This window comes from Rhipicephalus microplus, chromosome 7, assembly GCF_043290135.1.
Source record: "Rhipicephalus microplus isolate Deutch F79 chromosome 7, USDA_Rmic, whole genome shotgun sequence".
Taxonomy (NCBI): Eukaryota; Metazoa; Arthropoda; class Arachnida; order Ixodida; family Ixodidae; genus Rhipicephalus; species Rhipicephalus microplus.
This window is the reverse complement of record NC_134706.1, coordinates 125,241,422-125,529,779: the sequence shown is the minus strand read 5'-3', so window position 1 is coordinate 125,529,779 and position 288,358 is coordinate 125,241,422. Positions and strand designations below refer to the sequence as shown.

Genomic DNA, 288,358 nt, shown 5'->3' with positions numbered 1-288,358 from the left:
TCTTCAAGACCTACGAAAGGCTTCGACATCGTTACTACTGGCGTGGTATGTATACCTTCGTCCTCAACTTCGTCCGCTCTTGTGCCAAATGTCAGCGCCGAAAACCTCCACCACACGCCTCCGCCGGTGAACTGCAGCCTTTACCATGCCCTTCCCGACCCTTCAAACGGGTCAGAATAGTTATTTATGGGCCACTTTCATTGACTCCGACTGGCAACAGGTGGATAATAGTTGCTATCGACCACCTAACGCTCTATGCTGAGACCGCTGCTCTTCAAACGGCTACAGCACAGGAGGTTGCCACTTTCCTACTGCGTCATTTTGTGTTGCGTCATGGAGGCCCTCAAGAACTCTTCAGTGACCGTGGCCGCCCCTTCTTGTCCAAGGTCATTGAAAAATTGCTCGCTGAGTGTGCTATTGTACATCTCACATGTACCATTTGCCACCCTCAAACCAATGGGGCTACCGAGCGCTTTAATCGTACTCTAGGTGACATGCTATCTATGTATGTGACATGCTATCTATGCATGCTATCTATGTATGCGACGCTGACAAGGCTCACAAGCGGCGACATAGCGTCGAACAGAGCAGGCAAGTCCAGGCCAAAAAAACCGACGTCGTACTCGATCGTACGTGCGAGAAACGCCCAAATGGCCCGTTATGGGAGCGTCATGGAGTTGATGCAGGACACAGGAACGCAGGAGCGCTGGGATGACAGGAAGTAAGTCTGATCCGAAGGAATCAAGGTTTCGGCGATATAAGATCCCGTCTTTCACCAAAAACATTCGTAGGGACGGGTCGCGTGGCGTTGACTCCAATTTGTCAATGATGGCTCGTAAAGAAGCATCCCGACGTTGCTCTTCACTAATGTTTAACAGCTGCGACACGGAAAAAACGTCCGTGATAGCGTCGGTATCGGTTGCTTCGTCAACAGGGTAGCGGGATAAACAATCGGCATCCTGATGTAATCACCCTGTTTTGTACATTACAGAGAACGTGTACTCTTGAAGGCGTAGAGCCCAACGAGCGAGACGTCCCGTGGGGTCCTTCAGGGAGGCTAGCCAGCAGAGCGCGTGATGATCCATGACAACACGGAATGAGCGCCCGTACAGCTATGGGCGAAACTTGGCGACTGCTCATACAAGGGCGAGGCACTCGCGCTCCGTGATGGAATAGTTGCGCTCGGCTGGAGATAGTAGTCGACTTGCGTAGGCTATAACACGGTCGTGTCCGCGTTGTTGCTGCAATAGCACAGCTCCTATGCCGTGTCCACTGGCGTCCGTGTGAACCTCGGTTGGGGCTAATGGATCAAAATGACTCAAGATTGGTGGCGTTGTAAGCAGTGTCGTAAGTTGCGAAAACGATGACGCTTGATCATGGCCCCAGGTAAACGAGGCGTCTTTCTTCAAGAGGTCTGTGAGTGGGCGTGCAATGGTCGCAAAGTCCTTAACAAAGCGCCTGAAATACGAGCACAACCCCACAAAACTGCGGACATCTTTTGTGGTCCTCGGAACGGGAAAGTTCGTGACTGCACGAATTTTCTCTGGGTCTGGACGCACGCCTTGGGCATCGACAAGGTGACCAAGCACGGAAATTCGGCGACGAGCGAAGTGGCACTTGGAGGCGTTAAGCTGGAGTCCGGCTCGACGAAAAACGTCCAAAATAGCTGACAAACGATCAAGATGCGAGTCGAATGTGGGCGAAAAGACAATAACATCGTCAAGATAACACAAGCAGGTGGACCATTTCAACCCTTGAAGCAATGAGTCTATCATTCTTTCAAATGTGGCTGGTGCATTGCAGAGTCCAAAGGGCATCACTTTAACTGATAAAGACCATCAGGAGTGATGAATGCGGTCTTCTCGCGGTCCATCACGTCGACGGCTATCTGCCAGTACCCTGACCGAAGGTCAATAGTTGAAAAATAGGTGGCACCGTACAGGCAGTCGAGGGCGTCGTCGATGCGAGGTAAAGGATAAACGTCTTTTTGGGTAATTTTGTTAAGGTGACGGTAATCGACACAAAAGCGCCATGTTCCATCTTTCTTTTTAACAAGGACGACTGGAGACGCCAGGGGCTGCATGAAGGCTCGATAATGTTTTTCGCAAGCATTTTGCCGACTTCATGTTGCAATATTGCACGCTCCGACGCCGACACACGGTAGGGGCGTCGGTGAATGGGGGTCGCATGGCCAGTATTTATGCGATGGGTGACAATGGTCGTTTTGCCTAAAGAGTGGCTGGCAAAGTCGAAAATGCTACGATAGCCCCCAAGAACGTGGCTAAGCGCTGAAGCTTGCTCAGACGTGAGGTCCGATGACACCATTCGCTCAATGTCGGCACCCGAAGAACGTGATGGAGTGGAACCACTGACTGAGCTGCAGCAATCGTCAACTCTGAAGGGCTCGACATGGTTATCTTGGAGAGCAGTAATTTTGGCCAGGGAGATACCCTGTGGCCGAACTTGGGTGGTGAGTGAAAAGTTGAGCAGTGGAAGGAAGGTGAGGTTTCTCTTAATCGTCAGATTCATATGCGGCACAGCAACCCCATGCGTAAGCATCACTGCAGGAATCGGGGCCACCATGTAATACATGCACTTACTACATGCACTTACCGAAGTTGCGAAGAAACCATCGCGCACCTTCTGTGTGAGTAAACCTATTTCAACGCGCAAAGACATGAACTCACTGCAGCTCTGGATAGACTAGACGATCGGTCTTTGTCGAAACAAAGGATTCTGGGTCATTGGCCAAGCCCATCCTCAGCCCAGAAGGCTTTGAAAGCTTTGCTGCACTTTTTGCGGACAACTGGCCTCAGAGACAGACTTTAGTGTCTTATACTCTTTGATGTTTCCTTTCCTTTGTCGCATTTTTTTTGTAATTTCTCTCTCTCTTCGCAACATTTCTTTTTAACATCTTTCATTCCCCTAACCCCTTTCTCCAGCACAGGGTAGCCAGCCAGTCTAAGAACTGGCTAACCTCCCTGTCTTTCCGCTTAAACTTTCTTCCTCGCTTAAACCACGAGCCTGGCTGTATGGAATACTGTTTTTACAGTGGTGCGGGTGATCGCTTTCGTAATGGAGATATTGTAGTCGATCCGTTAGTTTGCGATATAGGGTTGTACAGAGCTTGTCCTCATCTATCGTTATGGTGACATCAAGAAAATTTACGGTTACTTGCGAGTATGTGTGTGTGAAATGTATGTTCGGATGTACAGCATTGTAAGTATTGATGAAGCTGAGAAGTGCGTCCTCGCTGTGGGTCCAAATAAGAAAAATGTTGTGTATGTATCTTCTGTATAACAGTAGTTTCAAGGAACTTTGCTCAAGGAATTCTGATTCTACCTTTCCCATAAATATATTGGCATAGTTGGGTGCTATTTTGGTGCCTATAGCGGTCCCGATAATTTGTCGAAAATACTCTTGGCCACGCTAGGCAACTCAACCACCATGCCTGCCTATATATATATATATATATATATATATATATATATATATATATATATATATATATATATATATATATATATATATATATATATATATATATATATAACACAAGGGTGTATGCTTGTCCAAAACTGTTTTGTTGGGCAATGTTTAGATCAAAGATCCTTGCGTCCTGTTAAATGGATGAGTTATACTCATCCCCTGATGAAGGGAGGACCCCTCCCGAAACTGTTGGGAAATAAATATATTTATCCTTGTTGACAACGCTCCCATTGTGCCATATATATATTTGGCTGCAGACCTGCAGGTCGCGGGATCGAATCCCGGCTGTGGCGGCTGCATTTCTGATGGAGGCGGAAACGTTGTAGGCCCGTGTGCTCAGCTTTGGGTGCATGTCAAGAACCCCAGGTGGTCAAAATTTCCGGAGACCTCCCCTACGGCGTCTCTCATATACATATGGTGGTTTTGGTACGTTGAACCATACATATCTGTCAAGTGTATTTTCATGAGAACGATAACAACCAGAGCGTTTATTTCGACAGTTTCAGCCAGAGTCTGGCCTGCGTCACAAATGAGGGTACTTTTCTTCGTTCTCTAATTGATATCATGTCAAGCAAAAAAATTGAGAAAAAAGGGACAAAAAGACAACAAAGAACAGAAAGTTATCAGGTAAGAAAAAAAGGTTGAAAAAATTGTGGGGTTCTCTGCGTTATGCGAGCGCCGTCCATTGTATATATATATATATATATATATATATATATATATATATATATATATATATATATATATATATATAAGGAAAGACGTTTATACCTAAGGGCTCGTTCTTACGTGTTTTGACACAATATTACCGAGTTCAAACCGACAATAATGCAAAGGCATGTATAGGGGAAGCTTTTAGAACCAATGTAATGTAAATAAGAAGAAAGAAAAGAGGGTAAAAAGGTAACTTTCCGTGAACTGGAATCCAACCTACGACCTCCGAATAACGGGTTCGATGCTCTACCACTGAGCGGTTACGGCGGTAACCCCCCCCCCCCCCCAGTCACCTTATTAGCTTTATACGTGAATTTAAACGTGAGAGTGTCAGTCAGCGCCACCTGCAGTCATGGCAGCGAGTGTGGCACACCCTTTTTATGAGCCTGTATGGCATCACGTAGCAAGTGAACTTATTACGAGCTGGCAATTGACCAATATTCCCTCGTATACAACCTAACGGCACCTGTAGCAAAACAAAAATGGGCATAGCAAAACAAAAACGAAAGCAGGACGCAGATTGCCCCAGTAGATAAGGCTTTAGTAATAGATCAAGAACATGGTAAAAAACGCATAAATGGTATCATACATTAAGAAGCACCATTCATTCGATCAAGCTTCTGCAGATAATTACCTCATGAAGCAGATACCTTTGTACGATCAAGAAAGAATTCCAGTTTCTGGGACCTAGCATGACGCTGTGGTAGGTTACCTCATGGCCACGCAGAATGCTAGGATTCGGTTTGTGCTGGGGCACTGACATTGATTCTTTGCATGCTTAACCTTTTTCTAAATGTGCAAGCGTTGAAATTGCGCTTGTTCTCGCTGTTTGTGGGCAGATATAAAATGTCTATCACCTGTGTCACATACCTGCATACCAGTGACACATACCCGCCATCGGGCATGCAGCACTGTTTTTTGGAAAGTGTTTGACGACATACCTGACGAGAAATTGACATTATTCATTACACACTGATGCATAATGAATAAATTCATATTCATGTGACATTATTCATGGCTTAATTGTCAAACCATCTTACTCTACTGTTCTAATTTTAATGTACTTTAAGATCCGGAGGTGATCATGAGAGCACCCCCAAAGGTTGATATATCAATAGATAGATAGATAGATAGATAGATAGATAGATAGATAGATAGATAGATAGATACATAGATATGTGCCTAAAGGGCTTGCAGTAGGCAAAAAAGTGTTCAAGATTCTAAAAAGTAATTGTTGAATGTAAGCACCCTAAGGAAGCAACTAGAACACACAATCAAGCATTTCAATGAGACCATGTTTATTGTTTTGGTATCATTTGTTGCCCAAGTGTTCATTTAGTGAATGTAGCAAAGTTTTATAAACCAATGAAGCTTGTTCTTGGGCTAGTTGGAGAGTGTGGGAGTATCTAGCGTAAGAGATACATATGAAGCAACTTTATGACTAGCCGGTGTAACGCAGTCTTTAGGTCTACACCACGCTCCTATGGTCACAGCTGTTGGGTCGGTGTCAAGTTGGTCACGCCTTCTTTCGTAGTGCGCGCACGTTTACGTCACTTTTTTTCTAGCCTGTTATCGCTCAACGCGTGTCATCTCTCTCGCTTCACCCTTTCCACCGCTCGCAACTTTCGAGCACATATCGAGTTAACTGACTTTCTCTTCTAAGAATCGTCTACTCTACGGACCGGCGCGCACGACAGGTGCATGGTGCGACGGCTTCATACTCTGCTAGGGGTGCCATTGTAGTTCCGCGGTATAAAATCACGGAGCACGCGCACCTTCCCTCTCCTGCATAATGCCGCGAAGGGCACCAGCATCGACGCCACCGCCAGTATCAGTGTTAGCGCCACCACAAGCTCCTAATAAAATACGCCATTTCCCGCTCAAGCGAAAAATCTCTCCGCTGCTTCGCATGTGCACATGGTTTCCTTAAGTGCGAGATGTGCAATTTTTTATTAGAAACTGCCTTTCTTAGTTCAACTTACAATGAGGATTTACCCCAATTCGATTTGAACTGTTCAATAAATTGAAGACAATTAAGTTTGCTTTACGTTGCCGTAAAGTTTAGCCTAGTTTCAGTTTGTGAATTTGGCTCTTTTGGAAATTGGAAAAAAAAACGCATCTTTCTGCAGACCTCCACAATGTTGTGTGTGCATGATCATCATATTTGGGCTCTGTCAGAAAAAACATCAAAGCTATGTAGTCTTAATTGCTGTCAGTCAATGTTCCACAGTGAACAAGGCTGATTTTACTCTTTATATATTCAACATAGACTTACCAAGCAGGTGAGCAGGAATGGGACCGAACTTCGAAACTCGTTGCCAGCCGTACACGTCACGTAACTTCGAGCGCACGTAAGCGTGGAGGTGCACGTAGAGAGGCTTGATCTGTTCCCATATTTGCGCCAGTTTGTGTTCAAAGTGGTCGTCTTCGTACGAACCAATCCACGTGACACTGGCATCGTGTAAACCTGAAACAGAAGTACGGCAGCGCTCAAGATTTCCTAAATGAGATATTACTATACAGAAAATAAATATAAAAGTGTTACACCCTTATGCATCGATGAAGAAGTGCTGAACCAAGCATCAGTTACTCATTGTGGCAGGTATTGCAGTGTTCGTGAACAATCATGAGTGCTAGATCCGACCTCATGAAGATTGTTTTATCAATTGATGAGCGTAAAACTACAAAGACTTGAAACAACGGAGCCGCCATTTCAAGCGGCGCCTAGTTAATTTAGTGTAACTTGACATTAAGCTTATTACTGGCTTAGAAAGCAATAAACTGACTGGCTAACTGACTGAATAACCAAAATTGTAAATAGAAAAATTAACGAAATGTTAAAAATATAGGTCATGTAGGTACGAAGCATAGTCCTTGTGCCTGGCAAAATATAGCTAAAATAAAAGGCCTGTCTGCACGTGCTTCCGTTCTTCGTTGCATTAGAGCTCAAAAACCAGCATGCGGTATGGCTCTGATCTTTGCGTATTTCTTGCCAGAATATCGGTTCAATCCGCCGACTAGCCCCTCTAGACATGTTTAATGCGAAGTGTACGAGGATGCAAGCGGTGGAACTGCATACGCAAGGTAACTTTGTAGATGTATGTTCGTTTTCGCGTCTATCATTGACTTCGCGTGGGTATATCCGTTAAGTCGGCTCAGTGAAATTCAATGAAAGGCAGTGAGACTACCAACAAATGTATTCAAGGCTGGGTGTGAGAGGAATAGCTAGTGCATGCCTCGCAATTGTGACACATTAAAGGCAGGTGTTAGAAAAAGTTCAATGAACATGTGGCTCACCACTCAGTATGGCAGCTTCATTCTGCAGTTGAACATAACGAAGGAATTTGTGCTGCATGGGCTTTCCAGCAATTCGACGCCATTCGTTCCAATAATGAAGCAGTTCGCAGTAATCCCTCGACGTTCTCATCGTGTTTATGATTTCTAAAATGCGATTCACACAAGAGCAAAATGAGCACGCTATTATCACATAGGAGCACAACACCATGATGTGCGCCATGAAGGAATGACGACTTTTTATAGAGAAACGAAAAAGCGTGGTAAGCTTACCTGGATCCAGAGATAAATGGCATTGCTGATAAGGATAGCTGAACCGAGGACAAATTTTTGCTGAAGCATGGTGTTCCTGCATCTCGGCGATAAGCTTTGTCATCTGAAGTAAAAGAATGCGATGAAATGCTTGAGAAAGGTCATCCAGTAGGTACGTCAATATCACATTAGAAATACCATGCTGTATACGTATTTATTTGTAATTATGTTGTCCTAATAAGCTACTAACAACAAGAAAAAGCCATCCTTAGGAGTTATATTGAATTGATTATATCTGGAATTCTTCCTGGAACAAGTGTTCTGATACTTGACTTGATTTCGCAACTGGGTCATTGCATTCAGTGCCCGCATTTTCGCAAGTCTGACCATAGCCTGTCACCATGCCACCTAGCCTCGCATACCAAACAGATCGAAACCCACATTCCCTATTTCTGCTATTTTCTTTCTATTCAGCCCTTATTGTGCTATGCCAACGCCAAACTTGCCAAGCGCACCTCTTAATCTCATTAGCCCTCATTTACGTATGCATCCTTTGTGTTTAAGCTGTATCTTCGCGATGCAAGGTGTCAGTACGAGCTGGTTGGTACTATATTTAAACAGTGATTAGGACAACACATCACCTTACCGCGGTGATCACATGCTGTAGGCCTTTATCGCACACTGTCGTGTTTCAAAAATTGGCTATTCGTCACGATAAATTTTAGTTGCAAGTCAGCGTTCGCTTTAGTTGATCTCTGTCCTTTGACTTACCATCAGCTGTGATCACCCTTGAATTGCTTTTCTCACCTCTGATATTCGGAAAGAATGACCAAGGTGTACATAAACAGGCGGATATGAAACTTTGTTGATGCCTTGGCGAAGGTTGGTGCCCTTGTCCTTCTTTGTGCTCCCGTTTGTGGTTTTCTGTGTGCCTCACTGTGACCCTAAATGGCTCCCAAACAACCTTTAAAGCTACCAAAACCCGTGCGTTATTGTTAATCGGGGTTTCCCGCCCGTACGGCTCAATTCATGACGTCAGCTCCTGTGACGTCAGAATGAATTTAGCTATTAATTGGCTGTTATACGACATATATCGGTTGTGAATTGTCACATACTTTTTCCCCATGCAATCTCACGCTCATCATGCCTTGCATGGCTTGGCTATTGTGCACGATAAACTGATTTCGTTTCGTTTTCTGCGTTTGCGACAGTGCTAGAGCAGATAGCGTGTGGTCTAAAAGGGGAAAATCCTCACTGGCTCAGCGCTTGGTGCTGATATGCCACGCGTTTTATGGAATAATAGACAGCGAGGAGAAGAGAGGGCTTGTAGGAAGAATAGTGAAAGGCTAGGAATAAACTATCGTGTCTCCTTCAAAGTCGGTGTGCTTTAGGGGCCCTTTAAGAAGAAACATTTAAGGGCTTCCTTTTGTGATTAAGAGTTTATACAGCCATAAAAGATAATGAAACCAACCAAGGCATACTAAACGTTAAATGTACGGCTTTAATTGTATTGTAGTGGTCACCTTGACGTGGTTTTGAGGCTTGTCTGAAAAACACAGCTCTCATGGCGAAACGTCGGCTTTGGCGAATTTGCCTGTTCTATAATGTTTCATCGCTTCAAGCTCGCATGTTTCTCTGCACATCTGCTTTGTAAGAATTTTAGACAATTCTTGTTCCCTTCACATGAAACATTTTTTCGAATGAGAGAAAATTCAAATCAAGAAAAAAATGACATTGCTAACAAATGGTGACCTTTCAACAATGAGAAATGCAAAAAAATCATTTAAAAAAAAACACTTGCTGCAGTGAAACTATTTTTAGACATATAAACATGGAGTTCCTTGGCGTGACATACTGATTTGTAGTCAGAAAGATGCATAGTGCATTCCAGTAATCACTGTTCTCTACTTTGGGAGAACAGTGATTTGTGGTTGCGTACGTGTACTTACCTCATCTTCCTTTTCGTGGGACAGTGCTGAAGCACCAATGCCAGCCAATTTCTCGAAAATTCTTTTTGTCAGTGGGTTTTTAAATTCCGTCCACCGGAAGTGCTCTACGTTCTTTGAAATTTGCTTCTGTAGCTTTGTCAAAGCAAGCGATGCGGCCACCTAGATAAAATAGAATATATGTTTAATACAAATGAGCAAAATGGCCCCGAACACCACTTGAGCATGTTTGAAAAAACAATTGGCCCCGTATCTGCATGTTAATCTGCAAATGTCATCAAAAGACGATTGTCCTATGTGAGGAGAGAGTGAACAAAATATTTATTTGATGTTCTGCGCAAGAACATTGGTGAATGGTATTCTGGAGTCACTGCGTTAGAGTGCCTCGAGAGTGCAGCAGAAGCGAATGAGCGCATCAGTCACGTCACACGTGATATACTAGCGCCATCTGGCAGGTGTTTTTGGAAAACGAGGCACGCGGCCCTGACACCTCAGAGGAGATAAGGTGTAGAACGCGTGCCACCACCGTGTCGTCTTAGCAAAGCGTTAGAAACACTCGCCTTTTCGTGCAAGCGTTGCATAGTACGCTCAGCGAAATAAACGCTACGGTCCCTAAAATTACTTATGTATGCCTTTTATAGTAAAATACGCACATGCAGAACATATACGTGTTGTTATGGTGCCTCAGAAATGCGCAATAATTGCTTTTTAATTGACAATTGCACAAGTAGGAACGCTCAATCTTGAACAACATTGGTGGGCGCTGCAGATAGGGTCGGCCGTTTATGGTATCAGCTGGTGCTGTTTAGAGTACCCTGTATACGTCAAGGGTGGACAGACAGACAGACAGACAGACAGACAGACAGGCAGGCAGGCAGGCAGGCAGGCAGGCAGGCAGGCAGGCAGGCAGGCAGGCAGGCAGACGGACCAAAATTTTTGCGTCGAAGGTCCCCAAGAAAGACTATCATCTTTAAAAAACGAAACTATTAGGAGCACTCAAATGCACATGCGTACGCTTTAGGAACGAAGCTGTTTAGAAAATTGCTCCTTCTGGGTCAATCACAGAAAACTGTCACCTTCACAGATGGGTATGTGCCACATAAATTGTATAAAAACCACTACGGAACACTGGTTCCATCAAAGTGAACAAGGCAGCAGTGAACGAAACAAATGGCTGCAAAATGCCCGCGGCAAGCCGAAGACTCCGAGTATGTACAACGACCGAATACAAAAGAACGGCGAGGGCAGTGGGGGGCTGCGAGAGCTCCCCCCCCCTTTAGTGATGAAAGGGGTATGCATCAACGACGACCTGTGCATAGATCTATACGGGGCCCGAACACTTGATCTCAGCGCAAGTTTCTGCCCCCGGAGTTTGGACAACCAAAATGTATCTGTGACTAGCCGAGGCTTGACTCAGACCTCTGTGTAATGAGAATCACCGCAAAAACACCGGTGCATCACCTAGCTGAGGCCTCGCAATCGCCTAGAATCAACTTAGAACCTGCATGACCTAGCCAAGGCCTATAAAGAAGCTAAAAGCAACAAGATTACTCTTCACAATCACCCAATTTGGCTGTTTAAAGCCTTGTGCGGCTTAGTGCATGCTTCACCGCCTTTTTGTTTCGATGACTTAGAGAAAATAATGCACTCTAAAACAGGGATGTGTGCATTGAAAGGGTGGGTAGTGATTGAAAGTACTAGGTATTCTACTACGGGAGAGCATAAGGCTGACTCGTGGGAATAGCGATCACAAATGTTACCCTACAAGCATGTGTTTAAAGAAATTTATTCTCACTGACAGTGAACATCAATTACAATCCAACAGGACATTGCGACAGAACACAACATCCACAGACACACCAAAAGTTGTTGCAAAAAGATATGTGTACATATGTAAACGGAACACAACATACACATCTTACCCAGCTACACAGGAATTGTTACAAGAACAATGTGTACATATGCACAATACATGGTAAAGGAAGAACACACAAATGAAATGTAGAGATCAATATGTCAGATATTTACATAGTATTTACAAGGTATTTGTATGAGTACTAAACAAAGATTAACCTACTAATACCAGGCAGGCCTGAAAACAAGCCTTACACGTCTTTCACGGATGAACACAAAACGGCAGGACCAGTGTCGAAGGAATTCCTCCTCACCTAGAAAGAAAAGTTCCTCCGACAACACAGATAGTATTTCTTTGTACAGTCGCTCCAAAATCGGAAAGAGAGCACGGCGGCGACGACCTGCTGCAACAGCTTCACAACGGTAACGCCAAAAACAGTAGGCACCAGCAACAATAAGAAGGCAAGCAAAGCGGCCTCGAAAACAACGTCCAGAAGAAACAAAGCGGTTTACTCCGAGGCCACGAAATCCTGCATGCACAGCCCTCCAGAAAACACGAGCAACGACACATTGCCTTAACACATGCTGATTTGTTTCCCGTAGGGAGCAGTTCGGACGTGTTGTTGAGTGGACCATTCTCCACCTTTCTAGGCGGTCAAGGGTAGGAAGAACGCCCCACCCAAGCCACCACATGAAGTCCCGGAAATGGCCAGGTAGAAATGATGCCGTCAGCGTGCTCCAAGACACACGACTAGAGCGGGTGCGGCGTGCAGGAGGAACTAAGGGGAGCAACAACGCGACTGTTGTGTCAACGATAGAATTGTCTAACACATCTAAATAAGGGCAAGTCGACTGGATATGTCAAAAAAACGCGACAGCTGTTTCATAAAACGAAGGAAGTACTAATGATTGTGGGCCCTGAATAATGCGCACATTAGGCAATAAATACCGAAGGTGAGTGCCTAGAAAATAATATGCCAGAGTTCGCGCGTGGGATTCCTCTCCTTGTACGAGGCGCAACAAGAAGCGCAGGGCCAATAGCCGGCAGCGTATTGATACCGAAGGGAAAACAAAACCTCCCTGAGAACGCTGCTGTCCTGACGCCGCACGAGAAACCACCTCAGTGCCGCGAGACCAAAAGAAGGAACACAAGGCAAACTGCAATGACCTCACGATGCGTAAAGACGGCTGTTCCCCGTGAGAGAGGTACCAAATGCGACCGCAGAACACAGTCTGCGCAAGGTACCTCCGCTCAAGAAGCGGGAAGTCAAATTCCCTGGCGTTCTCAACTTCTTGTTTTACTTCATCGAGGGCGTTTGACGAAACGGAGTTACAAATGCCGTAGTGATTGTATAGAATCCCTAAAATTCGAAGAGACGCAGCCGGCTGAAGAAGAGATGTGGACCTAAGTGTGGAGTTTGGATAGCCGATGAACAAAGACCGGGATTTAGAGAGGTTTAGCGCGGCACCTGAAATGTCCCCATACTGGCAGAATAAACGCAGGCTATGAGAAAGACTATCTTCATCTGAAAGGTACAGTGTTATGTCGTCGGCAAAAGCTGTGACTTTTACGGTACTGCTACCAGGAAGCGCAAGACCCCGGACATGCGAATCTGCTTCTAGAGCACACAAAAATGGCTCAAGGCTGATTACAAATAGAACAGGAGACAAGGGGCATCCTTGACAGACACGACGTGTATTAGAAAAGGCAGCACTCTCCCAACCATCTAGAACTAGTGTGCTTTTTATACCAGAGTAGGTATGTCTAATTAATTCAACAAAAGTACCAGGAAAACCAAGGACTGAGAGCACTTTAAAGATATACCTGTGCTTTAGTCGGTCAAATGCTTTCTCTTGGTCTAAAGACACAAAGAGACCGCGCGCAGATCGCGACAAAGTATAGGCTATGATATCCCGGGTGGTAAAGGACAAACTGTGTATTTCCCGTCCGGGCATAGATGAAGCCTGGTGATGACCCACCAGGGTGTTCAACAGAGCCTTCAAACGTTCAACGATTACCGTCGCGAGTATCTTATAGTCAACGTTAAGAAGCGTGATAGGCCTCCATTGTTCAGGATTAACAGAAGAAGCATCACCTTTTGGAATAAGCACAATGCGTCCATCTCGAAAACTTGATGAAAAAACACCATCCTCGAAACATCGCCGGATAACCGCGGTTAATGCAGTACCAAGCTCATTACAAAATGATAAGTTAAATTCAACTGGAAAACCGTCTGGCCCAGGGGCTGTCCCCCGTTTCATAGATTGTAGGGCTGCCTTTACCTCTTCAACTGATAGAGGGACGTGCAGAGAATCAGCAGCTTGTCAAGGAACGCGAGGCAAACCTCTAAGCATAGGCGGTATTATATCACAGTTTGTCCACATGGCTGAACATGACATCTCTTCAAAATGCGCCAAACATAGGGATCGATCATGCTTCGGAAGCGGCTGTGTACGTGATGTCTGCATGGTCGTAAAAACAAGTGATTGTGACTGCCCAAAACACGACTGCCTCGCATAGCGTAGCACCTCGGGGTGGGCACAAAGGTTGTGCCTACAACGCCATGTAGCCGCCGCCAGAGACGAGGTGGCAAACAAACGCTGGAAGCGTTCATGTAATTCATGTTGCCAAGTTCGCATCAAGGGAGACGGCGTTTCAGCGCGCAATGCGATGCGTAACTTCGCTGCAGTATCGGCCAGCTCCTCAGAAACACGACGACGAAGGGCATGTCCTTCAACTGAGCAGTGCAGGCGCCACTGCATTTTAAGCGCATCCGAATCAAATAAATCAGACGCAGCGATGACACGCGTATTGCACGGAACATATTTGAGCGAGAGCGCGCGTCCTGGAGAACGCGAACATCAAGACGCCATGGTTTCTCCGAAAAAGAAAATGGAATTTTCAGTTCTAATAGAATCGGACGATGGTCAGAGATGTACACAGGCGAAGGTAAGATGGGCGGAACACGTAAATCGGAGACAAACGTCCCTAAAGCATGTGGAATATAAGCCCGGTCGAGTCTGCTGGAGGAGTGTCCGCTGCGCCATGTCCAAACAAAAGTATTCCCGTGTATGACATTATGCGCATCCAGCAATGAAAAATGCTGTGCAAGGCGTCGCAGCTCACGTGAATTCCAAGCAGACCGACCCCAGCCAGGTACTTGTACATCGCTTCACGTATTTAGCACACAGTCAGTCTCCAATTAGAATTACATGACGACCGTCTAGGAAAAAACATCCAGATTTCGAAAAAAAATCATTAGACTGTCCGGTTTGCGCAGGCGCATACACACATAGTACCCTCATTCGAAAAGAAAAGTAGGTACAATCTAGAGCAATAATTCTACCGACGCCGTCATACACAACGTGGTGACCTCTCAATAAAGCCCGATTAAATATAATGATGCCTACTCCCGTAAAACGAGTTGTAGCGAAAGAAAAATAGCAATCTAAGTTAAGCTTTTGTTTAAAAGCCCTAACGTCGGATAGTAAACAGAAATTAGTTTCCTGCAGGCATAAAACATCACAATTTGATGCACGGGCTACACTAATCACCTCGGCCTGCTTTTACGGACTGCGAAAACCTTTTACGTTGAAGGAAACAATATTCAATGTGGTAGCCATCGTAAACAATAAAGACAAATTTGGATACTAGACTCACAGTTCTGACAGACGCGGGAGCGTGTACCCCGCAAGCAGCTCAATCACTTCTTACGACCAGGCGACCCACCGGAAGCGCGGGGCTTTCGGGGCCGCATCGAAGTCCGCAGGGGACTTCTGTCTCTGCTGGGGGCCTCTGAGTCACTGCTGGATATTCGGTGGCGCTTGGTGCCGAGGCTCTTGAGTGAAGACGGCACAGATTCGTAAAAACTGTCCCGACTGATCTCGCTTAGAGTGCTGTCGGTGTCTATCAGCAGGGCCGTGTCGCTCCTAGTACTGCTCGTATCCTCGTTGATGGAAACCTCGTCACCTTGGGACAAAGTCTCTTCAATGATAGGAGGACTAACAGACGACTGGGCAGCCATGGGGTGAGCAACAGATATCACGTCAGCATCTGCGACGCGTTCGCCGAGTGGCGCTTCCTCTGGTGAGGGCTCAACCTGTGGTTCTTTCGGAACCACCACTGGTCGCGGGCCGCTAGATGGATCATCCGCACCTTGATGGGCTGCCTGGTCGGGGCTGGCTGGAGACGCTGTGGGCGTTTAGTGTGGCGTCTGGTGTGGCATTGTGATGCACCCAACTTCGTCCTGGCAAATATCCGGGCCTAGCGTCAATGATACGACGTCCTTATTCTTGCCTGACTGAAGTGGCAGGTAATTCTTGGAGGCCGCCTGGGAATACGACGGCCTGATGGTGCAGGTGACGGTGGCATGCGGGTCACCACAACGGCGACACGGCAGCGAGCAGCCCTTCCCGTCTTGGCCATAAATGCCGCACCTTCCACAAAACGGAGCTGTGTCATCATGCGGAAGTGCCCGCTGTCTCCACATCGACGGCACACTCGCTGGATCCCTTTATAGTCACAGGTCACTCGATGGCCAGCGACCTTGAGGTAGTTGGGCACCAGCGACGATGTCTTCATTTCCATCCGGACGAATCGCGTCCCAGTGGTCACGGTTGGGCGCGATCCCATGAGTCCTCTGCTGATGTGCAGCACCTTCCCATGGGGAGACAATAGTTGCGCGAGGGCCTCACTGGGGACGCGGCACGGCAGGAACATAGCGGTGACTTAAGTGACTTGGGGTCCCAAGGGTACGACAGCAACGCGCTCTCCTCTGATGATGAGGTGGGATGCGTCGACGATTTGAGCCAGAGCGGCCTCACTGTTAACGGTGACTTGGTAATTCCGGCCTCCAAAGTGCTATACACAGTAGACCTCTTCGATTCCTACTATTGAAGACGTCGCGTCAACGACGTCTTCGGGACTAGTCCCCTCGGGGACCGCTACGTCGAAGGCTAGCGCCTTCCTCGGGGGCTGGCTTGCCATTACAGGCGTCCGCCAGCCCAGGGACGCCCTGAGACGCTAACGACGACAACGAGGGAACATGAGCACAGGGCGAAGCTCCTTATAACGGCACCATAATTGCATGTAAGCGGCATGTAAACGTCACCATAATTGTAGGAAGCGCTTGCAAGGGATTGGATTCGAGGGAGACGTGAGTCGGTGGTAACATTGCGAACCCATATTATTGCCCCACAATACGACAGACGTTCTAACACTTCAAGTCCACACCAAAAAGAAACTTGGACACAAAACGGAACTAATATCAAACTGAATCAACATCAGTCATTAACCTTAATCTCTTCCTAGCCAAAATAACGTTTCGGTGTCTACTGTCATGTGATCCCGCAATATTGGAACATTCTCACTGTTCTGATGCCACTTCCTGAGCTAGGACAAAGTGGTGCTGTCTCACCATCATCGTCGTCGGCAAGCATCCGCTTTACGATCTACACGTCCTCATTGCTGGGGTCCCGGTCTGATTCGTCATCTAGGACCCGCTTTTTCACACCCAACTCGCCCATGGTCTCATTGATGACGCACTGCAATGACTGGTGTGGGCCACATCTGTTCTGGATTGAAGTGGAAGAGATTTAGTCCCCCAGGAACAGTTGTGACAGGCTCCGGCAAGTTCGGGCAGCCTCGCTCGGAGCCTCCGAAGTAGGCGGCCCCTTTCCGGGCTTCTCACCCCGACATCCTTCAGAACCCGGAGGCCCTACTGCTTTGGTCGCTGTAGCAACGCTGGCCTTTCTAGACCTTCGCAGTTCTAAGCTCTAAAGCAGTGACAGCTCGTCCTTCGAGCTGTTGCATCGCGGCTTTTGTCGCGTGCCACCAGCTTTTCTCCGAGCGTACGTGAACGTGGCGCGTCAGGCACCATCGGGGGTCATCGCGCATGGTCCCAGCATTCCAGCGCCTCAAACATGCTTCGCGCCCTTTTACTCATGACAGAAGGTTGCATAATACGAGCTTGTTCTATTTTCATCCTTTTGCAGTATCAGCTGTTTCTCTAATATCAACAGTTGTCATCATTGCAGATGAAGACAGAGGTAATGGTTTTATATTAAAGTGAAAATCTTCGAGCAGTAGTACTCATCATCTCAAGACTACGCGTTGTACGAACCCACAAGCCTCAAGCATCGATACGGAATCCTTGTGATTCGTAATGCTTGTATTAAAACAGTGGCACTACCTTGGAAACCAAAATACCGAATCTTAATTCACCCAAACGCAAAGAGGGCAGAGGACATAATGAGCTTAGGTGGAGGAGTGCCAAGGGCTCGTTCTCTAGTTTAATGGAAAGAAAATAACCGTCAGACCAATTAGTAGACAAGTTTCACGTTTATTTTTCCTAGATTCTAGGAAACACGAGCACCGTCAGAAAGACAAAAATACCTCACGAACATTACAACACTTCAACAAAAATTACAACTTAAACAGTGCATAGTAATGCTATCTTGAAGTTTCCTATAGGTATACAAACATGCTTCCAAAATAAAACATTTCGCTGCAACTTACGAGAAATATATAGATCCATGTGTGTGCTGCATGTGAGTCAGTAACATTGTGTGGTGCACAATTGCGAAGCTGGGTGGACCTTCTTTTTTCTCCTATTCTCTCACTTTTCGTCTTTCTTTTTTGTCCCTTTTTTATTTCCGACGAGGCTCAGTTGATTTCCATTTTTGTTTTTTCCTTCTATTGTGTTTTCCTTCTTCCCGTGACGTCTCCCTTTCCTTTTATTGCGATAGCAATTATGTGGACACTCCCGGCTGAATTTCGCCGCCAGCGTCGGCATCGACGCCCGCGTTGCCGTCATTCACCGTATAAGACTATGTATTCTCATATATGAAAACGCAAGAACAAAAAATAATCCAGAAAAAAACTACGGTGCGTGGAATCACATGTCTGATCTCTGAATTTTGAGTGCGAGGCGTTGACCACTCAGCCACGAAGGAGCAGCCTCTTGAATGTTCTAATGGTAAGCTTTTTTTTATCTACCACTTACCACTCACAATGGGCATCTTGAGGAAACTATTACATTTTCAGCATTACAAGCGAGATGGCGCAATGAGCGGGCGTTGCCATATAGTCACGACGCGGTGGCATGCGCTCTCATTTCATACGCCTATTTCGCTCCGCGGAGAGGCGACGCTCCCGTGTGCCACCGCTTATCTCGCGCTGGGGTGAATCGTACGCCTTGGACTTTAAGTGGATTAATTGTGTTGAATTTACTGGGCGTACAAAAGGAACTGCACTCGTTGCTGTCTCCATTTGTGAAAAAAGTGCGCTTTTCAGACACAGCAAAGGAACAAATTTTATGCATATTCGCGTGCATCCATACCTGTGAGTACGTTTTTTGCGTCATTTGTGTGTGAGGAACGCGGGGCATGTTTCGATCTGCTTGCCATCTTTCGCATGACCTTCAATTGTTGTTCTGCGGTAATTTTTTCGCCTTTGTGGCAAAGCTGTGACTTTTTCATCTCTTTTATTTCGTGTCGCTATTTTTTTCTCTTTTTTTTCGGCTGTTTCCTTATATGCCTTCCTCTTCATCCGATAAAAATAGTGCTAAAGTAAATCCGAAGAACAAAGATTATTTCACTTGTGAAATTTCCAGCACTCTCATAGTAGTGCGTAGAGGTTTGATGTGTGTCAGTGTATCCCCATTCAACCTTCAGGAAAAGTATATAGCTTCCTACAGTAATCGTAACAACGCACCCTGCTGCTCATTTGACTGCCAGTGCAGGACTGTATATATCTCTTCGTTGTTGCTTTTTATTTTTCATATAGGAACAACTTAGTGCTAACGGGTAGCTGTCACCAAGTAATGATGAAAACTCTCATTTATTTTGTTATTTTATTCAAAATCAAAGTGCTATTGCACCCTGTTTCTTTCTAAACCCCCCTCCTATTCATAAAGTCTATGTTTATGCACGCACATTTAAACTTTGTTGGCATTCAGTGTCTGTCATTGTCGCTTCAATTAGCGCTGTTTTTTATTGCGATAGCAATTATATGGACACTCTCAGCTGGATTTTGCTGCCGGTGTCGGCGTCGATGTCATACACCGTATATGTGTACGCATCTATATATATGAAAACGCAAGAAAGAAAGAAATCCAGAAAAAAACACTCCGGCACGCGTAAACGAACGTGTGACCTCTGCGTCGAGAAAGCGATGCGTTCTCTACTGCGCCACCCCGGAGCACATCCGTAGCCGTTCAAAACGGCGAGCCATTTATATCTACCACTTACCGCTGCTCACAAGCAACTGGGGGGGGGGGGGGGGGGGGAATTGTTGTTTCGGCATTACCAGCAAGATGGCACAATGAGCGCACATGACAACATCACGCGGCGGCGCCCGCTCTAAAGGCTCGTTCACAACGAATGCGGGGCGGTCAAAGCGGCGAGGCGGCAACGTGAAATCGGGTAAAACCTCCTCTCCAGGTGGCAAAAGCGGAAGAAAAACCAGGCGGCAAGGGCGATTGCTCTCAGGGCAATTTTTTGCCGCCTGCCGAGGATTACTGCTTTTCCGCAGCCAATAAGAACGCCACGCAACGGAGCCGTGGTGGCGGCGCGGGTGTACGTTCAGCAGGAGCGCTGACACGTCACAGAGACACGTGCGCAAAAACGCGAGATGTGCTCCTATTCTACCGCACGACGATCCATAGAAGGTGGGCAGTCTGAACAGGTTCTAGCACTCGCCGCTTTGAAAAACCCGCTTGGCTACTTTGACGCACCGTTTTCAGTGTGAATGAGCTTTAATCTCCTACGCGTACTTTGCCCAGTTTAGAGAAGGGGAGCGATGCTCCCTCACGTGCCCTTAGCTCGCGGCAGCGAGGAGGGAAAGGTCGTACGCCTTGGCTGGCCTCGGGCTTTACCTGGAACAATTCTGCTGTAGTTACCGGGTGCAGAAACGTCACTGCAACCATTGCAGTCTCCGTTTGCGAAAGCGCGCGCTTTTGAGACACAGTAAAGGAACAAATGAGATGCCTTTTCACATGCATCCGTACCTGGGAGTACGTTTTGTGCATCATTTGTGCGTGAGGAACGCGGGGCATGTTTTGATCTGCTTTCCATTCTGCGCGTGACCTTTCAATTTGGTGCTATCGCGTTCATTGCTTCGCCTTTCCGGCAAAGCTGTGACTTTTTATTAGATGAATCCGTATGAATGGGCTCATACCCCATCACTTCCATGTATTTCTGTCTGTGCCTACTTGTTTCTCTGTTTTACTCTCTTTTCTATGATTGTTTGTCCTTTCTTTATTTTTCGCAATTTCTCTTTCATTCTCTGCGTATTGATTGTCTCGCCCATCAGAAATATTGCATACACCGTACGACAAATCCACGCACGTGTTCCGGGAGCAAAGCAGCAGATGAGTAAGCGCTCAAAAAGAGTAGGTATCGCCTCATGAGGATGTTATTCGGTGTATTCTGAACAGCACGACATTATAATAGACGCCTCCACTGCAAAAGCAATGTTTTTAAGTCGCACCTAATTAAATAACTAGGAAAGATAAGTTATGAGAGACCTTTATTATACACAAAATATTCAGTTTGTGTTATTTTTAAAGGGCAGTGCAAAATAACAGGAAAAGTTTTAAAGCATTGTGCATGGCGAGTAATGAATTTTAATTAGTTTGAAGAAGGCAAAAGAAAATGTACTAAAACTCTCTCACTGCGCTCATAAGCTACCAAATTTCAGCCATATGTTGCAGCGTTTCCAATCGCTCTTCCAGTACAACGACCACCTCGCTCACCGAGAGGCTATCTCTTTTTCCTGATAACGGTGTTTCTTTTTCGGGAGTGGCCGTGAAAAAAGATGACGCCCTGGGAAGTTGCTGCCAATAGAACAACACCCGCTCATTTCGCGCAGTTGCTCATGCCCGCTGTATCGCTCTGAACACTGTCAAGCGTGCCGCAATAACGTCGTGCATGAGCGCAACCACGTGGTTCTATTTCATATTTGCTCTCCTGGCCTTCTGTAAATGCCCGAACAAATCAAACGGGCGTTTTAGAATAGTGCACCGCGAGCCCTTGCGGTGCGGTCGATGCCACTGCGCATGCGTCGTAACGCGAGTCGGCGTTCGCGTTCGTGGACCGCACGCCGAAAATCCGTAATTGCGTGCGGTAATGGCGGCCCGCATGTGGCCCGAAAACACTGGTTTTGAGGCTACGGTGTCGCTGCGATCATGTGTTCTGGTTCGCAACAGGGCGAACGCTATTCTAAACTCTTATGGAGCCCGGTTTTTAACTCTCCCTTTTTCTTTCAACCCAATATTCCCCAACCCAAGTGTAGGCTAGCATACCGGATACTAGCATATGGTTAACCTCCCTGCCTTTCTTTTTTCTCGTCTCTCTCTCTCTTATGGAGCCCGCTTCGCCCGCAACGCCCACAGCGTTTGCAAACGGTATTCTAAAGTTCCCTAATGCGTACCTTGCACGTTTGCGCCAAAAAATGGAATTGGTTTTTTAGAGTGCCCTCTATAGCGTAAGAAAATAATTTACCCTGCAGTTAACACTTCACAATAGACCCTACTGATGTAACTAATTAAGCCCGATGTAAAAACACCCTCATTAGCGCCACATGGCGGCCACTATGAAAAACGGTTATTTGGAGATAACTTTGGAAGATGATCCTAGATTAGTGTATTTGTTGGTGGAGAAAAATATTTGGCTCTTTGGTAGATGAATATCGCATGCTCTTCGCTTGGGCTGTCGTGTGCAAATACAAGGTGCGTTCTATTTTTATTGTTCTGTTATACAGTGGGTATATGTGTCCGGAAACATTACTGTCGACCCGTCAGAAATAATCATCCACCTCACTGCTGTGCTAAAAATAAAGAGTGCTTTAATCTATCTAGGTGACAGAGTTAATTCGTACTTTGGAGATCGCCTGGGCATTGAACGCTGTGAAAAAAAGCTGTGCATCGGCGCCACGTGTTTACCTTTAGAGGTGTTTTTCATATTTAGCAGAGAACCAGTTTTTTTATCATTAAAATACGAATGCACATCATGAAAACAAAGGAAATATCTGACCTTGACATGCCTGTTGTACTCCGTGAGGTTGGTCACGTAGTTCCACTCGGCTTCCGTCACTTTGCTCATCGCTGATGTGAGTATCGAGTTCACGTAATTTGCATACGTCCATCCCTTGTGCTCGTCAAAGATGATGTTCGCAGACCCAATGGGGTGGTGTTGAGGTGCAGCCGCCAAATATAGAGCCAAGTGAACGCCGAGGAGAAACCACAAAGAGGGACCCATGTGGGGCTCAAGGAATTCTGCGGTTTCTTGAAGATGCGAATAGAAAATGTTATTGCTTCTTCTGAAAAAAGGCTTTTTTATTGCTTGCATCAAAGTCATGATTTGTGTTTGCGTCATCACACTATTTCGGCGTATTTTCTTGTGTTTAAAAGCGCACGCATTGTGCACTGCACTGAGGCTGTTTTCTCTGTGCGACAAATCGATCTATCATATGAAGCCTGCACACTACGAGACCAGGCGTCTGTTAGTTCATACTTCACAGATATTTAGTCTTTCCAAGTGTATTTCTTTACTTCAGTACTGGTTGGTGATAGAATACCTAATCAATAGAACACAGAGATCTGTTTTACAATGTTTTATTTAACACTAGGTCAATTTCGTTCCCGCAAGTTACCGATTGATTCCGTCTACTTCTAAAAGAAAACCTGCGTTTTGGTCATGGATTCCAACATTAGGTTCATTTTAGATGTTAACATCTAAAATGAACAGCTCACTAGCATGCAAAAGCTCACAAAAGCTGATGTCTAATGCACAATTTGGAAAATTATTTACTTCTTCATTGATACCGTAAAAAAAATGTCATATAACTGGTTCTTGCCTTGTGAAGTATAATAAACGTTGTATTTTAAGGGCTGGAACACTACTAAGGCATGCTTCTTAGTAGAAGTGGTCTACCCTTTAGAAATTTTTTTTGAAGAGAAGATAGGGCTGTTTCTTTCATTGGTAACGCTTGTTTTCATTACCAAGTCAAACAAAAACAACAGAGTTTATATCCTACACTCCAACTTCGCAGCAAGCGTTGCTTTGTGGTACTTGTCGTGGTTTTTTAACTTGACATTGTGCGACGACGCATTTTTAATGATAGAAAAAAGAAACTCTGTTTCGTGGGTAATGTTGGCGTGTAGAATTTTTACAATATTCTCCTACATTCGTCTCTCATAGAGGCGACAATGCATCACCCCGCCGCGGTGGTCTAGTGGCTAAGGTACTCGGCTGCTGACCCGCAGTTCGCGGGTACAATTACCGGCTTCGGTGGCTGCATTTTCGATGGAGGCGGAAATGTCATAGGCCCGTGTTCTCAGATTTCGGTGCACGTCAAAGAACCCCAGGTGGTCAAAATTTCCGGAGCCCTTCACTACGGCGTCTCTCATAGCCATATGGTGGTTTTGGGACGTTAAAACCCCAAAAATTAAAGCGAATATGCTTGCATTACTGCAATTCTTGAGTTAACTTCGCAAGAACCATCTTTGCTGGAATATTCTTCAATGCAAATCTATGACGTTAAAGGTTTTAGTGAACCCTTCGCGCTTCGCAAACATGTTAACCTACTTAGAATCTGAAGCGGCACCATGCCTCATGCAAAATTTTTTGTGCTCAGTAGATGTAGATGCGTGAGCTATGCCCTTTTGATCCAACATTATTATTATACCTAAGGTAGATTTCTGACCAATTAAGTAAAAAAGAACATTAAAATGTGTAGTCAGTTTTTAAAACTACTGCCCATTTATCTGTGCTTCGCATGTGTGTACACAGAAACAATATGATGTTGCGTTGACTCTATAAAAATGATCTCGCTATCGACTTCCCACCGCAGTTTGCTAAGCTGCGTCAAAGATGTTATAAGATGTTTTTGTAGAGTTCGATGAAATTGGTTTCCATGCTGAATCAGGCGTGTCCGATAGAATTACTTTCGCAATCACTGCGATTCCATTTGAAATCTAGCACGGAAAATTAAATTACATCATCATCATCATCACCACCATCATCATCATCCTGACTACGCTCCCTGCAGGGCGCATGCCTCTCCCATAATCCGCCAGTCAACCCAGATAGATAGATAGATAGATAGATAGATAGATAGATAGATAGATAGCTAGATAGATAGATAGATAGATAGATAGATAGATAGATAGATAGATAGATAGATAGATAGATAGATAGATAGATAGATAGATGTGCGGTTAAATGGAATGAGGGCTGCTAAGAATAACTTATAATTTAGTAAAACGCTGAAGTACAGTCATCGAGAAGTACAAGCCACTAACGAGAAGATCTTAAAAGTTGAGAGGAAGATGAAGGCATGTAACATATTTTTAACAGGCATTGCTGCAGGAGCTAACACTCCGGGAAAGAAATTATCGTTTTCAGCACAGCAGCAGAGTTCCTTAGCAGCATGTTTCTGTTCGCTTTGCGAACCTTACTTTAATGACAGAAGCTGTGGAGGAGAACCGAGCTAAACCTAAGGAGGGACGGAGGAGGAAAGAAGGACCGTGGTGGACGTAGCCGTGATTATTGGACGGTGAGAAGAGAAAGAAGGGTAACGTTCCCAAGCACAGCATTTGGGCAACAGTGGCATAGCCGGGGAGTGGCAGATCTGATCCATGCCATCCCCCTCCCCCCTTCCCCCAAATGAGCAAGCAATTTTTTCAAAGCAAAAAATGTCCATTTTGAGGATGTTCTCGTCCCCGCCCCCCAAGCCAAAGCAACGGCAAAGAGGTGCCCCTTCCCCGGCAAGAAAGTTTGGCTATGCTCCAGCTGGGCAGGGCCCATTACACTCTCATGTGCGATAGCTGCTCTTCTAGATGTTATGCACTATTTCGCTAGTTAGAGTGATCCGGTTTTCTTGAGCGCCAGTGGATTTGTGAGTCAAGGCAAGGCATACGGCCTGTACCTTGTCGACGCTAACAGAAACTATCTATAGAACCCTGCTTTTTTTAATGCACCTTGCCTGAATTTATATTTCACTTTTGACATTACACATACCAACCGAATGCGACTTTTATTCTTTATTTGCAAGCCCTATTTTTAAGGATATTATTGCTATTCTCCGCCATTATATTTTAGGTTGGAAGTGAGTGTTCAAAACACGCGCAAACACGCTGCTAAAGAGGGCCGTTGCTGCTTTGATAAAGGCAAGTTTTCTATTGGAATTGTGCGCTGCGGTGATATAACCGGTGCTAGAATTATTTACAACAATAAGAACGGGAATTTATACGTAATAGAAACAGTTGTGTCTTTGCGAATGAGGTGATGGTCACTGCCATACAATGGAGGCAGTAGGGGTTGGACAAAAGGCACGGAGCGTGAAATGTGTCGCCACAAGTATGGCGACACGTGTGTCGTTAGGCCTCCGGTCACATTGCACTAACTAGGGATAGGTTATATAACTGCCAACCTCTAATCTTTTACGTCATGTTTTTTTTTTCAATTTATACGTGTGTTTTCTTCAATAAGCCTTCAGTTGCTAGTCAGTGCTTGTGTGTGAGCCTTCTCTGTTTCTTGTCGTTTTTTCGCGCAGTTTTGTACTTATGAATTACCAACTTCCCAGCGCTCAGTACTGTTATGAACTGTTCGCTACAATTTTGTTCGCTATTTGCTTTGTCGTAGCATTTGAGGCCTTTATTGCAGCATAACAGGCTGTCGAGCCTTCCCTTCAATAGGCGTTACATTCGGACCGCAAGGGTGCCAATACCCATATTGAGATTTGATAAAAGTGGCTAGTATTTCTCTATCTCTCAATATTCCCGTGCGTATTTCTGTTTCAAATGCGCATGAATGCCCAAAGGTATATACATTCTTTTATTCACACCAGTTCATTATTTTTCAAGGTTAAATTTAGGTTGCAGTTATTTCAATTTTCTACAGAGTAATTTGTTATGTTATATTTGTGTTTACAGCTGAAGAATTAACATAGAGAAACAATGGAGAACATGCACTTGATTCAAAGCAACAAAATACTGCCTCTAAATAGGGCTCATTTCATTTCTTTGAGTCCCAACTTTTAACACCGGTGAACGCGGGGTGCCGTTTGGCGTAGTCCATGGAAGTCGCGATATATATTTCGGATTATGACCAAGCGTGTTCACTTACCTCGTAGAAACTATGCCTTTTAGTGGGGTGTTTAAAAGCCTGCAAAAGCGCCCAAGTGCATTCCTATTTTCTTTGGACTGTGCGGCGACACTTGAAATGTTCCTTTGCAAATGGTAGCTATGCTATGACAGAGTAGCCATTGTCCGAAAACAAGCTTGAACCGCCTACAACTCACCAACTGCTGCGAGCAAACAATGAAAAGTTGGTTAACTTTTGCTTCGCACAGCAAACTGTCAGTTTAAATTGGGACGTTGGATTGTAAAACCGCAACAGAAATATAGGTGACCATAGGAATGCGAGAAGATATCTCGACCATATCCTCAATAAACTGTGTTTACAAACAATAGTTCCAACTGCTGACTAATCCCGTCACGTTATGTATTCCACGAACAAAACGCGTATAATGCATTTATCCACACCCAAGGCGTACAATGGGCTTATGCGCACGCACATGTTGAAAGGACGATTTAAAATTTGCTGATATAACAATGAGCTAAGGCTGCAGTGATACGTATCAGAAAGCCATTCTTTTTTGCTTCCATACTTTGTCGTGTGATGTCAGGACATTGCCAACGTCACCTCTGACTGTCACGCAAGAACTTGCAACAGTCTTTTCTCGAACTGCTGAGTGAACGCCTTGGCTTTTTAAACAGTAACTCATTTATTTCATACTCACGTAACTTCGACACTACAGGTGTAGTTAACGCTTGTGTTTGAGCCTCTGCTGAGTTCCCTCACCTTTGTTGGTGTCTGCGCGTCGTGCAAATTAACATTAGAGGCATGTCATCATAAAGGGAAGAAAGTTAGCAGAGCTATCTCGTATAGGTGCCGACCGAGCACCTATTAAATCATGTAGGTCAAAAGATGTTAAGGGTACATGTAACTACAACTACCCTTCTGCAAGGCAATCGCTTGTCGTGCTCTTAAAAACCAGGACGCGGCTTTGGCACTTCTTTGAGGAGGTTGTGATTTTCAGAATTCTCGTGCTGTTTAATTTGTGCGTGTCACCGTATAGAGTGTGTTACAGGCAGCTGATAGAGCACAGCCAACAAGTTTTCTATGAATAATGAAACAGAATTGAGAATTAGAAATGGAATGGAATGAAAAAGCTTTATTTTTGAGAATTAGAAATAAACTTTTAAATTCTACGACACGATTGCATATAAGTGGTATCTACATCTAATTTTGAGATCAGGCATAATTGTGGTTTTCTTGTGCCGCGTTACACACACACAAAGTTATCATCATCAACAACAAAAAAAGCTTTTCCGTCATGGCATCCAAACAGTAAACTTACAATAAAAACATGCAGTTTTGGAACAGTTATAACTAACGTGATATCAATGCGTTTTAGCACATCGTTGGGTTATCTTCTCAGGAAATAGGTGCTTACGTTCTAACTTTACTAAAAACTTTTGTTAGGATTATGAGCCTATATTAAGAGTTTATGAGTTCAAGTGTTCTAAAATAGATGTTTCCATGACTGTGCTATTGTTATTGCGTAACGTTGCATAAAAGTAGGAAAATTTTTAAAGGCTCATATATTTGAAGTCGAATCAAAGATATGGCCTTGAACGATGACACGAACTCGTATTATCCCTGAAGAAATACATTCATCACCACAGTAGGTTGACACGTGTGAAATGGCTTGCTCTGCACATACACTGCCGCTAGTAACGATGGCTATTACACGCTTGTCAAGTCGCTTTTATTTTGTTATTGCTTTGTCATTAGGTGAGGTTCTTGCTTTGATACCAGAACTTACCGTTCCACAAGGTTCTATTCAATGTCACACTGGGCACTCCTTTCTTAAGTTTCCCACAGAAACTCTCAGAAATGAGTTCTGCGGAGACCTCCAAGATGAACGAAGGTTTACGAAAGAGAAAGAAGACAACCACCCATTTGCAGAACGAAGTCGCAAGAAAATCCCTGCGCATTTCTCAGAAAGAAACACCTGTTAGTTGCTAAAAAATTAGCCCTGGTCCTGTCTTCGAACCTGGTATCAATGCTTTTCCTGAGTGGTACCTTCTTTCCCTTTCATAACTTATTTTTACTTTACTTTTACATACCTTTTACTCATGCACACAAAAGCAAATACCAAAAATGAAATTGTACTTTGAATATCTATCCCAAGGATATCGTTAATACTAATTCTAGTAGTCATGAAAAGAAGATGTGCGAAAGGAAACGATAACTGCGAACGAAAATTCGCCGATGATTACAAAATTCCTGACATATCCAGCTTTCATGGATGGATGGATGGATGGATGATGGACGTATTCGACTACGTGTGCCCTTCAGATCGGGCGGTGGTTCACGTCACCTAGGCTAAAGTTAAGTACTATCACTTTGTGTTTAAGGATTGAATTTCACTCTCGCCTCGATTGTAGCCACCAATCACTTAGCCTCCTCCTGGTTATTTCTAACCGTTTAAAGCCTATTTTCCCTTCACTGTCCCAAAACCCCAATGCTTTTAAAGGTTCCGTGCCATTATCTTCGACTATGGGGTAGGGCCTTTACAGAACATTATAATGTTCTGCCGACTATGGGGTGGGGCCCTTACAGAACATTATAATGTTCTTCCTCTCCACACGCACTACATACCGTACATGTGCCTTCGTGTTTTGCTCAGTACGTTTTGGTACACAATACTCCCGTTCTAGCCTCGAAGAGCGAGGAACTACCACGAGCATTATCGTATATCTTTTCACTTGCAATTTCTTGCTTAAAGGAGCACTGACATCACATTTCAAGATCCAGATGTGCCCATTATTCCATGACTTCGTATGCATAGGTCTTCTTGGCCAAATTTGAATGGCTTCCGTTGCGTCGAAGTTATTTTATTTTGACGTCAAACAGCGTAGAAAAGCTAAGGAGAAAAAACGAAACGTAGACTCTCTGCGCCACGGACACTAGTGCTACGTGTTCGGTGTGATACATTCCACAAATACCATTCCGAGGGACGATACGCTAGTAATGATGACGCTGATGATGTCTGAATGTGTTTTGAGCCGACTACCAGCCATGCTCTCACTAGTGGCTCTCCTTGCTGTGTTGAAGCGTGCGTGCGATTTATTGTGTCGCATCAACTGATTTGTGTTGTGCTCCATAGCGTGTGACTATGATCATTCATAGTGACAATGCGTGCCATAATGTCGGGGAACCCTTGCGTAGTGAAAACCTGCACGCCGAGGCGCGGGAAAAGTGGAAATCGCGTGGTTCTTCATGCCTTTCCAAGCCACGAGCCTCAACGCAGCTAGTGGTTTGACTTACACGCCGCGCCGATGGACAGGACTGGACGCCTGTAGAGGACATCCGCATTTACTCCCTTCCTTTTGCCGCGAGCTGCTACAGGGTAAATTCTTCGTTGGCGAACCAGTTGGCTTTAACTGACAGTACGAGGCCTCTTTTCGAGGTCGGGGCTACTCCTACCGGTAGGTCTCCTGTGATGATTTCGTAAGCATTCCCATCTTCCACATGTCCCTCTCTGTTTCCTTCACCTTCTTCTTAATCGATGATTCCTTTTGGCTTGGTATTTTGCTGTTGTCTAAATACTTGCTTGACAACTTTCGAATTCGTTTCCTCAATTTAGTATCGACATTCTTCATGTACAAGTAACTGAAAACTTTCCTAGCTCAACGCTCCTCTCCCATTTTTCTCAATCGCTGCTCAAATTCGATTTTGCTGCTAGCTTCCATGCACTCAAACGATGTTCATCCTATGCCACCATGTACCCCCTGATTCGATCAGGTCAGTGTCTTTGATGAGTTCTGCTTGATTCATGGAAAAAGAAATGGCCACACGTTACTATGGGGAATGGCGTGAGTATTTAGAAAATTTAATTTTTTTGCGTTATGACAGGGGACAGGTTGTGCCATCTTGCGGGGTGCAGTTGAAACAAAGCGTCTGCAATCTCGAAGCCAATTGTGGGAAATTGAAAAATGGCCGTTGTTGCTGCTGTGGCTTTCGCTGCTTTCGGTCTGCAGCTACTAGCGCAGTAAAGCCGGGCAACGTTGTGTACGGCATCAGTGACATAAGTCGGTCCGGTCAGTCCGCTTCTTGAGGTGGGCAATTTCAAGTGTGCAAACCCAAAGCATAGCACTCAAACGTGATTTTATTTCAAAATGAGCCCTTTCTTGGCACAAAAGTAACACTACGAGGTTTCTGTACAGCCATTTCGACGAGCAACGTCGACCAATTAGTTGAATTCAGTGTCCCTTTAAGGAGACTATTTCCACTACATGGCATTTACGTAGTGCTTTTTCTCGAAACACCAGCAAGTAACATCGTAGCTTTCTCCTTGCAATACGAACGGCCCAGGTTCCATCCTAGTGGTACTAAAAATGTTCAGCTTTATTTTATTTGACTTTTTCTCGATTTTTCCTCCATGGAGGATTTTTCGCTCACAACCAATAGTTCAACGGTGCCGATACTGACGGCGGAATTTCCGCGACACAAACTCTCGTGCTATTGTGTTAAAATGTATATGTTAATGAGAAAATTTCTTGGCGGCCTGAATACCCCCGCTGCTAAGGCTGCTGTCCAGCTACTGAATCTGTTGGAGTCCCTTGTAATGGTTATTCAATAGATGAATTAGCGAATATGGCACCGACGTTCGAAGAACAATGCGTTCTTTGAAGAATGGTCGAAGAACGAAGACCCAGTAAATTGTTATGCAATAGAGTGCTGGAAGTCGGCATGGCCGCCCATCAGACTTCCGACAATGAGCTTTTAAATAACAATTTCCATTGCAGATATTGTTAGTTGTCTGTGAACCTAACATGGACTCGATTTCTCGCATTTCTTGATATATCGAAATATGTGCTCTCAGCGATCAACCTAAGAGCAAGGTAGTCGTTGGCACACACCGCGATCTGACTTACATACAACACGGCATCGTTCCACACACAAGTAACCAATACGTGAGCTTGATTATTACACACATTGATTGATTGATATGTTGGGTTTAACGTCCCAAAACCACCATATGATTATGAGAGACGCCGTAGTGGAGGGCTCCGGAAATTTCGACCACCTGGGGTTCTTTAACGTGCTTCAAATCTGAGCACACGGGCCTACAACATTTCCGCCTCCATCGGAAATGCAGCCGCCGCAGCCAAGATTCGAGCCCGTGACCTGCGGGTCAGCAGCTGAGTACCTTAGCCACTAGACCACCTCGGCGGGGCTCATTATTACACACAAAAGGCGGATGTTTTCAGTAAGCGGAGTTTACCTACACGCAAGTGCGAAAATCAACTGCTTCCACCTGAAGACAGTGCCGCAAGCCGTAATAAAGTCTACACATTGCGATTGTCAATTTTAGGGCGCATCATCCTCTTTGAAGCAGCTCGATAATAAAACTCAATGTCATAGATTTGGCGAACTTTGTGTTCACTAACGGTTGAGTATACAGAAGGACGGGTCACCAACATTTATTCGGGAAACTTCTTACAGCAGCTACCTTTACCTAACTTTTGTATCCAGGCGCCTTCTGTCTAGTGAACGTTGGTACACAGTTTGGAAACTCGTGGCAGCGATCACCTACCAACTTAGGTTCAGTTGAAGTGGTTCCGCCGCTAAGCTCCTCTTACATCTATCATATTAGTCATTGTTCAAAGCAGCTGTCCGGAGTGATAGTCAACACACGACCGTATGGTCTGAAAAAGATAACATCGCCGCTTCTCCACCACGCGAATGACTAGACGAATTAACCGACAAATCTAGAGATCAGCGATTGACTCCCAATATGAGATCCTTTGTTCAATTTGACAGCTCTCAGAATGACGACACTTAAAACGAAATCACCGTCAGACCTTTCGAACTGTCACCGAGCTCAACGACATGTTCTTGGGTGTCGCGACAAGCTTGACAGGCAGCGGTGGAGGATGTTCTGCTGATCTCTGAGCCCAAGGCAACCTCCGTTTAAAGTTAGCAGGTAGCACGAGGTCTGCAGGCAATTTTGCAGTAATGCATACCAACCATTCCAGACCTTGGCTCTACTTCAAGGTCGACAGAAACTGATGTAGCCGACAACTACTGCAACCTCATCGCAACCAACGCGAGTGTTATGAATAATCGAGCCTCTTAGCATCATTGTGATTCCCCCGTCGTCTGACGAGCATCTAGATATGCTTTCCACAGTGCACGAGCTTGTCACTACAATTCGTGCTTCCCGACGCTCATTGGCAGAAAGTCCTGAGGAAACCACATACGCTGCACTACGCCCCCCTAATGCAAAAGCACGGCACATCTTGCGGTCTCGTTAAAACATCTCGTGGGAGTCGTGAAATGTATCAGATAACTGGAAATGCCGTCGCATTAGTGCGGCGCCTAAACCAAGGCAGTGTCCTTGAGCGCACCTTTCCTACCGGCTGATAACCTTAAGTAGATGCGTCTCAAAAGTAATGGAAAAATGGTACTGTCAAGATAAAAATGAAATATTGAAAGCAAGAATTGGTTTGCCGAATTCGCGAACGGCTTTAGAAGAGGATGGTTTGCAGTTGATGGTGTGGTTGACATGATCTCCTATGTTGAGTAGGAAACAAGACAACGCATATTAGTGGCGACCGTCTCTCTAGACATTAAAGGTGCCTACGGTAATATACTCCGCAATGTGATCCTTGGCACACTAGAAGATTTAAACATCAGTGGATGATTATAGACCTGGATTGTTAAGTATATTAGTGGCCATACCGTTTACATTACGACAAGTGACAGAGATGCTAATTGATACAATATTCACCATGGTGTTGCCCAAGGGGGAGTTCTCAACATTCTGTTAAACGTTACAATGTTTAGACTAGCAGCAGAAAATCCCAGCACGCTAATGGTCAGCGCATATGCGGATGACATATGCATATGGACATTCAGAGCTGCACGACCACTAATACATGCCCGACTTGAACGTGCAATCGCGATCACCTACGGTATAAGCGTCTCACTTTTTCAGTCAATGTCTTCACAGTGCTTGCATTCATGCGCCAACATATGGAACAACAATACCAGCTGTAATGCGCCATAATTCCATTGGGGTAATCATAGACAGAAATATTTTGTGGTCCAGGCACGTCGCAGCACTGAAATCAAAGTTAAAAAGCTTTGTTTTTGTTCTTCGGGCTTTGGCAGGAGCAAGTTGGAGCCTATTACAATCGTCACTTCTGTTATAGAACACTCTGTAGCATATATACGGTTCAGCATGCTGGTGCTCTCAAGCACCAAACCAGGCTGTGTGCACACACTTGACAGCATTCAAGCTCAAGCATTATGGGCACGCTTCGGCTGCACGTCAACGAACTGAACCGTCGCGGAAGCTCAGGCTTGTCCAATCTGCCTGTACATGTGTTGCGAGCCATTTCGTGTGCATTTTCGCTTGTTGACCCGACACAGGGCAGCCCTCTTTCAGCATTTCCCGCCACCCACCGAGGCAGCAGTTTTTCAAGAGCAATATCACGGCGTAACAATAATCTATCATCAAGTTTTCCTTCCTTCAGTGTTTGTGGAACACCTCCATGGGTGCCACCTCAAACGACCATTAACCTTAGGATTTCTCGATTTATGAAGAAGTCCCTCGTTTATTTTCATCAACTCGCTTTAAACAACTAACCCCATATCACAATTATGCTGTGTATTTTGTGCCCATGTACACTCAAGGATCCACCACGTTTCATAACTGCGCTGAGGTCTTTGTCATTAAACAAATGATTATTGCTCAACGCTTCCCAATTGATCACAAGATCACATCAACGGCCGCCAACCTTGTTGCTATTCGGGAAGAAATGAGATTCATTTCTGGAGAGCCACTTCGAACATGGACATTATTCGGCGATGCAAAACCTGCTTTGCAAACCATTACCTGCATCATGGGACAAAGTCCATATTATACTCTGCCCAAGAAATTGCAAAAGTTCTCACTCTCTCAGCAAATTGCCACATCGTCATCTTCCTGTGGATTTCTGCGCACTGCTTTACAATGGGAAATGAAGATGCAGATGTAGCTGAAACAATCTTAACCATGGCCCCGAAGTGCGCCTTCCGTTCAGTTGTGAACGAAATGCACACTAACTAGTGGCCCTGGAGTGCGCATTCCGACCGCTCGTGAACACTGTGACATGCCAGAAGCTCTAGATCACATGTTTTCTACCTGCCCAGTTAGGCACGTGAACGAGAGCACTATGTATCATCTACTGAGGATTTGCGTGATAAGCTACTAAATGATAAGGATGTGTTGGGTCCTTCGCATGATTCCAACAGTGCAATGGTAGCCACAAGAGCGGCCATAGCTTTTTAAGAGCCACTGGACTGGATGCACATCTATAGCATTGCAGTAAACTTACGGGACTTTACATACTCATCCCCATACCTCCCCATCCTCATCCATTACTCTCTATCTTCCCCGTTCCCGTCGTCAGTGTAGAGTAGAAAGCTGAAGCATGATATTTCTCAGGCTCTGGCTTTCTATGAATGAACCTCTCTCTCTCTCACTTTGGCAGCGTTGACCCGACGACTGCAAATAATAAATGTCAGTGACTCAGCAGGAATAGAACCCAGCATTCTGCGTGGCAGTCAAGTATCCTACCACAGAGCCACGTCAGGTATCGGAACTACTTTTCAATTAGACAGTAATGCCCGTGAGCTCAATTGTGGTTGCAATGTTGGGTATACAATTTGATAAACATAACACACGCAGCCCTCTCATACACCAATTATATCAGAATAACGTCACTTGTAGTTAGGCGCCATCAGCTGAAGTTGATTTATATGTAGCAATGTTGAGGACTACCATTCTCGCACTTACCAGCGCTTCATATGACCTAACCCCTTCTGGTGTTGCCAATACAAATGTTGCTGTTGGCACCATTACGAAAGTGTGAACTGGTTATTATAAAACATGCGAGGCTGTTAAGCGTATGTCTGTGCGTTCATCTGTACTTATCGTTGGCGCTACTTCATGACTTTACCCTCCATCAAAACTTAAAACATAGTCATTTTTAAACAGCATGCTTCACAGAGCATGAATCCCCGGTATAGGTGGGATCTGCAAAATTTTGAATGTTTTCTTGAAAACAAAAATTACATTGGTATTGATGATGGCAGCTACGTCTCTTAACATGCAGAGCTTAAATATTATAAAAATGTTAATTCGAGCAGTAATTTTGGACCTGACCATGGTAGAAATACCGATCTTGATACATATTCTGACGAGCGCATAAACACATAATTGGCCTAGCGGTTCACATTAAACCACTTGTAGGTTCGCCTATATTTCTAAAGCGGAGATATAAAACTTACTGCTATAATAATGCAAAGTACAAGCAAAAAGTATGAAACAAATTTCATAAAAGTCTGGTCAGTAGTTTACTGAAAAAAGTGTGACTTACATGTCCCACTGGCTCATGTGAGTTAATTCTATTAAAAAGTGAGAAAACTTTGTCGCACAGTTTCATGAAGGCCAAGTACTCTTATAGTTATAGCACGAGAACAGGACGCCGACAAAAAGTAAAAATTACACGAGTGCTCTTTGTATTTGTCAAGAAGGACACGTCTCTTGGTCGTCATTCTGTTCTCACGCTATAACTATCGCCATTTCATACCAACTAGCCCAAACTGCCGCACTTCCAAATATCGCGATTGCATGAATGCGTAGTTGGAATGAAATGGTCAAAGCAAAAAACGCAGGAAATCGCATCTCAAGATGTGAAGAGCAAAGCTGTGGAACTACCATTTAGGCAGGAGAACACAACCTGAATTTTTGCCTTTTAGGGTCTTCATAGCACTGTGTGTGTTAATTTTCAGCTTACTTCATCGAAAGAACCCACCACATATTTAGTTTCTAGTCTATTTGGCCGTCCTTGCTTTTGCTGTTGAGATTGTTCAGTACAGACGATGTCTGTGCATATGTGCGTACTTTAGAAGGGGTATGTAATATCAAGAAAAATGTTTGCGCAACAGCGCTGAGGGATGATCGAGACAATTTTTGGAGGGGGTATAAATGATCCTGTGCAGTCATCGATTAATTTATGAACTTACAAAAACACATGATGATCGTAAAAGAAATCACCTGTCGTAATAGACAGAGAAAGCGAAATTATCCGACTTTTGAGTGGTAGGTACTATCTAGCACAAGCCGGGAAAAATTCAGATGCTATCATTAAAAAATGGCAGCATATCCAGGGAGTGAATGATGGAGAGTGGGGCGAAGTATCCGTCCGTCTATTCGTTCTTGCTTCCGTCCGTCCATGCGTCCATCTGTGTGACCGTCCGTGCGTTCATAGGCCCGTCCGTGCGTGTGTCTGTTCGTGCGTCCATACGTCCATCTGCGCGTCCGTCCCAGCGTTCGTCAATGCATCTGCACCTGCGTCTATCCATTCGTCCATCCGTCGGTGCAGCGATCCGTGAGTCCGTCCATGCATCTGTCTGTGTGTCCGTTCGTCCATCTATTCAACACTCCAAGTACCACCATCTCTCATCTTTTCATCATATATTTTGCATATAGAAGCACCGCCATCCAGCGGAAATTCCAAGGACTGAACGAGAGGTGGCACACGCACACTTTCTTACGACTTGCGCTTCATGTCTACTTCCCACCTTTAACCACCTCGACTTCATGGTATATACTAGTTCACTGTATTTGTGGCACTGCGGCCCAATGCTCCCTAAACCTTTCTAAAACCAAGGAGGTTACGCCCAGCGAGTATAACGTAGCAACTCTTTCTTGTCAGATAGCGCTCAATGTACATGCCAATGACTGCTAAGGGGGAATGAGAGACAGGAGAACTCGGCTTTTGGTTAACGCGCACGCTCCGAATTTTTTATTGTTCAACAACGCACAGAAGAAATCTCTCACCGGCACCACCTCGGAGGTCAAAATGTAAGACTGGTTACACACTACGACTACTACTACGGCTACGAGGGACGAACGGGTGCCGCTATAAAGAGCTTCCGCCCTAAAAGAAATCACCACCCAGGCACCTCGTACAAATGGTTAATCATCTGAGACTTAAATATGCGGCCCCGTCGTTCAGCCGTGAGGTATACCCGACGTGGCACTGAAGCCCTTCACAATTATTGGTTACATTTGAGTGCTTCTGAATAAGTGACACACCTTTAGCTTGGGTTTAAGACAATGTTTATTTCGCATGGCGCACATCGTGTTTCTCATGATAGCAATCATGAGGAGTGAAATCAGCTGTTAAATGCGTTTCGCAATGCGTTAATCATAGTGGTTATTTTCCGACCACAGGTGGTCAGAGACGTCGCAGGCGAAGCCAAAGTGCCGCGGTAGAAACTCCCGCCGATAGCGGGCGTTTGTCCCGGCGAACGCGCTCCCGCAATCGTTACGTTCCAGCCGCAACGACGTTGCAAGCGTTTGAAATTGCTAGCTACTCGGCAGTGTTGTTTCCAGGTTCCACCCGCCCCTGGCGCTTGTGTTCCCGTTCATGATTTAGCGCTGCTTGGAAAGCTGCTGGATCACCGGTACGCAGTTGCTGCCAGCACTCAGCCTCTCGGGCCTGTTTTTGTGCCCGTACTGCACGCATCATTAATTGAGCGAATGTGAGCTCTCTCACGTTTTCACTTTCAGCACTCTTCTAGACTGACCCGTAGTATACCTACATGGAAGCTTTGAGGAGAACCCAATGCGTGCGTGTGGTTGATGCCATGGTTGCGACGGGGTGGATGACGTCACTCACAGTGCAGCCAATGGCTTGCGTGCTTGTGTATGATGCTGTGAATGACGTAACTGATAACGCATCCTATGCAGACCACACATGACACCATGGTGGACGCATTTTCGTTTCTGATCAAAAGTCAACGCCATTTTAAAAATACAGCTGGTCTTGAAGTTCCAACATTCATTTGTGAAAAAAGAAAGCAAAACAAAAGGGAGGGGCGAATGTCGAGGGTGGTTTCCCTCTATTAGGATGCCGGTGATCACCGCTCCTCGTACGGCTTAATCAAGGAGAGAGCTTCTTTGGCTCAAACAAAACGGAAAAAGAAAAAGAAAAATAGTGGCTGAAAGAAACAAATTGGCGCCAATCTATTCGTTTTTTGTATTGTTTGCGCCAAAGAAGTTTTTTTTCTTATTTTGCTATGTAGCAACTACATCCAGCACAAGTTTTATTGATTATCCAGCAGAACCCTTTGGGTCTTCTGGTTAGGTCGGGTGCGGATGGCCTCCCAAGCTTCCCCCAGCAGAGTGAGTATGAGAGGCGACTGTACCTTTACGGGCTTGTTCGAGCATTCCCGTGTTGCAGTGTCACTCTCGACTTGCATCACGGATATTGGTTTACATATGCATAGGGGCTTATATGAGGCAACCTTTCCAAATGTGGATGAATGGACGAACTTTTCTTGGTTCTTTGGAAAATGCTTTAGCACCTTGCGGGCCTCTCCCATGTCGGAACAGAAAGACCAAGTCTCTCTGCTGCGTCGCGGGCCCAATGGACTGCCCATGCATACCTGTTGTTCGAGTCCGGAGCTTGTGATAGCACTCTCCCATTCGGACGGCGTCCTGACTTCCCCACATCGTAACGCCGGGCACCACCGAGCATATGTTACAAGTTAGCTATATCGTCGCAGAAGGAACGTGTAATAGTTGGCTGTATTTTTCGATAATTTTTTTCAATAACACGGGTTTACGGTATGTCCCGACCTGAAGAAGCCTGAGTGTCAGAGCCAGAGGTCTGCCTAGTTTTCTGTGAGTAGGAGGGTATTGTTGCCGTACTAGGTAAAAGTATTTTGGTACTTCGTGATACGAGATGGGAGGGTCACGGTTCTCAAAAAATTTGAGTAGCCTTAAGCTTCGGCTTTAGGAGTTGAACGCGATATCGAAATCCAGCCCCTTGTGCACCATTCAACCGTTAAGTGCATACTTATTCATATGTTTTGTTACACACACACACACACACACACACACACACACACACACACACACACACACGCACACACACACGCACACACACACACAAAATATTGTACCAGCGCACACGCGAATGGTACATACAGGTTCTTGATCTAAAGCAAGATTCGCATGGCCTCCAAGATACACGTCATGCACTTGCCATTTCGCAAGCCATAAAGAGTCTCGCAATGCCTCACAGGTGGCAGCACATTATCCAGCGTTTGCTGTTTATTGTCACCTTATTGCGCACTTCTTAAAAGACGAACACATGGGATGAATGAATAGATGGACACAAGCGAAAGCTTACAACTGAGTTTATTAGACAGACACATGATGATTTTATGCAATCCTCTTTCATGGTTACGAAAAGTGTTTAAAAAAGAAACCACAAAATAATTCTACGTTATAATTGAAACGACCAGTCATGCCGAGGTAATACGCACCTATCATGCATCTTGCATTACAAGTTAAGATATATCAAATGTAACCATGCGCCTGCAAATCGCCGAATGGGCTCGTTTTTGTCGTGACACCTGTCGAACAAAATGCGTTAAGGAGACCCCTTCCACAACGTGTCATTTGTGCAGTGTTTTTTTCCGAAGCGGCTGCAAGTAACATTGTGGCTGTGTGGTAGGACGCCTGCTTGCCGGGCGAGTGGCCCGGGTTTAATCCTCAATGGGACCAAAAATTTTATTCTTCATTTTATTTGCTTCTTTCTCAATTTTTCGCTCATGGAAGATTTTTCGCTCATTACCAACGGTGCCAATGCCCCGCCGCGGTGCTCTAGTGGCTAAGGTACTCGGTTACTGACCCGCAGGTCGCGGGTTCGAATCCCGGCTGCGGCGGCTGCATTTCTGATGGAGGCGGAAATGTTGTAGGCCCGTGTGCTCAGATTTGGGTGCACGTTAAAGAACCCCAGGTGGTCTAAATTTCCGGAGCCCTCCATTACGGCGTCTCTCATAATCATATGGTGGTTTTTTAACGTTAAACCTTACATATCAATCAATCAATCAACCAACGGTGTTAATGCCGATAGCGTAATTTCTGCGACACGAGCTCTTTAACGCTATCACGTTAAAACATCAGCGCCACGCCCCCCGATAGTTGCGCAGTTTAGTAGTCCTCGCGCACCTATGTGGGCTGTCCCATTGAGATTTGGCGGGGACCCCTCAATGCGTCCCATGTGAGCTGAGAATTAAACGGGTGTGTGTGGCTTGATGTCTTTGTTTTAGAAGAATTCACAAAGCTGGTTCCAATACTGTTACCTTGGCAAAGGCTCGGACCACCCATCTCAAGTCGGTGAAAAGTTTGACCTTCTGATATACAGCAAAGCCTACGCAATCGCCACTAGCTCTGCTGTTTCAGCCACCATCGTCCAGTTCATTGTCGAGCTGGTGATACTACCCTCGTGGTTGATGACCACTGCCGCACACACCTTCCCCCTCGGGATACCAGTCCACATCGACAAAGAAGCAGTCCCGGGCATGTTCCTGAGCCTTTTGTAGTAGCGCCGGTGCCCTGACCCGTATTTTACCCTCGTTATGCCTGGGGTCGACATTTTTTTGTGATGGGGACAACGATGAATTCTTCTCGTTGTTCACAAAGAATGCCATAGAAGCGAGACTTCATTTACATCAGTTAAATCCCCAGCTCCTATAGTATGTTTCTACCGGAACGCGTGGTGGACAGCCTGGCGAATTGCGCCCTCGAATTGCGCCCTCGAGACGGATCAGTCTGTCTGAGCGTGTGTACATGGGATGCCTGGGAGCTCTCTGGATGGCCTTTTTGATTAACGGGTTGAGCTTATCACGCTCCGGCCTTTGCCAGTTGTGCATAGCTGCAACGTATGTGAAACAGACATCACAAAGGCATGCACCAATTTGACGAGGTTATCTTCTCTAAGTCTCTGTTGCCTATCGGTAAGCCTTCCTATTATGGTATTGTCAGTTTTTCAGGCGAGACTCTTAACTGCCCGTTATTGGAGCCGTTCAGCTGCATGGTCATACCTAGAACCAACAGAGAGATCATTTCGGGAATTAAGCTGCCCTCCCTTGTCCCCAGAGTGATGTCGATATCCTCTAATGGCTTCTATCAGCTTGGTTTGGGGCCCTGAGCTTGGGCCTGTACAAAAGAAGTTCCGATTTCCACGGTAAGCCCCGAATACCCGTTTCTTTTAGGTAGTTTTCCCTTACCTAAATAGCTTCCTGTAGCACAGCGTCTATTCGTCCATCGCTGTCACCTGTACACTATATGTTAATGCCGTCAGAACAGATGGTATGATTATGCCGTCGAATTCAGAGAGTCTTTGAGACAGGCCGATCATGACGAGGTTAAAGAGGGCCGAAGATAATACTGAACCTTGTGGCATCCCTTTGAAGCTAAGCTTTTGCGGACAAGAAACAACATCGTCTATCACGAGTGTAGCCTTTCTGTCGGTCAGGAATGGTTTTGTGTAGTCGTCTGACTCAGCACAAAATGTTGGAGAACGTTGTCAAATGACCTTGCCAAGTCCAGGCCCAGTATGGCTCTTATTTCCCTTGTGTTCACATTAATGCCTTCATCTTTGATGAACTTCATGGCATCTGGTGTCGAGAGGCCCGCGCTGAAGCCTATTATGTTGTAGGTATAAATGTCCGGTTCCTCCAGGTACCGCGTAACCCTGTTCAAAATAGCATGTTAGGTCACCTTACCTATGTATGATGTGAGGGAGATGGGCCGGAGGTTGTCGAGGCTTGGAGGTTTGCCCGATTTGGGGATGATGATGGCGGTCTTACACATTTCCAGGACACTACCATTTTTCACACTCCTTTGAGGATATCCGTCAGGTACTCCACCGACCTGTCATTCAGGTTTCTCAAAGCCTTGCTGGTGATCTTATCAGCACCCGGGACTGACCTGGCATTTAATTCATGCAATGCCTGCCTGATCTTTTCGCTTTCAATTACACCTTCCAGATTTGTGTTAGCACCCCTCCGTGGATGGGAGCTGGAGGTGGCGGGTGGGAAGCGATTGGCAGGTACTTCCCATCCAGTTATACGAGTACCTGATTGTCTGAGGAATCTTGCTTAGCTGCATAAAGTATGCGAGTCAGCATGCACCTCTGGTTCGATTTGGTATTCGAGTCATTTAACAGGTGCTCTAGGAGGTTCCAAGGGCCTGCGCAGCGCTTCTTTCCGAATGTGGATGTTAACATGAATTTGTTTAAAGGTGTAAGCTTCGTCAAGTTTAAGTGATCTGTGCGGTGGTGCATATCACTATCTGTCTTACGATGACGCTCCCGTATATCGCATGCAGTGTAAGGTGCGCGCTCATTATCAGTGTCATACTTCGCTCGGTTGCTCAAATCACGAGCGAAAGGGTGTGCCAGCACCTCACCCCCGATACCTTCATTGCCTGGACACAAGATTATAGCATGGTCCTTTATTAGTCTGCCAACAAGTTTTTTTTCAAAGCGACATTCGGTAGTCCACCACGGAGAAACATTCTGCAGGCTTTGTGCACATCAGACAAGATTAAACCGGAGGCATTCTCTGCCTTTTTAGTTTGAATCGCTAGGGCAATCGCCGCCATTTCCGACGTCACTGCACAGGTTGTTTTATTTGACGCTACGCCCTGCCGTCGCGGTCTAGTGGCTGGGGTAATCGGTTACTGACCCGCAGGTCGCGAAATTGAATCCAGGCTACAGGGGCTGCATTTTCGATTAAGGTGAAAATGCTGTTGGCCCGTGTGCTCAGATTTGGGTACACGTTAAAGAACCCCAGGTGGTCGAACCTTCTGGAGCCCTCCAACACTGCGTCTCTCATAAGGGTATGGTAGATTTCGGACGTTAAATCCCAATTATTATTATTTTATTTGACGCTGTGACACATTTAATGGTATGCAGCATTGGTTGAACCGCTACTTAACACAGCTTTCGCTTGATTTAGCGGCATCGGTGTAGACTACCTCGTGACTTTCGTCAAACTGTTTTTGAAGATCGTGAGCTTTGAAAGCGTGGCATAAAAATTTTGCTCAAGATTATGAAAATTTTGGTAAGAATTGAGTGACTGTCGTGGTGATTTCAACGCAATATGTGGGAAGAAAAATTTAGCAGAACCCACGTACCTGGGAATCGACCTTGTGCGAAGCATGCGGTGGGAAGGAGACTGTTGTATTTTTCATTAAGTGACACAGCATGAATTGACGCTAAATATATGTACAAATGTTGCACGTACAGATATAAGTTTAAGAGCGGCAGATGTTTATATAACCAGTTCTTTGCACTTGAGCAACGGTGCTAACTGGAACATGCGTATTAGCAACACCAGAACCTGATACGAAGCGCTGATGCTCGCGATGACGCTGGCCCTCAACGCTGCTACATCAACCAACTTCAGCGCATGGCAACTAAACACAATTGAAGTTTAATCGACGTGACGGCTGTATCAAAGCAGTATATAAGTAATTATCACAAAATCTGGTAGGCAGCTTTGCAACCACTTTTGACGTTTCACGAGGATTACGGTATGTCCGAAAAATAGTCCCGAGACCTGGCGTAGCACTGCGGTAGAATGCTTGACGGCCACGCACAATGCCAGGGTTCGATTCCTGGTGGGACCCTGAAATTCATTATTTGCATTATTCGGGGAGGGGGGGTCAACGCTGTCTGTGTCTGGTTTTTCTTAAAACTGACATTTATTCTATGCCTTTGTTGGGCCTACACTACCGATGTCAGGTATTGCTGAACGCACACGTGTTAAAATTGTCCATGAGTGTTCTCGTCGTTCCTGGGTAACTATTAGGTGTCAATAACCTGTGTCACATACCCACTTACCAGCGGCACATACCTGCCCGTGAGTATGTGCCACTGTCTGACGAGAAGTGTTTGACGACGTACGCGACGAGATTGTACCATTATTCATGTCTTGACCAGCGCGTGGTATTCAGCAAACCATCTTACCCTCCCATGCTAATTTTGGTCCACGCCAATTTAAGGGGGGGGGGGGGCACGAAAGCACCCAAACGTAAGTGGCTAGATAGATAGATAGATAGATAGATAGATAGATAGATAGATACGCTCAAAGTCACTGAAGTTCGATAAGAAATGCTTCACATTTAAAAAGTGGCGCGTATGCGTGGTGTTGTCACACAATGGGTCGACAGGCAGATGCACAAATTTATTTTGCCTTAGGTTCCAGTCTATGTCGCAATAAAATACTAAAAAACACTGACCGCGGCAACTGAAAAGTTGTATTTGCTGGGTGGCCTTGTGTTCGAGATGGTTTTGAAATTTTTTACAGATGGCGCATAAGGACGGTGCATGATGAAACGCAACATGCCTTTACTTTTATACCTCAATCACCTGAAATGCTCAAAGCAGGGTGTTATTTCAGGTGTTCGAGTTTGAACATCCATGTGAAACATCGATGCAATTTATTTAGTGGGTATTTTTATACTTTTACTTCAGCTATGCTATCGAATACTCAAATGAGGTTTTCGGCAAGAATGGGTATTAAACAGCGGATACAGAACTAATAGTGCAATAAGAAGAGTTGCGCTCGGAAGTCCTTAGAAGAAAACTTAATTCATCCTCGTGTGACAATTTTGAAAGAAGCGCTTCGTAAATATGAGCAGATGTGTATTTCCGGAATATAGCATGCACAGTGTGGATTCATTATCTTGAATATATCATCCGGCAAGCGTCAGCCTGCAAATATTAGCCATTGTTCCCTAAGCTGTTTTTGGAAGCCACGTGCCACAGGCGCGCGCTCGCATGTTTTTTCAGCTAGCACTTGTAGCTTAACAATCACGTTTCCTTCTGACGTCTTTCTAACGTTTGTGTAGGATAAAGGATACGTAGGTGCCAGCCCCTCACCTACTGCCTCTTGTGGTGAACCAGTACATTGTTTGGCGTAGACTCATAAGGGGACACAAGTGGACGCTGATAATAACTCGGACTTTCTCAATTGTTTCTAGGAAAGACTAGGTCAGCGGTAGTATTAGCGGTCATTTTACTATTTGAGCACGAGAGCACTGGGGCGCAAGGGAGGCAATTATTTCAACTGGAGTTTGATGGCGCATGCCGCAAACTCAGAGCAGAACCTTTAGGCGCTACTCTATCACTGCCTTAAATGTGATGAAAGAGCCATCATCATTGAGTATAGTTGCGGTGAGGACAGAACATGGCACCGTCTGCCGGAATCTCTCTGTGACGTGTAAACTACTTCACGTGCAACGGACTGCGCGAAGTGATTGATGCTCGTAAACCGCGGTTTTTCTCTGTTCGAAAGCGTCGACTGCACCTGCTCATCGAGAGAATGTGAATCTAACAAAAAACCGTATTCTATTCGTGTTTGTGAAAAGTAAAAAATTACACTATCTTCCCAAAGAGGACTATGGGAAACGCGGGGCATCTCAGTTGATCATCGCGAGCTGCTGATTTTTAAATGCGTATGCATTTCTTCGTCGGGATATGTCTGGCGTCAATCGGGGTCCGTCCACTGCCCTCTCCTATAGCAACAGATGCGGGCGCGTGCATCCCTGGCACCGGGAGCCCCCACCATGCTACGTTTCGGCGTCGGCAGCTGCCAGAGACCGCTGCAGGCGCGCGCGTTTATCTTCGCCCCTAGCAACCGGAGCGTGTGATGCGAGAGAATGTAGGAGAGGGCAAGTGCAGTGCTTCGCCGCTCTTTCTCTAGCCGTTCGCTCTCTCTGCTCCCTAAGCCCCACTTTCCCCCCGCCCATGCCGAGCTGAGAACACCGTTTTTTTTCTCACTTTATAGCATTTTTTAAACGTGCACGCTAGCTGCTAGAGCCGGGAACGCATATCGCGTTTCTCGCGACAGAAAAACGCCACGTGTGGCTAACGGCGCTATCGCCTGCACGGTGTAAAAAAATGGCCCCGTATCTGCACGTTACACTACAAATGTCGTCGAAAGCCTATAGTCTTACGTCTGGAGAGAGTGAAGAAACGGGTATTTGATGTTCTGAGCTAAAAAAATGGCAGCATATCCACGGAGTAAATGATGGGGAGTGGGGCGAAGAATTCGCCCGTTCATTCGTTCTTGCTTCCATCCGTTCCTGCGTACGTCTGTGTAACCGTCCATGCGTCCATCCACCCGTCCGTGCGTGCGTCTGTTCGTGCGTTCGTCCCTGCGTTCGTCGATGCATCCGCGCCTGCGTCCGTTCATGCGTCCATCCATGCATCTGTCTGTGTGTCCGTTCGTCCATCTATTCAGCACTCCAAGTACCACCATCTCGCATCTTTTCATCATATATTCTGCACATAGAAGCACCGCTATCCAGCCGACATTCCAAGGTCTAAACGAGAGGTGGCACACGCACGCTTTCTTACGGCTTGCGCTTCATGTCTACTTCCCACCTTTAACCACCTCGAGTTCATGATATATACTAGTTCACTGTATTCATGGCTATGCGGCCCAACGCTCGCTAAACCTTTCTAAAACCAAAAAGGTTACACCCAGTGAGTATAACGTAGCGACCCTTTCTAGTAAGATCGTGCTCAATGTACATGCCAATAGCTGCTAATGGGGATCGCAGCGTGCGCGTTACCTAAAGGGCGAATGTTCCTGTCTCTCATTCCCCCTTAGCAGCCATTAACATGTGCATTGAGCACTATCTTTTATTGTTCAACAACGCACAGAAGAAATCTCTCACCGGAACCACCTTGGAAGTCAAAATCGTAAGGACCGCTATTTGAAGTATGTGCCACTGATGGTTACGTACTACGAGGGACGCACAAGCCACTTCACAAGGAGCTTCACCCCTAAAAATTGGTGAATGGTATTTTGCAGGTGCTGCGTGAGAGTCTTCGAGCGTAGAGCGGAGCCGAACGAGCGCATCAAGTCACGTCACACGTGAGACATGGGTGCTATCTGGCAGTTATCTTGGAAAACGAAGTGCACGGCATGCATGCCTATGTCGGAGGTGATAAGGTTAAAAATGCAAGGCGACGAGTAGGTGACATGACCGTGCTGTCTGAGCAAAGCGTTGGAAACACTTGCCTTTTCGTGAAAGCGTTGCAATGTCAGCGTAGCGTGATAAATTGTAAGGTTATTAGAATTACTTATGTATGCTTTTTCTAGTAAAAGGACACAATACAGAATATTGACGTGTTGTTATGGTCCTCAGATATGCGCCATGTTTGCTTTTTAATTGACACTCGCACAAGTATGGATGCTGAATCTTTAGCAATCTTGGTGGGCGCTGCAGATGGGGCCAGCCGTTTGGAGTATCATTTGGTGCCGTCTAAAGTACCGTTAAGGGCGGACAAACAGACAAATGTACTGACAGACAGACATAAATTTTTGCATCAAAGGTCGCCAAGAATAACTATCGTCTTTAAAAAATATTTTCTTGTAACACTGGGTTCTCACGTACGAAAAGCCGTTATAGACGCTACGCAATGCCTGCGCATTTCCTCGCGATTCCCTTCGAGGATGTGGGGACATCTTAAGGGACGAAGCTCTTTACCACGTGCGTCAGTCATCCCCAATGTAGGTAGTACGTAGCCACTTAGTTCTAGGATTCACCACTAGGTGATACTTGTTGGTGGAATAAACCAATGAAGATGGTATAAAACAGATAGCGTTCGTGTAGTTTTCTGATGAACAAGCAAAAGAAAATTTTATACTTACGTTAGGAGGTACTTTTAAAAGTGACCCTTCTTCAGCCGTGCGTTGTGCGTCTGCGATGTATGTAGTTCCAGTAGTGGAAGTAGTAGTAGCAGTAGTAGTAGTCGTTCCAAGGACTAAACGAGAGGTTACATCCACTTGTGCAATGTCTGCAGGATGTCGGTACATCTACTCGGAGTGTTCCCTAGATGGACGGACGCACGAACGGACGAAAGCGCAGACGGACTGACGGACGCTTCACCCCACTCTTCATGATGATCAGCTGATATGCTGTGATTTTGTAGGAGGCTTTTGACAATGGTCATGCATCCGTGATATATTTAGTAGTAGTGGTAGTAGTAGTAGTAGTAGTAGCAGTAGTAGTTGTAGTAGTAGGTAGCCAACTCTTGTGTAGTTCTTGGATTACCGCTGAATGGCGGTACTTCTATATGACGAATCATGGCCGCCGAAATGGTGGGCGCGTGGCGGGTTTCTCTCCAGCCGACCAGTCGCACGGAGATGCGATGCCTCTGCAGGAAATACGCATGTGTTAGAAACCTATTGTTCTTCGAAGTTTGCAGCCTGTACAGTATGCAGGGCACGGGCGAAGAAAAAAAATGACAGCCCGATTAACAAGCGCGGTCAGAAGAGTGCCACGTACTATGCTAACGGATTACACTCGAGTAAAATGGTTGATTTTCTAATTTCATGGAACCACCCCTGCTTTTGATCCTCCCATCGAGCCGCAGAAGCAGGATGCAGGAAGGAGGATGACGGTGACCGCCATCAGTATTGAGTATGTTTACACTAAACAATAAAGCATTCTCCTCGAATGCAAGAGGTCCGTGGTTCGAATCCCAGTGCCGCGTAGCTCCCAACAGGATAAAAAAATCCGCGTGGCGATGGAACTACATTAAGAGGCCTGGGGTGCAGCCTCACCGGTGACAACCGCCAGTAACGCACTCTCTCACTAGAGAAGCCACCCTGGTGTAGTATCTGGCCTCTACCTCCCACATGCATACGTCATATAACTCACGGCCCTTAGTCCCCAGCAGCTGCGAAGCAACTGACTACGGCGGTGGCCAAATCTGCAACGCAGCAGAGGGTGCTAAGAATCTCTGGATCCGGAGAGGCCACCATTGGAACGTAAACTTGGCAACGTTTAAGGCTAGAACCTTATCTAGTGAGGTAAGTCTAGCTGTAATATTTGTAGAGCTAGAGGGTGTTAAATAGGATACAACAGGACTCAGTAAGGTTAGGAGGACAGATGAGGTTTATACGGCGCTACAGAATGGGCACGTTCTTTGCTATCGGGGCTTGGCTGACCGAACATATGTGGGAGTGGGGTTCCTTATTCACAGAAACATAGCTGGCAACATAGAGAAATACTATAGCGTTATTGAAAGGGTGGTAAATATTGCAATCAAAGTCAGTAAGAGATACAAGATGAAGACAGTACAGGCATACGTGCCTACATCAAGCCATGATGACGCTTCAGTTGAAATCTTCTATGAAGACATAGAATCGGCAATGAGTAAGGCAAAAACACATGTTATAATGATGGGAGACTTTAATGCAATGGTAGGGAAGAAGCAGGCTGGAGACCAGGCAGTGAGAGATTATGGCATCGGTACACGAAATGCCTGAGGAGAGCTACTAGTAGAATTCACAGAACGCAATAATTTACGAATTTCGAATACTTTCTACCTAAAACGAGGAAACCGTATGTGGACATGGAGGAGCCCTAATGACGAAAATAAGAATAAAATAGACTTTTTAATGAGTGCACACCCAGGCATCGTGCAGGATGTAGAAGTGGCTGGCAAGGTACGATGCAGAAACCATAGAATGGTACGGTCTCGTATTCGCCTAGAGTTGAAGAAGGAATGACAGAAACTGATACGCAAGCAGCTAATCAATGAGCTAGCACTGAGATGGAAAGTAAAGGAATTCAGAGTCTAACTTGAGAACCGGTACTCTGGTCTTGAGGAGGAAACCAGCCTTAGCGTTGACGCATTGAATGATAATCTGACGAGTATCATTACTGAGTGTGCATAAGAAGTTGGAGGTACGGTACATAGGACACTGGCAAGCTGTCCCAGGAGACGAATAACCTCACTAAAAAGCGTCAAAACATGAAAGTCTCAAGTACAAGAGACAAGATAGAGCTAGCAGAGCTTTCAAAGTTGATTAATAAGCGTAAGGTATCCGATGTAAGAAGGTATAACAAGCAGAGAATTGAACACGTTCTGAAAAACGAAGGAAGCGTCAAAGCAGTGAAGAGGAAACTTGGGATAGGCAAAAGTCGGATGTATGTAGTAACGGACAAAGAAGGCAAAATAACTAGCAATATGGATAGAATAGTTAAAATAGCGGACGAGTTTTAATGACCTGTACAGTAGCCAGGACAAACCCAACCTTAATACTATAAGAACTAGCAGTGACCCAGGTGACACTCCACCAGTAATGATAGAAGAAGTCAGAAAAGCCTTCGAGAGCATGCAAAGAGGTAAAGCTGCTGGTTGTGTAGGAACGAATACGTTGTGCAAGAACAAATATCGAAATGTTTTGCTTTTTTAAGAAGTACGCAACACGCGTTCAGTGTTTCATGTACCTGCTATGAAACACTGCGGTTTTACAAACAAGGTAACACCAGATCTGCTGAAAGTTGGAGGACACATTGTGTTAGAAAAGCTTGCCACGCTGTTTACGATGTGCCTCCTGACGGGAATAGTACCAGAGTCTTGGAAGAATGCTGACATCATCTTAGTACATAAGAAAGGAGATGACAAGGACTTGAAGAATTACAGGCCGATCAGCTTGCTCTCTGTAGTATACAAGCTAATTACAAAGGTAATTGCGTACAGAGTTAAGAAACATTAGAAATCAATCAGCCAAAGGAACAAGCAGGATTTCGAACAGGCTACTCAACAATCGACCACATTCATACTATCAGTCAGGTAATACAGAAATAGTCACAATATAGCCAACCACTCTACGTAGCCTTCATAGATTACGAGAAGGCGTTTGATTGAGTAGAAGTAGTAGAAGTCATGCCAACACTGCGGAATCAAGGCATCGATGAAGTATGTATACACACCCTGGAAGAAATGTACAACGCATCAACTGTTACCATAGAGCTTCATAAAGAAAGCTACAGAATACTAATCAAGAAAGGTGTAAGGCAGGAGGATACAAAATCCCTAATGCTATTTACCGCGTGCTTACAGGAGGTTTTCAGAGGCCTAGAACGGAAACAGTTAGGTATAAGAGTTAATGGAGAGTACGTTAGTAACCTGCGCTTCGCCGATGATATTGCATTGCTGAGTAACTCATGGGACGAATTGCAACTCATGATTACGGAGTTAGACAAGGAGAGCGGAAAGGTGGGTCCTAATATTGATCTGCAGAAAACGAAAGTAATGTACAACAACCTCAGAAAGGAGCAGCGCTTCGGGATAAGTAACAGTGCACTTCAAGTTGTAAAAGACTAAGTTTACTTAGGGCAGGTAATAACCGCGAAGCCGAACCACGAGATATAAGTAACCAGAGCAATAAGTATGAGGTGGAACACATTTGGCAAGCACTCTGAAATTATTACAGGTAGACTGCCACTATGCCTCAAGAGAAAGATATTTAAGACATATACCAGCTGCATCTTGCTGGTACTTAGCTATTGAGCAGAAACCGGGAGACATACAAAGAAGGTTCAGCTTCGATTGAGGATGACGCAGCGATCAATGGAAAGAAAAATGGTAGGTGTAACTTTAAGACACAAGAAAAGAGCAGAGCGGATGATGGAACAAACGGGGGTTAAGGATATCATAGATGAAATCAAGAAGAGTAAATGAACATGCGCCGGGAATGTAGCGCGTAGACAGGATAACCACTGGTCATTAAGGGTAACTGACTGGATTCTCGCAGAAGGCAAGCGGGTTAAGGGGAGACAGAAGTTCAAATGGAGAGATGAGATTAAGAAGTTTGCGGGTATGCATTGGGAGCAGCAAGCACAGGACCGAGTTGACTGGCGGAACATGGGTGAGGCCTTTGTCCTGCAGTGGACGTGGCCAGGCTGATGACGATGATGATGATGATGATGACACTAAACATCGCCTTTTTTGCGACAACGACCATGACTTGGTTACAGGCACGATTCAGTCACTTATGGTTGTCCATTTGCACATTGAATTTTACTGTGTTCAGTGGATACGTTGTGCAAGAACGAATATCAAAATATTTTGCTTGTTTAAAAAGTACGCAACACGCGTTCAGAGTTTCATGTACCTGCTGTGAAACACTGCGGTATTACAGAGCAGTGACAACTTACAGCTTTAAATGCGACGCATTTCTTAGCGAAATTGTGCGACTTGGAGCGTATCTATGAATCTATCTATCTATCTATCTATCTATCTATCTATCTATCTATCTATCTATCTATCTATCTATCTATCTATCTATCTATCTATCTATCTATCTATCTATCTATCTATCTATCTATCTATCTATCTATATAGCCAACTAGGACATTTAGCTCTCCTGGCCGTTTTAAAAATGGTATCGATACCAAACTTGGTATAGCATAACATGACTGTATGAGGAGCATATTTGACTAGTCATAACACGAAAATCAAGACAAGTATGTCATGAATGTAAGGGTTTACATTTCATAGTCCTGCTGCTCTCTAGTGGTTTCTTTCACATGACACGTTGCAAAACTGGTATGGTATGACATGATTGCATGGCAAACATCAGCGACAGACACTAACATGAAAGTCATGACATGCGTGTCATGTAACAACATGACTACATGCCTCACTCGTGATGCACTCGCTGCCGTTTCGTTAGCTTCGCATATGCCAAATTTGGTATTAAGAAAAGATAGTGGATGGCGAGGGTATGTGACTGATGCAAACAATAATCATCAGTTGAGGGTCATGTAAAAACATCACTACATGCATGTCACGCTCATAATACGCTCGTGGCTGTTTTGCTAGCTTCCCATATACCAAGCTTGGTATTACGGTATGTGAATGGAAAACAAAGGTATGTGACTAGTGCAAACATGATAATCGTGAGATGTGTGTTATGTAACATCACTACATGCTACGCTCATGATGCACTCGCGGACGTTTCGCTAGCTTCATTCTTAATACGTGACGACAACGGGCGATATAAGTAAACGACATGTCCAAACATGATAATCATGACATGCGTGCAATGTAACAACATGACTACATGTCAAACTCATGATGCGCTCGTGGCCGTTTTGCTAGCCTCACATTTGCGATATTTCTTATTACGTCACGTGAATGGATGATGAACGTATTTGACTGGTGCAAACGTGATAATCATGAGATGCGTGTCATGCAAGAACAAGAATACATACCACAATCACGGTGCCAAATACACTTGGACGTGACCCGGCGTGCGTGTGCGTCGGCTTTCGTTTTTTCGCGTCAAGGCGGCAATGCTACGCCAGCGCCGATCTGCCTGTCAAATACCCGCATGTGCACGGCGCACTGCGTTGCTTTGACGCATGGGCGTTCGTGAGAGCTCGGCGTCCTTCCATCACTAGAGAGGCAGACGGAGTGCTGTCCCGGTGACTTTCACGGGCCGAAATGCAGCATGTCGCTCGCATTTCGCACCTGTTACCGTCGGGCCGTGCCGACGGACTCTGATCGCGCCTGGCGTCAGACTAAGGAGTGTTTGTGTTTTGCTAGCGTAGCGTCACATCGCCCAGCGTGCGAGCGTGTCAACGTTATGTCGAAGTATATTGGGCCCTTCATAAAGGACTCGTGGCTGTTTCGCTCGCTTCACATGTACGAAATTCGGTGTTACGTGTGGTCACTGGATTACGAAGGTATATTACTGGTATAAACATGATAATCATGACACGCGTGTCATGTGAGAACACGACAACTTGCCACGTTCATGACACGCTCGCGGCCGATTACTTCACTACACATTTACCAAATTTGGCACTACCTGACGTAATTAGACAACCAAGGTAAATGACAGGTCCAGACATGATAATCATCATATGCGTGTCATGTAAAACAGTTCTACAATTTACGCTCATAGGGTGCTCGCGACTGTATTGCTAGCTCAACATATACAAAAATTGCTATTAGGTGACGTGGCCCCGCCGCGGTGGTCTAGTGGCAAAGGAACTCCGCCGCAGCCGGGATTTGATCCCGCAGGTCGCGGGATCAAATCCCGGCTGCGGCGGCTGCGTTTCCAATGGAGGCGGAAACGTTGTAGGCCCATGTGCTCAGATTTGGGCGCATGTTAAAGAACCCCAGGTGGTCAAAATTTCCGGAGCCTTCCACTATGGCGTCTCTCATAATCGTATGGTGGTTTTGGGACGTTAAACCCTACATATCAAGCTATTAGGTGACATCAATGAACGACGAAAGTAAATGACAGGTCCAAACTTCGCCCAGCCATGGCGGTCTAGTGGATAAATAACTCGGCTGCTGACGCGCATGTCGTGGGATGAATCCCGGCAGTGGCAGCTGCGTTTTCGATGGAGGCGAAAATGCTGTAGGCCCGTGTACTCAGATTCGAGTGCACGTTAAAGAACCCCAGGTAGTCGAAATTTTCGGAGCCCTCCACTACGGTGAGTGGACGTGCGTCGTGTCAGCTCCGGTTTCAAGGAATGTTTTGCAGTGGAAGTCACCTAGAAGCCTACAAGATTTTGGTACCCGCGTATTCAGCTTGTCATCAGGAATCGCCCGGCACCAAGTTCCAGGTGGGGACTTGAATTTTGACACCTTTACCGACGCATTTTTGTCAACCACGCTGGCGAGAGAGATAGGCCTAACGCCTGCCAAGCCACCGGTAGCGCAGCTACCAGAGACGCTGCTGCCTAGGCCGGCCTAGCTCTGCGGGCACCAAGAAACGCCGGTCGGCGCGTTTGACGCGTCCGACTTTTTGAGAAGAAATGGAGGTCACTGTGGAAGGAGAACCCATTTCTCGTGAAGAATTCGAAGAAAGTACAGGATGGAGCACCGTAGGATCAAAGAAGTCGACCCACGGGCAATCACTAGAACCTGGTGCGGGTTCTCAACGAGGGAATAACAGCAGGAAACGGCGTGAGCAATGCCTGAGTCAAATAACAAGATTAAGCCGGATGCCTCCACTGCCCCGAGGTGACTACAAGATCATCATCCGACCAAAAGGCGGCTTTCGACTCACCGATCATGAAGCCGCCCGACTGGCGACTAGCATTTACCATGCCACTGAAATTCCGAGAGACGCCCAAGATGAGGACACAATATGCCCAAATTTCCAGCAAAATATCATCGTTGTGAGCACACCCATCGAGGCGCATGCTGATAGATACCAGAAAATCGCTCGCATTGTGGTCGGCAACAAGACGTACGATACCAGCGCATATGAAGCAGCACCAGATGGTACGTCAGAAAGCGCGATACGTGATATCCCGTTGGAAGGAACTGCCCGAAATATTACAGCTAATGTGATTACAACAAAGAACCCTACAGCCATCCCTGCAAAACGCCTCAGCAACACAACGACGGTGATCGTACTGTTCGCTGGTCTTTGCGTGCCAACATACGTTCGATACGGTGGGGCAATGTTGAAGTGCTCCCTTTACCGCAAACAGATAGAGACGTGTTACCAATGCGGTCACCTGGGGCACCGCGCAGATGTATGCCCAAACCCGAAAGACCACCTGTGCCGTGGCTGTGGTACGACCAACCCCCCGCAAGATCACCAATGCCAGCCCACTTGTCAACTATGCGGCGGCGACCACCAGACGGCCGAGAAGGCGTGCAGGGCACGTTACAAGACGCCGTACCTGGTGAAACGCAGGCGATGGGAGCGAGAACAACAACAATATGAAGACTACCCGACGAAGCCAACGCCTGTCGACAACAGTCTCAAGCAACGGGACACTACCTCTACCCGGAAGCCCGGAAAGAAAGCCTGGTCGAGATCTCGGTCGCGGTCTCGCCCCCGGCCCCGCTCCCGGCCCCGCTGCCGGCCCCGCTGCCGGCCCCGCTCCCGGCCCCGCTCCAGGCCTCGCTCCCGGCCCCGCTCCCGGTCCCGCTCCCGGCCCCACTCCCGGCGCCGCTCCCGGTCGCAGTCAACATCTCGGAGCCGTACACCTGGACCTGGCGCAACCTTCAAGGTGGGCTGGGTAGACGTAGTCAAGGGGGCACGCTCGGGGTCTGAGGAGGCCGCTTCTCAAGGCAAACTTGATAAATTAGAGGCTGAAATAGCACAGCTAAAGCAGATGTTAGCACAATGTAACCGGAAAATGACAGCTTTAGGAGAGGAAAACAGGACCCTCAAGGAGGAGTTACACCACTATAAAAAAACAAAACATGCTCCACCAGTAGTACCACCGCTCTCGGCTGTTACACCCAGTGAAAAAATGGAGGAAGGTACAACACCACCACCTCCCAAGCGCAGAGCCGAAACCCAGGCCAATGAATACAAACCCGCACGCGTGACACACGAGAATAAAGTCCTGAAGGAAGTTCAGCAATCAGTCAAAGAATTAAATGAGCGGATGAGCAACGCATCCCGACTGATCTCAGCCCTTACTGACCGCGTAGAGACTATAGCTAAAATTACCCAGCAACAAAACGAACACCTACAACAGCGACTCATCGCTGTGGAGGCTAGATTCACCCCTCTGCCACCTAGTGGACTGGACCCCACAGCGAATGTAAAGCAACCTTTTTCGCCGGCATTCAGTGTGATACAGCCGGCGACATTCCTACCCCCTGCAACTCATCACAGCTAGAAATCACGCCTACACAATTTGGCAATGAAATTGTAGAAGCTACGCGAATAAGCAAGCTAATCTTCACCAATACCTTTAGGGGAAAGTTAAGCCCGATATCATTTTATTGCAGGAGACACATTGTCTCGCTAAATTGGCAGGCTACCGCTCGATCAGATATGCCAACGGGTAGACGACTGTCCTTACCACCATAGTTAGACGAAACCTTACGTTCACGCAACATGACACGGAAATTACCAATATAGACATTATATTTATTGAACTCGTTCCGCAACGCAAGACACAGGAAAGTCTTTTTATACTAAACGTATAGAGCAACCCTAAACAAAAGAAGCACAGATTTCTCACACTCTTTAAACGCGCCCTCAACATCGCTGGCCAAAATCCCATCCTAATAGCGGGGGACTTCAATGCACCACACACTGCCTGGGGATAATCTTATGTGTTTTCTAAAGGTAGGGCCCTCGGGTTTGACTCGCAGCAAGAGGGATTAACTCTCATCACCAAACCTAGCACACCAACACGTGCGGGCACTAGATCCAGTAAAGACACAACGCCTGATCTGACGTTCACGAGAAACACATCAGCAGCCACCTGGAAAAATACCCTAGAGGACCTGGGTAGCGACCACTACATCATCGAGGTACATGTTCAAGGTGGCCCACGTAAACCCACGGGAAAAGAGCTAAAGTTGGTAGACTGGACCCAGTTCCGCAAATCACGTGAGAACCAGGTCCAACCCATCAGCGACATAGAGGACTGGATACACACGCTTAAACAGGATATTAATAATGCCACCCGAATAGTACCTCCCGAGGCACACCTCGAAGAGATCGATAGCCGGCTCCTCCACATGCGGGAGGCAAAGCAATCGCTCCAAAAGAGGCGGAAGACACAGAAACACAACAGAAACCTCAGGAAACGCATAGCACTCCTCAACACAGAGATAGAGATGTATGCAACACAGCTAAGCCGGCAACACTGGGATGAAACCTGCGATGCGATGGACAGGCAGCTAAGTCTTAGTAAAACTTGGCATATTCTATAGTTCCTGCTCGACCCAGAAGACAGCAAAACCGCCCAACGACCAACCATCAACAAACTAATGCATGCTTACAAGGGCACCGACGAGGAGTTTCTTAGGGAGGTAGAGCTCAAATATATCTCTCAGGATCCTACTCAGCGGCATCCAAATTATACGGGCCAGATCAACAATACTCTAGACGAAGAATTCACCGAAGCGGATATCCGTGCCGCCTTACAAAAACTTAACACCAAATCTGCACCAGGTCCGGATAACATTACGAATGAGATGATACGCAATTTGGAAGATGAGTCAATCACGCATATCAAAGACTATATTATTAACTGCTGGAACACCGGAATCTTGCCCCCGCATTGGAAAACTGCCAAGGTGATTCTGATTCCGAAACTAGGCAAACCACTGAATACTGACAATCTTAGGCCCATCTCCTTAACATCTTGCATAGGCAAATTGATAGAACACGCCTTCCTGGCTAGACTGACAAATTACCCCGAAGACAATGATTTCTTTCCCACACACAATGATTGGCTTCCGCAGGCATCTTTCAACGCAGGATGCCATGTTGCAGCTTAAGCATCACATCATAGACAGTACGGGACGCTCCACTAAGGGCATACTTGGTCTTGATCTGACGAAGGCTTTTGACTCTGTCACGCATAGCACCATTCTAAATCAGGTCAGTACCCTAAACTTGGGGCTTCGCACGTGCAACTATATTAGGGCATTTCTTACGGGCAGACCGGCCACGATCACTGTGGGAGCACTCAGATCGTCTGAAATAACCATAGGATGTGCGGGCACCCCGCAAGATTCCGTGATATCTCCCATGTTCTTTAACCTCACCCTCATTGGTCTTCCTTCAAAAGTTCAAACCATCCAAGGACTTCATCACACCATTTACGCCAACGACATCACCCTCTGGGTGTGCGACGGCAGTGACGGTTCCATTGAACAGAGATTACAGGAGGCGATTGACACAGTCGAACGGTATTTACAAGGAACTGGACTATCCTGCTCGGCGGAGAAATCTGAGCTACTGCTATATCGCCCTACACTTAGAGGTCGGCCACCCAAACAACATCTCCAAGCGCAGGCACACGCTGATATAAAACTCACAAGCGATGGTCACGCCATACCAACCATGGACAAAATCAGAGTGCTAGGTTTGATCATAGAAAGTAAGGGTACCAACGGAGAGACAGTTCGCAACATTGAAGCCAGAGTGTCTTACACGATGCGCCTCATTAGGCGCATTACCAATAAACACAACGGCATGAAAGAGGTCAGCATCATTCGTTTTATACAAGCGTTTGTTCTAACTCACATCACCTATACGGTGGCGTGCCACCGACGGTTCACCGCGGAAAAGCCAAACTCAACAGCCTAATTAGGAAAGTTTACAAACAAGCACTAGATTTGCCTCAAAACACCAGCACCGAACTACTCCTTCAACTTGGTTTACACAATACCCTTGAGGAACTTATTGAGGCGCAACAAATCTCCCAATTCGAGCGTTTAGCCAAGACTAAGCCAGGCCGCCAGATTCTATGTAATCTCGGTATTACTTACCACACTCAACACGGAGACAAACACGACATACCACGCACTATTCGTGCTAAGCTAACAGTACCACCCATACCAAGAAACATGCACCGTGAACACAACAAGGGCAGACGTTTCAGTAGAGCCAGGACCATGTCAAAGATGTTTGGGCGCAACCATGAGGCAGTCTTTGTCGACGCAGCACGCTACCAGGAACGTCACCACTTCGTGGCTGCTGTCGTAGACCACACACAACAATGCAAAAGCAGCACGTCAATCATCACACGGAACGTAGAAACGGCAGAGGAAGTGGCTATTGCGATACCCATAGCCCACACTAACGCCTCATGCGTAATCAGCGACTCGCAGACAGCCGTTCGAAACTACGCCAGCGGCAGAATCTCCCCCGAGGCATTGCGGATTCTTAATACAGGCAAAATTCACGAGGTGGACAAATACGTACACATCTTGTGGTTCCCTGCCCACACACCACTAGGTAACGCGGAGGCCAGTTCGAATGAAGTGGCGCACAACGTGGCTCGAGGTCTTACGTTCCGAGTCACGTCAGACGAAGCGGCCACCCAAACGGACCTTTCTGCGCCGGTGTGGGAATGGAACGATCGGCTCACTAAATTTAATGACATAATTCAACACTATCGACTGCAAAGGCGGGAGTACCCTCCGCCTCACTCTGAACTAAATCGGGCCCAGTCCGTTCAGTGGCGACAGCTACAAACACGCACATACACGAACCTTGTCATCATGCACCACATATATCCTGACGTCTATAGTTCTAATCTATGCCAGTACTGTACCACCAGAGCCACTCTCGACCATATCCTATGGGAATGTCCAGCATTAGTCATAAATTCTGGGGTCGCGGCCTCCAATGAAGACCTTCGGGCGTGTTGGCGGGCTGCACTGCTCAGTTCGGGCCTGGACAAACAACTTTGGGCGATCCAGCAGGCCAAGGAAGCTGCCGAGAGACACGGTCTCTTCGTTGGCCCCTAGGTGGGAGCCCATCCCAGCAATCTGCCGGATATTAATAAAGTCTATCTCTCTCTCTCTAGAAAGGTTTAGTGAGCGTTGGGCCACAGTGCCATGAATACAGTGAAGTAGTATATACCATGGACTCGAAGTGGTTGAAGGTGGGTAGTAGACCCGAGGCGCAAGCCATAAGAAAGTGTGCGTGCGCCACCTCTCGTTTAGTCCTTGGAACGTCCGCTTGATGGCAGTGCTTTTATATGGGGAATATATGATGAAAAGATGCGAGATGGTGGTGCTTGGAGTGTTGAATAGATGGACGAACGGAGACACAGACACACGCATCGATGGACGCATGAACGGACGCAGGGACGGACGCACGAACAGACGCACGCACGGACGGGTGGATGGACGCATGGACGGTCACACAGATGGATGCATGGACGGACGGAAGCAAGAACGAATTGGTGGACGAATGCTTCGCCCCACTCTTCATCATTCACTCCGTGGATATGCTGCCAATGCCTTTTTTTTCTCTTTTTTCAGTTGCTTGAAACCTGATTTTGTTGTTTTTTTCTCATAGTTTTTGCAGCAGCGCACAGTGTACCACTAAAAGCTGTATGAAATTGCATCTAGTTTTCGCATGAACTGAACTAACGCAATTTCCAAGTCTTTGTTGTAGAAGTGTTTCTAGTGTTTACGTATACTAATTGAATAAACCTTCCTTTATCGATGGTGATTTCCTATAATAGGGTGCAAGTTATTCTGAGAGATGAATGAATGAAAATTTTTATTTGGGTTGATAAAAAACTTTATTCTTATCCTGAGAGAGAGAATATGAATTAAGAGAAAGGCATGGGGCTCAAGCAGAATTGCATTGTACCATCCGGTTTTCTACAATGCCCTATGGGGAGGGGATTGGGGAAAAGAGATGAAAAGGACAGTGGAGGGAAAAGTAGATACACGAAAAATAAAGTAGACAAGAGAAGGGGTGCTATGGCTGTTTCAGAAGGACCAGAGAGACCGCAGAACCGATACGTCTTCGGTTTATTGTTGACAGAACAGAAAAAAAATGCAGAGCGTGACCCTGGCTACTTCTTCTTCCTCGCCTCCGAGCTCCATCTTCAATCTGTTTTCTACATCTTCCCGCTGGCCATATTCAACCGAAGCAACCTTCGAGCGAATACAACAGTTGAATCGGCCTCTTGACTAATTTTCCTTCAGGTGTACGAAGCAAGCATGTTCTCACTACTCCATCCTTACCTGGGAAAATCTTTTCGACCTTGCAGAGTTTCCACTGAGTTCTTTTTCGCGCTTCTCCAAGCAGAAGTACATCTCCTTCTTGTACATTTGTGTGACGCTCTGTTTTTCTGCTGGCACACTTAAGCTCCCTCAGGTACTCTTTTTTCCATCTGGTCCACCATGTTATCATTGCCCATTTTCTCGCACTCCAGTAATCCAGCAAACTGTATTCTCTGAGTCTGTTTTCTTCCCGCTTGTTCATTGCTTGCCTGCCTCCTATAACGTCCGCCGGTGTGATGGGTTGTGGCTCGTTAGGATCGTCATACACATATGTAAGAGGCCGGTTGTTAAGTACTCCTTCTGCTTCAACAACCACCGTCCGTAGTTCTTCTTCATCCAAAAGTCGAGCACCTATAGTTTTTGCAGTGGATATCTTAAGCTTCTGATCAGTCTTTCATAAAATCCTCCCCACCATGGAGCTAACTCTACAATAAACTTCCATTTTATTTTCAGGTTACTGGTATACTGTTGAACCCTTTCATCTTCCATCTTCAATATCTTGTTCATCTCTTTCTCAGATTTCTTGAACGCTCTTGCATTATCACTGTAAATAGTTGTACACAATCCTCTTCTAGCTACGAATCTTTGGAATGCTTGTATAAACGCTTCTGATGACATTCTCTTGACCAACTCCAGTTGTATGGCTCTTGTTACTGCACACGTAAATATCACAATGTAAAACTTTGTAACTTTGTCGCCTTTCTCCTCTCGAGCATTTAGCGGTCCAGCAAAGTCTATACCAACAGTGTCGAATGGCCTCGTCTGTGTTATCCTGTCAGCTGGTAGTGGTGAAATTTTTTGTGCCATTGGTCTAGAGTTGAGTCTCCTATATGTGATGCATTTTTCATCCCATATTTCACCATCTGTTGGGCACGCAGAATCCAAAACTTCGTTCTTAGATGTGTCAATGTTGCCGCAACGCCACCGTGCATTGATACCGTATGCGCGTTCAGAACTAGGAGTTCTGAAAAGTGACTTTCTCTTGGTAAAATAATAGGTAGCTTCTCATTAAAGCTCAAATCACTCCACTGAAGCCTCCCTTTTACTCTCAGGACACCTTCATCATCTTCGAAGATGTTCGTGCCGTACAGATTCATGTTGTCATATATTCGTGTCACTGCATTTTGTAGCGTTTTCTGCTCCTGCTTTATTAGCACGAACTCTGCCTTGTCCAATTCTTCTCCTGTCAGCGAACCTGTTTTCCTTTCTTTTCGTCGGTTTCCTATATAACGCATCACCCACACGGTAACTCGTAATGCTTTCTTGTATGATCCAAATCTGCTCACATCAATTATCATTTCTTCACCCGTGGTGGTAGCTAAGCTTGCCATGGTCTTTTCTTCGTCTTTGTTGTTATGACTGTCCGATTCTTGCGTGATGTCATAATCAGGCCTTTGTTTTTCATTCTTGATCCACGTGGGGCCTTTCCATCATAATTCACTGTCCAGCAAACGTTTCTTCTTCATCCCCCTTGTAATCAAATCCGCAGGATTTTCATCGCTTTTAACATAACCCCATTGACTCTCATTGGACTTGCTCTTAATTTCTGCTGCGCGGTTGCGAACAAACAGATCTTTCGTCTTATTTGACTTTATCCAGTATAACACAATTTGAGAGTCAGTCCAGAATTTCACACTCCTCAGTTTCCTGATGAAATTCTCAGTTATATGACTGGCCAACCTGACTGATATTGTTGCCGCCAACAACTCCAATCTTGCTAGTGTGATCTTTTTGATTGAAGCGACTCTACCCTTTGCAATGATTAAATTGGCTTCATTGCTTCCATCGTAGTATTCTATTACAATGTATGCTGCTGCTCCATACGCCATTGGACTCGCATCGGAGAACACGTGTAGAGTCGATGCTTTCACTTCAGCTTGCCTGTTGTCCTAACATCTGTTAACGGTGAAGTCATCTAAGTGCTGAAGCTCCTCCGACCAGTCCTTCCAAGCTGATCTATGCTGGCTTGGTAACGGGTCATCCCATTTCAGTTTATCCATCCAAATATTCTGCAGCAATATTTTTGCTCTGACTGAAAATGGTGTCAAAAAACCCAAAGGGTCATATAGCTTTGCCGTGTCCTGCAAAACCTGTCTTTTTGTGAGTTTTCTTATATCCTTGTCATTTCGCCATGTAGTGTCGGGAAAGCTCAACATGTCGTCTTCGAAATTCCATTTCAGTCCCAAAATCCTGATTTGTCCCTCTTTTCTTATCCCTCAATCCAGATCCTCTCCTTCTTCATCAAAGAGTTTTCTTAGCTCGGCGTCATTTGAAATCCATTTTCTTAAATTCATTCCCGCATAGCAAAAAATATCTCGTGCTTCTTTGTATATCTTTGTTGATGTCGAGTATTTGTCGGCTCCTAGTAAAACATCATCGACGTAGATTCCTTTCCGGAGTTGCACCACAACTGCAGGATATTTTTCTTCGAATTTATCCAAATGTCGATGAATCGTGGCCGCTAGAAGGAAGCTACTTGGTGTAGTTTCGAAAGTAACCCTCGTCATCCTCCATGTTTTTATCTTCCGGGTTGGCATATCTTCGCTGGGTATTCTTTCCCACCACATGAATCGCAGTGCGTCTCGGTCATTTTCATGTAGGTTTATCTGCAAGAATGCTTTTTCCACGTCGGCTGACATAGCGATCTTGTGATGTCAAAAGTTCATCAGCAAGCTTGTGACGTCGGGGTTTAGGTTTGATCCCTTTTCCAAGTTATCATTTAAGGATTCACCTGGATTCTGGCTTGACGATGCGTCAAAGACGATCCGTATTTTTGTCGTTGTTCGGTCCTTCTTAATTACTGCTTGATGCGGCATGTAGTATACAAATTTGTTCTGTATATCGGATCCAGCATCTTCTTCGACGTTTTTTGCTATTCCTTGCTCAAAGTACTCTCGAATAGCTTTGTCGTAGGCTAGGAGTTTATTTTTATCCTTGCATAATTTTTTGGTCACCTGGATAAGCCTCTTTTCTGCAATGGTGGTGTTGTCGTCCAATGTCACGTTTTCCTTCCATGGTAGCCGCACTTGGTATCTTCCTGCCTTGAACTCCATTGTTTGTCGGACGTAGTCGAGCACATGTTCATCGTTCATCTTTGTTGCTGGTTTCTCCTAGATGCCCATGTTTTCCAAGTCCCAGAATCTCTGTAGTTCGTCCGCAGTCGTGTCCGACTTGGCACTGACCTTGAGTACCGTAACCGTCGATGATTTCATCGGCACACAATGAAGTCCTACAGGACCTTGGACTGTCCATCCCAATGTTGTTTCTATTGCCATTACTTTTGGATGAATCTCGCAAATGCGACCAGTGGCGACAGTCCAGTAATAATCTGCTCCAATTAATATAGAAGTTTCCATATTTTTTTCTTGCTTTGTCCGTCTTCTGGTTGTCATCAGCCAAACGAATTCCCATCTATCTTGCTCTTTCGTGTATTGTCAACGGTGGCGATGGTAGCACGTCACAGGATATAACTTCTATCTCCAGTGCTTCAATCGTGACTGGCTCCGAGATGGGATCCTTCCTCATGCTGACCTCGATGACTTTCATGTCTAGTTCCATCTCTCCTCCTCCAAATGATCCTACGGTAATCCTTTCGGATCTTTTTACCTTGCACGCTAGTTTTCTTGCCAATCTTTTGAGGATGAATGTCCTCTGGCTCCCGTTGTCCAGCAGAATCCATGCGTAGCACCCGCTGTCTTCTCCCTCCATCCACGAAAAGGCTGTCTGCAGTAGTATGCACTTGTGTTCATCAGACTGCTGTGCGTGCATGTTGCAGGACTTTCTGGTGTCTAACCGGTCAGGTTGCGCGCTTTTACGCACTTGCTCAACATCATTACCGCTTTGCTGCTGTGCTGCCTTTCCTGCAGGCGTACGTGGTCGACACATGGATGTCGCGTGCCTTCCCTTGCATGTTTTGCAGCGTACGTTAGCGCGGCATATCATCGCCGTGTGGTGAGGTCTGGTGCATCTGAAGCACCTTCGTTCCCGTTGCAAGGCTTCTTTCTTCTGTTGCATACTAATGCTTCTTCTGCAATCTTCCGTGTAGTGTCCAGTCATCTCACAGAAGATGCATTTTTTCATCGAGGTGCTTCTAAGCGCAGATGTTCTAGTCCTTCTCACACTGTGCGGTGACTGGGTAACGTCGTATTTTTCCTCTCGAGTTTCTTCTCTGCTGCGTATATATATGTATAAAAACTCCATAATTTATTTCAAACTGCTCGTGCTGTCTCTTGACGTTGAGTCCAATTCCGTAGTTGCTGGTCTGTTGTCACCTTTCTTTCACTCCTTCATCTTCATATCAATCCTCATATCCACCGGTAGCGCAGGTTTTACAATAGGAGCTATCACAGTGGCATAACTATCCATTTCCACTCCTAACGACTGCAGTGCTCGTGTGTTCACTTGAACTTTTGGAAGAGTTTCCTCAACCCATCTACATCTTTAGGACTCTTCACTGCTTCCAAATTTGCAAACTCTGTTATGTAGTTTTCTTTTAAATTATCTTCTCGTCCGAAGGTTTCCTTCAAAAGAGCGATATCATGCTCGTATTTCTGATCAGAAAACTGCAAACCTTCTATGAGGGACGCAGCCTCCCCGCTCAGAGACGCCAGAAGGTAATTAAATTTTTGATTCTTCGGCATGTTCGCTCTGTTATGCACCGATGTCTCGAACTGATGCCAAAACCTTGGCCATGCTGCTTTTTTCCCATCAAGCTTGATCATTTCAAGGCGTGGCAACTTAACAAGCTCTTGCGTCTCCGAGATTTTGTTAGTACCTTGCACCGACATCGCCTGTTCTGTGACTACTCTCGTAGTCAGTTGCGTCGCTTGTTCTAACTCGCGTAATTGCTCCTCTATTTTTGTCGTTGCAGCGACGATCTTCATCTCATAATACAAAACTCTTTCAAATTCTGCCTCCGCGCTGTCTTCTTCAATTAACGGTTCTATCTGTTCGTTAACTTGTCTTAGCGTCTGTGACACGTTCTTCGTCTGGTTTAGAAGCGTCATAAGTTGCGCTCGATCGGCGCCTTCTTCTATCTTCTTATCGATTTCGCTCGTAAGCGTCGTCACATTTGTTCGAAGCGTCTTCCGCTTCTTCGATAGGACCTCTTTATTCATGCCTAAAACTTGTTGAAAGAGCTCTTGCCTTTTTATATGCGTCTCCAACAGTCGTCGGTCGTGGTCCTTCTCTCGACAGTTCATCCTTGAGCCAGACGCCGCTGCTTCGTTCTTCAACCCGTTGTTGCGAATGGGGTTGAAGTCTGTGCGTCTGTCTTCAGATCCTCCTGGTCACAGCACCATGTTTCAGAAGGACCAGAGAGACCGCAGAACCGATACGTCTTCGGTTTATTGTTGACAGAACAGAAAAAAAGTGCAGAGCGTGACCCTGGCTACTTCTTCTTCCTCGCCTCCGAGCTCCATCTTCAATCTGTTTTCTACAATGGCTATTCAGTCGGCCAATACCGTGCAAAAATTTCAATGAGGCCTCGACTCATTATCTGTGCAAAACCGGATCACGTCGGCATTTGAACACTGACTGACAAGATTCCGTTGTCAGGGTGGGCTAAAGCAGCAGCTAGCGGCTGTCAGTGCTCGTTGTAACAAGGGCAGTGACAGAGAACGCTCAGGCAGCTCGGAGCGTAGGGCCGATATTGGTTTTACGGCGGTCAAGCGAGGCCCAGTCGAAGCCCAGTGTTACTGGCGGTGAGTCATTATAGGATGAGCGGATGACTTTGGCTGGCAACGCTGGGTCTGTTGTGCCGTCCTCCAGCCACTTTTAGATTCTGACCGGCGATATCGGACCTAATTTGCCGCCTTCCCGCCAATATTGCCTGAGACAATGATTTTCATCGGCAAATAATGGGCCGCTTTTGCTCTTCTTCAGCCTATGTCGGCAGAGCGGATGACTGGCCGGCAACACTGGGCTGGTTTTGCCATCCTTCATCCAATATTGGATTCTCGCCGGCAGTACTGGGTCCACGGAGGAAGGAAAGGTAGGAGAGGCCCTGACGTCACTCGTTTTGAAGACGTGATGGAGCCGGAAGTCGGCCATATTGACTGGGCAAATTCTCCTCTTTTGTTTACATTCGAATGTAAAGCACAAGGGACGACTTTCTCTTCGGCTCGGAAAGCACGTGAGCTGCGCACCGCGCGTGTCCTGACGATCCGAAACTAGTGGAACGGGGCTCAACACTCTGGGCCAGCGCGACACCTTCGGGGAAATCATTTCGTACCATTATTAACAGAAAGTAACAGCTCACCGACAACGAAGCAAGTACAAAAAAACGCGCGCTAGATGCACTGACAACGGTGAGTGTTTTCACGTCTATAATTCAGCAACTGTACACACAACACGATCGGTCGTTCGCCTTCTACAGTTGCATTCCGCCACGCGGCCGACGCAGCGTCCAGTCACTGTGTCCGTGTTCCGCGTGAAACTCACCGGTGTCAGCATTCTCCGACCGTGGTGACTTTGAGCATGGTGCAAGTGACACTTGAACGCGGTTCATGTTACGTTGAGATTACATGCGATGCTTGGGGAGAGTATACGAAGCGGAAAAGAAAAAGTGTTTTAATACCCTCATGCAAGTTGTTACTGCACACACACAACATGAAACTACGTATGTGCGCATGGTCTTCATTGCGTCTTGCTGGGCTCAACAGCGTCGTTCGTTGTCACAAGCAGGCGCACTGCACAACCGTCACTGACCTGCAAGGCGTTCGTCATCGTTCCGCTTCGTCATGGTGCCCAAAGCAATTCCGCTGAACACTAATTGTTCATACGCGTCATCCGCCGCACGAAATATGGATACGCACTCGTTCTACGTACTGTTGAAGCCCCGTGATGGACAAAAAATTTGTAAACGTTGCTAAGAATACAGTAACTATCAGGAGAACATTGCGTAATCAATAACGTGGTGCAGAGCACGGATATTGTCCGCCACAGCTCAGCACGAGAACTCGGGAGACACACATGCTACCGCCAGGTGCGGCCGCTCACTGCTAGACTGTATCGTACACGTGGCGCAAGATATGTGCATGAATTGTGTAGAGATGTACCTGATACGCACGCATTCAGCGCATATAACCAGCTGACGTTCAATAAACCGGGTTTTTTTCCCCACCGGCAACCAGGCGTATAGTGTCATCGATACATGGTGTCAGAAGTGCCACGCACCCATCGACGCACACGTAGGCGCCCACGGCGCGCTCAGCAGTCGGGATGGAATTTGTTCGACCGCCGGATGCAGCACGCTTCACATGAGACATAGGCAAGAACTGGCCACTGTTCAATCAGAAATTTGAGCTCTTCTTGACGGCTACAGAACCTTCCGGACAACCACGACCAGAGCAGACGAAGACTGCGTTGCTGCTGACAACTGCAGGCGAAGAAGCCATAGAGGTATTTAATACCTTCCTTTTTTCGAAAGGCGAAAGCAACACCGATTACGCTACGGTAGTCAAAAAGTTTGACGAGTACTGTGAGAGCCAGAGCAATGAGACATATGAACACTACTTGTTCAGAAAATGAATGTAAGAGCCAGGGGAACCTTTTAAGCACTTCTTGCGAGACTTGAAGACACAAGCTCGTCTGTGTACCTTTGAAAACTTGCGTGACTCCATGATCCGCGATCAGATTGTTTTTGAAATACAAAACAAAAACTACGAGAGAATCTGCCAAGGAGCACAAATCTCACGCTACAGAAAGCGTAACAGACTTGCAAGGCAGCAGAAGCAACAGCAGCCCAGCAAAACACGTGGCTAGGGGACCATGAAGTGGATCCAATTCGGAACTTCCCAACGCCAGGAAGACAGCATCAAGAAGTGAGACAAGGAAACAGCAACGCCAGGAAGCCACCACACTACGTATGTCCCAGATGCGCGTGATCACACGCGCCAAGAAAGTGTCCTGCGTTCGGGCGTGCTTGTTACAACTGCCAGCGGAAGAACCACTTCGCAATTTCTAGCAAAGTAGGGAGTCAAGTCAACGAGCTCACTGGCGATGAAGAATGCTTTGATGTGCTGAATGTATCCTTGAGAAGCAAGGTCAGCTGCCGCGACTGGCTTGTTCGCACGAACGTTGCTCACGTATCAGTGAGCTTTAAAGCCGATACTGGCTCGCAAGCAAATATCATTCCCTTCAGTTTCGTCACCAAGATGGAGCCAAAACCACTTTTATAGTCCAACTGCTCAGTTGTACTCTCGTACAGCGGCAATTAAATCACACACTGCGGCAGAAATAACAACCGATGTGACACTGAACGGACATACCGCAGTCCTTCAATTTTTCGTCGTACGTAAAGGTCAAGCAATCTTGGGACTGCAAGCATGTGAATGTCTTCATCTGGTTTCACGCCGAGTGCACAGCGTGGAAAATAGCACAGCGGAAGGCGTAGCGGAGGATTTCTGGCGGCTTTTCTGTGGCACGGGATGCGTCAAGCACCATTAGCACATGGTACTTCGCGACGATACAGTTCCGGTGGTCCAACCAGCACGGCGGATTCCACTAGCCTTGCGAGAACCACTGCGTGAAGAACTGGAGCGTATGTAACGAGGCGGCATCATTGCAAGGGTGACAGAGCCTACGGATTGGGTGAGTCCTTTCGTGATATTACGTAAAAAGTATGGAAAGCTTCGAGTGTGCATAGATCCGAGGAAATTCAAGCAATGCATGAAAAGGGGGCACTATCAAATGCCGACGCGAGAGGACATAGAAGCGGAACTAGCCTGCGCAAAAGTGTTCAACCGGCTCGATGCTAATGCTGGTTTCCACCCGACAGGTACTATTGGATGAAGAAACTTCAAAAATTTGCACGTTTGCAACGGCTTTTGGTAGATACCGCTTCTTGAGCCTACCGTTCGGCATTTCAGCTCCAGAGGTGTTCCAAAAAGCTTTGAATGAAGTGTTTGAGAATCTGCCAGGGGTAAAGGCATACGTTGACGACGTGATGATCTGGGGCTCTTCAATGAAGGAGCATGATCAACGACACAAGTCTGCCTTGCAAGCAGCAGAACGAGCTGGACTAACTTTTGATGCGAATAAGTGTGCGGTGCGTGTAAAAGAAATAAAGTTCCTAGGTGACGTAATTAGTCATGAGGGCATCAGACCCAATCCTAATCAGGTGAAGGGCATGACTCAAATGCCAGAACCAAAAGACAAGCATGTGGTTCAAAGGATGCTGGGTGTCGCAAACTACTTCAGCAAGTTTTTGCCATCCTTGGCTCAGAAAACGGTACTGCTTCGGAGCTTATTAAAGCACGACGCACATTTTGAATGGACTAATGACCACGCTGAAGAATGGCAGATTCTATGTGATAGCATGTGTCGCCAGCCCTTGCTATTACTTTTCGATCGAAAAAAGGAAACCAAAGTTTCATGTGATGTTTCGCAAAACGGAGTAGGTGCTGCCTTGTTAGAGTGTGAAAATGGCACGTGGAAGCCTGTGGCATACGCGTCTATATCGCTCACCGAATCTCAACAAAGGTATTCGCAAATCGAAAAGAAAGCCATGGCAATAGTGTATGGGTGCGAAAGATTCAACCATTTCACATATGGTCGTAAGATTATCGTGGAAACAGACCACCACCCACTGATAGCGATTTCACAGAAACCAATCGGAGACATGCCACGAAGGCTGCAACGCTTGTTTTTTTACGCCTGCTTCGATACCACGTGGAAGTTACGTTTATTCCACGGAAACACCTCGTGCTCACCGATATGCTTTTCCGGGCGACTGTCAACTGCAACAATTTCACCGACGACCTTGCGGAGGTACACGCCGTGAGTGTGCTTTTATTCCGTAGCAAAAACACACCTATTGATGGTCAGCTAAAAGTGTTTAACGGAGAGCTCTCACACGTGCAAGGTGTGTTGTTGAAAGGGTACAAAATAGCGATTCCTGCTAGCATGAAGCATTAAGTAATAAAAAAAATCCTCCAAGGGCATTCAGGCATCACGAAGTTCAAGTCCAGAACGCGTGATAGCGTTTTCTTGCCTGGAATGAGTCGAGACATTGAAGACTTTGTACGAAAGTGTTCAGTTTGCAGAAATTTGCCTGCAGCCAGCCCCGTGAACCATTGCAGATGCGACCGATACCTGAGCAAGCATGGAGCCGAGTAGGTATATTTTCCACTACGGCGGCAATACGTACCTATGCGTCTACGATGGATTTTCGAACTTTTCCGAAGTAGAAATGCTCAAAGATGCATCGGCTGTCACGGTTATCCAAGCAAGAAGTGCCATTTTTGCCAGATTGGTATACCAATGGAAGTGTGTTCCGACAATGGGCCACCTTTTTCGAGCAAGTCGTTTGCCGCGTTCGCGCGAAAGTATGATTTTCAGCATGTCACTTCTAGCCCTGGCTACCCACAATCGAACGGTCTAGCAGAATAGGGGTTAGAAGTAGAGAAACGGATTTTAAAGAAAACTGATGAAGCAAAACAAGACTTTCGGCTCGGTTTGCTTCCCTACAGGACAGCACCCCTGGAAGGCAGCGCGGCACCGGCGGAGCTTCTCCAGGGCAGGAAACTGAAAATAAGCATACCGGACTTCGGAGGTGATCCATGTCTCCGCATCAAGCATCGTCAGACAGACAGCCAGATGCATCCCCTGCCAGCTCTGAAGCGCAGTGATGTGGTGCGTCTAAAGAAGCATTCGTGGGACACAAAAGCGCGGGTGGTGGAGCACTGCACACAACCTAGATCTTACATTGTGGTCACAAAAGAGGGGAGGATCCTATGACTTAACAGGAGAGATTTGTTGCGAACCAGAGATTATTTTGTGCGTGATTTTTCAGATGACAACGAAGACGACATTGAAGACGAGCCACTCGACAGCAGTGGAGGTGCGTCAGCACAAGAACAGTTGATTTCAACTGGGGCATCAGTGACGAACGCTTCAACACTCCGAAGATCACAGAGGCAACGTAGACCACCAAATCGTTTAGGCTATGACAGAGACTTTGAACAAGTTCCAGAAGCGTGCTTTTTGGTGCATGCCACTAGCAGTGTACTAACACTTCACTGACAATGTACTAACCTTGCGGAAGCGGTGCGATGTTTTCTTGTTCTGTTATTGTTTTCTGAAAGAAGAAAGATGTATCGTACACGTGGCGCAAGATATGCGCATGAACTGTGTCGAGATGTACCTGATACGCACGCATTCAGCGCATATAACCAGCTGACGTTTAATAAATCGGGTTTTTTTCCCCACCGGCTACCAGGCGTATCATGTCATCGATACACTAGACCAGCTCCAATGCACAACACGTAACCATAGCAACGCCGCCATTGCGCCCAGTGAATATGGCTGCCATGATGTCATTTCCTCCACACTTTTCACACCGCACGCCGGCTGGGCATGCCCTCTCCTACCTTTCCTTCCTCCGTGACTGGGTCTAATTTGCCGTCATCCCGCCCATATTAGCTGAGCTAATGACTTCCATCCGCCGAAATTGGGCTGCTTTTGCCGTTCTTCAGCCTCAGTCGGCTGAAACAATAGCTACTAGGTCAGTCTTGCCACTCTTAAGCCGACCCAAACTGGGCTATTGGCTTGAGGTTTCTAGCTTTGAGCCCCTTCTGCCGTCCGTGAGACAGTGTAGAGCTTATTGACATGCCCGTATTAAAAAAAAAAGCGTATTCTGAACTTATGACTCGAGTAACTGATGGGCACCTAACGCGCTTCACAAACAGATCCTCACTTAAAGTCATCATAAATCGGCACTTATACACCAGAAAGCTAAGTGCAAGTACTAAATACCTTAAGTACCTGAAGCACTAGTTTCGCCATTTTTAGCCAAACAATATGGCTGACACCTACGGCAGTGTCACCGATTTCACCGACTTCGGACTTTGGTGCCCATGTGGAAGAAATCACACGGAGTTGTGCAGGATTAAGCGTATCGTTACGTGGCGCCCTGATACCCAGCTCTCAGCACTTGGTAGAATCCCATCGAGGCACACAACGACGCGGCATTGCTGTCGTGTTGCCGCTTTTCCAAACTAATATTTATGCGCCTGAATATTCGGCATTTTGGAACCTGTCTGTGGTCGAGCTGATGGTTCCGCTCGAGTCTACCGGTACCAAACTTATGCTCATGGATTGGCGTATTGCTTTGACGTCGACCATCCTATGTTAGCGTTTCATTGCCGGAACATCATGCGTCCGCGCTTCTAAGTAATTTCTCATCCTTGTGGTGATCTAGCCGCCATAGCTCTTGGAGGCTGGCCCTCACTACATGAAATAAAATCGTGGCCGCGACGTTCGCACTTTCGATGGAGGAGAAAGTGAGAGCCAAGTACTCAGACTTGGGTGTACGTTGCAGAAACAATAGTGATTGAAATTTCCGGAGCCTTCTACTGCACGTCGCCTATGACGATCACATAGTTTTATTAGGCAGTCTCACCCAAAGAAGGTCATGGACGAAAGTACTCGTATCAATTATGACTAGTAGCTTTGTTCATGAGCTTCTTTTAACACCACTGCAATGACATATAGCAATCTAGAACGCACTATATAGCAATGAGAGGAAGCATTAGGCACCGCGATTCTTCTCGCGTAGCTGCAGAAAGTGGCTACATGAATATGTGTACTCGTGAAAACAAAAAATTGCGTTTACGGCGTGAGTGCTAATGCCACACTTTTGATTTGGCACTCGAAGTATCCCTTAACGAATAGCTTACATTCTCTTCTGAATATTTGCTATGACAACGAATAACGGTTATCAATAGACAGCTTTCTTACCTAAAAATACAACCTTAAAATTATGACTAGATTGCGTTAGATCACTACTTTGTCGATCACTTGTTCGATGCTACTAAATACTGGCACTTTATAAAATAAACCATCAGTTTATCGGCTAAATTCAATGTAAATATTTTAAATGCGAAACATTTCTTAGCGGACTTTGGCTTCTTTGAGCGTATCTATCTATCTATCTATCTATCTATCTATCTATCTATCTATCTATCTATCTATCTATCTATCTATCTATCTATCTATCTATCTATCTATCTATCTATCTATCTATCTATCTATCTATCTATCTATCTATCTATCTATCTATCTATCTATCTATCTATCTATCTATCTATCTATCTATCTATCTATCTATCTATCTATCTATCTATCTATCTATCTATCTATCTATCTATCTATCTATCTATCTATCTATCTATCTATCTATCTATCTATCTATCTATCTATCTATCTATCTATCTATCTATCTATCTATCTATCTATCTATCTATCTATCTATCTATCTATCTATCTATCTATCTAGACGCTTACATTTCGGTGCTCTTGGGGTTACTCCTTTAACCTGGCGTGAACCGAAATTAGCATGGGATGATGATATGTGGGGTTTATTGTCCCAAAACCCCCGCATAATTATGAGAGATGCCGTAGTGAAGAGCTCTGGAAATTTAGGCCATTCCGGCTTCTTTAGCATGCACACCAATCTGAGCACATGGCCCTACAGCATTTTCGCTTCCATCGAAAATGCAGCCACCACAGCTGGGATTCAGTCCCGCGACCTGCGGGTCAACAGATGAGTAACTTATGCCTCTGACACACGTGCACCCTGAAGTCCTTTAGAAAAGGGGACATCTTTCGGAAAGGCATTTGGGCGCATTGACACACGACAAAGGAGTAACTCCTTTCCGGCAAAGATCCTTTTCGCAAAAGCAGATTCCGCATCTACTTTTCTGGCAGGAAGGGAGTACTCTCGCATACAGTGTGCATAATTTATCAATAGAAGAAAACGTGTTGCAACACTGCGGTGCCCTGTCAGTATTTTTTTGCACTGAGAAAATTTTTTTCATTTTCAGAAGCAGTGCGATTTGTTCAAAAGTGAAGGCCTATAGTCTGTCCATACTCTCAAACGCCTGCATTACGTCACTAGCGCGATCATATTAGGGTTGGCAGCGGCAGTTGCTGTGTCGGTGACGTAGTATCTTGTAACAGTGGTGTCGGCTCAGTCGGCGAAGAAAAAACCGCGCGTCCAGTGGACTGAAAAGAAGACCTGGACGCTGATAAAGCTATGGGAGGACCATTTGGACGCCTTGCAAAGGCAAAAGCACAGCGGTGGAGTGTACCAGGCGATGGCCGAGAGCCTCATCGACGCCGGTATTCCCCGTACACGGGCGCAAATTCACAGCGAAATTGCCTTCGCAGCGTTTAGCTCATCTTCGATGGAGCCGAGGGCGACACGAGTCAGGCCCACCACAACTGTTGCTTTATCTCTGTCTCTGCGCTGAGACATCACAGGACCACGATGAAACGAGGCACGCCGTCACTGACCCAGCTGGACGCAGTCATGTAAAAAGCACGACGAAAAACAAAAACAGCAACACACCGACTGTTCAGAGTTGCCAGACGAACTTAAGTTGCTGCTAAAAATGCAAAAAAGCGATAGAAAATTACAGGTATGCGCATTATAAGCCACCAGACAATAAAAAAACGGTTTTATGCTCCGGCGTCGCTGAATGTGATGTACATGCGCAGATTCTTTTTAATATTTCCAATCTTGCTTCTTGCACAAGCAGCGCCATTTTTTCTGCAGCGTTCTTCTGAGGCACCACCTAAAGCAGTAGTCCGGTGCCATGTGTCATCAGCGCCACTCCTTTCTGCAAATGGTCCCCTTAGGCGACAAAAGGGGTTTACTTCAAAGTACTTTACTTTTTCCCGTGTGTCACGGGTATTAGCCACTAAAACGCCCTGGTGTTGCAATTAGCATGAGAGGGTAAGATGGCTTGAGGAAAATGACACGCTGGTCAAGACATGAATAGTGTTGCACAATCCCGTCGCGTACGTCGTTGAACTCTTCCCGCCAGACAGTGGCACATACCCACGGGTCGGTATGTGCCACTGGTATGCTGATATGTGTGACAGGTGTGACACTTAGTATCTACCTAGGAACGACAAGAACACACATGGGTTATTCAAACGCGCGAGCGTAAGAAATAGCCGACATCAGTACCGTCAACCCGACGAACGCAAAGAGCAAATGTTAGGGACCCAGCTGCAATCGAACCCAAGCATTCTGCGTGACAATGAACCATTCCACCACAGAGCTAAGCCAGGTTTTGGAACTACTTTTCAAATAGACTCTATTCTTCGTGAAACGTCAATAGTTGTTGCAGTGCTGCCTACCAATTTCATAAACACCTCATATGTACTCTTTCAATACAGCCGTCACGTTGTGTTAACGTCAATTATAGTTAGTTGCCATGTTCTGATGTTGATTTATGTAGCAGTGTCCCAGGCCAGCATCTTCGCGAGCATCTGAAGTTAATTTATGTAGAAGTGTCCAAGACCAGCATCTTCGCGAGCATCAGTGCTTCATATCAGCTCCTGGTGTTGATACGTTTCCCAGGTACCAGGGATCTGCCTAACTGTTTTTGGCGTTAGTCAGTCAGCATCGCTAATATATCACGAGCCAGAATTCACACAATCACTCCGAACAAATTTATTTTGTGGAAAATTTTATTAGTATACCAATACAGCGCAGAAAGCAACGATGAAATTGGAATTATGGCGCTATATTCATTAAATACTTTAGCTGCTGATTGTGTAGCGCTAAAGTTTCGAGATTTTTTCACACAGTGGAATGAGAAAACATATGAATAGATGTAAATCCGAAATTTGTATTTTCGACTTTTCGCTTAATATAGGAAAACTTTTATATAAAGCAACGTCTCATATACTACGTGGTTAATTTGTTGTCTGTGTGTGCAGAACGCACGTGCTGTGGTTAGGCGAAAGCAGTGCAATTGCTTTAGTGGTGTAACATAATGTTACCCTGTAAAAAACGCAAAAAAGGTTAGCAAGGCGTGTTGCTGAGTTAGTTGCTTCGTTACTTGAGGAAACTAGGTACGAATTAAGTCAAAACACTAGGGACCAAGTCAAGACAAGTATTTTTTTGTTATAATATTTTCAAATTAACTAGGTCATCCACATTTTCTGTAACCCAAGAACCTGTTTAACGGATTAGTGGATGATCACGTCGAGACGGCGTATGGGAGGCGCATGTAACGAAAGGGTGTGATAAGTGATGCACTGAAAATTTGACAAACACTCTTAACGAAATGCGTTCTTGTAGACATCTTTGTTTTTTGTTGTTGTTTTTTTTGGGGGGGTGGGGGTCACTTTGCTGGTGCTGTGACCTCCCGTATCTGTTCTCTTGTGCTTTTACTTTTTGATTTTCCGTTTTTTTTTTCATTTCTCGTGACAATAAACATATGTTGATTTCCAATGGCAGATGGCGAGCTCTAGGCCAAATTGCAAATGAAGTGCACAGATCCGAGCGGGATTGCTCGCACCAAATCTGCGATTGAAACGCTTGCGTCTCCACGGGGGCTGTTGGTGAGCGGAAATCTAGCGAGGGAGCATGATAGGGTTGGAGGAAGTGCAAAGCGTTTTCCGGACATCCATCGGTGATTGGATGAAAGGCGGGTGCATATAATGCGTCACTTGAACATCCATCAGTGGTTGAATGAAAAGCCCGGCCACACAGGATTCGTCATTTGAACTTTCCTTCAAATGCGCCCAATTCGGCGGAGCATGAATTCTTGCTTGCACGGAGCAATCCATGATCTGTGGTTGCCTTAATCTGCCATTCGAACACACATTTCACGCTCCCAATTCGCCATTGAAATGTAAATGCTCCGCTCAGAGCAGAAACACTTGATCTGAATCTGCCATTGGAAGTCAACATTACCTTTTAGTCAGCGCTGTATATGTGTGCTGCTTCAAAATTTTCGTCTGGTCAAGGCGCGCTGTTTCTGTTCTTTCACAGTAGCTCCCGTCGCCCGCCCTTGTTAAGCGTCATTGACCTGAATTTCACTTGACTAAGTACTGAAGGCTAGTCTGCCTGATAAAGGCGCGAGAAGGGGGGGGGGTTGTTGAAACGGCAGGTTTTGTCGCTCCTGCCAGCATAATTCCTCAGGAAGGGGCAGTGGTGTGAACGTGTGTGGCCTACAGTCAATATCGTGTGCGAGACGAATACGCGGCAAGATTTTGGCACTGTTTACAGCTGAGATCACTGCCGCTAGCAAACAGCGGCCCCATGCTTTCATTAATCTATATAATACTCGCTCGCTTCATGTGCCGTTGCGTGTTCACTGCGTGTTCTCCGGGACCGCCTGGACAATGAGATTTTTGTTCTCTTTCTCGCACCCTGGCTAGTGGCCATCCCTTTTAGAGCGATAGCTGTTAATGACTTGGAGAAACTAAAAACCTTTCGGCAGCGCTGTCATGTGCGATCTCCATTGGCTATGTTATGACTCATAAATTCTCGTGTAATTTGTGAATCACTGTACAGCTCTTTCAAACCACTCACTTCTTCCATTTTGGAAACTCTATCCGCTATCTTGGCGATCCAAGGGGGCTTCAACAGGACATAAATGATAGATATTACGAGCGGTCGTTTCATCCCTTCAGTTGGTTCTTCTGCAGATCCATCGCTTCATTGCAGGTGGAAATGCCCGACACCCGAGCATTTAGATTTAGTCGCACGTGCAACAAACCCATTGGGATCACAATCACCGCAGCACTTCATCGCGGCGTCTTTCATAAATATATCGTTATTTTGGGACTTTGAAACTCTGAAATTATATCCAAATCCCTATATCTTCAGTTTACCCCGCTTTTCTGCTGCTTCATTCAAGGACTTCTTTTTCTTTCTGATCCTAAGCTCACGCTGGTTCATGTACACCGCTGCTGTTCGAAGATCTAGTCCAGCGAACGTATTAATGTCATTTGCTCATGTTGGAGTTGCGCAGTGCGACATGTTTCGCATCGCATGTTTTTTTCTTCTGATAGCAAAAGTTGCATTGGGCCTCATCTTGGGCCAGGCAGTGCGTTAACAGCTTCACGTTCTCAGTCCCCTTTTGAAAAGGCGTAGTGAAAATAAACACGTGGTTGAGCGTTCATATTTTATTATTATTAGGGCCCTATTGTATTCCGTATGAAAACTACACTTGTGCGCTGTTGTACAAGAACGACTCAAAAAGGATTTGTGGATATTTTATTGCGGTTATGACGTTGACGCGCGCCGAACTGAAATCACTAAATATTTAAGAATCTATTGAGCAAACATGCACCCAATGAGATTGGTAACACTCAGCAATGACGATTGCGAGAGAAATCGTCGGCCACACTATAATATGGTAAACGCTGGAAAACAGCGTCACTTATACATGTGTGATCGTATACACTACAGTAGTCGGTGGTGCTCGTGTCAAATGAAGAATGAAGTGCATTACACGGATCGTGCGTACGATATAGTGAAATTATGATAACTGTCGAAATTCGGCCTATCAAAACTATGATATAATCACGAGGGGCTCCAAAAACTTCGACCACTAGAGTTAGTGCTCCCGCGGTTCTTTCTCTCAACTGATATAGACTGAAAATGTCATGCAACGACATGAGTGTATGACCAAAATGAATGACACGTCATGACATAGACATTACGTAATGTGTGCTATAAAGACTAGGATGTAGTCTTGGTGCTACTACTTCCTTTTCGTCAATTCTAAACTCGCCAAATTATTATCGTATCACAAAAGGCTATGAAAAAGCTAATAACGTGTCATGACATCAACACTGTAATGTGCTAGAGACATCACGCTCGATGTCCCTAGCGTGTGTGTTGAGGGTCCGGCTGTTAAGCGGTCACCAGCAGCGTTGATCACTGGTTGCGTTAGTCAGGTTGACGCTTTAAATATTGGCACACGTGCTCAAGGCGACGGATACAATTTATGTGGGAGCCACTCACAATCTTCCATCTTCTCGCACTCACGCGCGGTTCCCTTTAGCGGGGAAGATGGCGTAATTTTGTTTTTAGAAAATTTGCAAGAGCACGAAAAAAATGAAGTAACATATTCAAGCTAACAGTTCATTGTACCACGTGTTTTTGCAGATACAAAGCTTTCATTTTTATGCCACAGCAAGAGTTGTAGCATCTTGGTCATCCGGAGCCCAGTACTTGTCCTTGCGCGTGGTATAGTCGCACCCCATGAGGGTTGCCTTTTCTACTTCCACTATATATTTTGCCTCACAGCTGCCTTTCGCAACCTGAAAGGCAAAAAATTTGTAAGTGATTGTGAAGTAAAAACAACACAGGCGCGAATTTGTGCCTACGACTCACGTGATGTTTCTTATCAGAAGCGAGGCTCCTCATCTTTTGCCACAGCCGGACAAGGGCATAATTGCACAATGTTTCATCCTTCCTGCAATTCGTTTCGCCTGCAACCCAAAGCAAGAACAAACAGACATCTGTATAACGCAATGCCTTTTTCTTCATTTCGCGAATACATGGTCTGAATTACGCGACAATGCGAGCTGTTTCGCTTGTCTTTTTTTCTGTTGATCGTTTTGTTAAACAATAATGAAGATCGAGAAAAATTTGTACGCCTGATCTGATGACTTTTGAGTTGGGAGTCGCTGCACCACATTTCTGATCAACAATACAGCACAGTGTTACGATTTACAGAAGCTGGCAAGTTTTACTGGCCAGCTTTTTTTAAGCGATGCTATGTGTCTTTATAAATATTTAGTAAAGTGAAGGCCCTAATGACAAAACAAACGAGCAGCTCAAACTTCATTTCGATCATGAAACTTACACCGGCTTCTCTTTTAAAATCGCACAAGCCTCTAATGTTAGAACAATTATGTCTAAAAAGTGGTTTTTCTTCATCGAACAATGGAGGCAATTCTGTGCTGCATAGTGTTTTGGCGGTACACATCACAGTATGTTTGATGCCATGGAGCGTCGCAAGCAATAATATGACGTAAACAAAAAGACCATACGGGTAAATAAAACTCTTTTTTCTGCTCTTTTAGCACTCTTGTGGCACTGCCTTTTTTCTGCTCTTTACACTGTTTTAGGAAGTCTATTTTGCCACATGATATTTCATAAAGCAACTACGGATTTCATTGTTATTTCTGTTAAGCAATGGGCTATAGAAGTCGTGAAAGTTATGTAAACATTTAGGTGCTCGCACTGGTTTCTTAATGAACTAAAATTGAGGCAGGGAGAAGAGCTCGTTAACATTTAGCTTTAATGGCACCAAGCCTCAACACAACTTGTCGGTGCCAAGTACAGTCGGCATGTAGGTAAATACAACGTTAGAGGAAAGGAACCCTTAGGATATGAACAGATTTTATTGTTACATAGCAAGATGCCGACGCACTGATGTGGAAGAGGCAGGTACTCAAAATGTATGCCTAGATTTAGCTTAATGTTACTAACCACGGACTCGACGTACGTGATGATTCTCCGCATACGTTTACCCAGCCAAACGTTGACCTTATCAGTGAGAGTATACATCGCGAGACGAGAACATATAAGGTGTCTTGGTGTTGCTTGGTCGCTAACACTTTCGTGGCATTATGCTATACTTTCATCAATATCCACATTGACAGTGTCGGCAATATTGGCGGTCCAACAAAAAGATCAGTATTTGAGGTTGTGGAGCACAAAACGCTGCCCTCATAGCACGGCCGATAAAGACGGCATTACAAACGAGAGCGTGAAGAAGTAAGTGCGTATATGACATGCATTGTGACGAACTATGGACAAGACGTATGAAAGCATGATTTGTGGTTTTAGCGGGCATTTTAGAAAGAACTAAAATAGAACTACCCTATTAGTACGTGTAGAACAAATAGAGACACATTTGTATCGAGGACGTAGTCGGTGCAGTTAGTGTTATTTTTTGCGTGCATTCGGATTATTGCTAACCACAGAAACAAATACAAAAGCGCTGATAAATACCCTAGAAGTTAGGGTTTCGATAATTAACATTCACCGGAAAATATCGATTACTGGAAATTAATGACACATTTGCAGTTACACTGATTCCCATAAACGTGCAAGGATTTTATTGTTTTATAAGTGTGCTATCCATTCAAAAGTGGTCTTGAGAGTCTTGTGAAAAAGATACAATTACATCACGTACATTTCGGTACACAATATGCAATACGCCAAGAATTATTCTCACCTGTGACAGCGCTAATAATTACTGCGAGCACAATAGTTCCGATGAAAGCAAAGAAGCTGCTCCAGAAGAACGACAGGCGAAACATGAAGAAAGGTTCCTGTGTTCTGCACAGAGATTGAAAAAACAGCAACTTTATTACTTTTTCAGTCATCTGAGTTTTGCAATTTCGCACAGCTGGTGCTTCAGAGAAGCCATGTATTGTGCCCACAAGACACCAGGTCTTGTGAGCGTCACATCCTTGTCTTTTTCTCTTGTCCTTGTCTCCTTAACGAGCGTCACATCTGTGTCACATTCTTATTTGTTTGCGAGCATCACACTCAGTTGCGCTATCGGCACGAGAACATTTTGATTGATTGATATGTGGGGTTTAACGTCCCAAAACCACTATATGATTATGAGAGACGCCGTAGTGGAGGGCTCCGGAAATTTAGAACACCTGGGATTCTTTAACGTGCACCCAAATCTGAGCACACGGGCCTAAAACAATTCCGCCTCCATCGCAAATGCAGCCGCCGCAGCCGGGATTCGAACCCGCGACCTGCGGGTCAGCAGCCGAGTACCTTAGCCACTAGACCACCGCGGCGGGGCGACGAGAACATTTTGTATTTTCAGTAAAACTTTCAAATGTAAAAGTAATGCAGCTTCTGCTTGTCTCTTTATGAAGATGTACCTGAATAGTAAAATCTTACCGTCATTAAGGTAGTAGTGTAAAATTCTTATTATCTAGAGAGAGAGAGAGAAAGAGAGAAGAAATGTAGGAAAGGTAGGGAGGTTAACTAGACTATGCGTCCAGTTTGCTACCCTACACATGGGGAGGGGGAGAGGGGAGTAAAAAAAGAGAGAAGGATAGACACATGTCACATCACATACACAATGCCAAGTTTCACAGGCGGTCCCTCAATGAAGTTGCTGTCAAATATCTCAGGAGGGCTCGTGTGGCTTTTTATGCTGATGTGCTGCACGACCAGGCTCCTGAGATCTTTGCTTCATTAAATGACCGGTCATCGAGTCTATTCAAGGCACACTGGAGAGTCCAGCGATCTCCATCAAATTGGGCACAGTGGCACATTGGATGTTCAATAGTCTCTATACAGTTGCAGCTTTCACACATGGATGAATCTGCCAAGCCAATGCGATGGCTTAATGACTTAGTAAACGCTACCCCAGTCCACAGCCGGCACAGCATTGTAGCGTCACGTTGAGAAATCTCGGATGGCAGTTGTTTTGGAGTAATGACTTAAGATTCTTAGGGTAATGATTGGAGTTAAGGGGAGAATTCCAGTGCGCTAGCGTGGCATTATGTGCGATGTGACGAAGTTCTCTAGCTGCGTCTACTCTTTACAAGGGTATTACCAGTGTGGGCGCTCCATTGTGGGCACATCGGGCAGCGTCGTCGGCAAGGTGGTTACCACTGATGCCACAGTGGCACGGGAACCATTGTAAAACTATGTTGTGTCCTTGATCAGCGGCGCGATGACAAATTTCATTAATACGATAGACCATCTGGTGGTAGTTTCCACATTGTAGACTTCGCACGCATTAAAGGGCTGCCTTGGAGTCGCAGAAAATGACCCATCTACTAGGGGATTCTTGCGTAACAAACTCCACAGCTGCTTGAAGAACGGCGAGCTCGGATCCCATAGATGTCGTGACGTGTGGTGTCTTGAATATGACAGTGATTGATCGAGATGGTAAAACAAAGGCACCTGTTGAACTTCCCGAGACCGAACCGTCCGTGTAAACATGAATTCGGTTAGCATACGTCAAATGCAAAAGGTCCAGTGAGATCTGCTTGAGGGCTGCAGATGACAGGCTTGCCTTTTTAGATATCCCCGGCACTTCAAGATGCCCTGTGGGTCTTTTCATGCACCACTCTGGAGATAGTGGTATGGTTGTGGGCGATAATCTCCACGAAATGGAATTCTGGTTAGCTGCAACAACTTTGGAAAACGCTGCCTTTGGTCTTTCTAGTGGCAGGCTAGCAAGGTGGTGTGTAGGCACTCTGGATATTTGACGGATATGTGTCCGGAGTGTGTCGACAGTTATATATGTCGTGATCGGATAGTATTTAGCAATACCAATTGTTGCTAACGTATTAGCGCACCGAGGTAGCTCCAAGCATGTGCGGGGTACTCGGCCTTGAATGCTTTGCAGGACCCTGATGTTAGTTTTTCCAGCGTTGCATAGCACGGGCGTGCTATACCGCAAATTTCCGAAGAAGAGCGCTCTATTCAGCTGAAGCATAGATGACACTCATGTGCCCCACGTTTTACCAGCGAAAAATCTCATCACGTGTGTGATAGAGCTGAGCCTCTTCTTCAAGTGCGAGATGTCAGCACGCACGAGAGACCTCTGTTGATAATGACGCCCAGGAATCGGTGACGTCTCGTATACGAAAGGTTCACGTTGTTGATGGAAACAGGAATATGGATCATGGGCTTGTGGGTAAAAAGGACTAAGGCGCACTTCTCGGTGGAAATTGTGATGCCTCGAGCATGGAGGTATGTTGACGTTTTTCTTGCTGCTTTTTGGAGCCGTACGCGTACCTGGGGTCGTGTCACTGCTGAAGCCGAGATACATATATCATCAGCGTATGAAAAGAGATTGACTGATTGAGGTAGACTTTGTACAAGGCCAATGATCGTGAGGTTTAACAGCGTAGGGCTGAGAACCCAGCCTTGTTGAACGCCACGAGCGGTGTAAGGATCAAGGGTTCGGCCTTCCGCAGTGAGCACGAAGAAGGATCTCCTCTGTAGGGACCTCCGAATCCATCGAAACATTTCTCCACCGATTCCAATGAGGGCGTTACGTTGTCGTATGCACCTTTCACATCGAGGAACATTGCGAACGAGATGCGCTTGAGGTATTTCTGTTGTTGCACAGAGGTTACGAGGTCGATGACATGATCAATAGAAGAGCGGCCTCTTCAAAAACCAGCCATGGCCTCTGGGTAAATATTATAGCGTTCAAGGTACCACTCGAGGCGTGTCAGAACAATTCTTTCCATTATTTTCCCCACGCAGCTGGATAGCGCAATGGGTCGTTATGATGCCAGATCAAGTGGCGACTTTCCAGGTTTGAGGATTGGTACCAAGCGGCTGGATTTCCACCTTTATAGAACGACGCCATCATTCAATGACTGGTTGTAGCATTTTAGTAGCTGGTCTCGGCCGCGTCTTCCAAGATGGTATAAAACAGCGTATGTAATACCATCCGGCCCAGGTGACGATGAACGTCTGCAGGTGGCTAGAGCTGCATCCAGTTCCTCGAGTGAGAAAAGAATATTCAGTTCAAAAACTCGTGCTACAGGAACAGCCGCGAGAACTTCGTCACTCATGGTAACAACATTGCCCACAATCCTCACGCAGAAATCTTTAGCAACGTCAACCTGCAGGCGGCCTTGATGGAGAACCAATGTGCTGAATGGACGTTGTTGTGGAGTCGAGCCAAGGCCACGCACCGTCCTCCGTATATGAGACATGGGCTTGCGAGGATCGAGTGATTCACAAAATTTCTTCCACCGTTGGTCCTCCAGCTTGTCCATTCGACGTTGGATTTTCTTTTGTAGACGTCGAGCGTCTCTGAGTTCATGAATCGAATTAGTGCGCCTGTACCTCATCTCCGCCCGCCTACAAATCGTTCGTAGTTGTTCAAGTTCTATTTCAACTTCTGTGCGCTTTGATGTGTATTTAAAGGCGCACGTAACCTCTTCCATCACATTTTTCATTACCTCCTCGAGGCCGCAAGTGATATGATCGCATGCCTCTTTCACCTTTGTCTTGTACATTGTCCAATTAACCCTTCTGTTAGTTGATGAGGAGGAAGTTGCCAAACCTGTGACCTTCAGATACGTTGAAATATGATCACTGCCTTGAGTCTCAATATCAGTGAATCATCACACTTGTTGGGTGAATCGCCGTGACACCAATGCAAGATCCAAGCAACTGCTATATCTCGAACCACGCAAATACGTTGGACTGCCGTCATTCACAACGTTAAGTTCGTGGCGTGAGGCGAATTGAGCAAGTTTCCGTCCTCTGGACGGAAACTTTGTGCTTCTTCATCAATCTTTGATGGAGAAGCACAAAGCACATCAATAATCTTTGTGCTTCTCCAAAGCAAGTGATGAGCATTCCACCAAAAACAATCCCAAAAACAATCCAACGTTAAGGTGTAGCGGTCAAGATGTCATGTAGTCTTTCACCACCGAACTGACCAGATGGTGAGATGCATGCGCCGATAAGCGTGAAGGCTACCTTTTTTGCAACGCGGATGCATACGTATTGATTTCCGTTATGGGGTTGCACCAAACGTGGAATGTAGGGTAAATCTGTGCGAATATATATAATTACTTTGCTGGGCTCGCCACAAGTTGATGAAGTGAAGGCTTCGTAGCCAGGAAGCTTTATCGCTTTTAACAAGTTTGGTTCACATATTAATAATATAGGAATTCAGTTGCGGAAAACGTACTGTCGAAAACATGAGATCCGTGATTTAAGTCCTGTTTTGTCTTTGCAAAGTTGGCAAGTACTCGACTCAGGGCATCCAATACTTGCTCTGCGCATCGTGCTGTAGGCGTGTTCGTGTTGCCAATAAGCGTGCAAATGCCATTAATGAGAGACTTGATCATCGTCAAAATTTCACGGTCACGCTCTGTCGCCTCATCTTGGCGAGATGCAGAAAATGGTGCTATCGGTGCACGTTCCAGTTTTTCTGCAGGGGTTATCCGTGGAAGTGATGACCATGCTTCTTCCAGAGCCTCCTTTTAAGGGGCAGCATTCTCAGTGCACGTGTTCCTTCTGTCCGGCGGTGGTGGTTTGGCTGATTCAACGAAAGGAGACTTTACAGAAGGCTTGATACTATGGGCAGGCTTTCTAGATGAGCGTCTGCGACGAGAACGATGTCGCCTGGCGACAGCAACCGGTTCTCGATAAGTCGAACGTTTCTGCATCATTTTCTTCAAAACTAAAATCTTCTGCCTTATTTTCAGACACTCTTTTGATGTGGCGTCGTGGGGCCCTTGGCAATTCGGGCAATTCTAGGAATTAGCCTTACAGTTGTCGGCAAAGTGTGGTGCACCACAACGAGAACTTGTTGTAGGATATCCACAGACGGCGCTCACATTTCCAAATTTCTGACATTTTCGGCACTGAAGTGACTTAGGGACAATGGCCGCACAGCATGTCGGAAATGACCTACCTTAACATGTGTCGGCAGGCAATCACTCTTAAAGTCTATCTTCACACATCTCGATTTTCCTAGACGGCACGCTTGTAGTATTTGGGGCCCATCATTAGCAGGACCAATAAAAATCGGCAGATCTTCGTTAGAAATGGTCACATCAATGTCATATATGACGCCTGTAGTTGCCTGATTTCCTAGTGGAATGATAGTGTGAACATTCATGCCGCCAAGGACGGTGACTTTGCTCAGTGTATCTAACGCTGACGCTTGAGCGACGTCCACTGCTACAACATTTTACCGGGGATTTACTCTGATATTCTTAATGCTGTTCGGCAACAGTGTCTGGAGCTCTGAAGATACAGCTTGCTTGTTCAGTAGTCTCATGTTGATGGATGGTTGCGTAAGCGAGAATAGGACGGTGTACCTCGGCGAGCTTTGCTGGGCCCTCACAGCAGATGCATCCATGGATGCCCTGAGCATCCCCTGCTTTGCTTTCTGGCTCATGACCGTCACGTATTCGTCGTCGGAGCTGTCGGCGCTCTCGGCAGTATAAATGAGGGTAGCCTCGCTGTCACTGGAAAGGCAGTTTCACTTCCTTGAAGCTGCCGGCGCTGTCGCCGGCAAATCGAGTGGGCGTGCAGATGAGTCCACTTCCATCGCCGCCGAAAAGGGAACTATTTTCCCTGTATAACTGCGAAAATGTGTGAAAAGTCCGAAGATGAACGGCAAGCCCTCAGCTAAAGCAACACTTCGTCTTCGTCTTCCCTTATTATCTAGGAACGCACAACAAATATGCATAAGCGTCACTATGATTTGAGAGGTTGCAAAAATTAAAATATCTTTAGCACTGGCATACCCTGTAACGGCAAAATAGAACATGCTTTTTTATGCAATGACGTGAAGTTCACTGTTCTCTGATAACAGCGGACCCCCCCCCCCCCTCTTCCCATGAAAAGACAGCCATCATTCATTCCCACACCTGGTCCAAATTTTTAACCTCTCCAGGTGACAGGACACCTGCGATAACAGCTGCGTCATTTTATCAGAAGCAAACATAATTTTAGCGAATTCATGACCCTTTAGTGTTCGTATTACATTTTGGTTGCGCGACATATTAGCCGAAGTGATGACATTCTGGCGCCCAGCACTGTGCATATTCTAAGGTAAAATATACAAAAAGTTGCCCTAACTCCTGTATATATATATATATATATATTTGGAAGGTCCAGACCAATATCTAAAACAATGCCACAAACCAGTACCAGCTTGTCCGATATCCTAAATATAGGTATTATGAAAAAAAAAAACATGAGCTCAACGTAAAATATGGCAACCACAATCCTGGATTGTACAGTCACACTTTCACAATATATGTCAAAAATCATGGGCACGATCAAAATCATCTCATCTGTCTGTTATACTGTCCGGTATAGCTGGAGTACAGCTATACCAGACACTTTTTTGTCAGATACCTCCGCTTCAGTGTTTCTGTTTTCTCCCGTGTTTGCACATCTGTAGAACCTGCACGGGGGGGGGGGGGGGCAAGCTAGGGCGCTAAAACTTACCCAGGAGTACCTCGATGTAATTCATGATGGGACAATAATTCAGAGGCACGTGGTTGTCTAGATAGTGTTTATCTTCAACACGGCCAATGCGAGTATACCTGTGGTTGTTGACGAAGCATGGAGACCATCCAGTGGGAGACTTTATTAACACACGACCCAATGCTACATACTCATCAGCTGTTATGTCACACCGAGATATGCTGCCTTCGAATTATGTACCACGTTTGGCATCTCAAATACCTTTCTGTGGATGATACCTAAGCCGGTCATGTGGATTTCGATCCTTTGAATAACAAAGAAGTAAAAAACACCAACTGCTGGACCTCAGTATTTTGCTTTGTCCTCAATTGGCATATGTACGTATATACGGTGCATATTTTGCTGTTGGCTTTGCCACACAGACCTCCTTAGCAACAGCTTTCACTGTACTTCACATGGTAATTACAAAAGCTTTCAATAAAGCACACCGGGTATCGTCGACTGCCGCTGAGCTGACCGGTGTCCGATAGGCTATCTACTACATGTTACAGCCTAGTGCAGTGATAGACACAATTTTGCGACGTCAAGCCACAACTACAGTCAATCAGAAACTTTATGAAGCAAGAACCCGATGTGCAACATAATGAATATGTTAAACGAAGCATCTGAATTCAGTCATCCCTTGCGTTACAATATATTCTCGGTCACTGTTGCATAGCCAAAAATGAACAAGCTGACGCAGATGCGAAAATGCACACACTAGCGGAGAAGACATATCAAATCACTTTTCCCGATATGTCATCGACTCAACGCATTGCTCTTTAACGCTATGAAAACAACTAAGACACAAATATAAAATGATCCTGATAGTCGCCACGAGCGAACTTTTAGGCTTGACTCTGGTCGTACTTTTCGTCTTCCATGCCGTCTAAGGAGAGACCAGGAAACGATACTACATATACTGTGGCTGGGTTTTGCAGGTATGCAACTATACCTTTCCAAGATTCGACAGCAGCAAAACCCTAACTGAAGTGAGTGTGACACGTCAGAGAGCATTCATCTCATTCCGCGTGTGTCTTCAATACGAGGTGGAAACAGAATAAGTAAAGCGCCTCACAAATCTACTAGACTACTGACTATTTTCAAAGGAGAAGCTATTGGTTGCTTTGAGACGGGTGAATCACTCCTAACGAAGTATAAAGGGCGTTCTCACATCCCTCAGCAAGACAGGATTAAATTCCTGTCTTCAGAGCACGTGCAAGTGTAGATAATGTAAAGACTTTTGTCCATGTCCTACCCCGCATGGAACAGTGTAGGTGTGACTCACTTTGCAATTCTACAATCACCCCACATCATGCCTGTCTCTTTTTCTTTCCCTTTTCCTCTTACCACCGCGAAAAATAGCAGGCTAGAAACCCGCTTTCTGGGGCTATCTCTTCTGCATCTTCTAATTAAACATCTTCTCCTTCTTCTAATGCACTTGCGCATAGTTGAAACAAAATTTGAACGCCTTGCTGTACACAGGGGGCACGTTCTGATAACTTGTATGAGACGAAAATAAAAAAAAACTACTTGACGTTGTTTTCTCTTTTAATACCCTTATGTTTTTGTTATGGCGATCTCAATCAACACGGTATATTGTCCCTCATAATTGCATGGCGGTTTTCGGACGTTAAACCCGACGAATTATTCTACAAGGTATGTTCTCAATTCTGACAAAAAAAAAACACGTCAGGGGTACTAATTGGCTTGCATTATTATACAGCCGATTCGTGAACAAAGAAAATTACTCTGGTTTCTTTCCAACCGATACACCTTGCATTCTGAATAACTTGGAGAAAGCTACTAATTCGCTGAGTTCTGATACAAGATGGCCACACTGTTGCTGCAATTTTTCACACATCCTACGTACCATGGAAATCGACGTAAGGCGAAGCATGCTGAAAGAAGATTACTGTAGTGTAGTTTTTTTTATCGGGTGAAGCATTACAAAATGACAATGAACATATGTGCAGTATATCTTACGCAGAGACTTATGTGTAATAGTCACATATGTTTTACGTAACCAGATGTTTCCAGCTGCATAATGATGGTAACGGTAACACATGTACTACCAGAACCACAAGCGGTAAGCTCATATGCCGTGCTTGGGATTGCAAGGGTGGTAAACCCGGATAATTCTTCGTAGACCGTCTTCAGTGGATGTCACTTACGAATACAGTGGACGTTTACTCAACGTAAAGGCTGCATTATAGGCATGCATATGTATAGTTTACACAATTGAATAGCCAGCAATGCAACCACAAAGGACGTGTCACCAGCACTTGAGATGCAAAGGGACATTCTTGAAAGTAGTATCGAGACCTGGCGTGGCTCTACAGTGAAATATTTACTTTTCACGCAAGCTGCTTGGGTTTAATACCTGCTAACACTCTTGTGTTTATTCTTTGCCCTCACTTAGTCAACACTGCCAATGCATGTTTTCTTTAACGTTCTTCAGTTTAAATTAGCAACGTCTGTTCACTCTGTTCCTGGGTAGACAAAGTCTCCATCAACTGTGGCTCTCCCCACGTACCTCAGTACCAGGTATGCAATGAGTGTGCCATGTGAATCTGTAGGAGAGGGTTCGACGACTGCGTAGCAGAATTCTCACGTTACTCCTGCGTTGACAGGTCGGACGTATTCGTCAAATTATATTGCCCTTCCTTAATAATTTCGATATTTCCTAAATAAAGCGGTGGACACGCGATCACCCAGACGTAGGTGATTAGGTAGATATATATGCAAATGGAAACTCGCGAAGTGACTGCAGCCGGCTAAAATTGACTCACATTCCAAATATCAATGAAGGTAGCCTGTGTACTATACTCACTGTGTGTTTGGTGCAGCCGAAGTAACGTTTTGAAATAAAAACATGCTGTGGTTTCCAGGGCAGTAGTCAGTAGACACTGGAAGTCTGGGTGATCTGATTCCTGATGTGATAACTCCCGCCATGTGCCACAGCTGGTACACAACCATTAGTAGGGTCGATACGCCGGCGCCCTGTCGTTTGGTCACAACATTGAAAAGAAAAAGTTATGTCTTCTCGTTGAAGCAGGGCAGCAACACGGATATATATATATATATATATATATATATATATATATATATATATATATATATATATATATATATATATATATATATATCGGGAGATCACGTCACAGTCACAAATATACTTTACATACTTACCTTTACTAGCATTATTTCAGTGCGAGCATCGCTGGGGCTCTGATGAAGAGCAACTCTCAATGTAGGTAAAATATCTGCATTGATCATTGAAAGCCTTACTACTATACTGCTGTTCTCAAAGCGCTTCGACCCAACTGGCTAGCTTTCTGTCGTTGTAAGGGAAGTTTATGTGGAATACATTATTTGTTACTGCCTTGCTCCATTAGGCCTACCTTTGCATAATAATCAAATAGTGTCACTTATTGTGGAAGTGCTACCATATTATTATGCAGCAGAAGGTATTCCTGGTGATTTGGTTTATTGAACCACCTCTGCATGATAGTATGTAAAATGCTCCCATAGTGACATGCATAAAGACAACTCGTATAATTGCTTGAACATTTCTATATCAGGCAACAGTGCGGCTACAAACGGAGACGAAGCAAAGAATACGCAACACATCACATGAGTGCTGCAGAGTTTCGTGTGATGCTTATCCCAAATTTTTACCACATTGTTCTGGGATCAGAATAACATATATACCACATACGGGCAAATGATCACATTCAGCAAGACCCCATAATGGCTGCGACCTTGAAAACCAGCCACGCGTTTTCAGATTCATATGGCGTGGGAGGAGCTTCAATGCAGAGCGATAACGCGCTGCTAATCGACCAACATCACAGGTATAATTTATTGCAATATCATTTGGACAAAGCCCTCACGTGGAAATGTGCTTCTATTGTGTTATCTCTGCATACTACTGAACACAGTGTTTCCCACTACAGATATCAATGCTTCATTACGATTCCACGATATTCTGTTCATCATTATCAGCCTGACGAGGCCACTGCAGGACAAAGGCTTTTCCAACAATACACCAATCAACCCGGCCTTGTGTTTTCTTCTGCCATGTTAAAGCTGAGAACTTTTTAATCTCACTGGTCCACCTAACTTTATCTTCCCCCTTCATGCGTTTGCCCTCTCTGGGAATCCAGTCAGTTGCCCTTAATGACCAGTGGTTATCCTGCCTACGTGCTACGTGCCCTGCCCATGTTTATTTCTTCGTCCTGATTTCAACTCATCATCATCATCCTCATCATCAGCCTGACTATGTCCACTGCAAAACAAAGGCCTGTCCCATGCAGGACAAAGGCCAATCAACTCGGTCCTGTGCTTCCTGCTGTCCATTTATGCCCGAAAACTTCTTAATCTCATCGGCCCACCTAACCTTCTGTCTCCCCCTAACCCACTTGCCTTCTGTGGGAATCTAGTTAGCTGCCCTTAATGGCCAGCGGTTAATCTTTCTAAGCGCTATATCCCCACCCTATGTCCATTTTTTCTCCTTTATTTCAGCTATTATATCCTCAACCACCGTTCGTTCCCTAATCTCCTCTGCTCTTTTTCGTCTCTTATGGTTACACCTACAATTTTTCCTTTCTATTGCTCGCTGCATAGTCCTCAATTTAAGCTGAACTATCTTTATGAGTCTCCAGATTTCTGCTCCGTAGCTAAGTACCGGCCAAACGCAGCTGTTATATACCTTCCTCTTGAGGGATAGTGGCAGTCTACCTGTCATGATTTGAGAGTGCTTTCCGAGTGTGCTCAACCCTATTTTCATTCTTCTAGTTACTTCAATCTTGTGTTTCGGCTCCGCAGTTATTACCTGTCATAAGTAGACATAGCCTATTACAACTTCAAGTGCGCTATTACATATCTCGAAGCGCTGCTCTCTTCCAAGGTTGTGGTACATTATTTTTGTTTTCTGCAGATTATTTTTGAGACTTTTCTGCTCTCCGTGTCTAACACCGAAATCGTGAGTTGCAATTCATACGCCGAGTTTCTAAGCAATGCAATGTCATCAGCGAAGCGCAGGTTACTAAGGTACTTTCTATTAACTCTTATTAGTAACTGTTTCCATTCTAGGCCTCTGAAAACCTCCTGCTAGCACGCGGTAAATAGCATTGGGGAGATTGTACCCCCTGCTTTAAACCTTTTTTGATTGGTATTCTGTTGCTTTCTTTAGGAAGCACTATGGTATAGCTGTTGATCTCCCGTAGATTTTTTTCAGGATGTTTATATATGCTTCATCGCTCTGATTCCGTGCGCCTTCATGACTGCGGATATTTATACTGTATCAAACGCCTTCTCGTAATCTATGAAGGCTAAGTATAGTGGTTGGCTGTATTCTGAGCATTTCTCTATCACCTGATTGATACTATGAATGTTGCAGATTGTTGAGTAGGCTGTTCGAAATCCTGCTTCTTCCTTTGGTTAATTGAATTCTAATGCTTTCTTAACTCTGTTAGCAATTGCCTTTCTAAATAACTTGTATACTACGGAGAGCAAGCTGATTGGCCTGTAATCGTTCACGTCCTTGTCATCACCTTTCTTATGCATTAAGACGATGTTATCATTCTTCCCAAGATTCTGGTACTCTTTCCGTCAGGAGACACAATTTGAGCAGGTTGGCTAGTTTTTTGAACACAATCTGTCATTCATCATTCACCAGATCTTGTGTTACCTTATACTCATCAGCAGCATTGCCTATTTGCATGCTCTCCAAGGCTTTTTTGAATTCTTCTATCATTACTGGTGGAGTGTATTCTGGGTTACTGCTAGTTCCTATAGTATTAGGTCGTGGTTGTCCGGGCTACTATACAGATCTCTGTAAAACTTTTCAGCTATTTTAACTATCCTATCCAAATTGGTAGTCACTTTGCCTAGCTTGTCTTTTGGTATATACACGGTGTTTGCCTATCCCATGTTTCCTCTTCACTGATTTCACGTTTCCTTCGTTCTTCATAGCGTGTTCGACTTTGTCCGTGTTATACCTTCTTACATCAGAAAACTTACGCTCAATAATCAGCTCCAAAATCTCTGCCAATTCAATTTTGTCTGTTGTATTTGATGCTTTCATTCTTTGACGCTTTTTAATGAGGCTCTTTGGCTCCTGGGACAGCTTGCCAGCGTCCCGTCCAACTACAGTACCTCCAAATTCCACTGCACACTCCGTAATAATACTGGTCAGATTATCATTCAATCCGTCAACGCTAGCGCTGGTTTCCTCGATAAGAGCCGAGTACCTGTTCTGAAGCGAGTCTCTGAATTTCCGTGCTTTCCCGCTCAGTGCTAGCTCTTTGATTGCCTTCTTGCGTATCAGCTTTTCTAATTCCTTCTTCAAGTCTAGGCGAACCTCGCCAAGCACTTCCACGTCCTGAACGATGTGTGGGTGTGCACTCAGGCTAAGACTATTTCGTTCTTATTTTCGCTATTATAGCTCCTCCATGTCCTCTTACAGTTACCTTGTTTTAGGCAGAAAGTGCTCAATATGCATCAATTATTGCGTTCTGCGAATTCTACTAATAGCTCCCGTCTGGCATTTCTAGTACTGAGGCCACAATCACCTACAACCTGGTCTCCAGCCTGCCTTTTTCTACCTTTGAATTCAAGTCTCCAATCAGTTGAGCATATTGTGTATTTACCTTACTCAGTGCCGATTCCACGTCTTCATAGAAGCTTTCAACTGACTCGTCATCATGGCTGGATACAGGCGCCTAAGCCTGTATCACCCTCATCTTGTATCTTTTGTTCCGTTTAATTACAGTACCTACCACCTTTTCATTACTGCTATAGTACTCCTCTATGTTCCGAGCTATGTTTCTGTCGATAAGGAACCCCGCTCCCAGTTCTCATCTGTCAGCCAAGTCCCAATAGCAAAAGACGTGCCCATTCTGTAGCATCGTATATGCCTCATTTGTCCTCCTAACCTCACTGAGCCCTATAACATCCCCATTAACGCCCTCTAGCTTCTTGATTAGTACAGCTAGACTTGCCTAACTAGATAACGTTGCATTAAACGTTGCGATTCCAAATATAATACCCCAAACGCCAATTTTTTTCCAGAACCCACTCTACTCTGTTCTTGTTTCTTAAGGTTAAACCTATCATTTTCTTTTCCATCGCTCACTGCGTCGTCCTGAATTTAAGCTGAACCTTCTTGTAAGCCTCCAGGTTTCTACACCGTAGCTAAGTACCGCCAAAATGCAGCTGTCATATACCTTCTTCTTGAGGGTTAGTGGTATGGTAGTGAATGGTAGATTACCATTCGTCATATCATAATAATTGCCGAATGTGATTCACCCCATCGTTATTCGTCTAGTTATTTCACTCTGGTGATTCGGCTACGTGGTTACTACCAGTCCTAAGTATACGGATTTCTTTTCAGCTGCCAGCGTCTATTCGTTTATCGCAAAGCGTTATTTTCTTGCAAGCTTGTTACAGATTACATTAGTTTTATGAGTAAAAATTTTTGGGCCTACACTTCTGCTTTCTGTGTCGAGTAACCATGACCTATAATTCGTCCCCTTATGAAGGCAATATCATCAGTGAATCGCAGGGTACTAAGATACTCTTTAGTACCCTTTAACCCAAACTCTTCCCAATCTAGGGCCGTGAAAACCTCCTGCAACTACGCGGTGAATAGCTCTGCAGAGACCGTGTCTCCCTGCCTTACACCTTTATCTTGACATTCTGTCGTTTTTTATGGAGAAATATGGTGGCTGTATAGTTCGTCGCCCGGCCACGTTGGTTTAGTGGTTAAGGTACTCAGCTTCTGAACCGGGAGTCACGGGATCAAATCCCAGCTGCAGCGACTGATTTTTTGATGGAAGCGAAAGGGCTGTAGACCCGTGTGCTCAGATTTGGGTGGAGGTTAGAGAATTCCAGGTTGTCAAAATTTCTAGAGCTCTCGACAACGGCGTCTCTCATAATCATGTGGTGAGTTTTCGACGTTAAACCCCACATATCAATCATTTATTATGATCATGTAGGGTTCCTTGATGCCCTGAGTCCACAGTGCTTGAATCACTGCTGACGTCTCGACTGAGTAAAACGCCTTCTTGTAATTCATAAAGGCTTTGTCTAGCAGCTGGTTGCATTACGAACATTTTTTTATCAGCTGATTGATAGTTTGAATATGATCTTTTGTGTAGTAGCCTGTATAAAGTCCCGCTTAGTCTTTTGGTTCATTGAACTGTAATGTTGCCCTAATTCAACTAGCTAATGTTTTAGGGGTGAAGCTCCTTATAGCGGCGCCTGTTCCCACCTCGTAGCCGGTGTAGTCTGTAACAAGTGTAACATTTTGACCTCAAAGAAAGTGCCGGCGAGAGATTTCTTCTGTGCGTTATTGAAGAATAAAAGGTAGTGCTCAATGTACATGCAATGGCTGCTAAGGGGAAATGAGAGACAGGAGCATTTGGCTCTTAGTTAACGCGCACGCTGGGATCCCCATTAGCAGCCATTGGCATGTTCATTGAGCACTATCTGACAAGAAATGGTTGCTACGATATACTCGCTGGGTATATTCTCCTTAGTTTTAGAAAGGTTTAGCGAGCGTTAAGCCGCAGTGCCATGAATAAAATGAACTAGTATATACCATGAACTCGAGGTGGTTAAAGGTGGGAAGTAGATACGAAGCGCAAGTCGTAAGAAAGTAAAAGCCCCATTCTCCTGTCTCTCATTTCCCATTAGCAGCCATTGGCATGTGCTTCGAGCACTATCTGACAGGAAAGTGTTGCTACGTTATACTCGATGGGCGTAACCTCCTTGGTTTTAGAAAAGTTTGGTGAGCGTTGGGCCGCAGTGCCATGAATACATTGAACTAGTATATACCATGAAGTTCGAGGTGGTTAAAGGTGGGAAGAAGACCCGAAGCGCAAGCCGTAAGAAAGTGTGCTTGTGCCACCTCTCATTTAGTCCGTGGAATGTCCACAGGATGGCGGTGCTTCTATATGGGGAATATATGATGAAAACATGCGAGATGGGGGTACTTGGTGTGTTGAATAAATGGATGAACGGACACACAGACAGATGCATGGACCGACGCATGAATGGACGCAGGGGTGGATGCATGGACGAACGCAGGGACGAACGCACGAACAGACGCACGCATGGACGGGCGGATGAATGCATGGACGGTCACAGAGACGGACGCATGGACGGACGGAAGCAAGAATGAATGGATGGGCGAATGCTTTGCCCCACTCTTTCTCATTCACTCCGGGGATATGCTGCCATTTCTTTGAAAATAGTTTGGAGAGAACGAACAGTACGCTGATCGGCATGCAATTTTTCGAATGTTTGACTTTTTTCTTGTTATTGATTAGGATGATGTTGACGTTCTTGCAATATTCTGGTACCCTTCCCATCAAGAGACTGCTCGTTTGTTAGGTGGTTTTTGAAACACAATTTCTGCATAGTTCTTCAAAAAGTGAGTTGTTACTTTATACTTTTCAGCGGCTTCGCTTCTTAGTGTTTGTTGTTGGGCTTTCTTTAGGTCCCATGTAGTTACTGGTAGGATGTGGAATCCTTCTGGGCTATTATTGGTGCTTACGATATCATCTTGTATGCTCGGCTTGTGTACAGCTCCATGTACAACTGCTCCGCCACCTCAACTAACCTACCCATATTGGTTATAAAATAGCCTTCGTTGCGTTTTATTGCATGCATCCAAGTTTTTCCTATGCACAAGTTTGCCTTGTTTAGGCTTCTGCCACTTTTTGCAGCCAGTTCGATTCTCTCTTTGTTATTCTTTCTTATGTTTGCTAGCTTACGCCTTTTGATTATGTTCGGAAGCTCAACAGCTTAATTTTGTCGGTTGCATTTAGAGCTTTCATTATTTGTCGTCTCTGAATGAGGATTCTGGTCTCCTGAGATAGTTTTCATGTGTCTTGTCTAGTGACTGTACCTCCGGCTTCCACTGCACTCTTTGACGATGCTAGCGAGATCATCGTTAATTCTGTCAACGCTGACGCCGGTCACCTCGTTTAGAGCGACGAACCTATTCTGAAGAAAAACCCTGAATTATCTACTGTCTCTTTCACCGCCAGCTCAACATTCAGCGTATTGCGTATCCGCTCATGTCTTCACTTTTTTTAAATTTAGGCGAATGCGACCTCTTACCTCTTTTAGGTTCCGGCGCGGAATCTTGTCAACTACTTCTACATCCTGTACAATATGCGGCTGTGCACACAGATTTGGGCTCATTTCATTTCAATTTCACACAGGTAAGAAGTTAAGAAATGTAGTGGGTGCTGCTCGCGCTGTAAGGTGAGGCCTCTTGCCGTGCGTAGTCTCTTGACGAATGTATGCTGCGCGCAGCCGCATAGGCTGCTTTCCGTGCTGAAACCAAGCGGCCTTGTGTAACAATTTGCCACACCGCTACTAAATGAGGTGAAGCATGAAAGTCGAGGCTTGTAGAGCAAGTTAGACACACTGTGTTCCAGTAAGAATGTTGTGCTAATGATGCTAGATGGTTTATTATAGTAGATTAGTGATTATAAAAAGAAAATAATTAATCATTTTTTAGTAGAGCTGACCCCATCAAAACTGTAGTAAGTGTACATAGTGCGATTCTGGGGAGATCAGCTCCTCTTCTCCGCTTCCCGTTGCGTTGATAAAACACTGCGGTGAAAGAGCGCATACAACGTTTGTTTAGGTTTTGACGAGTGAATTTGTGGCTGATATTCAAGGGAACCTTCCAGGTGGTCATGCATTGTTGCTAATGAGTGTAAGGCCCACAATGTTCCCTGGGCACTCTTCACTGCTTTGCCTGCGATCGTCAACGGGTAATAAGAAATGGCAGAATAGAGAAACTAATATATGTTGTAAAAATGCATGCTTCGACACAAAGTGGTTCTTTAGAGCAGCAAGCGTGAACCTCCTTAATATGGTACAACTCCCATTTCTGGCTAACGCAGCTTTTATTTGGCGAAAAAAGCTTGTAACGGGCATGACATTCGAGTTATTTTTGTGAAGGGCTAAAAGAAATAGAAATAAAACGCACCGTTTAACAATTTGACACACGCCTATTAGAATATAGAGCACCGAAAAGAATACCTTGGTGATCTTGTCTTATCAATTGTCACATTTTCTTCGAGGAGCGATGCTCCTTAGGGCGTGGATCTGTCCATCCTCTGATAGTGTATGTAGCCACCGATGGCACATACCCGAAAGAGCGGTCCTTATAATGTCCGCTGGATGGCGCCACTTCTATATGATGACTACATGATGAAAAGATGTCAGATGGCTGTACTTGGAGTGTTCACTAGATAAACAGACGGATTGATGGACATACAGATAGATGGACGAACTGATGGACGCACAGACAGACAGAGGGGTGAAGACATGCACGGACGGACGAATGAATAGAGAGACAGGCAGAAGGACGGCCGCACGAACAGATGCACGGACGGATGGATGAACCGACGGAAGAACGGACGTTCCGTCGTGGATGTTTCATCGGTGTTTCGTCGCGTATAACATACAAATTCATAAGATCACCAGCGCATCATATGTTCAATCCGTGAGTGGGTAACATCGCGCGAGCGGAGGCGATGGATGCGGCTGAAGCAGAGATGAACCAAGCCATCCCATCTCCAAGATGCATACGAGATTTACCCCCCCCCCCCCCCACTTGCTATACCGGCCATCGAGTGCTCAAGCAGAGAAGAAATACCCCGCCCGTCTTTAACGAGCGCGAAAACACGAGTGGAAGGGGGCGGGGGGGGGGGGGGTATGCGCGAAAAACGATGGTGACCTTCGATTTTACGAGCGCTGTTTTCCCTGGTTCACGCATTATTTGACTGTCACGGCAGCCGTCAGTGAGCGTCTCCTATAGCCTTCTACGTTCTACACTCAACGTGTCGAGACGGTGCGATAAGTGTGCCTCGAGTGGCCGTATTATTTAACACCAGCGTTTTGTAGAACTGCGGTTGAAGGCATTCCAAAGAGTTAGCTGCCAAGCCCACTTCTAATAACATTACAATTCGTTGCAATAGCATTTATTGCTTCGCGGTTTTCATGAAAGTCGACTTTTCTACTAACTGAATAAGTATACGTATAACATGGTACAATTGCTATGACGTCCAGTTCTTTACAATGAATGGTAACAAGATGTGCATTGCGGTACGTACCTTGCAGTGAACAAAAGGAAACAACACAGCCAAGATGCACAGTCCCACAAAAGGCGCCGTCACTGCTGTGTTGACCATTAGAAGTATCTAGAAAGCACGTTAGAGGCACAAGGTGTTAGATAATTTCACGTTAACTATACAATGTCCCCGTCACTTCTCTATAAGTCGTGAACGTGCGGAAGGCATGAGAGAACCTCGAGCATGGCTAAAATGGCGAAGGAATTCAGTGGGCTTCCTCAAGGGGAGAATTTCTCATTCCAGAGTTTTTTCTGGTACTGGCCCCGAATGAGGCACAAACGGTTTGAACAAGTCGCCGCTTTAGTTGCGTAAGCTTATGGTGTGGTTACGAGGTGCCCACTTTTTGTGAAATTAACCCCAACAGGGTGCTTGGTGACATGCTAATACACAAATAGGTTTTACTTTAGTCATCAAAGTATGCCGTCGGTGCCTACTCACTCACCTTTTAATATGACGCAGAACTTTAAGCATCCTAAGTTGAAACATTTTCCAAACGTACAAACCCAGCAATGGTGCATTCTTGGTTTCCCTCGAATCAACGCATGGCTTGTCTAAGGACTGATAGCTTTCTCAAATAAAGCAAGCAGCATTTCAACATCAATTTGAGCGCGTAATGGTCGTGGTGATAGGTTATCAAACTGTTGGATAAGCACTGGCCAAGTCAACTGCGAATTACTTGATGTGGAATGTAAGAAAGCACTAGTCATGGGTGCATAACGTGGTTGGCGCAGAAGCGCGACTGAATGCGGAATAAAGCACAAAGTATGGAGTTAAGGTGGCCGTTGTTTTCCTGTAACTGTCAATTTCATACACCACCAAATGCATGAAATACGTCATTTAAACGATCATTATTCTAGCCAGCTACGAACAGCCTCCTCTGTGACACCGCTAATAAACTGCCTCCATATTGTTTATAAAAAACGATGGTCACTTACCCGAGTTAGCAATCCCATTTTTACGACCAGTGAACTAAAAGCCGTCATTGTCACACCTAGAATAACAGCTGTAAAAATAAAAGTACCCCCGCATTATAAAAAAGCGGTGATGGGGCAATTTCTACTAAACATAAGAATTGTGGATGCTGTAATTATCTAACAGATTAGTAATGTACAAGAAATATGATTATAAAAGCTGCATCTTTTTTACAAGTAGATGTACAATAAATGTACAAAAGTCTACAATAAACCTATAATAAATGCCGCACTCAAAATTGCATAGCTCTGTGATGTTTAGGAATGCTGGCTCTCATGTTGCCCTCAGAAACCTGATGATGCAAGAACGCATTCGTTTCAACGATTAGGAATAATCTATAAAACTTTACATATATATATATATATATATATATATATATATATATATATATATATGGGAAAGAAGTAAATACCTAAGGGCTCGTTTTTTCGTGTTTTGGCACAGTATTAATGAGATATAACACACAATAGTGCCAAGGAATGTATAGGGGAAGTTATTAGAACAAATGGAATGCAAATAAGAAGAAAGAAAAGTGGGTGGAAAAATAACCAGCCGTGAGCAGCCGTAACCACCCGTTTCCTGCTCATGGCTGGTTATTTTTTCACCCACTTTTCTTTCTTCTTATTTACATTTCATTTGTTCTAATAACTTCCCCTATACATTCCTTTGTCTGTTAGATCTCATATATATTGATATATATATATATATATATATATATATATATGCATGCCACAATTGAAGAACGAGCGGCTGTGGCTCATTCACGCTTAAAGTAGGAAGAAGTGAAAGACTGTTTCTCCAGTTCCGTTCAAGTTCTTGCTGTCGGCTGTTGGTCCTGTTTCGCTAACGTCATTACTGGCGGAGGTGCTGGGTACGTGTATCTTGGCTGTGCCAGCCATCTCTTCTATCACCTTGAAAACAGCTACATCTCCCAGAGCAAAAAGCAGTCGCCATCTACCTCGGTTACCGCTGAATTTGTTCCCTTGGCGACGACACACAGAAAGATGACAACTCCGATGACAAACCAGGTGATTCAAACAACGATACCCATGGTTCTCCTCTCGCGCATGTTTTTCATGCTCCACAGTCAACCAAGCCATTACATTGATGTTGTTGATTAGCTCTACTACATTGACCGCGTCGCCAGTATCAACGGAAGGGACAATCTTTGCAAGCTGCGTCGAGTTTACTTCTACCTGGAAGATTCTGTGAAGACGTGGCATGAAGAACACACGTTTTTTTTACGACATGGCAAAGAGTTAAGCCGACCGCTTCATGACGCCTACCGCAATGCCGAAAAAAAGGAGAGAGCCGAACAAGCCATATCCTGCAGGAACCAGTGGCCGAACAAACACGTTTCTATGTTTGTCGAGGACATGTTTAGGCTCTTCAGGCAGGCAGACCCTGCCATGTCGGAGGAAAAGAAGGTGCAGCATTTATTGCGTGGAGCAAAAGAGCAGCATTTTGCTGGACTCGTTCGCAATTCACCAATGACAGTCGCCGCGTTCTTCAGTGAGACAACTACAATAGAGCGCACACTGCAGCAGCGTTCGTCACAATACGAACGCCACATCCCGGCCACCGCATACTCTATCGGGTTGGACAGCAAGAGACGCACCCTCACAGACTTCATTCGATGTATCGTGTGAAACGGACTGCGACAGTTTCAGGCACTGCGATCCCATCCACCTTTTCCATTTTCTACGGATGTAATCAGACAGGAAATCATGCAAAAAGTCGCACCACTGGCGCCAATCGCACCACCGACATCTATGGCCACAGTTTTGATATATGCGGTGGCATTGCAACATCCTGCGCCGTCACGACAAGTCCTACTGTGCGGACAATAGATCAGCATTTGCACTCTTCCCAGGACACTGCTTAAGTCCACCTTTCGACTCAATGTTTCCGATTGCACTCTCCTATCTGCCGTCTGCCTCAAGACCAAGAGCTAGCAAGGCAAAAACGTGGTGCAGCTCGCATAACCGTCCATTCTGCTATCACTGCTGTGAAGCGGGTCACGTGTACCAGAACTGTCAGTACCGCTAACTAGGTCTCCTCGGCTTTCACCCTTATGCTCGATGCCCACGCTTTGGTGAGCACCGCTATAGAATTGAAGCGTATCTGACAGGTCAGCGAAACCTTTCGACTATTCAGCCCCACCGATCGAGATCCTTATCACCTCACCGGTCTACTTTACCTAGTTTGTCCTTGTCGTTTACGCCTCTTTGAGGAGCCGGTCACCAAGTCCCCGCAAGGGAAACTAGGAATGGCGACTTCTGGCGTTGAAGCCATTGCAACTTGTAAAGATCTTCCTTCGTCGTAACAACGGGACGAATCGGTTGTTTGGTCTTCTCCGACAGCAAAAACATCATTTCTGCCAAAATCACCGCCTTCGTACTTTCTAAGGCAAAATCACCCGAAAAAGGAGTAACGGAGCTCAATAGACCGTAATCAACGGATAGACCATAGAGGAGCAACCACAGAGGAAAGCGTGTTGCGCGAAACCGCTTAGTCTCCACTGGGTTGAACCGCCCGGGCATCTCAGGCAGCGCGAAAAGCGTTGCCAAGGTGACCAACCCTCCTCCTCCACAGAACACATGTTCTTCTCCTCCTCTGCTGACTCAGTCTTTCCCCGTATTTTGCGGGCGGTGGTTGCGTTGCGTCTCGCTCGGAGTGCTCGACCAGGGCCGCCTGGATTCGACGATCTAAGAATTATGACGTGGTGCTTGTGTGTACGCCTGGATGAGTGTGGGCTGCTGCTTTCGCGTTTCGCTGCACCCATGAAGTCTGGACCAAGTCTCGACACGTCACCACGCCACGCTGTATATGTCTGGCTTCAAGATAGTCACGACCAACCCACGACAACAACAGTTGGGAGTGCCAACATGGCGGCCGAGGAAGCAGCAGGCCTATGGGATATATACTTCAGTCCGACTCAGGGCAGAAAACAGCGCTGGATTCTTTCGCAAGGAGGTTACAATACTTTATTCTTTTCTACTTGTCGCGTGTGCGATACGGATCGCGCTTGCCAACAACGGGCTTGGTCGTGTTGTATATCGCACGCACAAATTGCATCGCGAATGTCAGCTACGGCGTCTGCAGTTCGCCTGTGCTTTGCGACCGCCTGGCAATTGGCCGCCTTTGCCGTCGGCCTCCCGTGCGCTCGCTCATCACGTGCTCGCCTGTCTTCGCCACCGCGATGAGCTCCGGGCTGACGATATTGGGCTGAAACCTTGTCGCTGTGTTGGGAGTCATCTAAAACACGTTGCGGGCTCTCGTAAAGAGCTTGCTGGTAATATGTCGCGCGCTGTAACTGCACCAGCACGGGCTGGCGGGGCTTTCGCTAGCGTCGGAACTCACTGAAAATTGGTCGTCATCACAGTTGGCTTTCCCGTCAGTCGGTCGCAAGCGGCTCGGAGCCGTCCGCTGGCCGCGGCGGCGGACTCGCGTTTGCGCGCTGTACTCGCTCGAGTTTGTGGAAGAGGGCCGCATTACCGTCGATTTCTTCGACGCTAACTCTAAACCAGCTAGGCGCTTTTCGTGGTGGCGGCCAAGCGTACGCTCGCTCTCCTGTTCAAAGTTCGCTGGCGGCAAACACTCCGCGTGCAACGCCATGTTTGGTCTCGCGTTCGCTTGCTCGAGCTGAACTACGTCACTCGCTTAGGACTCGCTGACTTGTTAGCGGCACGGAGGTTCGCGCAGTTGTGGCTGCAGCCGCCGCTCTTAAGCTGTTGCACTACGGGGATCGAAATGAGTCTTTGACGATGTGTGACATCACGGTGAAATTATTAGCACGTCATATCTCACGTATGTTTTCATTTCCCCTTGCACGTATTTCTCACATGCATTTGTATTCATCATCTGTCGCATGTGACTCACTATTTCACATACTTATTGTGCAGCCGTGGGCACACACCGTGCTGAAGACTGTGTGCGCTGGCGTCTGCGATGCCTGTCATCCATCGCTTTAGTCAGAGCAGCTTCAGAAGGACTCTGCGAGATGTGAAGGTAAAGTTATTTGCGTGTCATATTTTAACGCTTGTTTTTATATTAACGTTCACGTACTTGACATATGCGTGCATCTTCGTCTTATGTCACGTGTGTCTCACTATTTTTACTATATTATTGTACGTGCAGCCGTGGGAACACAACAGCCAGAAGGCTGCCTGCGGTGGCGTCTGCAATGCCTGTCATTTATCGCTTCCGTCGGAGGAGCTCCCCAAGGAGTAAACAATATTTGACAAAACTGGACTTGTACACTTCACCATGAAATCACTTAAACGATTGGAGAAACTTCATGTGTATCACTTTTGTCGTTCATTGTTGCCGTGACTGCGAAAGCAGTTACACATAGGTGGCTAACTACGTTTTCGTGTGTTCTTTTCTGAGCAATTTGTTGCTCACTGCGCAGTAAAACAGGCGAAAAAATATTAGGCCTGACAGAAAATAAACAAAAAACAATGTTTGAACTGGGGACAAAAAGTTCATCCGATTGGAGTATTTGAATAGATCAAACGTTGGTCCGGCAAGGTGCAACTGTGAGGGCTAGCGGTTGCCCAGTAAGGTGTAAATGTGGGAATTAACAGTAGCTCTATAAGGTGCAAATGTGAGAACTAAATGTTAGTCCTTTGAGCTGAAGTGCAGGACAAACTGTTACTCACTAAGGTGGAAATTTGAGGAATAAATGTTAGTCCCTTGAGCTCATCTGTAGGGACTAACTGTTAGATCTGGTGCCGTTAGTCTTTAACAGCCCCATTAGTCCCCAAAAGGACGAACCACACACCCTTTTGCCTTAGAGGGTATACAATAATGCTGTCAGCACCAACGTCGAAACCAGCGTTGACTAATCCGTCTGTCTGTCTGTCTGTCTGTCTGTCTGTCTGTCTGTCTGTCTGTCTGTCTGTCTGTCTGTCTGTCTGTCTGTCTGTTCGACGCGTGGATGGTCGGTCACACGTACGAATGCAGAAACAGACGGACGAATGGACGCACCGACGGAAGCACGGAGGGACGCATTGGCAGACGCACGGACAGACAGACGCATGGTCAGACGGATGGACACGTGAAAGGATGCATGGAGGCGCGAAAGGGCTGGTGGACGGACGGAGGGAAGGAAGGATGGACGGACGACGGATGCGCGGATAGATTGATGGACGCTTCATCATGCTCATCATCATTCACTCCGTGGATATGCTGGGGTCTTTTTAACTGAATTGAATTTTTGTTGTTTCCTCACAATAAACCATGATAGAAGAAGGAAAAATCCATTTGAATGGCTTGGGGGCGTCCATCACCAGCGTAGGAAGAAGACAGCTGCTCAGTTTCAGGCATTAACTCTTAACATTGTCACACTCACACTTTTACTGTAATATTGTAACAATTAACATAAAACATAAGCATTTTAGTTTGGTTATATATATATATATATATATATATATATAGGCAGGCATGGTGGTTGAGTGCCCCTAGCGTTCCATATAGTCCAGTAGATCCTACGTGAGCGGTCACAACGTGGTTTAATTCGACGTTTCGGCCTAGAGTATGGCCTTCATCAGGATTAAAGATACAGTTTGTTGGTGCTCAGCTTTATACAATCTCAAATCAGAGGGCAAGGAAAGAGGAAAAAAGACAGAAAAGAAAAAAAGAAAAAAAGGAGAAAAAGAAAAAGAAAACAAAAAGAAGAAAAAAGAGAAGAAGAAGAGAAAAATAATATACGGTGGACTCCCCTTGGGCGCCCCCCTGCCACTCTTCCCTCCACTTCCCCCTTCTCCCCTTCACTTTTCTGATGTCAGTGGTCTGTGTATGTTTCCTTTGACTAACGCATTCCTCCCGATTAGACGGCGCTTCCTGGCACTGGCGGTTCGGTGTGGAGCGAAAAAAAGCTTTTTTAGGAAGTTCTAAGCCTTGAACTACTCGGCGCCCTGTCAACATTTCGTCGTGAAAAGAGGGGTGCCCCGTATTGCGGTAGAGGCTGGTAAGCCGGCGCAATGCGAATTCCTTGCCCGCTTCTGGATTACGCGTGTAGTGGGGGCCTCCCGGCTGTGCACAGGGTTGCTGTTGGGCATGTCATGCATGGCACAATTGATTGGGTAGTAAAATAAAACAGAAAACGGACGACAGCTGCACTTAGGAAGAGTAGTTACACTTGAAATTGTTTTGGGTTGTCCAGTGCCCTTCGTAGCTGCAGTGCTGCGAACTCAGTTACTATTTTCATTGTTGCCGTTATTGTTTTCTAATGCTTTAGTTGCTGCAAGTGTACCAGGATTCTCATTTATTCCTCTATCGAGGGTGTTAAATCGGTGGATAAGGTATGACTCTCGTTGTTCACGTTCACGATTTGATTTAAATCCCGTCTCTAAGAGCGTTACTGATAGTTTTCGAATGCATGGTCGGGAAGATGGAGATGTTTTGATAGAGGTAGACTTGGGGCTGATTTCGCATGCGCTCTGTGATTATTGAAGCGAATCCTAAATGGTGTTTCTGTTTGTCCGATGTTCTGCATGCCACACACGTTGCATTCGAGTAGGTATACCACATTAGAGGAATCGCATGTTAGGTTTCCTCGTATGTTAATCGAAAACTTGGATTGCGTGCTGCTTGCTTTGTCTGTTTCTCGCATCGCCTTACATACAAGACATCGTGGCTTTAAACAAGGGCGGCATGAATTATTGTGGGGTGATGTGTTAAGTTGGGAGTGGACAAGGGTGTCTTTGAGGTTACGTGGTCGTCGGTAAACGACGCCTGGAGCGGATGGGAATGCGCGTTTCAGACGTTCACTTTGTTCCAGAATGTTGTAATGTCGTTCAAAGATTTTGTTTACATTGGGGAAGTTTGTGCTGTAAGTCAAGCAGATGTTTGTTCGTTGTGGGTCTTCTCGTGGTGGTCGCTTCATAAGTAAGTCTTCACGATTTAGTTTTCTCGCTTTTTGAACAGCGTCATTAATTACATGGGGGGGGGGAGGTATTTTTGTTTCTCGAGCATAACTTTTAGCCTCTGTGAGCTCGTGTCAAAGTCAGCGTCTCTAGAGCAGATTCGCTTAAACCGGTGAGCCTGGCTGTATGGAATACTGCTTTTACGGTGGCGTGGGTGATCGCTTTGGAATTGGAGGTATTGCTGTCGATCCGTTGGTTTGCGATATAGCGTTGTAGAGAGCTTCTCTTCTTCTATCGTTATGGTAACATGAAAAAAAATTACGGTAACTTGCGAGTATGTGTGTGTGAGGTGTATGTTCGGATGTACAGCATTGTAAGTGTCGATAAAGCTGCGAAGATCGTCCTCGCTGTGGGTCCAAACAAGAAAGATGTCGTCTATGTATTTTTTGTATAACATTGGTTTCAAGGAACATTGTGCAAAAAATTCAGATTCTAGCTTTCCCATAAATATGTTGGCATAATTAGGTGCCATTTTGGTGCCCATAGCGGTCCCACTGATTTGTCGAAAATACCCTTGGTTAAACTCGAATGAATTTAATTTGAGGACCATCCTCGTCAAAGTTGCAATGGCAGAAAAATCTGGGGTGTTATATTGTCTATGGTTTGTGTACATGTTTTGTAATGCAGCTATTCCGTCATCGTGAGGAATATTTGTATATAATGAAGAGACATCAAGAGTAACCAAGTACGAGTTTTTCGGCACATTCCTTGAAACCAATGTTATAGTCACAGAGCCCATGCGAAATCAGCCCCAAGTCTACCTCTATCAAAACATCTCAATCTTTTTGACCTTGCATTCGACAAACTATCAGTAACGCTCTTAGAGACGAAATTTAAATCAAATCGCGAACGTGAACAACGAGAGTCATACCTTATCCACTGATTTAACACCCTCGATAGAGGAATAAATGGGAATCCTGGTACACTTGCAGCAATTAAAGCATTAGAAAACAATAACGGCAACAATGAAAATAGTAACTGAGTTCCCGGCACTGCAGCTGCGAAGGGCACTGGACAACCCAAAACAATTCCAAGTGTAACTACTCTTCCTAAGTGCAGCGGTCGTCTGTTTTCTGTTTTATTTTACTACCCACTCAATTGTGCCATGCATGACATGCCCAACAGCAACCCTGTGCACAGCTGGGAGGCCCCCACTACACGAGTAATCCAGAAGCAGGCAAGGAATTCGCATTGCGCCCGCTTACCAGCCTCTACCGCAATACGGGGCACCCCTCTTTTTACGACGAAATGTTGACAGGGCGCCGAGTAGTTAAAGGGTTAGAACTTCCCAATATGCCCGTTTACCGCCCTCTGCCACAATACGCGGCACCCCTCCTTCTACGACGAATTGTTTACGGGACTCCGAGTAGTTAAAGGCTTAGAACTTCCTAAAAAAGCTCTTTTTTGCCCCACACCGAACCGCCAGTGCCAGGAAGCGCCGTCTGGTCGGGAGGAATGCGTTAGTGAAAGGAAACATACACAGACCGCTGACGTCAGAAAAGTGAAGGGGGGAAGGGGGAGAGAGATGAAGGGGGAAGTGGAGGGAAGAGTGGAGGGGAAAGTGGAAGGAAGAGTGGAAGGGGGGCGCCCGAGGGGAGTCCACCGTATATTATTTTTCTCTTCTTCTTCTCTCTTTTTTTCTTTTTCTTTTCTTTTTCTTTTATTCCTTTTTTTCTTTTTTTTCTTTTCTGTCTTTTTTCCTCTTTCCTTGCCCTCTGATTTGAGATTGTATAAAGCTGAGCAGCAACAAACTGTATCTTTAATCTTGATGAAGGCTAGACTCTAGGCCGAAACGTCGAAGTAAACCACGTTGTGACCGCTCACGGAGGATCTACTGGACTATATATATATATATATATATATATATATATATATATATATATATATATATATATATATGTATATTGAAGCAAAGAGCCTAAGTTAAGAACAGACCATACATATCTGAAAATTTTACGTCGTGAAGAATATCAATTTTCTTACTGATATAATCTATCATCATTCAATAAACGCCGGAGCTTGTTACGGGCTACTTGAAAGCCGTAACTAGGCCCACAGTGTTGAACATTCTTGTCTTGGTATTTTGTATGTTGTATGAGGGTCACTACTTTACTTTTCCATGAAAAGAGAACCCTGCTAATCGCATTGTATTCGGTATTCACGGAGCAATTTGTACACGTAAATGTATTGTGTTTTAAATATTTTGAGCCTTTTAAACAGCTCTTCGGAAAAATGCAAAGTTGGTACATTTGCAGTTATTCTTAAATTTTTTTTGCGTAACTAATAGCACTAAGAAATGCGATTCCTCCAAGCCAGTTGGCCGTAGTTGAAACACGAGGCAAAAAGGGCATTATAAATCAAGATCTTCCCTGGTTTCGGAATCAAATAGAAATTTCGACTCACAATACCAGTAATACCACCTAACATTTGTGATAATGTTTTCAAGTGATGATCCCACTGCATTGATTCGGAGAAATACATGCCTAGTTCCTTAATAGACTCAACCAGTTCTATCTGTGATTCACAATAAACAAGGATGTCTTTTTCAGAAACCATCGTGTCAATAGAAAGAAAAACAATGGCTTTTGTCTTTTTTCTATTCATTTGTAGCTAGTTTTTTGCTCCCCTTGTGCTTAACCCTTCTAACAAAAGAATGGCTTTGTGAAGGAGATAGTCATATCTTGGAGACAAAACAAATATGCTGGTGTCGTCAGCGTAAATTACAATTTTGATATCTGAAGAAGTGTAAACTGTATCAATTATGGCAAATTAAGAATCAAAGGTCTATGAATATTGCCCTGCAGCACTCATGAGACACGTTTCTTTTTGTCTAGTACCGTTTCATTCCCGGAGACCGAGTGACTTTTTCTGAAAGGTAGCTTTTAGTAACGTTAGATAAAACCCACGAATGCTGTAGTGATCGAGTATATGAAACAAAATTATGAGATTTGTGTAGTCAAATGCATCCGCAAAATCAACGCAAATACCAAGGACAAACATTTTTGTCAAACGTCCCAAAAGTAGTCCTTCTTGTCGCATGGGAGGCGGACCCATGGAATATGTAGCATATGATAACTAGGCCACGGGGCGATCCACAGCATTGAAGATCGCCCATGTGTCCATGTGACCATGTGCACTATATATATATATATATATATATATATATATATATATATATATATATATATATATATATATATACATTTGTCTGCAAACCCTGACGAAGTTCTGTCCACCGGTCGAAACCGTTGCTAATAAAATTAAGACAACCGCCTCGCTAAGTTGTGTTTCTTCCCAAGTGCTCAAGTACGTTTGGCTGATTGGAAAAGCTTCTTCATATGTGTATATATATATATATATATATATATATATATATATATATACATTGTGAGCATTATTCTTGCGCGTCATCTTGTCATACGTACATACTCATCATCATCAGTCTGACCTGTGTTGTGGGGCAGAGGCTCGGCAAGAAAAAGAAGTGTCTTGACGCAAAAACGTTGCCTTACAAGTGGTGGAGAGTGCTTTCCGGTCCCCTGGTCCTCTCCCTGCAGCGCTTTTTCGTTATCTTCGACTAACAACTATCCCTTTAGCTCCGGTCGGGTCACCGTTTGCGCAGCCAGCCCACGGTCATGTCGCAAGACGAGCACTACAACAACACGGCTCCATCCACCCGGCCTACACCCCTAGGCATGCCTTCATGGACTGTCACCGCCCCTCAAAAAGATCCCCCGATGTTCGCTGGCTTTCGCGGTGAAGACGTTGAAGACTGGTTGGATGAGTACGACCGTGTGAGTGCGCTTAACTATTGGCATGATTCTGTGAAGCTGTCCCGCGTGCCGTTCTATCTGAGGAGGGTCGCTAAGACATAGTTTCTCAACCATCAGCTGGATTTCCCAGACTGGCCTACCTTTAGGCAGCAGCTCCGTCAGATATTTTCCAACCCTTCTGTACGTGCCGACATCGCCAAACGGAAGGTTGCTGAACATGTCCAGCACTTCGGCGAGTCCTATACTTCGTACATTGAAGATGTCCTTGCCTTATGCCGTCGCGTCGACAGCTCGATGGCGGAACATGACCACGTTCGCCAGCTGCTCAAGGGCTTAGGCGCCGTCGCATTCAACGCTTTGGTGGCAAAGAACCCCACCAAGGTCGCGGATATCATCAGTACGTGTCTGCGACTCGACGACCTTCAACTTATACGTTTACAACCTGACACAGGAGATCTCAGGTCATCGCATGACAATGAGTTCCATGCGTTGATACGGTCGATGATTCGCGAGGAGCTGCAACTCCAAGCCACCTCGTCATCTTGTGAGCTCCGCATCAAACCTTCTCCAGGCAGCCTCCGCAACATCGTCAGGGAGGAACTGGCATCCATGACGTGTGAGCAAGTCCCGAGCTCGCATACCACTCCAAAGCTGACATACGCTCAGGTGGTTGCAGCGTCACCTTCTCAGCAATCACCGCAGTATGTGTCAACTACGCAGCCCTCCCTAAATGTCCTCGCCCCAAGGTTACCACCTCCTTCTTTCCACGCCTGGCGTCCATCTCGACCGATTTGCTGTTATTGCGGAATACGTGACCACACCTCACGGTTCTGTCGTCGACGTCAACAAGACGAAAGGCGGGGCTATGGTGACTACAAGAGGAATGAGCTTGCCCCTGCTCCACAACATCGCCACCCACATCGACTGTACCAACGCCGCTCACCATCTCCGCAGCACTTCAATGCAGCCAGTACCTTCCGCTCCTCACGCCGTCGTTCCCCGTCCACTATGCGCCGTTCCTCGTCACCACTTCGTCGGGCTACCACGGCGACTGATCATCACCCGGAAAACTAAACAGTGCAGCTTCAGGAGGGAAAGCTGCATTTGGCGGACTGCATCGAATTCCTCCGGAACGTCCTTCAAATGTACTTTCAGTGTGTGTTGAGGGTATACGGACTGAAGCCTTGGTGGACACAGGTGCATCACTCTCAGTTATTAGTGTGGACTTGTGTTCCCGTTTGCGCAAAGTGAAGACACCGTATGATGACCCTTCCCTTCGCTGTGATAATGCGGTTTTCGTTCAGCCTTCTGGTATTTGCACAGCACGAGTTTTTATTGAGGGAATCCTTCACCATATACAGTTTCTCGTTCTGTCATCGTGTACTAATGCGCTCATTTTAGGGTGGGACTTTCTCTCCTCAGCTTCAGCCGTGATATCTTGCCGTCAGAGGGTCATTCGCATGTCAGATACTGCGCTTTCGTCTGATAAAGATGCTCATAGCCAGCGCTTCGTCACCGCTGATGATTGTTTTATTCTTCCAGGTAATGAGCATATTCTGACCCTGATATCAGATAAGATCAGTACTGGTGATGTGTTCCTGGCACCGTGTGAACTCTACATCTCTGGTGGGCTTACCATCACTCCTAGCCTGGTGCGCTTTCATGATGACAGAGCATTAGTTACGGCAGTTAACCCTACTTCTTTGCCTGTTGCACTGCCCCAGGGCACCAGTGTGGTTCGCTTCACAGATACCGAATTACTTTCTTTGATGCCCCTTCACGCAGACGCACCATCTTTCTCCACGAGTAATGATGACGATGCTACAACGGCTGCTTTAACAGCCACAATAAATTCCGATCTCACGTCAGCGCAAAAGAAAGAACTTTTGGATATCCTTCAAAAACACAGTGCTTCATTTGATGTCAATTCCAAGCTTTTGGGTCGCACTTCCGTCGCCGTACATCGAATTGAAACGGAGGGCAATACAATTGTACGCCGCCGCCCATATCGAGTGTCATCCGCAGAGCGGAAAATAATCGAGAACAACGTTGCTGATATGCTCAAACGAGATGTTATCCGGCCTTCGTCCAGCCCATGGTCATCACCTGTAGTGCTAGTCCAAAAGAAGGATGGTTCGGTGCGATTCTGCGTTGATTATCGAGCACTTTAAAAGATCACGCGCAAAGACGTGTACCCGTTTCACGAGTCGACGACGCACTTGACTCTCTGCAAGGCGCTGAACTTTTCTCCAGCCTCGATCTACGGTCTGGTTATAGGCAAATATCTATGCACCAAGCGGACAAAGAAAAAACTGCCTTTGCAACACCAGACGGGCTGTATGAATTCAACGTGATGCCATTCTGTTTATGTAATGCTCCTGTCACGTTCGAACGCATGATTGACACAGTTCTACGTGGTCTAAAATGGAAAGCATGTCTCAGTTATTTAGATGACATCGTCATTTTCTCCTCTTCTTTTTGTCAGCATCTTGATCATTTAGACGTAGTTTCGACGTGTATTTCGAAAGCTGGACTTCAGCTAAACACAAAGAAATGCCTCTTCGCCAACAAGAACATCAATGTGTTGGGCCACCTTGTCAGCAAAAATGGCGTTCGCCCGGATCCTGTCAAGCTTGCTGCCGTGATACGCTTCCCTCAGCGAGAAAATCAGAAACACCTACGAAGTTTCCTGGGCCTGGCATGCTACTTCCGCCGCTTCATTAGCCATTTTGCTGCCATCGCGTCGCCACTGCATAAGCTGGTGACATCCGGATCAACTTTCGTTTGGAACGACGACTGCGAGCGTGCTTTTCAAGCCCTCAAGCATGCTTTAAGATCCCACTCTGTTCTGTGTCATTTCGACGAGAACTGCATTGGTGCAGTTCTTCTACAGCGGGATGCCACTTCACGGGAAAGCGTTATTGCTTATGCTAGCCGTGCTCTTACGGCTGCTGAACAAAACTACTCCATAAATGAGCCGGAGTACCTTGCTGTCGCCTGGGCCATACAAAAATTTCGACCATATCTTTACGGACGCCACTTCACAGTTATTACAGACCATCACGCTTTGTGCTGGCTATCGTCATTGAAAAACTTGTCTGGTCGCCTTGGTCGTTGGGTGCTCCGCCTACAAGAGTACGATTTTGACGTCATCTATAAGCCTGGCAAAAGACACCAAGATGTAGATGCTCTCTCTCGCTGCCCCCTTCCACTGTCACCATCGAGCACTTCAGGTGATTGCTCGTCTGGTGGGCAAAACACTGTGTCACCCCTCACATTATCACAACTTGCGGTTATCGACACGCCAGCTTCAAATCACTACACCGAGTTCGCCACACGCCAGCGTGATGATCCCTATTGCAATAGCATTATTCAACGTTTAAATGGTATATCACCTACTCCTAATGCTAGATCGCGCCGACTACTACGGCAATTTAGGCTCGATAACAATGTGCTCCATTGTTACGTTTACACTACTGATGGACACCACTGGGTTCCAGTACTTCCGCGTTCTCTACGTCACCAAGTCTTCGAAGCCTTTCACGACAACCCATGTGCAGGCCACTTGGGATTTCACAAAACACAAAGCCGCATGAGGAAACGTTTCTTCTGGCCTGGCATCTCTACTTTTGTGGCCAAGTACGTTGCATCTTGCCATCTGTGTCAACGGCGGAAGCGACCAACTTCGTCTCGTGCTGGCCTTCTGCAACCCATTTCGTGTCCCGAGACACTTTTCGCCATCGTTGGCATAGACCTACTAGGACCTCTCCCCATCACGCCAGCAGGTAATCGTTGGATTGTGACTACTGTCGATCACCTGACACGGTACACAGAGGCTGCTGCACTACGCACAAGTTCTGCTTCAGACGTCGCAGACTTCTTTCTCAACGCCATTGTATTGCGTCACGGTGCACCTCGCGTCCTCCTAAGTGATCGCGGCAAGACGTTCCTGTCCACCATAATCGAAACCCTCCTATAACCTGTGGTACAGTACCTAAGACGACGTCAGCCTACCACCCCCAAACTATTGGGCTGACAGAGAGATTTCATCGGACACAAACAGACATGCTATCGATGTTCATCGCACCAAACCACGACAACTGGGATACGATTTTGCCTTTTGTGACGCTTGCCCATAACACCGCTGTTCAGAGAACTACTGGCTACTTGCTTTTCTACCTCGTATACGGCCGTACACCGGCATTCTCCATCTATGTCTTTTTTCTGAATGTTCCAACTGACTTCTCGGCAACCGTATCAGAGCAGTTCATCACAAGGCTCGAGGCATGTCGGCAACGGGCTCGCCTTAATATAGAAGCCAATCAGCAAGATCGCAAGCAACGCTACGACAGCTCTCATCGCGACGTCTTTTTCAGTCCGGGGGATGAAGCGTTGCTTTGGACGCCCATTCGTACTCCAGGATTGTGCCATATATTTCAGCCACGCTTCATTGGACCCTATACAATCAACGAACGAACGTCACCACTGAACTACCGTGTCACTCCCAGCGACCTTTCTTCGGATCGTCGCTGTCGTGGTTCGGAGATTGTCCACGTGTCGTGTCTGAAGCCATTCGTTCGACGTTCCGTTTCCGTCTAAGACGCGTCCGGGCTGGCCGCTCAAGCGTGGGGGGGGGCGGTGGGGGGGGGAAATAAGTGTGAGCATTATTCATGCGCGTCATCTTGTCATATGTACATACTGATCATCATCAGTCTGACCTGTGTTGTGGGGCAGACGCTCGGCAAGAAAAATTAGTGTCTTGCAGCAAAAACGTTGCCTTACAATATATATATATATATATATATATATATATATATATATATATATATATATATATATATATATATATATATATTGATACGCAACCGCCGGCACAGCCTGTCTGGAAGAAAGAGAAAGACGACGTTGGTGGCTGGTTGTTGATGAACTGTCGCCATCTTGTTCGCCGAGCACAGTGCATCCTATTTAACTTATTAAATACGTTACCCGTAACATTATTGGTGGAGGTGGACGACTCCCGTACCTCGATGGAGACGCGCAGCGGTCGCAACACTGGGGACTCTTCGGCTACTTCAACTGCCAGTGCCTCATCCCCACCGGTCTCTCGATCCGAGTCAACAACCTATGTCACCCTGCCACCCCTGCGGGATCCTGGAACTTTCTCCGCTGACGGCACCATCGACGTTGACTCCTGGCTGCACCGGTACGAGCGAGTCAGTGCTACCCACCGCTGGGATCCGACGCTCATGCTGGCCAATGTTGTGTTCTACCTCGACGGCACGCCGCGGACATGGTTCGAAACCAACGAAGCCGAAATCACAAGTTGGGATCTTCTCAAATCGAAGATCCGTGATCTTTTCGGCGATTCATCTGGTCGTCAGCTCGCTGCCAAGAAGACTCTCGCCACTCGCGCCCAGACGTCTACTGAATCGTACGTGTCATACATTCTTGACGTCTTGGCGCTTTGTAGCAAGGTCGATCAGCGCATGTCAGAAGACGAAAAAGTTAACCATGTCCTCAAAGGGATTGCTGACGATGCCTTCAACCTGCTGGTTTTTAATAATGTCACGACCATCGACACGATCCTGACAGAATGCCGCCGTCTAGAACAGGCTAAAGCCCGCCGCGTCACCCACGGCATCACGCGCCTGCCGAACACAGCTGCTACTTCCTCGTGTGATGACTCCGTCCGCCAAGTTCCCCGATGTGACAACCTCACCCGCATCATTCGTCGTGAGGTCGAGGCAGCCCAACCAGTAGCTACTCCATTTCCAACGCCTGATCCTTCACCGACCACAATCTCACTGATACAAGCCGTCGTTCGTCAAGAATTATCGAATGTCGGCCTACACCCCATTCAACCAGTCTACTCTGCCGAGCCTTTTTATCGTCGTCCATCCGCTCCTTGATATGGTTCCAACTACTCTCGACAGCGCAATTTGTCCGAATGGCGTACACTGGACGACAAGCCCATATGCTTCAACAGCCGACGTGTTGGTCATATTGCTCGCCACTGCCGCAATCACTGGGCTCCGCCGGCACGCTATGGGCCTCCTACCCAAGCCACTTGTGACCACCAGTCGTCCTCAACATTTGATTTTGGTTCCCCTATGCCGACCACATCCTCTGATCCTGCCGCACCTCTGACGAGACCTCGCTACGCCCGCTCGCCATCCTCTGCTCGCCGTCAATCTCGTTTGCCCCCACAACGCCGTCCTGCCTCTCCGACCTATTCGCAGCGCCCCCGACCGGAAAACTAGGCAGTGCAGCTTCTGGAGGTGAAGCTGCATTGACGACGACCTCTGCAAGAAATCCTCGTGTGACATTACCGACCACCCGGAATCTGTTGAACGTTACTTTAGACAATGTACCTGTGCGCGCGTTGATCGATACTGGCGCGCATGTGTCCATAATGAGTGCTGCTCTTCGTCGCCGCCTAAAGAAAGTTGTCACACCCGCCTTGAACCGAGCCGTTCGAGTCGCCGACGGGGGAACTGCCGCGATTATCGGCATGTGCTCCGCCCGTGTGACTATCGCCGATAGAAGCACTGCTGTTCTTTTCACCGTTATAGAAAACTGTCCTCATGAAGTAATTCTAGGCATGGATTTTCTCACCGCTCACTCGGCCCTTATAGATTGTTCAGCCTGCTGTCTTGAGCTTGAAATGCCTCTACTTTCTGATCTGACCAACCCACCCCAAAGTCGCCTTTGCTGCATTGATTTCGCACGCCTTCCGCCTAACTGTGTCACACATATCGACCTCTTCTCTACACCACCTGCACCTGACGGTGAATACATGGTGGCACCAATTCATGCCGTGATGCTTACGCATGGCGTCGCTGTTCCGCACACCATTTTGACAATCGTTGAAAACCGCACATGCCTTCCTATTGTCAATTTCGCCCTCACAGCCCAAATTCTTCCACAAGGTATCTCCCTGGCCGAAATTACTGCTCTACAAGGCCATACGGTTGAACCCTTCGGAGTGGATGATTGCTGCACCTCAGACAATGAACCAACTCTATCACGTTCATCGGGCGTCGACGTTGACCACATGGTACCATCAGACCTCACTCCTGATCAAGCGGAAGCCCTTCGTCACGTCCTAGAGTCCTATAGTGACATTTTCGACTTCGCCAGCACGGCTTTAAGCCGAACGAGTGTTGTTACTCACCGCATCAATACTGGTGACGCGAGTCCCATTCGCCGACGTCCATACCGTGTTTCCGCGTCCGAGCGCACCGTCATACAACGGGAAGTCGAAAAGATGCTTGCAAAAGACATAATCGAACCCTCTTGTAGCCCCTGGGCTTCTCCTGTCGTCCTGATCAGAAAGAAGGATGGAACATGGCGCTTTTGTGTAGATTATAGGCATCTCAACAAAATTACGAAGAAAGATGTTTATCCGTTGCCTAGAATCGACGATGCCTTAGAGTGCCTTTACGGTGCTACGTATTTTTCCACTATCGACCTTCGATCTGGCCATTGGCAGATCGCTGTGGATGAGATGGACCGTGAGAAGACCGCATTCGTCACTCCTGATGGACTTTATCACTTCAAAGTTATGCCCTTTGGTCTCTGTAATGCACCGGCCACATTTGAAAGAATGATGGACTCGTTGCTCCAAGGGTTTAAATGGTCAACCTGCTTATGTTATCTAGACGACGTTATCGTTTTCTCGCCCACATTCGACTCCCATCTCAAGCGTTTATCGGCGATTCTTGAAGTTTTTCGTCGAGCCGGACTTCAACTGAACTCGTCGAAATGCCACTTTGCTCGACGTCAAATAACCGTACTTGGCCACATCGTCGATGCCGCAGGAGTCCGCCCGGATCCCGAGAAAATTCGAGCCGTCACGGACTTTCCTGTTCCGAAGTCAACAAAGGACGTTCGCAGTTTTGTGGGCTTGTGCTCCTACTTTCGACGGTTTGTTAAGGACTTCGCCATCATTGCACGCCCACTCACAAACCTCCTGAAAAAGGACACCCCGTTTTTCTGGGGCGCCGATCAAGCCTCATCTTTTTCCCAGCTCACGACGCTCCTTACAACACCGCCAATTTTAGCCCATTTCGATCCATCAGCTCCAACCGAGGTTCGCACTGACGCTAGTGGGCATGGCATCGGAGCAATGCTAATGCAACATCAACGCGGACATGACCGTGTTCTAGCATATGCAAGCCGCCTGCTATCTACAGCCGAGCGCAACTATTCAATCACGGAACGTGAGTGTCTCGCTCTCGTGTGGGCAGTCGCCAAGTTTCGCCCATACTTATACGGGCGTTCATTCCGGGTAGTTACCGACCATCACGCGCTCTGCTGGCTGGCCTCACTCAAGGATCCCACAGGACGCCTCGCTCGTTGGTCCCTACGATTACAAGAATACACGTTCACCGTAACGTACAAAACAGGGCGGTCACACCAAGATGCTGATTGCTTATCACGCTACCCAGTGGAAGAGGCTGCCCATACTGACACCTTTCCAGACCTTCTGTCTGTGATGCAGCTACTCAACCTTGGCCACGAACAACGCCTGGATGCTTCCCTGCGAACCATCATTAGCAAGCTTGAGTCAAGGCCTCCCGACGCATCTCTACAAATGTTCTTGGTAAAAGACGGCATCCTGTATCGCCGTAACCTCGATCCATATGGCCATGACTTGCTCCCCGTCATACCAGCACATCTTCGTGCGACTGTTCTCAACCAACTTCATGACGCTCCTTTGGCGGGCCACTTGGGCGTCTCTCGCACATACGACCGTGTACGTCGTCGTTTCTTTTGGCCTGGTCTTGCCCGCTCTGTTCGACACTACGTCGCCGCTTGTGAACCCTGCCAGCGCCGCAAAAAGCCATCTTCGCTACCAGCTGGATTCCTTCAGCCGATCGACATTCCCTTTGAACCTTTTTTTCGAGTTGGCCTCGACCTGCTTGGCCCATTCCCGATCTTCAGCTCAGGCAACAAATGGATCGCTTTCGCCACTGACTATGCGACACGGTACGCTATCACACGAGCACTTCCGACGAGTTGCGCAACCGATGTGGCGGACTTTCTGGTATATGATATTATTTTAGTACACGGAGCTCCACGCCAACTTCTCACTGACCGGGGCCGCACCTTCCTATCAGCTGTCGTTGAAGAAATCCTGCGCTCTTGCTCGGCCAAACACAAGTTTGCCACTTCATACCATCCGCAAACGAACGGTCTTACGGAGCGCCTCAACCGCACCATAACCGACATGCTTTCCAAATACGTAGCGGCCGACCACCAGGACTGGGACGTTCATTTGCCATTTGTGACGTTCGCATATAATTCGTCCCGTCACGACACTGCCGGCTATTCACCATTCTATCTTCTATACGGCCGAGAACCCGCCCTACCATTTGACACCTTGCTGCCCTCGGTCACGGAGTATGCCGGCGAAGCCATCGCGCGAGCCGACCACGCACGCCAACTCGCCCGCCGCCTCCTGCAGGCTTCACAGGAGCACCAAAGACAGCTCTACGATTCACATCATCGAAACGTGCACTTTTCACCGGGTTCCCTTGTCCTCCTCTGGTCCCCCACTCGGCGTGTAGGGCTTTCTGAAAAACTGCTGTCACGCTACACTGGACCATACCGCGTCGTTCGCCAGGTGTCTGACGTTACATACGAGATCGTGCCAGCCGATTCAACGTCATCATCGTCACCTTCGAGTGACATCGTGCACATAGCTCGACTCAAGCCCTATCACCCCCCTTCTACCGCATCCGAGTTGCTCAAGCACCGAGACGGTGCTTCTACCGCCGGGGGGTTATGATACGCAACCGCCGGCACAGCCTGTCTGGAAGAAAGAGAAAGACGACGTTGGTGGCTGGTTGTTGATGAACTGTCGCCATCTTGTTCGCCGAGCACAGTGCATCCTATTTAACTTATTAAATACGTTACCCGTAACAATATATATATATATATATATATATATATATATATATATATATATATATATATATATATATATATATATATATATATATATATATATATATATATATTCTTTAGTGAGAGATGGTACGCCAAAAGAAAAAGAAAGAAATAAAGCAAAGTTAAAAAGGCAATGAGAACATGAGGTGGACTCCTCCCCGGCCACCTCCTTCCACTTTTTAGCCCTTTTTTCTTTTTTTCTCTCCTCTTCCTTGCCCCCTCTTTTTCCGACGATGACCTTTAGGATGTCCGTGGTCTGCGTATCCTACCTTCAGCTAACGTATTTTTCACGACCAGGCGGCGCCGCATGACTCTGGCGGTTCGGTAAAGGGAAAAAAGCTTTTTCAAGAAGCTTAAGCCTTTAACTACTCTGCGCCTCGTGAATGTCTCGTTGTTGAATGAGGGGTGCCGCCTATTGCTGCAGATGCTGGCAAGCGGGTGCAATGTCAAATCAGGCCTGCTCCTAGATTTACGCAGTAGAGGCGTCCTGATTGTGCACAGCGTTGCTGTTGGACATGCCTTCCTTGGCACAACTGATTGGATAGTAAGGTAGAAACAGAAACAGACAACAGCTGTACTTAGGAAGGATAGTTACACTTGGTGTTTTCAGTTGTCCAGTGCCCGTCGCAGCTGCAGTGCCGTGAACTCAGTCATTATTGTCATTATTGCCATTATTGTTTTCAAATGCTTCAATTTCTGCAAGTGTACCCGTATTCTCAATTATTCCTCTATTGAGGGTGTTAAATTGGTGGATAAGGTATGGCTCTCGTTGTTTATGTTCTTGGTTTGATTTACATCCCGTTTCTAATAGTGTTACTGATAGTTTGTCGAATGCATGGTCGTGAATGTTGAAATGTTTTGACAGAGGTAGACTAGGGGCTGATTTCGCATGGACTCTGTTATTATTGAAACGAATCCTAATTGGTGTTTCTGTTTCTCCGATGTACTGCATATTGCACACTTTGCAATCGAGTAGGTATACCACATTAGAGGAATCGCATGTTAGGTTTTCTGGTATGTTAATCGAAAACTTGCATTGTGTGCTGGTTGCTTTGTCTGTTTCTCGCATCGCTTTACATACAAGACGTCGTGACTTTAAACAAGGTTGGCATGAATTACCACAGGCGAAGTATTGATTTGAGAGTGGACAAATGTGTCTTTGAGATTGCGTGGTCTTCAGTAAACAACGCCAGGAGCGGATGGAAATGCGCATTTCATACGTTCATTTTGTTCCAGAGTGTTTTAATCTTGTTCAAGAATTTTCTTTACATTAGAGAAGTTTGTGCCATAAGTTAAGCAGAGGTTTTTTTTTGCAGAGCTAGCTTCATAAGTACGTCATCAAGCATCAGTTAACTAGCTTTTTTAACAGTGTCACTAATTACATGTGCGGGGTATTTTTGTTTATCGAGCATAAGTTTTAGCCTTTGTGAGCTCATGTCAAAATCATCGTCTCTTGAGCACATTTGTTTACACTGGTGAGCCTGGCTGCATGGAATACTGTTTTGACAGTGGCGCGGTACATCGCTTTGGTAATGGAAGTATTGTTGTCCATCCGTTGGCTTGCGATAGGGGGTTGTAGAAAGCTGCTCTTTTACTATGGTTATGGTAACACAAAAAAAATTACGGTTGCTTCCGAGGAGGCATGTGTGTGAAGTGTATGTTTGGATAGAGAGTGTTGCAAGTGTCGATAAAGCTGAAAAGTTCATCCTCGCTTTGGGTCTAAATAAGAAAGATGCCCTCGATGTATCTTCTCTATAGGAATGATTCCAAAGAACTTTGTGCAAGAAATTTGAACTGTAGCTTTCAGATAAGTATGTTGGTATAATTGGGTGCCATTTCAGTGCCCAAAGAGGCCTCGCTAACATGTCGAAAATACTCTTGGTTAAATTCAAATTAGTTTAATTCTAGAATCATCCTCGTCAAAGTTGCGATGGCAGAGAAATCTGGGATATGAGGTTGTTTGTGGTCTGTGTACATGTTTTCTAATGCAGCTATTCCGTCATCATGAGGAATATTTGTATACAACGAGGACACATCAAGAGAAACAAAGTACGAGTTTTTCGGGACACACAGACCTGCAATGTCTCTAAGAAAATGTCTGGTGTCTTTAAGTACGGCGCGAGTGGGCATAGAATGTGGCTTACTAGTTTGTCCACGTACGCTGATATGAGTTTAGTTATTGTACCTATGCCTGATGTCATTGGTCGACCTGGGTGAGCGGGTTTATGAATTTTTGGGAGGATGTAGAAGCGACCTGAACGAGGGCGTGCTGCTCGCACTAGATTGTGGTCAGTGTTGGTTATCTTCTCTCCGTCCAACAGTTTCTCTAGTACTGTTGATTCGATACGTTTGTATTCGTCTGTCGGATCAACTAGGAGGTGTTCATAAAATTTTAAGTCGTCTAGTTGGCGGTATGCTTGTTGTTAGTAGTTGGTTGTATTGAGGACTAAAATCGCTCCTCCTTTTATTTATTTATTTATTTATTTATTCATGATACCTTACAGGGCCCGATAGGGCATTGAGTAAGGGGAGCAAGTACGAAACAAAAAATATCAGAGATAAATGCATTATTAAATACAGGAAAACGAAATTGAAAAAAAAAGGTACAGTGCAGTTAGGGAACTTTTTTTTCTCCCTCCTCCCTTTCCTTTTTCCTTCCCCTTTTCCCTTTCCCTTTTTTACACAAGGCAAAAAACAGCAAAAAAAAACAAAAACAAATATATATTGTTACGAATAAATATAGCAACTGGTACTATATAAACTCTTTATTGAGGGCGAACTTGTGCCCGTAAACTCGAAGCTAAAAATGGTCAGCCAAAAAAATGTCTGCGCCGCTGACTCTAACTTCGTCGGTCTCCTCTTCTGCCCCTCGAGTCTCGTGCCAGTCCCATGGCGTAGCATCGTGGCGCGTGCAGGACGGCGTTCCATGGCGCGGCTTTCTTGCTACTTGCTTGACGGCTTTTACGAACGCGAATTGTGGTACGCGTCTTCTGCGATGGTCGAGCTGTGGCATTAGTCCCCCTACTAGCACGCATCGCCCCGATGCGTAGAGCCGGCTGACAGTTTCTAAACAATAGGACTTCTCCTTGTGTTACACGACGTTGTTCAGTTCCTGTCGTAGTATGGTTTCATACGTACTACATGTACACCTTCCGGGAGATTCCTGCGTCGTGTTGTGCATACTTGACCTTCAGGGATCACTTCGTAGTTTAAGGGGCCTAGCTGACGAAGAACCCTGTAAGGGCCAAAATAGCGCCGCATAAGCTTTTCTGATAGGCCACGTGCACGTACAGGCGTCCAGACCCACACTTGGTCTCCAGGGGAGTACTGAACATCCCTTCGTCTTAGATTGTAACGGTGCGCGTCGATGTTCTGCTGTTGAATGATGCGGTTCCGTGCTAGTTGTCGTGCCTCTTCTGCCCTTTCTACATATTCGCTTATGTCAGGGTCCTCTTCATTCGTGCTGTTGACAGGCAGCATCGCGTCTAATGTCGTTATTACTGTCCGACCATAAACAAGTTGAAATGGCGTGAAGTGGGTTGTCTCTTGTACTGCGGTATTGTATGCAAATGTAGCATACGGTAATATGGTGTCCCAAGTCCGATGCTCGACGTCCACATACATTGCGATCATGTCAGCAAGCGTCCTGTTCAGCCTTTCAGTTAACCCGTTAGTTTGCGGATGGTATGCGGTAGTTCTTCTGTGGTCGGTGTGCGTTAGTTTCATGACAGACTGTACTAGCCTGGCAGTGAACGCAGTTCCTTTGTCAGTTATAAGAACTCTAGGTGCGCCATGTCGCAGCACTATCTGGGTCACAAAAAACTGAGCCACTTCATTTGCCGTTCCTTTTGTGAGAGATGACGTCTCGGCATACCGGGTCATGTAGTCGGTTGCTACAACTATCCAGCGCTTCCCAAACGATGACATAGGAAATGGTCCTAGCAAGTCCATTCCGACCTGCTCAAACGAGACTTTCGGTGGCTCTATCGGTTTCAAAAGACCTGCTGGTTTTAGGGGTGGTACTTTGCGTCTTTGGCATTCTCGACATGATGTTACGTAATGCTGTACTGAATCCATCAATTTTGGCCAGTAATATCTGCGGCGGATTTTTGCCAAAGTCCTACTAATGCCCAAGTGACCTGCCGATGGGTCATCATGACACGCTTCTAAAATTTCCGCTCGCAGTGACGATGGTATCAGCAGTAGGAACGTTTCACCGGTGTGTTGAAAGTTTCCCTTGTAGAGAACGTTGTTGCGGAGGACGTAGGAACGTAGTCCACGCATGAAAACTCGCGGTACTTCGACTTGCTGCCCCTCTAAGTATTAAATGAGCAGAAGTAATTCTGGGTCCATTCGTTGATAATGAGCCATCTCCGACACATTCACAGCTCCAAGAAATGCGGAGTCTTGTTCATGCTCAAGATGGCCACCAGGGGGCCAGGGAGTTCGGATGTGCCTCGCATCAGCTCCGCGGAAAGTTGTTTGGTCTGGTGGAAATTGTGCAGTTACAGCAAACAACTCCTATAATCTCCTGCCTGAAGTTCTCTGGACCATCTAGACCACGACTTCAGGACTGTGAGTACGTTTTGGGGCATTTTATGGCTATTTTGGTGTCGACTGCGTCTCCGCCCAGCAAAGCCTAACGCTAGCGGTGAACAAACGCGGCGGCTCGGCGGTGGCCGACGCCCCCAGCGTTCGCTTCAGAGCCCCGTTGTGGAGACGCGACGGCAACGGAGGTGACCGTGGAGGGTACTTAAATTACCCCTGAAGAATTTAGAACCGCTGACTGGATCACGAAAGTTGGAAAACATGTTAAAGAGCTGCGTGACGCCGCTAGAGGTGACAGACAGGGACGCCAAGATGGCAACGCTCGGGCAGAAAGTGGAACCGAGCCCGGCGAAGACAGGAAGAAGACGGCGGCTGCGAACGCAGCATACAAAAAGCTGGGGCACAAGATCGCGGAGCGCTCGATTGCGTCGTACCTACCACGGTTGCCGGTGAACGACTACAAGATAATCATTCGTCCGAAGTGCGGGCTGGCGCTCACAAAAATTCCGAACACCAGGCTCAGTGAGGCGGTGCGCTTGGCAGCGCAAATTCCGTGGATTAAGGGACAAGAACAGGAAGTGTTCATTGTTAACGACAAGCAAGGCACCCTGATTTTCAGCACTCCAGACATAGACACTGTCTGGAAGGTGACCAGAATTAAGTCTATCAAGATTGAAGGCAAGAGCTATGACGTCACGGCGTACCTCGCGCCGCACGAGGATAGCGGGCGGGGTGTGGTGCGCGGCATCGACCCGAGATTGTCAGTAGAGGAACTGACAGAGGCTTTCGACAACTCAAGGAACCCGCCGATACTTGGTGTTAGGAAGCTGGGGAACTCAAGTTCAGCGGTCATCATCTTCAAAAATGAGACAGTGCCCAGGTGGATGTACTGTTACGGCGTACCGCTGAAGTGCGTGCTTTATAAGAAACGATACGAGGTGTGCTACCGATGTGGCCAGCTAGGACACAGATCGGACGTGTGTATCAGCGACCATGTTCGCTGCCGGGGATGCGGAATGACAGCTCCACCCGAGGACCATGCATGTGAGCCCAAGTGTAAGCTGTGTGGCAAAGGTCATCTGACAGCAGATCGGAAATGCAAGGAAGCTTTCAGGACCCCTTATACAATAAAGAAGAGACAGTGGGAGGCCTGGCGGCGAATGGAAGGAGAAGAGCGGAAGGCGAAAGACGCCGATCCACAAACGTGCAGAATGGAAGAGATCAAAGAACGGTCCAGGAGCCGGTCGAAGCATCGAAGAGGGTCAAGAGGAAGAGCAGGTTCCTTCCCAAGACTACCGGAAAGACAAGAAGGAGATCTGCCACCACTGACTGGTCCAGTAAACGAGGGGACTTCCGGCAGTGCTGTCCTCAACAGTGGGAGACCCACGTCGCCGAACCGCAAGGTGGGTTGGGGAGATAGGGCCTCCCAGGATAAACGCGGTGAAGAAATGTTAACCATTAAGGAAGAGAATCGCATGCTTAAAGAGCAGCTAGCAATGATGAGTGGGCAAATAGAGGAGCTTCAAATAGCTATTAAGTCATCTAACACAACACCGGTTTCTCTACCACGAATGCCACAGAATCAAGATATAAAAATGCCGGAGGAGCAGAGCGCTACTCCACCTCCAGCGAAAAAGAGGGCAAAAGAAGCGGAAAAGCCCGTAATAGAGGAGAACGTAGCGACAGTGATAGACATGAAAATAGCGCAACTGGAGGCAAACATTGAAGCCAAATCTACCCAGGACGATGAATGGCGTAAGGCCTTCGAGAAACAAATGTTCGAGATGTTTCAAAATCTGAATCAGCAGTTGCATCAGCGGGATAATAAACTTACCGAGGAATTTAAAACAGAATTCGCGAAGAGGGATCGGGCGTATGAACAGCTCGCCCAAGAAGTATTAGGCAGGCCGATGAACCACCTTAGTGGCAATCATGGCTCACAGATTCAGTAAGAACACCGTTTGGCAATGGAACTGCAGAGGCTTCACGCGCAAGCGTGCGGTTCAGCAGGAATTCCTGAGGAAAGGGGATCGACCGGATGTTATAGCTTTACAGGAATGTGGGAGAAAGGCGACGTTGCCGGGTTATAAATCCTATGTAGGCGAAGGCACGAGTACGCAGGTGGCCACCCTGGTCAGGCGAAACGTTACGGCGGTGCAGCATGACATTGGTAATGCACACATCGACCATGTTCTCATAGAACTAATACCCCAAAAAAAGAAAAACGCTAGCTTGTTCGTATTAAATATATACAGCTCTCCGAGACAAAGGCGATGCGACTTTGGGGATCTCTTCGCTTCTACGCGTCGTAAAAGTAAGAACAACCCATTGCTGATCGTCGGTGACTTCAACGCTCACCACACGGCATGGGGATATAAGCAGGCTTCAATTAAGGGCAGGAAATTGTGGGATGACATGCAAACTCATAATCTGGACTTGATAACCGACCCGTTGCAGCCAACGAGGAAGGGAAATAGTGTCGCGGTTGATACCACACCCGACCTTACCCTGACGGGGAGCGGCACTAGTGCCACGTGGTGCAACACAAACGAGGACCTAGGCAGTGATCACATGATCATAGAAATAGTGGTAGAGGGAGGCCCGGCACCACCTCGGAAACGAAGGGTAGAGGCCGTAAATTGGGACTCTTTCAGGGACCTCAGGGGCGACCCGACTCCCATTTCCGACATTGCCGAGTGGTGCGATGGGGTGTTACGTACTGTTAAGGAAGCCACTGAAGTGGTGGAAACCGAGGAGGACAACGAAGTGGTAGACACGAGATTAGTAAATCTTTGGAAGAAAAAGAAAGTTTTGGAAAACCGACTCCAACAGAGGAGATGGGATCGGAGTATCAGGAAACAAATAGCAGCTTTAAACAGGCAAATTGAAGAGCACGCCATCACGCTCACGAAGCAAAGGTGGGGGAACGTCTGTCAGGAGATGGATAGAAATATAAGTACGTCCGGGACGTGGCGACTTCTTCGTCACCTTTTAGATCCGGAGAGCACGAAGACAGCGTCTAAACAACAATTGGAACGAATGGCGCACCAATTTGAAGGTACTAGGAAGGAACTCTTAGAAGAAGTTCGGAGCAGATACATTAATCCCGCCGGATCCGAACCTCTCCCAGATTACGGAGGGCGGGAAAACGCAGCCTTAGACGCCCCTATCTCCCTGGCTGAGGTGCGAGCGGAGATTAATCGGCTAAGGACTAGATCAGCGGCAGGGCCGGACAGAGTGACTAACAAAATGCTCCGTAATTTAGACGATAGGTCCATCGCTAACCTAGCAACGTACATGCAGGAGTGTTGGGAAAAAGGGACGATACCGCAGGAGTGGAAACTCGCAAATGTAATTTTCATTCCTAAACCGGGTAAAAAACTCCGTTTCGAGAATCTTAGGCCGATATCGTTAACGTCTTGCGTAGGTAAGCTCATGGAGCATGTCGTTCAGACACGGCTCAATAGGTACATGGAAGACAATGGTATGTATCCGGACACCATGATCGGTTTTCGACCCCGACTATCAGCGTGCGACGTGATGCTACAGCTCAAGTACCAAATTATAGACAAGCCAACGCGAGACACAAAAGTTATCGTGGGTTTAGATGTGGCAAAAGCATTTGACAACGTGAGGCACGTATCAATTTTGGAGAATCTGAGCGCCCTGAACGTCGGAAAGCGACTTTATGATTACGTCAAGGACTTCCTTTCGAACAGGACAGCCACTTTAAAAATCGGGGAAGAATTCATCGAGGACATTAAATTAGGCAACAGGGGGACACCTCAGGGCTCGGTGTTATCACCCACCCTTTTCAACATTGTGATGTTGAAACTGCCTGAACAGTTAAAGGATATTGAGAATTTAAATCACACCGTTTACGCGGATGACATAACATTATGGATGAACAAGGGCAGTGACGGCCAAATTGAAGGCTCTCTGCAAATCGCCATTGATAAAATCGTGGAGTACCTGGAGCCCAAAGGACTTAAATGCTCGGCTGAAAAGTCGGAAGCACTCTTCCTCATGCCCGCCGGAAAACGGCGGCTCCACAACAGGCCTGAAGTGGACATCCACTTGTACGTTAACGGCGCAGAAATCCCCGCGGTCGACAGCATCCGTGTCCTTGGACTAAGGATTCAGGCGAACCGTAAGAATTCTGAGACTCTTGCTAGGTTGGAAGCCAGTTCTAATCAGACATGTCGTCTCATCAGACGAATAGCAAACAGGCATGCTGGGATGAAGGAGGCGAACCTTCTTAGATTAGTGCAGACCTTCATAATAAGTAGGATAGTGTACGTGGCACCTTATTTAAAATTAAACCAAGCGGAGCGGGGCAAACTCGACACCATTATCAGGAAAAGTGTGAAAGTCGCGCTCGGACTTCCCCCAAACACGTCAACTGACAGACTTATGAAGTTGGGGGTATCTAACACACTCGATGAGCTAATTGAGGCTACTGTGACTGCACAACATCAAAGACTACTCGGATCTAAAACGGGGAGAGCAATATTAAAGAGATTGGGCTATGAGCCCACGCGTGAGCAAGCGCGTTCAAAAGACATACCGATACAGACCAGGGACAAGATAAAGATACCTCCGCTACCCAGAAATATGAACCCTAACTTTCACGAAGGCAGGCGTAAAGCCAGGGCAGAGGCATTACAATCTAGGTACACTGGTCGACAGGACGTCGCGTATACAGACGCTGCGGAATATAAAAGCAAAGCGGCACACACGGCAGTGGCGGTCAGGGGAGATGGTGGCCTAATTGCGTGCTGCACAGTACTTGGTGTCGAGACTGTAGAGGCCGAGGAAGTGGCCATAGCTTTGGCCATCAGCCAAAAGGGGATCAGGGTGGTCATCAGCGACTCCAAAAACGCTGTGAGAAATTACGAATCGGGAAGGGTGACGGAGACTGCCGTCCGTATATTAAACATGGTAGGAGTACCCAAAGAACAGATTCTGTTTGTCTGGGCTCCAGCTCACCAAGGACTTAGAGGGAACGAGGAGGCTCATTCCGTCGCCCGAGGTCTCACCTACCGGTCGACCCCTGGAACCTCCCAAGTTACCGAACAAAGAAGCGAGTATATGCGCACATACCATGAAATCGTCGCACACTACAGGCTGAATCGGCAAGTATACCCAAGAGTGGACAACTCACTAAGTAAGAAAAACGAGATTTTGTGGCGAAAGTTACAGACCGGGGTTTTTCCAAATTCCGCACTTTACAGCAAGTGGCACCCCGCAGTTTTCCAGTCCCAGTGTAAATTTTGTGATGACGTAGCGAATTTGGTCCACATGGTGTGGACATGTCCAAGTCAAAACGATGGTTCTCGCACTGTAGAATCCTGGGAGGCCCTGCTCTGCAGCCCAGATCCCAACGTCCAGCGCGACATCATCAGTCAAGCCCTTGCTGCTGCCGCGTCCCAAGGGATTCCGGCCGACAGCTAGGGGCAACGGGCCATGCCTGAGCAATTGACTGACCTTTTAATAAAGTTTTCTCTCTCTCTCTTGTTCATGCTCAGGAGACGAGTTCTGGATTGGTGCTCGTGACAAGCAGTCCGCGTCATTGTGCTTGTGGCCAGACTTGTAGACTACGGTGATGTCATATTCTTGCAGACGTAGGCTCCATCTAGCAAGTCTTCCGGAAGGATCCTTGAGGTTCGCAAGCCAGCACAATGAATGATGGTCACTGATGGCTCGGAATGGTCTACCGTATCAATATGGACGGAACTTACTGATGACCCATATCACTGCAAGACATTCCTTTTCCGTAGCTGAATAATTATACTCAGCTTTCGACAGAGTGCGGCTTGCATAAGCAATAACTTTTTCTTCCCCGTTCTGCCATTGAACAAGAATAGCACCGAGGCCAACGTTGCTGGCGTCCGTATGAATGTCTGTTTTGGCATCTTCGTCAAAATGAGCAAGTATGGGAGGTGACTGCAAACGCCGTCGTAACTCAGAGAAGGCGTCTTCTTGCTCTTGGTGCCAGATGAATGGCACACCTTCCTTCGTAAGCCATGTCAGTGGTTCCGCAATCTTGGAGAAATTTTCAACAAAGCGCCTATAGTAGGCACAAAGCCCCAGGAAACGTCGCATAGCTTTCTTGTCTCTTGGCCTTGGGAAATTTTCAACCGCAGTGATCTTATCCGGATCTGGACGGACACCGTGAGAACTGACAATGTGCCCGAGGAACCGGAGCTCCCGGAACCCGAAGTGGCACTTTTCGGGTTTGATCGTAAGTGCAGCCATACGAATAGCGTCCAGTACCGTTCTCAATCTCTGTACATGCTGCTCGAACGTAGTGGAAAAAATTACTACGTCATCCAGATAGACAAGACATGACTGCCATTTGAGGCCGGAGAGCACAGTGTCCATCATCCTCTGGAAGGTAGCGGGAGCAGAACACAAACCAAATGGGAGTACTTTGAACTCGTAGAGTCCGTCGGGTGTCACAAACGCCGTCTTTTCCGATCTCGTTCGTCGACTTCTATTTGCCAGTACCCGCTCTTTAGATCCAACGATGAAAAAAAGTGAGCATTGCGCAGTTTATCCAACGTATCGTCGACTCGTGGGAGTGGGTACACGTCTCGCTTCGTGACGAGGTTGAGTTTTCTGTAATCAACACAGAACCGCATGGTGTTGTCCTTCTTCTTCACCAGTACTACCGGCGATGCCCATGGGCTTTTGGAGGGCTGTATGACATCGTCGTCGAGCATCTCGTGTACTTGCTTCTTTATCGCCTCCCTTTCTTTTGGAGCTACTCGGTATGGATGCTGACATACTGGTCTAACATGCCCTTCGATTACAATGCGGTGCTTTGTTTGCTACAGGCGTACGTCCGACTTTCGAAGAAGAAGAAAAACACTCTGCGAATTCCTTGATCAACTCCACAATCTGGTCTTTCTGCAGAGATGAAAGCTCTCGGTCAATATCTATTTTCTCGAGGACACTGTCCACTGTTGAGGGCGTTGTAGGTACTTTTTCTATGGTGCAAACATCTGAGACTTGTACGTAGTCATGAAGTGATGCTATGGCTGCTCCCTTCGCCACATGCTGTACCTCGTTGGTAAAGTTAGTCAATAGCACATCAGTATATCCGTTCCGCAGGTTCACTAGACCTCTCGCCACGCGTATTCCCTTTGTGAGCAGCAGTTCGACATTTCCATCAGCTAGTCCGGTATATTCACGAAAAACGTCGCTTTTCACAGAAACTGTCACGCTGCTACGTGGCGGAACTGTCACACCTTCATACACAATACGAAGAGACGAAACAATTGGTTGCTCCGCATGACACACGGCGACAGCGTTCTCTGTAGAGAAAGAAACTTGGGATTTCTGCAAGTCGATGATGGCACTGTTTGGTGAGGGCTGTTGTTAAGGAGGAGCTCCAGAAACTGCAACTTCCTCAAAGTCCTTCAGCGATGCCCTCAATCGCGGACGTTGTGCGTGAAGAAGTGCGGCAAGCAATTATTCAACCGCAGCCTCAGGTACCACACTACACGCAACCGGAACCTCAGCCACAGCTGTCATACGCGCAAGTCGTACGGCAAGACATGAGACGCCCGAGCTTTGCACAAGCTCCCGTTACGCCACCGACCTTTCCTCGCAGTACCCAGCACCTCCACCAGATTGTTACGAATAAATATAGCACCTGGTACTATATTTTGGTACTCTTTATTCAGGGCGAACTTGTGCCCGTAAACTCGAAGCTAAAAATGGTCAGCCAAAAAAATGTCTGCGCCGCTGACTCTAACTTCGTCGGTCTCCTCTTCTGCCCCTCGAGTCTCGTGCCAGTCCAATGGCGTAGCATCGTGGCGCGTGCAGGACGGCGTTCCATGGCGCGGCTTTCTTGCTACTTGCTTGACGGCTTTTACGAACGCGAATTGTGGTACGCGTCTTCTGCGTTGGTCGAGCTGTGGCATTATACATATATGTATATATATATATACACACATACATATGTACAGTGCAAAGCATTTTCAAACAGAGGAACAGCATTTCTTATTCCATGAAACAATTTTTCGCCAATCACACACACTCACAAAAGAAAGAATGGCAGAAGAATTCGCGAAATAAAAAGTAATGGTGACGACATGATTCTATTTCAAGAAATGCTTACGCAATTGGTCAAGAAATGCTTGATGGTTACTGATTTTACTGGTTTTATTGTTATGTCTGTCCTTGATGCTAAATTTTTTACACTAAATTTTTTTTTAAGATTTTGTTAAGTTTTCTCGCTTTCCTTTTGGTCTGTGGTATTTGTATACTATATCTTTTTGTACTGTGGTGACATAAAGGTCCAGACACTTGTCTCGATTACTGCTCGGTGTGCAATAACTCGTTTTATGACGATAAATTGTTTCGTCATTAGAACGCCTGTCCAAGAATTATTTGTGCAACCTTAAGCTTCTAGCGAAGTTGTTGAGGTCTCGGAGAAAGTGAAATTTGTCAAAAAATTTTGTGGTCCGATAGGTTTACAGTCACAGTGTCACAGGGTGTGTACATAGATGGGTACTTGTTTGTACCGTTAGTGGTTTCCTGAGTGGGGATGTTGTAGTGGTATGGAATTATCTCAGGAAACACAGGGTTGGGGACATGGTCTCTTTTGAGTTTACGATTTTTCGTAGTCGTAATGGCTTGGTATTTATTCTGCTCAAATTCTGTTAACAGGGTGATTTTCTTGTTCGATGAAGTGCTTTGATTGATTGATATGTGGGGTTTACTTTCCCAAACCAAGATATGATTATGAGAGACGCCGTAGTGGATGGCTCCGGAAATTTCGACGACCTGGGGTTCTTTGACGTGCACCCTAATCTGAGCACACGGGCATACAACATTTCCGCCTCCATCGGAAATGCAGCCGCAGCCGGGATTCGATCCCGCGTTCGATCAAATGCTATGGCAGAGAATGATGTTGGTAATAGCGACCAGTTTCCTCACCTGTTTATCACTGTGATTGATAGCAATTTCTGTTAATTCAAGAGACACCTCAAGGAGGACATTTTTTCATGTTATTTGGTCGTAATCATCTAGGTTTGTAGCGGCTGGTGTAGGGAAGAGTGGCACACCCTTGGGGGCTATTCTAGCACCAAGGTACACTTGCAATGTTGATTTATGCAGTTCATGTCTAATTCATTCGTCAGCGAGTTTTCGTACTTTAAGAAAGGTGGCACTGCAACTGAGAAGTGATGAACTGGACTTATTGTTTAGAGGTCCATCTTATTTTGGGTGCGGGAATGGCACTGATGCAGTCCGCAGATTGTAGTTACGTCTGGTAGGCCTTCGTCGTAGAAGCGGAGACTTTGGCGTTGGGCTCCCGGCGGGAACAATACGTTAGAGGAAAGGAGGATACGCAGACCGCGGACATCGTAAAGGTGATCGCCGGAAATTGAGGGGCATATGAAGGGGAGTGAAAAAGCAAAAAGGGGGGGGCAGAAAGGGGCCGCCGGGAGGGGTAGGGTCCATCTCATGTTCATTGCCTTTTTACCTTTATTTTTTCTTCTATATATATATATATATATATATATATATATATATATATATATATATATATATATATATATATATATATATATATATATATATATATATATATATATATATATATATATATATATTGTTACGAGGTTGGTTGCTTCTGAGCGAGATGTATTTGCAGAGTAAAAACTACAGGCAAGAGACACAATGGCTGATTGGCCCAGTCGCGCGCCTGTCAGTCGCACCTCTTCCTTTTCTTCCTCTCCGTAGCAGGACCCCCGGGCGTTGGAGCGCCGTCTCGGCGAGAGTCCGGAGAAGTGCGACAGAAGTAGGGTTTCAAGCGCGAAACATGGACAATGTCAACTAGTGACGAACTTGGTGACGTATTGGAGTGCAATGGCGCTATCTCGTAGGTTACGTCGCTAACTTGACGTAAGACTAGGTAGGGTCCGGCGTATCGGGACAAAAGTTTTTCGGAGAGACCTACACGGCGACACGGTGACCAGAGGAGCACGTGGTCACCTGGGGCAAACGTTATATTTCGATGCCGGTGGTCGTAGCGGGCTTTTTGCATATCCTGTGACCTGGTGAGGCGAGACTGGGCAACTTGACGAGCCATGTGAGCCCGATCAATGGCTTCGCGCGCGTACTCGGAAGGAGATGGCACGAGAGGCAAGGTGGTTTCAAATGGCAATATGGGGTCGCGACCATATAAAAGATAAAAAGGCGAGAATCCCGCAGTGTCATGTCGAGAGGAGTTATATGCGAAGGTCACATAGGCCAACGTTGTATCCCAGTCTCGATGATCATCGGAGACGTACATCGAAAGCATCTCTGTGAGCGTGCGGTTGAGACGTTCAGTTAGGCCATTAGTTTGTGGGTGGTAGGCGGTAGATAGCTTATGGGCTGTAGCACACGATCGAAGGAGGTCATCGACAACTTTGGACAGGAAAGAGCGGCCGCGGTCCGTAAGCAGCTGTCGGGGTGCACCATGGTGTAAGATGACGTCATGAAGAAGAAAATCCGCGACGTCAGTGGCGCAACTGGTTGGCATGGCCTTTGTTATCGCGTAACGGGTCGCATAATCTGTGGCGACGGCAATCCATTTATTTCCTAGTGTCGTCGTCGGAAAAGGGCCAAGAAGGTCGAGTCCCACGCGATGAAATGGTTCAGAGGGGACTTCAATTGGGTGAAGATATCCAGCTGGCAGCAAAGAAGGTCTTTTCCGGCGCTGGCAGAGGTCGCAAGTGGCGACATATCGACGTACGCTGCGGTACAATCCAGGCCAGAAAAATCGACGTCGCACGCGGTCGTATGTGCGGGAAACGCCGAGGTGTCCCGCTGTTGGTGCGTCGTGAAGTTGTTGAAGTATGGCAGGCCGTAGATGACGAGGGATGACAAGCAGAAGCTCAGGGCCTTCAGTGGTGACGTTGCGGCGGTAGAGGATGCCGTCATGCAGCACGAACATACGGGATTCAGCGTCATGGCTGTCAGACTGGATGGCGTCGATGATAGTGCGCAATGACTCATCCCGTCGTTGTTCGATGCGCATATCGCTGACGTCTGTAAACGCCATTACTCTGCTCTCCAGGTCAGGCGCAACGGGATCAGGAGGATCTACCGGATATCGAGAAAGACAGTCTGCGTCCTTGTGCAAACGGCCAGACTTGTAGCTGACGCTAAACGAAAATTCCTGAAGCCTCAGAGCCCAGCGAGCCAGACGTCCAGTCGGGTCCTTCAGAGAAGTCAGCCAACAGAGGGCGTGGTGGTCCGTAACGACAGTGAAAATGCGACCATATAAATATGGCCGAAACTTGGCGACGGCCCAAACTAAAGCTAGACACTCTCTCTCGGTGATGGAATAATTCATCTCCTGGGGAGAAAGCAGGCGACTGGCGTAAGCTATCACGCACTGTCTACCGTGGTGCCGCTGAGCGAGAACTGCGCCGATACCGTGGCCACTGGCGTCGGTGCGAACCTCTGTGGCAGCAGAAGGATTAAAGTGGGCAAGTATGGGGGGCGTAGTTAGGTAGCCGATGAGAGCGGCGAACGCTTGAGCCTGCTCAGGGCCCCATGAGAATGTGGTATCCTTCTTCAGCAAATCTGTCAGTGGCCGGGCAACGTCAGCGAAGTTTTTCACAAAACGGCGAAAGTAGGAACATAAGCCGACGAAGCTACGGACGTCGGATGTAGAACGGGGCACTGGAAAGCTACGGACGACGCGGATCTTTTCGGGATCTGGTTGGACACCATCGGCGTTTACAATATGGCCCAGAATGGCAATCTGACGGTGACCAAATTGACACTTCTTGGAATTGAGTTGTAGCCCAGCTGTTCTGAAGACTGCGAGAATTGCAGCGAGACGGGTCAGGTGGCTATCGAAAGTAGATGAAAAGACTATCACATCGTCTAGGTAACAAAGACAAGTAGACCACTTGTAACCACGCAGGAGAGAGTCCATCATTCGTTCGAATGTGGCAGGGGCGTTACATAGTCCAAAAGGCATGACCTTAAACTGGTATAAACCATCTGGTGTAATGAAGGCCGTCTTCTCGCGGTCCATTTCATCGACAGAAATCTGCCAGTAGCCGGACCGGAGATCTATAGACGAGAAGTATGTAGCCCCGTGTAGGCAGTCCAACGCGTCATCGATGCGTGGTAGTGGGTACACGTCTTTTCGTGTGATCTTGTTTAGGTGGCGATAGTCAACGCAGAAGCGCCAGGTACCATCTTTTTTCTTCACAAGGACGACAGGGGAGGCCCAAGGACTACTTGATGGTTCTATGACACCTTTGTTGAGCATTTTGTCCACTTCTGCTTGGATAACTCTACGCTCAGTGGGGGAGACACGATAGGGGCGTCGGCGAATAGGACTGGCGTCACCAGTATTTATACGGTGCTGAACAGTGGATGTTTGCCCTAGAGGTGTGTCGTCGAAAGAAAAAATGTCGGTATATGACGCGAGAAGGCGATGGATGTCATTGGCTTGCGCAGGGTTGAGGTCGGGTGCAATCATCTTCGAGAAACGATCTGGCCGAGAACAGGTGCTGTTCGCTACTGGAGACTGAAGTAAATCAATCTCGGTGGTGAGCGCTGCTATTTCGAATTCGTCAGCATTAGATACGCTGGCCAAGAACATGCCACGAGGAAGCACTTGAGGGCACAAGCTGAAATTGAGAAGTGGAAGCGAGGTACAATTGTCAGTAACAGTCACAAGCGTATGAGGAATGGCAATGTTGCGGCTCAAGAGGACGTCGGCGAGAGGAAGGAGGACATATTGACCATCGGGAACTTGGGGCTGTGCGGTCAAAACGACGAAGGTGGCTGCCTGAGCTGACAGCCGCACATCCTGAAGAGAGCACAGGCGCGGCGGGGCAGTGGGGGGGTCAGCGACTATCTGAGGCAACTCTAGCTGAAGAACGCCTGTAGCACAATCGATCAGAGCAGAATGATTCGACAAGAAGTCCAGGCCTAGGATAATGTCATAAGGGCAGTGGTCAATCACGGCTAAAATGACAGAAGTAGTGTGGTCCTTTATACGTAAGCGGGCAGTGCACAGACCGAGAACCATCGGCGTGCCGCCATCGGCCACACGGAGCATTTGTGCAGCCGCTGGTGTCAGAACTTTCTTTAAACGTGTGCGTAGGCTTGAACTCATGACCGAAATGCTTGCGCCGGTGTCGACAAGTGCTTGTACAGGTTCGCCGTCTACTTTAACGTCTATTACACTTCGTCTGGTGGGAACGGAAAGAGGATTTGCTGCGGAAGTCGTCAATGCAGCACCACCTCCGGGGGCTGCATTTCTCAGTTTTCCGAGACAACGCGGCCGGAAGCCACGGGGGACGAGAAGCGCCGTGGCTGCGGCGAACGGGACGATGGGCGACGTGTTTGCGGCGATCGAGACTGGTGCCCACGTGGTGAAGGCGAGCGGCTGTACCAAGTGTTCCGAGAATGGTCAATGGCATTGGGCTCTTCGGCAGGTGGAAAGGTGCGGGCGGTATCGTCGAAACGGGTCATATTGGTCGTTGCGCGATGTGCCGAGGACCATGTGTTGCGGCAGTAACGGGCAATATGTCCAACGCGGTGGCAGTTGAAACATATAGGGCGGTCATCTGCAGTTCGCCACTCAGCCGGGTTGCGAGTACGTGGAGAAGACCGTCGGTCTGAGAAGGGCATCACGAAAGGGCGTTCGCTGACTCTAGGCGCGGTGACATGGCACACGGAATGCACTCCGATGTTTTCAAGCTCCCGGCGCACGATGGCTTGAACAAGAGGAACAGTAACAGGAGTGGCATCGGTACTGCGCGAATAGAACGCCGAGGGCGCCATAGCTTCCAGTTCACGACGAACAATGCGTGTAAGGTCTCCCGGCGGCGATGCACGTTGTGGTGTTGACTGGTCCTCGCAAGTAGATGTTGCAGCGGTGTTTGGGAGTCGAGCGAATGTTTGTAGAATGCGGCGACTTTTCACTTGCTCGAACTGACGACACTCTTTGATGATCGCGTCTACGGTGGAACAGCCCTTGCACATCAGGAGATTGAACGCGTCGTCGGCAATCCCTTTCAGAACATGTCCCACCTTGTCACCTTCTGTCATGTCGCTTTCGGCCTTTCGGCAGAGGGCCAGCACGTCTTGAATGTAAGCGAGGTATGACTCCGTAGGGGATTGGGCACGGCAGGCCAATTCCTTTTTGGCGGCGATCTTCCGACTGGCGGTTTTGCCAAACACCTCCCGCATCTTTGCTTTGCATTGGTCCCAGCTTGTGAGTTCTTCTTCATTGTTCTCATACCACACCTTGGCCGTGCCTCTCAAATAGAACAGCACATTAGCCAACTGAAGTGTGGGATCCCATCTGTTCGGCACACTCACTCGTTCAAACATGGCCAGCCAATCGTCAACGTCGACGCCATCGGTTCCGCAGAATGTACCGGGATCCTTGAGAGGCGTGAAAACGTACGGTTGCGACGCCATGTTCGTCGGAGACGCTGACGTTGACGCGGAGGGCTGAGCATTGGCCATGGCTGGAAGGGCGATGCGACGTCCGCTGCGGAGCTCCGTTGCCTGATGGTTACCCAGCACCTCTCACCAATATGTTACGAGGTTGGTTGCTTCTGAGCGAGATGTATTTGCAGAGTAAAAACTACAGGCAAGAGACACAATGGCTGATTGGCCCAGTCGCGCGCCTGTCAGTCGCACCTCTTCCTTTTCTTCCTCTCCGTAGCAATATATATATATATATATATATATATATATATACTCAAGAGGATATCTGACAGGTCCGAGTAATTGTCGTAATGCATGAAGTGCAAGATAGCACACAATGAAAGGGTAAATGCTTTTTACTAACGCTTCAGCCGTGGCAAGACCTTCAATTTCATCCTATATAAAGCAAGTTTCGATGGTGGCGAAACGCTGTTGGCCCGTGTTCTCAGATTTGGGTGCACATTAAAGAGCACCAAGCGGTGGAATTTTCCGGAGCTCTCCACTACGGCGCCTTTCATGAACATATGGTGGTTTCGGGACGTTAAACCGCACATATAAATCTATATATAAAGCAAGTAGAAAAACTTTTCCGAAAAGTAGCGTAATATTAGTGATGAATTCAGACATATTTGAGTTGATTGAAGTGCTAATTTTATTTCTACTTTAGCACTGCACTGAAGGGAAGACGAAGAAGTGTTTTGAATAAGAGCTACTTCTGCTAACTACGGCGTATTTCAGTGGCAATTTAAGTCTGTTGATCGGTTTTCGCTGCTCCCTTGGAGGGCATGGATGTAAACCACCCCGGGCGCCTGCCGGCACAAGCACCGTCAGTGGTGGCTGCCTCCAGGAAGCGGATTCGACAAGCAAGCGACAGCGACAGTGAAGATACTCATGCCTACTATCTCAGCAGTGACGACTTTTCAGATGACGGTTTCCAACCTGTGCGGAGCCGCAAACCGCAGAGGAGGAATACGAGGACATCCTCATCCTCAAGTATTCAAGCTCTAAGAGAAGCGCCGAAGTCGAACACCTATACCATCCTGTTTCTGTCTGCACTTCCTACCGTCAGCATGAAACGCCGTAACAGAAAGTCTGTGTCGAGGTCTCTGGAAGCGCTCATGCAAAATGAGATCACGGACATAAGAGTGAGAGCCAGAAAGAATCTACTGGCTGTTGACGTTTTGCACGCAAGTGCTTTTGGCGTTTAGCGCAGTGTAACAGACTTTGATGGCAATCAGGGGTGCTCTCATGTTCCCTAAGGATGTAATGTAGTAACCGGCGTGATCTACGACATAGATGTGGGTATTTCAACTAATGACTTACAATTTCTTGTTAAGTCTACAACTGATACTCCAATTGTTTATGTCACCCGGCTGGGCAAGCCTCACTGTGTGAAGATTGCGTTTAAGAGCACATGCCTCCCCTCTCATGTGAAGGTGGCGTACTTCAGACATGTTGTGAGCCTTTCATTCCAAAGCCTCTCCAGTACCGTAAATGCATAAAACTTGGACATGTGAGCAGCCTCTGCGAGAATTCGGGGGTAAGCCACTGCTGCGCCGAGCCCCATGCAGCGGATAAGTGCGTCGCTACTGTCAAGAAATGCTCGAATTGCAATGGATCTCATGAAGCCCCATCGAAGGACTGCCCGCGTATTCAGAAGGAAATTGCTATCTTGAAGGAGATGGTGCTCGATCACTCATCTCATCGAGAAGCCGCCGCTAAAGTTAGAAGGCGTCGTTCACGTCAACGTCGGTCTTCAAGGACACCCGCTACCTCCTTGGTGCGTTTGCCAGCTCTCTCATCATTACCACCTCCTTTACCTCCCAGACTACATGCTGTGGGAAAGACTGTAAAGAACAAAGTCATTGAGCATATCCTAACTGCGACAGAGTGGCCTGCACTTTAAAGGGAAGCAGCATCAAGCGAACCGAAGGAGTTTCATGACGGCCAGCCCGGGATACCGCTTCGAGATCTTTCCAACCAAGACAGGCAAGTGACTGCAATCATTCAATCATGAATTGCCACTATTCGCACGCTACTGAAGAGCATACAAACTCCGTTTGCTAAGAGTGCACTGCAAATACTGGATGCACTAAATACAGTACTTGCTAACATCGTATAGGCACAATGGCTCAACAAAATCTCAACTTCCACACTGAAGTTAAAAGTGCGTCGGTTTTTCAATGGAATTCCAGAGGCATGAAGTCCCGTATCTCGGACTTTCGCCAATTTGTTCCGGCCAATCAATTTCCTATACTTTTTGTGTGTGAACCAAACGTATCAACGCCTTATAGATTGTCCGGTTATGAAGCTTTTTGTTCAGCCACTTTCGAAGAACGAAGCAAAGTAATTGTTTACATCCGCACGGACTTGACTTATGTTTCACACCTGATAAGTTCAAATGACGACAATCAGTACGTGTGTCTTGGTGTAAATAAGGATGCTGTTTCGTTCACACTTATTGGTGCATATATATCTCCGTCATCGCGATTTGACTGCGACAAATTAAAAGACATCTTAATGAAGACTGATGGGCCTTGGATAATCACCGGTGACTTCAACGCCCCTCACATGCTTTGGGGAAGCACTAGGACGAATGCCAGGGGCAGGATTATTGTTACATTCACTTCCGACAACGACATTTCCATCATTAACGATGGTACGCCAACATATCTGCGGGGTCTCACAAACGGCAGTTGCCTTGACCTGACCTTGGTGTCATGGTGCTTCACTCACAAAGTTAAATTATTTTGAGACATTGATACTCATGGGAGTGATCGCATACCCACCTACGTGAAGATCAATGGTATAAGAAAAAATTTCTCTTGTGGTGTTCTAGTTGGCCTTGAGTGGTCAATCTTAGCATCGCGTGTTGAAGACGCTTGCCAACAAGTCCCTGCCTGCAGGCTGGAAAATACCATCGTGGAAGCTATACAAGCGTGCAAATGTAAATTATCATTCTCGTCTAGAATAACAAACTTCGACAGTGAACTGGAAAGATTACGAGCTATACGAAGGCATGCTGAACGAAGATACAGACGCACACGATCAATTTATGACCTGAGGGAAGCAAGACGGTTCGAGAAAAAGATTCAGTGACGCATTGACAAGCTGGAGAGCGAACGCTTAAAAGCATTCTGCGAATCTCTAGACCCTCATAAACCGCTGTCATATATCTGGAAAACAGTTCGTGGTCTTCGCTCTTTTCCACAACAACGGCACCCTTTTGAAGCTTTGGCACTCCGTCATGGAAAAACAGTACTCGAGGTGGCTGAGGAAAAGGTGGCTGAGGCTGAGGTGGCTGAGGGCACAAGAGTAGCCGGGGATATTATGAGCAAAAGCATCGACGCCGTGATCGTTCCGGAGACGCGATTACCAGAAATGGACATTGCTTTCACAATGGAAGAACTGGAAGGTGCGTTAGTCGCTTCTAAGCGCACGTCATCGCCATTGCTGATGGCATTACTTATATTGCGTTGGGACATCTTAGACAAAAAGCCAGCAGAGAACTTTTACCACGCTTCAACAACTCCTGGCTCAGGGGCAGTCTTCCCCGAGAATGAAAAATAAGTCGAACAATACCACTTCTGAAATCGGGAAAATCACCATTGGACTTGACAGCGTATCGCCCTATTTCCCTCGCAAGCTGCCTCGGAAAAGTGATGGAAAGAATGATTCCAATTCGTCTCGAGTGGTACTTGGAACGATATACCAACTACCCTTCGTGCATTGCAGGCTTCCGTTGGGGCTGCTCCTCCATCGACTGTGTCCTTAACTTATCGACATTTGTTCAGCAAGAAAAAAGTCGCAAGCGCATATCAGTGGCACCCTTTCTTGACGTGAAGGGTGCATATGAATATGTAGCTCACGATGCCATCCTCACTTCTCTCGCAGCAATGGACATTGGTGGACGAATGTTTCAAAGGATAAAAGATTATGTAACTGGCAGGAGTTTCTTTGCTCAAACAGATGAGGGTAAAACTACTGTACATTACACCTTCTGCGGAGTACCTCAAGGAGGTGTTCTAAGCCCCACCTTGTTCAATGTTGCCCTCATTGGTCTGGCAGAGGTTCTGCCGAGGTTGGTGTGCCTATCCATTTACGCCGATGATATTTGCCTCTGGAGTGCTGCAGTTATTCACCCTCAGGTGCGTGCACGAATACAGCGGGCAGCAACCCTTACAACAGCCTACCTTCAGAAACAAGGCCTGACTATATCAACTGCGAAGTGCACGTTGATTGCGTTCACACGCAAATCAATGACGCCATATCCTGTCTACATCAATGGGTAGAATGTCAAATATGCACAGACGCATCGTTTCGTGGGCATAATAATCAACAGAAGTCTTTAGTGGAGCCCGCATTGTGCGTACCTGAAGAAGAGACCGCTTTCTATTGGGCATATAATGAAATTCATGTGCGGGAAAGCATAGGGAACTTCTGTGGCCTCCATGATACAGCTGTACAGGGCCCTGTTTCTTGGTATATTGCGCTACAGCTTGCCGATACTGACTAACACTTGCAAATCCAATACTCGTTCATAGGAGAGTTTGTAGGGTCAGGCGCTGCGTATCTGCCTAGGGCTGCTTCGATGTGCTTGTACTTATGCCACATTCGTGCTTGCCAAAGACCATCCGGTCAAGACATATAGAGTTGTGGATTGCCTCAGAGCACACATTCGACATGCTAGCCGTGTCCCCGACCACCACGTGGTCCTTCTACCCTCCGAAAGACCGCGTGCTACGTTTTCAGACGTCATAGCCAAGCACCTAAGCAGCATTCCATCAGGATATATGCCAGCTGCGAGAATGGCATGTCCTTCGTGGTGCCTCGACTAGCCGCAAGTACGTCTAAAATTCCGGGTATCAAAAAAAGCAATCGCTCCAGAGTAGCATTTAGACAAGCAACACTGCTATTATTATATGAGTTGTACTTGGACCGAACGCAGATGTACACTGATGCAGCTCATTCTCGTCCAGCAGCTCATTAGGTGCCGCTGTAATTGCGACAATTAAATTTAAGTTGTCGCACATGACTACGCCTACGGCATCGGAGCTTGCTGCTATAAGAGCTGCTTTCCAATATCTCGTTCAAGAGCGTCCAGAAAAATGGGTCATAATTTGTGAGTCGAAGGCAGCACTTCAGAGTTTGCAGTTTCCCATGCGTAGGAGGAATCATGAACAATTGGTACATGAAATAAGACATTGTCATCATGAAGCTCTAGAATGAGGGCATTATATTATATATCAATGGCTGCCTGAACATATCGGTATTACCGGAAATAAATTAGCCGATGATGCCATTCGCTCATCCCATGAGAGAGAGAAAAAAACATTTATTTACGCATCCAGCGTGTGGGAAGTCATCGGCCACGCAGGGCGCGGGTATTCTGAACACTATAGCTAATACTGAACACTATAGCTATCTGAACACTATAGCTAATAGAGTCCTATAGTCCCAGGGCCTAGATCTTGAGTACGGTGTGCTCCGGCCTTTGAAGGGTCCCATGTGGTCTCGATTCCTCGGTCAAGGACTGATACAGCAAGGCAACTTTAATTGCTGGCTTGAGATATTACATGTACGTTCTAATCGTCTACCAGCTTCAAAAGGTGTCACTTATATGAACTGGATACTTTACTCAAGATACAGCTACCATCACAACTTTCCCGCTCCGATGCGACACTGTTATGCCGCCTTTGGTTGGGTGTTGCATTTACGAAGGTGTCCTCCTTTCGCATTGGTATGGCAGACACCTCTACATGCGACTCCTGCGGAGCTGAAGAGACCATTGAACACGTCATGTGTAGCTGCGCTTGCTACGACACGCAGCGATGCCAGATCCGGATGGTTTTGAATCAACTTGACTCTAGACCATTCTGTGTGCAGAAGATTCGGGGACTTTGGGCATCTGCCTCAATTGCTCAGAAAGCGACTAAAACACTCCTACTTTACTTAAAGACAACAAACCTGAGCGATCACCTGTAGGCTGTTTGTGATCTCCCAAGTGTGCTTGTGATTGTGTGTACCTTTTTATCTCTCTGCAACCTCTTTTCACTCCTTCATCCCTTCCCCAGTGCAGGGTAGCAAACGAGATGTGCGTCTGGTGAACCTCCCTGCCTTTCCTCTCATCTTTATCTATCCCTCTCTCTATCACTGCACTCTGCATGTGTTAGGTTAGGAGTAGTGACTACAAGGAAGGCGTTGTCGTATATTGCCCATAAATGTATAAAGTTATTGAGGCTGTGGCAATAAACCAGCTAATTGAGTGGGATGAAAAAAGGGTTATCTCAATTTGGCATAACCCTTCTTTCATTCCACTCAATTTGGCAGCCACAAAGAATGTCACATTGGTATTTAGGGACACATTGGTTGCCAGTCGTAACATCTGCTTGCCCAGAGCTTGCTGCAATAAACACTAAAATATTCGGAAAGCGAACGATGCGCTAGAAATTTCGCCTTCATAAAAAAAACTACGCTTGTGTGCGAACCTATAAATGTGCAAAATAAGAAGGGAAGCAAAGTAAGGAAATATTTTCGAGTGCTGTGTTTCTCGTCGTGTGTTGCGTTTTCTACTTTATAGAATAAAAAATAAATACCCTAAGGCTTTTTTTTTGGTGAGGCCACGTTCCTTCGAATGTTGATGCACTTTTTACACAACTTCATCAGATGTCGTAAGTTGATGTGCATTCCCGAAACTAGGGTAAATATTGAACGCGTGGTTAAGAACCCTCCAAATACGTAGAACAAATCTGGTGGTTTGGATGTTTTTAAACTGCGTACGTTGAAGAGTTCGAGTGTCCGTGACGTCACCGATACAATGTGGCGCAATAACATCACTGTGAGTCCAATGCCCACTTTTATTATACTTGATAAACACCTCCTTGATACAGAGATGGATGCAGGGTTTTGTTGCGCTTCTCAGTTACGAAACACAGTGTTAGAAACTCCTGATCTATCTTGTTCCTTTCAACTTCAATAGAATGATTTGTGGTGAAAGAATATATGTGTGCAAGAGTATATGCGTGCAAAATTAATAACAATCAGACCAAGATGCATGTACTCACCGGTGCAGCGTGTAATAAGCAGCACGTGCTCGTCTGCTCGTTTGTATGCGGGAGAGATAACGTCGACGTAGAGTATTGCTGCTTGAGAATTTATCGCCGAGGATATTGTGCTGGAGTGGAGGAAACAGTTGTAGTGAGGACTATTGTGCACTTTTTAGGCACAAGATGCATTCCGTTGCGCGCTCTCAATCAGTGCCCGTTTTCTATTCAGTGTTCAGTAGCCGTACCTCGCAAGAAATTGAAACAGAATAATAATACAAGGCTCACTCTCAAAGCATGACGCAAAGGGGACATGACATGTTCGGAGTGCTTATAGTACTTGGCTCTTTTTCCACAGAAATTCGAACACACTTTTTTCACGCAGCGTCTTTCTTCTTAAGCCATTGCGCATATGCAAGGGACACATACAACGAGGCACTACGTGGCGCAGTGTTGTCAATGTGTGCGCTAGACAGAAGAATGTGTTAACCGGTGGTGTCACCCTCTGTTGAAGGCTGGCAACACAATTGAGTGAAGATATAATCAGTGAGGCTGGTTGAAGTTGCTAGGTATACTTCGAATTGCTGTTTCTCAAGCGAATTAGGGTCGCAAAACTGCCTATTTCACCGATAAAGAACCCTATAGAAAACGTCTACAACATGAACCGATATTCTAAATGCTTTCTGTGAAAGCACGCTTAACTTTTTCACCAGGCACTTCAATCACAGTCGCTAGAAAATTTTCTCTCATGGCTTGCTTTTTTGAACATACCTTGTTCCTGCGCTTACTACGCCCGCCAGGTAGAGCCCTACGAATCCCGGTATATTTACAAGTTCAGTAGTAATATAGTGGGGTATAATCTGAAAAAAAAAGTAAGCGAGAACAGTTGGGTGGATATCAACTACTGATATTTAAAACAATAATGAGAAGAGAGAACAGTCAGAATAGAAGGTAACAGGTTAAAGTCCTTTTTTTGTCCACACTTTTTTCACATTTACATTACAATAACTTTTTATAACAAACCCTATACATTTGCATGCCAAATTTTTGGTTACTTCTCATTATATTGCACCTAAGAAAGAAAACGAGCCCTTTAAGATTACGCCAATTTTATTAAAGGAACAATATATGCCGTTTTTATCGTAAATTGTGGGTTCTGGTACTACAAGTGAATCGATTATTTTTTTTATGCTAGGCTTCAACATCATTGCAAGAAATTACAGAAAAAACGTATTGTACCGTACAGCTTGTATTCAACAATGTAGGCCTAGCGTAATAAATGACTAAAGTGCAAAAAAAAAAAACGTCCAATATTGATTTTTCGAAACTTCCAACTTTTGACATCAATATGATGTGGTGAAAACCTACTTCTAGGATTGTGTAATAAACACTGGGGACCATATCTGACATAAGTAAACAACACTCAGACTGTAGTCACATCTGTCATATTATGTCGTATTTTGTAACAGCTGTATCTTCGTTTGCATAGCTAGCGACCGCGTATCTTTGCATTGATCCATTCAGTACGGTACGTTTTTTTTACGAAGCGTCAACCAACACTCTCAGTGTGCGTTGCGTTCTCGCTACAATTGTTGCAGCCTAGCAAGCTTCACCCAGTTGTCCATGTCTGGGAAGACTGGGATAAAGGAGAGACGTAACTAGCGCTGTCATCAACGCACGTAGCGTCTCATTTCTAGTACGGAAAACCAACTGCGCAGAAACGCAACTGCATGACTTTGAAGACGTGCATTAAGTCGTGAAATCGGGGAAGCGGGAAATCCCCACGAATGCAGAGTGGAAACTCACACTGCTTTGCTTGTTGGCCGTACGCAACGGTCGCATCGCTATTTGTCGTAAAAGTCGCGGGCCCGGCAACACTTTTTTCCCTAACGTTACGTTCTTAACGATAAGTACAACATGTGAACACGCTCATTACGTTCCTTGCGTTTATGCTTCCGAATTTTACCAAGAATCCGTACGTAGCGCACGTAGTCCTGAACATGACTTAACACAGACCCGCATGTAATCTTTCTCCTGTTCTGCAGGTAGTAATCGAGGGAATAATTAGAGAACTCTAACACTAATATATCGTGATGCACCCAAAATTTACTCTATGCCTTCGCACAAAACTTACACGAGGAAAAATATTACAAAAGTTTTCTTCAAAATAACCCACTTCAATACAGTTGCGAGAATGTACGTACCACTGAAGAGAAATGTCAGTATTACCTTCTTGACAGTTCAGGTATTCCAACACACACGGCATTTCAAATATGAGACATCCTATGAAAAACTTGTAATAACTACAAAAATCACTATTTTTATCTTCCTCTAACGGCTAGTGCAGCTTTTGATCCAGATGATTACCCAACTAAATGTTCATCTCACAAACTAGAATTCGGAGCACCTCTTATATAGTTTTCACTCGAGAAAAGGAGCCTGTTAAGACAAATGTAGACAAAAATTCATGTAGTGCGTCAAACGTGGCTAGCCAGATCACGTCCATGATCCGTACTTGCTTAATTTGACCTGAAAACTGTACCCACAACCTACTTAAAGAAAGTGAAACTTCGCAGCGTAAATTACTTTAGCAAAAGTGACTATTTGTCCAGCCGGTACTATATTAGTATCAGATAATATACAGGAGCTAAGGGCCACCCTATTGAGAATGAACGTAGACATGCCATGGTGGTATAGTGGCTAAGGTACTCAGCTGCTGACGCGCAGGTCGCGGAATGAAATCCCGACTGCAGCGGCTTCATTTTTGGTGGAGGTGAAAATGCTGTAGGTCCGTGTGCTCAGATTTGGGTGCACTTTGAGGAATTGGGTTTGCTCGAAATTTCTGGAACCCTCTACTACAGCACCTCTCATAATCATTTGGAAGTTTTAGGATATTAAACCCCACATACCAATTATCAATCAAGCAGAATGAACGTAGAAATGAAGGCGGTACATTTCTATATGGCACACTAAAGGCAAGTATTAGGTTGATGTTGGTGTCTGAAATAACGGTCCAGAAACCATGTAGTGCTACGTTTTTGGCAACAGAATGCTAATTTGGAGTTCAAATGACGTTTTAGTGGTCCGCATTGTTTTCGCGCAGTTCAAATCCCCACATGAAAGTGGGCCTTCTCAGGTCACTGTGGCTGTGCACAACATTGCCCGGCAAAACTGCGCGGCCGCCTACACTATAGCAGCAGCTGAGCGAAATTAGCGGGAGCCATAGCAGCAACAAGGGTCATTAAACATGTTTGTGCCATGGCTTTCGAGACGACGGGTGGACTTCGCTCAACTGGGCCATGCTATTTGTTCCCGCCTACCCAGTTTAACAAGGCGAAATTGGAACTTTTGAACGACTCAAGTCATTCACATAGCCATTCCGGCGTTTCTTTTTCCTATAAATCAAACATAAACGAACAAGCATCATTTTATTACGTATGTTTTTGTACCGAATGTTGTTTTTATTTCGGTAGGAAATATATGGACAAACTTGGCTGGATTAAGCCGCCGGTGTTGGCGTCAATGTCATGCACCATATATGTATACTGACCTATATATATATATATATAAATATATATATATATATATATATATATATATATATATATACATAGATTGTAGTGAAGAAGAGGAGCTTCAGCGGCATTTCTCGGCGCATCAGGGGCATCGCCATCAGCATAAGCTCGTGCTTGCTGCGCTTGGCCGGACGCTGCTGACTGCTTCGCTTTCTGCGTTCTGCGCTGCAAATAAACCCCGTTACAAGTGGTGGATTCTGCTGGGTTTCGATCACCCTGGAGCTTCGGAATCGCACTTTACCATCCATTATGCCTACCGACGCAAGCGCCGCTCCAACTCCTCCACCGGCACCGCCTACTGTTCTCTGCGCCGGTTCTCTGCGTCTGCGAGATCCCCCTGTCTTCTCAGGCACAGAAGACAAGGACGTTGACGACTGGATTTCAATGTACGAGCGAGTGAGTACTCACAACAAATGGGATGACACCGCCAAGTTGGCCTACGTCTCTTTCTACCTGTCGGACGTGGCCAAGCTGTGGTTTATAAACCACGAAGCGGAACTCCCTACATGGTCGGCCTTCAAAACGAGCCTCACACAAGTTTTCGGGCGGCCTGAGGTACGCAAACGCCGTGCGGAACAACGCTTACATACTCGGTCCCAGCAGCTTGGTGAGAATTTCACAAGCTATATTGAGGACGTTCTGGACCTTTGCAAGCGAGTGAACGAGTCAATGTCCGAAGAGCTTAAGATCAAACATATCATGAAGGGCATTGAGGACGACGCTTTCCAAATGTTGCTTTCAAAGAGTCCTCGCACTGTCCTAGAACTGACCGAGTTATGCCAGAGTTTTGACGAGTTGCGCAGGCAACGTCTTTCCACCCGACGTCCCTCGGTGCTCGACGACTCTTCGTCCAGCCTTTCCACCCTTGGCATAGGAGAAGACCATGCCCCTCTTCTCTCCAAGATCCAAGAGTTCATCCGCGCTGAGGTCGCTCGTCAGCTCTCTTTAATGTCCTGTGTACCCGATCAACCACGCAGATCGCCGTCTACACTCCGCGACTTCATTCAAGACCAGGTCGCACAAGTTCTTCTTCCCGCCCGTGAACCTCCCCCAGTCGCCGCACCTCTCACGTACGCCGAAGCCGTTGCTCGACCTCGACAGCCTGCGTTCCAGTCAGCGCCTATGTATTCGCCGCCGCCCTTTTCGCCGCCGACCTATTCACCGCCGACCTATTCACCGCCGACCTATTCACCGCCGCCTATGCAGATACCACCTCGGCCGCAGTTTTCTGCCCCCCAGCCGCAAGTCGGAGTCTACTCCGACCAATGGCGGACCTACGACAACCGTCCCATATGTTTTTCTTGTGGTGGTGTTGGCGACGTGGCACGTTATTGTCGTCGTCGCCAGGCTGCCCAGAACATTCGACGAATGCCCTCTTTCGACCCTCAGTTTTCGTCTACGCCTTCAAGCCCTCCTTCCTCTTCCTTTCCTTCTGATCGTCCACACGGCCCGACCCGCCGCTCCCCATCTCCACGTCGACGTTCGCTTTCCCCTATGCGTCGCCGTTCCGGACCCACCGACCAGGAAAACTAACGGCCGCAGTTCCCGAGGCACGAACTGTGTCCCCGTCGCCATGCACAAGTCCTCGCCCCTGTCCAGCTAACGTCGTTGAAGTGTCAGTCGATGGTATCGTCGTCATGGCGCTTGTTGACACCGGAGCCGCTCTATCCGTCCTGTCCATGAACCTGTGCCGCAAACTCCGCAAAGTTCTGACACCATTATCCGGCCTCTCTCTTAGAACGGCCAACGCAGAAAGTGTAACACCTCTCGCAGCCTGCACCACACGAGTCGTCATCGAAGGGATTGTGTATATTGTCGAATTCGTAGTGCTGCCCTCGTGTTCCCATGACATGATACTCGGCTGGGACTTCCTTGCGAATAATAATGCCGTTATTGACTGCTGTCGCGCTGAACTTGAGCTATCTGCACTTTCTGATGTTGACGCTGTCGAAGCCTCCCTGCCGTGTTATAAACTGTTTGTTTCCGACGACACCACCGTACCACCGCGCTCTTCTCTGCTGGTGACTGTGTCGTGTGACGCTATTTCCGACGGTGATGTTGTATTTACGCCCTCTGCCCTGTTCATTCAACGGAAATGTTCTCCACTGCCCATTGCTCTCCTTACTCTCCACCATGGCGTCACGAAGATGCTCGTGTACAATACGCTAGAAGGGCCTTTACCTTTATTCTATGGTGAATGTCTCGGTCACGTGCATCCGATCGACGCCCGTCACATTTTTGACGCTCCATCTAGTTTACTTTCTACGGACCTCAGCGCACTCAATTCTGACTCTGTTGTTGACCAGTCACTCCTTGACGCTTTCCACCGCTCCATCGATGTCGCAACGTCTTCGTCAGAACGAAGCCAGTTAGTGAACTTGCTGCAAAAGTTTCGTACTTCTTTTGACAGCCACGCTTCTGGCCTCAGTCGCACATCGAACATATCTCACAAGATTGACACAGGAAGCCATACGCCTCTACGGCAGCGCCCCTACCGAGTCTCAGCGTCGGAGCGCCGTGTTATTGATGACCAGGTTGCTGACATGCTCCAGCGGGGTATTGTACAGCCTTCTAACAGTCCCTGGGCGTCACCGGTCGTTCTTGTTAAGAAGAAGGACGGCTCCATTCGGTTCTGTGTGGATTATCGACGTTTAAACAAGATCACCCGCAAGGACGTTTACCCGTTACCTCGAATAGACGACGCCCTTGACTGTTTGCAGGGAGCAGAATATTTTTCTTCGCTGGATTTACGGTCTGGATACTGGCAAGTTCCTATGGAAGCAACTGACCGACCGAAAACAGCATTTGTCACACCTGATAGTTTATACGAGTTTACCGTTATGCCTTTCGGCCTTTGTAACGCTCCAGCCACTTTTGAAAGAATGATGGACGCTATTTTACGAGGCCTCAAGTGGAACACATGTTTATGCTACCTCGATGACGTAGTTGTCTTTTCCACCGATTTCGACACCCATTTAAATCGTCTCGAGCACGTCCTCACACGTCTCACCGACGCCGGCCTTCAACTCAACCTCACGAAGTGTCGTTTTGGTGCTCGGCAGCTCACCATTCTTGGCCACGTCGTATCGCGGGACGGCATACTTCCCGACTCCGCCAAGCTTCGAGCAGTCGCCGATTTTCCGAAGCCAAAAAACTTGAAGGAACTTAGAAGCTTTGTCGGCTTGTCGTCATACTTCCGACGCTTTATTAGAAATTTTGCTTCCATATGTGCGCCCCTTACGGACCTTCTTAGCGGCGACAAGGACCTTTCCACCTGGTCACCAGCATGCGACGATGCATTCACCAAATTACGCCACCTGCTGACTTCACCACCCATCCTCCGCCACTACGATCCTGCCGCTCCCACGGAGGTTCATACTGATGCCAGCGGTGTTGGACTTGGCGCTGTGCTCGCGCAACGAAAGGCAGGGTTTGATGAATATGTCGTCGCCTACGCAAGCCGTACTTTGACGAAAGCCGAAGCTAACTACTCCGTGACCGAGAAAGAGTGTTTAGCTATTATTTGGGCCCTTGGAAAATTTCGCCCCTACCTGTATGGTCACGCATTCGACGTCGTCACTGACCACCACGCCCTTTGTTGGCTATCCACACTTAAAGACCCTTCCGGACGACTTGCTCGCTGGGCGCTCAAACTTCAGGAATACGACATCAGCGTTATTTACAGATCTGGTCGTAAGCACACGGACGCCGACGCCCTTTCTCGCTCACCCATATCGGATGAAAGTGTTTGCCTCTCTTCTCTCGAGCCTGCACTTGCGTCATCCGCCTTGCGCAACATGACGGTGGAACAACGAAAGGATCCCTGGATCAGTGGCCTCATAAGCATTCTTTCTGATCCTCTCACTCCTTCGCCGTCTCGCGCTCTCCGCCGCCAGGCTAGCAACTTTTGCCTAAGGGATGATCTTCTTTATCGACGCAACTACCTTTCTGACGGTCGCAAGTGTCTCCTTGTGATACCCCGCCATCTTCGAGCTGCCATCTGCGAAGCTTTTCACGCGGACCCACAGTGCGCCCACGCAGGCCTCTTCAAGACATACGCTAGGCTTCGACTCAGATATTATTGGCGTGGCATGTATAACTACGTGCGAAAGTTCATTCGCTCGTGTGCTCAGTGCCCACGACAAAAGTTACCTCCCGGGCAAGTCTACCCGTCACAACCTCTTCCTTGTCCTAGTCGACCTTTTGATCGCGTCGGCATTGACATTTACGGACCACTACCATCAACTCTAGCTGGTAATCGCTGGATTATTGTTGCGATAGACCATCTGACACGCTATGCCGAAACAGCCGCGCTGCCGACTGCCACAGCCCGTGACGTTGGAACGTTTCTGTTGCAACGTTTCATTCTGCGTCATGGGGCCCCTCGCGAGCTCTTAAGTGACAGAGGCCGTGCCTTCCTTTCTGACGCCTTGAAGGCATTACTCAACGAATGCCGAATCGTGCACCGCACAAGTACAGCGTACCACCCTCAAACAAATGGCATGACGGAGCGCTTCAACCGTACTCTTGGAAGTATGCTGTCGATGTACGTCGCCTCTGATCATTCAAATTGGGACCAAGTTCTCCCGTTCGTCACCTACGCGTATAATACTGCCGTACAAGCTACTACTGGGTTTTCGCCATACTTTCTTTTGTACGGACGAGAACCTTCAAATACAGTAGACACTATTCTTCCATATAAACCTTATGAGTCCGAAAGTACAACTCTGTCCGAAGCTGCCCGACATGCTGAAGAATGCCGCCAGCTTGCCCGCTCTTTTTCTACCGAGGACCAGTGGCAGCAGCAATCCCGCCAGACTGGGGACCGTTCGGCTCCGAACTTTCCACCTGGTTCATTAGTATGGCTTCGGGCACCTGCTACCGCACCTGGCCGCTCCGCAAAACTTCTTCCCAAATACATCGGGCCATACCGCGTTGTAGAGCAAACGTCACTCGTCAACTATATCGTGGAGCCCATCATCCCATCCACAGACCTACGCTACCGCGGCCGCGACACTGTCCACGTCTCTCGTCTCAAGCCATACTACGACCCATTAGTCGTTTCTTCTCCCTAATCCGCCAGGATGGCGTCTTTTTGTGCGGAGGGCGATTGTAGTGAAGAAGAGGAGCTTCAGCGGCATTTCTCGGCGCATCAGGGGCATCGCCATCAGCATAAGCTCGTGCTTGCTGCGCTTGGCCGGACGCTGCTGACTGCTTCGCTGTCTGCGTTCTGCGCTGCAAATAAACCCCGTTACAATATATATATATATATATATATATATATATATATATATATATATATAAACATACATATATATATATATATATATATATATATATATATATGTATATATATATATATATATATATATATATATATATATATATATATATATATATACGCAAGAAAAAAATACAGAAAAAGACTCCAGCGTGCAAAACTGAACGTGGGACAACCACGTTGTGAATGCGAAGCGTAAACCACTGAGTCACCGTTAAGTGCATCCTTGAACGATCAAACGGCAAGGTATTTATATTTACCACTTACCACTGTTGACAGGCATCTCGGAAGAGAACCCTCATGTTCTCAGCATTATCAGCAAGTTGGCGCAATGAGCGCGGCGGCTCTCACCTCTCATCCTGAACCTATTTACAGCGCAACACCAGAAAACACAGACAGTGAAGGAGCAAAAGAGAAAGAAAAGACGGCGCTCTCTTTTGCTCCTTCCCTGTCTGTGTTTTCTGGTGTTGTGTTGTAAATAATTTCACGAAGGATCCTAACCAACTTGTCCAACTCACAGTTTTTCTCATCTCTCATGCGTACTTCGGCTCACGTGGAGAATAAGGGAGTGTACGCTCCATCGTGCGCCCTTATCTTGCAGTGGGGAGGTCGGAACGCCTGGTGCGTATTCTGTTGTAGTTTCCGGGCGCACAAATGTCACTGCAATCGTTGCACATCCTCCGCTTGCGAAAAGGGCACGCTTTTCAGACAAGGCCAAGTAATAACTGAGACGCTTATTTGCGTTCTTGTGTACCTCTGAGTACGTTTCGTGTGTCAATATTGCGTGAAAAACGCGGGGCACGTTTCGGTCTGTTTGCCATTCTGCTCGTGACCTTCCAATTTGTTGCTATTGTGTTCATTGCTTTGCGCTCGCAGCAAAGCTGTGACTTTTATTTTATGGAAGCTAGTTTGATTATTAGTGATAAATTATAGTTGGATGCTGTCACGTCATCAGTACTATTTTAAAAATATCCCACCTATTTGGCCCCATCATGTCGTATATTTATCCCGATTTCCTGATAAGTTGGCTCGGGCTGTTGTTGATAAGGATAGACGTTGTCATACATTGAGATTCACTCTGAGGTAAAGTGTTATTTGCCTTCAGTGCCCCTTTAAATGATTGATATGTGGGGTTTATCGTCCCAAAACCGCTATATGATTATGAGAGACGCCGTAGGGAAGGGCTCCGGAAATTTCGACCACCTGGGGTTCTTTAACGTGCACCCAAGTCTGAGCACACGGGCCTACAACATTCCCGCCTCCATCTAAAATGCAGTCGTCGCAGCCGGGATTCAAACTCGCAACCTGCGGGTCAGCAGCCGAGTACCTTAGCCACTAGACCACCACGGCGGGGCAGTGCCCCTTTAAACGACACGACAAAATAGAATCGACGAAAATGGCTATTATGTCCGAGAAATTCCCAACTAGCCCAATCCCACCCTCTAGTTAAGAAATAAGCACAAGATCACACATGTACAAAGCATACAGGGAGTACCAGAAAAAAACAGCAATAATGTTACAATGGGCAGCAATCTTGCAGTATCGCGGCTGTATGCTAAGGGCGTGCAGACCGAACATTTGGCAGTCAGCAGCCTGGGTGAAATGTTGCGGTTGGTGGCTACTTTGCGCCAGACTGGCTACTCTTCAACACGTTTTGGTGACAAAAGTTATAGGTTAGCTCAATGCCTGCTTTTCAACTACTTTTAAGCTTCTGAAGTAGCACTTTATATAGCCATTTCTACTCAATATGTTCAGACAAATACGTTGTTTTCTTGATTTTTTATCATTTCAGACAAATCGGGCTTGTGTCCTCGACCGACGAGCTGGCTCGTCCACGCTGATCCGCCAGAATACGTAACGGTACCTTGAAATATAGAGTGGTGAAGTTAGTTGCGTGCATGGTAACAAAGTGCGTCGTGTACGCTGCTTACTCTGCCCGAAAGATACGCTGATACGACACGCGTTTCCACGACTAATTCTAGTGTGCAGCGCACGTTTTCGTGTAAGCTTGACAACAAGTGTGATCGACAAAAAAACTTAAGGTGGTGCGCTAATATTTGATGAGCATTGACTATCTGGAGCTGGCTTCGTAGTATGTCAAGGTTAATATGAAATTCGGTCTGCAGTTTTAAAGAAAGCCTAATTCAGGGTTTGACGTTTCTTTTCACTTTCTGGCTGCAGTTTTCTAATGTAAGTGCATCTGACTTCAACTCATTTTTTTTACATAAACTAAAGCTCGCACAATGAACTTATCCTGACTGAATATCGATGAGAAACTTACTTATGCCTGGAAGACCAAACAGCAAAAGCTGGAAAAAATTCCTATTTTATGGTCTTGCTCATTGAAAATGGCAAGCATTGGTTAGTGCTCAAAGCTCTATTTATCATACCGCTTGTGTTATATTCGAATGCAAAGTTGACGATCATGTTAAATGGCTTCACTACTTTTGATACTTATGGTTTTTGCCTTGCCTCTTTTTCAAGCCCTCCCAGTGGCAACTATACCGTGTGCCATCAATGCAGAAACTCAGAGCTGAAATTGTAATCTAGAAGCACGGCGGTTCGGGCTATTAGGTGTGACATGGCGATTGCGATAGCGCGAGAACAGAACGACAGCAAAGAAGCCAGAGGTTCTGTTTTCACTCTATAGCAATCGTCATGGCCGGGGCTACCTTGCCGGTCGAAACAGAATATAAATATCTAGGGGTCATTTTTTCTGCCAACCTGTCTTGGAACGCTCATATTAATTACTTAACATTAAAGGCTAGTCGAGTGCTAAATTTTTTGAGGCGCAATTTCAGACAGGCACCAACTAAGTTGAAAGATACACTATACATATCCAATGTGCGTCCCATATTAGAATATGCCTGCAGTGCCTGGGACCCCTCAACAAAATCAAATATAGAAGCCCTGGAGCGTGTACAGGCACGCGCAGCACGCTTTGTGGCAAGCAATTATAACTTCACCATAAGATCAGCTGACATTCGTTCAGGATTGCAATGGCCTCTGTTAGCTGACCGGCGAAAATACCTACGACTGTCCCTATTTTACAGCATATTCATGAACAAAACAGGCATCGACAAGGATCAGTATATAAGGCCACCTACCTATGTGTTACCCCGTACTGACCATTCTTTAAAACTGCGTGAATTCACTTCCAGGATCAACGCATTCAAATACGCCTTTTTTCCAAGAACCACGCATGAGTGGAGCGGCTTGCCAGAGGAAATTGTCTCTGCGCCTCCCTTACTTTTGTTAAAAATTTGCACAATTTTTTGTTGAACTAATCATTACTGTACATTTCTGATGCGTTCCGTACTAATTATTTTCTTTTGTTTTTATTGCCCTGTGTTACCAATAGCACTCTTCTCTTTCAACGTTTTGCTTTGTATTTGCAATTTGATGCCTTATTTATGACAGTGTTGTTTCACTTTGTAGTTTCACTTTGTTATGACTATGTTCTTTCAAACGATACAGCCTTTTATCCGCAACCATTTTTTTCGGCATATCGACTGTACTGTATTCTTTTGCTTGTTCTCCCCCCTACAATAATGCCCGTAAGGGCGATGTAGGTACATGTATAAATGTATAAATAAAATCGTCATGTCAGAACTAGTTGCGGCAGAGCGTCTCGTGACAACTGTTTTGTGTGATTAGCATTATCGCTGTCAGTTGATTGATCGATATACGAAGTTTAACGCGCCAAAACCACCATATGATTATGACAGATGCCGCAGTGGAGGACTCCGGAAATTTTTACTACCTGGGTTTCTTTAACGTACACCCAAATCTGAATACACAGGCCTACAACACTTTTATCTCGATCGGAAATGCAGCCGCCGCAGCCGAGATTTTATACCGCGACCTGCGGGCCAGCAGCCGAGTACATTCGCCACTAGACCACCGCGGCGGGGTATCGCGGTGAGCAATTTTTGTGAAAAGCGGGCCTCTGTGATATTCCGTTTTATCATCTCTGTTCCTAGGTGGGAGTGGCCCGCTGCACGCTAAACGCACGAACCAAAGAACTATAATAGAGTTATTTATACATCCATCCATCCATCGATGAAAATTCAAAAAAAAACTTTTGAAATGTTAAAACGGTTTACAAGGCTGATGTCATGGGTAAACGTCAAGGGTGTCAGTCATGCTTCCAATAACGATGGCATGTCAGTTGATGATAAACCTCATTGTGGTCAAATACTACAAAAGAAGCTGTCGATTTCGTCGTGCTTGTGTCTCTATTATGTGGGTATTTTTTACTTGCGGCAGGATGTCATACAGTACTAATTGTGGTCGTTCTGACACGATTTGAATACAAGAAAATGCTCAAAAATATTAGTCCGTTCATTAACGAAGATTTAAGCTGGGCCACTGAAGAAATGGTGGAGCTGTCGGAAGTGAATTCGGGTCAGAATTTCGACAAAAACTTGTGAATGAAAAGGGTGGATGCCAAGTCCGAGCCAAAAAAAAAAAAATTCGGGTACCCTGAAGCTTCGCCTTTAAGATTTCAACGCGATAGCGACATCCGGCCCCTAGTGCGCTTTTCAACGGCTAAGTGCATAATTATTAATATATTTTAATACATACACACACACACACGCACACAGTACATTGCACTAGCGCGCGCACGAGTGTTACATACAGGTTTTTGATCGAAAGCAAGAGTCGCATGACCTCCAAGAGACACGCCATGCGCTCGCCATCTCAGAGGCCATAAAAAGTCTCTAAAATCTCAGAGATGGCAGCACATTATCTAGGGTTTCCTGTTTGCTTGATCAACGCCTCTGGAAAGGCAACATACGTTTTCCACTAGATGGACACAGTTGTCTATTACAGAGCTGTTTGAAAATTCCTGTGTGCTTTTAGCGGCGATGGCTGCACTATCCCGGCCACTTTCAACGTAGTTTCACGCCTCTAAAATGCTCCTACAAATCGCCGAATGATCTTGTTTTCTTCATCACTCCAGTAAAAATGCGTTTAAAGGGCTATGAAACACTTTTTCAAGTAACCATGGAAATAATTCACTAGAAGAGCTTATTTTCTTACAAATTCAACGCCGCAAAAATTTTAAGAATCCGTGCACTGCGAGTGGAGTTACAAAGGTTTGTCGCATGCTGCAATTGCATTTTTCTCTTCTCTCGTCCAAACGAAAGTGCTGGAAGCTAAGCAGGAAGGGGTGGCAGAGGCAAAGAAACTACGTCACCCGCTCCTCGTGATCTTGAGCACTTTCTTTTTCTTCGAATGCGCGGTTTTTCAGCGTGATCGCGCGCACACGCGTGTACAAGTAGCCGCCTTCCGCGGCGATTTCTGTAACGAGCTTTTTCGCGCACGGACGATGTATCACTCACAACCAACAGGGCCGACACCGACGGCGGAATTTCTGCGACACGAGCTCTTTAACGCTTTCGCGTTAAAACTACTGACTGTTGAACAAAAAAAGAGGGTGCCAGGAGGCATGATGTGCTTTGCAACAAGAGTCCCACACTGACTCAAAGTTTTTTTTTTCAGAATGGTTACCGGTGTCGAAAAGGAAGAAAAAGAGAAGGAAAGCAAGAAAGGTAGGGAGGTTAATGAGACAACATTCAGTTCGCTAGCATTGAAATGGAGGATTTATTTTTTTCTCGTGTTCATTATCGGTAACTAAAAATGCGTTTATTCTTAATCAAAACAACAATAAAAAATACTAGAAAACCTCAAGTTCGCCTCTCCCCAAGAAAGCTTGTCAGGTGAAATATGAAAGAAAAAACGATCATGATTTTGTCTTTTCTGTATGAGATGGCATCCATTCAAATATTTTCCAAAGATGAGACGTGATTGATTCATGTGTTGGGTTTAAGCACGAACCCGCGGTATCATTATGAGAGATTCCGTAGTGGAGGGCTCCTGAAAGATCGACCACCTGTGGTTCCTTAACGTGCACCCAAGTGTGCACCTTAACGTGCACGGGCTTGCAGGATTTTCAGCTCCATCGAAACTGCAGCCACTGCAGCCGGGATTTGATCTCGTGACCCGTGCGTTAGTAGCCGAGTACGCAGCGGGGCGAATGAGCACACAGTTTACCATGATAATAACTGGCGCGTGACGTCCCGAAACCATGAAATTATCATTCAAGACGCTGTTGTGGATGGATGCGGAAATTGTGACCATCTAGGGTTCTTTAACAATCACCTAAAACTTACTACACGGCCCTCAAACATTTTCGCCTTCATTGAAAATGCAGCCGCTATAGCCCACTTTTGATCTCATGACCCTCGGGTTAGCAGTCGAATGCCATAAGCACTGTAGCAAGACAGACAGTTTATTAGGCTTTTTTCTTGCAGGTGTTAAAGAGATTACAGTAGAGTGTCGTGGAAAAGCGGCGTGATAGGTATCGGCCCAGTGACTGGTTTTTCAATCATGACAATTTGAGAGCTTATAAAACATGGTATATATTGTCGCAACGTGCAAAGAACAGGACAGAAGGCTTCCTTTCCACGTTAACAGAGAGGCTCTATTCAAACACAAAAAACAAAGCGCAAGAGCAAACGCACAACATCGTCTTCCTCGAAAAACGCCAGAGACTGCCGCTTGGGATGCTCGCTTCTTCCTCCTTTTGTGTTTACGGCTAATAACCGTGACATTAGGCTTCCTCTCGAGAAGGCATCGTCCCGATGCTTCATCATCATGACGGAAGGGTTTGGAGTCACTGGCAGCCCACGGGTTCATTCGGACAAATGAGGTTTCATCCGAACCACGTGCACAACTTCTGGTGCATGTCTTTGACGTCTTGAACAATGTGGACTGTCGGGAATCACCTCATAGTTAACATTACCGAGACGACGGAGGACTTTATACGGCCCAAAGTACCGTCTTAAGAGTTTCTCCTAGAGGCCACGACGGCGAACTGGAGTCTAGATGCAAACTTTAAGTCTTGGTTCATAAGAGACAGGTCAGTGACGATAATTATAGCGCCTTGTGTCATACTCCTGGCGGCGACAAACGCGTGCGCGGGCAAGTTGGCAGGCTTCTTTAGCAAGCTGAGTTATGTAGTCTGCACTTGTGTCAACGCCATCACTTTCATGAGGCAACATAGCATCAAGCATGGTTGTGACGCCACGGCTAAAGAGAAGACGGAATGGTGTCATGCGTGTTGTCTCTTGCTGTGCCGTATTGTAAGCGAAAGTGACGTAAGGCAGTATCTTGTCCCAGTTTTTATGTTTCAACTCGACGTACATGCAAAGCATATCCGCAAGTGTTTTGTTCAGCCGTTCCGTCAGACCGTTTGTTTGTGGGTGGTATGCCGTTGTGCGCTGGTGAGATGTTCCACTTAGACTTAAAGCTGTGAGTAATAGCTCGGCTGTGAACACTTTTCCTCTGTCAGTTATTTCTACAGATGGAGCGCCATGCCTCAGGACTATATTCTCAATGAAAAACTGGGCTGCTTCACTTGCTGTGCCCCGCTCCAAATACTTTGGTTTCGGCGTAGCGAGTTAGGTAGTCTGTGGCTACAATTATCCATTTGCGACTAGCATCCGAAGTTGGAAATGGTCCTAGAAGATCCATTCCGACTTCAGCGAATGGAGTTTCCGATACATCAATTGAATGGAGGAGCCCTGCTGGTTTGACGGCTGGCACTTTCCTACCTTGGCACTCAAGACAAGTATGAACGTGCTGTTGAACGGTTGCCGTCAGTTTCGGCCAGTAAAACTTCTGTCTCACTCGGCATGACGTTCGTGTGTAGCCTAATGACCGGATGTTGGTTCGTCATGGCACGCTTCTAGTACTTCTTTCCTGAGTGGTGTTGGGACAACAAGTAAGTAGGTAATGCCGCTCGAAGAAAAGTTTACCTTATAAACGACCTCGTTTCGCCAGCAAAACGATGCTACCCCTTTTGCGAAGAGCTTTGGCATAGTAGATGTGCGTCCCTCTAAGGAATCAATAAGGGTTTGCAACTCGGGATCGTCGCGTTGCTGCTGTGCGATTGTAGACGTGTTGACTACACCGACAAACGCCGCATCGTCATCATCTTCAGCATTTGCGTTTTCTAATGGGGCGCGAGAAAGGCAATCGGCGTCTGTATGTCGCTTTCAGGATTTATAAACTATAGTCATATGGAATTCTTGAAGCTTGAGGCTTCAGCGCGCCAATCGTCCTGACAGGTCCTTCTTGTTCATCAACCAACAAAGCGAGTGGTGGTCGCTGATGACTTTAAACGGACGGTACAAATATGGACGAAACTTTATGACCGCCCACACCACCGCAAGACACTCTTTTTCAGTGGTAGAATAATTCTCCTGTGTACGGGAGAGTCCGACTTGCATAAGCAATTACTCGTTCGGCGCCATCTTGCCACTGAACAAGAACAGCTCCTAAGTCGACATTGCTTGCGTCAGTGTGAACCACTGTCAGAGCGTCATCGTCCAAGTGTCCGAGAACTGGCGGGCTTTGAAGACGTTGTCGCAGCTCGTTGAACGCTTCCTGCTGCTCTTCACCCCACACAAACGTGACGTCTTCCCTGATGAGTCATGTTAAAGGTGATGCAATACGCAAAAAAAATTCCGAATTAAACGTCGGTAATAGGCGCACAGGCCTAAAAATCACCACACTGCCTTCTTGTCTGATGACGTAGGAAAACTTGCAACAGCGGCTATTTTGTCTGGGTCAGACCGTACACCTTCCCTGCTGACAAGGTGTCCCAAAAAAAGAAGCTCTTCGAAGCCAAAGTGACATTTTTCTGGCTTGAGTCTTAGTCCAGCCGATCGTATCGCTTGAAATACCGTGTGTAGACGCTTGAAGTGCTCGTCAAATGTCACTGAAAATACAAAAACATCGTCCAAATATACCAGGCACGCTTGCCACTTTAGACTTGACAAGACTGTGTCCATGAGTCGTTGAAACGTTGCCGGTGCTGAGCACAAGCCGAACGGGAGAACTTTGTACTCTTAAAGACCATCGGGTGTCACGAATGCTGTTTTTTTCTCGATCTCTTTCGTCAACTTCTATTTGCAATATCCGCTCCGTAAATCTATCGAAGAGAAATACCGGGCATGGCGAAGTCGATCGAGAGAATTGTCTATACGAGGCAGCGAGTAAACGTCCTTTTTCGTAACCTGATTGAGCTTGCGGTAATCAACGCAGAAACGTAAGGCGCCATCTCTTTTCTTCACCACTACTACAGGTGATCCCAAGGACTTTTTGACGGCTGAATAACGTCATCCTGAAGCATCTTTCGCACCTGACTTTATATGGCCTCACGTTCCCGCGGAGCTACTCGGTATGGGTGCTGCCGTATGGGTCCGGCCGTTTCATCCGTAATTATGCGATGTTTCGTCAACGGCGTTTGGCGAACTCTGTACGTCGAAGAAAAACAGTCCTGAAACTCATTAATAAGCTTCAGAAGGCTTTGCTTCTGTGGGGGCAGTAAACTTGGGCCAACGTCAATGGACAGAGGGGTGAACCTGGTGACATCGGCTTTCTCCACGGTCAAGCAGCCTGCAACATCAATGAGCTCCTTGACGTATGCGATGGCCATACTTCTTGCAAGATGTCGTCGCTCAGTACTGAAGTTCGTAACCAGAACGTGCGTGGGTCAGCGATTGAGGCCTACGACAGCTTCTGCAAGAGATTGTCCATGGCTGAATAGCAATGCTGGAATTTGTTCAGCGATGTGGTCGAAGTTGCCTGGGTGGTCGCATGTTACAGCTACGACAGCACTTGAATGCGGTGGAAGGGTCACGTGATCTTCGAAGACGCGCAGATGTTTACGCCGCTGGTCGTTACATCTCATATCTGAAACTTGATCCGGGGCCATCAAAAATGTAACTGACCTGTCTGGAATGTCTATGACGGTGCCGTATTTACAAAGGAAATACATCCCCAAGATCAGGTATTTGCAGCACTTGGACAAAATTACGAATGTGGCAACGAAAGCTGAAGCACCAATACTAATTTTGGCAGTGCACTTTCCAGTCGGCGTCATCATTTGGCTTCCGCAATTCCTACGTTAGGCCCCGTTCATGACGTTTTAACTTTTTTAAGCCAACCGGCAAGCTTTCTGCCCATGATATAGAAATCTACGCCAGTGTCTACTAGCGCTGTCACAGGGCGTCCGTCTTTGTAAACAGCTATGTCGGCGCTTACAATTTCCTGTGGGGTCGGAGGCGTTGCATGGTTCGTCGTATCGTCGTATCGTACTGGTACTGGAGGTATTGCATCATCTCGACGAGTAGCAACCTTCCCTCCAAAGGTCGCAGCTGTTAATTTCCCGATGAGGGCTTGGGGACCTGCCCCGGACAGCATCGGCGTAACTACGACGGTTTGGTGAAGAGCTCGGCGAAGGTAACGGAGAGCGGGATCGACGATGCAGAGCAGATGGCTGTCCTTGCGGGTGCGCGCTGTCACGTCGGATGTCGAAATGAGACCATGAAGAACTCGGCGCATAAGTAAGGTATCTTTGTTCATGATATGGACAGACGCAGTAAACATGTCCATCTTCTCCGCAATGGAAACACAGTGGACGGCGGTCGACGGTGCGCCACAGATCCGTCTTGCGAACGAATGGTCGACTGGTAGGCACCCTCAGTGATCAAGTTTCAAGTGTCGGCGGTGGGTAGAAAGGCGGGTAAAACGTAGTTTCTGTACATGCATTATATTGCGGAGTCGTCGTCGTTGGTCGTGGCGGTGGCGGCGGTGGGTTGAAGACTGGTGCCATCGGCGCGTTGTAAGAGTGAGCCAGTGCAGGCAAATTGTGCGGCACTGGCGATGGACGACGGGGGGCTGCCGCATAGTTAAGAGATTGCTGGGCTGGTAGTGATTCGGGCTGCGAAAATGCTTGCCTGATTTCCTGCCACACAACTTCTCCAACTGAAGCCATCGCCCGTTCTTGCAGAGTCGCAAGGAAGCTGCAGATCTCCTCACGAACAACCTCGCGAATAAGCTCACGCAGAGAACCGTCACTGCCGGCCGTCAGAGCAGAGACGCTGATGGAGGCATCGTTTGGTCGCTCGTAATAGCGACACCTTTGCTGCAGTGCTCGCTCGATAGCTGTAGCGTCTTCGGTGAATTTCACAACGGTAGTCGGTGGATTGCGGAGAAGGCTGGCAAAAAGCTGTTCTTTGACGCCTCGCATCAAATGACAGAGTTTCTTCACTTCAGGCATATCAGGGTTAGCCCATCTTGGAAAAACACTTTTTTTTCCAAGATCGGCCTAAACCCTGTTTCAGATCCTCGTAATACCTCAACCCTACCCCATGCCACTTTATTTGATTTCCAGAACAGAAAAAGACATATAAAAGTGCTAAAGTGAAAAAGTAAACAATATAGGTGCTCTCAAACACTGCAAATCATCATTTCAGAAAATTCTTTCTAAACTGGAAGAAAATACTGGACTTTGTAATCGTGTATCAAGGTTGACGCCCAGTTATGACGTCATTTATTTACCTGGTGACGCTAAAAGATGTTTTAGGAACGTCGACATAACAAAAAGCATTTTTTCATATTTTGTGAGGAGTTTTCACAACTCCATGTCCGGTCCAACAAACCTATCCTGTGATCATGCGCGAAATGTTGCAGAATCTTGTTGCACATGCAAATTCCCTGAATTCAAAAACTTTGCGAACAGGTCATTTTCTACAGGCCGGTTTAATAAAACATGAGTAGAAAAATGTTCAATAAACGAAATAAAGCATTAAAAAAAGAGGTTTGTTTTCGTCCGCAAGGTAACACGAAAACCTATAAAGAAGCACTATTCAACCTTTTTCATAAATATAACTTACTACTACAGTCACAGTGTCATTAGTTCCTCACGGTGACTTAATTCTACTTGACAACAGCCATAACAGTTTCTGTTGCATAACGCCTCTAAACATTCCCTAAGAATAACGACGAACTGCCTTGATAAAAAGCTTTACCTGATCAATGCTTTTTATCGCTCCAGAGAGTCCGGGATCACATCCCCTATACCATATGGTTATTGCGATGCCTAATAATGTGCAGGTAAGATATGGAAGAAGAAGTAAAAGGGCACCGAAGCTTACGGTTCTGAAAAGAAAAAAAAAACAAAGCTGAGAAGAAAGTTTGAGCACATATTTCGGCAGACAACTTTCCTAGCATTAGCGTCATGCTTCGAGCTGGTTGGTCCTTTGTCATTCGAGGCTAACTTTAATGGCAAGCCTAAAACATGACCTGCCTTTTATCGCATTTCTCTCTTGCTTTTGAGCCAAATGCTCGCCTCACCAAACGCGAAATTTGACCACAGTTTGTCGTTGGCAACCCCCGTCGGTGGTGTCAACAAGAATGATAGGAGAAATAATCATTATATAGAAATAGTAAAAAATAAAGAATGGTAAAGAAGGCAGTGCACTTCTGACCTTTGTTTTGGCTCTGCATCCCCAGTGCCAAGCTGCCCGCTTTTTTTTTCATAATGGTATCCCGCTGCACATCAGATGTCTTTCTTTCGGTGCACGCGTGTAAACAAAAGTTTGCTGGTATTACCATCTTTAAACTAGTCGCAATAGAACATACTACATCAAGTGTAACAAAATTGTTTCCGTGTATATTGATACTGCAATCATGTGTGGTGCACATGGCGTACTGGAAATATCAAAAACGGTACTTGACCCAAATTTAACGAAGGAATGGTTACAGCATCGAAAATAAATAACAAGCAGCAGTAAGAAATGAGGCTAAAGAATTAAAGAGGAGAAAAATGAAGGTGACCACGTGAACAAAACGCACATCCGGTTTTCAGAGTTGAAGGTAATCATGAAAAGAAGGCGCCCTGAAAGCTGCCCTCTTTTTATCACTGCCTTGAACTAAAAAAATGACAGTGAATCCCGGAAAAAGTTACCTGGCTCTTGCACAAAGCGTCCCACTTAGACGTTATTAGCAGTTGTGTATTATCTTATCTTCTATAACCACCATGTATGATCTCATTAACCCTCACCACATGTGTTCATACTTTTCCGCTGCAGTTTTTTCTCTTATGAAGAACAGTTGAGATTTCAAATTTTTTAGTTCACACAGCATTCGCAATAAACTCCTTAATTCATTTTTTTCTGGAATACCGCATAAGCCAGTATGCTCCAGTTTTACGGAAAGAAATCTGTATGATTTCATGCTATTCCCAGACAGCACATTATGGCTGGTAGTTTTTCGCGATAAAACTCCCTCATGGAGAACACTGAGGAACTAGCAAAAATGGAGTTGTTAAAACACCTATGTATTGAAATAGCATGACAAGCAATGTGGTGGGACCGGCTTGAGTGCACACACCTAATAATGTTGCCAATTTGAAGGCGGGCTCATGCCTTGGACAAAAAGAGCAACCTTTGTCTTATGAATAGAATTATCAAGAATAAGCTGGTGTCGATCACCATACACCTAAGTCAATTTATGGGCCTGTAATAAGTTAATAAGATTTTCAGGTACACCTATGAACGTTGAGTACTCATAGCCCCAGTTAGTTAAATTTGAATTTTTCAGAAATCTGACTGCGATGCTGCTTCATGCCGATGGAGTTCGACCACAAATTTAACGTGTTATGATGAAATACATAGGCATTTTAATAAAGACGTGGACGTTTGAAAGACAATACATATAACTTTAAAACTGAAGAAAAGCGTTTGTGCACCGAAATATACACGGAAAAATAAGCGTGTGTACTGTTGAAGGTCATTCAAGCATAAGTGTTCCCGTGTATGCATTGCATACAAGTGGCACCCCTTGGTATATATTGTATTTGGCAAAGTTATGGCTTTCGAAAGCCCCCATCACACATACTTGCCCAAAAATATATTCCTCCACAACTATTTTATTTGCTAACTAGAAGAATCTGGTTATGTTAAAACCAAAGTTAATATAGACTTCGACTTTGCCGATGTAGATGACCAGTATCAAGTACACGTACTTCTGAGGGCAATAAAGCCCAAATAAAACCAACTAACCTTTGAGCTTTCTTCACTGTCGGAGATGCCATTATTCGCTGGACAACCATTTGGTCAAGGCAGAGCCGATACATTCCCATTCCTGAGGCTCCCACTAAACAGGACCATACGTTTTCATCACTGGTCAGGTCAAACTTGAAGCTGAAAAAAGAACCCGTGTGGCGCCTTTAACGCTGGAACATCAGCGCAACAGATAACTTTGCGCACTCAGTAATCTTTTGGCATGACACATAGATACGCGAAGATGCTGCCTTGTCGATCATGCTCGCAACAAAGAAGCAACCGAAAGAGCTCATGTTACCACCACCAAACAAAGAGCAGGGTATTTGTTATTAGTCTCTCCATCTATCTCTGCTTGGGTACTTGCTGATTATAAGAAATGATAGTTTTTAATGTGTTTATTTAACGCATTCATTGAATAATGAACCTGTTAACTCTTTACTTCAGGCACAGCAGCGACAGGTCGAACTTGCTGCAGGAAATAATATGTTCCCTTTCTTGGAAGAGGGGAGAACGTACATGATACTTCTGTTACACGGCAATTATAATGTTATTTACACCAAATATCATTCGTTTGTAATGTCATTTGTTCCCTGTCACGCGGAAAAGTAATGCCAATCAATGAAAACGACACTTCCGGTCATATGAGTTTATGAAGCACATTCACAATCGATTGTAGGCTGAATGCGTAGTCTCGACGCCAGAAACTTTTAGGATCATGGCTGTTAACTTGTGCATGCGTAACTTTTGTCCGTTCTAAATACTTTATTCTTTACTAGATTACATTATTACTGGTTTGATGACGTAATGTCACAGGCGAAAGGGTGCTATTTTTTGTAAAGCTACCCTCCACTACGTGCAGCCGGACCCCGGCCATGCTTCATTCGTGCTGTATAATTGTTGTTGCCTGTATCCCCGGTGTCGATCGTTTGATCGCACGTGTTGTGGTGGTCACAGTCATAACTAGAGAAAATTGCTGCTACCGTCTCATTTTTGCAACCGGGCAGGTAGTCGTAACTCGCCCCCCCACGCTGCAGTTGACAATATACACACGCTGGCCGCTCATAGTGTTTGCCATGTTTGTTTAAGACTGGCCTTTGGCTTGACTTTGTTGTTGTCATGCAGCTGTATTAAGTTGCGCAAAGACAGCTGAGTTTACAATCTAGGAGCACCTTTTTATTGATAAAAACTTATTTTTCAGTTTACGCGCATAATGCATGGAAGTTTTATAATTTTTATTTCTGCCAAAGTTAGGGCTCAGGAGGGCTAAGGTCATGGTCATCGCATTAAAGTGACATTTCTTTTCTTCGTGTGAAAGCGCACAGGTAAAATGGCATTAGGTCTACATAATGCCAGTCGTTATAAATAACATTCGATTTATTGAGGAAGAAGGTGTCAGACTCATGTGAACATGAAACTAGCCCGAATAATAGCACCCGGTATGTGCTCATTCAAGAACACCTGTTTCGAAGCCAACTAGGCAGTCGGTATGACTGCTTACGGTGGTCACCTTTTAACGTGGCTTAAAAGTAAGATGACTTATTATAAAGCCATTTGCTTTTCAATTAAACGAATGTACGCTTAACTAAATGTTTTTTCTTACTATTTCAGTCCTGGTGTGACCCATCCACTTTGTGAAGTAATGCAAAACGAGAGAATGTAATATAGAGTAACAACGTACAATTACAGTAATAGATTCGTAGGTATTAAGAGAAACGTCTCTGTGTTGTTTTGTGCAGGAGCGCCAAGGTGGAAAGCTGAAAAACGCTTAAAACAATCACATATAAGCAGCAACATCAGTTCTTCTAGTGGACTCAAGTGCGCTGTTCTTTGTATACTTACTTCCCAATGTACATACCGACGTCCATATCACTCAGTGGCTGAATAGTTGAGTTTGGAGAGAAGGCATCCACCATAATTTTTGCAAACACGGCAGTTGGTGCGACCATGATAATGATGAACTGCGTGCAGTCTGTCCACACCACTCCACGAAGCCCTCCCTGTGAAACCATACACATAGTTACAGGCACTTACTATGAGAATAACTTCAATTTCAGCAGGCACATCTCATTTATTTTTATTTTATGTTGCTGAAAGCTCTAAAATGTTATAATATAGAGTACGCTGCATCGAAATAAAATAGACAATTTTATTAAAGAGTTTGTAGAGACACGATACCGAATCAGTTCGAAGTAAATTTGTAGATGACACACCATAAAATGGACTCTTGTCTTTTGCATTAAAGAAGTTAAAGAGCAGTGAAACTCTTAGCAGAGTAACTTTGATTTCTGAATATCAATTAGGAAAGTTACATCAGTCATGCTGCACCAGCGGAAAAGCATCAAGGCAAGAATACAAAAAAAAATCATTTTTGTAGTGAGCGACGTTAAGCGGAAGTGAACACGCTGGTTAAAATAATATTCATTTTTAAAAGAACTAATCCGGAATCCATGGTCAAACCAGGAAGGTTTCCCTACGGTTAGAATAGTATACCCACATTCCGGAACAGACGCACTCCCTGCTTTACCATGTGTGGTGCTAAGGAGAGAGCCGCATTTTATATTACGAGAAGCAGTCGTCCGTATGTATATGCAATGCTGTACTCCCCAACTCGGAAAAAGACCAACCAGGCCGAAGTTTATACTCCGTTAAAGCGAGAACATTGATAAATACGTGGCCAAAGGAGCATTAAAAAAAGAGTCCTTATTACTAGAAGCCATTCTGTATATCCAAAGGAGCCTGTGAGGTGGGCTGTGATAAAAACCTGTATTTATTTAGTGTTATGGCAAAAAGAAAGTTTTCGGCTCTCACTTGCCCTTCCAATGAATAATTAATTGTGCATTGCTGGTTCCTTGTTAAAATAAGTACTACGTGTGTTACTGTTATTATACTGGCATAGCTGGGATAGGGAAAATTCAGCCCGAGTCAGTTGTTTGAATGAAAGTGAGACCAAGAAACTGCGCTTCCTACTCCTTCACCAAAAATTTACAGTAAAGACGCCACGTTACGCCAGCATACCTGAAGAAATCGATATGGTTCGAAGGTTTATAAAAGTAGTCAAATAAATTTTCATCAAGAACCTTCAACGTGTTCAATAAATTTTCACTATGATAATTCTCAGCATGCCCACTGGACGACTAAGGAGTCTCTCAATGATCTCTAGCTTACCCTATCCTATTCAATGTGCTTCCCTTTTCTCTCTACGGAAGCTCTTAATTACGAACCTTATCTATCCTCTTTCTTCCTCAACTAAATTTTTCATCCCTTGCTAAGTTTCTTTATCTACCAGATGTCTGTTTTTTTAATACGTGACTAGCCTAGATCCAATCTTTTCATTTACCTCATTCACCTTGTGAATTTTGAAATACCACTTGCCAAACACCGTCGCATCACATTTAAGTCAGCCATCATTAAAGCAACAAAACTTGTGTTGAAAGAACTGTGCTGCTGTAGCAGACATTTTGACAAGAGGACTTCTCGAAAATCTTCGACAACAATCGCATTAAGAGAAAACGGACAACTGCCCTCATATACACGCGTAAAAACTAGACCCACACACGTAGGTGTAGACTTGCAGCTAGCCTTTCTTTCACACAGTCCACCTGTAAATACGCCTCACTGAAACCATCAGCACGCATGTGGTGTTTTGTAAGGTATCAACACACACACAAAAAAACCTGAGCAACCAGAAGTCGTCGCCTCTACAACGCTCATCGATAAATTTAATCTTGGTGTTTTGCGAAACCCACAAGGCTCACTGACGCATTCATTTCCCGTATTTTTAAATGAGTGCGCTTCGTAAATATCCTTTACTCCGTTTTCGTGGCTGTGGCTAAATATCTTAAAGCGATAGAAAAGAGAAACAATGACCTTGTGGAGGCTGAAAAACTGCGCTCTGGAAAATCGAATACTTTAAGCTTCACTGTCATGAGTTCATTGCTAGTGGAAAAAATCAAGACTGAAGTTTAATTTTTATATTTATGCGCGTGACGTAACCAATTTCAAAACAAAATTTCGTATTTTCACAGCATTGATGGGATGAAAATTTCCGAAACATCACATGCTAAGCCTATGGCACTCACATATTACAAAGTACCTAATTGCTATCGAGTGCAAGCTCAGTAGGACACACTAGACGGCATCGAAATTTACTACGTCAGGATGTTCGGTGGGGGAAACTCACAGTGTCGTCTTTGCCCACTTTTTTCTTTTCGCGTGTTTTGTCGGTTACTAAGCGTCATGTCGTGGTAAGAGTGGTGTTTTCGGGATTGTGAAATTGGATTTCACTAATACGCGAAAGATCGTTCTGCTCTTTAGTGTCACCTTTCAGCATCAATTTCCTCTTACACTCGGAGCAGTGGTTGAGTAGGTGGCCACTGGTATTGTTATTTATTAAAAATTCACGTTGGCGAGTTTTTAGGTTCGGAGTGAGCACACTTAAATACACCTTTGTTTTTCGCTGAAATGCAACACTTATTGCCTTCAAATAGATTTTAGAAATAGAAACACACATCGTCTCACAGGGAGCTCCAAAATATGCGTCGCAAAGTGGTTGGGGTATCGCGTGTGATTTTTGCGCAATTAGGTATCGCTTTGGAATGCTTATTGTTATTTTGTATTTATTATTCTTACTTATTGAATGAAGGAGAAGCGTTGCCTTTGACATCAAGCGAAAGCCAAGAAAATACGCCCTCGACTAAATTCCGAACGTGCGATCCATTGTATGTACATTGGGGGGCAACTGAACGAAAGTGTAGCGTGAGCAGTCGTTGAAAATGCGAATGCATTTCTCAGTCGGGCTATGTCAGGCGTCCGGCGGCGTCCACTCACTGGCAAGTGTTATCTCGGTGCTCTCACTCTTTCTTCTATAGCAACAGCTGCGGGGACGCACGCTTATTGTCTCCCTTTGCAACCGGTTTAACTGGTGCAGGTGTTGAGGGTGCAGTAGCGGAGAGTGAGCGAAGAGAAAACTGCCCTCAGACGTGCGAGGGCGTTTGAATCGCGGGAGCCCTGATGGGGCTCCCGCATGGGTGGAAAGAGTGTACGAGAGGGTAGGTGCAGTGCTTCGCCGCTTTTTCTCTCTTCAATTGCTCTCTTTCTTTCCTGCGCTCCACATTCCCGTTCACTCACACGTACGTATATATAAATGGAGTGAAGAGTGAGCCTGACTCTCGACTGTTCACTGGCTGATCAAGGTTCAAATAAATTGTTGCGGTCGAAATACTCGTCTCGTCACTAATTTACGCCTTTATAATTACTACGCCATGTACTATTGGGGCAATAAATGCATTCGCATTTCTTCACGATTCCTTTCAGGGAGATGGTCAATTTTTAAAGACGATAGCCTTTCTTTGGGTACTTCAAATCAAAAAGTTTGGTATGTCTGTCTGTCAGTACATTTGTCTGTTTTTCCTCCAAAACCGTTACAGCAACGATCAAAATGCAACCTCATCTGCAGCGCCAGCCAATAATGCTCAAGTTTCAACCTCCATGTTTGAGCGATCATCATTGAACGGCAATTATTGCGCATTTATTAGGCCCAATAGCAACACGTCAATAATAATGGCATGTCTGTTTACACTAGAGAAGGTATACATGACGATTTCTTAGGACTGTAGCGTTTATTACGTGGCGCTGACGATGTAACAATATACACAAAAACGCAAGTGTTTCCAACAATTTGCTAAGACGACATGATGGTGGCACCTAACTGTCGCTTTGCGTTCTACACCCTGTTCTCTCTGAGACAGGCGCGAACGCCATCCTTCATTTTCGAAGATAACTGCAATATAGCGCTCGTTTCTCACAAGCCTCGGTGCGCTTGTTCGCCTCCTCTGTACTGATCAAGACACTCTAACCCAGTGCCTCCAGAATACGATTCACCGATGTTCTCGCGCAGAACATCAAATAAGCGTTTTGTTCAATCTCTCCAGACGCAAGACTATTGTCTTTTGACGACATTTTTGGTGAAACATGCAGATACGGGGCTTTTTTTTACTAGCATACGCTGCCTGCGTCAGCCTTGCGAGGCAAGAGACGGGGGAAGCGACAGTTTTGCGTATGTCTTCGTAAGATGGCACAAGACGCGAGCATGCGCAGTGGGGGTATAGATACACCACCACTGCCGACGTCGAAGCGCGACATCATGCAATGAAGAAATGCTCCAAGTTTCAAAAATGCTGGATTGGAAGCTTCCGCGATGCTTTGCCAGCAATATTGAAGACTGCATTTGCCTTCCGAAAATCCCAGCAAAATGCTGTTTTCTTCTGCTGCCCACTTATACATCAAGTGGATCTGATCTGTCACTGTTGAGGCTACGTTCGTTATTACTTAAAATATAGTTGCTTTTGATGAAATTACCCCCATAGGTGAGTATCAGGGACTTTATCTCCAATAAAATTTGCCTTGAATTCGGAGCTTAAGAAAAAAAGTATAGTAACATGAGGACACACTTTACGCACTATCTCATTCAAAAGGGTTGCCTCGTTAAATTCGTTGGCCGTAAAAAAGACGCTTTTTCTATCTATCTATCTATCTATCTATCTATCTATCTATCTATCTATCTATCTATCTATCTATCTATCTATCTATCTATCTATCTATCTATCTATCTATCTATCTATCTATGACCTTCAACTCTCCTGGTCATTTCGATGATGGTATCTTTACCAGAGTTGACGCTGCATAACATGACAGCATGTCAAGCACAAGTGGCTAGTCATAACATGAAAATCACGAAATCTATGCCGAAGTTATATTTCATTGTGTTGCTGCGCTTGCTGTAGTTTCGTTCACAAGGCATAATACAAAACTTGTATGGTATGACATTACTGCATGGCGAACATAAATGACACACCCAAATGGGAAATCATGACATGCATGTCAATTATTTCATGACTACACGCCACGCTCAAGGTATGGTCTCGGTCGTTTCGCTAGCTTCACATATACCAAATTTAGTATTTTGGGACATGAAAGAATAACGAAGCTTTATGGCTGGTGCAAATATGATAATTGTGAGATTTGTGTCATGTGAGAACATGACAACATAAGACGCTCGTGATGCACTCGCAGCCATTTCGCTATAGCCCTACATATGCAAAAATTTGATATGGCGTGACTTGAATGGACAATGAAGGTAAATGACATGTCCAAACATGACATCTTGGTAGGAAGCGCAGCTACTATTACACAGAACACACAACACAAGCGCTTCCTACCAAGATGAATTCATACGAACTGGCCCGATAACATTGTTTATTGGCAAACATGACAATCTTGACATGCGTGTCGTGTAAAACAGGACTACATGCTACACACATAGCGCGCTCGGGGCCGTTTTGCTAGCTTCTCCTGCACCAAGTTTGCTATTACGTGAACTGAATGAACGACCAACACAAGTTTACGATACATCATAATCGTGACATGGAAGCCATGTACGGCATACTTCATGTCCGCCTCGTAACATTGTGCTTATTTTAAAGTGACATAAATTACTTCCTCATTCGTGCTTCGCTTATCATCGATTCCCACTGTACGTGATATCTCCCAATTTTTTAAACTAGTGTTTTAGACATATACACTCTACCAAGAATTCAGCAATAACATACTGCAGCTGAACATAATGCCACAGTACACTACCTTATAATTACCAAATGTACTGATAGCAGATTAGATTTTATTAGAACCAGTGTACCAGCATCGCAAGCTATGTATATACTCTAATTAATATTACATGTACTCTGCTAGGTATGTACCATGCTTAGACATGAAGAAAGCACAGTGGGCAAGGCAACAAATGAGGGCTAACGATATCATGGTTGAAATTGAGAAGAAGAAATTAACACGGGCAGGAGGCGTAGGCTATAGGCAGGATAACCGCTAGTCATTAAGGGTAACTAACTGGATTCCAAGAGTAGGTGATTGTGTGATGGAGAGAAAGAAAGTTATGTGGGCAAATTAGATTAAGAAGTTTGCAGATATAACGGCGAAGCAGAAAACACAGGACCGCCTTGATAGGCCGAACATGGGAGAGGCCTTCACCCTGCAATGGGCGTGTTCAGGCTGATGATGGTGATGTCCAAAATACTTCAAGCGCTGTGACACGCAGAGAATGTAGTATCACCATCGTAAAACAATTATGACAAAATAGTATTAATTTCATACCAGTGCTGTGTAGATCGTTCCAGAAAGCCCGATAGCGATGTTGCACCACAACAGGGGAGCATTGAAGACTGGAAGAGATGGTAAATATGGCGAAGCTGTCTCAGTAAGTATGCAAACAATGTGAAACTGATTACCTGCTTTTTTTTTACTTTGAGTCAATCAACAGTACACGTATACTGAGTTAAATTTTTAGGCACCTTTAGCTCCAACTCTGCTAGCCTCAACACACTTTTACAACACACATTTTTAAAGGCAACACACAAGCGTATTACTGAGTATCGCTCTAATTTATCAGTAATTAGGAATAATGACTTCGAAACCTGTGAATGAGTAAGTTGTGCATGTTTCAAAGTTTTAGAATTTCGGAACATTCAACATTCAGTCGAACAAGCACCGCTAATCCCAATACATAATTAGGTTGATTATAATGAATAACTTCACCAAAATGCGCGCCTTTTTTGCAGTGTTTACCGTGCTTCGCTACTCAACGGTAGACTGAGGGCTACATTTCGGTGGCAGTGGTGTCCTTTTCATGGACAATAGTTATTAGAGGTTCATCCGATGATCTAAATATTCGAAGCGCTCCATCACAGCTCACCCCGTCATAACCCTTTGAGGGAACATGGCACAAATGTGTCCTACGTTTTCTTCTTTAGTATAAGCTTTCTCCGCCGCTTCGTGTTGTCATCAGCTCAATACTCTTCTTAGCGTATGAATAACATTTTGAAAATCACAAAATGTGTTCGGCACGATTGCGTATATAGATACCAGTGATATGTTCAGTGTAAATCATCTTGTGCTGTAGAACGTTTTTTTAAATGCAGTGTCATATTGTGTGCAAGATAGCTAAAAGTCTATATTTATGGTATTTTTATCCTTTCTGAAACTTGAAAGAAGTAATTTTGGTATGCAAATTTTAAATGTTCATCAAAATCGGAGCAGTATACCAGCCGAAATTATTCTTGGAACAGTACGCACAAAAGATGAAGCAATTCCCTACTTAGCCTAACTTCACACGATGCACACATTGCTGTTTTTTCTCAATATACAAGACCATTCCTGTTTCTGAAAACAATGCTTTGTTACAAAGAAGGTCCTCAAGATATTTTTATTCTGTTTTACTTATATGAGGGCATTGGAAACTAGACGAAAAAGCTGAGGCTAAAATGGTGTTTCTGAAATTGAGTGCCAAAGGTAAAGAATGACAAAATTGGGGCTTTACGCAGCCAGGAAGTGAAACAGAAGACAGATGAACATTGTCTATGAGAAAAGCTAAAATTTCAATCCTGAATAGAGCTCACGAATCTGACTCAGCAGTTGCAAGCGCAATTACAGGTTTCATTGTATTCAGTTACATCCTGTTGAAGTAAGTCACCATGATTCTTGACCACAAATATATATGTGAGCAGAAATTCATGCATAACTGAGGTGTTTTTCCTTGTCTACACCAAAAAAATAAACAAAAATACGTTGATGCGTTTGATAAATGCGAAGACCACGGACAGAGCTGCTGGGCTGAACACAACTGGCCGAGGCATAGATTGAGTACCACATCTCAAAATAAGGTATCCTGCAATTTTTCGCACAGTTTTTAAGTGTCCCTCTGTACCACTTGTATAGGGTGTTCTTATCCTAGAAATTTGGCAAAATGATTACAGCTTGGTGCCATCATGACACAAAGAGACAGGTACTGTTCCACTTTCAAGGGCAAAGCTCCTTAAGCCGTGACTCATGTGTCCGCAATATGTTTAGTAGTAGTAGTAGTAATAGTAGTAGTAGTAGTAGTAGTAGTAGTACTAGTAGTAGTAGTAGTAGTAGTAGTAGTAGTAGTAGTAGTAGTCGTAATAGTAGGTAGCCACCTTCGTGGCCGGACTACAGGAGTGGCACGCGCGCACTCTTTTGAGTTGAGGAGGAAACCCGTGCACGTTAACCATAAAAAATAGTTTTTTCTGATGAACTAAGCTTCAGAGACGAGTATCGATGACTTAAACTTCAATAAAATTTGGCTTGATTTTAATGCTTACTAATAAAACTAGTAACAGAACGACGCACTTCAAGCGCTATGTGGCGCGAGAAGGTTGACACGTTAAACTCGCTGGGGGTAATATTTTTGGTTTTAGCAAGGTTTAGCAAGGTTGGGCCACAGTGCCATGAACTAGCAGCGGTGAAAGGTGGGAACTTCTCACCTTTCACAACCGCTAGTTCATGGCACTGTGACCACAGGATGGCACTGGATGGCGGTGCTTCTACAAGATGAATATATGAATAAAAGAGCAACATTGTGGTACTTCGATTCTTCACTAGATGGATGGACGGATGGACAGACGGACAAATGGACGGATGGACGGATGAACGGATAGACAGACAGACAGACAGACAGACAGACAGACAGACAGAGAGACAGACAGACAGACAGACAGACAGACAGACAGACAGACAGACAGACAGACAGACAGACAGACAGATGCACGGACACACGGGCAGAAAGACGGACGCATGGATGGACGGACCTATGGATGGAAAGACGCACGGATGGACGCAGGAATGGATGCACAGACGGGCGTACGAATGGACGCATGGACGGCCGCATGGAAGGACGGACGAACACATGAATGGACACAAAGATGTATGCAGGTACACAAGGACAGACGGATGCACCGACGGAATGATGGACGCTTTGCCCCATTCATCATCACGCATTCGTGGATATGCTGCATTTTTTTCGAATGCACTTCATGGGTCGGTGGGACACATACGTCCCACTTTTCTGGCGTAAAATAATGGTCATATCAGTAGCACGTATAATGGTATTGGTTCATCTCTTAACTGAATAAAGACGCACGCATACACACGAACTCTAGAACGAGGAAATGCTCACGAGATGTTGTGTGCATTTTCTTGTGGTGTCCGTGTCGGTGTGTGCACCTTACTCAGTTAAATGATCATGGTAGTGTATTTACTGGCATTTGTATCATACTGTTTCTAGGCACAATATTTAAGTATTACACAGAAATAACTTATGTTAACCTGTAAATGCATTGATTAACCCACAAAGGGATAATATATAGTAGCTTTGATACCCACAGCTGAACGATATCAATAACTTCCCCAATTGTCCCATCAACAATAAAGAACAGCAATGATTAGGGTGTGGACGTGATAAGAGCTAGGGGCAATGGGTGTCCTACTTTATGTCTTAATATCTTGCGTTGTTTACGTTGGAGAAAACGAAGCTCTTATATCACGCTTAACTGCGCGATTCGCTACCAAAACATCGTGGGCAATCAAAATTTCGAATTGAACACATGCCTACAAAACAGAATCTGAATTTAGGTTAGTAAAAGCTTTATTGATTATTCGCGACATTATTTATCGGGGTTAAGCCACAAGCACCCCAGTCTAAGTCAAGAATTGAAGAAAATATCAGTGAATCCTTCACTAAACCCAAAGCCACGCAAGTATTAAAAACAGAACTGGGAAATTCCGAAGACTAATCGTATTGCTTGTTGGCCGTTGCTTGGCTTTAGGTAGATAATGATAGGTTGCTTCTACGTTAAATCTCGGTTTAGAGAGATTCAGTTACACCACACAGAGTTACAAGGAGACACTTCGCAAATTTTCAGATTCCAGAGAGAGAAACTCCCTCTGAAACCAAACACTCGCACATCTCGTACAGTTACGGGCACGATAGGAATGTTCATCTAAACAGAAACTCCCCCTGAAATAAAACATTCGTACCTCTAGATCTACGGGCACGTCGTCATTTGCACGTATTTCATTGTTTTGGGGTCTCCTCGCTGCCGCCGTTGTCTTAGGTGCGAAGCGGATCTTTGACTAGCCTGTGTAACGGTGTCCCTCCATCCGCACCGCTCACCTTGCCGCAGGTGTTGGAGCGGTGCCAATTAGCTCACACCCTCTTAGCAGTGCGCAGTGATGTCTCTCTTTCCCACCTGCCACGCGCTCGCCACGTGTCAGCTCTATCTCTCTGACCGATGCTTAGCTCCACTCGTCATCAATCACGCCATGAATACGCTTTTTTTTGCCGTTCTATAGCGTTGAGCTGCTTTGTTTATTAGTGGACAAGTGGTTTTAGTGGAACTACCCCATTTCTGTAATACATACCCGTTGAATAATCATGATATGATTGTTGAAAAAATATCGACGAAGAAGAGTACGAGGAGGGCTGGCCTTGAGCTTAAGACCACGTGCAGCAGCAGCCCAATGCGGCTGTGGTGTAATATAAATAAACCGCTTTTTTCGACACAATCGGAGGTTCCATGCTCTATAAGTGGTGCTGGAAACCATCAGAACAGCAAACAATACTGATGAACCCAAGGTAATCGTTTTCTCGCTCATGGATTCGACCAACCGACTAACAGCCGCACAACGCGCAGACGCACCATGAAAGCTCTCCAACTGAAGCAAAATATGAGAGACCCTAATTAACACGCATTATCAACGAGGCAGAAGAAACGCTCACTCAAGAAAGTGTCACGAAAAAAGTTTTTCATTCTCAACGAACGCCTCAACCAGCTGCACACTGGCTCGAAGGCCACTGACTTCGTCATCGTCCCTCTGCTATCAACTACGGAAGCGGAGACAGAGTTTGACGGGGTTGTGGGATACAACGATCGAGCCACACCTACGTCAGCGAAGCTGAAGTATAAGCTACGCCGACTTCATGATTCCAGGAACTATACGACGGCGTTATCGTACGGAAAGATGAAGTGACAGACCATAAGACAAGAACAGGGAGCCAAGTGGAGTCCGAAGTAATGAAAATGATATCCGAGGGACGTAACAGCACCTAAAACCAAAACCTAGGAGCTGCTTCACTCCGAAACGCGTCCCAACAGCGGTCACAAGCCAACGAGTCATCATATTCCTTTGTGGTGTTACACAGCAGTGGTTCGGACGACTCACGTGTTATTAAACTGAAGTCTACGCCTCACCCACAGTTTATTCTCGCTAATCTGAAAAGGGTACTGACGGCTTTGAAATTGCTATGGCACACTGACACCGGCGTGTTACCTTGTATAGTACGGTAAACGCTAAGAAACTCGTTCAGCAAATGGCCGAGAAGAAATGCTTCATCCTGTCGACCACATCTCGATTACACTACTTACGTGGCAGGTTGAAGTCTTTCTCAGTTAAGAGGAAACAGAATCCCGGAAAACATAAGACTGGTGAATGGCTAACAGGACGAGCATGTACCCGAGAATGGTGGACAGGAATCGGACGGCTTGCTTGCGAAGAAAATGAGTGGTCACCACGAAGTATCTTCACCAACTCTACCAAGCATGCTACAGTTTGGTTAGACAACATGCTTCGAAAGCGAAGTGGACAATTTAAACTATCGTCTCACGGGCTGTTGAGCATATTGTTGCGGGTTCGCGGCTATGCAGCTATGCGGGCGGTGCGAAGAAGAAGACGACGACGTTTTTGGGCTGTTCGAAAATACACAACGGCTGCCATCTTGACTGCTGGAGTACTTTTCTACTCTAAAGTAGTAAATACATTCGCAACATTTTGGTGGAGGTGCCGGGTACGACGCAAGACGGAACTTCGAAGCGGACGTGTTCACGACTGCCCGACCATGGCAACAGAAACCAATTCTGCCGCTCCTGTTTCAGCCGCGACTCCGGCGCAGCCTGTACAGCCGGTCGTATTGACGCAACCGCGCGACCCTGGCAACTTCTGCGGCACCGACCATGTTGACGTTGACGACTGGATTCCGAAGTTCGAGCGGTTTGCAGCAGTGTACCGGTGGGACCCTACGATGATGCTCGCCAACGTTGGCTTCTATCTCTGCGGAACAGCTGGCGCGTGGTTCGAGGCTCATGAAGCGGACATAACCAGCTGGGATACTTGCAAACAGAAGCTTCGTGACCTGTTTGGTAAGGCCGTCGGACGCCAGCGGGCCGCTTCTAAAGAACTCTCTGGTCGGGCACAAACTACGACCGAATCATATGTCACCTACATCCTTGACGTTCTCGCCCTTTGCCATCGTGCCGACCCCAACATGTCCGAGGAAGACAAAGTAAGCCATTTACTTAAAGGCATTGCAGATGATGCTTTTAACATACTGGTTTCCAAAGACTGTTCCACCATTGATGACATCATCAAAGAGTGCCGCCGATTCGAAGAGCTGAAGAGTCGCCGGGTCGCCAAGAATTTCTTGCGTCTTCCGAACACGGCCGCTACGTCATCTTGCGAGGACCTTCAGCCGCCATGCAGTCAACCACATAACAACGAGAGTGTGGTTCGCATCGTTCGTAGAGAAATCGAGGCCGCGTCTCCGTCTTTTCTGACCCGCCCATCTGATGATCGACCAACGATCTCGTTGATCCAACAGGTCGTGAGAGAGGAGCTGGCAAACGTTGGGCTGCAGCCTGTATGTTCGTTGACGGAACCTCGGGTCAGTACCATAGCGCCTTCTCCTGCACCAGAAAGATTCCGCCGCTATCGTGATCCTGCTCAGTGGAGGACACAGGACGACAAGCCTATATGTTTTCATTGTCATGGTGTAGGACACATCTCCCGCTACTGTCGTTTCCGCACGTATCCACCTCGGTCGTTTCCTGGCTATCGACGTGACGACAACCACCGGCCCCTGCAGTACAGCGCTCGTGACGATGGACCGTACAATGGCACTCCTGCGACGCCAGTCCGCCGGTCCAGCCGTTCGCCGTCCCCGCATGACCGTCGCTCCAGGTCACCTCAGCACCGCCGCTATTCGTCGCCCCACCCTAGTGGACGCCCTTCTTCGGAAAACTGAGCAATGCAGCTCCCGGAGGTGACGCTGCATTGGACTCCCGACCTGAAAACCCTCTGCTGACCTTGACTACGGACAAAAACCTGCTTGATGTAGAAGTGGATGGCCTTCCTGTTACTGCCCTTATTGACACCGGCGCACATATTTCAATTCTGAGCTCTGACCTCCGTGCACGATTAAACAAGGTCCTTACGCCGCCAGAGTCCCTATTTGTACGTGTCGCTAGTGGAGCGACCCCGGCTGTGCTCGGAATGTGCACCGCGCGTGTGAGATTCGCCGACCGCCAGACGTCCGTTCTATTCCATGTTCTCGCTCACTGTCCACATGACGTCATCCTTGGACTCGATTTTTTGTCCGACCACTCCGCTGTAATTGACTGCTCAGCCGGCGTCGTGCAACTTGACTTGCCTGCGGCCACCGAAGAGTCGAAGATGGTACAGAACAAGCTTTCGTGCGCTGAGTTTGTTCGCCTCCCACCCCAAGCCCTAACTTGTGTCACAGTTGAACCATATCCCAGTGTTCCGGATGGGGATTACGTGGTCTTTCCCTCTCCTGGTGTTTTACTGGCCCGCAACGTTTCCTCCCCGTACACCATATTAACTGTCACAGCGAACAAGACGTGCCTTCCTCTTCTGAACTTCGGACTCAGCCCTCAAATCCTACCACAAGGCATTGTTCTCGCCACTCTTTCACCGTCACACGAGTGCCAGATCTCATCAGTGTACCAACAGAAAAAAACCCTTTTCGAGAACTATGGTGCATGAAGAGTTTGTTGGCAAAAGATCGACGAAGAAGAGGACGAAGAGGGCTGGCCATAGGATCACGTGCAGCAGCAGCAGCAGCAACCCATGGAGTCGGGCGGTGGTTTGACTGAATATGCCCCCTTTTCTACGCAGCAAGAAGCTCGATTTTCTATAATAGTATTCATATTAAAATATAAAGAGCTTCACTGTTAAGATTTGGGTGGAGTGCTCACTCAAAGGTCCCACTTTGTGCCATGAACGCGAAACGTGTACGTACAGGTAACTTTAATGGAGACATAACTTCGCACATGCTTTTAGTCGCGGTTGACAGTGTAAGAAAAACACGAACTCAAAAGAGGATCAGATTCATAGGCCACTTAGGTGGTACTGCTGAACATGCCTGGCAATATATGTAACCAGTCTCAAAGACTGTGTGCTTGTTCAACCAAATCTTGCCTGTACCTACCAGTATCTGCTTTCTCCTTCTGTTATTTTGCGGTTGGAAAAATAAGGGAATGTCTAAGAGGCATGCGAAAGAAATCGCGGTAATGTAGTATCATTATTCTCAAGTGCTTTCTCTTGAAAAAGCTCGTAGGTAATACCAAAACTGAACAACTTTGCCGGTTTCGCTTTTATCTAAAAAAACTGCTTGCAGGTGTTGGTGCCATATATGAGGCTGCGAAGAAATTTTAATAAACTAACAAGCCCAAGCAAAAAATGAAACTCCAGAGCAGTACATGCACGTCACCATCGTCGACAGGCTTGCGTCAAGCTGCGAAACTCCAGATGGAGTCCCGGTTTTGGGAATTAATGTTTACGGTGCTTTATTTTGTCGCTTAAACTTTACCGAGTAATGGCGTGAGCTTTCGCTGAAGCATTGCGGTAAATATAAGACAGATATGAGTACCGAGAAAGTATATAAAACATCTGTTGCGTTGAGTCATCACGCACAAGCGCACTAAGCAAACCAGTGATAGTAGTGGAAAAACCTATGCTCTGTACGATTTCATAAGGCTACAAGCAACGATTGAGTACTACCCCATATATACTGAATTGTGGGAAAAGTGTCAAGAAACCAAGCATGCGCATAAATAAGGGTAATCTATCATTGCTATAGTGAGAAGCTTGAAATATATTATAAGTGTTCTCATAGTTTTCGCAGACCCAATCAGTGCAGCTCGTGTCCTTCCCGTAAACCTGGCTTATCCTATGCATCGCAGTTACGAACATTTGGTATTATAAATGTTTGAAACAGGTTAGTGCCGAAACTTGATTTGACGCAGCGATGCTGAAACATTTACAAGTAATTTTACAGAAAGGAGTAACTTTCTAAGACAACCTTCTTACAGTGCGATTTAGTAAAATCGTTTTCGCCTGGCCGAAGATCCTGAAAATAATGAAACTGAATTATAATACGCTGCCTTCCTACACTATGAGAAGTTGAGGAGGAAGAGGGGTATTGAGGGAAAAACTAACCGGGAGGGGAAGTAACTAAGCTGTCTTTCAAGGGTATCTGTGAGGCTACTTCTCCACCACCTTCATCCCGCTACTGCTCAAGGAAGACACTTTTACTTTTTGCGCAACAAGAAAAATGAGTTCTTGGCTTACTTAACCAGCAGTTTGAAGTGCGCTCAGGCATGCAATCAGATGCACAATCTACATGCAAGCATCACATCCGTAAATAAGTAGATTCACACTCACGACCGTTGAATCAGCAGGCGCGCTCACTAACCGCTACACCAGACAACCCGACAGCATCGTCGGGAATAAAACGAGTGGATGTAGGCACCGATAAGCCGTTTGAGCACTGCGCAAAAATTCTTTGTTCAACCCCCCAAAAGGACGCTTTATTTCCTTGTAGAAAGTGCCGTTTCCCCGTGCAGTGTGCCAGCTTTTGCACACATTTCGTCTTTTCGAGGAACAAAGCACCCCTTTCAGGTAAACTGCGCACTTGCTCTGGATAATTTTCAGAATGTAATTACTCTTTTTGTGATGGCAGACCTCCTAAAACAATTAGTGGCTTTAATTATCAGAATAATTACAGAAGTGCCATTTATTGATTTCTAAATCACTTCAGTTAGGGGATCATGTCATATAAAAAACTAGGAGCCCAAAAGAGCTTGTTGTCGCTTTGTGGTTCTCGCAGAAGCAACCACTCGAAGTTACTGACAAATTATGAAATAGCACCTATTTCGCCAATGAAACTGAAATCGAAGTTAGTGTGTGAGCATCCCACTCTTCAGAGATGTCCAGAATGAGCAAACATCTTTGTACTATCAATCAATTTATATTGCTTTGCCGTTGTGTGGGGCATTGTCTGCTATTAAAGCACGCTTGGCCCTCGTAGGATAAAAATTGTTGAATTAACACCAAGCCGATTACTATAGTGAGAAGTGAGACCATAGTCATCTTCGTTAGTTGCACGCAGGGAAGCTTTGGTTTGGGTTTTACAGTTGATTTTGCTTAAAATGACATGCTCCAGAATAATTATAGCGGGCCGTTTTTATCTATGATTCTAAAGAAAAGAAGTCTTAACGCAGGAAGCGCACTCAGTGATCCGACCACCTGTATTCCTCAACACTCGACCAGCTGTATTTCATCGTCTTTTCATCATAAGATATTAGGAAGGCAACTGGCCAACATTCCAGTTCTCTTAATTTTGATAATTTTCGACACATTGCTCGAAACACCCATCACATCAAAACTTCTTTTATGATAAAACGGAAAATTACACACACCTATTCTTTTCACAGACATTGACTTAAGAAAAAAAAGTTTCTCAATTTTTTAGCTAATTTCACACTTCCTAAGTCATGGGAGGCTTATACAGAAGTCGTTACCACTAGTGTTCGTGCCATGGGCAAGTGCGCTAGGAGCTGTCAAAGCGGCTTAGCTCACTGTATGGGAAGTTCATGTATTCTTGATAAGTACACGAGCTCAACGAAGGTCTGCATAGTTCCAGTCGCCTTTTAAAACAAATATGATGTTGGCTTTGTGCTGGGACAATCCTTTGTGCAGTACTATGTGACTTCTACACCAAGTGTTTTTTTTTTTGTCAATATGTGTGCACCTTATGATCACGTATGCCGCAAAATATTTATATGAGTAGTTCCTCTCTCTCAAAAGGGCTTACTTTGCTCTTGTTTATGAATAGAAAGTATGGTGCCACAGATGACCAGAAAAAGTATGGCTATGAGTGTCCCTCTAACTGCACTGAATAATATTACTATCGGCGCTTCTCGCGAGTGAAGATGAACCGATTTCTTCAGGATGTTCAAATTCTCGCTGTGGTAGTTTTAAGCCTGGGCATCGCAGGTCTTTGCCTCGACAGCCACTCACTTTCACGCGCCCCCAGCCAGAGGCGATGCTGTGAATGTTTGGTAATCCAGCAACCAGTCGCATGCAACGTAGCGGCGTGTTATATCAAACAGGAATATCATATGACACAGTATAAAGTACCTTACTTTGAAGTGCGTGGATCTTCTAGACTCAAAGTGTTCCGCGCGCTTGAAAGCTGAATGAAATTTGAGTATGAATACCTGGCCTTACTCCTGAAGAATCTTTTCTGCCGTTGCCTCTAGGAAAACAGTTTGGGTTATGAACATTGACTCCTATTTTCTCGCATGAATACGCCTTTCATAAAGACATGCGACTTTCTATCATTCGTGAAGAGATATCACTACGATGGCGGTTCATAACCTAATAAGGTCTCCCCGCTTTTTTTTCATGTCCTGTTTTTCGCAGAAGTAGACCATAACTCAGATTTCTAAGTAATTGATACATACCTTTGACCAGCATGACTGATGCTGCAAGAATAGATATGGCACCACAACTTTGCTGAAACGAAAATTGAGCAAACTTCAGAATTGCCTCTTCGAAGCCTGGATACTGCATCATAATACAGATATGTACAATGACGTATGGTGGTTATCATAGTAGCCTTCAGAAATGCACCTCTAAGTTAAGAGGTGCATTATTAAAACTTGTTTGTTTGGAGCTTTTATCAACTTTTAAGTACTGTAAATGTACCACACGTCTAGCGTACAGAGACCAATGTTGCCGTGCAGAATTTTCAAGAATAACCTCTTATGAGAAGTTTAATACTATTAGCGTGTTCGGGCGGATTAGCTGCATTCTTGAATTACTCGACAAGACTGCACTACCGAAAAATACCGTGAAGGGCGTCCGTTTTTCGCCCTCTTGAGGACAAATCTTGAAAATTTTGTTATTTATTTATGGCGGCACTTCAAACATATCAAAAACATACAATGATGTGAAATTCGGCCATGTAGCCACCAGGTCAGCCACTTCGCGTGTAGCCTCTGACAAATGAAACGCTAAACAATTACAGACAAGAACAGTTTTCGCATGTCACAAATTCATATTACCATCTGCTTCCGGCAATTATGCTCTGTCTTACATGTTTTTGCAAGATATATGTACACACAAAAATCATCTTGGTATTTCATCTACTGGCGAAAATAAAATTGAAGAAATGCGTCTAATGATGATAATATGTGGGGTTTAAGGTCCCACAACCACCATAAGATTATGAGAGACGCCGTGGTGGAGGGCTCCGGAAATTTCGACCACCTGGGGTTCTTTAACGTGCACCCAAATATGAGCAAACGGGCTTTCAGCACTTCCGCCTCCACCGAAAATGCAGCTGCCGCAGCCGGCATTCGATTCCGCGACGTGCGGGTCAGCAGCCGAGTACCTTAGCAAAAACACCACCGCGTAGGGGCAATATGTGCGTCTAGGCAGGACTTTTATATAGTTACTACTTGATTTGCTATGATGTACATGAATGGATAAACAATAACAAAATTATAGTTACAAAATTATAAAATTTTCATACGCCACGGAATTTCTTGCAAAAGCAAAGTGGCATGAGTCTTACCGAAAGAAAAATATAGATGGCGCTTGCCGTCAGTGCAATCGCTTTGTTGAATCGTAGGCGAATATACTGCATAAAAAAGGTTATTTGTTTAGAACATTCAAAATAACAATGGCACACAGGAAGAACAGCTTACATCTCGACAACTACGTCGCTTCAGTCATGGTTGAACACAAGTCCATCCCCCAAATGCCCCTTTCAAGTGCTGTCAGATTATGCACTCGACTGACATTTCATCTTATGACTGCGTAATCAATCACAAATGTGAATGTGCCGTAAATGCATCCGAATGTATCCCACAAAAAACGTTCAGTGCTAGTCATTTTATACTATAAATATTTACTTGCTGTTAATCCGTGAATTTCGTAGCTTCCATGCAGATGAGCACACCCTGTAAACCAAGTCAGCCATTTCAAGCATCACAGGTGTAGGTTACATATATCTTAAAGCACTGACATCGTTGTTTCGCTGGAATACTCAAAACTTAGTTTCAAGAAAAGCAGGTTTTCTCGGGATCTAGAGAACGACTATGTAAATGATCGTGACTACATTGTCACTGATATTGTAGATGTAGAAATATCAACTTTAACATGTCGTACCCCGGCATCATTTCCGGCAAGCCTCGCTGCTTTTGGAAATGTACACTACTCGTAAAAGCTGATAACGATGTCTTTCACCAGAAAACTTTACAGGACGAGATATCCCAAAGGCCACAAACTGCCTGAAAAGAAATCCACTAGAACCAATGTGCTCAGCGAAAGATAAGTTGTGCCGGCATACGTCACCTACGTTTTCAGCTTGACAATTTTGGTGAAAAAGACGGTGCTTTAGCAATGTACTAGATAGGGAGAGAGGCAGATGCCACTTGGCTTTTCACAGTGTTTTTAATGTCGGGTCATGATGTATTTTGCTGGAACAAGTAAACAGTTTACGACATGGTCTTTTAGATGCCAGATAACCTTGACGCCTAACTTTTCATGAGGAGCAGTGAGACGCTACCTTACGCCGCTCGGAAGCTGATATTCAGGAGGTGATTCTGGACTGTTCTGGTGGACCAGAGCAGTCCTGCTTCAAGTAGTTTTTTCCCCCTATGTTTCATTGCCAACTTATATTGCAGGCCACATAAAGCTGTTTAAAAGGAAATGAAGTTGTCCGTTCATTTTTTTATTGAGATAGAAAAAAAAACGAAGGAGTTTTGTCACCGTTACCTGGCGACGGCTACCCCTTTCCACTTATTTGGTACAATTAAAAATATAAAAAACAATAGCACGTATACATATATACAGTCCTACATAGGTGACAGCAAAAGTTCCCCTATATGGGCAGAACAAACACGTAGACAACACGCTCACTTTCAACTTTTGCCCGCTCAATATTAGTCCCAAATCTTCGTTTCTTCGAAGAACTGTTGCAGCACCTTTACTGCTTTGCCGTTTGCTTTGCATGGCCATGGACCTTGTATTTTATTAAACCCGAATGGTCGCGCAGGATATAACCTATGCAGTTCTTGTTCTTGTCGCTTTCGGTGTGTGTCGTGTTTCGGGCAGTCGAGCAAGAAGTGATATTTTCGTCGTCGTGGCCGCATGAACACGCTGACGATGTTGCACGATGAATGCGAAGTAGGAAGTGCTTTGTGTAAGCAGTTCCGAGTCGTAGGCGATGAAAAATTGTGTCGATACGTTTTGGGAGGTGACGGTCTAATTGGTATTCAAGATTAAGATCAACAGAATATAGGATCGATTCCTTTGTTTTTTCTGTGAACCAGGTAGACAGGCATATATCATGTTTTGTTGTTCTTAAATTTCTATTTACATCATATTGAAATACCGGAATGAGGCACGTTTGCGTAAATAATGAGTGGTTTTTGCCAACTCATCCACCATTTCATTTTCCCTAATTCCGCAATGACTTGGGACCCACTGAAATGCCACTCAATGATTCGACTTCGTAGCTTCTGAGAGCTCTTTTAGTATAGCGTATACTATACGCACATCAATGTGTCTTGAAGTGGCACTTTCCACACATGCCAGTGCTGCCAGAGAGTCTGTAATTACCACCCATTTTCTTCGTGTCGTTGAAAGTTCAATAGAGCTTATGGCTAGCAAAATCACTACTTGCTCCGACGTTGTTAAAGAAAAAAGGTGTCCCAACCGACATGCATATTCTTCGTGCAATTCCGGAATTATGAATGCTGATGTCACTGTCTCTTTGGTGACAGAGCCGTCAGTGTACACATGAGTGTATCCTTGGTACCTGTCAAAGAGATAATGTGATGCCAACTGCTGAGCGGCCACGGTTGGCACTTCATGTTTGCTGCGAAGTCCTTCTATTGACGTTTCAATAGTTGCTACCTCAAGCAGCCATGGAGGGTAGTTTTGGTCCAGTGGCCAATGTGTCGACACAGGAAGCCGGGAAATGTACTGTTGATACACATGGTGTATTTGCACTCCAGAACGGTTCACGATGTTGGATATGAGCGTATGGGAAGGGTGTTGTGTGACTAGACGAAAGAGGTGCCGACATGTGTCCACATTTTTAATTACTATAAATTGGGTTCTCTTGCCTCTGCCAGTGTCAAAGGACTTGATGTTGCCTGTGGAACCTCCCGACATATGAGTAAGCTTCGTGCTTGTAACAGCTGAAGTCGGTGTAGCGATGTCGGTGTAGAGATCGGTGTAGAGATGTTGTGGAGAACTGCTGGCGCAGAGTAGGCAATTTTCTGTCGGAGTAGTGCACAATGGACGTGGAGGAGAGACGCTGATGTAGCGCCCCATTTTGTTCCCGCGATGCCACGTATAACATTTATGCTGCTGTTAACTTGATTTTCTTGATCAGCAATATGCTGACTCCATCTGAGTTGGCTATGTAAGGTAACGCCAAGGAAACGATGCTTTCGTGCGATTTCTATTTTCTGGCCATCCACAAAAGCTTCAATTTTTCACTCTTTTTCTCGTGAATGACAGAACTACAGATTTGGCGTGAGAAATCTGCATGCCTCGCTTTTTGAGGTAGTCACTTATTGCGTCTAGTCCTTGTTGAAGCCAATGTTCGATCACTTCTAGTGATCTGTGAGACGTCCATATGCATATGTCGTCTGCATACATGAATATGTTCAAGGCTTCGGGCAGTACTTCTGGAAGACCTGCCATTGAAGCATTGAAAAGAAGCGGACTTAGAACGCTTCCTTGGGGTACACCTCAGCTCATGCTGAAGCGATCGCTATCTCCTTTATTGGTTGAAATATATATTTGTCTGTTACATAGGAAGTTGGCGATCCATTGAAGGATACGACCTGAACCCCAAGTGAGGTAAGCCCGTGCAGCACAGAAAGGTGACTCACAGAGTCGAACGCCTTCTTAATATCTATGAATGCCGCAACAGCCATGTTTCCACAGCTCATCTCATGTTCTACAAATGTAACGAGGTCGAAGACGCAGTCCATTGTGCATCACCGTCATCTGAAGCCAGCCATCTGTTCTCGAAGTGAGCTGTTAGCTTCAATCCACCACTGTAATCTTCTGTCAACCATTTTTTCCATTACTTTAGATACACAGCTAGTGAGGCTGACTGGTCGGAATGAGTCAAGCGAAAGCGGTGATTTACCGGGCTTCAGTAGTGGGACGATTTTCGCGACCTTCCAACACATTGGAACGTACGCTTTCGTCCACATGTCGTTATATATCCGTAGAACAACTGGCATGCCATTCATTCATTCATGACTGATATTCCTGCTTAGTATAGAAAGCTCATTTCATCCTTATTTTAATGATTGCTCACTGTTGTACTAATAAAATTAGACTGTGGCGCATGAAGCGTCGTTTTTATTGTTTATATTTTACCAAAAAGTGCTGCATGCAGCTTCTCAGCTGTCCCCTTGTTCCTACACAGAGCCGGTCGTTAAGAGTATTGTGTACCGGCCACAGCATGCGCATAATGATCTGTTACTTTCATCATTATCTCAATCTGTATACTCTATAATCAGATATAATTTTGGTAATAAATCTTCCTAACATATTTGGTAGAGGTAACTGCGAAGCTTCTATCATTCAACCACCATGAAAGATTGGTTGTGTACGACATAGTCTTCATGCTTCGGGCTATGAACAAACTCGCTTCTTTTTTATTGTTGTGCTTTCTTTCTTGTTCAGAAAAAAACCACTCAATGGGAGTATCCTGAGCTTATTCGAGTTTATGAGACTAAGAAAGTCAATGTGCTTAGCTGAAACTGCTGAACATTTGTCGAACATCATTATGCGACAAAGAACCCTGAGCCACGCGGAGCCACATGGAGCTCAAAGAAAAAAGTTTAAGCAATATACGGCCCACCATTCACACGCTACTTACATGTCATGCGTTGCAGTTTCTGTAGTAATTAGCATGAAATTTCCTTCGAGCGTTCTGCGATGAATCTCTAAGCATTATTTAACAAAAAAAAGTTTACCTTAGTGACATTGGAAGGAAAAACTTGCTTGAAGCATCTGCCTACTAACTATGCACCACCCAGACAATGTCGATGTCTCGAAGATATACTGTAGATGATAAAATTGGCTCGAAGTATATTGTTGCGGGTCTATAAAGCATCAGTTCTACGTGTATTCCCCTGCTCTGTTGCAGATGCGCGAAGCACCATGTAGCCACTTTTAATACCTTTCCTTCGAACTTTTGGGTATCATATTTTTTCTTTGCAATCTATTACTATATATTTTACTATGCTATATCTGTCAGGGTAACACGTAGGCGACGTTGTAGTGTACCCCAGCCTCCAACATTTTTTGTTAACAGTCACTGCGTGTCTAAAGAAAAAATCGTCCCCGTATCTGCATGTAATCTGCCAATATCGTCGAAAGATGATAGTCTTTCGTGTGGAGAGAGTGAACAAAACACTTATTTGATGTTATGCGCAAGAAAATCGGTGAATGGTATTCCGAAGGCGCTGCAATAGAACGTACAGCGGGAAAACTAGCGCATCAAGTCACGTCACACGTGAGACATGACCACCATCTGGCAGTTCTTTAAAGACGATAGTCTTTCTTGAAGACCTTCGACGCAAAACTTTTGGTCTGACTGTCTGTCTGCCTGAACAATTTACTGTTTGTGCACTTTTACCGGCATTTGGTACTTGAAATGGCCGACCCCATACGCAGCGACCACCAATGTTGCTCAAGGTTAAGCGTTCATGCTTGTGCTATTGTCAATTAAACAGCAATTATTGCTCATGTCTGGGGTACCATACCAACACGGATATACTCTGCATATGCATTTCTTACTGAAAAAAAACATACATGAGTAATTTTAAGGACCGTAGTGCTTATCACGCTGCGCTTATCATGCAACCCTTGCACGGAACGGGAAATGTTTTCAACGCTTTGCTAAGACCAGATGGTGGTGGCACGTACCCGTCGCCTCGCATTCTACACCTTATCATCTCTCAGACGGGCGCGCACGGCCACGCGCTTTGTTTTCCAAAAGAAACTCCCAGATGGCGCTTATGGCTCACGTGCGACGGAACTGACGCTTGCAAGACAATCTTTTCGTGCTCACCCAGACCATCGAGGTGGCACGGAGAGAAACCAGAGGTCTGCTTGGATGCTTTCTGGATGTCGCCAAGGCTTATGATAGTGTGTCACACGAGGAGTTTTTCCACCAGTTAGACCAACGACAAATGCCGAGCATGTGGACAGACTTTCTCCGGCGACTCTATGCAGATAGCTCGGTGGTAGCATGCATCAGAGGCACCAGAACACAGCCTGTGAGGGCGACAAGAGGACTCAGGCAGGGCTGCCCTTTGTATCCGCTTCTATACATGCTATATGTGGCGGGACTCGAGCAGGCACTCGTGGAATCGGGAGTTGGCTTTGCGTTCCGACTCATGATTGGTGAGGTGGCGCAGACATGGACGCTGCCCGGCTTGGTGTTCGCTGATGATCTAGTATTACTGGCTGAGCGCAGCATTGACCTTCAGAGGTTGGTAACACTGGCGGCCGACCACCTGAAGAGTCTGGGCTTTCACTTCAATGCCAAAAAATCGGCCTTATTGCAGTTTTCAGGCGTGGAGACCATTGATGTGCAGCTTCCCGACGGAGGAAGCATTCCGGCATCAAACCAGTACCGGTATCTTGGTGCCAACCTTTGCACCTCCGCAGATATCTATGACAAGCAAGAGGAGCACGTTCGACAGGCTTCTGTGAGGGCGGCCAACGTGCTGCGACGGCGGAGTCTGTGGGGGTGCAACCGGTTTGTACTGGTGCGCGAACTGTGGAAGACAGTACATGTACCAGTGCTGACATTCGCCAACGCCGTCATCTGCCTGTCTGCAGCAACACGCCAGTGGTTGGAAAGAGGTCAGCGTGAGGTCGGGCGACTGGCGCTGGCGTGTCATGGACGTGTAGCTGTCGAAGCTGTACAAGGCGACCTAGGATGGTCAAGTTACGAGGCACGCGAGGCAAGGAACAAGGCGGCCTACGAAGGACGTCTTCGCCTCATGAACGACAAGCGGTGGGCCCATCGTGTATTTAGATACACAGCTATCAAGGGCATGAACACACCATGGCGCAGGCGTCTCCACAACCTGTGCCGCAAGTACTCCCTTTTTACTGACCCTGTCCAGGAGGACAGTGAGAGGAAATGGGCAATAGGAGTACGGAATAGAGTGCAGGAAGCTGAGACGTCGATGTGGCAGGCAGCTATGGAGAAGAAACCCAGGCTGACCCTATACAGAGCTCACAAGACCACCATCTCCGCCGAACGATTATACGACAATAATGTCGGCAGTGCGCTTCTGTTTGAGGCCCGTGCTGGAGCGCTCCGTACTCAGGTGTATCGCCGTCACTTCGACCCGTCGTTGGTCGATGGCACTGTGCAGTGCAGGACATGCGGGAAAGACGAGGAGAACATTGAACACCTGGTGCTTCACTGCGAACGCCTGTCTCCCCGTCAGACAGATGGCGCCACACTACCGGAGGCACTCGGCTTTGAGAAAGACTGCGGCGCACCGGGAAGCGACAGCCGCGATACCAACGTGCACCCCCTGGCAGCGACAGCAATAACCAAAGCAAGGCTTCTACAGTGGTGGTCAAGGAGACAGTGAACAATTGTGATGTTCATGGACCTGGTGTGATTTTTTCTTCCCTTTTTTCGTTTTTTTATTTATTTGTTTCTCCTTCTGGTCAGGACACTAAAAGGTGCCCCCCCCCGGTATAAAGGGGAAGACCACAGAGATCATCATCATCATCATCATGACATACATAACTTGATGAGCTCGTGAGCCTCCGCTGCGCGCTCGAGGCACACTAACGCAGCACATCCGGAATACCATTCACCGATTTTCTTACGCGGAGCATCAAATAAATGTTTTGTTCACTTTCTCCACACGCAAGACTAGCACCTTTCGACGACATTTGCAGATTACATGCAGATACGGGGCCAATGTTTTGGGGGGAGAACGAAGCGCGTGGTCCTAAGACGGGCGTGCGCGCCCGTCTCAGAAGTGATAAGGTGTAAAACGCAAGGCGACGGGTAAGTGCCACCACCGTGTCCTCTTAGCACAGTGTTGGAAACAATCGCTTCTTCGAGCAAGCGTTGCATGGTCAGCGCAGCGTAATAGGCGCTACTGTTCTTAGAATTACTTATGTGTTGTAGCGAAGCCTCCGAACTATGAAATGGGTCGAACTCTTGAGTACCTTCCAGTGGGGCTACCCAACAAGGACGCCGCTCGCACTGAGAGCCCGTGCTTGGCCGTTACTGTCGCCATTGTGCTTGCTCGCTGTGGACCGGCTATTAAACGCCTTAACATTTTGGTGGAGAGTGCTGTGCCCTTCAAACATCTTCGGTTCACATTCGATGCCCTTGGAGCTTAGATCCCGTACCGTGCCTTCAACCATGCAACAAGACGCCGCCCAGCAAACGCTTCCTCCTGCGCCGACGCCATGTTCCGGTGTCCCCCGCATCCGCGACCCACCTGTCTTCACCGGCGCGGATGGCACCGACGTCGAGGACTGGCTCGTCATGTACGAACGCGTCAGCGTCCCCAATCATTGGGACGAGGCAGGTAAACTCGGCAACCTGGTTTTCTACCTCGCGGGTGTGGCGGGCATGTGGTATAACAACCACGCGTCTGATTTCGCAACCTGGCCCGATTTTAAGACCGATATCACCAACGTTTTTGGCCGCCCTGCCGTTCGTAAGCTGCAAGCCGAGCAGCGCTTACGCGAACGCGCTCAGCAGGCCGGTGAATCATTCACCAGCTACATTGAAGACGTCTTGGACCTATGCAAGAAATGCAACGACAGCATGTCCGAATCAGACAAGATCCGGAACGTCATGAAGGGCATTGCCGATGATGCCTTCACGATGCTGCTGGCCAAAAACCCAGGCACAGTAGCTGAGGTCATCACGCTGTGCCAGAGCTACGAGGAGCTCCGCCGGCAGCGTTCGATGACCCGTCGCTCCACACCACGAGATGCAGGGCTTGCAGGCTTGGAGGCGAGCTGTGACCAGGTGGCACTGCTGGCAGACCTCAAGTCCTTCATACGTGAGGAAATCGCACGGCAGTTCTCTCTCCTGCCCTTCGCCCACCCACCGGCTGCTCAACAATCGGCCACTACCATTTTCCCCCCCATCCGCCGAGCGATTGAGCAGGAAATAGCGGAGGTTATGCCTGCGTACCACCCACAACAGCTTCCGGCTCCTGTACCCCCAAGTTACGCCCAAGTGGTCGCCAGGCCGCCTCCAGTCGTTCAAGCGCCCGCCCCACTGACTTACGCCGAAGCTGCCGCACGACCTCCATCCTTTGCAGCGGGTATGCCGGCTACGTATGTTGACGTGACCTCTCAGACTCAGCTCCAGCACCCCCTGCAGCCTTTCCAGCCACCGTTCCGTCCATCGGCTCTTGCGTCATGGACAAGACCTACCCCGGCGAACCGATGGCGCACATCCGACAACCGGCCCATTTGCTTTGCCTGCGGTTACGCCGGCCACGTAGCACGTTATTGCACTCGCGTACAGACGCCCCATATCTTGTCGCCTGTTGCTGGCCAGATTAGGCGTACCTATCACGAGGAAACGCCGTCTATGCCACCGCCAACTCGCCTAGCTTCATCTTCTCGTAGGTCACCGTCTCCACGACGTCGTTCCCCGTCCCCCATGCGGCCAAGTTCAGCTGCTCACGAGCGGGAAAACTAGTCGTCGCAGTCCCCGAGGCAAGGACTGCGATGCTATCGCATTGTGAAAGCCCTCAGAGCCGCCCATCTAATGTCATTGACGTGCTTGTGGACGGTGTTCACGCATCTGCTCTTATTGACACAGGAGCTGCAGTATCCGTTATGGACGAAAAATTTTGCCGCTTGCTTCGTAAAGTGACGACGCCAATTTCTGGATTGTCCCTTCGTACCGCCGGTTTGCATCGTATCCATCCTACAGCAGGGTGCACAGCTCGCGTTGTCGTTCAGGACGTTCTGTATGTCGCCCAATTCATCATCATTCCCGCATGCTCTCATGACGTCATCCTGGGGTGGGATTTTCTCTTCCGCAACGACGCCGTCATCCATTGTGCCGCCGCCGAAATTGAACTCTCCCCCTTCTCGCATTTGACGCCGGAAGACAGTTCTTCGAAAGTGAGCAAGATTCTCGTGAAAGACGATACCATAGTGCCTCCAAGCTCCACGATGGGTGTATCTGTCTACTGCGCTGGACTCTCCGACACAATTGCACTCGTTTCGCCATCCGACCGTGCTTGCCGAAGGAAAGGGTTGCTAGTACCTTTCGCGACCGTGCAAATCACCCAGGGCAACGCCTCTATTTTCGTGGCCAACCCATCCCCGTACACTGTTACCTTGGTTCGAGGGGAATGTCTCGGCAGAGTGGAACCAGTGGATAACGCACAAGTCCTGGACGTACCTGATGACTCGCGTTGTCCCAATTTGCGTACCATCAGTGCTGTTTCCACTTCTGATTCGTCATCTCCTGATGTATTTGGCCCTTGCATTGATGACAACCTCACGTCGGTACAGCGTTCCCAGCTTCTGAACCTGTTGCGAGAATATCGTTCTTTCGATGTCGGGCGAAGCTCTCTCGGTCGTGCGTCCGCTGTTACGCATCGTATCGACACTGGTGCCCATCCACCATTACGGCAACGTCCCTACCGCGTGTCGCCTGCTGAACGTCGGGAAATTAACGAGCAGGTTGATGATATGCTCAGACGCGACGTTATTCGGCCCTCGGACAGTCCATGGGCGTCTCCAGTTGTTCTTGTTGCGAAGAAAGATGGTTCTGCGCGGTTCTGTGTAGACTACAGACGGCTCAATAAAATCACTCGCAAAGATGTTTACCCACTGCCACGCATCGATGACGCAATTGACAGCCTTCACGGAGCCGAATTTTTTTCTTCTCTCGATCTGCGCTCGGGGTACTGGCAAGTACCCATGGCTGATGACGCTCGACCGAAGACTGCGTTCATCACACCCGACGGCTTGTACGAATTCAACGTCATGCCGTTTGGTCTAAGTAATGCACCTGCGACCTTTGAGCGCATGATGGACACCGTTCTGCGCAACTTGAAATGGCACACGTGCTTGTGTTACCTCGATGACGTTGTGGTGTTCGCTCCAGATTTCTCTACGCACCTCCAACGTCTGAAAGAAGTTTTTGCACGTGTCAGCAATGCCGGCTTGCAACTAAATCTGAAGAAGTGCCGCTTTGCAGCACGGCAACTCACCATCCTTGGGTACGTCGTGTCCAAGGATGGCATTCTTCCTGACCCAGCCAAGCTTCGGGCCGTGGCCGAATTCCCCAAACCTGCGTCCGTCAAAGAACTGCGTAGTTTCGTGGGCCTGTGCTCGTACTTCCGACGCTTCATACGAAACTTTGCCACGATCATATCACCGCTGACGAAGCTCCTTGGAAGTAACGGGTCCCTCAATTCGTGGTCGTCTGAGTGCGACGACGCGTTCGCGAAGCTCCGCCATGTGTTGACATCTCCTCCCATTCTACGCCACTACGACCCTACGGCCCCGACGGAGGTGCACACAGACGCCAGTGGTGTAGGCCTCGGCGCTGTCCTGGCGCAGCGCAAACCCGGATTCCCTGAATATGTCGTAGCATATGCAAGCCGTACGCTCACGAGAGCTGAGACAAACTACACCGTCACGGAGAAAGAGTGCCTGGCGATCGTCTGGGCTCTTACAAAGTTTCGACCGTATTTGTATGGTCGCCCATTCGATGTCGTCACCGACCATCATGCACTATGCTGGCTTTCATCATTGAAGGATCCCTCAGGCCGTCTCGCCCGTTGGGCTCTTCGTTTACAAGACTACGACATCCGCGTGCTGTACCGCAATGGACGCCAGCATGCTGATGCCGACGCCCTCTCGCGCTCCCCTCTGCCTGAAGGTGATGTGCTCTGCTCAGTATCCTCGGCTGCTGTTTCTGCCATTGACGTTGGCATAATTGCTACCGAACAGCGAAAGGATAATTGGATCGGCCCGCTGATCGACTTGCTCTCTGATCCATCCGCAACGCCATCCACACGTGCATTGCGTCGTCAAGCTCGCCATTTCGCCATTCGTGACGGCCTTCTACACCAACGCAATTACGACGCCGACGGCCGGCAGTGGTTACTCGTGATACCCCGCAGTCTGCGGTCAGAGATATGTGAATCCTTCCATTCTGATCCGCAATGCGCGCACTCTGGGGTATTCAAAACCTACCATCGCATTCGACAACGCTACTTCTGGCGCGGGATGTACCGCTATGTGCAGCAGTTCGTTCGCTCTTGCCTCACTTGCCAACGCCGTAAACCGTCAGCTCACATGTCGCACGCCAGTCTACAACCGTTACCTTGCCCTGACCGTCCCTTTGGGCGCGTAGGTATCGATTTGTATGGACCACTTCCTCTGACGTCGGCTGGTAACCGCTGGGCCATCGTTGCCGTTGACCATTTAACGCGATACGCCGAAACCGCCGCTCTCCCTGCGGCTGCTGCGCGCGATGTTGCGTCCTTCCTGCTGCATCGATTTATACTGCGCCACGGACCACCCCAAGAGCTTCTCAGCGATCGAGGCCGTGTCTTCTTGTCGGAAGTCGTCGAAGCCATTCTGACGGAGTGCCATTCTGTCCACCGCAAAACTACTGCTTACCACCCACAGACGAATGGCCTCACCGAACGCTTTAACCGCACCCTCGGCGACATGCTTTCTATGTACGTCGCTGCCAACCACACTAATTGGGATAATATACTGCCCTTCGTCACCTACGCCTACAACACCGCCCCTCAGAGCACGACTGGTTTTTCACCTTTCTACTTGCTGTACGGAAGGCACCCGTCGCACACCATGGACACGATACTCCCGTACACGCCGGATCCATCTGAGTGTACACCTATTTCCGAGACAGCAAGGCTTGCTGAAGAGTGTCGCGAGCTTGCCAAGACTTTTACGACGCAAGAGCAAGAGCGGCAGAAGAGTATCCGTGATGCCAGCACCACTTCTGAGCCCACGTTCCTTCCTGGTGCGCTTGTATGGCTCTCGATTCCGACCTCTGCCGCTGGCCTCTCTTCCAAACTACGTCCCAAATACGAAGGCCCCTACCGTGTCATCGAGCGCACCTCACCCGTCAACTATCTGATCGAACCCGTTGAACAATCTTCGGACATGCGCCGCCGTGGGCGAGACATCGTCAACGTGGAGCGCCTGAAGGCTTATTATGACCCGCTCATAATAACAAGCTGTTAGGTCGCCAGGCGGCTCCCTCTTCGACCCCGGGGTAATTGTAGCGAAGCCTCCGAACTATGAAATGGGTCGAACTCTTGAGTACCTTCTAGTGGGGCTACCCAACAAGGACGCCGCTCGCACTGAGAGCCCGTGCTTGGCCGTTACTGTCGCCATTGTGCTTGCTCGCTGTGGACCGGCTATTAAACGCCTTAACAGTGTGTCTTTTCTAGTAAAAGACGCACATGCATAATATATGCGTGTTGTTATTGTGCCTCAGGTATGCGCGATATTTGTTTTTTAATTGACAATCGCACAAGTATGAACGCTGAATCTTGAGCAACATTGGTGGGCGCTGGGGATAGGGTTGGCCGTTCTAGTTTCGGCTGGTGCTGTTTAGAGTACCCGGTGCTCGTTAAGGGTAGACAAACAGACAATTGTACAGACAGACAGACCAAATTTTTTGCGTCGGAGGTCCCCAAGAAAGACTATAGTTTTTAATATGTTCACTCTATTCAACCTTGCAATTGCTTTGTTTTTATTTACCCCCAAAGCGGTGCCCTTGCTGTTTGTATGGAATTGTTGTGTATGTTTTATAAAGCGGTACTTAGCATGTCGCGACTACTGAAATTGACTACCCCTTTATCAGGTTTCGTACATTGGCAACGAGGACATCGTGAACATGCTCGAAGCCACGTTTGACCCTTCAAGTTGGCCCAGAATGTGCATTACTTCTCCAGGATCACTCCCACACCATTCTCCATTATGACCCCAGGTCGCACGTCATTGCAACGGTAGCAGTGGGATAACTTGCCCAACGTTTGTTCGCTAGCATCCGGGGCCACAGAGTCAAAGCCATAGGAATGCAAAGCGGCAATATTCTATTTTTGGGGACTGTGGGCCTTCCGCTTTGACGACAGAGTTTCTTCCAATATCATAGTCACAGACCTCAACGAAAAGCCTCAATGTAAACTCGAGGTATTTCAGCGCGAAAAATGCAGGGGTAGACAGAAAACACTCGGTATAACCCCCGTTCCCGCTTGTTTTCTGTCCGTGGCCGTGCTGTTTCCCGTCGTCAACCTGCTTCATATGCCTGACGATTCCCCCTGCACGACAAAGGCGTCTCTCACGTTCCGCCAGTCAACTCAGTCCTGTGCTGGCTGCTGCTACTTTATGCATGCTAACTTCCTAATCTCAGTTGGCCCCCTAAGTTTCTGACTCCCCCTTGCCCGCTTTCAGTTTCTTGAAATGTAGTCTATTACCCTTAATTAGCAGTGGTTATCTTGCAGTTGGGCTACGTGCCCTGCCGATTTCTTCTTAATTTCGGCTGTAGTGTCCCTTACACTTGTTTCTTTCCTGGCAGACTCTGCTCTCTTCTTGTCCCGTTGTGTTGCACATATCATATTCCTTGCTTTGCTCGGTGCGTCGTCATCAAGTTAATTTGTATCCTCCTTGTAATCCTCCAGGTTTATGCTCCATATATGCAAGTACCGGCAAGATGCCGCAGTTACATACATCCTTTTGAGGGCTAAGGGTAATCTACCAGTCAAGGTTGGAGAATACTTGCCGAGTAGTCCACCCCATTATTCTTCTAGTTACTTCAATCTCGTGGTTCAGCTCCACGAGATTACGCACACACATTGAGCATGCACAACCAAGTAGTGCCGTCAGCAACCTGATAGCATGCCTGCCATGACCAGACCTGACAAATACCACACGGCGCTCACCGCATTAGCGCATCGCTTACCAACATGATGCAGAATTGGCATCCAGAGCCATTAATTTCGGTATTGCATCGAACGCTTCGGTGCGTCTGTTCATAAATATTCGCCGTCCTATGAGAGGTAGGGTTTCTTGCAATTGATCTAACATTCCCCAGAGTTGCACTATAAAAGAATTTATAACGTTTGGAGACCCCTAAGGTGTTCCTTGTTCACATACCTGTATGTGAACAAAAGACCCGTACGCGCCTCAAAACGTCTTGGGTTTTTCAACTTTGTCGAGCGTTTCCTTGCAATAAATGTATGGCTCTCGCCACACAGTGTTTCGTCGAACCCTTGACAAGAGAGCCTAGCTCTTTTGTCGAGGGTTCGACGAAACAACTTCACCTGTTTTGTCGAGGGTTCGACGGAACAACTTCGACGAAACATTTTCAACTTTCAGCTCTAACATACTTGCAGCACTCCGCCGTTCATTTTAAAGGGCAGTTCAATAGGTTAGTCGGTCTCCGAAGAAGCCTTGCTGCCTTGTGACTTTTCAATGTTTTTACAAGTCAGCGTAGATCACGTTTAGCGACAATCGATTGAATATTGATGTTAAAATATTGATATATAAAGCCCGCTTGTTTTTTCTATAGACGACGGGAGTAAACTACATTATTTGTGGTATTTTTCATAATTCTTTTTGGCTCGATGTCCTGTTGTATTGAAGATGTGTTGTGTACATAGTTGAGCAAGTATGAGGCCTTCATTGTGCGAATGATGCACATTGGTTTCGAGTTGAAATGTCTTTTTCGTGGTGATTCCACGTGGTTCATCATGATAATTGCCAGCAGCTTCGTTGTGATTCTGCGCCATAGGTAGTCAACGCCTGCTTTTGTGTGCTTCTTGTGCTCCGTGCATCATATGCGCTCTTTTTTTCTCTTTAAACATGTACCGACTAACGCGCAATGAAATATTTATTCAGTTGAACTTTTTTTTGCACTTCGTTTTTATTATTCTTGAACTAATTCCTAGTGAACGCTTTTCCTAGTGCATATGTTTCATCTTCTGCTTTTTAATTCTTTGTTTTATTATGCGCTAAATATTCTTTTCAGTGCGTCACAACGAGGTCGGCAGTTTGACCTCATGCAGTCTTTTTATATTTCGTAACTTTTGTAAGAAGATTATACAGGTGTATTACTTTCAGGTCGTTTCTAAGCAACGTTTGCGGAAAATTTCAAAAGTGTGCGTAGCTTGCATCGCGCCAGGCAGAGCTGACTAACATAGGTCGAGTCTGGGCGAATTTCCGCTTCTTTCGTAAGCTATCTGCACAGAATAGTTGGGTGGCAACTGAGTGAGGGCTCGTTTTTATAGAGGATAATCTTCTTTCTCAACACACAGCAAATGTTAACCACACTGCTTTAAAACCTCTATAACGTGTATGAAACACAGAAACACCCCAAATCACACTGCTCACCACGATGCTTTGCCAAAGGTTAAGCGAGCCCACAAGCAGAAAACACCTATGAAGTTCCCGGCAATATTCCAGAGAAATTTCAAAAACAAAAAACAAAAAACGCAGGCCTGCGCGGAAGGCAAGCACGGTCAGAGTGAACTGAGCTAGAAGAGCGGCTTTCCAGAGCCTTTTTTAAACACTTAATGGGTAACTGCTGCAATCACACTTGCTTGATGCCCACTTCGGCATTATAAATAAAAATCTTAGAGTAGTAGGCTGGCATTCACTATGCTACTCTTGGTCATTCTTCTGAGTATACGCTAAACTATTGCGAGGAAGTTTGTGCCAATTGTTAATGCAGTGGCTGACAACGATCACGAATTATGCCTGAAATGAGTATGCTCCGTGATCAATAGCTCAACAAAAATTTTTTGTAATGGGTTGAAGCACTGGACGCCTCACTCGTTACGGTATTCGTGTTGTGTGACGACTGCTTCTTATTTCGCTGTATTAAAAGGCTTTATGAGTCTTATGCTGTTGCTTTATTTGTGAATCACTATGGCAGCAGTTGATCTCCTGTAGATTTCTTCCACGATAATTCTATATGCTTCGTCGACGCCCTGATTCCACAGTGTCTGCATGACTGCTGATATCACTACTGAATTGAATGCCTTGTCGTAATCTATGAAGGCTATGAATAGTGGTTGGCTATATTCTGAGCATTTCACTATAACCTGATTGATAGTATGAATGTGGTTGATTGTTCAGTAGCCTGTTCGCAATCCTGCTTGTTCTTTTGGTTGATTAAATTTTAATGTTGTCTTAAGTATGTTTGCAATTGCCTGTGTAAATAGCTTGTATACTGTAAAAAGCAACTTGATCAGCCTGCAGTTCTTCAAGTCCTTGTCATCTCCTTTTTATGTATTAAAATGATGTTAGCACTCTTCTAAGCAAGAAGGGTGTAAGGCAGGGAGTTACAATTTCCCCAATGCTACTTACCGCGTACTTCCAGGAGGTTTTCAGAGGCCTAGAATGGGAACAGCTAGTCATAAGAGTTAACGGAAAGGACGTTAGTAAGCTGCACTTTGGGGATGGCATTACATTGCTGAGTAACTCAAGTACGAATTGCAACTCATGATTACGGAGTTAGACAAGGAGAGCAGAAAAGTATGTCTGAAAATAAATACGCGGAAAACTATTGTGTGCAATAGGCTCGGCAAAAAACAGCACTTTTCTATAGGTGGAGAGAAGATGGAAGTTGTAAACGAATATGTTTCCTTAGGACAAGAAGCAGCCGCAGAGCCGAACCACGAGATTGAAGTAACTAGAAGAATAAGAATGGGGCGGAGCACTTTTGGCAAACAGTCTCAAATGATGACAGGTAGATTGCCACTATCCCTCAAGAGGAAGGTATATAACAGCTGCATCTTGCTGGTACTTAGCTACAGAGCAGAAACCTGGAGACTTACAAACAGGGTTCAGGAGACTTACAAAGAGTCTTGCAAAGAGGTGAAAAATTAAAAGAGGAAAAGAGAGCAGGGTGGATTAGGGAACAAACCGGAGTTAATGATACAATAGTTGAAATCAAGTGTGTGTTGTGAAATGAATGACGTGTCGACTATTATGTACATACGAGCGAATGCATCTTTATAAGGACCAGACGTGTGCTTTGCTGTTTTGTGCTGGTGGACTTAATATTAACGAGAGACATTTCCAGAGACTTCTTACATTGACTTTCGAACATTTACTTACCATTGTGATATGTGCGTATAAGCGTGTCATTGCATATCTGTGCTCGAGTTTTCTATTTTCCATGCACTGCTTTGTACGTTTTGCTTTAAGATACGTGTTCAAGTTTCAATCAACGGCTAAGGAGTAGCCGGCGCCATAATGTTGCGCCAACATCTCCTTTTATATCATATCAATAAAAAAAGAAATCAAGAAGAGAAAATGGACATGGGCCGGGCATGTAGCGCACAGACAGGATAACCGCTGGTGATTAAGGGTAACTGACTGGATCCCTAGAGAAGGCAAGTGGGTTAGGGGGAGACAGAAAGTTAGGTAGGCAGATGAGATTAAGAAGTTTGTGGGTATAAATTAGCAGCAGCAAGCACAGGACCAAGTTGACTGGCGGAACATGTGAGAGGCCCTTGTCCTGCAGTGGACGTAGTCATGATGATGATGATGATGATGATGATGATGATGATGAGTAGTAATGGTAACGCCATTGCTTTCCCGGCATCAAGCCTGTCCAAGGCAAGCTTGCCAGCAAGTCACAAGCACCAGCGTGGCGTGGTGGTAGAATACTGGGCTGGCACCCAGCAGACACTGGTTCGAGCCAAACTCTGTTATTGGTACTAGTTTTTTTCTAATTTCGCGCGATGCGTTTACAGAGACCAGCGGTGGTGGTGGCCGGGCACTGCGCGTGACTCGCGTTGTGATCTCATAAGAGCTTTCGCTGTGAAAACAGTGGGAAACAGCTGGGGTGCACCTTTCAACTTCCTGTGTTAATCATCTGCGCAGCATTTTCGGGCAATGATTGAGCGTGGGATGCCTATTGGTGATAATCACATTCTTTCAATGACGCACGACAATCTTTGACCATAACGGCTCTGTTGTAAATAAGAAGAAAGTGGGACACGTGCTTCATTGGTGCCAGTTTTGATTGGAGTTTAGAGACTCCTGCTACAGAGCCGCGTCATATTGCAGCGTGGTATTGTGGCTTATGAAAACATAAAAATCACAGCATAACACAGAATCCTTCCGGTAAAAGCTGAAGGACAGCCAAGACGTATGATGCTTACTACTTCGAGATAAGGGCATGCGAGGAGCATCGACCCCTGCTCTTCGCGGGGCGAAGTGCACGTGGGAGATGAGAGCGCAGCCGCCGCGTCGTGACGATGTTGCTACATGCGCTCAATGCGCTATCTCGCTGGTAATACTGAAAACACGTTAGTCCCCCCCCCCTCGAGATACCCGTCAGCAGCGCTGAGTGGTAGATATAGATAGCTTGCCGTTTCAACTTTTAAGAACGTGCTCCTCGGTGGCTCAGTGGTTAACGCGTCGCCCTCATGATTCAGAGTACCTAAGTTCGATTTCGCGCTGGAGGCTTTTTCTGGATTTTTCTTCTTTCTTTCAAGTAAAAGTTTTTTATCCATCCATCTATCTTGCATTTTCATGTATATTGATACGTATACATATAAGGCAAGTGACGGCGACGTCAACGCCAATGCCGGCGGCAAAATCTAGCCGAGAGTAACTATATCATTGCTATTGCAATAAAATAGTTTTAATGAAACCTTTTGCCACGACAGTCGTACTGCGAATTTCGCCGGGCCGGTTGCTCTGCTCGTGAAAACCTCTTTGGTCTCGCTCAACCGTGTACTGACTTGAAATAGGTATTTGCAGCTGGAGATGCTTGGAATACGTGGTTACCTCAGCGCTGCTATGTTCAGCAGGCTGCACCAGACAAGAATTTGATTGATTGATTTGTGGAGTTTAACCTCCCAAAACCACCATATGATTATGAGAGATGAAGTAGTGGAGAGCTACGGAAGTTTTGACCACCTGGGGTTTCTTAACGTGCACCCAAATGTGAGCACACGGGCCTCCAGCATTTGCGCCTCCATCGAAAACGCAGCCACCTCAGCCAGAATTCCATCCCGTGACCTGCGGGTCAGCAGCCTCGTACTTCAGCTAATATAGACCACCGTGGCGAGGCACCGGACAAGGAGAGGAGCTCCTGGGATTCGTATTTGGTACGTTTTCCACGGGAAAGCCCATCGATGACTCAACACGGCACCACAATACACTGATGACCTGCACGCGTCAGACGTGCTCCTTGCCCTGTGCGGTCTTGTGGCTTTATCGCATTCTGCATTTCGTAGTGCTGCTCCCTCACCGTGGGACGAAGTGGGCGCGCCTCTTCCTTCTTTCCTGGGTTGGGAAGGAAGAGGAGTTTATTCGTTCCTATTAGGAGCGGAGATCACGATTCCCTCTTCATGGGACTGTTCTGCACTACGTTGTTTTCTCTTGCAGGAAACTTCAGGAAGACAGGGGCTGTAAATAACGAGCCTCGAGACGCTCGAAGGATACTACCATCATGCAATATCACGCTACCTTCATCATGTAAAAAACTGCAAATGAATGTGCCTGTTTTCAGCTCCGGTTATTTTGCTCGTGTTCTCTCTGAGACCAAGATGGCCTCTGTCCTGCCCATGCTATCCAAAGTCGCAACAGCGGTGTCAGCACTCGTTTCGCCACAGTCATGAAAGTGGGGGAAAGCAGCGACACCCATTTCGCAGCAGCGGTACTAAAGGCAGAATGCCCCAATTGCCCGATTCACAACAGCAGCACGATCATCTGTATGGTTCGGAAGCAGAAGAGTGGGTTGCCCAGTCACCAACGGCCGAAGGCCTCGGTACGTACAGGAGGGCGATGTGTTGCTGTGATTTCAGGCTTTCAGCTCGCGACAGCGATAACGTAGGAGACAGACATGTATGGCAGAAAGGAAAAGGTGACGCCATGGTGAGGGAGAAATGGCGGTGGGAAAACAAAAAGAGACATGTGCACCAAGGATATGTGGACGAGCCAAGCGACTGGCATTCTTGGAGTTTTTAACAGGCTTGTGGTGCGCAGCGCATGTGCCCCATGAGGTCACCAATGAAGCAGCTCTACTCCATGTGATACTATGAGACGCAAGTCGGGTGGCCCTCTGGAGACATCAAGGAAAGATAAGCTATGCAACCCCTATACGATAAACTTTTACAAGAGTAGGAACTCATGTTTCCAGTTTTGATGTATGTTACTTATCCGTTATATCCAAAAAAGGCAGAATATGAAGGAAGAAGTTTGAAGGGATGACAAATTTTTGCACTCAGAGTCCCCCAGCAACCGTCGGACGTGCGGTCAAAGGTATCAAAACAACTGTGCCTATGTAGCTTCTCCATCGCCTGTTTTAAACGATACAATAGCAAATACACATCATGAAAGTGACTTCCCTTAATTAGAGCCCTTATTTCGTCTGATAGAGGGCTTGAGCGTTTTTTATTTATTTATATTCACTTATAACTATACCTACAGCGCCTTCTGGGGCATTGGTCGAGGGGGGTTTGCAAATTCAAAGTACATTTAAATCAGTGGGCACAAGTTGAATTATATGGCACTCAAAAATAAAAACAAATCAAAAATACCTAAATCACAGAATACAATATCATTGTGTGACCACATGCTCCTTTAAAAGAAAAGGAAACGCTGTGGAAGGGGCGGTAACAATGTTTTTGGAATACTGTTCCGTTCGTGAATAGTTTTAGGAAAAAAAGTATTTGCTTACGTTGATGTTCGGCACACATATTCACACACTTTCAAAGGATGGTCCCGTCGTGATGAGATGTATGTTAGTGGTCTGATGTATTTGTTTTTATTGATCCAAGTTTTGTCATTTATTAGGTTGTAGAAAAGACAGCCTGATATATTTACGCCTTGAGGAGAGTAACGGCCAACCAATGAACTAACAATTTCGCTAGACCTTGCGGTGAAGTCTTAATCACCCGTCACAAACCGGGTGGCACGTTTCTGAATGCGCTCCAATGCATCAATATTTAACTTTGTGGCCGGGTCCCAGGCAGTGCAAGCATATTCTAAAATCGGGCGTGCATTTGACACGTACAGAACTTGTTTAAGAACAGAAAGGGTGGTTCTGAAATTGCGGCGTAGGAAGTTCAGCACGCGACTGGCTTTAACTGATACCATGCGAACATGATCATTCCACGATGATGTGCTGTTGATGACAACGCCAAGATAATTGTACTCATTTACCATGGATAATTGTATCCTTTCCATGCAGTAATTTGTGATAAAAGGCTGTTTTTTCTTGGTAAAGCTAACGACACAGCACTTTGACACCTTAAGCTGCATTTTTCACGTACTGCACCATGTTATTACTGAGTCAAGGTCCTTCTGCAGTTGTTCGGAATCTTGAGTGCGCTTAATTTCACGATAGATGCAGCAGTCATAGGCGTACTACCTCACTTGACTGTCAACGCATTCAGCAAGATCATTGATATAAATCAAAAAGAGAAGCAGCCCCAGAATGGAGCTTTGTGGCACTCCTGAACTGACGTCAACATGTGACGACGACGCGCTATCGATGATGGTGCATTGTTTCCTGCATGAAAGATAAGCTTGTTGCCATGCCAGTGTGTTAGCAGATATATTGAGACACGATAAGTTCAGTAAAAGGAGCGAGTGTGTAACAGTGTCCAAAGCCTTGCTAAAGTCGTGAGTGTAGTTTCGTGAGAACACCTGCGCTTCGACAAATGAGGACGCTTACAAACTATGGTCAAAATACGAAAATCACGAAACTGGCCGTAAAAAGACGCAAAACTTTATTCTAAACGATTGGCATTCCAGTTAAAAGGTACAAACTTTTGGCTGATTGCCAGTTGCTAAATATTTGCAATTACCTTGATTCCGCGAAAAATTGCCTATATTTGCATTGATTGGCAGGCCTGTGATATATGGGTAACTCCCTATCTTGCGCTTAAGGTGCAACAAATACAGCCTCGAGATATTCAGGACTCATGAGTCGCGTTGACTAGTCTACGGAGTATAGGCAGGCAGAAAAAGGCGTGGCGAACATGTGAGCGTGTCTGCATACTTGAATTTTCGCCTAGGTACAAGAACGCACATTTTATAAACATGGTCTAAGGTTAGCAGTGTACCGTTGCTGTTGCAGCACTACCATCTGGGAAACCTTTTTTTATGGTATGCAAGAGCGTCTTTCCCTCGTTCTCATGACGGAAAGTTATATTACGAGTTTTTTTTATAACGTGTAGCATATGCCATCGGAGGAAACTGCTACACGTCTTGTATTTTCTGTTTTGGGTGCATGCGAATGCACTTCAGGAGGTCTAACTTAGCCGAAGCCCTTAACATGACATGACAAGAACTTTACTTCGGTCCTGAGGGAGAGATATTCAGGGGAGCCATAAGTCTCCCGTCATATCAAGTCGGTGACTTAACTACGCCCTCTTACATGGCCCGGGTTGCTTTAGAATGCTAATCTATACAGAGAAAAAAAACGAACAGTGTAGACACGCCAATATATCGATATACAGGCTGTGTCAAGAAATGCGTTCAATATTATTTAAAACTGACACAAAGAAGGCATTGGCGTCTCACCTGCAGCGTTCCCTTTACTTTGGCAGCAGGCATCTTCAGACACGTAAAAACAATATTTACAGCAGTATGTATTAAATAAAAATTCAGATTTTTAACCAGTGGAAATAGCCGATCGAATCACACGTGTGAATATAAGATCTTCCTACGAGTGGTCTATAGCGAATCAAAATTTTTTGAAAAGCGGCTGCTGGTAATAACCGCAGAACAATAAAAGGTTGCTAACTTAGCTAGCGAACCCGAAATCGACGCACCAAACAACGCATCTACTGTTCACTTCAAAAACGGCCTCAATCAAAAGTTATTGTTTTGCTCGTGTGAACAGCTGCCTGTTTATATTTTTCAAATTTAAGTCGCAATTATAGTTTCTACGCATTTCAAGACGCCTTCTGTCATTGTAAAGGCAACGTCGCACGTAGCACACAGACTCTTACTATCTGTAGTTTGAAATAATATTGAAAACATGTCTTATAACACCCTGGGTATGACACCTGGGCCTAACACGCGCCTGAATCAGGCCCGTGCCCGACCCGAGCCCGCGGGTCATATACGGGCAAGGCTCCAGGTGGAAAAACAGATTTGTGCAGAGATAGATTGAAACAAGACTTCAAATATTATACAAAGTTTTAACAATTTTCCTTTATCCAAAAATTTGCGACAAAAAAGAACTTTGGTTCATCATTGAACATGCGTGCCGCAGTGAATCTTAGGTGGCCTCGCAGGCACTCCCGCACGCTAGAAAAAATACAGATGAGATCTCGATGATGCTTGAAAGTGACGTTGCAGAGAAGCACGCAATCTACAAGACTCTCTGATTAAGCATCACTGAGACAATTATCACAGAAAAGTACGTCTGGCTATATTGCAATTTGATAAAATATTTTACACCTTTGACTGTGGCGGAATTCCCTAGAGATCCTACGAAGTACACATTCTCGATATATATTGCTGCGATTAAAAGTACTTATGGTATTGGAAAATAGATTTTTTAAAAGACTTCGTGTATGCTCTCATGATCCGAAAGATAATTTGACGTAAAAGAAGCACACGTACTTACCTGAAATATTGACGTAATTCTTAGTCCATAGAGCAGCGGCACGACAACGTTCGTAGCGAGAGGCAAAAAAAGAAAGGACGCAAAAGATAAAAATAGAGTGTGCCAACCATAAGCGTAGAAATGTGCCGGAAAGGCAACCAGTCCGGCGGACGAGTACAGCGATACCACTGATGAAGCCGCAAGGGGAAGGATACCAAGCACATGACTTCCGAGAAAAACCTCATCCTTCATTGAGCCACCTCCGATGGAATAGGCCCTCCTCCGCAGTGAGAAATAAAGACCAACGAATAAATTCACTGCTACTAACAAGCCGAACACGGCGTATTCCAGTAGAAGCACCATTTAGAGAGCCTTACGCGTTGAGGCAGCCTTATGCGATGAGTGAGCCTTAGGCGTCTAGTGAGCCTTACGTGATGGGGGTTTGATGTATGCGATGACACGTTTCCGCAAAGTTGCACAATTGCGGATGTGATGTGTTATGCAACACTATGGAATCCCTACACTGGCGCTTCATTATTTTAAGTACGTCCGGGCATGCCCAACATCTGTTCCGAGCTTACTTTCCAAAAATTCACAGCAGTCTCTCGTATATTATCTGAGGTTAGATAAAAACGAGATATATTATCTATAGATATATGTGATATATAGATATATGTGAGAAAGATATAGATATATGTCAGAAAACATATTTGCAGTAAGCATGTGGCTTACTGCAAATAAACTTCAAATAAACGTAAGCAAAACAAAGTACTTTCTCTTTATATAAAAAGAAATGAACATGGCTTGTCATCCTCAACTACAGTTTCAAAAAGTAAATATTCAACGTTCAAACACGGCAAAATTCCTGGAAATTATATTCCATAAGAACATGTCATGGTTACCAAATATAGATTCTCTTAAAAGTAGTATTTCGTGTGCTGTAGGTGCATTAAACAGGCTGCGATATTTACTACCAGCAAGCGTGAAGCATCATATCTACAACGCACTCATACATTCCCGTTTAACGTACTGTCTTCTAGCTTGGTCGACTACAACACAGTATAATGTAGATCACTTCAAATGCTTCAAAACCGTGCGCTACGTGGAATAGAAAATTTAGGACGTATGACGAGCACCCAATTAAAATATTCCAAAAAAATAAAATATCAAAGGTGCTCAAACTCGACACATACAAACTATTTCTTGAAATTCTGCGGCATTTTCAAGTCTGACAAACATTCATTCCAGAGTTAGTACAGTGTGAAAACAACAGGCCACAAATTCAGAAATAGTTCTGTGTTTATACCACATAACAGAACAAATTACGGGGAACAAAAACTTGCTGTTCGAATTTTAAACCTCCTCAAAGACTATACTATACCTTCACCATAGATGTCCTAAAATCCGGAATTAGGAAGCAAGCCTATAAAAAACAGTAAAAGAAATATTATTTTACGAGGACCAATGCAAACAAAAGAATACTATGGTTCTGTATGAATGTTATGTATTGTGTGGATTTTTCTTTTTCTCTTCCCACAAGTGGATTGTGAGCCCTACAAGTTCTTCCTAGTTAGTTTTGTTTTGGGGGGTAAAACAGTACTTATGTTTTCATCTCTTTTTTATTACTATATGACTGTGTGAAATGGATCACTGCTGCTGCTGCTGCTGCTGTTGTTGTTGTTGTTGTTGTTGTTGTTGTTGTTGTTGTAGTAGTAGTAGTAGTAGTAGTAGTAGTAGTAGTAGTAGTTGTTGTTGTTGTTGTTGTTGTTGTTGTTGTTGTTGTTGTTGTTGTTGTTGTTGTTGTTGTGGTTGTGGTTGTATGGGTGGCACGGCTCAGACAGGCAATGTTTGCCTTTTACCGGGTCTCTTTGGACAATTTGGCAATTGTTCTTAATAAACCAACAAAGAAAGAAAGGAAGGAAGAAAGGAAGAAAGAAAAAAGGAAAGAAAGAAAGAGAGAAAGAAAGAAAGAACGAAAGAAAGAAACAAAGAAAGAAACAAAGAAAGAAAGGTCCAAATAAATGGGAGTAAACGCTTCGTTGAACCACAGACTTCTTAACAAGTACTTCGCAGGCAAGCCTGCGTCAGCCTTGTGCAAGACCTTCGTGAGCACCTGCAGCTCACGCCTGCTAAATAAAAGATTAGGTATCTGTCTCGGTCTCATAAACTTAATATGAAATTGACCTTGGCAGCAGTCGGGCGCTTAGTTATCGTTTCGACCTTGCGGCCTTCACGTTTTTCTGTGAAAAAACTGGGCCCGCATGCCTTTTCTCGTTGTTTTTTCTTACGTGCTGCAGTGGCACATTGCTGTTCTAATTTAAGTTCATCATTTTTTTTCAGCTGATCAACGCTGCTGTAGCACTTCTGCGAAATCATTTTACACTGAAGTACACCGATCGAGTGATTCACTAAACAATGTCTTTTTATAATATATTGATTCCAAAGGGCAATAACCACTTGTACTGAGGAATTTTAACCACTTCCAGTAAAAGTCGTTATGCTGTTGAGAAAAAAAGCGAATTGCTTTGCTAAAACAGCATGTGATGAAATCAACCGTCTACACTTTTATTTAAAAACTTGCAGAAATTTAAGAGCCAGAAGTGGGGTGCTTCATATGTGCAGTGATTAATGATGGCTAGCGTGTGCAACTGTGGGTTATATGCGCAATAAATTGTACGTGGAAAGCACTCAACAAATATGAAAGGCTCAATTCTTTAGAAATCATGCGAGTATTGGTAAATTGTTCAAGATTTGAGGATTCATGCAGAAGTTGTATCAAATTTGATAGCTACATCTTTTTTTATTCGCGAAAAGATATCTTTTTGATACGCGCGAAGTGCTAGTAATCTTTTATTTATTGCTATATTTATTCCTTTTACGAATAAGCCACTTCCAAGTGTTTCTGTGGGTTATAAATCAATATTTAAATTAGTCATATATCATTGTAATCCGATACACTTTACGCAAGCATTCTCCTAAATACTCTTAGTAATGTTACTATTTTTACATACATTGCCCTCTCATTTTATGTAGTGAAAAAATAGTAACATATAAGCATTACAGGTTACTGCCAAATGCTTTTAATTGGGAGAAAAAGAGTGGCTATTGTTGCCATTTCGAGAATAAAATGACACAAAATAGTAAGTTGTTTTGTGCATATTCCATCACATAACGCTTGCCTCACCAAAGCGCACTTGCATATTTGAAAGCTAGAACACCTTAATTAGCTCACAGCTCCCCAAGAATAGTTTTGCGGTCCTCAATCCATTTGCGTGAACTCTTGGCGTGGTGGTTTGAATTTGCCTGTTGCACGTTATCGTTGCGTATGCGCCCTTACCATAGCAAAAAAAGCAGACAAGCAGTCGTCTATCTTGCAAACTTTTCTTCTAGCTATGTCGGTTCTCTCGAGCCCGTACGAAAATTATGCAGGGTGTAGCACATCAGCAGAGAGACAGACAAGACAGACTCGCACAGACATTATCATCCCTGTAGTAGGGCACTCCTGTGGTGCTTATCTGTGTTCTTTAAAATTTTGAATCATATTTGATGAGGCTGCCAACACAACTTACTCTACCGAGACCCTACCAAAGATGCGACGGATGCAATAAAAAAAATTGCGTCATCACCCTGACACGGATTACGGGATGATGTCGAGTGTAGCGGGAAGTTTGATTGGCGTTTTTAACGGCGGTGTTTTTCCGTTTGTGGTTCAACCCTTATGGTGAACCTTGTGTGCTATTAGGTAGCTCACCTGGTTTGTTACCAAGCATCACGTGAACGTTTGTTGGGCAATCACACAATGCTCTGCTTCACCCCATGGCCACTTCTGGGTGGTGGCGTGATTTTTAATTAACGAGCACGCTGTGAATAATCATTGTACAACAACGCTACGGAGAAATCTCCCACGGGCGCAACATAGAAGGTTACGATTCAGTGCCTATCTATACGATGTGGCCAGCGAACGATTGTGCAGAGTTTCTAGGGGCGAAGCTCCTTAAGTCGCGGGTCGTGCGTCCTCGATGTACTTACGGAGTAGTAGTAGTTCTTTGTTCACAGAATGTGCGCTGAGTGAAGGTACTTGTATATGATGAATAGGCAGCCTCCATGTACGCGGGCCTCCATGCTTTAGGGTGGTGACAACTTCGATCATGGTGGCTTACAACTGACTCAAATGGCCGCTGTACTTGACGGGCCACCGTGTTAGTTCTCAGTGGCATAGAGTTTCCTAAAACTAACTAGAGGGGGCTCTGGCGCTGCGATCATTCAACGATCATGCGAATGATGGGTAGTACATGGATTTTCTTACAGTCTTCGTACTTGCGGGTGGCAAATCACATTCGTGGCTGGCTTCGTTTATCGCTGTGTTTTGGTTTTGTTTCAAAGAAGCCAATGAACTCTTTAGAACTTCGTGACCCGATTTGAAATAGTAAGCCTAAATTGTGAAGGTGGTGAAGCGCAAGCACTGAACATTTGCTGATTTTTGTTTTGTGAGAAAACAGCTCCAAGAAACACGAACACACACGGAGCCAGAAGTACAGAGATTAAACCAATCCGTGTACTACCGATCCTTCCCATGCTCGCTAATGCGCCGTGTGTTGCAGCTCGCATACACACTAGCGCCAGAGCTCCCTCTAGTGCATATTAAGGAAACTCTATGCTCAGTGGTCACTCAGTTACATTGAATGAAGCGTGGGTTTGAACGAGAAAGGGGTGGTTTTTAGATGCGGAAGCATCTTATACTCGCGCCTTGTAGTGCGCCGTCCGCGCCGTCCGCGCCGTCCGCACCGCTTCTCGAACATTCGACAGCTGACGCGCGCGCATGCGCCGTCGCGCCGTCGCCCACTCTTCCACCATCTGTGCATCCCTTCCTCCTCTACACACCGCGCGCGCTTCACTCCTCCACCATCTGTGCACCCTTCCTCCTCTGCACACCGCGTTCGACATCTACAATTCTCCTGATTCTCCAGTGGACGCGCATGTGGCGTCGCGCTTCGAGAACATTCAACAGCTGACAGTGCATGCGCCGTCGTGCTGTATATATACTCAAGGTCGGCGCTCGCTCGCTCAGTTGCCGCTCGTCGGTTGGTTTGTACGGCGCGTCGACGTCCAAGGTCGCGGTGGAATGAATTCCAACGAATCCACAAACACAATGATCGACGTCCCTTCGACCAGCGCCACCTTTTCGCATACGTGTGTACGTGTTCACTTATTTAACACCCCCTCCTACAACCACGTTAACCAATTTAGCCATCGACCCAAGTAAGTCGCAATTTAACACCCCATTTCACAACCACGTTAACCAATTTAGCCATCGACCCAAGTAAGTCGCACTTTAACACCCCGTTAACCAATTATATGGTCCGCATCCTCCTCAGTGTTCCCCCGAGGGAAGCTGCGGGCAATTTTTTTAGGGGCGAAGCTCCCTAAAGCAGCACCCATTCGTCCATCGTCGTAGTGATAGTGCGTAAGCAGTCTTACGCTTTGACCTGCAAGGTGGTGCCGGTGGAAGATTTCTCCTGTGCGTTGTCAAACAATAAAAAAATTCGCAGCGTGCGCTTTAACTAAAAGCTGAATGCTTCTGTCTCTCATTCCCAATGAGCAGCCATTGGCATGTACATTGAGCACTTTCTGACATGAAAGGGTTGCTAGGTTATACTCGCTCGGCGTAACCTCCTCGGTTTTAGAAAGGCTTAGCGAGCGTTGCGCCGCAGTGCCATGAATACAATGAACTAGTATATACCATGCACTCGATGTGGTTAAAGGTGGGAAGTGGACAAGAAGCGCAAGCCGTAAGAAAGTGTGCGTGTGCCACCTCTCGTTTAGTTCTCGGAATGTCCGCTGGATAGCGGTGCTTCTATATGTGGAATGCATGATGAAAAGATGCGAGATGGTGGTACTTGGAGTGTTGACTAGATAGACGAATGGACACACAGACAGATGCATGGACGGACGCACGGATGACTGGACAGACGGATGAACAAATGAACGGACGCAGGGGCGGATGCATGGACGAACGCAGGGACGGACGCATGGATGAATGTGTGGACACACGAACAGACGCACGCACGAGAGGGCGGATGGACGCAAGGACGGTCACACAGACGGAAGCATGTATGATGAAAAGATGCGACATGGTGGTACTTAGATGTTGACTAGATGGATGAACAGACAGACAGATGCATGGACAGACGCAGGGGCGGATGCATGGACGAACGCAGGGACGGACGCATGGATGGACGTGCCGACGCACGAACCGACGCACACGTGGATGGGTGGATGGACGCATGCACGCTCACACAGATGGACACATGGATGGACGGAAGCAAGAACGAATGGACGGACAGATGCTTCGCCCCACTCTCCATCATTCACCCCGTCGATATGCTGCCATTTTTTTATATGCGTTGGCTCAGCAAACTTTTCCTCTTGCTCTGGTTGTTGTCGCATAAGATGACAGCGAATGGTACCCAGATGACATTTTATAAGCAGGCGCAGCGTGAACAGCCGCTTTTTCGCATTCTAAACTCCCATAGCCACTGCTTGCCATGCAAGAGAGGCGTGCCTTGGCCGTTGCAAACAATTTAAGGCGTCTCGGGGAGCGAGGGTATACCGCCGAAGGCGCCTGGGTTCGAGATAGGCGTGCTCTCCTTAATAGTCTGGCGCCATGCGTGACCAGCGTTCGTCAGCGCAGCCCAACGGCAACCGGGGCAAAATGCGACATGCTGCATTCCGTGCATATGCGTTACCCAGACAACACTGCGTCTCCCTCTTTTCGTGACCGAGAGACGCCAGACGCGGTGAATGCGCATGCGTCAAAGCAACGCAGCGTGCGTGCGCCTGCGCGTATACGGCAGGACCAGTGCCTGGCACGGCAACGCTGGCGTGACGCGAGGAAACGAACGCTCGCAAGAACGCGCACCACGTCACGTCGAAATGTATTGGCGCCTTGACTGTGGCATGAAGTAATGTTCTCACATGACACGCATCTCATGATTATCATGTTTGCACCAATCACATACCGTCGTCATTCATTGGCGTCACGTAATACCAAATTCGGCATATGTAAAGCCAGCGAAACGGAAGCGAGCGCTTCATGAGTGTGGCGTGTAGTCATGTACTTACATGACACGCATGTCATGATTATCGTGTTTGGATGTGTCATTTACCTATGTCATCCATTCACGTCGCGCAATACCGAGTTTGGCGCATGTGAAGCTAGCGAAACGGCTGCGAGCGCATCATGAGCGTAGCATGTAGTCATGTTGTTGCATGACACGCATCTCATGTTTATCATGTTTGCACTACTATCATACCTTCGTAATCCATTCACGCCTCGTAGTGCAAATTTAGTACTAAGTGAAGCTAGTGAAATGGCTGCCAGCGCATAATGAGCGTGGCATGTAGTCATATTGGTAAAAGACATGGAACTCAAGATTATCATGTTGGGGTCTGTCGCTTGTGTTCGCCATGCAATCATGTCATACCATACCAGTTTTCCCACATGACATGTGAACGAAATCACCGCAGGAGCTGCAGGGCCATGACATGTAACTCATGACATTCATGACATACATATCATGATTTTCATGTTCTGACTTGTCAAATACGTATTGCATACACTCATGTAATGCAATACTAAGTTTCGGATCGATACCATTATCAAAAGGGCCAGGAGAGCTAAAAGTCCTAGGCGGCTAGATAGACAGATAGATACGCTCAAAGTAGCCGAAGTTCCCTAAAAAATGCTTCGCATTTAATAACTACGCAGCGCCAATCTCCCGTAGGGCATACTTGAGTTATGGGCCAGCGAGCGACTTGCTTAGTGCACATATACTGCAACGTTGAGGACCGACAGACAGACAGAAGGACGGACGGACATTAACAGTAAATCTGTTGCAATCTATATTAATAAAGCGAAATCCTATTTGCCATTGTTGAGCGAGTTTCGGTGTGGTTCCGCGTGTCAATGAAGGGAAGAACGAATACGCCATGGCAAGTCGCACCAATTTTAATTGTATTGGAACTGTGCAAGACTACAAGGGTCTATAGGGAACGTGTTCGTCGGCTCGTCTGTCTACCTCTCCAAATGCTCTTCCTCAGCGACCGAGGTGAAAGTGCAGCAAATCGAACATCTGCGAGGAAAGGAAGACGCGAACGCGAGCGTCTGTTGGTGGTTTACGGGCCTAGCGTTTCCCGTCACGAATGCGGCGATGGCTTCGGAAACCAATGAAACACTGATAGCGAATGTATGCAGGACCGCACGTTCCACTGGTCATATAATTCAATTAGTGAACTGCGCTTTGACGACGAGGGTAAACACGCATAGGCAAGTTAAACAGCTTTCGTTTGCCCAACCCAGCGTAGCCGGACGAACCCCGATCTATTTTTTTAAATGCGAAGCATTTCTTAGCCAACTTCGGTGACTTTGAACGTATCTATCTATCTACCCTCCACGATTTTAGATGCGGAGCATCTTATACTCGCGCCTTGTAGTGCGCCGTCCGCACCGCTTCTCGAACATTCGACAGCTGACGCGCGCGCATGCGCCGTCGCGCCGTCGCCCACTCTTCCACCATCTGTGCATCCCTTCCTCCTCTACACACCGCGCGCGCTTCACTCCTCCACCAACTGTGCACCCTTCCTCCTCTACACACCGCGTTCGACATCTACAATTCTCCTGATTCTTCAGTGGACGCGCATGTGGCGTCGCGCTTCGAGAACATTAAACAGCTGACAGTGCATTCGCCGTCGTGCTGTATATATACTCAAGGTCGGCGCTCGCTCGCTCAGTTGCCGCTCGTCGGTTGGTTTGTACGGCGCGTCGACGTCCAAGGTCGCGGTGAAATGAATTCCAACGAATCCACAAACACAATGATCGACGTCCCTTCGACCAGCGCCGCCCTTTCGCATACGTGTGTACGTGTTCACTCATTTAACACCCCCTCCTACAACCACGTTAACCAATTTAGCCATCGACCCAAGTAAGTCGCAATTTAACACCCCATTTCACAACCACGTTAACCAATTTAGCCATCGACCCAAGTAAGTCGCACTTTAACACCCCGTTAACCAATTATATGGTCCGCATCCTCCTCGGTGTTCCCCCGAGGGAAGCTGCGGGCAATTTTTTTAGCTCTCCAGGCCGATTCGATAATGGTATCAATCACAAGCTTGGTATGCCATAACATGACTATATGAAGAACATGTTTGATTAGTCATAACATGAAAATCATGACATGGATGTCATGAAGGTCATGATTTACATGTCATGGTCCTGCAGCTCTTGCGGTGGTTTCGTTCACATGGCATGTTGGGAAACTGGTATGGTATGACATGATTGCACGGCGAACACAAGCGACAGACCCCAACATGATAATCTTGAGTTCCGTGTCTTGTAACAGCATGACTACATGCCACGCTCATTATGCGCTGGCAGCCGTTTCAGTAGCTTCACTTGATAATAAATTTGTACTACGAGGCGTGAGTGGTTGACGAAGGTATGATAGTAGTGCAAACATGATAAACATGAGATGCGTGTCATGCAACGACATGACTACATGCTACGCTCACGATGCGCTCGCAGCAGTTTCGCTAGCTTCACATGTACCAAACCCGTATTACGTGACGTGAATGGATGACATAGGTAAATGACACATCCAAACACGATAATCACGACATGCGTGTCATGTAAGAACATGACTACACGCCACACTCATGAAGCGCTCGCGGCCGTTTCGCTAGCTTCACATATGCCAAATTTGGTATTACGAGACGCCAATGGATGAGGAAGGTATGTGATTGGTGCAAACATGATAATCATGAGATGTGCGTCATGTGAGAACATGACTACATGCCACAGTCAAGGCGACAATACATTTCGACGTGACGTGGTGCGCGTGCTCGCCAGCGTTCATTTCGATGCGTCACGCCGGCGTAGCGACGCGAGCCGACGTCCAGCCATATACTCGCAGGTGCGCGCCGCGCCACGTTGCTTTGACGCATGCGTGTTTCAGAGCGTCTGGCGTCCCTCCGTCAGGAAAAGAGGGCGACGTAGTGTTGTCTGGGCAACGTATCGGCGCAAAATGCAGCATGTCGTATTTCGCACCGGTTGCTGTCGGGCCGCGCCAACGGACGCTGGTCGCGCCGGTCGCGCCTGGCATCATACTATAGAGTGCTCGAGGTTTGCTAACGGAGCGTCGCTGTGCCCAGCGTGCACACACGTCAGTGCTACATTGGAGTATATTGTGCCCTTCATGATGTTCGCGCGATCGTTTCGCTAGCTCCACATATACAAAATTTGGTGTTACGTGACGTCAATGGATGATGAAATATATGACTGGTGCAAACATGAAATCTTGACATGCGTGTTATGTAAGAACATGAAAACCTACCACAATCATAGCGTGCTCGCGTCCATTTCGCTAGCTCCACATATACACAATTTCGTATCACGTGACGTTAACAGATGACGAAGGTAAACGACACATCCAAACATCATAATCATGACACGTAATTGATTGATATGTGGGGTGTAACGTCCCAAAACCACCATATGATTATGAGAGACACCGTAGTGGAGGGCTCCGGAAATTTCGACCACCTGGGGTTCTTTAACGTGCACCCAAATCTGAGTACACGGGCCTACAACATTTCCGCCTCCATCGGAAATGCAGCCGCTGCAGCCGGGATTCGAACCCGTGACGTGCGGGTCAGCAGCCGAGTACTTTAGCCACTAGACCACCGCGGCGGGGCAATCATGACACGGAAGTCATGTACCTCCACCTCGTAACGTTGTGCTGATTTAAGAATGACATAACAACCTTTGTTATTCGTGCTTCGCATATCAGCGATTCCCACTGTCCGTGGGATCTGCCAGTTTTTCGTTTTTTTTACTCTGCAAGTTGTCGCGTTTACTTTGCTCAAAATACTTTTCGTCGCAGGACTAAGTCAACCATTTCACGAAATATGCGGAGATATACTCAACCCACTCGCAATACAATGGGTACTCAGCTCACAAACACGGGGAGAAGTAGTCGGCTCCAAGCAATCTCACTTTACTTGTGCAATCCAGTGTTCCCGTAGGCTAGACAGTCTCCAAATGGTTTTAGATTGCAGAACGCAGCAGCCTAGCATTTACACTGCAAAGTTTTTGTAGGTGTGCTTAGCGAGATGATAGTGTCTTAGTAGAAGCTAGGTCTACGGTGTAGCCAAAGGTAGATCAAACCGCAGCCTGTACACCTGCGCCAACATGCAGCTGGTGCAGTGCGGCGGAAAAGGAACGCCGTGCTAGCCACGAGAAGCAACATGGCGCTTGTTGCCGTGAAAACCGGGACTGGCAACAATGTGTTTTAGTGTCCGGCGGCAAGTGGGCGGTCAAAGGCTGACACCACCCTAAATCCCGGAGACTCGCGCACATTGAAGATCCCTTATGATGAATGTAAGATGAAAAGATGCGATATGTTGGTACTTGTAATGTTCATAGATGGATGGCTGAATGGACGGACATATAGGCAAGCGGACATACATACATACATACATACATACATACATACATACATACATACATACATACATACATACATACATGCATGCATGCATGCATGCATACATACATAGACACATATGGAGAGACGTACGGATGGACAGATGGACGGACGGATGGTCAGACACAGGCAGACAGACCGACAAATGGACGGATGGATGGGGCCAGCGAACGGAAGATTCACGACTTACTGATAAAACTCCCGAGGCTTCGCCACACTTATCATCGTTCTCTTCGTGGATATGCTGTGATTTTTTTTTCAATCAAGAAACTCGCTAGCTGACGCTGCCGGCGTTGGCTTTGCGAGACGCGGCGGGGGGGATTGCAGAAAGGAAATGGGGGAAGTGAGCGTAGGTTAGCAGGCGCTCTTTGCGTGATGTTGCTGTGTTTGCTAAGGCAAGGAGGAGCATGAGAAAGTAGAGAAATAGAGAGGGGGTACGTGCATGCCCAATGGGGGAGTCAGGGCAATAATGTCGTGGAAGAGCAGTTGCAGAGAAGGAAGGAGCGAAGTATGAGTGCGGACACCATTAAATGCGTGACATACCCGTGAGAAAGAGATGATCCGCGTTTTAAAAAATTGGCCCCGTATCTGCATGTAATCTGCAAATGTCGTCGAAAGACGATAGTCTTGCGTGTGGAGACAGTGAAAAAAACATTTATTTAATGTTCTGCACGAGAAAATTGGTGAATGGTATTCCGAAGGCGCTGCGTTAGAGTGCCTCTAGCGTGCAGCGGAGGTGAACGAGCGCATCAAGTCACGTCTCACGTGAGACATGAGCGCCATCTGGCAGTTTCTTTTGAAAAACAAAGTGCGTGGCCGTTTGCGCCTGTCTCCGAGCTGATAAGCTGTAGAACGCGAGACGACGGGTAGGTGCCACCACCATCTCGTCTTAGCAAATCGTTGGAAACACTCCCTGTTCCGTGCAAGATTCCATGGTAAGCGCAGCATGATAAGTGCTACGGTCCTTAAAATTACTTATGTATGCGTTTTGTAGTAAGAGATGCATATGCAGAATATATGCGTGTTGTTATGGTGCCCCAGACATGCGCAATAATTGCTTTTTATTTGGCAATTGCACAAGCATGAACGCTCAACCTCGAGCATCATTGGTGGTCGCTGTGGATGGGGTCGGCCGTCTCAAGTACCCGATGCCGGGAAGAATGGACAAACTGACAAATGTAGAAACAGACAGATAGACACAGACAGACCAAAATATTTGCGTCGAAGGTCCCTAAGAAAGACTATAGTCTTTAATAAAAAAGAGTTCGCGCGTGCCGCTATCTAGTCCGGTCATAGAGGTGGCCACCTACTACTACGACGATGACTACTGCGACCACTACTACAACTACTACAAACATCGAAGACTCACGAACCACGGCTTAAGGAGTTTCGCCACTAAAAGGTGGTCGAGCTTAGTATGAGCTGCACTACTTCATCTACTGACCAGGAATACTGTAAGGTAGCATGGTAACTAGCCTTTGATTTATTAAGAGAGGGTTATTTGTCCTTGTGAGTGTACTCGCGTCCACTCGTTTCAGGAGCGAAGCTCTTTAAGGCGTGGGCTCAGCATCCCGTCGTATGTAGCCATGTCTCTTTAGTTTTTGAACCTGCTGTAGATGGTGGCACTTGTACATATAGTGAAATGCATATACGCTGAAAAATTCAAATGGTGCGACACTAGAGGACGCTACTTGTAGTATGATAAAAAAAATAAAAGGTGACTTTTATCAAAACAGGAACGACGTCACACGTACGGAAAGATAGAGACGGTCGCAAGACGACGATCGCGTCTTCTTCGGCGGCGCCGTACGCCAGATGGCACTCTAGAGTAAAATAAAAGCTCAATATTGGTGCGCTCACGTTCAGGGAGTTGGCGAAAGGACAAGGCTGCTGAGCGGCGTGCGCGCAGGGTGGCGGCGGCATGCGCTCGAAGAAGGAACCCCAATGTGCGGGCGCGCGAGGCAGAAGGATGCCGTGAAGCCACGTGGCGGCGCTGACAAGATCCCGATGTACGATCGCGACAGGCCGAAGCGGGGTGGCAGCGGCGCCAGGCCGCACGAGAAGTTGTACCTGGCGCCGAACCTTCCAACAGAAGACGTCAAAAGGTTCATCGACCACGACCAGAACAAACGTTGGTTGACGCAATGACAATTTACTCACTAGTTTCACTTGAAGTGCGGGGCGAAGTATCTAAGATTAAGAGCTTCGCCCCATTCTTGATCATTCACCCCGTGGATATGCCATCATTTTTGAACGCTAGCTAACCCAATGCCATGCGATGATATAAGTTTGGAAAATAGTAGTTTCGAAGGTAAAGCATGCAAATAGGGGTGATGCGCTCACGAGAAAACAGCCCAACTCTCCTGATTGCTTGAAAGTATTCCACAATCGATGGAACAGTATAGCGTATTACTTTGCGCGGCTACGCATTCACGTGGTGTAGCTTATGCCAGCGCCATGGGATTTTCTCATATTTAATTTGACAGCACGTACAAACAAAAAATGTGGGCTATTTATTATGCCCTTGCCAAACTCGTCAAATGTTTGGTCTTTTTGGCCCCCTTCATCGCTAGTGGAAATACCCCTAGCATTCAATATATTTTCGGCTTGCTCTTGTTTACAATATTCGAGATCATGACAGCCTCATGAGGTCAATTCTGCTTCGTGTGCTGGATAGGGTAACAACTCTTTGCCATTTCTGAGAGCCTTATTTTTCATAAACTGTGGATAAAATCTTGGAAGGCTATTTTATATACCCCCTTGCTCTCATCGAAAATGGCTTGATAGGACACTAATCAATATTTTCGGCTCAAGACTGTCAGCCAAATAGAAAAAAAATGATGTGTGGTGACAGCAATAGGCAAGATATCATTTCCAGGTGAAAAATACAGGAGAATCATGAAGTTTGAAACGTTTTTCACAAACTGGCGCATCTAGCATGCGCACCACTACCAAGACGAGGTAACGTTTATTGACGTACGCATGCAAAAATTTTAGCTTTCGCCCACCTCTCTGAACCTCACTCAAAATTCCCATCCATCATCCCCTTCATTTTTATCATAAACACCTTTTTTCTACTTTTCATGCCACCCCCTTCCCTTACCTAACGCTAGGTAGCACATCATAAAACTGAATAAAGCCGACTTCCCAGCATTTGTGGCGTAATAAACCTCTTTCTTTGGTTGCAGCACCTACTCGTGTCCAGCTTTTCACAAACATGTCGATCAGTACGCAAACAAATAAAAAAAAACTTTTCAAGTGCTCAGAGGTCGGCCTAGTTTCAACTGGTCACTGCGATCCTGGCTTATGGTGTCTGTAGACATAGTAGGTCCGCTTTATTCAACCCCGATGAACTATGGGCATGCCATAGTTGCGGTAGACTACTACTCCAAGCGGCCCGAGGTGATATTCACACACTGTGAAACTAGTTCATCTGTAATATGTTTTAACCTTTGTGTTTTATACAAAGGCACTGTGCGAGAAATCCTCGAATATGCTGGCATCCTAGTTCCCTTGTGTCAAATTCGAAACAAACTTCACTGGGAAGGGAATTAGGCACATCTAGTCTTCACTTTAGTTTCCCAAATCAGGTCGAGTGGTTCAGCCGCGATCTCAAGTCTTTAATTCATCCTGTTCTTCAAAAACGAAGGCATCTATGAAGGTATCTATTCACCGAATCATATCCTCGTTTGTTGCATGAAGTGTTGGCAAACTTTCATTTTGTTATATTGTTACGTGAAGGTGCACGCGATACTAGGCGTTTCAAGATATATTTACACCACGCCAACGCGCAAGCTAAGATGGAGAACAAGAGCTGAAGATCATGATGATGATCCTTCTTACCCTGGCGCATACCCACAAAGGGGGCCCTACACCAAAATCATGTAGTCTTTCTCCGCGCCTATCTAACTACTTTAGTGGGACATTGTCTCGTAACAATATTTATTATTTTTGAATAATCTGTTACAATAGAGTTAAACCATCCGACAAGTACTTTTGGGGCTAAGAATAGTTAGCTATATTAGTCATTTATAAGTGTTATTCAACATACCTTATGCAACTCTTCTCCTGAATACTCTTAGCGATGCTAATATTTATTTACATTACCCTCTCATCCTTCGTACTAAAAATGTCATCGCACACGATAATTACAGTTTACTACCGAATGCTTTTGGTACGGATAAGAAGAATTTACATATTTCTCGAGCATAACGTTTTAACCAGCTCACAGATCTTTTAGTATACATTTGCCATCCCCAGTTCCTGTGTGCGAATTTCGGGCGTGAAAGTTTTGATCCGCCTCTTTCACGTTACGACAGCATAATGGCAATTTCCCTAGCAGAAATGTAGCTATATTTTCCTCCATCTCAGAGGCTCTTCTCACTATGTAAGTGCTCCCGACTCATATTAAAGGTATAGAGGCAATAGCGGATCACGATAGGGATGTAGAAGAAGGACACGTACACACACATCACTCTCACTGTAGCAGGGCCTCCTAGGGTTCATGCGCTATGTCCTTCATACCCAATTTAAGAATCCTAGCTAGTTAGACTGGTGACGTGCCTTCGTTGCAAATCCTGCCAAAGGGGCCTGGGGCAGCACGGAAAAATCTAAGAGGTAGTCGTGCTCAGTATGAGCGGCACCCCTAATGCTATTTGGCTGCTTTACGCGGTTACGCAGCCAAGCACAATACAAGGTTGAACTGTAGAGAGTAATAGCTAAGCGGCTCAGTGGGCCAGTGGGTCCAGAGGAGCAGCGGAGATGCCAGCTGCGCATGCGCGGCACGCCGGGGCACCCAGCGTCTTTGCGGAGAGAGTCGCTCACCAGCTCATTTTGTCTCCTCCGCGAAGCGGGCGCAGCGGACGAGTGTGCGAGCGTGTTCAAAATGGCAGCCCCCAACACAAGCGGTGGCGGTATGTCTTCGGCGGCACCTTCAAGCGCTGCGGAGGCTCAGTTGCTGGCGAAAAGGCCCCGGCAGTGTTTTACTGCTGAAGTTGAACTGGCAATTTTGAGGGAAGTGTCAGCGCTGAAGTCCTTTGGCGACGATTTACAGTGGATCCGTATGATTGGCAACTTAAAACCTGTGCTCGGCCGGGAGATTACTCTCAGAAGCCTAAAAGATCTTGTAGATATTTTAATCTGTTACTGGAGGCAAGAAGAAACCCGATATTAAGAAGGTAAATTACATCGACTTAAAACACAACACAGTATAGTCAATGGTTATTCAAAGCTTGACTTCAATACTTATCTCGAATTCAACATGTCACGCCCCACCCGGAACAAGCACAACAAAACAATCCTAAAGCCTTTCACGAGAACAAACGCTCACCGTCTATCCTTTTTCCCGAGAACGATAGCAGAATGGAACACTTTGCCACGCGACGTTACTAACTTAACTAATCAAAATGCTTTTTCAACGGCTATTCAAAATTGTGTATGATTGGAAGTGCTGGTCTTGTTCCCCTGTCCTATTGAACTAACGTATTTCACGTGTTATCTTGCTACCATGCCACAACGTACACTGCTTGTCTTTTTTTTTCACGCTTCCTGGTCAATGCGCGTAGTGTACTTTGTGTGTTGTGCTTTAGACTAGCATTGCCGGTTTTATTGTATATTCATGTAGCTATTTGAACGAGAATTACTGCTGCTTTGCGAATCGTGGGCCGTGTTACTGATTGCGTGCGCTTGTGTGTCGTGACAATCTGTAAGCTTACTGCATTATTGCTTCCCTGTGTACCGCGGACCGTGTTACTGGTCGCGTGTAAACTTTGTGTTCAAACTCTGCACTGTACCACTCCTGCCCTGGCTGCCAAAGGGTGGCTGGCAGTATTGAATAAATAAATAAAATAAATAAACAAAGGTAAGTACCAATTTTCATATATTGTCCGCGCCGATAGCATTTAATCCCGCGCGAGAGCTGTCCAACGTGCACGGCAACGCCGGCGAGGCTTAAAGCCGTTCGCGCCTCCGACAAACATAGTCGCACTGTCAAAAGCAAACTCTGGTCGTCTACGTCGAATCTATCAAGTAGCCGCCGTGCGCTCTGTAGCTTGTAAGCTTCGAATTGATGCTTACACTCGCTTTAGATTCATGTCCTCAAGCTTCGACAGCAATGTATTCGTCCCGATTCGGCATCCTTTTTGAGAGCCATCGCCATACCGCTAGCGTGTGCGGGTATTTAGAGATTTGTTTTAGAGAAAAGCATGCCTTCTGTAACATGCTCGCATTTCGCTTTGCAGGTCGGGAACGGAGGAACAATACGCCGAAAAAGAGCAGGTACTGCAGGACCTGTCTGAATATATAAGGTCTATAAATTATGTCCCCAAAGCCTCATATCTCTGAAATCAATAAATTGGTTCTACGATCATAGGCATGTGTACGCAATATCTCGCGACACTTGAAGTATCTCGCATTCTATAACGTGCTTGCATAATAGCAACCACTGAAAAAGAAATGGAGCACTCTTTCTGCCCTGCCTGCCAACTCTATTGATTCGTATAGTGACAGCAATGAAAATCAACAGTTTGCAGTGATGCCGAGCAGCAGGTGCATTATCATGTATCGACCTAACTCATTAATGAAGTTGTCAATCCATGAACTTGCATAACAACAGTGCGCATTGTTCCTTTGTGGTTCTGAGTAAAAGTAAGTCTGTAATAGTTGGTTTACTATTTCACACATACCTAGAACGTGCAAAGTAAACTTTCAAAGTGTGATTCGCATGTGAGCTCACAATATTCATTCATTACATTAGTTACCCATTTGAACGGCTATGTATTATTATAATACAAGAAAGTTATTCTCTACGGGGGGTTCCCAATGTTCCAGAGTTGTAATGGAATGTGCTAGTGTGCTATTATGTGGAATCTCCCTGTTTTCCATTATGCATTACAATCCGGACATGCTGCACAACTCCTGCTCTCAATGACCGCCCCGCGCAGTCCTGCTGCTGTTGAAATCACTAGAGAGCCATGCAACAAGGAGGAGGAGGAACAGCAACAGCAGCAGCAGCAGCAGCAGGAGCAGCAGCAGCAGCAGGAGCAACAGCAACAACAACAGCAGCAGCAGCAGCAGCTGCACCCACAACCGCCGCCTGCAGCTAGGCAACGAGTTCCTGTAACGGCGAGTAGAGGTAAATCTTGAAGGACTCTTTATTCGCGTCATAACATGGTGCAATATTGCCACAAGGTGCAGTACAAATGGGCAACAGGATTTCTCTGTAGAGTCTAGAACATTGGGCTCCCTGGTTTCACCATATGCAAGACCAACTAGCCCAATACTTTACATTCATTGCTAGAACACTGGTAGCATGTGAACATCACGTTTAAAATGAACATTGAGTCTAGAACATTGGGTTCCCTGGTTTCACTATATGCAAGACCAACTAGCCCAATACTTTAAATTCATTGCTAGAACACTGGTAGCATGCGAACATCACGTTTAAAATGCACATGGCATGCAGGCATATATAGACACATAAATGGTGGTCGTTAGTGTTATTTTTACACAAGTGTCACAACTCTGAAAAGTAACTTAGGACAACACTGTGATGCGGGTCACGGCCATGATTTACAATCTGTATTTACTACAAGCAAGGTGAAAAGAGTGATTGCTTCCTTTACCACGCATAAGTGGGAGTTTTGGATGAGGTTAGCATACGACAACTGGAAACTTTGACCCTCTCTCTACATTGAACACTTGCAAATAGCAGTAACTGAACAGCTTTTATTTTGTCGTTACACAAAATGTCAGGATCCTGGCAACGGCTGCGATGTTATCAATCTTCGGGGATCACCCTGCTGAAGCACAAAACAGATTATCACTAAATGATGAGCGATAGCATAGAGTTCAAGGCTGATATGTTTGTGTTACGAGTCCATCAAATTAGCTTTCTATGACATGTGATATGCGTATGTGAACTGACTTACTGAATGGCCTCATTTTCCTAATTTTGCAGGAATCAGAGGCCTACAAAGCATGGGCTTACAATTGTTAACTATGCGTCAAGCGCATGAATTTGAGATCCGGCAAAGGGAACTTGCAGTGGAAAATAGAAAATTGGACATTGAAGAGAGGCGACTAGCTCTGGAGGAGCACAAGCTGGCAGTTGTCGAAAAAATGCATGAACTTGATGTTACAAGTCGTCAGCAGGAACGCCTGGACTTTGTGAAGCACGTGGAACAGATTTTCAATAAACTCAGCCAAGAAGTAACAGACCTAACAAGAAAAATGTCTGGAAGCAGTTGAATAATAAAAAGGTGATTTGTTGCACACTTTATTCTTTTAATAAGCAAAGGGATTCCCCAGTGCCACATTGAAAGCTGTCCCTAATGTTAACGGGCATTCAAGTACACTTCCAATGATGGTGGTTGCAGATCAAAGTATTGCTAGACCTGTGCACCATACAGGCAAGTATGGCAGTTTGCCAGCAATGCGCTCGCCTTGTACATCCTTGTAACATTATTGCGGAAGATCTTTTGGTTTTTTCGGAAACCTACAAAGGCAAAGAATCCAGCAATTTCTCCGAAGCCCCTTTCCACGGCCTGCATCACGCTGCTCATTGCAATGTAAAATGCACATTGCTCCGGTGTCAAAGATGCACCGCCGTATGGTTTTAACAGAAGTGGCCGCAATGGGTAAGCAGGATCCCCGTAAAGACTGTAGTGGTGCCCCTGCACCAGCTTTTCCAGTTTAGTGTACACCTGGCTGTTGCCAAAGTTACCTGAAAAAAATTGAAATGAGATACTGTGTTAGCACCACTACGCCTGCTGTTCGAACATTGGGTGCATGTGTGGTACAGAATATAAAAGTAGCAGCAGAATAGGCGAGATGCCCTAGCAGGCTCTCAATGCGTCTGCTTATTTTACAAAAAATTTTTTTTCTTCTTGCAAGATCGATGTTCAACAAGGAGGAAGTAGTAAAGCTATATAGAGAGTTTAAAATAGAGAAGACTATTAAGGCAACACCAAAGAATACAGAAAACAGCATTGTTCACACATAAGTGAACCTAAGGCATGCTTATTCAATACAGTGGGAAGTCATTCGTAGCAGAGGGAAAACAGACTAAAATCAATGACAGCATAGCACTTATTGAAAGACGCAAGAGTATAATAAAGGTGTTCATTTCAGACATAAAGTTCGCGCGTCACCACTAACTTTTCCTTGCCACGTCTTCTTGAATAGCCTACTCAAGCCTTACGTAGTTAAGCTAAATTCCTAAGATTAGCTATATTATTTCTTATTTTTGATATCAATACAACACACAGGCAAAATTCATGAGGGTTTAGTGCTTTGGTCACTTTATAGTGACTAAATAAAGCTGCAGTCGAATTGCGCTGTGAGAATTTATATGCATGTCTGAGGTACCTTTCTTGGATTAAGTGAATGCCACTTGACCTAGTGTACTCCAATCTAACATTGATCTAATGTGAGTTTGACTGAGCTGTAAGTTAGCACCATAGTTTGTGAGGAAAGGATATAGTTCAAACGAACTGAAGCCCTAAGAATTTGGCCTATTTTGTTTGATACTTGGTGTACTTGACAGTCCCACGGCAAAATGAAGGAAAATGTGACTTCCAGGCATATGAACTACCCTTTACTCACCAGCATTGTGCTTGCTGCCCGGATAACATCCATCCAACTGACAAATGATGCCATTCGGGCACATTATGGATTGGTACTTCAGGTACCAATCCATACTTTGTGCCCGCTGAAATACAGCTGCTGTTGCCTAGTTGGTCGGCATATAGCACGCGCAGTGCCATCAATGAAGCCCCAGCAGTTGGTAAGAGGGGCTCCTTTAGCGTAAATGGCCTGAAAAACAAACGCAGAAAAGTCAACAGGTATACCACAATCTCCAATTTGCACAATTGCAGCTTCCATTCTGCTGTAATTGCTCCTTACCTTCGAGAAATTCTTCAGCGTGTCGATGGTCAGCCAGCTGTAATAATTCACATCGTCCAGCAAGTGGAAAAACTTCTCATCGATGTGCCTCAAGACCTCTATCGTCATGGAAAATATTGTCGAGCTGAGTCGGCCGAACAAGTTCTCGAGGTCTTTAAGTCGGTTCAGATAGGCCAGCCGTCGAATAGTAATGCAGAGGGCTTCGTCTCCTGAGATCGGCACTCTCTGAGCAGTAATAACCGTTTCTGGAATGCGCAACGCTACTCGTACCTTCACTATGTCCTCTTTCTGAAAACGAAAACAAATTCGGAACATGCCCTTGTCCATAGCGTCAATGTTGAGCAGGCCACGGGAGAAAAGTAGTTCACAAAGAGTCTCACCTAGCACCTCTAGTGCTACTAGATATTCTATCTCCGACCATTTGAGTTGAGAGAGAAGCAAAGGGTTTTGCAATACGCTTCGCGGCATAGCACCAACAGCAACAAATTGCAAAACACTGCAACAACAGTGCCGCTAAAAACGCACCCACTCGATTGCCTGGCTTGGCTTCACCTGCAACCTTTCCGCGCCGACTTTTTTATTCCAACGTAGAACAGTTCGTCATGCCTTCAAACCACTGCGAACATTAAGTCATGCAGAAAAAACGAAAGTTTATTTCCGCTTAACACCTGCTACGTAATAAAAAATGCCTTTCGTAATATTCTTTTCGCAGTAACTTCAATTTCATTCGGCAGGTGACGCAGCAAAGACTCTGCTCGATCGAGAGTAACTTCAACGTTGTTCAAGAGATGGCGCAGCAATGCGATTCGCTGAAACGAGAAAGGCAACGCTCAGCTATTACTCTTTTTTCCGTCTTGCGCTCGCTGCCCTCTCCCCTCATCCGCTGGACCCGTCGGCCCGCTGAGCCGCTTAGCTATTACTCGCTAGTGACGCGAAACCCGATATGTTTTTCAGTTATCGAGGAAGGGTGTTGCTGTCCGCGTGGAAGCACTCGCCTTCATTTGTTCTAGCACCAGCTTTCGTATTGCCCTGCGATGATATTGTCACAAAGCTAGAAGACACGAACACATGGATACAAGAGAGGGCGTTTTCTCTGGGCAACATTGTCAACACCATAGAACACGGACACCCAACCACTTCGTTGTCCTCCTTCGACAGGCTGGCCAATATAGCTGCCAGTGTACTTCGCATTATTCGCCCTTCTATGACGAACGACTGCTGTAGTCGATTGACTATAATGTGTCATATATATGAAGAAAGATGGCCACGTCACGAAAAATTAACTACAGTCATAGTGTACATACTAAAAAAAGTTAAAAGAGTTCACCCATGGCGGACGAGGTATGCTAAATTTATTTGTATTGCGTTGACTACCTGCGCCATATGGATGTCGTCGGCTTAAACTGGTATCGTAGCTCCGGGGCGCCACCTCGTAAATCTTGTCACTGAGACAGCGCAAAACTTCGTAAAGGCCAAAGTAGCGTATAGCAATAGTTTTTCAGAGTGCCCACGATGTCGGATAGCTGTCCAAATCCATACGTATTCGCCTGATTGATCGTGGACATTCCTTCGGCCAAGGTTGCAGTGCCGCGTGTCAGTATCCTCTTGCATGCAGGTGCAGTACAGCGTTTTCGGTCCTAGTCTCCTGAGAGCATGGCGTCTAATGGTGTTTTGATGTGACATCTATAAACAAGCTCGAACGATGTTAGCATGGTGGTTTGCTGCGCAGCTGTATTGAGCAAACGTTACGTACGGGAAAATTTCATCCCACCATTTCCTGCTCTACATCACATACGTAGCATGTCAGCTAGTGTTCCTTTAACAGCTCTGTCGAGCGGTTGGTTTCGACATTTTGGACTTTAGTCGTCTGGTGGTTGGTGTGCGTCAGCCTTGTCACCTCTTTCAATAACACTAGCAGTAAATGCTGCTCCACAATCGGTGAAGAGAACCATGAGGCAAAACAATGTCGTGTACGAAGAATCTGGCGATTTTACTGCAGCTCCCCTAGGCACAGCTAATGTCGCGATGTTCAAACGAGCCATATTTAATACAAAACAAAAGCGAAAATACAAGAATAAACCAAGACTCTAGTTCTTTAAAAGACGCTAGAAAGAAGAACAGGTAGATCCATGCTTTAACCGCGACTCCTATTTAGATTGAACGGTCGCTTTTTCACAGCTACCTTTAGCAACTATTGTAGGAAGCTTTATCCCAAACAACCTGTTTTGTAAAACAGTATAGGTAATCAAATATTGGGATGAACTTCTAATCGCGTCAGCACAGGCTGTCATTGCTTCGTCATTGTGCTGTTAACGACTGGCTTAGCATAATAAAAAGAGCAGGGCTTAAAAGCCACAAGCAGTAATGTGTGGTAAACTATGACCAGTCCTAAGATGATGACACTTCTGGCACCTTCTACGCCAGAGATGAAGCGTTGAAATGGTAATGAATTCAGCTTTCTGTCGGATAATTGCAAAAGTAGAATCACAATACAGAAAAATCAGTGAGGTTGCCTTGTATCCGAAAGCTCTGGTGGTAAAGTGTTTGCTTGCGCGAGCAAAATAAATGATGAGTTTAAATTGATAACGCAGCAGAAAGCCGAGCGCGATTAGTTACAGAACCAAGAACCGTAAAATAGTATTACTCAATGATGAATTTAAATTGATAACGCAGCAGAAAGCCAAGCGCGATTAGTTACAGAACCAAGAACCGTAAAATAGTATTACTCAAAACCTGCCCCCCCCCCCCGCCCGCCCCGACTAATTCAGAGACATTGTGCCATCTTATTTTATTAGAATCAATGAAGGCGATATAGATTGATGCAATACTATATGTACTGTAGAGAGGTAAGACACTGTATACAAAGCTTTTTAAAGGTCTTCGCCGAAGTGATTCCTGCCTTTAGAAACAACCTGACAAAAGACGTAATATTATTTTGCAGGAAGGCGCAGAAGTGATATCTCTTGCGAGCCTTGCCCCGGCCTCCAACTACCGCATCTTCCTCACAACAGTGAATAGGCCCTTAGCCACTAGTCTTTAGTGCGGCGTTAAACACGAATGCATAACGAAAATGTCCGATTCTCATTTTTCAACTGAGCACCACAAACCAGCCGCCACTGGTGGTCGGTGCCCCTACTGTGGCTGTCAGTATGCTTCTGTTCTGAACTGACCTGCGTGCCACGTGGTTTGCCACTAGTTTCCAAGAGGGAACGTTCTCCCACGGTGTGCCGCAGTAGCCCCTTCTTGTGGTCACCACGCGTGGCGTCAGCAAGCTTCCAGGTGACCCGGTTTATTTAGGCGTAGGCGTAGGGTTCATGTGTAGTCGATAGCCCTTAAGACATCCATTTAAAACTCTGCACCCTTGGATTTTACGTCTATGTTGAGGGGAACCAAAAAAATTTGGCCCGTATTCAGAAACCCACATTGACTTGAGCTCATGTTTTCATCAAGTCTCTTTACTTTCTACTTGCCTATTGAGGGCGCAAAAATGATAACAGCGTAAAACAAAACAACAACATTGGTTCTTCAATACTAGCCTACTTTGTTCATAAAGAGAAACGAACACTTAAAATTAAAAAAAAAAGAAAACTCGAGGCTAGAATAAAGTCTATTTATGAATACGGGCTTTATTTTTGCTGACTGGCTCGTCAGTTTCCAATCTGTCTCAAGAGATACTTACTGAGACTCAAAAAGACACGTACCATCAAGAAACAAAATAACAATAAAACATAAAGGACGTCACCGGTAACTAACTTTCTACTCAAAACATCAGCGAAAAATAAAATAGTATTAACCCTAATCGCGCACACATACCCTAACACAGTCGTCAGGAAACACATGATAAGTTTGACAAAAATGATTAAAAAAAGTCGCTAAATAGAAAACAACTCAAGGAAAGTAAAGTCACCACCTTCTAGAGCACAAGATATACAAATAATACACATATCATGATTTCTTTCTATAGTTGTATACTTTCATAATTTTGTGCGCTACGAAATCATTGCTCTGTTCAAGAACGGAGAGTCTGAAAAATCCAGGCTTACGCTTGAAGGAAACACAGGCAAATTTGGTGAAACTTTATTTTTGGCTGAACATTTATGGTCCCTAATTTTGTCGTTTATGGAGCGGCCTGTTTGGCCTGCGGGAACCAATCGGAATCTCGAACGCCTCGTGAACCGAGAAGGCGACTGCCTTGCGTGCCTTGTCCCAGAAAAGTGGGAGGGAGAAAAGGCCCTTGGTGCAGTAGAACTTCGTGGGCCCAGGCTAGCCAACTTTCGGGGAGCTCATAACACCAAAGGTACCTTGTACCACGTTTTTTTTAAAGATTTTGAGCCATATTGTGCAAGTATAACACAAGCAAGGGCTTTTCAGCAACGGCTATTTCTTACCGACCCCTTCTGTTTTCGAGAGAGATTTCTGAGACTGCAATGTCTACAGAACCAGGGTAACCAGCTTATTGCAGCCACGTGACCTCCATAATGAAACCTTGCTGCATCCTATGCGTACAAAATTTCAACAATGCTCCGTCCATGCACTAGGAAACAACAGCCGTTGTGACAAGTTTGGAATGTGTGAATCAAACCGTAGAAGTGCCTTGCGCGCACGCGGACAAATATGTCCTACACGTTTGTGTCTCCGAGAAAGGAACACTCGGGTATAAATATTTCAACGAAATGCGAACAGGAAGCGCATGCGTAAAAAGAACTCTCTTGGCAAGTTGTCTAAAAAGAGTGGTAAACTCACCCTCAGAGTTAGTAGTTGTCAAAGAAGGTTTAGCTTAGAAAATAAGTAAAAAGTATTACACATACTTAGAATCTTCACTTAATTGTTAATAACGTGAGCCACTTCTCCGCCAAAATCTTCTGGAAATATGCTTCATGGGAAAGACGCTATGCATGATCCTGTGTAGATCTTTTTTCTTTCAATGTATACCAGATTATCGTGACACACGAATGTGGAGCACTGCTAAATCGATGAATATGTGGGGTTTAACGTCCCAAAACCACCATATGATTATGAGAGACGCAGTAGTGGAGGGCTCCGGAAATTTCGACCACCTGGGGTTCTCAAACTTGCACTCAAGTCTGAGCACACGGGCCTGCAACATTTCTGCCTCCATCGGAAACGCAGCCGCCGCTTCTGGAATTCGATCCCGCGGCTTGCAGGTCAGCAGCCGAGCACATTAGCGACTAGACCAACGTGGCGGGGCAACACTGCTAAATCTCAAGCAACGTGATAATGTTGTCAACAAAAATTACAGTGGCGCTCTCGAAGGCAAGGAGGCCATTCCGCTCAATATGGTTTCTTACAATTGAAAACTCTGCGTGGGGGACCAAGCGAAATAAATCTTCAATATCAATACATCAACACAAAACGCATCGCCATCTTGTTTAGGCCTAGTAAGAACTGCGCGTACCATCATTTGGCTTCTCAACAAGAAAAACATCATCCACAACAAGCGCATTAGAATGCTATCATAAAGGTTTGCATACATTTTGTTGCCACGATTCCTGTTCGCTAACAATGCACCTAGATGGCATGAGAAGTGTTTGAGTTTTTACATTGTAAAACTGAGCACTGCATGCTTTGTGGAACTGATACCGTTTTAGAGGTTGTGAAGCCCCAGGTCTTTGCACAGCAAAATTGAATACATTCTTGTCAGGCTGTGTCTTCACTGGGCGAAGTTCTCGTCTATAGCTGGCACTACTTTTTCACAACACGACAAAGCCACCCATCTTATCAGTCCGCAAAAGCTGGAGGTCATTAGTACTAATATATGTGACCACTTGACTAGTCGTATATTTGGGATGAACATTTACGCTTCACCGTCTTCAGCAGGCAATCAAAACCCTCTAAAAGGCGTATTTCGTGGTCGTTCGAATCTATGCAGTTGGCTATACCCCGATTCGAGGCCAGCAGCTCATGCACGCGGATGCCTGGTGGCACGAAATTCTTTTAACCTTTTTTTTAGAGTCTTGGAAATTTCCTCAGGGAGGAATATGTTGCCTAAGGTGTGCAGCTAATTAGGCTGAGCAGTTTTTGTCTTCTTTTTAGGAAGATGATGAAGCGTACGTCTCTTCCGAAATTCAGAAGTCTGGGCTATGGTTTGCTGTCTGATCTTTCACCTTTGGTGAGCAAGCCACCCAGTATCTCACTGAAACTATTTGACAAGTAATCAGTCTTGCGGAAAGCAAACCTGACGCCACAGCTCCGATTTGCGAATCCGGCAAATCCTACTTGAAAGACACAGTGCATGGCCTGACACAACCAAGCAAAACTTGCATTTTTGAGAGCAGCACCCTATTGTTGTTGCGAAACGCCAAACATCTTGCGCGGCTCATAGAATATGCGCGATCGGCAGCTCCATAATAGAAAGATAACCGAATGCAGCGCCCACCATAGATGAAATGTATATAATAATAAATCTTTTTTGTCGGTACATGCTCTTTGAAATGCGAAAATACACGAACAGAACACACAGGGCGTCACGCCCAAATGGCTTCATAAAATCAGCGGCATATATAACAGCGGAAACCACGCGAGCGCGTACGTCCCCACACATGCAAACGTCACAAAAAAATGAAGACAAAAAAAATCCATGAAACGAACAGTGATACGAAGAAATTGAATTGACCCCCTTGTGGAGCAACGGATGTATCACCATCACACATGTCTCGTTTCTTTTTAATGGGATATGCCTTCATGATTTCACGCGCTAAGGTATCATTACACTTTCCTAGAACGGATACACCGGAAAACCAGGCTCACACTTGCAGGAAGTGTAATGCATTAGGCTTACGCACCGAGAGTCTTTTTTACAGAAAAAGCTGTTATCGGATCACAACTCAAGTCCCGCGGCGTGCGGTAGTTGTCCGCCACCACCGGTGTCGGTAACCACTATCGAACGAAATAAGAAACAAAAATTCATATAAGAAAAAAGTGAAGGCACGTGGTGACATAGTGCAATTCAGCCAGGGTCCACTGCGTGGCAGCCGACTATTGTACCGCTGAGCCACGCGGCGCTTGGGATTCGTACGATAACTGGCCTTAGGTAGGTTTGATGTCGGAAAAGGAATCGCGTTAATATTATAATAAAGAGTTTTGAAACACCAAGAAAACAACCAGGCGTCACACAATGTGAATCACGTAACGAGTGGGTCATCCAATGATACAACACTATACAAAAGCTTGTTTGCTTGCTTGCTTGTTCTTATATGCTTTGGCTCGTACCTACTATAAGGGGACGGTCATTAAACTGGTGGTAATTGTAATGGGTAAAACGAATAGTTAAATTTTGAACAAGTAAAAAATTATTACAGAGTCACCTCGGGAATGTAAGAGTATATAATTGTAAGGTGACTTACGAAGAAAGTAGGTAAATACATATTAATTGACAGCAATAGATAATGTTAATTTTAAAGTACTACAATTTTATTAGGTGAAAAAGGCGAAAAAGAGAAAATTTAACAAGCAATCCTCCTTGTGTCTCTGAGAAATTCACAAATTGCTAGGCACACGCTCTTGTTGCAGTGACCCAGAGAAGAAGCTCAAGGAAAAGGATATTTTCAGAATTGAGGTAACGTCTCCTTTCTGCATATAGTTTCTAAATGTTCCTTTCTGTGGCTTGTGAAACGTCGGCGAATAACATAAAAATGATCAATATTTCATGGTTTTTGACAGCAAGAGCAAAGGCGAAATAGCGCCTGACTATACCTGTATAAAAAGAAATGAAGAGGCGGAATTTGGCATCACCATTTTGTGATGCACACTTCTAATTTGATTGATTTGATTTGTGGGGTTGAACGTCCCAAAACCACCATATGATTATGAGAGACGCCGTAGTGGAGGGCTCCGGAAATTCGGACCGCCTGGGGTTCTTCAACGTGCACCCAAATCTGAGTACACGGGCCACACATCAAATTTGCGAGAGGGGCATCATTTATTATTTCAAGCAAAAGAAATATGACCGTATTGTAGAAATGGTGATCTAATATTTATGGAATTCTGGTGTAAAGAATATTTAAGAAATCGGGGTTCAGAGACAAAACTGGTATCAAGTACAAAGAACGTTGCAGGACCATCTAGAGACCACCGAGCGAGAGTGTGAACCACTTCATTTATATACATGCCTTGGTGACCTGGCAACAACATCAATCCTACTGAACTTAAGTCTTTTGGGATTGAAAAACCGAAAGAATTCCAAGGGGAATACTTGAGTGAAGGAGCTGAGACAATCGATCTACATATGGAAAGTGGATAAGTAACAACATCTGCCGAATCATTGATTGAAAGTTGTCTAAGGGCAAATTATTTGCTAAAGACTCTGCTTCAAATATCGGACTGTAACCTGAGAGACGTACTGAGAATGACCAAGAAAATTTTTCTGAGAAGACGCCCATCACAGCTTTCTCTTCACACATGGATGCATCCGTAGCAATAGCAGTACAAGAATTCCCAATCTAAGTAGATAGTACTGTAATAAGCCCTTTATATATTCTTAGGTAGAATTTCGGCTCTAGAAGGGAATACCGACTTCAGGCGTATATTTGTATCGTCGTCAGCCACTGAATGCAACACAAAATTCGTTACAAAGCTTTAGCGGATACCACGCTGCTCCAAAGAATGCCGAAGGATAGCATAGTAAATACCAGCCTACTATGCTCAAGATATGAATACTCATGGCGTAGTGGGTACCTTGCATGCGTGCTTCCAGCGTTTACCCTAATAGTGTTTACAAAAAGCTCTCCAATACAGGTCTTCACGATTTTGCAGTGACTGTGCTGCGCCTCTTGCGCAGGCCTGGCGTTTCTTTCACAGACAGTTCATACAACAAAAAGATTTATTATGTCTGAAGACATGTTTATATGATATTTTGCGGGGCTTTCTGGCTTACTAAAACATGCTGCTGAGATGTATTTCAAACAGATTATTTCAATGTAGTTCACTGCTTCCCACTATCAAAATAATTTGTGTTTGGCGACAAATATGCGTTGGTAATTTCACAAGCTTGATTAATGTGTTTTGTGCATGTCTCGGCATTATCAACCTCCGAATGGTATAAATTTATTCAGTTGCCTAGTCTGTGATGAGCATGGCCCTGTTAAGAAAGCACATCACTCGGTCTAGATAACCAAGTCTTTGTAACTACTGCATTGTCTCTTGTGCACATAATAAAAGAGAAGCCAAATGCTATGCAGCAAACCACATTATATATATAAATGAGAATATTAGATTTGTTACTGAAACTATTTTTAACATAACAGAACTATTTTGATTCCTGCCAAGAGTATTTATCACCTTGAAACTTCCTAAAAAGTCAATCAATTTCTTGGCCAACTTATTGAGAATAATTTTGCCCTGCACGTCTAACTGTCAATCGCTCACAAGAAAAGATACCAACATAAAAAATGAGCGCAATAAACCTTCATTTTCTGTGACGCTAGGTTCAAACCGCAGCCCACACACTCGGAAGGAACCAAGTGCTTTGGCACCAGCACTCACCACGGTTTTATACTGCTGTATTCACTTTTGCAAAGTGGGAATATGCGTGCGCATACTCACATTAGTGCATGCATTTGTGCAATTAGTTCAGAAATGGAAACCTTTGCACGCACTATGTTAATGGTGCGTAAAAAGCACTAAAGTAAACAATTTCTATTACACTTTCGTTGTACGTCACAGAGTTAAAACAATAGTTCTGTACTAGAAAAGGTAAAATGCAGACATGCTATACACAAAAATGAGGAAAATGACCTTTCTTTTCAAAAGATTTGTGGCGATTCCACGTTTTGGACTATTATGCAATGCGCTTGCTGTGGTGCCTACGCATAAACCAACAAGTGTTAGAAAAAATGAAGACGACAGACAAAACAATTGATTGGGGAAGCAAACCACCTACAATAGGATTCTGCACCTAGTCATCACACAAACCAATATTACAAAAAAGCATGCGTAGACACTTTACATTATTTAAATAATATTGATCACTTTTGGGTCCAAGAACGTTCATAAAGACTCGACAAATAATTCGGAAGTTTTCCTGTTACATAAATTACCTCAACTATTAATAAGTTTATTTTTCCGACTGTGTTTGCTCTCGAGACGGGGAAAATTATTTGATGCAGTAGAAGCAATTGTTCTTACCTCGAATATCGATGTAATTCTTAGTCCATGAAGCATTGGCACAATAACTTGAGTAGCCAGAGGTAAGTGTAGCAAGGTCGCATAAGATGTAATTATAGTGTGCCATCCATAGGCATAGAAGTGTGCTGGAAAGGCCACCAGTGCGGGGGACGAATAGAGTGACGCCACCGATGAAGCTGCAAGAGGAAGAATTCCGAGCGCACGACTTCCGAGAAACACTTCATCCTTCACTGTGCCACCTCTGAGGGGAAATTTACTCCTCCGTAGTGAGAAATATAGACCCAAAAATAAGTTCGCTGCTATCAAGAGTCCGAACACAGCGTATTCCAATTGTGGCGCCATCTGGATATCCTCAATTTCAAAGGTAGAAGGACGATGACCAGAGGTTTCTTCACAACAACGCGTTTCCGCTAGGCCGCACACTTGATAATCTCACGCACTATGGACTCTGGAACCCCCGCACTGGTGTTTCGTTTATCTGAAACTGTGCAGACCTGCGCAAAGTTCGTCCTGAGCTATATTTTACGAAAATTCTACAGCAGTGTCTCGCAAATGCTTGAGCTCAAAAGAAATAGGACAGAATGCTTCACTCAACCAGAGGCTTCCAGAAAGTACTTCGCGGAATGGTGTCCGTCAGCGGTACACGAGGCCTGCATGGACGCCAGCTGCTCACGGCGGCTAAGTAAATGCTATGATATCTGTTTCGTTTTCAAGCCTATATGACATTGGCTCAGGCAGCAGTTCAATGGCTGACTTACTTTCAGACCTCGCGGCATCCTGACACACTTTTATGGGAACAAATGGCCCTACCTACCAGGTGTTGTTTTTCACTATCTGCGGAAGTGATATCTGGTTGTTTGCTTCAGCTTTTGATATATTGTTCTTTGAAATTCTGCGCTGGTGAAACGTAGCTGCAAAGGTACCTCCCACTCAGCCCGTCAATCAAGCGCTGTCTACTGAACTGACTCACTTATAGATTCGAGTGGCAAGGGCAGTAGGTAGTTTTCACAAAGAAGTTTAATCAATAAAAATCACTAAGTTTTTGAGAAACAGAGTGAATCACTCGTCAAAGTGAGACGTCATGAAAGCAAATACGTTTTTTTAAACATTTCCAGCAAGTTTATGAGCCGGAACTTGAGTGCCTTATATGTGATTACTGCTGGATAACCGGTGTATCTTTTGGCACGAATCGTGCGCGTAAAATTTTTAGCGGAAAACTCAACGAATATAAAAACCACTGTGTACAAATTCTGCGTACACTGGTGCAGTATTCAAATTCAAATAATTACGTAAAAGCTTTATCAAAATTTATAGCTAAATATTTTTATTTTAAGGGACACATATTTGCTGTGTAGTCTGAAGTGTTGGTAAGCTTTTACTTTATAGAATACCTAATAGTTTGTATATTCTTTTCAAATGCAAATAACACAGCATACGAATATTTTTATGAATCAGTAATCGCTAGCTAAGTTAATAATTTATCATTGTAATGCAGAACATACTACGCAAGAATTCGACCGAATACGGTTGGTAATTTACAGTCTTAAAGAGGATGAAGACCATTGGGTGGATCATACTTCAGCGAAGTGCTTTTGACCCAGCTTCCATCGCAAGCATTTGGCGTCCTTTCTAAGGCTTCACTGCTTGGCAAAGCTGTGGTACTCTTCCGAGGGTTTGCAGTGCTGTAACCGGCGGTTACTTCAATCTCTGTTATTTTCCCAGTTTGAGCTTATTTCGTTTTGGGTATACCTTTCTTGATGTATGTGTCATCTCCGGGCCAGAGGGTTTCCTTCTAGTCTGCCTCCACTTCTTCACAGGATATTTCACTGGATTTCTATCTGCGGAACGGAATCAAAAGCGTTCGTGTGGCTGTGGTTCCAATGAATGTAGAAGTTATTCGGATGAAGACGCCCAAAGCCATCCAGTCTGAGCTACGGATGGTGACTCCCCATTATCTATAAATAACTGAGGTCCGTCACTTTGGACATAGCGGCATTCTCCCAGCCATGCCTCTATAAATAACCTTCTAAAGTGTAGCAGCGTTGCCTCATCTTCGGTGAGCTGTAACGTTCCCGCTCACCTTGCTTGTTGTAAAGGCCTAGTTCAAGGATTAGATGTCAGCTTAACTCCAACAGAAACCTTGGATATTTTCTCAGAGGCAGGTGTTGTATCCCTCTATTGTGGCAACAGGCTTGTCAATAACGTGAGGGTTCCTTCCGAGCCGGTTATTGCCACATTTACCGGTACATCGCGTCTTTCCAAGATGAAGGCCCGGCCTTTCCTCTATTGAGTTGGAGCGCTTGCCCCGCACCCTTTTGAGTACAAAAAATGCTGCAGGTATCGACATAGCATGAACGGTTGTCACTTAAAGTCCGATGTCGCATCTGCGGGGCCGATCACAGCGCTAACGACTGCGAGTCTAACAAGGAGTCGTGCTGCTCATGTCAGGACAATTTCAAAGCCTAGCACTCTGACTTTCCTGCTAGATCTAAGCAACTGCAAGTTATTGACATAATTGAAAGAAGGCGTTGCTCTCGCAGAGAAACTAGCAAAAGTACTGAGCAGGACTCAAGGATATGCAGGAGTGAAAGCCCGACCGCCTGTCTCCTATGGATGCGTCTATGGCTCAGTCAATTCCTTCATTCTCGTGGAGAAAGCGGTTAAAAAGACTTTTGAAACACTGCTTCTTAACAAATCTGAGACCTTGCCTCAAGTTATTTCTTGCCTCAAGTTATCTGGTATATCGGAGCATTTATTCAAAAGCTTTCAAAACCCTGTCCACCTAAATAATTCATCACCTGGATCTCAGTCGGATGCTCATAGTAATAAGGAGATTCGACCTACTAGCTCACAGAGAACTGAGCAGGACTCTCTGTATGATTCTGAATCACAGGATATTCAGGATGTAGAGATGGATGCCCGAATCCTTAAACATACCAGATCCCCAAACAGCAATAATCAGAATTATCATTCAAAAACAAAGAAAAAAGTGAAAGAGCCTTTGACAAAGAATGATGTCTTAAAGAATATCGTTTTGAACCAAGCAGTTGCGGTTGCTTAGCTATCATCAAAATAGGGTGCTTTAGAGTGCTTCAATGGAACTACCGTTCCATACTTACCGAGATAACAGATGAAATATAGCTTATTGCTCAACAATCTTCAGATGAATAGTATTACAAGAAACTTGGTTATCATCTGAAAAATTGTCATTTACAAAATTATGAATGTTTTCGTTTGGATGCGAATACACGAAGGGGGGGGGGGAGTAGCGATTTGTATATCATCCGAATTTTCTCATAAAGTAAACATTGTCTTCCGGGCAATATTATGTGATTACGAAGTTCTAGTAAAGTAATTTGTACTTCCTGGTTGGGCGCCACTTACTTTCGTGAACAGCTATTTTCCGACTGGAGTAAAAGACGAAAGTATGCTTGAATACATTCAGAGTCGCTGCAGACCTTCGACAATATATATGGACGATTTTAATTCACATCATCTGACATGGAGATTCTGTACAAACGCATCAGGCAAAATGTTGTGGGACTGGGTTAGTAAAACTGGCTATACATGTATAAATTCCAAGGAACCCCTATTTATTCGAGGTAATGCCACACCTGGGCTAGACTAGTTGTTTCCTAGCTCTAGCCTTCCGATTTCTTCTCGGGTGGTAGTTGATAGCGCCACTAGTAGTGATCACTGCCAAATAATGCTTCACGTCAAATACGCCTTAGTCTCATTAATCATCACACTCGATCGTTTGTAAGCTACTATAAATTTTAAATGAAGTTCACAGTCAGCTTTGGCCTCTTGCATTAAGGGTGAAACCAGCATTAAAGCCATGAGTCTGTGTCCGGTACTGAAACCCTGTAAGGAAAACTCGCAATTTATCATAGACTCGGAACAAGAGAAACCTCAAGTGTCTGGTAGAATTACCACTGTGAACGAGAGTACGGCGCAGAAAAGCTGCAGGGAAAAACTTGCTATTCACGAGTGCCTTACTAATTGAAACAATTATAAGTACGTCAAAGATAAACTTAAAATAACTGTTTATATGGTGAAATCTCAGCATGAAAAAGCCGGTATGCATTTCTTTTTAAAATATAAACGAAAAATGACTCTATAGATTTCTTAGATCTAAAAAAGCTATTCATACATCCGTAACCATAGAGTCCTTTGTCCTGACCTCCAAAGAATTGGCTGATTCATTAAATAATACTGCAGTGAGGTTACAAAACCTCTTTACGTCTCAAACACAAGTATTCTTTCTCAAGCCATCCTGTGCGGATTATTTCGCAAGAGTATTTATAGAATAACTTTATCATGTTGTCCAGTTTCTGCCCAATTCAGCTCCAGATTCAGACGGCATTACGACATGTATGTTAAAAATACTATTCGAGAAGTCTCCTCAGAATCATCTTCATCTTGTTAACCATTCCATTGGGAATGGCTGGATTTCTTCAAACTGGAAAATGGCAGAAATAATAACCTTGCTTAAAAAACAAGGTGCAGGTGCGCATATTGATAACAAGACCAATCACATTGACTTCGCTTGTAATAAATTATTTGAAATAATAATATACCTTAGAATCGTTAAATTTATGACCGAAAACTGTACTAAGTACATTTGAGGTAGGATTCAGACCAAGATGTTTCGTTTGAGATGCACATATAAATTTAGAGGGATGCGTTAAGCTCTCGTCATAGGCGTCACTATTTAACACTAGCAACTCTAGATTTAGCTAAGGCATACGACAGTGCAGAACATGTCACCCAACTCAACACATTACAAAGCTTGAACTCCTGTCGTATATTATCGATGGGTTTACAATTTTCTAAAGTGTAGGAAACTTTATTGTTCACAACGAGGTTTATCTTCAAAAAATATAGTCAGTAGAGAGAGGTTTGTCAAACTTCTGTCCTATCTTCCGTTTTATTTATTTATTATTATGTTCAATTCTACTTCACAATAACGTTAATGTGTATGTATATGCAGATTACATTGCGTTCTTCACTGCTGCGTGTGATATACATTATTTTCATTCTACACTACAATCATTTTTAGTAATATTAGAAGTTTGGTTTCGGCAGATTCAGATGACTAAATGTTAGCAAAAGTTCAGTGACTGTTTTTTCTTTCAATTCTCCATTTTTCCTTTAATATCACCACGAGGTGATACCACAAAATGACGTTTCAATATTTAGGAGTGTTCAATGATAAAAAATTGACTTGGCGAAACCACTATAAATATATTATTTCTAAGGCAAATCGTTCTATTGGAAAACTTCGGAAGCTTGCTACAGACCCCAGTGGCCTATGCAAGGACAATCTAATTATGATTGACCGTATGTATGTTCGCCCAGTTCCAGAATTTGGTTTCGTTTCATAATCTGGGGAGCCAGCGTATAATAATAATCCGCTCGTTATCTTAGAACGAGAAACCCTTAGAAGTTATCTGAGGGTTCCTAAATTTACTGCGAACAGTGTATTATATCTAGAAGCCCGCATCCCCCCCCCCCCTGGCTTGTAGATTCCACATGCTTACCAATAAAGCATATTTAAATATTTAGGCTCCTTCAATTAGACGTTCCCAGTTCGCATTCATTTCCGAACCGAGAACATTTTTGAATGAGTTATGGTCTAGAGTTTATAGACCTCAAGAGAGAGAGAGAGATAAAGATACAAGGAAAGGCAGGGAGGTTAACCAGACGCACATCCGGTTTGCTACCCTGCACTGGGGAAGGGATAAAGGGGAGAAAAGAGGTTGCACAAAGATGAGAAGGCGCACACAATCACGAGCACACTCGGTGAGCACACACAGTTCACAGGCGGTCGCTCAGGTTTGTTGACTTAAGGTATTGAAGCAGTGCTTTAGTTGCTTTCTGCGCAACTGAGGCAGATGCCCAAGGTCCTAGTATCTTCCGCACACAAAATGGTCCGGGGTCAAGTCGATTCAAAACCATCCGTAGCTGGCATCGCTGTGTGTCGTAGCAAGCGCAGCTGCAGAGGACGTGTTCGATGGTTTCTTCATCTCCGCAGTAGTCGCATGTAGGAGTGTCTGCCATACCAATGCGAAAGGAGTACACCTTTGTGAATGCAACACCCAACCAAAGGCGGCATAACAGTGTCGCATCGGAGCGGGAAAGTTGTGATGGTAGCTTTAGCTTTAGCGAAGGATCCAGTTCATAAAAGTGACACCTTTGGAAGCTGGTAGACGACCAGAACGTGCGTGTGAGATCTCGAGCCAGCAGGTAAAGTTGTCTTGCTGCATCATTCCTTGATAGAGAAATCGGGACTACACGGGTTTCTTCATGGGCTGAGCGGGCTGCATCATCGGCTAGTTCATTTCCGGTAATACCGATATGTCCAGGCAGCCAATGATATATAATATCATGCCCTCGTGCTAGAGCTTCATGATGGCAATGTCTTATTTCTTGTACCAGTTGGTCATGGCTCCTCCTACGCATGGCAGACTGCAAACTCTGAAGCGCTGCCTTCGAATCACAGAATATGACCCATTTTCCTGGACGTTCTTGAACGAGATATTGTAAAGCAGCCCTTATTGCAGCAAGCTCTGGTGCCGTAGATGTAGTCATATGTGACAACTTAAACTTGATTGTCATTTCTGCAGCCGGAATTACAGCGGCACTTGATGAGCTGCTGGATGAGACGGACCCATCAGTGTATATCTGCGTTCGGTCTAAGTACAACTCATGTAATAATAGCAGTGTTGCTTGCTTCAATGCTACTCTGGAGTGACTGCTTTTCTTTTTGATTCCCGGAATTTCTAGACGTACTTGTGGCTGGTCGAGGCACCACAAAGGGCATGCCGTTCTCGCAGCTGGCGTATATCCTGATGGAATGCTGTTTAGGTGCTTGGCTATGACGTCTGAAAACGTAGCACGTGGTCTTCCGGAAGGTAGAAGGGCCAAGTGGTGGTCGGGGACACGGCTAGCATGTCGAATGTGCGCTCTGAGGCAATCCACAGCTATATATGTCCTGACCGGATGGTCTTTGGCAAGCATGATTGTGGCATAAGTAGAAGCGCATCGGGGCAGTCCTAGGCAGATACGTAGTGCCTGACCCTGCAAACTCTCCAATGAATGAGTATTCGATTTGCAAGTGTTAGTCAGTACCGGCAAGCTGTAGCGCAATAGACCCAGAAATAGGGCCCTGTACAGCTGTAGCATGGAGGCCACAGAAGTTCCCCATGCTTTACCGCACAAGAATTTCATGATATGCACAATAGATAGCAGTCTCTTCTTCAAGTACGCACAATGTGGGCTCCACGAAAGACTTCTGTCGATTATTATGCCCAGGAAACGATGCGTCCGTGCATATTTGACACTCTGCCCATTGATGTAAACAGGGTATGGCGTCATTGGTTTGCGTATAAACGCCATCAACGCGCACTTCACAGTTGATATATTTAGGCCTTGCTTCTGAAGGTAGGCTGTTGTGAGTGTTGCTGCCCGCTGTATTCGTGCACGCACCTGAGGGCGAGTAACTGCAGCACTCCAGAGGCAAATATCATAGGCGTATATGGATAGGCACACCGACTTTGGCAGAACCTTCACCAGACCAATGAGGGCCACATTGAACAATGTCGGGCTTAAAACACCTCCCTGAGGTACTCCGCAGTAGGTGTAATGTTGGGCAGTTGTACCCTCATATGTTTGTACAAAGAAACCTCTGCCAGTTATATAATCTGTTATCCATTGAATCATTCGTCCACCAACGCCCATCGCTGCGAGAGAAGTGAGGATGGCATCGTGAGCTACATTATCATATGCACCCTTCACGTCAAGAAAGAGTGCCACTGATATGCGCTTGCGACTTTTTTCTTGTTGAACAAATGTCGACAAATCAAGGACACAGTCAATGGAGGAGCGGCCCCGACGAAAGCCTGCCATGCAAGAAGGGTATTTGGTGTATCGTTCCAAGTACCACTCAGGACGAAATAGAACCATCCTTTCCATCACTTTTCCGAGGCAGCTTGCGAGGGCAATAGGGCGATACGCTGTCAAGTCCAATGGTGATTTTCCCGATTTCAAAAGTGGTATTAATCGACTAATTTTCCATTCTCGGGGAACACTGCCGCTGAGCTAGGAGTTGTTGAAGCATGTTAAAAGTTCTTTTCTAGCTTTTTGTCCAAGGTGTCCCAACGCACTATAAGTAATACCATCAGGACCTGGCGATGACATGCGCTTAGAAGCGACTAACGCACCTTCCAGTTCTTCCATGGTGAACGGAATGTCCATTTCTGGTAATCGCGTCTCAGGAACGATCACGGCGTCGATGCTCTCGTTCACAATATTCCCGGCAACTCTCGTGCAAAATTCTTCAGCCACCTCGAGTTCTGTTTTTCCCTGATGGAGTGCCAAAGCTTTAAAAGGGGACCTCAAATTTTCGGTGTTAAAGAGCAGCTAGAACATTTAAAGGTTAGCCTAAGTAGCATTGTTTCAAATGACTCATTGGCAAAAACCAAAATAAACTTGATTATATATTTCCTTCCACTGCCAAACTCCTACCTGCCAGATATATGAAAGGCTTATTAGAAGACTATTTACTTGAACTGTGAATCGTTAATGCTATTGCTACGGATGCTTCCATGTGTGAAAAGAAAGCGGGGGTTGGTCTCTTTTCAGAGACATTGTTTTGATCATTCTCAGTGCGTCTCCCAGATTACACTCCGATATTTATTGCAGAGCTTTGGGCAATTATTTTGGCCATTGGAAAACTTTCAGTCAATCATTCGGCAGTTGTTGTTGTTACTGATTCAGTTCCCGTAAGTATATCGATAGCTTTAGCTTCTTCATTCAAGTAATCCCTTCAGAATGCTTTCACATCTTTAATTCTAAAACCCTTAAGTATAGTGCGATTAGTGTGGGTGCCAGGTTACCGAGGCATATATATAAATGAAATGGCTTAAACTCTTGCTTGGTGGACTCTGGATTGTCTTGTTATGTCCATTGTACCTGATACAAGTTTTGTCACTGAATCGTGATTTAGCAAATATTCATTACTCTAGGATTCCGTGAAGAATAAATCACCAGTTCAAGAATACGGTCATCTTTATTTTGCTTGGAATAATAAATGAGGCCCCTCTCGCAAATGGAAGTGTGTAATACAAAATTTCAATGCCGCATACCGCCTCTTAATTTCTATTCACACAGGTCTGGTCAGGTGCCACCTCTCCCCTTGCTCTTACTGTCCTGAGCCAGCAAACATCAATCTTTTTTTCCTTTTTTGCCAACGTTTCACAAGCTACACGAAAAACCAATTAAAAACTGTATTCAGAAAATGAAGCATTACTCCTAATTTTGAAAACATTCTTTCTCTTTGGGCTTATTCTCTGGGCCACAGCAACAGGAGCATCTGCGCAGCACTTTGGGAATTTCTCAGAGACACAAGAAGGATTACTTGTTGTGTCTCTGAGAAATTCTTTTGTTTTGTGTTGTGTCTCTGAGAAAAAAAGTAATTCTCTGAGAATGTTCTTTTTTTATTTTTCTTATCTAATAAAAATCTAGTTCTTTAAAAGTACCATTCATTTGTTTCTTTCAATAAGTAGTTATTTACCTAATTTTTTCGTAAGTCACCCTATAAATATCCGCTCTTATATTCCTTAAATGACTCAATAATTATTTTTTTCAAAGTTTAGAAATTTGTGTTCTTTATTACAATAACCATCGGTTTAATGGGTAATCCCTCATGTTGGGTATGAGCCAAGGCATGCAGGAATAAACAAGCAAGCAAGCTTCTACTGTAAAGCCAAAGGTGAATTCGAATAGCTATATACGCCGTCAGTTTTCCGCCAGTCACGCGATCGGACAACCTCGAGAACCTGAATTGGCAGCCTATCCGAGAATACCCGAGTGTTTGGCACCTAACAAAATCAAGGACGTACGAGTCAACCCCAGCAAGAATGCATTCGCCGCCGACGTAATACTGAAACCATCCATTATATCAACGATCTACACCGCAGACCGAGATGTTATGAAGGTGGCACGCTCTTACTCTATGAAGCAAGAACATGGTTTTTGGTTTAATGTACGGTGTTGACCTCACCATTTCTTCACCGATCTGCTCACGCTGATAGAGCAAGCAAGTGGTCACACCAATTGCGTTCAAACATCATGATTTGGTAAGTCGCTTTGCGTGAATATTATATCCAGACGTGGCACAGTGCGATCCCACGTGATGGTAGGGCACATGATTTCCACACGTGATTAGTCCATTTACACCGAGACAACAACAAAGCCCCAGTGTCAGAAATCGGGCGATGTAAGCGGAGTTTGACGAAACGTGGTTGTTCGCCCCCCAGTGTGCACAGCCCACAGTGCATAATCCAGCCGAGCAACTATCCTGGAATCCCTCAACTGCCACGGATTGCATGAAGTTGCACCTAGAGAGTGTCCAGCAGTGAAGAAAAAAAAGAGCATAAGGAAACAGTTGGTTAGAGATGACTCAGCACACAAGGAAGATGCAATGTCATTTGGATAACCAGCACGATCTGAATCATCACCACAGAAGACCGCCTGACATCTCTTTCCCGACAACTACCACCACTGCCTCCGCCTCAACCACCACCAACCTACGCCCTGCATTCGGTGTCCAGCAGTGAAGAAAAAAAAGAGCATAAGGAAACAGTTGGTTAGAGATGACTCAGCACACAAGGAAGATGCAATGTCATTTGGATAACCAGCACGATCTGAATCATCACCACAGAAGACCGCCTGACATCTCTTTCCCGACAACTACCACCACTGCCTCCGCCTCAACCACCACCAACCTACGCCCTGCATTCGGGGAGCCACAGAGAAGCAGAGGGCACGGTCTTGACAGCAGAGGTCGAGTGCCCGTCCTGACCGCCACAGCGCGCACACACAGAGATGAAACAACATTCGACCAAAGCCTCCGAAGACCTGCTTGCCATCAATGTGTTTCCTTCACTGTGCAAGAACGAACGGGTGGATAAGGGTGAACGTATAACGGGATAACGGATAACGGAGGAACGGGTGAACGGAAGCGTGGATAGACGAACGTACAAAAGCACGGCCGCAAAGACGGACGCTATGCTCAACTCATCATCATTCAGTCCGTGGACATGCTGTAATTTTATTCCGATTTCTAATAGCAACATCCGTTTGTTTTAGTTCAGTTTTCTTTCAGATCACATATGCTTTGTAATTTTGCGCCTCTTAAATAGAGCTGTGATGGGGCCTAAGATTTCAACCTCTGACCATGTGCACTCGTACACAAAGCAGTTTACAGGATATGAATTTGCGAGCGCAGTACCTAGCGGTCGTTACGAATGTTAACCAGATATATTGAAAATGGTTCTTTTCTTGACCGAGGCAAGGACGCCTTTCTTAAGAGCATATGTTAAGGAAGTTCGATGAATGTCATGAAAGACTTCGTCAAAGCCTAATGAGTGGAAAAGGAGACTCAGGTGTGGGAGATGCTTGCTTAGCGCTGTACATTCTTGGCTGAATTCAAGCACACATTGTATATCTACAAACCCTCAATAAATTCGACGACCTAAATACTCGAGAAGTCTGTAGTGCATCATCATCATCATCATCATTTCTCGATCACCGCGCCACGCCTCTCACACAGCTGATGCTAGTTCGAGCTGCACGAGGATTAGAACAAGCTCACGCGCCTGGCGGTTTGGACGTGGCCGCCGCCACTGCTCGGCTTCGGCAAAATCGACTTTGATAATAAAGTGGCGAGACAACGACACGACCACGTTGGCTGTCGTCACGTCTTCCTCGCTCGCTACATAGGTGACCCGGAGAACGCGCCCTTCGACGCGCAGTCGGCTGCCATGTTTCCGCGACTCTGCCCGCCAGAGCCGCCATTTCAATCGACCTACCCAAAAGTATAGTTCATGCAGCTCGACGCTGTTCTTGCGGTAAATGGCATCACGTACCAGCCGCTGATGCACGCCATTCTTCTCGACGCCCTCCTGGTAGAGCTCCGCCATCTCGCTGCCACTTCAAGCCCCAGCCCGCAGCCTTACGATGACCTCTGCACTGTGGTTCTCGCCTGTTACGGCCACACGTACCGTTCGTTTCTGTTTATCTACACCTGGCAGGTTTCCCAGGCGTCGCAGAGCAAGGTACAAACCGGTCCGCAGCCCTCTAATGACCGCTACCTCGGTACCCTGGCTTCGACTACTTCCACCCCTGATGCGGTCGCAGAAATACCCACTCCTGCACGTGACCACGACCACGAAGTAGAAGATGCCCCCACTGCGACTGACCTCCCCTCCGAGAGGTACAATCCCCAGAGCCCCTGTGCGCAGCTCTGTCGCACGTGCCTGCCACCTGCACGCCTTCCATGACATCGACGGCACGCGACACCATGGCCCCACCCGCCTCCACGACAGCTACCTGTACGCAGAGCTCGGAGTCTGGCGCAGACAACCTTCCACCCGCTAATCACCTCCCGGTCGCGGAACCTTCACTATCGCCAGTGTCTGAAGAAGACTCTCTACCAGCCTCAACGCTCTGCGCGTCCTGCCAGCAGTGACCAGCATCACCTTCACAGTCTTTCGCAGCCGAAGTGAAAGCCACCAGCCAACAACCACGGCCAAACTTCCGAGACGCTGCGACTATGACAGGCGCTCCTGAGAACGACGTGCCTGGTCCGTCTCTGTCACAGCAGACCGCACATCTCACGCCTGCCATACAGGCACCCATCTTCCGTACCGACCTGCGCACGAACCCACGTGCGCCGACTACTGAATGTGCTTCCCCAAGGCAAGGTGCGCCAACTGAGCCTTCTCCAGAGTCCACATCTGCTGGATCACATGACATAATTCCTACTGAGTTCTTGACAGAAACCGTGGGCCAGCTGGCGTGTAACTTGAATGTAGGTACACCCTTTTGCAAGCCGCATACGTCATTCACCTCTACTCGACGCGTACAATGCTACTTATCCACTGCCAACGTAAGTGGTCAAGTCCACTCATATTCAAATACCGCTCACGTCACGACGCCTGCGTACCGAAATCGGCGCCAGTGTGGTGCACGCCCGCGAAAGCACCCTCTAAGCCGTTGTTTGTCGATAGGTGGTCTGCAAGACTTCACTACTCCACTTCTCATTGTTTCGCGCGCAGGGGCCAAATCGGCTTTTGAACACCTGCCCTCACCTCACCCTGAACGCACCTCTACCTGCATTGCTCACTCGCGACACCCTGTGCGCTCCCAGCTGGCCCCAGCTGATCATCCTGTCACCCACTTGTGTACAAAGAAAGCGACCGAACGCTTACTTCTTCGTCCACTGCGTAACTCCCAGTGTCGGCCACCACAGACCCAATGGTTCCCGATGGTCACTACACGTTGACAAACTGGACTTCCCACACGGACATTTTGCAGATTGTCGTTCATGTAAATGGTTTCTTGCTTTTTCTTTGTTGTATACACTTCAAATCGCGCAAAGCGCTAGGGGGGGGGGGGGGAGAGCCCTGTAATGCGTGATCATCATCATCATTTCTCAATCACCGCGCCGCGCCTCTCGCGCAGCTGATGCTAGCTCGAGCTGCGCGAGGGTTTGAACAAGCTCACGCGCCTGGCAGTTTGGACGTGGCAGTCGCCGCCGCTCAGCTTCGGCAAAATCGACTTTGATAATAAAGTGGCGAGACAACGACACGACCATGCTGGCCGCCGTCACGTCTTCCTCACTCGCTACAAGTCTATTCAACAACAGGCGTGATTTCAAGGGTCTTGCAAGTGTATTGAATTTTATGAAATCATGTAGGGATACAAGTTTATTCACAAGAACAAAGCTTTATTAGATCGAACAGTTCAGCTTTGAAATAAGGTGGTATTGATTCTTTAGTTTGCATACTGGTGTAACTTATTATCGTTATTCAATTGGACTGTTGCTGGTAATATTTTAGATAATGCCGTTGATATTATTCGTGTTATACACTGCACCATCCCATTTGCGCCAGTGAGAACCTTATGTGATCAACTATCACTGGTTAGAACCAAATATTTTAAATTCGAATGCATTTCTTAGTCGGGCTATGCCAGGCATCCGGCGTTGCCCGCAGCCGTGTCCCAGCGTGGTGTTATTGCTCCGTTCTCACGCCCTATCCCATAGCAACAGCTGCGGGCACGCGCTTTTTGCTTCGCCCCTAACCAGAGGAGCATGTGGTGCGAGAGAATGTAGGAGAAAGTAGGGGCAGTACTTCTCCGCTGCGTCACTCTACGTTCGCTCTCTCTTCTTCTCCCTGCGTCTCACTCCCCCGTCAGCTCGCGCCTCGCTTTCGACCGTTCGCTGGCTGGGCGCGTCTCAAGACAATACAAAAATGTCTGCTCGAGACACCGCTGTGGAACGTCTACGCTGAGCCGAGAACGCTGGGGCCCCACTCTCCCGTCCACTTTTTTCTCACTCTCGAAAGTTCGCTGACTGGGCGCCTTTTAAGGCGATGGCGCAAGCCGGTGAAGGCGAATGTCTAACCGCAACGGTACTCTCTCTCTCGATGCCATAAAGTCATGTAAATTCCTCACGATTCTTTTCGGGAAGGTGGGGCATTTTTTCCCTTCGGGTAAATAAAATAGTTACTGTTTCAAACAAAAGTAATTCGTGCGCGAATTTCGCACAAGTCTCGTTAAGTTATGGTTGTCTCACAGAAGCATACAATAGCATATAATTTTTATCGCAACACCTGCATTAGGGCGTTGTCAGCTTTCCTGTATAAATCATGGACATGACTGCTTTATTCCACCTTTTCTACAAAGTGCCTGCGCATGCGCCCTGTGCTCTGCGGAGTGGTCGCCAAACGTCTCTTGCTCTCGGAGGCTTTTCTTCTGGCCATACAGTTTCCTAAACTTACTTTACTAAAGGAGACTGTGGCACTGCGATTGTTGAATCACCACGAGAATGATGCGTAGTACACAATTTTGCCTACTCTTAGTGCTCACATGCTTCGAAAACTTTTGTAACTTAGCTTCTTGTTGTGCTTTTTTATTCTTTTGAGTGTGACAAATGGGCCGTTATGAACTTCACGAGCTGATTTGAGTTGGTGAAGATAAAAGGTGAAGGTGGTGAATTACAACTGCTGAACACATGCCTAATGTCATTTAGTGACAAAGCAGCTCCATACCTAGTAGAAAATATAGTAGACAAATGTGCGCACTACCCGTAATTCCCACGCTCGTTCAAGCGGCGTGCGCTGTAGCTCCCATGAACACAAGCACCACTGTTCTTTCTAGATTACTTGTAGGAATCGCTAAGGCGCTGGCGATACCGGTTGTTTCGGACCTTATGAAAACCTGCCAAAATCGGCGAAGGCAGCACTAATAAATAAAAAGGTGCCTTGCGAACTTTTAAAGCCTATGCGGCATCCCGCAAGTTTTCCATAAAAAAATTATGTGGTCAGCTGATTCAAAATTGAATTTACAATTTGTACAGTGAATGTAATATCTTTACGAATTGTGCACAATTGGTACAAAAGGACGGAGATTTCGTGGAAAAAAAAGGAATCTTGTTTAGCTATATAATTATTAGAAATAATTACACTGTATCTAAAGATTTTTTCTCGCTTAGTATGTGTTGCATTCCGGAACCTTCTGGCGAAGGGCATGGTCAGGTTGCCAGTGTTGCGGAAAGGGAAGTATGTTCACGTTATGAGGATTATCATTGTGTTAGGGCGTAACCACAATTATTTTGGAGGAGAGGGGTCAACTTTATTTTATTTATGTTTGCGAATTCGCTTGTATATGTACGTATGCATATTGAAGCGAGATGAAAATATTCGGGGAAGGGAGGGGATGGTTCAATCTGGAGCTCCGCTCTTTGACTACGCCCTCGTTCGAACCTGTGAGGGCACATCACTCCCACTAGTTCTCGCAGTGGCCTTCACATTGTCGTGAGATGATACATTGAAAATTGTTAACTTTGATAGTGAAAGCAAGCAAGTGGGGGTGATGCGCATTCGTAGAAAAGCCAAAATCACTCCCGATAACTTGAAAATACGCGACGATTAGTGCCACTGTACAATCTCGGACTGCACTCGGCCACTTAGATAGCGCAGCTCACTACGATATTGACAGTAGAGAGTTCAATTCAGACAACGAGGGCTGCTAAAATTCTTCTTCATCTTCTGCAGGTATACATTTACGCATTGAGTGTCTCTATGGCTCGCTCTCACCTATATAAGACGTGATCATTATTATCTACAGAATGCACATATGCTGGTTCGCACGCTTTATGTGGGTAAGTTAGCTTCAACTTTTTTTTTCCTGCATCAACTGCACCCTAGGCACAGACGCAGTTGTTTCCCTCAAATACGACCTAAAGGTATACTACACAATCGTTTTGAAGCGAAGTTTTTAAGCCAGATTGAGATATCGGGCGCTGAAATCGATGGGCGCCGCCTTATTTCAGGTAGAAACAATGAATATTAAATTTATTGTGTTCTTCATAAATTTTTGTGTACATCTACCTTGTCGTAGAGAAAAGGACGCGACGTTTAGTGACCTTTAATTGCAGGAAACAGGCAGGCAAGTGATGCAAGCCCTCGCACGCATCTATCAGTGCACGCAGCTGCCACTGCGGTTCCTAGAACCTATACGACCGGCAGCAGAACTGAGCAGTGCTCCCGAGCGGGGTAAAGCCGCTTAACTATGGGGCACCTGTCAGCGCATTTGTCAAATAGGGAGAGCGAGAAATAAATCCGAGTTGGAGAAACGAAAATAGCCGGTTAGAAAGGAATATGCATGGTTTATATGACTCGGTGACTTTGATGTCGCCATATTTACTGGCATGCAGCCGCCACACGCTCGCAATCCTCTAAAAATACCACCATCAACAGCTCACAATAATTTAAATAAACTTTCTTTTCCGAAACAGACGAGTGTTTTGAGTAGAATTTAAATGTTTCCATCCATTTTTCCAGCATTTTTTGCTCTACCTTTAAACTATGATTTGCTACAATGGTGTAGGTTTCGACATTATACAGATATATGATAGCTCTTTTGGCCATGGCATCCTATAAAAAGAACAGGAATACATTTTACTTCCAAATGTGTCCTGAAGAAGTCAGAAATTGAAAAAGGTATCCGAACTATCCTCAATACACCTACGCAAGCTTAGGTAGTAATTTTTTTCTCGTTATTCTTTATGGAACACTGCAAAACGGGAAAGAAAACGGCCAAATGCGATGACAATGACACTCGCCACAACCATAGAACAATTGGTACGCTACTCGTTAACTATTAAATCAGTAGCTATCGTATATTTTGTGTTCTTTCTAGGTTGTTTACCTTGCGGGTCACAAAGCAGGTTTTTCCTAACCCTAACGTATCGCTCGCCAAATTCCACAATCGGAATTCGACAATTTGACGAACTAATACGTGAATGCTGTATATTATTTCAGAACGAAAACTTGCACTTACAGAGTTGAATAAGTAGATGTACTTAAAGTCACCATATTTCACTGTGCAACCATAAGCCCTGGTGTTTTGCATAAAGGAAATGGAGCTATTTTTTCTTGTATACAGATGAGATGCTCAGAAAAAAATATTGATGTTGTAGTAACTTCAAATTAACGAGAAACAGAATATCTGCTGGTTAAAAAAAATCAGGGGTGAAAGGAATATAGTAACAAAAACGTACTGACTTCAAGAGTGTTTAGATGATTAATATGTCGCTGGATCAAGTGAGCATCCTCGCATTTCAATTTCTGAAGGGCATGTTTTGTAGTTGTTGATTCACTGAAGGCATTTTTTACGTAAAATAAAAGGATATGAATGATAAATTATCAGTTGTTTGATGCTGTAATTGGTGGCGAATATGTTTGGTGGATAGTGGGTGTGATAAAAGTAATAATGACGGTGCTGACATCTATGGTGCTCATAATAGTTGATGATAACGATAGTGGAAAGTTGGTGGCACATGGTAATGATGGTTACAAGCTTTCATTGATGGTGGTGGCAGTGCTGCAGAGCCAATGGACGTGACAGTGGAAAACGCAGGCCGATAGTAGAGATGCGACACATGTTTGGTGGTTGACTTGGTGGTGGTATGAGAGCACGGTTGTTGGTAGTGTAAGTATCGTAAAGCACATGGTCGTATGTGAAATCCTTTATTCATAATGTTTACTTCTCACTGCACAGAAAAAATTTGCCAGCATATACACGGAATGAATGATGAACAGTGGGGCGAAGCATTCGTCCATCCATGCGTCCGTCTGTGTGACCGTCCATGCGTCCACCACCCGTCCGCGCGTGCGTCTGTTCGTGCGTCGATCCCTGCTTTTGTCCATGCATCCGCCCCTGCATCCGTTCATGCATCCATTCATGCATCTGTCTGTGTGTCCGTTCGTTCCTCTATTCAACACTCCAAGTTTCACCATCTCGCATCTTTTAATCATATATTCCCCATATAGAAGCACCGCCATCCAGCGGACATTCCAAGGACTAAACGAGAGGTGGCACACGCACACTTTCTTACGGCTTGTGCTTCCGGTCTACTTCCCACCTTTAACCACCCCGATTTAATGGTATATACTAGTTCACTGTATTCATGGCACCACGGCCCAACGCTCGCTAAACCTTTCCAAAACGAAGGAGCTTACACCCAGCGAGTATAACATAGCAACCCTTTCTTGTCAGATAGTGTTCAATGTACACGCCAATGCCTTCTAATGGGGATCGCAACGTGCGCGTTAACTAAAAGCCGAATGCTCCTATCTCCTATTCTACATTAGCACCCATTGGCATGTACGTTGAGCACTATTTTATATTGTTTAACAACGCACAGAAGAAATCTCTCACCGGAACCACCTTGGAGGTCAGAATGTTATACTAGTTACACACTACAACGACGAACAAACGGGTGTTGTTAAAGGAGCTTCGCCTCTAAAATATGTTTACAGTCGAAAGAAGCCAACTCCGAAGATTACGCTTTCAGGTACGCTTCCTTTATTCATGCGGCATCAATAATCACCCTCAACGTTTGTGGAGCACAGCAGCCGTGAAAGTTTACATTTTGTGCACGTACTGACATCAATTTGACATACGCGATGCGAAGCTTGGTTTTAATCTTCAGGCGATTAGTGCTGTCATAGGGAACAGCGGCAGAAAATGTGTTATATCGCCATGCAGTTATCGAGAAGTACTGGACTCTGCTGTGCAATGGCTCCTTTCTAACGTGTAGACTACAGTAGAGCCACCGCTTGATATCGCCACGCTAGGAATGGTACTCTGGCAATTCTTGCGTACCTACCCCACACTTCCAGTTAACAGTAAAGATGCGTGCGTCACTAAAATGCACAATCATATTTATTATACTTCTAGAAGAGCCTCAGCAACTACGACTGCTAGTATTTCATTCTACAATCTAGATTTCAACCAAGGCTTAGGCCTAGCGCACCGACCAAGCCACTCTGAGTGCCATAGGTGCTTGTGGGTTTCAGATTATTGATTGATTGATTGATTGATTGATTGATTGATTGATTGATAAACATATGGGTTTTAACGTCCCAAAACCACAGTTACATTATGAGAGACACCGCAGAGGACGGCTCCGGAAATTTAGACCACCTGGGTTCTTTAATGTGCACCCAAATCTGAGCACAAGGGCCTACAGCATTTACGTCTTTATCGAAAATGCAGCCGCAGCAGCCGGGGTTCGATCCCCCGACCGGCGGGTCAGCAGCCGAGCCCCTTCACCACTAGACCATCACGGTGGTGCTCGGGGTTCAAGGGTACACAATACGAAGACCACGAATGATTCTGCGGCGTGGCTGTGCCATCGATCGTTTGATCTAAATGGCGCATATTTTTTTTTTCACGGTGTCCACGCAAGAAAACGCGAGCATCAATGCGACGCATTTTCAGCAAGCGCCCTATCGTGAGCAATATGCGTGGCAAATAGCCGCGAAACTGATATAACCTGATACGTGAATGGCACTGCCGAAAACGTTGGGGAAAGGAGTGCGCCTTTCTGCTGACTGATGGCACTCCCGCGAAAGTGCTGCTGTGAAACTGCAGCTGATCACGTGCCATGGGCTGTTAGCAATGGTTGCCCTGAAGGAATATGCACCAACAACGAAATAAGTGAAGGTCGTGCCTGTATCAAAGAAGGCCGGTGACGTCACAGCTGGTATAACCATATAACGTTAACTGCACAGCCTGCTGGGTCACCGGTCGTGTCTGTAATCACTTATGGGAGCTTATATCAGCGCTATCAGGCCGTGGCATGTCATAAAAGGTGTTTTGCAGCAACAAAACCAAGGCGAGAATGTCAACAGCAATAGCGCAAGTGCTCGCGTGTTCGAGCTCGCCGGTACTTTGAGTCGTATGCTAGAATATAGACTTCTTCATTTGTACGCTATACTGAAACATTATAATGACAAATTCATTTCCCGCTACTGCATTTGTTTTCGGTCGAGCCTTTCTGCAGGTTTAGCTAACGATATTGCTGCGCTGCCACGGCTGAACTGTACGTTAGGTGAAAAACTTAGGATTCCTCAACGCATTATACGTTCGTATTTATCGAATGAGCATAGAGGTGACATTGAGCCTTTATGCATGTCATCTTTGGAAAACAGTGAAAAGTAAATATTAAACTTGGCAGCAATATCCGGTGAGCAACACCTGCTCCTCGGTCCACTCAAGTTTTTTAGTTTTTTATTGTAACAGTACTCAGCACAGTAGATATTGCATTGTTTTTGTTACTGGTCGAAGCTGTTTGTGTTTCATTGACATAGAAGTTTCATTGTTCGAGGTAAACAACGCGAAAAACGAAGACAGAGAAATAGACAGACACAAGACAAGCGCTGCCTAGTTTTCAATACTACACCTCAATGGAAATTTCAGTAGGAGATGAATATCACGTCAGGCATGTGACACACGCGCAAAACAAAAGTTAAACAGGAGGTTACTAAGTTCAGTAGCATTTCTACAGAGGCCCGAATTCAGCGCATGTGTTGTGCGCAGTACACAACAACTCCCAGTAATGATTCAGTGTATTAAAGAAAAAAAAACAAGTCAGCATCGCGCAGGGGTTATAGAGTACTCGGCGCAGGAACCAGATGTGCCGCGTTCGAGTTGTAATTTCATTTTTTTATTTGGTTCTTTATATACTGATGGTTCCTGCTCTACGTTCTGTAAAATTATTTTTGTTTCGCAGCTCAGCACGAAGCTTCTGAGGCTGCAGAGTCGTTAAGCACTCGAATATTCATCATCACTCATCATACGTTAGCATACACCATGTCCCACCACAATGTATAATTATGGATGGTGGAATACACTACCCCTGCAGTGGATTCATATGGTGGAATAGGTATGGCCTCTCACAGCGTGCCAAAACGATCTTTATGGCGCAGTAATCAGTTCGATCTTACGCTTTCACGTATCCTGATTTTGTCAGGATGCAATCACCATTCCAGCAGCCCGAGAAAGTTATCTGAAAAGTTGGAGAACCTTGGGCGCTAAATATCAGGTGTGTGCTTGCTTGTATTTTATGGCTGTCTTCGCATAGGTAACATTTACCTGGTATATTTTTGTGTCATTCCTGAATTTCACTGCACCATGGGACCGTTGCACTACTGTAGCTCTCTGCCCAGGTTTGCCCAGTCGCTCGTTGTATCTGTAGTCCGTGTATAAATGTCAAAAGCGCAGTGTTTTGCATTGCAGCGTGTTGAGAGGTCAGTATTCCATTCCTAACTGAAGCTTTTGCTTTTTTATCACTACCATGTCGTTTAGCTTAGCATTTATAAATTCTCAGTATTGAAATTTTAGTAACTACGTCAGCACTACCACACCAACTCTGCGATTAGGCTACTCATCTATCTCTCTCAACATTTCTCGTAGCATGCAGGTCATTTCCAGTCATAAAGTACGAATGCATAATTGCTTCGACTACACTTGAACTTGGTTCATGTTTAAAAGAACGCAAAAATTTTTCAAAGGCACGAAGGAGACTGAACGATGTGCTAACAGTTGAACCTTTATTCAGAGGTGTAAAATTACATGCACAACACATTACAAAAAAGAAGATGAAACAAGCAACCGCAGATTGAGTATGTATGTAAAATAAAGACTTTAGGCAGGCTTCATCACCAGATATAGTTGCATCAAGATATTCTACCTCGCGGCTTGACAGCGCTACCGAAGGACCGTTTATGCTAAAAACAATGGATTCCCTGTTTATTGATCTTGTTGGTGTAATGTGTGTGTATATATTGCTATGATTTGGAATAAAACTTCAGCTGCTAGTAGCACGTCGTCCTGTCTCCGTTGTGAGGGTGTTCTGTCAATTCTTCGAGCTATCCTTCAACCAACAATAGCAGCCAAGTCACCCAACTACCCCAGCGAATTCAACTTGGACCCACAAACTGCGAAGACGAAAGTCTGAACCATGTGTTTGAACATCTATAGTTGCATATGGCGAATTCAGCCACATTAAAAGGTATATTGTGTAATTCATCCTACCTCGAATATTGATGTAATCCTCAGTCCATAGAGCAGCGGTACGATGACTTGCGTAGCCAGAGGCAAGAATAAAAAGGGCACCAAAGCTAGAATTGATGTGTGCCAGCCGTAAGCGTAGAAGTGTGCTGGAAAAGCCACCAGTGCGGGTGATGAGTATAGAGAAGCGACCGATGAAGCCGCAAGGGGAAGGATACCGAGCGCTCGATTTCCAAGAAAGACTTCATCCTTCGTGGTGCCGCCCCCGTAGGAATAGCCTATCCTCCGAAATGAGAAATAGACACCCAGGGATAGGTTCACTGCTACCAAGGCTCCAAACACAGCGTATTCTACTACTAGCGCCATTTCGAACTACTCACACAATGAATCCCTACGCAACGGGCTTGTTGTTCGTTCACGTGTGCTGCTTCGAGCTAGTTTCCGTGACACTTGTACAGCGGCGACTCTCAAACACTTCCTTTTCAAATAAATCAAACTACTGCAGGATTCCGAAAAAAACGCGTACGGAACCACTGACTTCGAGTATTTCGGGGAATATGTGTGTCAGTTGAATACAAGCCCTTGTTGAGGGCCAGCAACTCGTGCCTGTTAGACAGATGCAAAAAAACTTTGCTTCTAGTAGTCAAAATGCAGTTATAACTGAGAGAATAGCTGTGGACCTAGTTTGCTTTTATACATACCGGTGTGTGTCTGCACCTTTTGAGAAAGAATGAGTAGCCACAAAGAGTCATTTTTGTTTAGTACCAGTGGCATGGACACCTGGCGCAGGCAGTTCACTCGATAATATTTCCGTTTAATTCCTTTGCACTGAAGCACAGCTGCGAATATGCCATAGTTACAACCTGTTCAGCTAAAAAAGACAATCTGCACTGTGAATTTATAAGCCGGGTTCGTACATTACTGCAAAAAGGGGTATCACACCCTAACTCTCTAAATAGACCTTTTTTTGTTGTTGTTCGCAGGAAACCAGACAAAGAATTTGCATACATCTGAAATAACGCGTGGAATCTGAATATTCATGCGAACACCTAATCGTAAGTTCGCAATATTTCAGGATGTTATGTGAATACCACACAGTTGCTGTGCTTATCCACGAGAGCCATGCCACCGGGAAGCGAGACGCCTTCGCGTATGCGCAGTTCGGACTACATGAATGAACCCTGCTTGTCGTGCCCATGAGGCGTTGCGCGGTAGTGCATTTATGAGAAGAAGCATGGGTTACGCTAGTAGTAGCGAGTGGACGGATTGCCGTTTCTCTCCTCTAATAAAAGCGCTATTGAATTAAAGGGTATCGAGTACGAGTGTTTAGTATGTCCTTTTTGCCATCTCTACGTCGGATGCACAGGATAGCCTAAATGTATTTGAACTGTGTCAACTGCCCAAAAATTTAGGCATGACCCTGAACGTCAAAAGTTGCAAGGGCATGCTTGTGTATATCTATCTATCTATCTATCTATCTATCTATCTATCTATCTATCTATCTATCTATCTATCTATCTATCTATCTATCTATCTATCTATCTATCTATCTATATATCTATCTATCTATCTATCTATCTATCTATCTATCTATCCATCTATCTATCTATCTATCCTCATGAAAATAACTGTTGATTTTTCATTGTCGAACTGTGATCTAATGATTGACTCCATTAATCATCAATGGTTCCGCAATACTCATTGACTTGCTTGAATACTTTGTTGACAATATTTCAGTTGAGTATTTGCAATAAAAATGTTATTTACTCATTTTTATTGAAAAACGATTCAGGAAGTATTTCGTAAACAACATTTCTGGTGAGCACTTTGCAATAAAAATTTTATTGTTTCATTTCTATCAAAAAACCATGGACAAAATATTTCGTAAAGAATACTTCTGTTGAGAACTTTTCAGTAAAATTTTACTGTCTTCTTTAATTCTATCAAAGAACCATGCACGAAATATTTCGTAAACAATATATCTGTTGAGCACTTTGCAATAAAGTTTTTATTGTCTCATTTCTATCAAAAAACCATGAACGAAATATTTTGTAAGCAATATTTCATTAAAAAAAAATTCAGACGCGTGCCTGCTCATGTTCTCCAGCGCGCAAGCATGAAAGAGGGGGAAATAGAAAAAGAAAACACAGGCGAGAACCGCGGAAGGTGAGAAGTTTCGTGTTCGCAGTGCGGCCGCATTATAGTGCATGCGGGACAGTTCTGAAACACTGGCCTATATGTTGGCGCTTGTGTTCTACAAAACAAATTGAACTGATGATTTTAGGAAAGCGTGGCAAGAAAGAAACAAACGGAAGGCAGCGAGACAGAGAAACATCAAAATTGAAAATCTATTCATTATGTTTGATTAGTGTTGCGTAATTTGATGATGTGCTTAGACATCAAGTATACAGACGTCGGGTGCAGAAGTCAGCAGGAGAGCGTATGCCACCGATATTTGGTGGCTCTTTTGAATATTAAGTACAATTCTCTTATTCCAACATGGATTTTTAACAGTGAACCACGACCTAGACAACCAGTGTACTGCTGTGGAGATAATGTACCAGCTATAAATATCCCCGTTTCCTAAATAGGAACTACATGCAATAACAATAATGATTTTAAGGGTCGTTCTGCACCATTTCTTGACCCCATCCGCATGCGGACGTTCGCGAAAGAGATGCGCAGAAGCATTATTTATTTGGAGGGAGACGGACCTATCCGTCGTTAATTTGTGTACGTCATACTTGAGCTTGGTGCGCGTTTCGGCATTCACTTGAACAGCGGTGTCATGCTGAATAAAGGTAATAGTAGCCACTCCCCATAAATAGGATCAGTTAAAGACTGAAAATGACGAAAAACCACTCTATATCGCGAAATAATGCGCATAAATTCTAATTGCGGAAATAAGTAATCTTCGAACAGCTAAAAAGGTGCTGCTGTCCCAGCGTGCAGCTCGCGGCAGTTCGCGCGTACGAAATACAAATGTTAGAGTAGGCACGCTAAAATACCCGGGCAACGTTTACGTGCAAAAGCGCATTGTCTTCAAACAGCTGAGAATAGGCTGTTGTCACTGACGGGAGTGTACTTCGTGACACAAATAAGTGAAATTGCTTACAGCACACGCACGTGCGAGAAACACACGAAGGTTTCGACAACCGAACACAGCGTCGTAGCGCTCGTATCCGCGAATTTCAGTCAGCGAAACACCCGCGATTCACGGGGAAGCACTAAAACGACGCACAAACACACGTTAATCGTTTTTGCGGAACGGTGCACCACGAACCGCAGTCGGAGCCGAAAGCAATCACCGTTGTTGTCTCGAGTTCATGAAGCCCTACAAACTATGCGCTGATCAAATGCATGCGCTAACAAATGCATATGGTACAAACAAAGTTCTAAGTTCCGACGACGATTTGCCGAAAATCCAATTGGTAGATATATATACCTCCGCAAAAAAAAAACAACCTCGTCTTCCCGCAGTGGCGGTGTGTTACAATGGGTAAGACACCTGTTTCACGTGCATGAGGTCCCAAATTCAATTCCTGTGCAGGGGTGGTCTGCAGATATAGGCGATTGTAATAGTGATGGTTTTCTAATTACCTCTAATCATATTATCTACCTAATTATCGGCGAAAAGTCGCTCTCAAATGCAAAAAATAATTGTTTCTGCATTGATAAACTATTGATGGCTTTCAATTGAAAGTAATGGGCCGATTTTCAATGCTGGTCAACCATTTTTTCAATGATATTTTAATTGAACTCTCATGTATTTTCAATCCAATCTCTTGGCATTTCTCAATAACTTCTCTTTGTTTTTTCAATGAGAATTTTCGTAAGGGTATATATATATATATATATATATATATATATATATATATATATATATATATATATATATATATATATATATATACTGATTCAGAAAAGTAATTTTTGTGGGTCTGGTGCAAATATAATTAGGAATAAAGGAGTAAAGGAGCACATTTACGAAAATTTGATAGTTGTTTACCCTACGTTTCGGCCGTGCCATGGCCGAAACGTTGAGTAAACAACTATCGAATTTTCGTAAATGTGCGCCTTTATTCCTAAATATATATATATATATATATATATATATATATTGTCACGAGCGGTTGCAATGCACGGCGCATACAGCGCGAATGAACATTCAGAGAAAAGGTGAAGAAGGAAGACGACGTTGGGTGTGCTGTCTCGAGACCCCTTGTGGAAGTAAACGCGAACCATCCAGGCTCGCCTGTTTTTCAACCTTTTCGTGTACTTCTTGCGTGTAACATTTGGTGGAGCTGTGCTGGGTACCTCCCACGACCTACGACGGAGCCGTCAGCACCAGAACTTCGTAGAAGCCGTCGCCTTGCCGGACTTTCGCCATCGCGCCCCGACATGTCTCTGGAGCAAAATGACCCCCTCAGCAATGCCTCGGCAAGACCACCGCTGTATCAGCATTACCGAGAGCCACGGCCGTTCTCAGCAAAGCCAGGGGAAGACTTCGATGAATGGCTGACCCATTACGAAAGGGTAAGCCAATGCAACAACTGGAACCCGGCCAGCCAGCTCAGGCATGTCGTTTTTTATTTGACGGACACGGCCCTGGTTTGGTATGAAAACCACGCCGACACGCTTACTACATGGAGCAGTCTTATTGAAGAAATGAAGAAGTGCTTTAGCGACTCGGACACTAAGAAGAAACGAGCGGAAACAGCTTTAGCTCAGAGAGCTCAGGTGATCGGCGAGACTTGCACGACATATATTGAAGAAGTTCTCAAGCTGTGTAAGACCATCGACTCTCGAATGCCCGAGGAAGATAAAGTGGGACACCTTTTAAAAGGTATTGCGGAAGACGTCTATAACTTCCTCATTGGAAAAGACAACCTGAACACCGTATCAGACGTGATTCGGCACTGCCGCACATTCGAGGCGCTGAAAACTCGCCGAATCACGCCGAAGTTTGGACGGCTAGCCAATGTCACGACTGTGGCCAGCGTTGACGCGAGTCCGCAGACAGACCTCTCAGCTACCATTCGGCAGATTGTCCGTGAGGAGCTCCTGCGGCACGAAGAACAAACGCGTTATGCGGTGCCGCGTTGCGCCTCCGTCGCTTTCCGAGACGCCGTCTGCGCATCTCCTCCGGCTACTTGGCAGCATTCGGTGAATGCTGCGGATTGTAACAGCTACCGACACGACCCGCATTATGGCCAGACCGAACAACGCCATTACGACTCGATTGATCGGCGTTTTGATCAGCATCCACGCGACGTTCGCCCACGAAGACCCAGCACTGCCTACGACATCCAAGGGGAGGGGATGAGTTACTCTCAGCCTGTGGCCGCTGTGGAATATTTCAATCAGCGTCCGGAAGTTCGCCCTCTGCCCGTGTGTTACAACTGTGGCACGCCTGGCCACATAGCTAGGTATTGTAACCGACGTCGGGCATTCAGCGATGGACAGTCGGGATCGTTTATGCAACACGGTGGTCGTGCAATGGACACTAATAGGCCAGGAAACACCACTTTTGAAGGCTACTTCCGAGAAGAAAGAAGCCGTCACTTCCCTCTGGACAGCTATTCTGGAGAACAAGAAAGGTATCGAAACCGTTACCGCTCTCCTGCCTCCGAACGTACTCTGACACCACCACCAGCTTTCCGAGCGTCTCGATCTCCATCTCCCAGACGGCGTGTGACGTCATCATCTCCTCGACGCCGCTTCGAGTCACCACCGCCGGGAAACTAGCCAGCGCGGCCGATGGAGGTGAGGTCGCTGGAAAATCTTTGCTGCCGACTCGGATACCTCCACCTATCTTCATGCTGAAGAATAAGGTTAATGTACTTATTGATGGCGTTTCTACCATGGCTTTAGTCGACACGGGAGCAACTGTTTCTGTCATGAGTGTGGTGTTCAAAAATCTGCTGGGACGCAAGGTTATGTTTCATTGGGACCACAGCACAAGCTTTCGTGGAGTGAGTGGGGACTCATTATACCCGGTTGGTGTGTGTAACGTAGATGTCTCCTTGGGTGGTCAAACCTTTAACACTGAGTTTACCGTGCTTCCGCGTTCCACACACGATGTAATTCTCGGCATTGACTTTTTGAAATTGTGTGGCGCCAATGTTGACTGCCGAACAGGAGAACTCAGTATTTGCGGAAGTGTGTCCTCTGCGCTCTTAGAAGAATCATCCCAGCAAGAGAGTGTGTTTTGTGTTTCTGAAGACACTGTTGTGCCCGCTTTATCCGCGATGCGCGTTCCTGTTGTTTGTTCGTCTTCTGTTAGTACTTCGTTCGATGTTGCGGTGGAACCGGTCCATAGAAACTGTCTTAAGAAAAATGTGTTGGTTCCGTATTGTATGGTTTCAGTTACCGATGGATGCGCAGGGCTATGGACGCTAAATTGCTCCACTGAAGCCGTAGTGCTGTCTCAAGGCCTAAAACTTGCTACGTTTCAGGGAGAGTCATTTATACCTATGGCAGTGCTTACAGAACTACCGGATACAGCACAAACCAGTGTCTCGCACACCGCAAACGAACACATGCTCGGAATGGTAGCTACATCGCTCAGTGACCATGAACGTCGTGTTTTGATGGCCCTGCTCTCGAAACACTCTTCAATATTCGACTTTGCACAGCACGACGGCCCCACATCGATTCCTGCATCCCGTACTCGCCATCGCATCAACACAGGATCCGCTGAACCGATTCGTCAAAAACCATATCGTGTGTCCTCTGCGGAGCGAAAGATCATCAGCGCTCAAGTCGAAGAAATGATGGGTAAAGGAGTAATTCGGGAATCGTCTAGCCCTTGGGCAGCTCCAGTGATACTGGTGAAGAAGAAAGACGGCACGTGGCGATTCTGTGTCGATTACCGTCGCCTAAATGCCGTTACTAGGAAAGACGTATACCCACTCCCACGAATTGACGACGCCATCGATTGCCTCTTTGCGGCTTCTTACTTCTCTTCTGTGGATTTACGATCAGGTTACTGGCAAATCCCTATGCACCCGGATGACAGAGAGAAGACCGCTTTTGTAACGCCCGATGGACTATTTGAATTCAACGTGATGCCTTTCGGGCTTTGTAACGCCCCCGCAACGTTTGAAAGGTTCATGGACACTATACTTCGCGGTTTGAAGTGGGAAGTTTGTATGTGCTACCTAGACGACGTTGTGATCTTCGGCCGAACATTTCGTGAGCATAACGAGCGCCTGGACTTGGTACTGAACTGCTTGAGGAAGGCCGGCCTTGTGCTTAATTCTAAAAAGTGCCATTTTGGTGAACGACAGACACTTGTGCTGGGACACCTGATCGACAAAGAAGGTATACGACCAGATCCACAAAAGACAACAGCTGTGGAGGCATTCGAGGCACCTCGCTCTGTGAAGCAGCTACGAAGTTTTTTAGGGTTATGCTCCTACTTTCGCCGTTTCATTCCCAAATTTGCTGACATAGCTCATCCGCTCACATGCCTTCTCCAAAAAGGTGTTCCTTTCGAGTGGAGCTCGGAATGCGACTCATCGTTTCGGCAGCTAAAGCTACTGTTGACGTCCCAGCCTATTCTTCGCCACTTCAATCCGTCATCACCGACAGAAGTTCATACCGATGCTAGTGGTGTTGGCATTGGCGCCGTACTAGTTCAGCGTGTCGGCGACAGCGAGCATGTGATATCGTACGCTAGCCGCTCATTGAGTCGCCCCGAGCGCAACTACACTGTCACCGAACAAGAGTGTCTGGCGGTCGTCTTCGCTGTGCAACGGTTTCGATCGTATCTCTACGGGCGCCCCTTTACTGTCGTCACGGATCATCACTCTCTATGCTGGCTTGTGAATCTTCGGGATCCCTCTGGTCGACTAGCACGCTGGGCGCTCCGTCTGCAGGAGTATGATTTCGTTGTTTCCTACAAGAGCGGCCGGCGACACGCTGATGCTGATTGTCTCTCTCGCCTGCCACTCCCAACGACTGAATGTGACGCGGACAACTTTGATGAATACATCGCTTTTGTGTCCACGGGATTTCCGGATATGGATACCTTCATATCAGAGCAGAGGAAAGACGACAGCTTACAGCCGCTATTCGCGGCCGCGCGGGAGTCCGCTGCAGACAATCGTTTTCGCTTACGTGACGGCGCCCTATATAAGACGAACTTCTCGGCTACCGGTGCGCGCTACCTTTTGGTTGTCCCCAAGAGCCTTCGCAGTCACGTATTATCTGCCATGCACGACGAACCAACTTCCGGACATCTTGGATGCACAAGAACACTCTACCGTGCTCAGGAACGCTTTTATTGGCCCCGGATGCGCAATGATACCGAACGGTACGTCGCCAGCTGCACCCAATGTCAGCGTTACAAGCGACCAACTGACGCGCCGTCTGGTCGCCTTCAGCCTGTTTCGCCTCCTAGCACCCCCTTTGAGCAAGTTGGTATAGATCTTCTGGGCCCTTTTCCGCGATCCACAGACGGCAATCGTTGGGTCATCGTTTGCGTAGACCACTTAACCCGTTATTGTGAGACGGCAGCACTGCCGTCGGCCACAGCAAAAGACGTTTCCATCTTCTTGCTGTTTCAAGTTATCCTCAGACACGGACCTCCTCGCATCGTAATCAGCGACCGTGGGCGGCAATTTACCGCGGATGTTGTCGAAGAGACCCTTCGTCTGTGCTCATCAAGCTTCCGCCATTCCACTCCATACCATCCACAGACTAATGGTCTAGTGGAACGCACGAACCGAACGCTTGCCAACATGCTGTCCATGTACATCGACTCCGCGCACAAAAACTGGGACACAATTTTGCCTTTCATCACCTATGCTTTCAACACCGCAAGACATGAGACCACTGGTTACTCACCTTTCTTTCTCCTTTATGCTCGTCCACCACGCTATAATCTTGACACTATGCTTCCCTACTCTGCTCATCACAGTGAGCCGATCAACGAGATTCTCTGTAGAGCAGAAGAAGCGCGACGCCTCGCTCGGCTACGCACCGTCACCTCGCAAGACCGGTCAAAGATCCGCTATGACGACCGTCACCGACATGTTCACTTCAATCCTGGAGATCAGGTGTGGCTCTGGACGCCTTTACGGAAACGTGGCCTGTACCAGAAATTTCTCGCTCACTATGTCGGGCCCTACGTTATCCTCGAACGCCTCAGTGAGGTCAACTACCGCATAGCACGGCTCACAAGCACTGGACGGCGCTCGGCTAAAACAGAAGTGGCGCACGTCGCTCGCATGAAGCTATGCAATGCACGAACCACTGAGTGACTCGCCCGGCGGGCTTCGTCTGCCAACGGGGAAATGTCACGAGCGGTTGCAATGCACGGCGCATACAGCGCGAATGAACATTCAGAGAAAAGGTGAAGAAGGAAGACGACGTTGGGTGTGCTGTCTCGAGACCCCTTGTGGAAGTAAACGCGAACCATCCAGGCTCGCCTGTTTTTCAACCTTTTCGTGTACTTCTTGCGTGTAACAATATATATATATATATATATATATATATATATATATATATATATATATATATATATATATATATTGCCGCTTACGTCTGAGTGCTCTCAGGATCACCCGCTTACCTTCGCATGAACCAAAATTAGTCTGTGAGAGTAGAATAGTTTGACGAATATGACGCACGGGTCAAGACACGAACAATGTCAAAATACCGCCGCGTACATCGTCCAACACTTTGCGCCAGGCAAAGTGTTCCTGTACCAGTGGCACGTACCTTCGGGTGCGTACGCGCCACTGGTACAAATGTATGTGATGCAGGGGATTGACGCTCAGTATCCACCCAAGAATGACGAAAAGACAGATGCGCGTGCACTTTCAACTCGCGAACGCTAAAAAAAAAGCTGACAATGGCAGGTTTCATGTTTTTCTTTTTAATGTAAAGTATAATTGCCAGAATCCCAACAGTAATCGAAGCACGGTATTCTGCGGGGCAATCAAGTATTATACCACAGTGCTACGCCAGGTTTCAGAATTACTTTTCAAGTGCAACCTAATGTTCGTTCAATGTTACTTGGAGCTGTGGGGCTGGTTATCAAATTTTATAAGTATTACATATGTACTCTCAAGGCAAAGCCGTCATGTTGCGTTAACCTGAATTGTAGTTATATGCCACCAGCTTCAGTTTGTTAAAGTAGCAGTGTCGAGGGCTATCATCCTCGCGAGCACCAGTGCTTCCTGTCAGGTTATGGCTTCTGGTGTTGCCAATACTCCTGTTCAGTTAGCGTCGTTATGCAAGTGCGAACAGCTGGTCATAATAACATCTGTGACTGTTTAACATATGTCTGTGTGTGCAACGCGTCATTTGATAAGATGTCGTTGAATAAAAAAGTTAAAACATGGCCACCTTTCATCCGCATGCTTCGCATAACGTCAATTCCTAAAATACATGGGATCTGCCGAATTAATTTATTTACACGCCTGTTTCTTGGTTTCACGGTCACAGAGAAGATTATTATATTTAGCTTTCAACCAAAGGTGGACACGCTGATGCCGACGGCAGGATTTCTGTGGAACGATTTCTTGAATGCAATAACGTTATACAATGATTGATAGGGCACCTAGTTCAAGCTTTTCGGTTGCTTGTAACACGGTCCCCATGTAATCTACTTTCCGGTAAAGTCCTTTCCTTAGCCCTTGTGAGCATTTTACCGCTGTATATTCTACCTCGGAGGCTACCAGTGAGGCTCTAGCGCGATGTGTATGTGGTGCTTTGGCGGACTTAAGCAATGAAGATGTTGGTGTTCACCATGAACCAGAGCCACTCGTCTGGATAAAAACTTCAGCTCACAGAATCCCACAACTATATATAGGTCTACATTTCCGGGCTGTTCTCCCGTGTGACAACTTTAGCCTGTAGACTTGTAACACGTGTGTACGTATTATAAGATGTTTTTGGTAATATAAACTGCATTTATTTCTACTCGGCCTGACATTTTCCTTTTTTTTCTTGATTATAGTGTTTAATTGCGCTTTTTTTTTGGGGGGGGGGGGGGGGGGGCGTGCAATTATACTTTTGTTTCGCCAAAGGTCAAACCATCTCATTTCATGCTTGTAAACAGTGTTTTCGACCTCATTCAAATTGCTTCGATTACTAAACTGTCGCGCTGGAAATACCGTGGCCGCAGGTCTCTAACGATAATGCCCAAAGGATTGCTGCATCTGGCAGTAGAGTAGCACAGCCCGCCCCGTCGGTAAATATAGATCCAGCTATTGAGTGTGTTCGCGACGTCACCACCTGGCAAGAAATCAAAAATCATATGAGGGTCCTTCCCAGGCAGCACAGAAGGTTGGCCCAATATTGGGGATAGATCGGCATTGCCTGGCCCATGAACGGCCCAGTTTTCACAACGTACCGCCAAGATTGGCTATGCCAGCCAAATAGAACGGCGACGTTGGACCAGCGTTGACAACGTACCCCCAATATTGGTTCTGCCAACCGAATAGAACGGCTATGTTAGACCAGCATTAACAACATTCCGCCAATGATGGCTGTGCCAGTCTATTAGATTGGTTATATTGGGCCAGCTTTCAAAACTTTCGGCCCATATAGGCTGTGCCGGCCTATTAGAACGGACACATCGGGCCAGGTTGTACTAGTAGCAGCCAATATGGGCGGAGCCATCCAATAAGACCGGCATTATTGGCCCGCCGTTTGAACGTTATTGCCGGCGTCAGCCGAAAAGTCAACATCACGATGTCATAATATTAGAATATGAGCCCATTTCTGCGTGTGCTGCTTTTTGGTGCTGTTCTGGTCCCAATTCACGCGCCGATTTTTCAAGTTAGAGAGAGAGTAATATATGTGCCGGGCACAATACTAGAACTATCTTTTCGTCATTAAACCATGCCCCGCCGCGGCGGTCTAGTGGCTAAGGTACTCGGCTGCTGGCCCGCAGGTCGCGGGTTCGAATCCCGGCTGCGGCGGCTGCATTTCCGATGGAGGCGGCAATGTTGTAGGCCAGTGTGCTCAGATTTGGGTGCACGTTAAAGAACCCCAGGTGGTCGAAATTTCCGGAGCCCTCCACTACGGCGTCTCTCATAATCATATGATGGTTTTGGGACGTTAAACCCCACATATCAATCAATCAATCATTAAACCATGCACAGATCGTTGAAATGCATAATCGTTGGTTGAAGTTGTGGAAGGTAGACTTTTTAAGTGAGAAAAAATTACCGATCAAGTTTCTCTGTCAGACGTGACGTCCGATGCGGTGCTATCCGTACGTATGACGAAGCTGCTGCGGATACCGCTGTCTTACGCGTGCATGTAGACGTCGAATATCTGACGCAAATCTTATCGTATCATGTGTCGGGCTAGCTATCTACGTGACCTATTCGAATCTGTTTTGCGTTCACAGCACAGTACGGTTAACGGCACTTGCTGCTGCTTGACGTGTGGGAAGAGCGGGGGTCGTCGGTTGCGTTATGGTGACTGAATCATACAACATATGCAGCTGCCGTGATCTAACACACAGACGCGCGCGCGCACGCACGCACGCGCTATATTCATGCAACGACCACACGAATTCCCAACAACATCGCAGCGAACGGTTGGTAAGGTGTTGCGGAGTGTGTGGGCGTCGTAGGGCACCCTGTCGGTGCCCAGCTCGTTGCGAACGCCAATTTCGGCGTGGAACGCATATTTTTATCTACTTTTTTTACGTGTGCCCAAAACGGTAGGCTGCGCGATACGAGAAGTACGACACACAAAAAAAAGAAGAAACGTGAATGGGTAGGGCAAATCGTTAATAACAAAAAAAAAGACACGCACGCTCACGCCGCTGCAGTGGCGTGAGCGTGCCTGTTTTTTTGTTATTAACGAAGCACATGTGCTTCCATAAAACATGACAGCCAAGATTGATGAAGTATTCATTTACATACAAATTACTATGAGTTGCTGAAACTCACGCAAAAGAACATAATTTTCTTCCTTGGATATTGATCGAGTGCCTTGGAATTATGCTATGTGAATTTGACATATGAACAGTGCATTATGATTCCCACCATAAGGGGCCCCAATCTTGGCAAGTAATAGAAGTACTCTTCCCACCTGATGTGCACCTAACGTAAAGAGGCCTTAATTGTTTCTCAAGATAGCAATATACCGGGTGTTCAAAATTAAGCTTTATGATTTTTTTAAAATTAGGCGCTCGAAGGCACGTGAGAACCACTTGTGCAAATAAGTTAAGCGGCCAGGGGGACAGAAAGTTAGATGATAATTATCGCTGTCAGCAGCCCAATTAACTAAAATTTAATAATTAACTTTTTACTGGCTGCGGTAAGTTGGCATGTTTATATTGAAAAAATGTAGGCAGTGGTGTTTGTACACAGTTTCAGTTGGAAGATTTTTTCTAGCACGCCTGTGTTCCGAGATATCCGGCTCCAAAGTTTAATTGTCTTTCGCACGATTACGCATGCAAGAGGGTGAGGGTCCGCGCAAAGCTCCTCCCTAAAGTGACGCATCTGTTGCGTGTGGTGTTTAGTGTGTGAAGAGGGTGGAAGCGTAGGCATAGGTGATAGCAATTACCCTTGCCCTCTTCGGCCGGCGAAATCAAAATGTGACAGCGCGGTGCGCCATGAGCCTTACGCATGATCCTGATGAACGCGATAACAGGAGACCATTTTTCGCGACGTTTTTTCGTGACTTTAGATCACACTGAGACATCTTCTTGTGAACGCGTTAGCAGGACCGTCCTGCACTAGGGTGCCTCCGGTTAGAGCACAGCGTCTCTGCATTGAAGGTCTACCAAGGAAATCCACGTGGAGTCCTTTCGAGCTAATATGGCTGCTTCTGGCGTGAGGTATTCTACCAAAGTAAAAGTAGACGTGGTGCTTGCAATGGCTGAAATGAATGGCAACGCTTCGTTAGCAATGGAGCTTTACGCGTCTCGCCACCCACACCGTCCCCTTCCAACAAGGCCCACTTTCACAAACCTGTTTCGACGCTTCTGCACAACAGGCTCTGTCCACCTTCCGAGACGGACCAGGAAGGCAATCGTCGATGAAGACTTTGAAATCGACGTTGTCGCGTGCGTAACCTCGATGCCAGAGCTCAGCATCCGACAGATTGCCGATCAGTGCGGTCGCAGCATCGGAACAGTCACAAATGTTTTAAGAAAGCACAAGTTCCATCCATATCACGTTTACCTTCATCAGGACCTAAATGAGGCGGACTTTGAAAGGCGAGTTGACTTCTGCAATTGGGGCCTCATCAAAACTGATCAAGAAAATGACTTTTTGCACAGAATAATTTGGACTGATGAAGCTCGGTTTTGCCGAAATGGAAGTGTTAATCTTCACAACGCCCATTATTGGGCACAAGAAAACCCACACTGGCTGAGGCAGCACAAGCATCAAGTTCGCTGGAGTGTGAATGTGTGGTGCGGCATACTCGGGGACAGGATCATCGGACCTCACTTTTTTGAGGACAACTTGAACGGAAAGATGTACACAGAAGAAATATTAGGTGTTGTCATTGATGATCTTGTCTGCAGTCTTTCCCTGAATGACCTGCGCCAAGTATGGTTTCAGCACGATGGAGCACCACCACATTTTTCTACCAGGGCGAAGAACTGGTTGGACAGACGTTTTCCACAACAGTGGATTGGGCGCGCAGGAGCGATGTTTTGGCCACCAAGATCACCTGACCTTTCTCCGCTCGACTTTTTCCTTTGGGGCTACGTTAAAGATCGAGTTTACGTAACAGAGCCCAGCGATGTTAATGACATGAAGGACAGGATAACATCTGCCTGTGCGAGTATTCCTGCAGAAGTACTGCGCCGAGTCATCGAGTCGACGCGACAGCGGTTCATGCTTTGCGTTGCTGCCGAAGGCAGGCATTTTGAACACTTTTTGGGGCATTGACGTCTTGAGAGGTGAAGAGTTTCGATGAGATTTGTGCATGACCGAAATATGCTTATGTAGCAGCAGGAAATATGCGTTAGCAAGGATAAAACTGTTTCAGTTATTATTGGTGGAGTTGTTGCTCTTGTTTCAATAAAAGTTACAGTACTCGGACATCAGCAGTCACGCTATTCGCGTAGCCCAGGCAACGACCACGCATGCTTCTCTAGTGATTATTACGCACGCGCACTGGCATCCAGATTCTCCGCTCGCACCATTATCTCGGCATGGTATCTGCCACTATCGTTAGAGGCTCTGCAGTTGCGTGTTACGACACTGGTTGCAAGCGTTCTTCGATTTTTGATTTCGCCGGCCGAAGAGGGCAAGGGTAATTGCTATCACCTATGCCTACGCTTCCACCCTCTTCACACACTAAACACCACACGCAACAGATGCGTCACTTTAGGGAGGAGCTTTGCGCGGACCCTCACCCTCTTGCATGCGTAATCGTGCGAAAGACAATTAAACTTTGGAGCCGGATATCTCGGAACACAGGCGTGCTAGAAAAAATCTTCCAACTGAAACTGTGTACAAACACCACTGCCTACATTTTTTCAATATAAACATGCCAACTTACCGCAGCCAGTAAAAAGTTAATTATTAAATTTTAGTTAATTGGGCTGCTGACAGCGATAATTATCATCTAACTTTCTGTCCCCCTGGCCGCTTAACTTATTTGCACAAGTGGTTCTCACGTGCCTTCGAGCGCCTAATTTTAAAAAAATCATAAAGCTTAATTTTGAACACCCGGTATATATATATATATATATATATATATATATATATATATATATATATATATATATGTATATATATAACCACTGGAAAAATATACCAGGTGTAACCAGAAAAAGGTGCACCTGCAGTTTTAAAGTTTAAAAGAAGCAATGACATGCCAACCATCCAAAATAGAACGCCCGAGAAAGGAGCATCAATCAGTATTACAGCAGCTAAAAGCCTGCTAACAGCTGAAGGTAGTCATGCTGCTCTTCCATTCAAGTATAGTGTACACTGAGAAAAGATACTGAAGATACACCATCAGCAAATGACAAAAGCAATACAGACAGTGCTTTCTCTTATAATACAAAAAGTCTTTAGCTGAGGAGGCAAATAAGTCATTGGCACACAATAAGTGCACAAAAAAAAGCTGTCGCACGAGGCTGTCAGCGCTTAGACAACACAGGCAAAAATACAGTAGACTGAAGAAGGGAAAATCCATAGCAAAAGTTATTATACTCCTGAGTTCTTGCTTTGCGTGCGAATGAAGCTAGCGTGAAGTTGAACACTAGATTAAAGCACCACAATCAAAATCTGGAAGTCAATGCTTTACGAATAATACAAAGTACTGAAGAAGCATGCAAAGAGCATTCCTGTGAAGGCAAATATAAAAAAAGACTGAAAGCTCTGTGGCCCTGAACAAGACAACACCACAACCAATCGAAGAGCCATTCGGACACACCAGCAGTTCTGGCCAACACTAAAAAGTCACAAAAACATACCTTTAATGCCTTTTTTACAAGAAAACTTCTAAAGAAATGTGCATACACCAATGCCAGAAGTATCGATGGAAGCTATTACTCATATTCAGCTCTTCATTGAAACACTGACAGAAGATACTTGTACCTGGATGCTTAATTACTTTGGTACAACTCAAGAGCGTCGACGCCAAGCGGCAAAAAAATAATGATGGAAGACTAGAATGTGATCAAATGCACACGTCAACCACCAACCAAGGTCCTATGCTAGAGTGAATATCGCAAAAAGTCTTGAACGCCTAATGTCACTGGCTCATACTCAGCGTTCTCAATCAAAATCTTGACCTCCCACACAGCATATTATTTCAACAACCTGCCACCTCTCACCATGTCATGAAACAAGCTCGAGTATACACAAACCCTCCTCACCGTTAGGTAGTTAGATAGCTCCACTAGTGCTTCACTCTCGGAACACATAGACCAGAGCCGTAACTAGACGGGTAGTGAGGAGGTTCTGAGCCCCTGAAGTATTTTCATGCTGTGACTTTTCGTCAACAATAGCTTAATCTGGGCAAGTTGGTTCATCGTGGTTGTGTTCTAGTAACAGTGAGAGAAGTTGAGGAAGAGACAAAAAGGACAGGAAAGAGCGCTGACTGCCAACTAAATTTTATTGAAGGTACTACGCCCACTTTTTTACAGAGTACAAGAACAGTGCTCATGCACAACGACACATGTGAGACCATGATAATATAATCTTAACTGAGAAAAGAATACTCTCTCTCCGAATGGATGAGTGAAGGTATACTGATGCACTGATCCATGGCCTTCCTGACAAGAAAATGCTTTCACAGTCTCTCTTTCATTTCTTGTTCTTGCTTTCTTCAAAAACAGTGTTTTATGAAACATAGAACTGCACACACATTCTTTACAGTGTATGGCCATGCGACTACCATAGCCATTCTTAACATTTTAAGCATGCTGTCTTGCTCAAACATTGGGGCATTGCCCAATTTGTCTTATGTTTACGTTTCCACGTGTCAATAGTATCTC

General features: G+C 45.8%; 3 protein-coding genes across 4 annotated transcripts in view; all 3 read right to left on the bottom strand.

Annotated features, from left to right (window-relative positions):
- LOC142767620 (angiotensin-converting enzyme-like) overlaps window positions 1-26,834 on the bottom strand; it is a 240,802-nt gene extending 213,968 nt beyond the window's left edge. Inside the window, exons 1-6 of one of the 2 annotated variants that reach the window (XM_075869656.1) lie at window positions 26,679-26,834; window positions 22,584-22,834; window positions 9,699-9,857; window positions 7,771-7,873; window positions 7,501-7,644; window positions 6,479-6,670 (exon numbers count right to left, since the gene is read on the bottom strand). In XM_075869656.1, the coding sequence (XP_075725771.1) occupies window positions 6,479-6,670; window positions 7,501-7,644; window positions 7,771-7,873; window positions 9,699-9,857; window positions 22,584-22,808 (823 nt within the window). In that variant the 5' untranslated portion in view covers window positions 22,809-22,834; window positions 26,679-26,834. The remainder of the gene's footprint in view (window positions 1-6,478; window positions 6,671-7,500; window positions 7,645-7,770; window positions 7,874-9,698; window positions 9,858-22,583; window positions 22,835-26,678) is intronic. The other variant, XM_075869655.1, reaches the window with a different exon arrangement.
- Window positions 26,835-77,302: 50,468 nt separating this feature from the next.
- Window positions 77,303-192,889, bottom strand: LOC119179080 (sodium-coupled monocarboxylate transporter 2-like). Its single transcript, XM_075869653.1, has 14 exons — window positions 192,827-192,889; window positions 191,712-191,763; window positions 180,409-180,476; window positions 174,085-174,242; window positions 172,243-172,383; window positions 170,209-170,338; window positions 150,236-150,324; window positions 149,486-149,595; window positions 102,709-102,776; window positions 101,756-101,842; window positions 92,443-92,612; window positions 82,843-82,946; window positions 80,988-81,085; window positions 77,303-80,914 (listed from the first exon to the last, which is right to left on the bottom strand). Exons 2-14 carry the CDS (start codon window positions 191,722-191,724, stop codon window positions 80,777-80,779), a joined length of 1,374 nt encoding a protein of 457 aa, XP_075725768.1. The 5' UTR covers window positions 191,725-191,763; window positions 192,827-192,889; the 3' UTR covers window positions 77,303-80,776.
- Window positions 192,890-235,565: 42,676 nt separating this feature from the next.
- Window positions 235,566-238,835, bottom strand: LOC119179081 (uncharacterized). Its single transcript, XM_075868286.1, has 3 exons — window positions 238,342-238,835; window positions 238,042-238,251; window positions 235,566-237,160 (listed from the first exon to the last, which is right to left on the bottom strand). Exons 2-3 carry the CDS (start codon window positions 238,133-238,135, stop codon window positions 236,826-236,828), a joined length of 429 nt encoding a protein of 142 aa, XP_075724401.1. The 5' UTR covers window positions 238,136-238,251; window positions 238,342-238,835; the 3' UTR covers window positions 235,566-236,825.
- Window positions 238,836-288,358: the final 49,523 nt, after the last annotated feature.

Excerpts from the sequence above, each read along its gene's own strand:
- LOC119179080 (XM_075869653.1), bottom strand. Across the intron at positions 170,339-172,242 it reads ACAGTGAAGAAAGCTCAAAG|AACCGTAAGCTTCGGTGCCC; the intron begins GTTAGTTGGTTT and ends TTTTCTTTTCAG. Across the intron at positions 149,596-150,235 it reads GTAGTAAGCGCAGGAACAAG|CACAATATCCTCGGCGATAA; the intron begins GTATGTTCAAAA and ends CCTCCACTCCAG.
- LOC119179081 (XM_075868286.1), bottom strand. The coding sequence starts at position 238,135 with ATGGATTGGTACCTGAAGTACCAATCCATAATGTGCCCGAATGGCATC. Across the intron at positions 237,161-238,041 it reads GGGCAGCAAGCACAATGCTG|GTAACTTTGGCAACAGCCAG; the intron begins GTGAGTAAAGGG and ends AATTTTTTTCAG.